A 234,313-nucleotide genomic window follows, 5' to 3' on the forward strand; every position below is an offset into this window, starting at 1 on the left:
GCCAGGCAAGCGTGCTACCACTTGAGCCACATCCCCAGCCCAATCTGTCTGTCTTTTCTCTCATCAGGGAAGATGTAATATTAATATTGCTTCGCACATCTTTGCCATTTCACCAGAATTTTCCAGAACGCTAGGCCAGGGACAATCTCGGTAGCAGAAGGTAGTGATATGTGATACATCAGATATCCTGAAGGGTCCTCCGAGTACCCTGGGAGTAACTTTCTGATTTGTTCAGTCTCCCCTCAGTGACCTCAAACTCCTTCCTGTCCCATTTTCCATCTCTGTCCCCATTCACTTCCCTTAGCCTCATCCACTCAGTGTAAAACAAATACTCACACATCTATGTTTGTGATCATGTTACTACTGTTGCCTAAAAACCAGGTGGCACAATAAAATTATGGCTATCATTACATATACATCAGATGGACCTTGTCATAAATTAATTTGATTACAATACTAAACCGCATATAACCAGTCTTTGCACCTGTATCAATCACGTCAAACTTTACTAGACAAAACAATAACAAACTTCCTTCTGCCAGGCTGGGCAAACCCCTCTTCAACAATCTTTTTCTGTTTCTTGAATGTTTTCTTCATTTTCTTAACATTGCACTGTCAAATAACTATTAAATGTTACACTGTTAATATTTCGCTATCAATAAAACTGCTTTCCATCAACAGTGACATTACTATCATTAACAATATTCAAGGGGATATGGTTCAGTGGCAGAGCACCTGCTTACGATGTGTAAGGCCCTGGGATCAATCCCCAGCACTGGCATAACAGAAGAAAAGGAAAAAAATGTTCAAGGTGCTAATTCATTGCTAAGAAGAACTGAATCTGCCTATGGCTCTGTTGCCCCAATTGGGCAATCATCGTATTCATTATTTTCCAGTGTTTACTGGGTGCCTACTGTGTGTTGGTCGCAATGGTATTTTTACCTTAAAAGTACTTGCCTGGGAGTCATGTTGGATCATGAAGTTTTCAGTTTTTTCTTTTTCTTTTTCTTTTTGAAAATATAACTTCTTGTAGTTATATTTCAATTACGTGATTATGGAATGATAAATGTGATACGGTAAAGTAAATTTGAAGAAAACAACTAGAGAGCATGCTTTATTGTATTTGTCATTAATATTTAACACTCAACCATCAGCAAACAATCTAACCTTCATTGCCCAGGCTCAATTAGAATGTTCCTTTTTAACTCAGCCTCCCCAGTTAACTTTTCATGCTATTTGATTTATGTGCTTTTGGTTTGCCATCATTAGTCTAAATAATTCAAAAACACTTGAGTAAGTGAACACTAAATTAGACAATTATCTCAATTAATTCATGTTTCAGTTGTTAAAAATCATACTTTAAGTAATTGTGAAAAGTTTCTCTAATTATAGGCACATGTGTGTGTGTATATATATATATATATATATGTATAATTGGCAAAAACAAACCAAATTATAATTTATGTTGAGCTTGTTTCTCATCAATAAAGTCTAGTGTGAAGAATTTGATATTCTACTATAAAATGTTTAATATTAAGTTTTTAAAACCACCATCAACATCATTTAACATCTTTCATTTTTAAAGGAAAAGACTAAAATCTTGCTCTTTTTTTTTTTTTTTTTTAAAGAGAGAATGAGAGCGAGGGGGGGACAGAGAGAGAGAGAGAGAATTTTAACATTTATTTATTTATTTTTTCTTAGTTCTCAGCGGACACAACATCTTTGTTGGTATGTGGTGCTGCTGAGGATCGAACCCGGGCCGCACGCATGCCAGGCGAGCGCGCTACAGCTTGAGCCACATCCCCAGCTCCTAAAATCTTGCTCTTAACTAAAAAAAAAAAAAATCAAGTGAATCTCTGTTATTGAGGTATGTTCCAGGATTTATTTCCCAAAGCATAAGGCTTTGGTTTAAAAAGACAATATTACAAACTTGTCAATTTCTCTTCATATTAAGAAAGGTTGGGGCTGGGGATGTGGCTCAAGCGGTAGCGCGCTGGCCTGGCATGCGTGTGGCCTGGGTTCGATCCTCAGCACCACATACCAACAAAGATGTTGTGTCCGCCGATAACTAAAAAATAAATATTAAAAATAAAAAAAAAAAAAAGGTTAATACTGTTAAAAGAGTTACATAGGCGAAGAGAGTTGCATTGCACCAACAGTGATTTTCAATTTATATACTTAAGTAAAAATAAATGTTTTTATAACATGCCAACAAATATTTATTTATTAAGATATTATACTAGATAAACCAATACATTGGTTTCAATATTGTTCATATCAATAGAGATTTAAATGTTTAAGATGTCGATAACAAATATACACTCTACTTCTGAAATAGAAGTTCAACTTTTATAAAATAAAAAATTTAACTAACCATTAAGTATGTTGACAGGTAAATTAATCATTCACTTACAGAAGATGTCACAAGCTTGGGGTAAAACAGCATTTTGAAATTATGTAACAAAAGAAACAAATTCCTTTGTTTTAAACAACTTTAATGAAAATATACGAGAGTTGAAAGCAAACACACTTCCCAATTTTAATTAAGTAGATTTTAATTTTGAAACAATCATCCTTGAAAACATAACATTAGTCTAATAAAAAGCATTATTAGTTTTTCACCATTTTGCATTATATATAATTAAACAATGACAAATTTGCTCTCCGTAGATGCTAGGCTGACATCTCCACTTATTACTACCTGTTTGTACTGGAGGCATTCTTTTGAGCTACTTCAAGTATTTTTTGGAACAAAGCAAAACAAAAAAAAATTTTTTTTAAATCATTACATATATGATTGATATTTCTTTTTCCAGAGCATCTTAATATTTTGTGTGATCTCCAGGGATGAAGATAAAGTCAAACACTACATAGTACTATGTACTATAGTCTCCCATTATGAGTGAGTTCTAAGAATATGAAATCAAGCTGGGCTTTGTGACACATGCCTGTAAACCCAGCTGCTCCGGCAGGCAGTAGGATTGTTACTTCAAAGCCAGCCTCAGCAATGGTGAGGCACTAAGCAACTCAGCAGGACTGGAGATGTGGTTCAGTGGTCAAGCGCCCTGAGTTCAATCCCCGGTTCCAAAAATTTTTTTTTTTAAAAAATATGAAATCATACTTTGTTCTATATTTAAGTAGGCAGCAGTAATATACTAAACAATTGCAATAAGCAATCTTATAAATAGATACATATCTAGTTCTTACAACATGTCTAGTTCTTACCAAAGCATCTTTCTCTTGGACATAACTGATCAAAATATCAAAAAAGAGGGCTGGGGTTATGGCTCAGAGGTAGAGTGCTTGCCTGGCACACGTGAGGCACTGGGTTTGATCCTCAGCACCACATAAATATAAAATAAAGACATTGTGTCCACCTATTACTAAAAAATAAATATTTTTTAAAATATCAAAAAAGAAAGCCAACTTGTTCTCTGGGTCATCTTTCATATACTTACTCCCACTCTATCCCCCGACCCCCATGATCCCAACAGGCAATTCTAAGCATCACCTCTCCCTCTCACTCTACTACCCCTTTCTCAATGCAGTAGCATTCTGCAACCACAAAGGTCCAAAGGATAATATCAAAACAGAAACTGATGAGATTGGCTGCTTCTGGCTTATTATGTTTTATAATTTATATCGCAATTTAAAGAACCTTGAATTTTTTTCTAGCACTAACATTTCAGAGAAGAAGGGCCTTCCCTCTATACCAGGGTGTGAACCATAATTAGTCTAACCTAAGAGTGTAATCTCACCCTACTTTGTTAATGGTTGGTGTGATCTACATGTGTCTAGTTCTGACCAAGAAGACATGAAAGGGCGATTTTGCTCCAAGATGATCCCTTCTTTCTTCCTGAATGTACAAAGACATAGCAGAATTGTGACTATGGGGTGTTAAGTCTGGAACTGTAGGTCAGCATACTGAGAATGGCAGAGAAGAGCGCACCCGAGTTATTGAGCTCTGTATCGGGAATCTTCTATGTTTAGGCTCCTGGTTTTGTGGGGGTATCTGAATGTCTGTATTGGTCTGGATGTGGGGTGTCCCCCAAAAGTTCATGTGTGAGGCAATACAAGAAGGTTTAGAAAGAAATTATTGGATTATGAGAGCCTTAACATAATCAGTGAATTAAGTCCCCTGACAGGGATTAACTGAGTGTTGACTGAAGGCAGGTAAGGAGTGGCTGGAGGAGGTGGGTCACTGAGGGCAGGGCTTTGGCAAATGGAGTCTCTCTCTCTCTTTCTCTCTCTACTTTCTGATCATCCTGTGAGCTGCTTCCCTCTGCCACACTCTTCCACTATGTGCCCTGCTTCACCTTGACCCTGAGGAATGGAACTGGCTTTCTATGGACTGCCAACTCTGAAACCATGAGCCCCCTAATATTATTTTCCTCCTCTACAATTATTCTTGTCCGGTTATTGAGTCACAGCAGGAAAAAAAAAAAAGGGTGACTAAAACAGGGTCATATAATTAATGGATGGGTAATCTGTTACTTGCAGTGGGAAATCTTAACTGGTTTTCTGAAAATCAGAAGATGAGACTTTGCCTGTTCCACTCAACTTCAAGTACTGTAAGTAATGCATTTTAATGACAACCTCTTTTGAAGAGAGATGTTTTCCTCTTTCATTCCTTTTCCTGACTTATGCTGTACACCTAGTCTCATTTCTGATAAGATTCTATTACTCTAAAGAAACTTTATGAAATTATAAATAATTAAAAACCCTTAAAGTCCCCCATTTTTATATACCTTACCCTGTCTTTATGATGTACTAACTTTTAAAGTATAGTCAGACCTTCGTAGTCACAGTTTCTGCTACCAATGGGTTTGTATATGAGGACTCAAACCAACCACAGATGAAAAATGTTTTTAAAAAATTGTATCAAGGCTCACATCAGTAATCCCAGCAATTCAAGAGACTGAGGCAGGAGGATCACAAATTCTGGGCCAGACTCAGCAACTTAGTGAGGCCTCAGGCAACTTAGCGAGATGCCACCTCAAAATAAAAAATTAAAAGAACTGGGGATATAGCTCAATGGTAAAGACCTCTGGTTTCAATCCCCAGTACCTCTCAAAGTGCATTTATATTGAACATTTTTCTTGTCATTATTCATTTAAAATACAGTATAAAAACTGTTTATAACGTTTATATTATATTAGTATTATAAGTAATCTAGAGCTGATTTATAGTATATGGGAGCATGTGCTTTGGTTACATTCAAATGTTAGGTAAGATAAGTTAGATAAGATATTTGATAATCTTGGGGCTTTGGTGTTCTTGGGGATGGAGTAGAAGTGGTCCTGGAACCAACACCCCATGGATACAGGGAAATGATCCTCCTTAACCCCACCCTCAACACTAGAATGTGATTTCAGGAAAGGACATTAGAAAGCTGTAACCTGATTAGAATCTTTAAATCGAGATGTTAGAATGCCTGGAGGCAGTGGATTTTCCATCTATACACACATATCACTTGCATCAGTTTTCTGTAGGGCTTGTTAAAAACTCACACTCTTCGGACCCATCCAAGAACTCGTGAAACTGGAGTCTCTAAAGTTGGGACCCCAGTACCTGCATTGTAACAAGTTCCCTCATAAAAGACTGAGCCACAGGCTTGCAGTGATTTATTTTGTATAGAATTGAATTAGAGGTAAAAGAGGCTTTGAGATGAGGTGCCTGAGATGCTTAAATAATCCTAAAGAAGGGGCTGGGGATGTGGCTCAAGCAGTAGCACGCTCACCTGGCATGCGCGGGGCGCTGGGTTCAATCCTCAGCACCACATAAAAATAAAAAATAAAGATGTGTCCACCGAAAACTTTAAAAAAATAAATATTTAAAAAATTCTCTCTCTCTCTCTCTCTCTCTCTCTCTCTCTCTCTCTCTCTCTCTCTCTCTTAAAAAAAAGCGGGGGGCTCCCTTGGCCACTTGCTGTGTTATGATGATTCCTGGACAGAGAACATATGAACTTCTGCACTTTCATCAAGTGAATGTGGCACAGTAAGACCTCCCCTTCTAAAGAGATCACTCATGTAAATAATAAGGAAATAACATAGCCATCTCTGATAGAAAATTTCTAAAAAAAGGGAAGGGAGGGGAATAGGATTAGGAAAGACAGAATGACTGAAGTTTCCTATGTTCATATATGAATACACGACCAGTGTAACTCCACATCACATAAAACCACAACGATGGGAAGTTATACTCCATGTATGTGTAATATGTCAAAATACACTCTACTGTTATGTATATCTAAAAATAACAAATAAAAAAGACATTTTTTAAAGAAAGAAAAAGAAAATCTCTGACAAAAGTTGCCTTTCCATGCCCCACCTGGGAAAGTAATTAATCAGAAATGGTCACTGTCCATCACCTCAAGTACTAAAGGAGGATAATCTTCTTAAGGGAAGGAAAAAATGGACAGTTTGTGGATGTTGTGCTCCACCTAGACAAACCCCTTTTTGTTCTGCTTCCCCTAAAAAAAGATGGTTGAATAGAGAGAGAAAGAGTGGTGGCATAGAGAGTAGATCTCTAATTCCTATTTGAATCTTTGAAATGATTTAGTAATTAAGGAAAGAGAGAGGATTGAGTAACTAGTATAGGTAGTATTTTATTATTTAGCAATATAATTTTGCATAAAGAATAAAGAGATTGCCAAAAAGTATTTCTGATCATATCTGAAATTTACACACTAGCTTATAAAATGACTTAATATTTCCAGAATTATCAAGGAAAAAGAGTTTTCCCATATCACTGGCCAAAAGTTCTCCTAAAACTGAATGCCACTGAGGAATTTGGTTGAGTTCCACAAGCACCTGAATTATTTAACCAACTTACTGCATTGTTCTGCGCCATCTGAGTCTTCAGAAGACTCAGGAACTAAAAAGAAAAGAGACCCCTAGTCCCTAGAGACTGATGGGAGACAAAGGGCAGAGAATGTGATGAGTTATGGAGGTTGCAAAACTCAAATAACCAGATTTGAACAGATATATCTATTGTATAAAAGAAATGGGCCTCAGGTAATTGACCACATCAAAATGGAGCATGGCCCCTCTGAAGCCCAGCTTTAGCCAAAGGGTATCAGGCTGGAGGATCATTTGGCGTGAATGAGTCTTCCTATTTTTTAAAGGGAGCCAAAAACTTGACTATTTATATGAAAGCTCCCAATTTCTAAATGTTGGCTCAAATGAATTTTAAACATTATGAGAGCCAACAAAACACATCTTTGAGGTTGAATTTGGCCTGTGAGCATACACTTGCAACCACAGAGTTTTGCCCTCCAAGGTAAAATATCAAAGTTAAAAGACTATTGAGGGGGCTGGGGTTGTGGCTCAGTGGTAGAGTGCTTGCCTAGCACGTATGAAGCACTGGGTTCAATCCTTAGCACCACATAAAAATAAATAAATAAATAAGATAAAAGTCTACTAACAACTAAAAAAATTTTTTTGGAAAAAAAAGAAACTCTTAAGGTTTCCAAGTTAAATACAGAGAAGACATATCGGTAAAACTTGAAAATTATTAATGTACTTTATTTCTCTCTGCCTTTCTAAGTACATGTCATTGGCTCTAATCTACTTGAACTATTACATCAACTATTGATCTAGAGGGAAATTAGTATTTTTTTCAGCAAAAATTTTTAAAGAAAATGGCTATGATAATATGTGTCTTCTGATATTAAAAAGCTATTTTTTTCTATGCATTTCATAGAAAAAAGCAGTAAGTAGTCTGAGTGGATGTGGTAAACCAGATAAGTCTTATATTCCAAACAGTTGAGCTTCCCACAGATAAAGTGAAAGGAGCTACAGAGAATCCAGCCTGTTGTTCTACTGGAGGATGTTTTTGCTATAAAATAGAACTCACTTCTAAAACAGAAAATCCTAAAAAATTGCTTGATGTTATGCCAAATACATAGTATCAGGACAATGTTAAGTAAGACAGGGAGCAGGTATTAAGGGAGCTAGGAAAAACACCCATTTCTGGAACCAGCAATCCAAGAGTTAACTGTTCAAAGAGGTCTGGAAACAGGAAACTATGTCAGAGTCAAGATAAGTACTTGGCCCAGCACGGTGGTCCTGGACCATGCCTCTAATCCCAGCAGCTTGAGAGACTGAGACAGGAGGATCTTGAGTTCAAAAGCAGCCTCTGCAACTTAGCAAAGCCATAAGCAACTTGGTGAGACCCTGTCTCTAAATAAAATATAAAAAAGGTTTGGAGATGTTGCTCAGTGGTAAAGTTCCCCTGGGTTCAATCTCCAGTACAAAAAAAAAAAAAAAAAAAAAGACAAGGCACTAGTAGAACAGTCACTACAGAACAAGGTAGGTTGTAATCACAGGTCTCAAAAGTCAGTGGAGGGCCTGGGGCTTTGGGTCAGTGGAAGAGTGCTTGCCTAGTATGGATGAGGGACTGGGTTTGATCCTTAGCACTGCATACAAACATAAGCAAATAAAATAAAGGCATGTTGTCCAACCACACACACACACACACACAAAAAAAAAAAAAAAAAAAAAATATATATATATATATATATATATATATATATATATTTAAACTGCCTATAACAATCATATAAAAAAAAGAAAACCATTAAAATAAAAAGTTAGAAGAGATAAAATCTAGAACTGCTTTGTTCAATATGGTAGTAGTCTCCAACCACATGTGTTAATCTCAGTTGATATTTGGTGTAAGTATATAACATACAATGGACTTAGAAGGCATTATCAAAACGTAAAACATCTCATTAATTTTTTAAAAAGTTTTGATTACACCTGACAGTATTTAAGATGTATATATTGGATTAAATAAAATACATTGCTAAAATTCATTGCACTGTTTTTTTTTTTAAAAAAAAACTGTGGCTATTAGAAAATTAAAAATAAAATATGTATTTCATATATTTCTCTTGGTCTAGAACTTAATATGTTAAGGCAAGAGGAAGATAAGGACCCAGAGACAGCACGATTACAAGTCATGCCATTCACATTCTTCTGTACTTCCTGATGAAGGGAGGGGTTTAGGTGTGGGAGGTGTGGCAGCTTTAGGTTTCACACATAGAAAATAAAGTTAGGAGACTGGGGGTGTAGCTCAGTGGCAGAGTGCTTGCCTAGCACTCGCTAGGCACTGGGTTCAATCCTCAGCACCATATTAAAATGAACAAATAAAATAAAGGAATGCTATCTATCTATAACTACAAAAGACAGAAAGAGAGAGAGAGAGAGAGAGAAAGTTAGGCCAAAGTGTGGTGGCTTATGCCCTAATCCCAGTTACTCATTAGTCTGAGGTAAAAGAATTAAAACTTTGAGGCCAGCATGGGCATTTAGTGAGACCTGTTCCAAAATAGAAAGAACTGGAGATGTAGCTCAGCGGGAGCATTTGCCTAGCATATGTAAAGCCCTGGGTTAAATGCCCACTACCCTCCCCCATCCCCAAATGAAGCAAGTTAGTGAGAAAGAGAACTCTGGTAATAGCTATACCTGATTTTGGTTGCTAAAATGAAGGAGGAACAAAAAAAAAAAAAGGTGTGTGTGGAGGGATCTCATAAAAGAAGAGCATTAGGATAAAGAAAGGAAAAGGGGGAAGGAAGTAAACGGGAGGTATTGGAGATCAAAACTGACCAAACTATGTTATGTGCATGTACAAATAGACTACAATGAAATCACTATTCTGTATAACTAATATCTACCAATAAAACTACAATGTATGGAATTCACAGGTTTTTGAGTATTATTAGTATAAAGAGATCTAGTAGGACAGCCTTGATTCTCAGGAGCTATAAATGGCTACCCTTGCTAAAAAGGAACACAGGCAAATTCAAGCTGTCTGATATTTTTCTGTGATAGATGCATACAAGTAAATCTAAATATCAAGTTGGAAAATCAAAGAAGAATTAATACAAGAGTAAAGTGATAGAATGAGATGGTAAGGATATTTGTAAAAATTTTTAAATTTAAAGCAAGCTTAAAAGAAATGCAACACATGAGTTAGCTAGACACCTATTACATCAGTCTTCTATACCGCCAGCCATTAGTAGAGCTAACCAATCCTGAGATTCTGGTGGCATGATCTGGAAACAACTGCTTATTCATAGCTCATCTTTGGCTTCAAGATTTCTAGCTAGGCTCCATCAATGTCAACAACTGTAATATTCATTCTTTTGCTAGAATTGTTTTTTCACCCAAATTTTCCTCCAACAGGAAATACCTGACTTTCCTACTGTAGGTTATTAAACGCTTTATATTTATTTTAGAATAAAATCTAGTTCTTTTACCATTGTTTCTTAATCTAGCTACTGCTTCCCTCTAGGACCTATTGTCCTCCAATTGCTATTACCAATTGATACACTGGAACCAATGGCATGCTCGTTCTTAAGCAGAAACTTTGCCCTTTTTTTTTTTCCTGTACCTGCACTATTCATTTTTCAAATCTTGACATGGTTGACACTTCCTTTAACAAGGCTCCCTGGTTACTCTCTTAATCATGCTTTGTGGGCTGGGGATGTGGCTCAAGCGGTAGCACGCTCGCCTGGCATGCATGCGGCCTGGGTTCGATCCTCAGCACCACATACCAACAAAGATGTGTCTGCCGAGAACTAAAAACAAATAAATAAATATTAAAAAAATTCTCTCTCTCTCCTCTCTCACTCTCTCTTAAAAAAAAAAATCATGCTTTGTGATGTTGCCACCCAAGATCATTCTCTATTTCATTGTTATGTTTAATTTTCTTTCTAACAGTCATCACTGTCTGAACTGCCTTATTTTTTTAAATTATTTATCACCAATTTATCCATCCTTTCCCCAAAAGTAGATTCTACAAGAGCAAGAACCTGTTCACTGTTATTTCTTTATCACAGGGTCATTACAGGTGATAAAGATCACATCATAGTCTGTTAGTATATATATACATGATGCCCTGCTCTCTAGGTGCCTGGGGCATATGATATTCAATAAATACCCCAATAAGTGAATGCAGATCTGCCTTTGTCCTTCAACTTCCCCTAATTTTCCTTCAGCTCTTTTGTGTATATGTGAACCAAGAGAATGAGACTGAAGCCTTGATATAGAAAAAGAAATGAATTCTGGTCCAGGTGAAATTCTTTCCAAGTCGTTTTCAAATCAACAAATTCCCATGTATCTATGTTCTATATTTGAACCTGTTTATTCTAGCTTGGAAAAGCACTCCAAACATTACCTCCACCTGACCTAAGACATATATGCTTCTCATTTTATAATCAAAAACTTTACCTTTTCATAACTGTTCTTCCTCTAAGGGTGGCAAGATCTTGGCAACTTTGAGCTCTTGTACTCATTATTGCAATCACTCATTTGGGAATTTTTTTAAATGACTTACCATATGAAATTTTTCTTCTTTTGTATTTGTTCCTATTTGCCTCTTAAATTTACATCTAACTTTTTATAGTGTACCCCTGCCTTTTCTTCTGCTATATATCATTAAGTAGACAGACAGATTCTGTCTTTTAATTCTCTAGACAACTAATCATGTGTCCTGAACACAGCAGGTTCTCAAAATCAAAAGCTAATTTGAAATGATTACCTTTAAGTTGAGTTTCTCTTTTGAAATGAAATCTTCAAAATGACCAGTCTAGTTCCCCCTCTAATGATATACCAATGAATATTATTTAAGTATGTAAATCCAACTATTAATTTTGTTTTTATTTAGAGGTTATTGAATCATGTAAGGTTTCTTTCTAATGTTTTTGAAATTTTCTAGTTTTAAGTTATTTTCTTTGAGTTTAAATTAAAAAGTTAATTAGAAAAAAATAACAGAATTGCATTGTGTTTTTAAAGGCAATACAATAATTAAACAGGTCTTAGCAAGTTTTGAAGACATAAATCCTGCTCAGGACTCCGGAGGATGTGTTTTCAAGACCAGAGCCTCCCCCATGTTGCCTGTGATGGTACTGCCAGAACTCACTAGAAGGAAAAAGAGTAGTCAGGTAGTGCCAAAAGTCCAGAACCATGAGCAATCATCTTGGGTCAGAGCAGAAGAAGATAGGCAGAGAGAGGTTGGAGAGAGTTTGAAGTGGTAAGTAATGAGATCATTTTATTTTATTTCATTCGATGCATTTTCTTTCATCTGATTCATCTAGGCTGAGGCAGGAGGATCATAAGTTCAAGGTCAACCTCAGCAACTTAGCAAGACCCTGTCTCAAAAAAAAGAATGAGGATGTAGCTCAGTGAAGTACCCCTGGGTTCAATCCGCAGTACAAGAAGGAAGGAAAGATGGAAGGCAGGCAGGCAGGAAGGAAGACAGACTCATTTAATTCAGCTTACTAAGTAAGCATGTCAGCTACTTCCAAATTCATAATCTCATTTTAACCCTTGTACTAATCTGTGGAAGGTATTTATACACCAGGTTTCAGATAGGGCAAATTACTTTCTCAGAAATGTAAATAATTTATATTGGCTCACACAACTAACTAGTAAGTGGCAGAGATGAGATTCAAACCTCATAATGATTCCTCACAAAATTCATGCAAGAGAAGCTTGGTGTTTCAGAACTAAGGTTGCAGCTGCTTAAGTTCCTAGAGTGATACTTGGAAACAATCCTGGACACTTCTTCACCTGGTTAGCTTCAGGTGTTTTAACAGAACTCATCAAACCAGTCACTAATTAGTTACCCACAACCTGTTCAGACATGAGCAAGCAAGTAGGAGATATGCTGGGGTTCAGGCTCCACAGGCCTAGCTCAGTCAATCACATTTATTATATCTGCCCAAATTGTGGGGTGGAGATGGGAGAATGAGGATCACGTGGATTTGCAAGCCTCTGTCTCTGTTGGCCTAACACAGTGGCAACAAACTGGGCAAGACAATTGCAAGTAAATTCTCAGTTCATTTCTTCTTAGTTGGATGACTCTTAGGGCAGAGATGAACTTTTCTGATATTTAATTTTCTTCTCTGTATAATGGAGAAAACAGCAGCAAATATCTTGTAGGGTTTAAGAATTGAGATACTATATCTAAAATATTTGGTTCAACATATACCATTTCAAGTATTAAATTCATAGTAGCCACCATGATCAAATTGATTCATCATAGGTTCTTCCCTCACTAGTTTCTCTTTCTGGTGAAGGTCAGCTAGTTTCAATTCTTTGCCATCTCCTGAGACCAGCTAGGGCTGAATGCTATTGCCTCTCCAGCTCTGGTTCCAGCTCAGATGTGCAAGGGGAAGAAAATTTCATCTTGGGGCTGGGGATGTGGCTCAAGCGGTAGCGCGCTCGCCTAGCATGCGTGCGGCCCGGGTTCGATCTTCAGCAGCACCACATACCAACAAAGATGTTGTGTCCGCCGAGAACTAAGAGAAAATAAATAAATGTTAAAATTCTCTCTCTCTCTGTCCCCCTCTCTCACTCTCTCTTTAAAAAAAAAAAAAAAAAGAAAATTTCATCTTGTGATTGTCCTGAGAACCCTGAACTTGCCCCAATTTCTGTTTAGTTATACCATCAGAAGTGGCCAAGACCAAGCAAAGTATAGCTATTTGAGATCTAGTAAGCCATAGAAGATGCTTAGGTTCTACCCCTTACTTAACCTTTGTTCATCAGTTTCCTCATCTATAAAATGGGGATGAGTACCACTTAACTGGAAGTTTTGGAAGATTGAATGATTAATGCAGAAACAGGGCTTAGTATAATAGGAGCATAAAACGCTCCTTTCCAATTTACAGATGAAGACACTGAGATTCAGAATTATAAATCTGATAAATATCAGAGATGTGATGTGAACCTAAGTCAATATGATACTAAATCCTGTGCTCCTAACCATAACTAACTATAACCACTTCTGCCAGTACGAAATATACGTATTATTTAAAAACGTATAAAGTTTCTTAAATATAATGTTTACACATAAATGTAAGTATGGATATATGCTAATACTTTGTTAATTATCTGTGGCTTATGACATTTTTCTCAAAGTCTATATTCTTCATCACATCCGCAGAATCTGGGACTAGAGCATAACCATCTTTGGTGGAGTAGGGGGAAACTGGACTGTGTTCTGCCTATCACAGATACCCAGAAGTTATTCTGAAAACCATTGTTTTAGGGTAAACATCACTAACATTTTTCAAGTTATCAAAAGTTGATGAATGTTAGTAGATTACAGAAAAAAAAGAATCATTCACAAAGATTTTTCATGTTAATAAATTGCTAGAAATGTGTGGTCATCCCCCGCAAAAAAGCAACAAAAACAGGAATGGGCTTGGGATGTGGCTCAGTGGTAGAGTACTTGCTTAGCATACACAAAGCCCTGGAATCAATTCCCAACACCATAAATAAAATAGAAAAAAAATAATTTTAAAAAAAGGAAGACAGTGAAGACCAAGTTACAAAGTTAATACAAAAATGTTTATTTTGGCTAATTACAAACATTACAAAACCAATTACAAAAAATACAAATCACATGTATCATGATTTTATTTATTTATATCTATTTATATCCTATCTCATTCTTAAGGCAGAAATGTGACCTATATTCTGAAAGTTTGCCATTTAGCTTTGCACACCAAGTTAAGCTTATAAGAGAAAAAGTTGTATTTGGAAGTCATTTTTTCTATTGATAAGGAAATCATTTACAGATGCTTTCATCAAAAAAAGTATGGCATCAATAAAATATTATTGTTAATTATTATTTCTCATTAATGGAACAATAAAAAGAATTTTACTAGGCTACTTTTTTAAAATTTATTTTTCAGTTTTCGGTGGACACAACATCTTTATTTTATTTTATGTGGTGCTGAGGATCAGAACCCAGGGCCCTGTGCATGGCATTACCGCTTGAGCCACATCCCCAGTCCCTAGGCTACTTTTTACAGATATCTAACATGTACATTTAGAAAGGCTGTTACACCTGCGTGCCAGTCGCCTCCTGTATATAGTCTCATGGGGGAGCTACCCTATGCTTTCAAGAGCCCCATAGCAGGTAGGCTGCAGAGCTGACTTCTTCCACCCACTCCTGGAGGGGGTCTCTGCTATCCCCCATATGCACAGTTTCTTCCCACCATTTCTTCCATTCCTAACCTCTGCTATTTCTGCCATTCCTTTTACTTTCAAATCTTCTTTCTTCTTGTGGTTTTCAATTCCTCTCACTTATTCCCTGCTTAATGGATCTTACAAAAGCTAGCAAAGTGGCTTTTTTGAATAGTATTCATCCATCAGGGCACCTTGGGTTTTGATTTGTTTTGGTCTGGTCAACTCAATGGCCATGACGCACAGGCTCAAACTTTGGTTTGATGCTCTTCTCTGAAACGTAATTTTTTTTTTTTTTAATTATAGGTTCAGAGTTGTTCTCAAAGATTCAGAATTGTTAGGATGGATGATGGGCAGGCAAAGACTTAGAGTAATTATATTGGAATAACAAAATAATTCCCGATCTGCTTAAAATTTTTGAAAAGTGTACAAGTCCGAATGAAAACAATTAATTATTTAAACACTTTCCCAATATTAATTGGTCCTAAAATATATGTTAAAAGTGTATAAAATATCAATCAGAAGCATAACAGGTATACATTATAAACTTAGCTCCATCTTTTTCTCACTGAATTGCATTTAAAAACAATCGCTTATTGCCTAGTGAACAAGAATAAAGGATTCTGGACATGGTGGTGCATGCTTATAATCCCAGCTACTGGGAAGGCTGAGAAAGGAGGGCCATAAGTTCAAAAACCAGCCTCAACAATTTAGCAAGCCCCTAAGCAACTTAGTGAAACCCTGTCTCAAAATAAACTTGAAAAGGGCTAGTGGTGTGTCTCAATGGTTAAGCACGCCTGGGCTCAATTCCCAGCACCAAAATAAATAAATAAATAAATAGTAATTTAATTTTCTTAAAAAGTTCATTCATTAAAAATATAATTCAGTTAAAATCAGACTTGAGTTTATCATAACAATTAGCTAAGTGGCACTAAAAGGCACTAACAGAATTCTTAGAGAACATGAACCAGTAATGATACTTTTAACACTATTAAAAAATATACAAGTGAGGAAATATTTCTTCAAAAATACTGAAACATGGTCTTTAAGAAATGCAGCTTTAAAAGACAGTGAAGGATTCACTGGATGAATACAGTGGATTTGATGATGATTCACTGGATGAATTAAAAATATTTCTGAAATAATGAGATAATAATTCTGGCTTGACTTTAAGATAAAACTTGATGGTACAAAGTTGTATAGTAATGGATTTATTTGGACAGTGTTTATATCTGGTCACCTAAGAAGAAACCTAAATGAAGCATTATCAATCTTAATCAAATGTATACAAAACTCCTTTGTCTAATGGCTCATTACCTACCACCTTGCATGGATTTTATAGCAAGAAATCAAACTCTACCCCATAAGAATTAGAGAAATCCCAGAAGTCAAATTCTATCCTATAAAAATTAGAAAAATTCATAAATAAAGGCTGGAACAACAAAGTCACCAAGTAAGGAAGCCTATATTCCCACATTAGCATTACAATGGGGAACATTCTTAGGTTTAAAAAATATATTGTGATATTATATAATACTATGTCATGGGCACTATCATGGGTATAATAATATCAGAGTATATACTGAAGAATAACAGTAATTTTGAAGATTGAATATGACTCCAGATCAATACCTTATTAATTTTGTGTCCTTTGATTTTTAGTACAGTGCTAAGTTCAATAAGTATTTGGTGAATGTGTGGCTGTTACCTATATGTCCAGATGCTAACTAAAAGCCAAAATAAGAGAAATATTTTTCACATTTTCCTCTTAATCAAAAGTTCACATTTGGGCTGGAGATGTGGCTCAGGCAGTAGCGTGCTGGCCTGGCATGCATGCGGCCCGGGTTCGATCCTCAGCACCACATGTGAACAAAGATGTTGTGTGCATCGAAAACTAAAAAAATTAATTAATTAATTAATTTTTTTAAAAAAGTTCACATTTAAAGGAATATAGGTGAATGGACTGATCAACCCTATATTTGTGTTATTAACATCTTGGAATAATTAAAATATAAGCATTTCAAATAGTCACATTTCTAAATACATAATCCCATCTGAATTTGTGAAATGTTTTTCAATTGAGACTTATTTTCTTTGAACCTCTAGTTAATCCATTATTTGCTTGTCCATTCTACCTTCAGAATGTGGGAGATGCCCAAACTGACTCTTTCTACCACACCTTCATTGCTCCAAATGCTTTTTCCTCTCACTTAGATTACCTCAGTAACTTTTGTTTACCCAACAGTCTTCCATGTACCCTAAACACAGCAGAAGAAACTATCCTTCCAGTCAGAATGGCAGCTATTATGAAGACAAACAACAATAAGTGTTGGCAGGGATGTGGGGGAAAAGGTACACTCATACATTGCTGGTGGGACTGCAAATTGGTGCAGCCAATATGGAAAGCAGTAAGGAGATTTTTTGGAAAATTGTGAATGGAACCACCATTTGACCCAGCTATCCCTCTCCTCAATCTATACCCAAAGGACTTAAAAACAGCATACTGTTTTTAAGGGACACAGCCACATCAATGTTTATAGCAGCACAATTCACAATAGCTAAACTGTGGAACCAACCTAGATGCCCTTCAATCGATGAGTGGATTAAAAAAAAATGTGGCATATATACAATGGAATATTACTTAGCAATAAAAGAGAATAAAATCATGGCATTTATGGGTAAATGGATGGAGTTAGAGAAGATTATGCTAAGTGAAGTTAGCCAATCCCCCCCCCCAAAAAAATGCCAAATGTTTTCTCTGATATAAGGAGGCTGATTCAAAGTGGGGTAAGGAGAGAGAGCATGCAAGGAATAGAGGAATTCTAGTTAAGGGCAGATGGGTGGGTGGGGGAAGGGAGGGGGCAAGAGGTTAGAAATAATGGTGGAATGTGATGGACATCATTATCCAAAGTACATGTATGAAGACAAGAATTGGTGTGAATATACTTTGTATACAACCAGAGATATGAAAAATCGTGCTCTATATGTGGAATAAGAATCAAAATGCATTCCGCTGTCATATAAATAAAATAAATAAATAAAAAACCAAAACCAAACCCCAAAAAAAACTATCCTCCCTTTCTCACTGAGGGTCAATCAGATAAGCCTCAAGCAATTTTGCCCCTGGCTATGAGCCTGACCTAACCTCCTACCAATTCCCTGCTTCTTAAAATCTCCTTCAGACTGACTATTCTCTAAGTATCTCAGGACCCTAGCACTCCCTGTTCTTCCTAGGAGGCTCTTGCTCATTATCTGCGTGGCTTGCTCACCCCACCTTTGTATTGAAAGTCTAGCTCAAAATTTTCTTCTCTAAGAGCCTGTCTTTCCCCCCATTATCCAACATAGCACTCCTTTCTCCTCCTCCTCCTCCTCCTCCTCCTTCTCCTCCTTCTCCTCCTCCTTCTCCTCCTCCTCCTCCTCCTCCTCCTCCCCCTCCCCCTCCCCCCTCCTCCTCCTCTTCTTTTCAAAGCACTTAACACCACCAGACATACATTTATGTGATAGTTTATTCTCTCTCCCCCAGTAAGTTCTGGGAGGACAGGGATTTGTCATGAGCTTCTCTCTTCCTGAAACAAAAAAAGTGTTTTGCATGCAAACCTCCTACTCACCTTGTTTCCCACCTTCTTGGAAAAGAGCTCCCCAGATATTCACATGGTTCAACCCTCAGTCATTCACATCTCTTCTCAAATGCTATCTCCACAAGCAAGCCTTGCCCTGACAGCTGTCCACATTCTCTATCTCCTCTATTTTTCCCTCACAGCACTTATCACACTTGTATATTCAATATTTATTTGTTCTTTATTCACTGTTTTCACTTGCAGGAATATAAATCCTTGTTTGCCACTGCATCCTCAACATTTAAAATTGTGTTTCAATAAATATTTGTTAAATAAATGAATAAGTAAGTATGAGACAAATTTGAAATTTTTGTTATTATTATTTTGTACTGGGGATTGAGCTCAGGGCTACCCTAGCATTAGGCTAAATACCCAGCCCTTTTTAATTTTTTGAGTCAGAGTCTTGCTAAGTTGCTGAGGTTGGCCTCAAACTTGCAATCCTCCTGTCTCAGCCTCTTGAGTTGCTGGGATTACAGGCAAACACCACACTCAGCTGAGATGTAATATATATTTATTATAAACACATAGATTCTCAAGATGAATACCCATTAGAGATTCATTTTATTTTGATCAAAAAATGTTAGAATAACTTTTAATCAACAGATACCATTAAAACATTTGAAAAATAAAATAATACAAATATTATATCATATGCCATAGAAAATATATTTTTTACTATAATATACTATATAGTATGTTTTCTATAGTATAGAAAAATGATGCTCATCATATGACCTTTGGTCCCCCTAATCCAGAAAAGCCACAAAGTAGATGGAATTTGTCTCCATCCTTCTTCCTCTCCAAGAACATATCCTGCCTTCTTCTCACCTCACTTCCCTTAAGAATCTTCTTTTCCATCATCAAATGGTTGAATCTCTTTTTGTAGTAACAACTAACCAATATTTGTCAATGACCAGAAAATTTGTCTCATTGATACTTCTCCTAACATATAGTCATTGAACCACTTTTACTAGAAAATGCCATGGATTCATTATGTTTTTTTTTTAAATGCAATTATTAGCCTTAAGGAAAAAGGTATTAACTCAAGAAAAATGTATTGCCATGACCTACCTGGTGCATAGAATAGCTAGGCTAATAACTCCTAAAAAATAAAGTAGAGGGAAGAAAGTATAACTGCACCCAGAGGTGAATTTACTGTAAAATTTAGGTTTCAAGACTCCTCATTTGCATGAGGCTCCTTGGGAAAGACCCACATTATGTTTTTCTGCATTATTTTTCTCAAGGTGATTGCTGTATTATGGCCATTTTTATGAATGTGTATTAATTGTACATATTAACAGGTTACATCACATTATTTCAATACATGTATATAGGATACACTAATCAAATCAGGGCAATTAATTCCCTTTCATCATTTCTTTATGTTTGAAGACTCTGAGCTATTTTCTTTTAGGTCTTCATAAAATATATAATAGGTTATTGTGAACTATAGTCATTTTACCATGCTGTGGAACATGGGAACTTTTTCCTTCTTTTTCTCTGTGTTGGGATTCATTATCCAATATCCTTTAGAGATTCTTCCCTGACCATCTACATCAAACTACAAAAATGTTTCAAGACATCCCTGAAAAATGATCTAAGTGAGAAGAAACTTTTAGGCAGAGGGAATAGAGATGAATGGGGTAGTAAAGACAGCAGATTTCCTGAACTAAAAGAAGACCAACATTAAGGTGACCCTCACGAGAGGGATAGGAAAGACATCAGATCATGGAAGGGCTGAAAAGCAATGTTAAAGATTCAGGACTTACAGAAGTGATTTTAAGCTTGTGCTTTTAAAAGATCATTCTAGTGCTAGTGTGGAAAACAAATACATTTTAGGTCTAATTCTAAATTTGATTATCTATGTGAAATGCCTTTAAAGATTAATGGAGAGTGAATATAAGAATCTATGACAGAATATGTTATTTTGAATTTTTATTTATTTTCTGCTCAAAAGAATATATTTTTTTTATTTTTAAAAAGTGGGATTATTGGGCTGGGGTTGTGGCTCACTGGTAGAGCCCTTGCCTAGGATGTGTGAGGCCCTGGGTTTGATCCTCAGCACCACATAAAAATGAAATAAAGATATTATGTCCACCACCTACAACTAAAAGCTAAATATTTAAAAAATGGGGTTATTTCCATCTTTCCTAGTTTTCAAAATCTCTACAAATACAAAGCAAATTTTATAATGATTAATTTTTTCCTTGCACCCCCCCACCAAAGCCAAATTTTATCATTAGTTGTTCTTTTAAATTTATTCCAAATACACACAAGGAAAACAGCAAACTAAAACATGGAGAAATCAAAGATATACACATTAAAACTGTAATAGTGGGCAGGGGATGTAACTCAGTGGTACTGTGCTTGCTTGGCAAGCATGAGGCCCTAGGTTCCATTCCCACAGCAAACAAACAAAAGACTGTAATAAACTTCCCTTTAACATTTGTCAAACTAACAATATTAATAACACTCAAAATTTATAAATTTGAAATGGATTAGTGGTATTGTACATTTGGAGAACAAAGCGGTACCAGGTAACAAGAGTTTTCTGAGTGTTTATATTTTGTGACCCAATTAACTCAATTTTGAAAAATTTTCAAAGACACAAGAAGAAAAAGGTTTTTAAAAAACAGTTTTATGGGGCTGGGATTGTGGCTCAGTGCTTGCCTAGCAAGTGTGAGGCCCTGGGTTCAGTCCTCAACATCACATAAAAATAAATAAATAAATAAAGGTATTGTGTCCAACTACAACTAAAAAATAAAATATTAAAAAAAAAACCATTTGTAAAGGTGCTAGCTAAAACAGTGACAATTGATAGTAATTATTGACATCCTAAATCAATGAGGCACACATGGTAATGGTTGTTAGAATATAATGTTTGTTGTGAGAGGTCCTAAGACTTGATATATATTTCTGGTGCTGGAGGCTTCAGAGTGAAATGCCTTCCTCAGGCAGTCTAGAATCTGCGTGAAGATTCTAGCACCTGGGAAAACGAACTGATGGGAATATGAATTGTCTCACAAGCTAAGGGTTGAATTAGGTTTCCTTTCTGGTTAGAATATTGTTAGGTTGTGACATTGTAATAAAATTTTAATGGGTAGACTTTTGTAAAACTACTTTGAGGAGAACAGATGATAAGTAAATCAGATTACCTACCATGACATACTTCAGAAGCTGTAGAGCAGACAACCTGAGGAAGGGTATCTATTTCATAATTCTTTATATTCTTATACTTTAAAATGCAATTCTAGCGCTGGGGTTGTGGCTCACAGGTAGAGTGCTTGCCTAGCATGGGCGAGGCCCTGGGTTCGATCCCCAACACCACATAAAAATAAATGAAGACCTTTTTTTTTAAAGTGGAATAATCTTAAAAAAATACAATGCAATTCTATAATTAAATGATAAGGTTTTAAAAATATACAAATTGGGGCACTTTACATAAACATGTCCAACATACCCAATAAAAAAAATGAAAAAGCAGATAAGTTGGTTAAACTATGTTTATATTTGTTATTATGAATAAGTTTAATATTAATAATATACAGAGTTCTAATAAATAAGAGGTAGCTGACTACCCCAATAAATATACATAACAACATGAACAATGTCAGAAGATGAAATGAAAATGGACAACAAGAAAAGATTTTCAACTTAATAATAAAGAAAAGGCATTGAAAAGAAAAGGAAGGAAGAGAAGGAGGAAAAGAGGAAGGGAAGAAGAAAAAGTCTTTTGGCTTATCAGAGATGCAAAGGAGTCATAAGAGTGATGTGTACTAGAAAAGAATATTCTCTTGTACTTTGTGGAATTGTAAACTGATAGCACGTTTCTGGAGTGCAGTTTGAAAATATGTACAAAATTTTTAAATAGACATGTTTTTTTGTTTTGATCCAGCAATTCTGCTTCTAGAAATGTATTCTTAGGAAATAACCCTACAAGTAAGTACTCAAAGATATATACAAGGGCATTCTCCATAGTACTACTTATATGGAAACCATCTAACCTTTAACAGGGCTGAGTTAAATAACTTACTGTCCAACTACACTACCTAGTTGTGTAAAAATAATGTAGCTCTATATTTAATGATATCAGATGTAAACAACCTATTATTTCACTAGAAATCAGTATACAAAACTGTGGGTATAGAATCATCCAGTTGTATAAAGTCATATATGTGTAAGTACTGTAAAATGGCTAGAAAATTGACAAAATTTTAGCACTGGTTATCTTTGAGCCATGACTGCAAGAGATTTTTTTTTCTCTCTCTTTTGCCTTTGTATATTGTTTTCATTTTTAAAGCAATGATGAGATAGTATAATTAAAATTTTTAAAAATTTTTAATTTTTGGGCTGGGGATGTGCCTCAAGCGGCAGTGCTCGGCAGGCATGCGCGGGGTGCTGGGTTCATCCTCAGTACCACATACAAATAAAATAAAGATGTTGTGTCCACCGAAAACTGAAAAATAAATATTAAAAAATTATCTCTCTTTCTCTCTCCTTTCTATCTTTAAAAAAAATTTTAATTCTCTTTTGAAAAATATACTTAGGTTATTTTTCATAATCTTTGCTGCTACTACTTTATACCTAGTATTCATTTTAATCCACTTAACTTGTATTGTCAATTATGCAAAAAGTAAAAATAAAACCCGTTTTAGATACGATAATGCTAATTTAATCCTAAATTTCTAGAATTTTTCCTCCTTCTCTCATTATTTACATTTTAAACGCCACGAGTGTGAGCCAACTCTTGAGATGGGAAAATAGTCTCCTGCGTACTATAATATTACAGCCCTCTTCCCTCCTGGCCCTAACACGCACGAGGAACGGCGCACACCAGCGCTCGCAGAGCCGCCCGCAGCCAGGGCGCCCCCGGATTGAGCTGATCCTGGACCACAGGGACCGCCAGTGGACTGTTCCATTTTCCCAGAGCGGCGGGGGGGGTGATGTTTAGAAATAGAGCCTACTTAGCCCCATATTCAGTAAAAGACCTCACTATCCAGAATGTAAATAGTAGAAAAAAAATTACAGTAAACAGACATGTGCATTGATGTAAGTGAGTCTGAGGTGAAACTTTGAAGTCGAGATTCTCTTCTCCTTATTCCTATAAGAGCTCGCTGGGAAGAATGGGTTAATCCGAGGCTTCCCGCTCAGGTAAAGAGGCGGCACAGGTTTCCCCGGCTTTTTTCATAATAAAGGTAACTCTCCAAAAACACCGAGACCCTATCAATGTGTCTCCTTCCAGATGTACGAGCAGTCATTCCGTCCCTCTGTGTGAATTCTCCAACGCTGTAACCGGTCACGGAAATGCTCAATGCTTACCTCGAACCTCAGGGGGGCAGAAGGTCAGGGCCCGCGGGCACGGGGCCCCTGGAATGTGATCAAATCTGCTTTGAAGCTCCGTATCCCAGGTATTTTATAGACTCCTGACAAGAGGGCTGTGGACAATAGTAGGAGGAAGATCTTGCGCCTTGGATTTACCCCAACAGCCCTGACCTCGTCAATGTATTAGCAGGTTAGAGTACTCATTAAATATGATTTGATTTTTATAAATTTTAATGTTTAAAGAGGAAAAAAAAAATCCACGTGCCCACACTTTTGGCCACTGGACTTGCAGCCGAGGCCAAAGAGAAAATCTCTAGAGGATTTTTACAAGGAACAAGAAGAAATGTAGGTTCATCAGGGAGGAAAAGATTCTAAGCACCTGTGTGCCTGGAACTCTACATTCCTTGTCTGATTAACTTTTCACTGAAAAACCTAACGAAATCTCATTTCAGGAGATTAACTTGCTCAAAAATACAGAAGTTGAGAAGGGGTGTGAGCCCAAATGTTACTCCTAAGTCCATGCTTTTTCTACAGTACCATGTTGCCTTGAAGAACCTTAGGATTTACTTTTCTCCCATTTTCAATTGAAATAATTTAACCAAAAAGAATAACTTGAAACGATTATTAGTTTGAGGTAGAACCAAAATGTAAATATAGACATTGGGATTCAGGCTGTTTTCTTACTCTAATATTTTTTTTTTCCAATGCAGAATTGAAGATGTGAAAAGTATTGTTTAAATTCTTTCTTTAAACCAACTAAGGTGTTAAGAATATTAATAATATTTTTTCAAGAACATATAATAAATAATAACCAATAGTGCTATACGGTATATATACTATTTTTGTGAAACTTTGGGTTTTAGTTTCATATGATGGTGAATTGTTAGGACTTACCCATCCTATTTTTGTCTTTCCTATAAATTCTCTATGACTTGGGCCAGTCATTTTTAAGCAGTTTATTCATCAGTGAAACAGATGCCAACTTACAACAAATTAGTCACAGCATAGTAGTTTCTTAGTAAAGCCAAGGATATTTGTTGGTTTTTCATTTCAGTAACATGGAAAGTTTCAGAAAAATTTGAAAAGTTAACTGGTAATTTTAATGTTTTTTTAGAAGAGGGAAGGAAGTTTAAGAGGGAAAATGTGTTTTGTGTTTTAATTTAGTGGTATCTAAGGAGTTTTAAAAATATTAAATAAAATCAGTCCTTTGGGGTAAGTTGGCATTTTAAAAATGCACACATTGAGCTATTTTGGGGTAATTTGCTTAATATCAGAGTCAGAATTCAAACTTACCAACAACAACCATTTATTTAGTTGATTATATGCCAGTCATTGTATTAAAACTTTACAGGTACTGTCCCCTTTAATTCTTACTTTGGGCCACATGAATTAACCACAACTATAATTTCTAATTTCAGACGAAGGAACTGGCATTTCGAGAGCTAAATAACTCGCAGGAATAGGAACTGCAACATCCAGATTCTTAACCAACACAACTTCCCAGTATGTTGAATAATCAAAAAGGAAACATTTTCAGGTCTTCCTTTCAGCACTCTCATCTAACTCTACCACATGCCCTAATCCTTAGTAAAAGCAATGTGTCTAATCCAAAGTACTGGTTCTGGAGTAGGCAACCTATACAAAGAGGAAAGTTCCAGACAAATATCTGCATAAGGACCATTTCCAGATATCACAATCTTTTTAGATTTTCTCTCTTTTTAATAGTGCCTGAAGTGGCATCTTTAACTTTAGCCTTTGTAATCAAATATTAGTTTAATTGAGAATGACCGAGCTATATAATAAACTGTATGATAAAAATAGCTGACATGTGTATTTATAAATAAGCAAAGTACAAATACAGTTTGATTATGATTTTTATGTTATCCCTAATTCTCACTCTGGAAAGGGTGAAATTTTTTACAAAGGTGGTTAAGAGCGATGGTATTATTTTCTTTGAACAGATGATTTTCCATGGTCTGGTGTGGGGAGGAGGGGAGAAAGAGACTGTCTCATGCCAATCTATGTTTCATTCCAGTCTGTATTGGTTTCTCTCTCTTTCTTTCTTGCAGTACTGAGGATAGAACCCAGGGGGTTCTCTACCACTGAGCTAAATCCCAACCTTTGTTAAATTTTTTTGTTTTGTTTTGTTTTTGAGACTGGTTCTAAGTTGACCAGGCTGGCCCTGGACTTAAAATCCTCTTGCTTTTTAGCCTCTGGAATCAGTAGAATTACAGGCTTGTGCCTCTGCCCCCTGTTGTGTTGGTTTCTTATATCAGGGTAATAAACTAATAAAAATAAGTTTAAATTCTACTGTAATTGGTCAGAGTTCATTTATCAATCAAGTTGTAGCAGAAGAGAGAGAGTGACAGATTAGGGAAAAGGACAGACTATTTCACTCCTTAGAGGCCAAACTCAGATAATAGTGTTAAAAGGAGATGGGGCTGATTAGTTACTTGGGTTAACCACCAGGATACAGAGAATGGAAGAAGAAAAAATTAATAGGGTGGAGAAAAGGTGAGTGCTGCCTTTGTTACAATATGGTCTATATAGCACTTTTCCTCTTTTTCTTCAAATGTTTGCAACCTTTCTATTTTGCTTTCTCCACAAAATATTTTTTTAAATGAAAACTTGTAATTTTTTGCCTGCAACTCGCATGGGCGATGGAAATAGGGTTCCCTTTGGTGGAATGGGCTACCTGAGAAATAAAAGCTAGGAAAAAAAGAACGATGAAAAAACCACAGGACCCAGAAAGTAGTTTCAAAATCCAGGACAGGATGGGTAAACTGATCAGACATGGATAGAGCTTCTAGACTATGGCAAAATCGAGCTTGCACTTGCTTTATTTATATTGGGAAACATCAAAGGCTTTCCATAGAATGTTCTTCACCAAAAATGATTAAAGTTGGGCTGTCCAGTTCCCAACTGGCTATACCCATCTCTGGAGCTACTACAGAGATAAAGGTCACACACATTGGGCAATCTATTGCCTTGGGAGAGACATGGATAGTTAGAAATGCCAAACCTAAATCTCCTTGGCTACCATACTGAGAGAAGATCCTCATGTAATTCACTCATGGCTTCCTGCAGTAATTTTTCCTTTTTATCAATGTGATTTATATCATAGAAAAGTTAGAAAATACAGAGGTGAAAAAGAAGAAAATAAAAATGACTAAATGTACTATTACTAAGAGTAACTCCTTTTACCTTGGGATATTTACTCTTTTAACACAAGTGGTGGCTGATTAGGTGCTAAGACTCCTAATTATCATCCCAAGCCCTATCAATTAGATTTAATTTTATCAATTTAGGTTTAGATCTAAATTTTCAAGGTTGTGTTTATGAAATTATATACTTCACATAGAAATGAAGTTTCAAACTGCTAATAGCAAAGACTACACATGAAAATAACATTTTAGGGTATAAAATTTGCTTCTAGGTCAAAAATTGACCTATTACTGTTATATTATATTTCTTCTTCCATAAAATCCTAACACTTCATATTAAAAAAAAAAAAAAATCTTACTGGGCTGAGGATATAGCTCAGAGGCAGAGCACTTACTTAATCTGTTTGAGGCTCTGGTTCAATCCCTGGCACTAACAACAACAACAACAACAAAAACCCTGAATAAATTGCTTAAATTCACACAAGTGCCTTTAAAAAAAAAAAAAAAACCTTTATTTCATTCATTTATATACAGTGCATGAGGATTGAACTCAGGGCCCCAAACATGCTAGGGGAGCACTCTACCGCTGAGCCATGATCCCAGCCCTTACAAGTGCCTTTTTAAAGTTAAAGATTTATCATTCTGTGAAGAGAGGAAGATAGCTGTTGCAGCCATCTTGCTGACCTCTCCACATGGAACTGGCTGTGGAAGATTCAGAATCAAACCTCTTCTCCTTCCCTGCTCCTATGAGATTTCTTTTTTATATTCACTTTTTGTTTTTGTTTTTGGCTTTGTGAGGAACCTTATCATCAAACATGATTGCTAGCAGTATTACCAAACAAACAAACAAACAAAAACAGATCCATGCTCGTATAAACTCCCATGTATTCATTGGGGATGTCAATCTTCTTGTGGTCAAGAAGTCTGATGTAGAGGCAGTCTTCTCCAAATGGGTTGCTCGGTTCATAAGGCTTTGCCTTCGTCCAGTATGTAAATGAGAGAAACACCCTGGCTGCTGTAACAGGAGAGGATGGCAGAAGGATTGCTGTCCAGGTTTTAGATACCATTCTGGCTGCAGAGCCAAAAGTGAACAAAGGAAAAGCAGGAATGAAACAATCTGCAGTGGATATGTATGACTCCTCTTTTAACATGGAGTATGATTTTCAATGGGATTATTATGATGGGATGTAGAGTTACCCAGCATGCACTGTTCCTCCTCCTCCTTTATTGCTAGGGCTGTAGTGCCTTCTAAATGCCAGCGTGTGTGGAGAAACATGCTGTGCCAAAGTGGCTTCAATTTTAAGAGTGGACAGCAGGGATCTTATTCCAAGTCTGGAAAGTTGAAAGGAGATGACCTTCAGGCCATTAAGAAGGAGATGACCCAGATAAAACAAAATGTGGATTTTCCACTGGAAAGCCTGGAGAAAAAATTGAAAAAGAACAGAGCAAACAAGCAGTAGAGATTAACAACGCTAAGTCAGAAGAGGAGCAGAGCAGCAGCTCCCTGAAAAAAGATGAGCCTGTGTTTTTTGCTGAAACCACAAGCATAGTTAAGGGAACAGATACTTTGAAAAAAAAGTAAAATATATTAAGAGTATATTAATAGAGTCATGATTCACTTAATGACAGAGATGTTGTGATAAACACTTCATTAGACAGTCTTAGTATACTTACACGAAGCTAGCCTGATATTATAGCCTTTAGGCTGTATGTAGAGCCTATTGCTCCTAGACTACAAATCAATACAGCATGTTACTATACTGAATACTGTGGAAAGTTATAACACACCAGTAAATGTTATATCTAAGCATATCTAAACAGAAAAGGTGCTGTAAAATTACTAGGCAACAGAAATTTTTCAGCTCTGTTATGATCTTATGAAACCACTGATATGTATGTGGTCCATCACTGATCAAAACAACATTTTATGCAGTGCATGACTTGTGAATGTAATATATATATGTGTGTATATATATTTATATATATATGTATATATATAGTTATAGTTATATATATGTTTATTACATATATATGTTTATTTCCTACACAACTACTAAGAAACAAATGAAGAAACTCTCTGTTGATCTAATCACTTAATTTAAAGGTGTGCTTATATCACTACAACAGAATTTTCATTTGAAGTTTAGATTATATTAATCATTAATCCAAGAAATACTGGATTCATTGACTTATAATTGTGAATATTGAAACAGTTTATCCATATTTTCACTTTAAAAATGTTCACACTTTTGGAGCTATGAAATTCTTTTTTTTTTTTTTTTAAAGAGAGAGTGAGAGAGGAGAGAGAGAGAGAGAGAGAGAGAGAGAGAGAGAGAGAGAGAGAGATAGAATTTTTTAATATTTATTTTTTAGTTCTCGGCAGACACAACATCTCTGTTGGTATGTGGTGCTGAGGATCGAACCCGGGCCGCACACATGCCAGGCGACCGCGCTACCGCTTGAGCCATATCCCCAGCCCTATGAAATTCTTATTTATTCAAAATTTGGTGTAAATTCCTTGTTTTCTTTTAGATTTGAATTATTTTTTTTACTATAATTCTTTAAAGTATATGGGATTTGGTAGATGACAAGTGAGACACTAAAGAAATTTTTCCCAAATGTCCAGTTTTACAGTATCATTTATTGAATAATTTTCCATCTCACTGTTTTTGTTTCCCAAGACAATTTACTTGGAATGGGTATTGACAAATACCTATTGGGCATCTGTTGAGATCATCCTATGTTTTCTAACTGATTCATATAATGTATATTCATGGGTTCACATCTTTTCAGTGCTAAGAACATCAATTATTAAGGTAGATTCTTTAAATTATTATTGACGGAGTATTTAGTTTCCATTTAAGAATTTATTTGGTTATATTTTTAGTCTCAGGATTCTATTAGTCTACTAAAATGAGCTAGATAATTTTAATCACTTTTAAGTTCTGATTAGTTTATAAAATCTAGAAATTTCTCATTCTATAAAACTTCAATGAAATGATCTGTCTAGACTCAGCGATATTTCAGAGAAATTCTTTAGTAATTTAAAAAGTGTGTATATTTTGGTTGTTTGGTCTTGGTCAACTATATAATGTTTGGATATATAAAGAACTTATGAGAAGAAAATTACTTTTAAGCCCACTTGCCAAAGATAACATTTTGGTGTAGTTCTTTCTAACCAATTTTAGTGACAAAATTGGCATTACAGTATATTACTTCTTTTTGATTTTTTTATACCATGTTATGTGCTTATTCTCCTATAATTTAATATTTTAAAATATGATATTTTAATAAAACATTCAATTGGTAAACATTTAACTTTTTTATTTCTGATATAAGTAGTACATTATTTTCCTATGAGTTCCTCCAAAATACTTTTTGAAAAGTCAGTTCATATCTTGAGTTCTATTAATTTACCCTAATAACCTGTAATTTTAAATGATTAATTTTATTTTTACATTAAACAATTTAGAACTTCAACTGCAGTTTATTTCAGTGAACAATAACAACCAATGCCCAAGTTAGTATTTTTGAGGACCAAGATTAAGTGGACAGCTTCTATAGATATTGACAAGACAAAACAAACCCTGGGAAGGTAACTTGGTGGTAGAGTCCTGGCTTGACATTCTTGAGGCACCTAGGTTCAATCCCCAGCACCACACAAATACACCTACAAAAAGACTTGATGACTGATTGAATTGGTGGTGGATAGATGGTATGATAGATTAAAGAAGACTTCTAGGTTTTTGGCTTGAACAAAACTGGATTTTACAAAAAGCCATTTCCCACTATCATATGTTAAATAATCTATTCCTGTTCTTTGGCTATGACACTTTGTAGTTTCTTCCAACTGTTAGTAAATCAGTGTGACAGTTATGTTACAATTATTTTAGTTTTACAATGTGTTTTAATAGTTGGAGAGACAAATCCTCTCTACCCATAATTCTTATTTTGAAAAATCTTTTGTCTATTTTCACCTGTTATTCAATATTAATTTAGAATAATTTATTTATTTATTATTATTATTTTTTTAATATTTATTTTTAGTTTTTAGTTTTCGGTGCACACAATACCTTTGTTTATATGTGGTGCTGAGGATCGAACCCAAGGGGCACGCATGCCAGGCGAGCGCGCTACCGCTTGAGCCACATCCCCAGCCCTAGAATCATTTTTTTTTAAAAAAAAAAAATTAATCTGAGAACAGTTTTCTTCTCCTTTTTTTTTTTAGCTCTCAGTATGAAGTTTTATACATTTCTTTATATAGATTCCACACATTTCTTATTAGGATTATTCTAAGTATTTTGTTACTGTTGATATTGTGCTATTTTAACTGCATTGGATTTAATTTATTTTATTGATGTAAGATGACTAGATTGTGGAAACGTTGAAGAATGCTACACTGATGATACTTTAGATCTAAAACTTTTGGGCAAGGACCCAAAATTGTTTAAGCCCAAATATAGCATGATTATATTTTCTGTTTGATGTTGCAAGCAAAATATGTTCATTACTGAACTTGAGACTGCAGAGAAATAAGTAAAGAGAACTGATGAGTTTGTGAAAGAACTATAGTTATTAATATTTAAACCAGAACGTGGGTAGTGGGTAGTTGTTACTTGGCATGTGCATTCATGTCCAATGCCAGCACTGCCCAGTGCTAACTGCAATCACAGAATTTAAAGAATTGCTGAGCTATTTGGTAGAAATAAAATCCAAATTTCAAAAGAAATTTACAAATTTTCATTAGCATGAATTATACTTTAAGTTTTTGCAGCTGACTTTAGAGTGATGTGTTTGAATTTTCTAAGCATCTGCTTTGTCAATGTGACTCTACTTCAAGAGCGGATGATTAAGCTAAAAGCAAACTATGCTCAACAAAAACCCATAGTATCCCTAAAATTTTTAAGATGAATATACATAACACACATTACTATTCTGAAATGTCTGGGTCTTTGGCCAAATTCTTGCAATATTTTAGTCTACCAACTCTTTTAATATATATTCTCTTTCTTGAACTATGGAAATCAAATCTAAGAGCCACTTTCAGTAATGTAAACCTGGATTGGGAATTAAGATGGGTTCTGTCTATACATAGTTCGTTTTGTTTTATTTTAAAACAGCTTTATTGAAACATAATTTACATACTGTACAATTTACTCATTAAAGGTATACAAGTCACTGGTTTTTAGTATAACAACCATCAACAGTCAATTTTAGAACATTTTCATAATTTCAAAAAGAGTGCATACACCTCTGCTCTAAGCAACCACTAATCTACTTTCTGCCTGTATAGAATTCCCTTTCCATTTATACAGATCTCTTCTACCAGTTCATATGAATGCAATCATAGAATATATGATTTTTATGACTGGCTTCTTCCACTTTTCTTTCAGATTCATTCATGTTGCAGCATGTATCAGTACTTAATTGTTTTCTTGTGGTCAAACAATATACCATGATATGTATATATTACATTTTAATTTATGTATTTGTCTGTTGATAAACATTTGGGTTGGGCTGGGGATATGGCTCAAGCGGTAGCGCACTGGCATGCATGCGGCCCGGGTTCGATCCTCAGCACCACATACAAACAAAGATGTTGTGTCCGCTGAAAACTAAAAAAAAATAAATATTAAAAAAAAATTCTCTCTCTCCTCTCTCACTCTCTTAAAAAAAAAACAAAAACATTTGGGTTGTTTTCATCTTCTGGTGATTCTGAACACTGCAATAATCATTTGTGCACAAATTTCTGTGTGAACATGTTTTTATTTCTCTTGAATGTATACCTAGAACTTCTGGGTCACGTGGTAACTAGATGTTTAATGATTTGAGGAACTGCCAGGCTGTTTTCCAAAGTAGCAATACAATTTTCCATTCCTATCAACAGTATATGAGAGCTCCAATTTCTCTTCTTCTTTGCCAAAATGTGTTATCTGACTTTTGGCTATTGTAGTGGGTATGAAGTGGTAGTCCCTTGTGGTTTTGATTTCCATTTCCCTTGTGACAATGATGTTAAACATCTTTTCATGTGTTTATTGGCCATTTGTGTTTCTTCTTTGGAAAATGTCTACTCATTATTCTTTGTTAGTTATTATTGAGTTTAAAAATTCATTACAGTAGATGCAGATCTCATATCAGTTATTTTTCTTATTCCTTAGGTTTTTTTCACTTTCACTTTTCTCTTCATGGTATCTCTTGAAGCACAAATGTTTTAACTTTTGATGAAGTCCAGTTTGTAGGTTGATTTTCTTTTAGAAGCTGGTTCTTTTGTTTTCACATCTAAGAATCTTTCACTAGTTACTCAGGGGGGATTGCAAGTTCAAGGCTAGCCTGGGCAACTCAACAAGACCTTGTCTCAAAATAAAGTAAAAACAATTAAAAGGCTGGGGGTGTAACAGTAGTAGAATACTATTGGATTCAATCCCCAGAACGGTTGGGGGGAGGGGGAGGAAAAAGGAAAAGGAAGAATCCTTTACTAAATTCAAGGACTTAACTCCATGATGATTCCCCCCCCTTCCAGCAGGGGGTTAGGGATGGGTGGCAGAGTGGTTTAGTACTGGGGGGAATTGAACCCAGGGGTGCTTTACCATGAGCTGCATCCCCAGTCCTTTTTTTTTTTTTTTTTTTTTTCTTAGAGGTAGGGTCTCGCTAATTTGATGAGGCTAGCCTCGAACTTTCAATTTTCCTGCTTCAGCTTTCTGAGTGGCTGGAATTATAGGCCTGAGTGACTGTGCCTAGCCTACCTCCATGTTTTCTTCCTCCTTTTTTTTTAGTTGTAGATGAACACAATATCTTTACTTCTATTTATTTTTATGTGGGGCTGAGAATTGAATCCAGCACCTCACACATATGAGGCAAGCATTCTACCACTGAGTTACAACCCCTCCATCTTCTTATGGATATATTTATAGGGTTTGCTTTTATACATAGGCCATTGATCCATCTTTATTTTTGCAAATGGTATGAAGTAGGGTCCTAGTCTTTTGCATGTGGCTATCTAGTTGTCCTAGTACCGCCTATTAAACAACAGCTCTTGGTTCTTGAGCAGTTATATATAAAAGTATTCTGACTAACTTTGAAATTAATTGGAGAGTACTTGTCCCCTAATTTGGCACCTTTATATTAACAAAGCTGATTATTTGGACACTGCTTTGTAAGTCTATAGAACTAAACACTTTTGAATAGCTAACAGACTACAATACCATTATTGTTGATTTAAAATATACATAGCCCTTTTTAACTGTTGTGATTCCCTACTGAAAAACATGAAAACCTCAGAAGTATGGCATAATCTTCACTTCCACTCTTTCACGGTAGTTTCTGTCTTACCATTAAGTGACAGGAACAATCAAGATCATGAGATTACCCTTGATTTAGAGGAATCAAAATGTGTGGGAACAGTGGAAATCAATGGTGACTGGCTAGATATTATAAGCGGGCTGGAAGTAAAAGAGAGAAAGGGTTAAGGAGTAATGATAAAAGTGAAGCTGCAGGAATAGTCGTGTAGATGCCTGGATTGGATTGGAGTTGGCCCTGGGGCTACAATAAACAACAACTTGGAAAGCTTAGAAGCTGTAACTCAATGTTAAAAGTATTGTTTAATAAGAATTTGCTTCTTAAAAATAAAATGTCATTACCTTTTCTCTTATTCTTTTAGGAAAACAAGTTGTTTTCCTATTCTCCCACTTTCAAGTAAAATACAAAAAGACATAGTAAATTAAGATGGGTAATAATAACTCCCAGAATTAGAAAATATTTTTATAGGTTGATTCTAGAGCCGAGTTCTGTTTTGACTAAATACATCTTGTAAATAAAAAAGGTTTTCTTGAATGTTTTAGGGAAACAGTAGTAGACTATTATACAACAGAAAAAACTTATGTAGCTTGTGTTTTCATTAATGCTCCTTAGAATTCTTTGTCTCTTTCTCATTTTATAAACGTCCCCTGGATTCAACTCTGACTTTAATTATTACCTATATGAGGATGACTCCCCTAGCTACATTTCCTTAATATCCACACATATTTCTACTTGACCACGAATTTCTAACTGGGAGTCAACAGGCTTCTTAAATTTAACTTACCCCAAATTATTCTTAACCCTCTCTGCTTTCAGCCTATGCTTTTAAAATCTCTTTATTTCACTTTAATGGCACCAGTGTCCATCTAGAGAACTAAGCCCGATTTGTCAGTAGTACTTGACTCCCATCCTTTCTCTGACCTTATGTATTCATTGCTTCAAGTATTTTATACTTTATCTTTCAAATTCACCCTCTTCTCGCCAGCTGTTTCCATAGCCAAGTCCTCAAATCTCATTTGAATAGTTTTCTAATTCCTCCTTCATCATTTTTTTGCACCTGACTTGAATAATTACATTTATTTTGATTCATCCTTCTCCATCCTTTATCACATTGTCATTCCTTCATACAGCTGCCTGTTTCTTTCGATTTTAATTGAAATTACAAAAGCAATATAGCCACATCAAAAGTTATAAGTATTATGTCAAAGAGTATGGAAATTTTTAACAGCTGGATACATATTTTTGAACTGAATACAATTTCCAGGTTCACCATATATCACTAGATACTTTATTGCAATGTAATAGTACTTTTTTTAGTGTTAACTTGCAGAGGTATTCTAAAATGCAAATTTTTCATATTTACCTGTGTGAAGTAAAATCCAAGCTCTTTTTAGACTGGAATACCAACCTCTACATTCTATCGAGATTTTTCAGATTATGAATAAAACAAACTTTCTAGTGTAACTAAGTTTTTATATATTCCTCCCCCTCTTTCGAATGGCTGGTTTCTTTCCTCCCTAAACTAGAAAATTATTTCTTTCTTTAATGTCCAAATTTTACTTTTTTTTTTTTTTTGGTGTGTGTGTGTGTGGTGCTGGGGATTGAACCCAGGGGCTGTGCATGCAAGGCAAGATGAGCTATATCTCCAGCCCAAATTTTATCCTTCTTGTGAAACTTTTTCCAAAACATCCATGTGTCTTTGGTATTTTCACAACACTTTTAATACAAATATTGTTTATCTGTTTTAAATTCATCTGATCTAGTTTTCTGGGTTGTGAGCTATATGAGGAAAAAGACCAGGTTATTCATTTTATATTCACCGTTTCCAGGACACAGGTGTAGGCACATACTTGATAAATGAGTGATCTATAGTTACTGTGGATACACAAATTCAAATTTTCATTAGGGAAATTAAACACTTATTTATTCAGGGACTTTTTTTTCATATTGAATAGTGATATCATGGTCAACATAGCTTTCAAACTAGTTTTCTGGTAAGTATTCCTTAAAGAGAGGTTTCACAGCAATATTGTAGGCAGATTTAAAACCCAAAAGATTTAATGTGACTACAGATAAGGAACTATCAAGTTTAAACTACTAGCCAAAACAGACAAAAATTTTTACAGAAAGCCTGTATGATGTGCAGAAAGTTCTTTAAATTAAAAACACTTTCACATTTATAAAGTATTATCAAATACTACTGTGGCTCCTCCAAATTCATAGTAAAAGCCACTTATCTTCAGTCAAGCAAAAGTTTGTTTGCTTAGCTGTGATCTCAAGGAATTATCTGAATGTATTGAAGAAGGCTAATACTGATGTTAGAATTAGAAAGAAGGCAATACGAAGTTATACCAGAGAGGTGGTTTAGAAACTATGGAATTCAAGAGTGTAAGACAGTTGATAAATCAGAAAGATAACTACTAAAGAAATTTGGGGTTTTGTGCTGTTTTTTTAAAAAAATAAATAATTAATTAATTATTATTATTTGGTGGTAATGAGATTGAACCCAGGGGTTTGTGCATGCGAGGGAAACACTATCAATTGAGCTAGCTAATATCCCCATCCCCTTTGTACTGTTTTTTTTTTTTCCAAAGAGAAATATATAAAGAACAATATTTAAAACAGTGTTTGTGTGTGAGTACAAATTTCTGACTAAACTTTTATATTAAATTTGTTAGGGGTAGAGAAATTCTTTACTCAGACATGATTTTGTTCACTGGATGATGCTTTTCCTAATGTAACTATTCCTTTCTCTGGAGAGGTATGAGCTATGAGGATTGAGCTCTTTTCTTTCCTTTGGCTGTAAATTTATTGTTATAGTCAGTCTTAGATTGTTAAATAGGATCTAGATAAAACAGAACTATTTACTATATGCTTTAGATTCTGGAATTTTTACTTCAGTGTCAAAATTATTAGTTTTTAATGGACTTTAATATGCATTAACCTACACATATCAAAAAGGAAATGGTTCTTGGTAACACTATTGCAACTTTATTCAGATGATTTTTAAAAGATCATTAGTAACTACTTTTTCCACATGTGAAAACATTAACAAAATTAAAATATAATTTTAAAAGCTCAGGCTGTTCATAGAATCCTAATAGCCTGCACTCATCACAAATTATATTTAATGGAAGCATATAAATAGAAGCAGGAATACTTGTTTATTTGCGTTTTGGGCATTAAAATTACTTTAGGACCAATATGAGATGAATTTGTTTTAGATATCACTGCCATGATTAGAACTGACTTGACACCAGATGCCAATATGTAAAATAACATCAGTACATTATAACATAGCATTATAAAAGAACTGACCTGCCAGAGGTTTACAGTATACCTTCTAGTACACTACTTTGCTTCTAAGTACCATTTACTTAGAGTTAGTGATTGCATATTGAATTTGTATGACTGGTCACATATCAATGAAATTAAATCTTTCAAAAAGACTTAATTTTGTCTAGTTAGTTCATAATGAAGATATGCTTCATGTCTTATGAAAATATTAAGTACTCAAGAAATAGATTTTTGGAATGAATAAACGTAAGTTAAAAAAATACATACATACATATATATATGGCTAAAGCTTGCCTGGATCCTTTGTCCTGATTTGGACAGTGTTTCCATAAACCTTGTAATGACTAAGGACTAGGCTACTATAATTCTGTTTATTAATTTAACTAAAAAATGCTTGGGTCTTTAATTCTGACAAATGTTAGCTAACACCCAGGTTTTTTTAGAAACTTCAAATAATCATAAAGAGATCATCTGTATTCATTTAATCCATTCTCTGAGGCATTCTGAGGCTCCTAGAAGATAATAAATAAACTAACAGTGAAGTTAGGTGCTGTATTCCTCTAAATATTTTTCACAAAAAAAGGTGTTACATTCTTTGCAATGGTTATAAAGGGTAGTGGAAACAATTCTATTCTCTATTTTATAGTGAAACATCATTATTTTACTTCACTGTAACACTTTTCTACCAAAACATATCCCATGTTTCTTAGATTAAGTGCATATAACTCTAACATAAGTTCAATCTATTTATTTGTACATACTTTATTTTTAAACATGCCTTTCAAGAATCCAATTTCAGCTTTAAATAAATATAGAATTACTAAGAATGTTCACGTTACATTTGGGTTGCAGTTCATCATGACTGTCATTGTTTTCTGTTTTTCTATCTTAGATTATTATACTGACACATTCCCAGTTTTAAATTTCTATTTGAGTTTCTTTGCTTAATGATTGAGGAGCTTTTGTTTTGTTCTAATTCACATTTCACCATCCAAAGGAAGAAATCAGTACCTTAATGTTTGCGTATTTTACTTGTTCAGTTTTCATCATCTGGTTTTAAAAGAACTTTCTTTCATGCCAAAGATTCTTCTATGGTCTGTCCTTAATTTGAACACAAGTATATTTTTTCAATTTGCTTTCTACAGGTAATTTTGACATTTAAAATGACCACTTGATCCACATGATATATTGGCAGCCAGTCTCTCCTTGCTTAGAATTGTCACCCCATCCACATTTGATACATTGGTAGGCTTTCTCTCCTTCCTTGCTTTTTGTTAGACTAAACTCAAAGAAAACAGCTACTACAACAGTTAATTCAAAACAGGAAGTCATGTGGTCTTCCTTTCCTTTCTACTCCCACTTTTAAAGACTGATTTGACTCCCCCTGCTGGTCAGTAATATATTTGTTTCAAAGTTTAATAGGTTATGTATTGCATCGTTGAAAATTTGGCTCAATAATTGAATTAGACATTCTTTCGCTAACTCTCTAGTAATTTTTATCTAGCTAAGGTTTTAACCATCCTAGGACTTATCACTTAAAGGTACCTGGCATCATGTCCGAAAACCAAAATTCTTATTAATGCTTTTAAATAAAATGCACAATACTGAAATCTACACATAGCAAAAAAAAAAAAAAAAAAGGTGATAGTAATGTCAGAACATTTCAATATAACAAAATCCTTCTTTTATTCTTTTTGGTAAGATTTTTTTTTTTTCATTCCAAGATGGCAATTTGCTTTGCTCTGTGATTAATAAACACTTGTTTTAAATTTGAAGGAAAGCTGGGATGAAATAAAAATATCTTTTGCCTCACATTTATTATTTTGCTGTATCAGAAATGTTAGATTAGAAAATCTATAACAGATAAATAAGTCAAAAATCTAAATACACCAAATGTAGATACACTAGAAAAAAATTCCTCCTTAGAATCCAACTATATTTGGCATTTTAACAACCTAATTTTATTTCCTACTCTTTATCTTAAGATCATCTTTCTGAAACCAGTATCAAATCACTAAAATATCATAGTGCTTCCTCTAAAATTCATGTCTGATTTCAATCAGAAATTTGTAACATTCCTCTTTTTCCATTTTCTAAGGGGGATGAGTAAAGAAAGACATGAAGTGTAGAAGCTAAACTGCAAAAAACATGAACTACTGAAATTAACAAAAATTTAAATTTCCTTTTTTTTTTTTTGCCTTTAACCCAGTGTAAGAAATCCTTTCTACAAGGCAGCAAACACACACAAAATGTTTATTAAAACATACTTTTACCATCTTTGAGGTACTCTTTTCTTTTTTGTATTTTAAATAAAAAATGCTAGTCACAACCCACTAAATTACTTTCATGTTATATTATGGTTCATGACCAATAGTTTAAAACACTAGTCTAGGGCAGACACTTTTTGATTACAAACTAATCTATGCAAAGGGGCAGTTTAAATAACTTCATGTTGAAATTGTATTTCAGAGATGCATTTTTAAGGGCCCTACCCTATAGCATTGTTCAGTGAAACATGGAGTATAACATGTAACCGGTCACTTTTAGAAACATAAGTTATAGATAGATAATAAAACCCATAAAGAAAGATTAATGAAAGGACAAAACTTTTTTTTGAGGGGGTACTTGGGGTTCAACCCAGGGGTGCTTAACCACTGAGTCACATCCCCAGCCTTTTTTATTTTTTATTTTGAGACAGGGTCTCACTAAGTTGCTTAGGGCCTCACTGAAGTTGCTGAGGCTGACTTGGAAAGTGTGATCCACCTGCCTCAGTCTCTGGAGCCACTGGGATTACAGGTCTATGCCACACCACCCAGCCAAAGCTTATTCTTTAAGACCAGAATAGAAGACCAAGATGAACTGAAGACATTCATGGGAGAAAAATTAATATAATCCAAACAAATAGATAAACACATTAAATAAGTCTCAAATACTACCACAAATTGATTAAGGTACTTAATTTTTTAAAAACATGAAACATTTAAGTCATTGGATATTTCTATAGTCTGCCCTCAAAATCTGCATCCTGAATTAACTCTTCATCAAATTACTTGAAAGTAATTTAATTATCCTAAATATGAAATAATTTAGGAGTCTAATCTCTAAAACATACATAATCTTTTGCCTTTCCTCAATTTTTAAAATTTATTCCTGTTAGAAGGAATTTTATCACTAACAAAGGGTAACTGGCAGGCATAAAATACATGATTTTCTAAATTTTTTTTATCCCTATCACTTCATATCAAATTGCATTTATCTTGAATATTATTCAGTAAAAATAATAAATCATAATTTGTCAGTTGTGTCAATTTTTGGTAATGATATTTAATACAGATAGTTAAATTAATTTAATACAGATACTTAAAATTCATTTAAATTTTTAAAAATTAAATTATAATTAATTGATCAAAAATACATATGAAAATATCCAGGAATATTCACCACAAATAAAACTGAGCCATACAACTTATTCCTTAAAGCAAGGAGACAATATTAGATCAGATTAAATATCAGGTTATCTTCCAAACTAAAATTGACAAGGATATAACAGTGAAATATAAGGCCACCCAAAATGAAGTGATTTTGGACATAAAAGACTGAAAAATAAAAAAATTAAACAAACTGATGGTATTAGGAAGCAATAAATAAGTAAAAATGAAAAAAAGACAATGAAATCAAGAAATCACTATTATTTATAAGATCTCAACTTGGATACCTAAATTTAGGCAAGCAAAATACTAGTTGATTTGACAGGAAATATTGATAGGCACTGAAACAATTTTTTCCATTCTAATATCTATAAAAATTTTGTATAAAAAGTATATAAATTATATATATAATATATATTTAAGTTATATATATATACATATATATATATATACACACACACACCATACTTACATATACATATATCACACATAAATACACACAAAAAACCCTCAAAGGCAATGACCGTGTCAGTTTTCATTCATTATTTTATATCAGGGGCCTAGCATAAGGTTGATTAGCACCAAATAAGTTCTTACCAGTATATTTAAATGTGTGAGGGAAGAAACAAAAAACAATAAGATTTTAAATTAAAGCTTTAGATTGAATGTTAATGTTAAAATAATGTCAAGACTTTGTACCATGTAAGTTTATCAACCACTGTTCCCTAGATATGCAAAATTATTAGTTCATCAGTAACATTATGAAAATATACAGAAAAGTAATTGTGCTTCCATAAGCAAACTGTAATTGTATTTTGAAACTGAAAAACAGATTCTGAGTTACTTGTATATTACTTAAAGCTATTCTTAAAATTAACGGGTAAACCTAAATGAATAGACTATTAGAAGAATATAACAATGTTTAATTGATGTATTAATACTTGTAAAATATCTGCCCAGGTTGTCTTGTCTTCTCCAAAAAAATCAGTAAATGAAACATGAAAATTTCTAACAGCATAACCAGACACTTATATATAGCTTCTGGTTACTAGTATATTTACTTATTTCAATTTAAAAAGCTTGGTTTTCTAGCTACTATGAAATAGAATTTCTCACATTTTATAGTTTTAAAAAATCATTTTCAATTATTATATTGCTATTCCAGGTGCCAACAGGTAAGTAACTATAAACAAACAGCAAACCAAATGGTATATTTAAATATCTGACCTCAGCTTTCACTGAACCTTTTCTTTTGAAGAAACTAAAAAGAAATCTCTAGCTTTTGCTTTATTTGAAAACATAAGTAGTAGCCATGTCTGATCCTTTATATAAGGTCTCCTAGCCTCAGAAGTACACACCTTTTGAATCACTGTGCCTGGCAAACATTTTATGCCCAATAAAAGACTTGCTGAATGAAGTTTTCCAGTAGTGCTGGATTTGGGCCGAGCCAACCAAATTCTCAAACTTCAGTTCAGTGAAAATAGTATGTATTTTCCAAAAAAGGTGGCAGGATGAACAATGCAGTTTGTGAGACACAGGAAACACAATAAATTGAATTAGCACACTACAGCTATGATCACAGGATCTCCTAAGCACGGTTCTCTAGCATGCCTATTTACAAAAAGACCTAAAATCAAATAATGATCACATTTGTGGGCTCCTGGTGCTGTAGCGGTAGAAGGGATCGCTTTTTTTCCAGAACTCTGTAATAAGCTTCCATTTTTCTGCCTAAATATTGTTTCCAGTTTTCACCATCTTTCATAAACTTCTCTACAGCGTAAGTACTTATTACAGGATAGAACGCAGAAATAAGGGGGAAGGGTATCAAGAGCATCTATCGAGTGGCATCATTCTGGCCTCTGAACATAATACCAGCGGAGAAAAATAAAACCTCCCGTCCTCCTGGAGCTTAACCATCTACCGGGGAAAGAGAATAAGACAAGCAAGAAAGATCCGTAGTATCCGAAGGATAAAGCGAGAAAGGAGGCAGGGAAAGCTGCCCTTTAAACCATGGCCCCGGAGATGACATTTGAACGGAACCCTGAAGATGAGAGCCCTCTGGATGCTTGGGAAAGTGACCCCCCGCAGAGACAACAGCAGAGGCACACCCCCCACCCCAGGGCAGGCCCCTCCCGGCGGAGGTCAAGGCTTTGGCAGTTAGGCATCCGCGGACGAGAAGGAAAGCCACCACAGTGACTAAGGCAAAGGAGCGGAAGATCTCAGTCCCCTCCTTGACTTCGGAGGCAAAGGCTAACGTGTAGGCAAGCTTCCCCGACTTTAGGCGTGTTGACATCTATAAACACAATTAACTTGACTTAACCGGATTCGCTGAGATGACAAATTTCGTCCTGTTTAAAACCCGCTTACCTACTGCACTTTTTACCTGAATAGCCCCTTTTCATCTACACAAATAAACAGAACAGAGATCTGAGGCACGATGACGTTACTTCTTGTTTTACAATAAGACTACAACGGGTACGGTAGGGTACGTATAATCACAGGTTGTACTCCAGCCTCGTCCAGTGCCTCAGTGCTTTCAACAGAGGAAAACGTCCGAAGTCCGCCGGCCCCAGCCAGCCCGCGGCCCCCGCGCTCCCCGCGCTCGGCTCCACCCACACCTGGACGCCGGGCCCGGAGCCGGCTCCGCCGCCAGCCGCTCCTAGCTCGCACAGCGTCGCCTACAGGCCTTGGCCTGACAGTTAGGGAGGAATCAGAACCACCAACAAAAAGCAAGTCCAGCAGCGACTACATATTTCCATAAATAAATGCATCACAAACACGATTCCAACTCAATCCAGCTGGGAGTCTTCTTCGCCTTCAAGGATTGCATCCTTAAGCCGCAGAAATAACCCACAGGCGGGCACAAAGTCTGGCCTTTGAGAAAGAGAAGGTATTTGATACATCCATCCTCCCGGCTGCAGGCACACCACTTTAAAAAATGCACCATCGCCGTGGAATCGCCGGCGTCCTCTGCGTGGTCGCCCAAAGCTTGACTCCCTACAGCTAAAGACGGCGCCCAGGGGACACAAGCGCGGCCTTCGCTCGCCGCCGCCTGCGGCCTGGGAGGCCCTCTGGGCCTGAGCTCCCCCACGCACACGACCACAGCAGGACTCGGCCCGGCTGCTGTCGGCCTGCTGGAAAATAAAGCCCGTGAGAGCCGGCCCCGAGCCGCAGCGCAGACGCAGCCCCGCAGGATCGACAATAAGAACAACATCCACAGCCGCCCAGTGGAGCAGGGCGTAGAAACGAGGTGCTGCCGCCGGGCTTCTGGCCCCGGCCGGGCTCGGGTGCTGCGCGGCGCGGCGGAGACGCGAGCCCGAGTGGCGGCGGCGGCGGCGGCGGCGGCGGTGGCGGAAGTGGAGTGGGGAAGAGGGGGTGGTTGTTAGTGTTTGGCGCCGGCGGAGGGAGTCATTCCTGCAGCTGCACTTCCGGTCGGCATTTTGTTCTGAGAGGGAGAGACGGAACGAGAGAGAGACACACACAGGGCTCCTTCCCCCCGCCCTCCCCCCCCTCCCTCCGTCGGTACCGACTCACCCGACACCACCAAGCCGCAGGGAGGGACGCCCCCGCCGACAGGAGGATTGGTTCCCGGGTCCGTGGCGATGCCCCCCCGGTAGCTCGGGCCCCTGGTCGGGTGTTTGTGAGTGTTTCTATGTGGGAGAAGGAGGAGGAGGAGGAAGAAGCAGCGATTTGTCTTCTCGGCTGGTCTCCCCCCGGCTCTACATGTTCCCCGCACTGAGGAGACGGAAGAGGAGCCGTAGCCACCCCCCCTCCCGGCCCGGATTATAGTCTCTCGCCACAGCGGCCTCGGCCTCCCCTCGGATTCAGACGCCGATTCGCCCAGGTAAATTCCTGCTCTTTATTTCGGCGGCGGCGGCGGCGGCGGCGCCAGGTCCTCAGCGTCTCTCCTCCTCGCTCCCCTCCCAGCCGTTTCCTTAGCGGCCCCAGGTCTCTTCCACGGGCGAGTCGAGAGTTCGCTTCTCTCTGGTGGCAGCCGCCCTGGGTGGCGGTGGTTTTGTACCTTCTCCCGGCCGGCTCCGGTGGCGGGGACTGGGCTCCTGCCGGGCGGCCGGGGAGGCGTAGGCCCGGCGGAGAGTGCAGGCCGCGGGCCAGCGGAATCTACTTGAGCTCGGGGATTAGGAGAGCTCCGGGCTGAGCGGAGCGACTGCTGGTCGGTGACAGGCCTCGCCCGGGAGCGGAGCCGTAGCTAGCGAGGAGGCGGAAACAATACAACTAACAGCAAATGTGCCCCGATCGTCCCCATATTTACAACTTTCCCGGTCCCGGAGTGGGGAACGTCCCAGTGAAACAAACAACCCCCCTTCTTCCCCCTGTGACCCCATGAAGGGAGGAAGTAGTTTCAGTTAGTGAGACAAATGTAAATACTCAGACACGGATACGGTGGTAATTCTTTCTCGTTTAAAAACTTGTTTTGGACATTGGAAAGTTAATAAAGACTCATTTTCTTTTTGAAAGAATTAGATCGTCTACATGAATATTTAATATAGAAAACCATGGTGTAGTAGGCACTACACAACACCCCCCCCCCAAGCTTTTTATGTTGTTTGACAGTGTGTGTTGCACATGGACTTTTTATTCAGAGACAAGTATAAAGTACTTGACAGGTTTACTCTGCCACTTTATATTTGTATGCGTTATGTAAGGACAATTTTAAACGACTATACATAAAACACTCAGGTACTTCCTGACCTAAACGTGTGCAAGCATACAAAGAATTTTAAATGTTCTGAGCCTTGTGCCAACAGAAGGCTAAAACCAGTTTCTTTTCTTTTAAAGGATAGAAATTAAGTTATACTTAAAAACCTTAGGAGGTTAAAAAAAAATGTAGAAGGTACCATCCTTTCATGTCAGGGCAGATCTTCTTGAGGTCCCAGGATTGTCATTGGCTGTTTGTGCCATGATGTTTGACTGTGTAATGAGAGAGGTGTCATTTTAATAGGTCAAATGTATCTGTAAATGCTGGAGAAAAATATCAGTTCTATCTTAACAAGTTGTAGTTCACGAGTAAGTTAAGTGTTTGGAGCCTGTTTATGGAGGCCTTGGTAATGTAGATTGTGTTAAAGGGGAAACACTAATTTAAAAGTCCTCAGTCATACAAATTGTATAGAAAAATGTGAGTACCTCTGTTAGTCTCTTTTGATACTTTGTTTCATATTCGCTGAAGGAATACTCTCATTGGTTAAAATGAAGCAACACTGCTCAATAAAGTCCCTTGTTTTACTAGTGGGTGTTACATTGGTTCAAATTTTTTGTGTCTTATTAAATTTTTATTGTCACTTTAGAATAAGTAACTTTTCTAGAGGTTATTTTTGAGTTTAGCATCCTGCTTACAATAAATTGTTCCACATTTCCTACAAACGATCGGATAAATGTTAAAAAGAGTGAAGTTAATATAGCTGTCACGTACTAGGCATGTTTTTAATGCTATAAATCCGTGTAGTAGTCAGTAGCGTGTCCGTGATTTGTATTGGTCAGGGAGCAGTTTGAATTTTAAAAAGCCTGAAGCTCCTGCTGAGCCCCAATCCCGGCCTCCCTCCCTCCCACTAATCTCCCATTCCTGTCTTTGTGCTGCCTGCTCCTGTTAGACACTGTTTGCTACGGGGCCTCAGGCCTACAGCGGGTGGGGGGCTTGCGGGTGGGGGGATTGCCAGGGAGGGAATGCAGAGAGGAACACTTCGTGTCTTCAGAAAACAGAGGGTTTGATTTGGGATGGGTGGGGGGGCGGGTAGGGGCTTCATTATAAATGTTTTAAAAGCCCTCATATGTTTCTGTGGTGGTCTTTACAACTTTTATTTAATTAAAATACTGAGATGAATGTCAAGAGAAGAACATATTTCCACTAAAGAAAATGCAGAGTTTTCTTGCTTGGTTTTCATCAACAGAAGCAACTTATTTTTAAAGTTTTATAGTTAAAGGGAGCCTTTTGCAGATGTTGGAAATCAGTGCGTTATCAGTTTATATAATTGATTTTTTTTCCTTGAGTCTTTGGAATTAAATTATAGTTAATTGGTTCCTCTTATAGTTATTGGTTCCTCTTTTGCCACTTCTACATACTTAATAATTTGTAAGTAATACAGGTTGTGTGATGACTTTTATTAAGAGAGCATAAACATTTCTTCAAAGTACATTTGAAAATATTTTTGGTTTCACTCAACCCAATTAAATAGGTCATTTTTTTAAAGGTGAAAACATAAAACCTAAACTTGAACTCTAAATTTTTGATAACTTGGTGAGAGAGAATAATTTGTTTCACTATGTTGTACTTTTGCTGTATTGGTTGAGCTAATCACCAGTGGTTAATCTTGCTTTTCATTTTTAAAAAAGTCAGTTAAAAGAGAAAACCAGTAAGTGTTCCCAGTAATTTTATAATTCTAGTTACTGTTTTTGGAGAAATATTTACTAATGTACCTAAAGGAAATCTCATGAATGTGGTTTTATCTGCAGTTACCAATAACTTACATAATTTGAAAAGAAAGCAATTTTAAATATTGGAAATCTAGTGAATCAATGTCCAACATTAAATACTTAATTATTTCAGTGCTTTGAGAAGTATATATAGGATGCCTCCTTTTTAAAGCATTCAACTTTGTTTACTAAAGTTGAGTGCATTTTTGAATCTATGCTAGGAATCATTATATTACTGTTTAAACCTTAAAAGAAGAAAAAAATTGTATTTGTAGAAAAGTGACAATTTGAAATTCTTTTGAGGAATGATAAATGAAAGTTTTTAATATGGTAGCAAACAAACTTTTGGTTCTGCAACAGTAATCATTACTAAATTTCAAAAATATTCTGAATGAAGATATAACAGTTTGAACAGTTTTCTCCTTTTTGGGGAGCAGGACTGCCTGATTCAAACGTAATTTCTAAGGCTTCTTAAACTAACTTCCTATTTACTTTTTGGTACCAATCCATCATCAAATTGTCATAGAAACACAAGAACCAACTAAATCAGATTTTGACATGGCCTGTTGTGCTATTTTTTACTTTTTCAAAATAAGATGCATAATTTACAATGGGAGAGTAAATAAAAACTAAGTTTGAGTTTTCTATAATTGCATTTAACTCTCCTTTTAAGTGATTGGGAGGTGAGGTAAATAAAAGAAATAAAATAAAATTTCCTTTTAAGAAAATGTACCTTTAATTTTGTTTATCATATTTATTTGCTATAAAATATATAGGAAATTCCTGTCTAAGTACCTTTATAGAAGTCTGATAATTAACTGTTTAGTTGAAGATGCTTAGTTGAAGTTTAGTTGAACTGTTTAGTTGAAGATTATTTTAATATCTTAAGCATAATAAGTTGACTTTGGGGATAACTTATGGTCTTACAGCCTTTAAAAGTCATTTTAAAATTCATTTTTAAGCAGTTTTTCCTGTTTTCAGCAGTTGTCATTTATAATTCTTTGCATTTTTAATTGGTCCCTTTCAAGGTGATCCGAGTCCATTTATAAATATTCTCATATTCCTGTGAGAGAAGTGACCAGCATGATTTCTATTTTTTGATGAAAAATTTGACACTTAGAGACCACGTGATTTGTGTAGCTGCTTATAGTGAGTCAGTTAAAGGAGTTCTCTGACATTAATTTTTTTATTAGAGTATGTTGCTTTAAGAAATGTCTGAGCTCTAATTTTGAAACTAGGTATTGCTGAGTGCTAACACTAATACCATTTGTGACTTTTTTAATTATATGAGCTTAAGATACTTTTCCATTTTTTTCAAAAGAGGGATAGTATCTGTTTGCTTGTATTTTCCTTGTATTAAAATAGTACTTTCATATTAAAAAACCTGAACTTGTCTGTATGTGTTTGGTATTTAAATGACTGCTTTTATTTTTATATGTCCCTGTGAAGGAATGTAAGTGATTAACTATATATGTAGTAAACAATATGTAAGGTTTCCTGAAACATTTGGTTTTTAAATTTTTATTTTAAAAAATTAACATAAGTAGAATTACAGTGTTTCTAGTTGATTTAAAAATAACCTTTATAACCAGGTATCTTAATTTCAGGCCCTCATTATAATTTTAAGGGGAATTTTATGTGCCTAGAATATTTTGCCCGAGTAAGTTAAGTAATAAATGTGATTTTAGATATTTGTTTTGATGTAAATCTGGAGTCAGTTTTAATGAATTGAGTGTTGTGAGACTGCATTATATTTTAAGGCATATTCCCTTCTTTTCCCAAAGTGATATTAGATTATTTCATGATATACTATTGCCAGCTAAGATTTTTGCCCCATAAAATTTGAGGGCATATTATTTACTAGGAATTACTTTAAGTATATCCTTCATATTATTACCTCATTTAATTCTTCTTGCAAGCCCATGAGTAGAAACAGTTATTAACCACAGTTTACAAATGAAGAAACTGAGGCTGGAAAGGCGTCAGAAAATTGCCTGCAGTCTTACAGTTAGTAAATGATTACTCTGGTATACATTTATTTTTAAGAATTTCAGGGTTCTACATTTCTAGTTTTAACAAAATCTTACCTTTGGTTGCTCGGTTGATTGGCTTAAATGTCATTTTTGTTAGAGATACATACTTGAGAGAAAGAAACTGGAATAGAATTCAGGCTGTATATCTTGTACATATTCTGTTTTTGAGATCAGAAATCTTTGTTATCTTTTATTAAGATGTCTGTGAATTTTTTTACTTAATTTTTTTTATATGCATCTATTTTCAGGGAAAATTCAGCTTTAGGAAATGATTTAATTTATAAAAATATGTACAACCAATTATAGTAGATGAATTAATAAATTAGTATGACTAATAACTTTAAATTCCAATATTTACATAGCAAAATAATTTTGATCCTTTCAAAGTAATCAACTGGGGAGTTTGTATACTTATTCCAGAGCTATTACCATTGCATAATAACCTTATGGGAAACCCTTTTGTGATTACCTCTTAGAACAGTTGTACAGTTCTTTACTTATCCTATTATGAGAGTTCATTTTTGGAGGTGAGTTTGAGTTTTTAAATATAGTAAGGAAATTAGGACCTAGTAAGATCTTTTTGTATCAGACATTGTGTTGAGTGTTTTTACATTTGTGATATGTAATTTCATTGAGTGATTTTATGTGCCAGGTACTTACATGAATTTTCTCAATTCTTCAAGGTACAATATAAGGGTAGGTCTATGATAAAACTGACTTATTGGAATGGTTAAATGACAAGCCCAAAGTCACACAGATAATAATTGCAAGAAAGTAGAGAATGGACTCTGGAGTTGGTGCTTTTACTCACTATCATGATTTGAGCCTCCCAGCTACCCAGTGAAATTATAGTGTTCTCATTTTGCAGATAGGAAAATTAAAGCTCATCATGTCCAGGAAGCTTGTCCTTCCTTAGTGGCAAATCTAGCATCTAGATAGAATTCTAATCCAAATATGTCTATTATAAAATACCTCTATTCTTCCCATTCCCTGTCTTTTTGAGATTTATCATACAAATTTTGACACAAAGAATGAGTTTGGCTGTAAAGTAAGCAGACTGTTTTTCTTATGTTTCTTATAAAGAGATTTTTTGTTGTTGTTGTTAGTTTTTGATGCTGGGAATCTAATCCAGGGCTTCATGCATGCTAAGCATTAACTGTGTCTCTGAGCTATGTTCCTGGCCTCTCAGAATAATTTTGTTCAGTTATAGCTGGTTTGTTATTCAATTGTAGTCTTTAAAATTTTTTGTTAAGTCTATCTAATGTATGTCTGTGTGTACAATCTGCATTTAAATAAAATTTATGTTTAAATATATAATTCTGGAATACAGTAAATACATGTATCAATAAAATATATAACCTCAGAATATTTTGCAAATCCACTTTAGTAAAAGGCGAAAGATTTATATGATCTGAAGAGAAACCAGAGTACTGCAAATTCACTTTATTTTCATGACTATTGTGATTCTTCATGACTATTGGTTACTTTTTTTTTTAAATGTTAAGCATTAAAAGACCCCCCCCAAAAAAAATACACTACATTTTTAAAATTATTCATGTAGGTAAATTTCTTTGCCATCTTGAATGTGTGAAAATATCGTTGAACAGACACACCAAACTCCTTTAAAGTTTTCATTTGTATATATTTACCTTTTGGCAGAAAGGAAACACCTTTTCAGCACCTAGAAACATGAAATCGGCAGTATTAATTTATTAGAATTTTACCTTTCCTGAGAAATTCAGAAGCTATAACAAATTTTGAAATGCTAGATTCCTTTTTGTTGGAGTTAACATATTTAGGTCACTTGTCTTCTCAATTCTAAAGAATTGTGAAATCTTGGGCAAATGAAATACATATTTGACCATTATTTTAAAAATTACTTACTGTTGTAGATAACCTTAAATCTAATAGTGTTCAAAACACTAATACATTATTGAAATTCAAACTACAGTTTACTTACTTTAAAGATATAATCTTTATGATATTTAATTTGTTATTTGGAAAACAAAAATGTCCTTCCTAGCAAAGAAATACATCACTGCTTTTCTCAATACTGCTGTCAGGCAACCCTTTTAAAACACTTCAGTATTTTAAAACTTACTTTTAGTTGTCTTCTATTAGAATTGTGGGTTGCCAATATTAGCTAAAGAAATAAATCTTCTGAGTGTTGGCTATATATAATTTAGTTTTTCCTTGTTGATGGCTAAGTTGAAATTTTACATGGCTTTAAATTAGCGATAGCACCTTACATTATTATTATTAATACCAGTCTTAAAAAATTGTTGCACATGAAAAACAGTTTTCATTGAGGTTCTGCTTATGCCTCAGAAGACTCTTAATATTGAATGTTGAAATGTAATGGCCTAAAAACTTCTGTTGATCATCATTTCCCTTTTGAGAAAGGAATCAAGTATACAATATTTATCCCATAACCTCCCTCAGGTTATCCTGACTTAGATGATATATATCTCCACTAATTCTTTTATTCTTTCCCTTTTCTTACATTGTTCTCCCTTTCTCCATCCATGTCCATTTCTTTTTTGTGGGGGCAGTGGGCCGTACCAGGGATTGAACTCAGGGGCACTCAACCGCTGATCCACATCCCCAGCCCTATTTTTTGTATTTTATTTAGAGACGGAGTCTACACAGAGTTGTTTAGCACCACACTTTTTTCTGAGGCTGACTTTGAACTCGAGATCCTCCTGCCTCAGCCTCCTGAGCTGCTGGGATTACAGGCATGCACCACCATGCCCTGCTGTCCTTGTTCTTTTCATCTTTGTCAATTTTACATAGCATGTGAAATACAGGTTTTTGTTGATGTCCATAGTTAATGTGAATGGTTTTGTAATATGTTACTTTCCCTGATGAAATCTAGAGTAATTTGAAAGGCCTTAAATTCTGAGATCTTTATGAATTCAAAATACTGCTGCTGATGGGCTGGAGTTGTGGCTCAATGGTAGAACACTTGCCTAACACGTGTGAGGCACTGGGTTTGATTCTCAGTACCACATAAAAATAAATTAATAAAATAGAGGTATTGTGTCTATCTACAACCAAAAGTAATTTTAAAAATCTGATGAAATAACATTGACATTAACCATGAAAATGTAAATTTGTGTAGTATTTCTACATTTTTTCTATAGACATGCATTACTTTTCAAAATGACTCTTCAAGGACCAGAAATTTTTTTTTTAAGGAGAAAAGTAAAGCATAGTTTTTTGTGTGAAAGTTTCCATGATCACTTACTCCATTATAGTATTTATACAATTTATTACTTATACTTCTTGATCAAATAATTGTTCCTATGTCAGTCATACAGTGCTTTTCTTGTTTTAGCTATACAATAAACTTTTGTTGAATTGATTAGCTCAAATTGAACTGTAGATTTCTTGATATTTCCTCCTCCTCCTTTTTAGAACCGGGATGGGGATAGAAGCTAAGCACCTTTGTGCATGCTAGGCATGTGCTCCACCACTGAACATCCCCAGCCCTGTGTGATGTTTCTTAAAGGTATATCTTAAAGATATATTAGTGAATAACCACTATATTTCTGTTATTTTCAAAATATAATTTTCTTAAATGTAGATCCTTGGGTCCTCGTATCTATGGAGTTAGAATATTTTATTTAGATATATATACCTGACACTACATACATACATGATATATAACTTGTATATAAAAATAATAAAAAATTTAAAACAGTTCCTTTTTCAGCTGTTAGGACTATGAATTATAGGAAGGTTTTTTTTTTTTAATTCTGGTTCATTGATATAATTGAGTATAAGATACTTGGGTTTATTTCAAGAGGGTTGGTAATTATTACTTTGTTTTAATCTGAAGATAGATTTATTATAATTTCAAATTCTATGTTAATTTAAGTATAATATATAGTAATGTAGATAAGTTAATGAGAAATATAGCACATTAAAATGATAATTAAAATAGTGATTAGAGGTGCTGGGGTTGTGGCTCAGTGGTAGAGTGCTTGCTTAGCATGTGTGAGGCACCGGGTTGGATCCTCAGCACCACATAAAAATAAATAAATAAAATAAAGGTATTGTGTCCATCTACAAATGAAAAAAAATTAAAAAATAGTGATTAGATGACTACATTTTTTAAAATTATAAAATTTAAGTTTCCTTGTGTTCCTTTGTAAACAGTTTCTGATTTTGGTCCCTATGGTGTGCCTGTTCTAGAATGTGGTGTAATGGAATCATATAGTATACAGCCTTTTTGTGTCTGTTTTTTTCAGTTAGCAAATGTCTTTTGAGAGTCATTCATATTGTTGCATATTTCAGTAGTTTGTTGGTGACTAAATTTTGAAATTGTATTTAATATGCTACTCAGATCAAAGAGTATTATTAAAAATGGTATTTTTAATAGCCTCAGATATTTCTTTCAGAGCTTAGCAGCTGCCTTATTGAACATTTTATTTGCCCATTTACCCTTTACCTGCCCAAATCTAGTGTAATTGGCATTATTTTTAAGTAGCATTTAGTAGATGCTGTTAGGGTTTCTGTGCTCTACCTAGCAGGTGAACAAGGCATTGTTTTCTTTTTCATTATAATTAAGTAGCATTGTGTGTTTCTGAACATTTAGCATGTAGAGACTAGAATAAGAAATGGGGGATGGTATGATAATTAACTCATTTTGAAAACTGAGTTCACATTTTGCTTTAAAGGTTAGTGTTTATAAATTTATGCTAAAAGTATAGCATGGGTTATAGTGAAAAACAGTCATCGCCTCTCTTGTAATGATTAAAGTTGGAGAAGCAGTGCTATTTGCTGAAGAGGAGGGCATGATGAGAACAGAGTCAATTTTCTGCTCATTTTATTTGACCCTCCATCTCTTTTTGAAAAAGTTATCTCTTTTGGTTTCAGGGATATTCTCTTGCTACTCCCCTATGTCTTTGACCTCTCTTTATATTCTTTGCCAAAAAGTTCTTTCTCCACTGTCTATCCCTTTAAATATTTGTATTCCCAAGGTGATTCTTCAGACTTAGTTCTATTCACTCTTCCTGTTGATCTCATTGATTCACATGACTTATTACATGCTACCTCTATGCTGATGACTCACAAATCTAGCTCCTGAGTGTATTCCTCTCCTGAGTCCCAGATCCAGCTCTCCCAACAGGTATCTCCTGATAGTCCCATAACACTAGAAATTCAAAATCTGAGCTTATTCTTCAATTCCCTTTTATCCACTCATGTCCAAAAAGAAATTATTCTTCTTAAAAATATATGAAGTAATTTAATGTTTCTTTCTTCAGCTCAGTTGCCTAAACTAGAAATTTGGGATAATCCTTGACTTTTTTACTGAACCTCCAATCAATTCACCCAATTCTGACATTTAGCATACTTCCCTGAATATTATTTGAATCCTTTTCTCCTCTGATGTCTTGAATCTGAATATGGGCTTGAATATACAGCTTGTCAGATTGAATATACTAAATACATCTACTAATACAAGTAAATGCTACTTAAAATAATGCTAATTACACTAGATTTTGGCATTTAAAGGGTAAAATGGGCAAATAAATGTTCAATAAGGCAGCTGCTAGTCTCTGAAAGAAATATCTAAGGCTATTAAAAATACAATTTTTAATAATACTCTACCGTTTTAAGAATTGTTTAGAGCTAATTATGAAAGAATTGTATATTTAGTGTGTGGATACTTTTGCTTATATGCTTGGACTCTGTTATTTAAAATTAAGCTGTCATCCTCAGTAACATTTATACTGTATAGCCTAAATGCATTGTCTTCTGTATACTTTTCCATTATATCTGAGATCTAGGGCTTTTGACTTATAGTCTAGTATATCAACTAGAATTTAAAGTCAGTCTTTATCTTTTTATACTTTACTTTTTTTAGTACCACATTTCATGGAAGTATATGTTCATTGTAATACTCTGTTTATGTGCTGAGGAATAGTATCTGAGTAGAGAATAAAATGGAATAAAGGAGAAAAGGTAAAAGCAGGGCTTTTAAACTTTCCCATACTATAGAAACATGTTTACATTTTCACTTTAATTGTAGACAAAAGAAAACTAAATAAATAATTCTGTGGTGTGTGATACCTTTCAGTTGCTGGTCATGAAAACATTTTTAATGACAATAGTCAAATATATTGTGACTGCATTATTTGTTTGTGAGTGTGGAAATTATTGCTCATTGATTTTTATAAATAACTTCATGCCGTTTCTTCCTTAGAATAAGAAGTTATACCTTCACTTTCCAATTTGAATGGAGGGGTTTGCTTGGAGTTACTGGTTTAAATAATTCTGAGTATCTTTTTTTAAAAAAATTTTTAGATGTTGATGGACCTTTAATTAATTAATTAATTAATTTATTGTGCTGAGAATCGAACTCAGTCCCTCACACATACTAGGCAAGCACTCTACCACTGAGCTACAACCCCAGCCCCTCAGTATCTCTTTTGTGAAGTACATCTTGAAAATCAAAGTAAGCGTTTTCTTCATTATATTCAGAGTTTATAACTAAAGAAACAATGTAAGCTATATTTTGCTCTGTTTTAACTACTGTATTTTAGAGTAAGTAAGATCAATGGAAAGGCAGTTTAAAAAGGCTGAAAGGAGACCCAGTTTGATAGTCTTTGGATTCCTGTAGTGGCTTACCCATCGTAAACCCTCAAGAAACAAGTATTGAATAAATGAATTTGAGTGTATTTCAGTTTGGAGACAGGATTAATTAGAGAAGATGGGTAGGGCTTGCTAAATATTGAGCAAGTTTTATAGAAGAAAGAAAACATGAAACCCAAAAAAGGTTAGGACAGCATTGACAGCAAAGAATTGTTATAGTTATTATTTGTATTTGGACAGTTAGGTTTGTTTAGCTGGACAAGTGAAAGATGTGTGTATAGAAATGGTTTTAATTCCTTCTGTTCTTATTCCTACTCTAGCTCAGCTTCTGGATCTACACATGTAACTGCTAAGAAACAAAATTGGTAGACTCCAGGCTAAAATGATATGCATTATCCAGATATGCACATTAGAAAATTAATCTGGAGGTGCAGGTGAGAAAAAGAGGTATTTCATATAGCTTTCAGTATTTTCCAATTACTCATAGTTCCTGGTATATTTCAGGGGGCCATTGCACTGTCCTAGTTTTCATACTTCTTGTAGTACCACATTTCATGGAAGTGACTATTTACGATAAGGCTGTGACTGGCTTAGGATTAAGATCGCTGTCTGAATCTCTGTTAACTGCATGCTGCACCTATACTAGTTATCTTACTGTTTTAATGATTCTAATATTTCAACTAAAGATAGCCACTGATATTTAGTGTTTTTAATGAAAATTTTATACTTCAGTAATTCTCTATTCTCTTTAAGTTTTCTTAGAAACCAAAACACATACAGTTTTCTGGTATTTTTTAAGGCTAAATTGTGATATTTAGAACTTAAGAAATTTTGAAGAAGCTCAGAAGTTGAGGATTTCACTTCATTTTCTTTTGTATTATAGAAATAATGTGAAAAGAATTACATGCTATTTGAAAAGTAGGAACATATTTGTAATTTCAAATTCTATGTTTTTTCTACTATATATTTCAAAGGGGCTGTAGCTCAGTGGCAGATGCTTACCTAGCATGAGAGGTAGTAGGTTCGATCCTCAGCAACACATTTAAAAATAAATAAATAAATAAAATAAAGGCATTCTGTCCATCTACAACTACAAAAAAATTTAAAAATATATGAGCAAACTTATAGTTAAATATATATATATTTATAGCATAAACATACATATGTATACCATGGAGTTATTCATTCTTTCTTTTTTAAATTTATTTTTTAGTTGAAGTTGGACACAATACCTTTATTTTATTTATTTACTTTTATGTGGTGCTGAGGATCGAACCTGGGGCCTTGCACATGCTGGACGAGCACTCTACCACTGAGCCACAACCCCAGCCCCTTATTCTTCTATTAGATATTTTATTTGCTTTCATTTTTCTTCATATAAAGAGGTGGAGAATATCTTTCTATGTACCGTCCCCCTTTTCCCCCTTTCTGGTTTTTATTCACTTGGAGTAGAATCATATAAGTAGAATTTGGGCCAAAAGATTTGAACATTTATATGGCTCTAATACATATTTCTGTAAAATAGTTTTACCCTGCCATAATTTTTATTTTCAGTCATATCTTAATTTATGTAGTAAATTCATTTTATTTTCCACATAGAATGTACTTATTGTATTGATTATTCTTAGGTCATTTAAATGTATTCTCCCAATATTGTGGCTGTGATCTCTTTTTAGTACATTTTTAACTTCTTGATGGTCCGAATTATGACTTTTCAAACTGGGTATATCATTTGGAGATATTATATAGTGAAATTAACTAGGTTACTAGCCAAGTGTCAGTTAGGCCAATTATTAACCCAATCTTGTTTCTTCAGCTGTAAACTCAAGAGTTTTACAAGTTTTATGATTTCTTGGACTAGTCAAATAAAACAATGGAAACAAAATCTAGAAAAATCAGTTTCTAGGTAAGATCTGTTATTTAGTCCTAATATTGGAAATATAAAATATCCAGTTAAAGTTTGGTCATCAAACATTGGATGTATCCTGTTTCTCTACTCAGGGACCGTTATGCATTGGAAATGGTGATATAAAAGACTTCAGCCTACCCATCAAGGATCTTGCAGTCTAAAAAAACTTAGATAAATAAAAATCATGTTGCGATATCTTAGTGCTGTGATTGAGATAAATAAAGGATACAGTAGAAGCACTGAGAAAGTCACTAATTTAGATTAGTGTGTCAAAAAGGTAAATCAAGAAAGCCCTCTAGGAGAGATGGTATATAAAATAGATTTTGAAAGCCATTATTAGGTTCAAGATCATGGGGCAACATTGCCTCGCATGTGTGAGGCCCTGGGTTCGATGCTTAGCACCACATAAAAAAATAAATAAATAAAAATAAAGATATTGTGTCCATCTACAACTAAAAAATATATATACATACATATTTAAAAAGATATGGTGGGAGGCCTAGGATTGTGGCTCAGTGGTAGAGCACTTGCCAGGCATGTGTGAGGCACTGGGTTCAAGTCTCAGCACTGCATATAAATAAATAAATAAACTAAAGGTCCATCAACAACTACAAAATATATACATATTTTTAAAAAGGGATATGGTGGGTCCTGTGTTGTTTTTGTTTGTTGTTTAGATTACCAAAATATAATAGTACCATAATTTCCTAACAATGAGTTTTTCAGGATATTGTATATATTACTGTGAACTTAACAAAATGAATGTTCTTTTATGACTATTTTCTGTTGTGCAATGATGCTCCTAGGCTTTTTTGGTGTATTCATTTTTCAAGCTTAGTCTCAAGACTGCCCTTTCATTTAGTTTTAAACTAATTTGTACAAATAATGAAATCTTATAGTGAGAACTGTGTTACTTTGTTCATAAGAGTATTCTCCTTATAATTATAATTAAAGGTCTACTTTTAAAATAATTAAAAATGGGAGCAGCTTTTTAAGTGTTAAATGCAGGAATAATTATAAAGCTATCAAACTAATTTATCAAAAATAACTGGCCAGGGCTGGAGTTGTAGCTCAGTGGTAAGAGTGCTCGCCTCACATATGGAAAGCACTGGGTTTGATCCTCAGCACCACATAAAAATAAAATAAAGATATCTACAACTAAAAATATTTTAAAAATTGGCATAACTGTCAAAATGAAAATCAGTACTTTCCTAGGACCTAAATACTTTTAAGCATCTTTACTTTTAAGCATATGTACTTTTGTTTTGTTTTATATTTTCGCTGGAGAGGTTACACAAGGGAAATTTTCAAACAGTAACTCTTTTTTGAAGATACAAGATAAATTTATGAAGTTTTTCCTTAGCTGTTCCCTTAGACCTCTCAATCATTCAACAAGAATTAATTAAATAACTGCTATATAATCAGCAAATAATACCTGTCATTTGATGCTAAGACCTTTTTTCCATGTTCCCTCCTGAATTTTACATGCTGTCTGAAGGATCCCTCTATTTATTCTATTCTGTAAAAATACCATCTGTGAGGTGTAAAGGAATGAGGAATCATATGAGCAGAATTATTAAAGGATAAGAATTAACAATAGAGATGTGTTTGGTTCTGAATGATGGACGGGCAATTGCTGGATACTAGAGAAGACATAGGATTGAGGAAAGTAAGGTAGGCAGATACTTTAAATGCATTTGAGAAATGGTGAAAAAAGATACAGCAATGCATAGAATAAGATCAGAAATTATGAACTGACTGATCTCTCCCTAAAAGTGTCTTTTATTTAAAAATTGTTGGGCTGGGGATGTGGCAAAAGCGGTAGTGCGCTCGCCTGGCATGCGTGCGGCCCGGGTTCGATCCTCAGCACCACATACAAAGATGTTGTGTCCGCTGAAAACTAAACAGTAAATATTTTAAAAAAAAAATTCTCTCTCTCTGTCTCTCTCTCTTTTTTTTAAATTTTTTTTTATTGGTTGTTCACAACATCTTGATCTGTCTCTCTCTTAAAAAAAAAAAAATTGTACCCTAAAGCTAATTTGTGTCTTGTATGTTGGATATACACTACTTAAAAGTAACTCAGATATTTAGAACCATGTTATAGTAGTGCTTAGCAAACATATGTTACTTTTGTTAGTTGACAGTGTAATTTTTAAGTGTGATTTGGGGAAAACTATTATTGTTAAATATATTTCCAAATAGAAATTTGCTAATGTGTGACATTCTGATGGGGTATTTGGAAGGAAGGTATTTGATTAAAAAACAAAGTGTAATCAAATAAGCTTAAGTTACTCTTGCATTAAAATATTATAAGTAATCCTCAACTAATATTACTTGGCTATTTACTCTAGATCAAATATTCCAAGTAATAATTGCTTAGATGAGAAACATTCGAAGATAATTATGTCTCTAAAAGTGTTGTATTATAGTATACTAATGTATATATGGCAATATACTTAATATGCAAAATATATTCAAATATAAATGTATTCATTATATTTGATAACTCATGTATTTTCCTGCCGTACACCTTTAATCAAAATATTTACCTCCTTTTTTTTCTCTATCAGTCCAAGTTTTACCATCTTTCTATGGCTGTTTTTTTGTTTGTTTGTTTCTTCTTTCTGGGGGAGATGGCATATCAAAATTATGATTTTTTTTCAAGATTAAAATCCTTCCCCTGTTTTTTCCTGCCCTATTTTATGTGATTTTTTTCATATTATGATTATATGTTATATTGATTTGTCACCTTTTCTTATTGTATATAAAGCCTAAGTTTCTTTTATTTGTTTATTTATTTGTGTATTTTCCCAGTTTGGGGTATTGAACACAGTGGTGGTGTATCATTGAACCACTTCTCATTTGAGACAAGTTTTCACTAATTTGCCCAGGGGGCTGACCTCAAATTTGCAATCGTCTTGTCTCCCCATCCCGAATTGCTGGGATTATAGGCATGCACAACCATACCTAGTTTATTTTATGTTCACCTTATCTGTTTTAACTTCTCAATCAGAATATAAAATTTTCTGAGGACAAATAGGCCTGTGATACTTGGTAAAAGTGTTTCATCTAGAGTAGTCTCTTAGTAAACATTTGCTGATAAATGATGTAGCTCACCTGGACTAGTAGGAAGAGGTTTGGAAATATCTCATATTCTCACAAACCATAAAACTTACTCTTGTAAAGTATATACTTCATTCTGGGTGTGGTGGCAAATGCCTATAATCCAGCGACTTGGGAGGCTGAGGCAGGAGGGTTACAAGTTGAAGGACAACATCAGCAATTTAGCAAGGCACTAGACAACTTAGTGGGACCCAGTCTCAAAAAATAAAAAGGTCTGGGGTTTGTGGTTAAGTGTTCCTGGGTTTAATCCCAGGTACCAAAAAAAATTAAAATTAAAAAATTAAAAAAATAAAGAAAATTAAAAGGACCAAATACCCGTGGATTTAATCCCTAGTGCTGCCAGAAGAGAGAAAGAGAAAAAAAGAGAAATTCAGTGGTTTTTAGTATATATTAGTTGCCCCTTTTTCAAGACCCACTGTAGATGCCTGAAACCATAGATAATACTGAACTTATACCCTGTGTTCTTTCCCTGTATATATACACGATAAAATTTGATTCCTGAATTAAGAATGTTAAGAGATACACAACAACAATAAAATAGAGAAATTATAATGATAGAATGTAATAAAAGTTATGTGAATGTAGTCTCTTTCAAAATATTTTATACTATGCTTGCTCTTATAATGATAGGAGATAATACTTTAAGGAAGTGTGTACCCGAATTGCTAGCATCACTGCTCTTGTTTTGGGGCCATTATTAAGTAAAATAAGATTTACTGGAATACAAACAGTGTGGGACAGAGTGTTATAGGTTGCAACAGTAGAGTGGGAATGTTACTTAGAATGGCATATAATTTAAAACTTAATTATTTCTAGAACTATTTCAGTTAATATTTTCAGACTGCAGTTGACTACAGGTAACTACAACTGAGGGAAATGAAACTGTAGATGAAAGGGGACTATCGTATTTATCAATTGTATACCCATCACCACTCTGGAGTTCCAGAGCATTTTCATCACCCAGAAAGCATTCCTATACCCTCGCTATTCTCCTTTTTCTGTAGACTTTGGCAACCACAAATCTACATTCTATTGCTATGGTTTTCCTTTTACACATATCAATATGTAAATCATACAGTGTGGCCTTTTGTATCTGGTTTCTTTTACTTGTTCTTTCATATTGTAGAATATCGGTACTGCATTCCTTTTTATGGCTGAATAATATTCCATTGTATGGATACAGCACGTGTTACTTATACTTTGTCAGTTGATGGACAGTAGGCTTGTTTTCATCTTCTAGTTATTATGAAGAATGTTATAAAAATTCATGTGCAGCCAGGCACAGTGGTGCATGCCTGTAATCCCAGCAAATCAAGAGGCTGAGGCTGGATGATCATAAATTCAAGGACAACCTCAGCAATTTAGTGAGACCTCTGTCTCAAAATTTATAATGAAAAGGGCTGGGGATGTAGCTCAGTGGTAAAGCACCCCTAAATTCAATCCCCAGTACTGCAACAAAACAAAATAAAAACAACAACAATAACAAAAAGACAACAGAACAAACAGTTTATGTGCAAGTTTCTATGTGGTTATGTATCTTTAATTCTCCTGGGTACATATGAGCAACATATCTAGGTCATATAATAACTATGTTTAACTCTTTGAGGAACTACCAGACAGTTTTCCAAGTGTTCTCAACATTTTATATTTCTGTCAATAGGGTAGGATGATTCCTTTCTCCATGTTTGCCAATACTTTTTTTAATCTGACTTTGCCCATTTTAAGTTGGTTTGTCTTGTATTTTATTATTGAATTATAAGAATTTTATAAGTCCCTTGTCAGATATGTGATTTGTAAGTACTTCCCTCCCTCCCACCATATGGATTTTCTTATATTGTTTTCTTCAGTGGCTTGTGTTTTAGAAGTCGTATATAAGAAACCACTGCTTAATCAAGGACCACCAATAGTTATACCTATGTTTAGTTTTAGTTGTTATTTAAGTCTCTGGGGGCTGGGAATGTAGCTCAGTAGTAGAGTACTTGCCTAGAATGTATGAGGCACTGGGTTTGATCCTTAGCATCACATAAAACCAAATAAATAAAGGTTAAATTCTTAAAAAAAAAAAAAGTCTGATCCATTTTGAGTTTTGCATATGGTATGACATAATAATTCAACTTCATTCTTTTACATATACCTATTCGGTTTTCCATCACCATTTGTTGAAAAATTATTCTTTTAAGCTTTAACCATTAAATAGTCTTGGCACCCTTGTTAAAAATGATTTGAATGTACATGTAAATGTTTATTTCAGGATTGTTAGCTTTACTCCGTTGATAGTATATGTCTTGTCTTTATACCAGTACTACTCTGTCTTGATTACTGTAACTTTGTAAGAAGGTTTGAAAATGGGAAGTGTGAATCTTCCAATTTAATTCTTTTTAAAGATTGTTTTGGCTATCCTGAATGTCTTTTATTTTCATATGAATTTTAGGGCCAGTTTGTCGAGTTTTACAAAATACATAGTTGTGATTTTGATAGGGATTGTGTTGGATCTATAGATCAATTTGGGGAGTATTGCCATCATAACAATATTATAGTCCTATAATCCACGAGCGTGGGATTGCTTTCCATTTTTTTTAGCCTTAAACAATGTCAACATTGTTTTCAATTATCTGTGTACATGTATTGCACTTCTTTTGTTAAATTTGTTCTTAAGTGTTTTATTCTTTTTATTCTATCACAAATGAACTTTTTAAAAAAATTTTATTTCCAGATTATTCATTGTTAAGTACATGGAAGTACAGTTGATTTTTGCATATTAATCTTCTATAGAATCTTGGAATTAACCTTGCTGAATCCATATAGTCTGAGTCATACTCTTCATTTCTAGGATAATTACATCTACTTCAATTTGATTAATTCAGCCTTTTATCAGCCTTCCAAATACTACATATCAACAGTGGTTTCTAGATGAAATTTTCAGTTTGTCCAATCTTACTCATTAGTAAATTAAACAAATTTATGCACATATGAAAGATAATATTAGCCACTAAATTATGTTAATATCTTAATTTAGTGCTGACTGTGGCATAGGATTAAAAATTGAAGATTGTGGTGTAATACTTAAAACAATGTACTTTACCTGTAGTAAGGATTTCAGATATTTGTTTCAGGAGTAAATGAATACCTAAATGGCAAATGCACACTTAAAAAAGATATCTAACCTCATTAGGAGTTAGGAAAATAAAGAATAAAACTCTAATTACCTTATGTGTTCTGTTGATTAATAAGGATTAAATAAGTCACAATATATAAAAAGTAAAAAGTGTGCTAGTTTAATAAGTTTTAGTTTCCATTTTTAGTAACATTGTTTTTATCACTGATCCTTAAGTGTTATAATAGATACAGGAATTGGTAGAGCAGTTACTACTTTTTTTCCTCTTAAACATTTATCAACTGCTTTCTATATATTATTCATGGTCATATTTAATACTATGGGAAAAAACTTCAACCTCATGAAGTAAATAATACTTTCATTTCACTGAAAAAGAAATTGATGTTTAGGAAATTAAGTAATTTTGTTACACAGTTTGAAACAGGAGGAAGGAGAATTTGAACGTTAAGTTTTTCTAATTCTGAAATCTAATCTTGAACTCTATACTGCTTTTCCACTACCATTAAGGAGATTAATTTGATTGATTGATCTTTAAACCATATTTAGAAAGATTTAAAATGGAATTTTTAAAATTTGATTTTTACTTCAGAAAACTTTCAAGTCTTTGCCCTGAGAAATCTGATACAGGATTTGCTCACTTTTTAATGTTGCATGTTCTGAGTTGTGGTTTCAGAAATTTCCTTGGTCTTCACTTTGGGAAGTAGGTCCTCACTTTGGGATGTGGGTTCTTGAACTTAGCCTCAGCTTAAGTTGCTGAGGCTGGCTTTGAACTTTCAATTCTCTTGCCTCAGCCTCCTGAGCTACTGGGATTATAGGCAAGGACCATCATGCTTGGTTTTGTTGCATTTTTTAACAGTAGGATTTCATAGAATGAAATTTAACCCAAGGAAGTTATCCAAAACTTTGGTATTGTGGTTGGTGCCTTAGTAGAAGTAAATGTCACTTTGCATCCTGAAGTGAGTGAACTGACTTTGTAAAAGAAGTCCTAGAAGTATTGCTTTACGGGAAGAAGTTATAGCTTCAAGAGAGGAGTGGGTAAAAGTTGAAGAATAAAGTAACTTTTCTTTTCTCCATGTTGAAGACTTTTGCTTTACATTATATCTTTCCCGAATTAAAAAATGATTGCCTTGGGGCTGGGGGGTGGCTCAAGCGGTAGTGCGCTCGCCTGACATGTGTGGGCCCGAGTTCGATCCTCAGCACCACATACAAACAAAGTTGTTGTGTCCGCTGAAAACTAAAAAAATAAATATTAAAAAATTCTCTCTCTCTCTCTTAAAAAAAAATGATTGCCTTAATTGTACTCAGTATTTACTGTGCTTTTTAAATTGAGTTTCTAGGGCTGGGGCTGTAGCTCAGTGGTAGAGCGCTTGCCTAGCACATGTGAGGCCCTGGGTTTGATCCCTGGTATCACATAAAAATAGTAAATAAAATAAAGGTATTGTTTTCTTTCTTTGTGTTATACCTTTCTTTGCAAATCTCATATTCAGTACATACCATTATATTGAATTTTATTTATTGTGTTTTGTTATTGTTGTTGTTTGGTACAAGAGATAGAACCCAGAGGCACTTTACCACTGAGCTACATCCTGGCTTTTTTTTTTTTTCTTTTCTTTTGAGACAGGGTCTTGCCAAATTGCTCAGGAACTCACTAAGTTGCTGAGGTTGACATTGAACTTTTCAATCCTCCTGCCTCAGCCTCCCAAACTGCTGGATTATAAGCAAGTGCCAACATGTCTGGTTTCACAGAATGAAATTTAACCCAAAGAAGTCATCCAAAACTTTGGTGTTGTAGTTGGTGTCTTAGTAGAAGTGAAGTTTTAAATAGATTTAAAATAACTGATATCAGACCATCTCCAAAGTGTTGCTTTCTAAATCTTGTGTTAGAGATGTTTGACTCTTGGTTTTTCGAACTTTTAAAAAATTCTAATTCTCAGTCACCCTATTCATGATTATTTATTTCTTCATTTCAGGCAATGTCTTTTTTCTTTACTTTTCTTTGATCAGTAAGTGTCATTCTGCCAGGCATGATGGTGCATACCTGTAATCCCCAGTGTCTTGGGAGGCTGAGGCAGGAGGATTGAAAGTTTAAAGCCAGCCTCAGCAATGTAGGACCGTAAGTAATTTAGCAAGATTGTCTCAAAAGAAAAGAAAAGGCCAGGGATGTAGCTCAGTGGTAAAGTGCCTCTGGGTTCAATCTCTGGAAGAAAAAAAGAATTATAATAATAAGAATGTTTCTTGCCCTTTGAAATATTCCTTCCAGTTTAAATCAGCTTATATTTAATATTTTTAATATTTTAACTCCAAAGTGAATTATTTTTTTTTGCCTTAGTTATTTAATATTATTTTTTAAGTACACATATACACAGAGTTGAAGATCTGCTAGTACTCAAATAAAATCAATCTCAGATTGTATCATGAGAGACTGCCTGCTGATGGATCAGGTATTATGTTCAATAACATTTTTTGGACTTTATGACACAGAGTTAGGGATACTTAATACCTTAGTTGATAATTACATTATCACTACTTGTACTTTGTTTATAGAATCCAGTTCATTTATGATTTAGACAATAGAAAAGGTTTTTAGTAAACTCTTTACCTCATTCTTAGCAATGATGATGATAATAGTAATAGCAATAGCAATAGCGGTAATGGTATTATATATTAAGAGCTTTCTGGTTTGAATTTTTACTTGCATTTTTTAATATTTATTGCAATCCTTTGAGGTATAGCTATAATATTATCTCCATTTTACAAATTAGAAATTAATGCTTACAAACAATTAATGCTTACAAACCCAGGGATAAGCCATTCAAAGCCAATGTAATTAACAATGAATATACATTCCTCTTAAACTGTAAGACTCTAAGTTCCTTGAGGTCAGGGACTTAATATCATATTTATTGTTTGATTTCTAGTACCTAGCACAGTACCAGGCATATGGTATATGCTTAGGTTATTTTTTTAATGAATAAATGAGATTATCAGAGGCTGACTAGTTACCTTAATTTTAACTCTTTTGGTGGGGATCCATATTAATTTGATTTGCATTGTGTTATTCTTTTTCTTTTGCCTTGGAATACCATTTTCCCTACCTTTGGCTGGAAACAAGTTGTTTTTTATTCTTTAAGCCCCAGCATCATTCCATCTTTTCTGTAATACCTTTCTTTTCTCTTTTGAATAGGACCTGTCATTCTATTTTCTCTCTCTTTTAAATATTTATTATAATATCTATTATATTGTATTAACCTTCTTCTCCTGGCTTGGGAATCTTTTATTAGGTCAGGGAGGGGGGCAGTGGTATACTACATCTTATTCATCATACTTGCTGATCACATACAATTTCTGGTTCTGAGTAGGTGCTCACTAAATATTTGGGCTGAATAATTCATATAAGCAAGCTAAAAATAGATATGTAGATAGTTAGGCATTTATTTAAATGTTGTTCTCTCTGAATTACTTTCAATTGTATTGTGATTTTAGGCTACTCCTTAGTTCATTAAAAAAAAATTCATTAGACTACTTTCTTTTAGAAGTATTAATGTTTGAGAAGATACTATAGCATACCAAGATTGCTATTAGCACTAAGAAGTTTTCTGACATCTAAGGAGGAAATTTAAGAAATAGAAGGCATGAGTCATGAACAAGTAACTTTCAGGAATGATCAAGTTTTTAAAAATTTTTGTATAGGATGGGGTATGTGAGATTGAATGCTAGAATCCTTGAATACAGATTGTGAGAATTACATCTTTTCTTATCTGCACCATACACTGCATATGATTGTTTATGAAAATCAGTTGAGGGCTGGGGATGTGGCTCAAGCGGTAGCGCGCTCGCCTGGCATGCGCGCGACCCGGGTTCGATCCTCAGCACCACATACCAACAAAGATGTTGTGTCCGCCGAGAACTAAAAAATAAAATATTAAAAAATTCTCTCTTTCTCTCTCCTCTCTCTTCTCTCTTTAAAAAAAAAAAGAAAGAAAAAAAAAGAAAATCAGTTGAGATAATATAGATAGAAGTACTCATAAATAGATTACAGTTATATGTTAGTTTTTGTAAAAGGAATTTTATTAAATAATGTATTATGCTGTAGATTAAGTGATTTTTTTTTTTAAGTTGTAGATGGATACAATACATTTGTTTTACTTAGTTTTATGTGGTGCTGAGGATCAAATCCAGTGCCTACCATGTGGTAGGCAAGCACTCACCACTGAGCTACAAACCCAGCCCCAAATTAAGTGATTCTTTTTTTGAGGGAGGGAAGGAAGGTTACTGGGGATTGAACTCAGGGGTACTCAACCACTAAGCCACATCCCCACCCCTATTATGTATTGTATTTAGAGATAGGGCCTCACTGAGTCAGTTAGTGCCTCACTTTTTCTGAGGCTAGCTTGAACTCACAATCCTCCTGTCAGCTTTCCAAACCTCTAGAATTACAGCGTGCCCCACTGTGCCCAGCAATTAAGTGATTCTTAAGAGTAAAAAATATATATATTAGTTTTCTGTTGCTATATAACAAATTATAGCTTCAAACAGTATACATTTATATCTTCTAGTTCCTGTGGACCAGATATCTGGGTGCAGCTTAGCTGGGCACCCTCTTACTCAGGTGTCTAAACAAGGTACCTACTTCCTACAGTAAAGGTGTCAGTGGAGTCTACAGTCATCATAAGGTTTGATTGACAGAGAGTGGTGGAACATAGGTTGTCTAGCTTTAGCTGGATACTTGAGCTCCTTGTCTCATGAACCTAACCATAGAGTGGTCACAACATGGCATGTGGAAGAGAGGGCACCACGGCAGTGCCAAATCTCTTCGTAACCTAATCTCAGAAGTGACATGTCATCACTTTCATTGTATTCTGTTTTTTAGAAGCCAACACTAAGTCCAGTGCACACTTGAAGGGAAAGGATCACATAAAGCCATGAGTAACAGGAAAGTGGCATCATCATAGGGGACCATTTTAGAGGCTGCCTACCATAATGCCCTATGGGATTAGTATGAGGATTTCAGTGTTACAAAAGTGAAAGAATTAAATAAAAATAAGGTCAGGGAGGTGAAAATTTGATCCCATTTATAGACTGGTCGCTCCTTCCAATAGTTTTCCTTTAAATTAACTACCTACATCAATCAAATAAAATAATTTATTAGATTTTTGTATAAACTAAGGATTAGTCAGTATTTAATTATCTTTTAAAATCTTCCATAGAAGATATGATTAATACCGTACTTAGTGATTTCTAAATGTGATATTGAACAAAGGGGTACCAAATTGAAGAGTGCTAGATTTTTAATATTTTTTAGAACTTCGGTCTTTGTATTACTCAAGCGAATGGCCATTTTCAAGCATTGGTCTTTCATGGGAAATATGGACCTATTTTCCTATGTATTTTCTGTTAATCCCCCAAAGAAACATGTTAGTGTAATTTAGTTTTGATTGTATTTTTCAGTGTAGTGCTAAAAATGCTGTGCTGTATTTCTTTGCACAAGTATGAGTGGTAGATGTGGATTCTACTTATAATTCCACCATACTTATTCAGTTTTTCTAGGTGATTCACATAGACAGGTTTAGAAAGCACAGTGTGAGATGCTTGCTTAGCATCTTGTTAACGGCAGATTGTGAATCAACAGATCAGGAGTAGGATCTAACAATATACATTCTAACAAACTCAGATGATATACCCTTGATAAGGTTCTAAACTACTGAGTTGCTTAAAACAGATTTAGTTCTGATTTTTTATTTGAAAAGAATTACTCTTAGTTTTATAACTGATATTTTATTAGGCAAGTCTTATACTTTTTCTCATTTAATTCTTAAAGCACCTTTACAAGACTGTAATCTTTGTTCATTATGGAAAATTCAGGGTTGGGGTTGTGGCTCAGCAGTAGTACGCTTGCCCAATAGTGGTACAGGGAACATAGATTTGGAACCAAAAGGAAATTATGATTTTAAAAAATAGACATTAAAGATATTATTTCACAAATGACTGAAGGACTTTAGGTCTTTAAAAATAATCCATAATTTCTGGTTTCATTTTCTTTTCAGTGTTCAGTTACATCTTAAATAGTGAAGCTGGACCACTCTGGTTTAGTGTCTGTTATGGTTTAGATATAAAGTGCCCCCCAAAAGCTCATGTGAGACAATGCAAAAAAGTTTAGGGGTGAATTGATTGGATCGGAGAACTTTAACTTAATCAGTGTCTTAATCCACTTGAATGGATTACCTGGATGATAACTAGGCAAGTAAAGTGTGACTGGAGGAGGTGGGACACGGAGGGAGTGTCTTTGGGGTATACATTTTGTCCCTGGTCAGCAGAGCACTCTGCTTCCTAATGGCCATGTCCTGAGCTGCTTTCCGTCATCGTTTACACCATCATGTTCTGCCTTATCTTGGGCCCAGAGCTGTGGGAGTTGGCCGTCTGTGAACTGAGACCTCTGAAACGGTGAACACCAAATAAACTTTTCCTCCTTTAAAATTGTTCTTGTCAGGTCTTTTAGTCACATCAGTGAAAAACTGACTAAAACTGTGTCCTACTCACTACATTCATTTGGATACTTGCCGCAGTCTGGCTGGGTACAAATCACCAGCCACTGAAGCAGGAACAAACTTTATTTCTGAACTCCACCAGCACACTCTACACACGCTCCCAGGAACTTTCCCAAACGCCAGTGCTCCTCCAGGAACCAGCAACCGGAAATATCCCTCCTCAGGTACTTCCCCAACCAATGGGAACTCTCCTGGAATCCCCGGGAGAGCTCAAGTGGAACTCAACGGGAATTCCGCCAGAACTCAAAAGTCATCATCTTAATGGATCGCTAGCGTCACTCTCAACCACTACTTCTGGCAAAAATGCCATGTGTCATCCCAACTCTGTTGCCCTCAACAGATACTGAGTACCAAAAATGCCCTAAAGGTTTTCTGTGGGTTGTTGAACCCTACCTTCTGTTAACATTTGGTTTAATCTCTTGAAGAAAGCCAGTTAGTTTTTTTAAGAATAGGTTCATTTCATGTTATAGTGTTCAAGATGAAGCTTCACATTGGACCTGAATGGGAAGGATTAGGGTTCAGTGTATTAGGGAAACAAACATAAGGATTTTTTTTAATTCCAAAAATGATAATTTAGAAATTCAGAAGACTTACTATCTTTGTGGAGGATAATTTTGTACTATTTCAATGAAAATTTGAAATTTTGGAGGGCATAAAATTCATGTGCTAGAATGTTCGTTTGCAATATTATTATTGGTAATAGCAAAAAGTTTAAAAAACTTAGCAGCAAAACACACCTACCTACTTAGATATAAATAGGAAAATGGTTGAATAATATATGGAACATACTATATATATATTTATTTTCCTTCTTGTTTTGTTGTTGTTGTTTAGACAGGGTTTAACTGTGTTACCCAAGATGGTCTTGAACTCCTGGGCTTAAGTGATCCTCAGCCTCCGGAATTTCTGGGACTATAGGCATATGTCACTGTTCTAGATGTATAAACATGTTTAAAAAGAAGTTGAGTACTGGGATTGTGGCTCAGTGGTAGAGCACTTGCTTAGCACATGTGAGGAAATGGGTTCGATCCTCAGTACCACATATAAATAAATAAATAAATTAATTAATTAATTAATTAAAGGTATTGTGTCCGTCTACAACTAAAAAAAAAATTTAAAAAGAAGTTGAACTCTGTATCCTGAATAAATTGTTTTTTTTCCTTTAATTTTTATTATTGGTTGTTCAAAACATTACATAGTTCTTGACATCATATTTCGTACTTTTGATTCAAGTGGGTTATGAACTCACATTTTTACTCCATATACAGATTGCAGAATCACATCAGTTACACATCCACTGTTTTACATATTGCCATACTAGTGTCTGATGTGTTCTGCTGCCTTTCCTATCCTCTACTATGCCCCCTCCCCTCTCCTCCCCTCCCATTCCTGAATAAATTGTTAACAATATATCACTTAAGAAAAAAAAAGTAAGAACAGTATTATTAGTATGATTACAGTCTTGAAATAAAATGTGTGTGTATATGTGTAAATAAGGACTGGAAAGTAATTTCTTACATTATTTAAACAAGTAAAAAAAGCTTTTAAAGGTTAAGAAACGGACAGTAATACTTTGTTTTGAATCAACACAGTTGGTTCTCCCATCATTTATCTTCATTTCTAACAACTATCCAGTTGCATTTAATGGAAAAGTCTACATCTGAAACCTTTGCACAAAAATATTTTGAAAGAGATCTAGCAAACTACTGGGTCAGTAAGCAACACTATTTTTTCAATGGTATTATAGTCTCAGAATTTATCACATTTGACTGTTTTCTCCTTTTCCTCTCATATCTTCTATAGTAGTCTATAAAACTGGTCTCCTTTTAGCTTTAGCTCATTTCATTTCCATGCTTAACAGTGTCTTCTAAGCATATGATAGTAAGCATTAGTCCTCTTAAATGTTCTTACAGAAGCAGTTTTATATGTTTCCAGATATAAACAGTATACCCAAACAGAAATGTTGCTTTAGCAGTTTGTACCTTTTTACAAAGAAAACATCTTTTTTGGATGGAGGACAGCACTGGGATAGAACCCAGGACTTCACACATGCTAAACTTTCAGCCCCAAATAAATGATCTTATGTCTTAATTTTTCTTTTTTTTTTTCTTTCTTTCTTTTTTTTAGTAGTTGTGGTAAAAGAAGGTAAAGGAAATGAGTCGATATTATTGTTTTTCAGTGCTGGTATTCTGTCCCTAAATACAGTAATTATTCATAGTCTCTACATTTACCCAACTCTTTTAGGAAGGGAGAATGTTAATTAGCAATACAGGTAACAACTAAGATTTCGAATAATATATTTATGGTAGGAGCCTGATTAATAAATTATGTTTGAGGGTGGGAATTCTATAATGAGTAAGCATGTATGCTGTTATAATATTTTTTTAAAAGTAATTCAATGATTTCTTAAAATTTGTTCTAATTAGTTTCACATGACAGGATGCATTTTGACACATCATACATAAATGGTCATATAATATTTTTAAGTTTTGACTTATTATTTTGATGTCTTTTATCTTCCCTTTGAAAACCTCTCAGTTCAACTAAGAGGGAAGATTGTTTTGATCTGTGTCTAGACTAGCATTGTATGAAAACTGCAGAAATCTGGGAATTTGCTAGAAAGTAGTCAGTTTCTAAAGTATCCCCTTGAGAGCAGTTTCCCACTTACAGGACATTATAGGGAGGATGTAGCATCTGAAGAACTTTCTCCTAAACAATAGTCATCAGATTCCAAGTTGCCACCACATTAATTACCTTTCTCCCTTTGAGAATAAGTTTTAATGAGCAGTTATTATTCAAGATATACATATTACTCATATTCTTTGTGAGTAGGGGCAAAAAGCTAATTTAGAATAGCTGACTTAAAGAAAGTGAAGTTGGGGCTGGGGTTGTGGCTCAGTGGTAGAGCGCATCCCTAGCATGTGTGAGGCACTGGGTTCAATTCTCAGCAACGCATATAAATAAATAAAATAAAGGTCCATTGACAACTGAAAAATATTTTAAAAGAAAAAGAAAGTGAACATTGGCAATAGCTATATGATTATTTTCTTTACAGTGGAACCCAAACCTTTGTTTAAGGTGGCCAACTGCAGCCTCTTCTAGGAAGTTTTCCCTGCTTTCCCTCTAACCTTTTCAATTTAGAATTAATTCCTCTCTCCTCTGAACTTTGTGTAATTATATCTGAACCTTTTGGAAAAAAAAAAAAAAAAACCTCTGTAGAATAGAGAAATTCTTCCTAGAGCAGGGTATGCGTCTAACTTTTCTTGTATCTAGCATAGTACTTACTATGTGTTTAAAAAAAAACCTCAGCAGATATTTCCTGATGAATTGAGAAATTTATATAGAAAACAAATTAATCAACTTCAAATGCCTTTGTTCTTCCTCCTAGGAAAAAAATAGCAAAAATCCTAAAGGTGATATCTAATGGCTGAAGTTAGGAAAACAACATATTAAAGAAAGCATTCAAGTGCAAGTGAAGTAGTGTGTAAAGATATATGTAGGTAATGCACAGAGTTTGATTTTAGTCTGTACTTGAAAGGAATGCATTGAAGAATTATTTAAGAGATGAATCATTTGATCAAATTCATTTTTTAAATAAATTAGACAGAATGAAGAAGCATCTCTAGAGAAAGACTGGAAGATGAGAACCAACCGAGGCTATCACAAGAGAATAACAAAGAAGAAACCCTAAAGTATAGTAGGATAGAAGAGAATGGATTTAATAGATACAGATGAAATTGGTAGTCATCTTGGTGCCCTGTTTGATGTGTGGGGTAAGGCAGAGGGGAGTATCTTGAGTAGGCTTTAGAGATTGAATAAAGTGCTAATATTTAAGTTAGAGAAGGGAGAGAAGTAGTAACTTTTGTGACTGAGATAAATTTTGAACATAGTAAATTTGAATTCTCTCTAGATAGACAGTTGAATAGATGTCCAACAGCCCATTGATTGTCTAAATCTCAGGATTCAGGAGAGTAAGGCTGAGAGTATTAGCTGACAGGTTCAAAGTAGGAGTGACCACTGTTTGTCCTAGAATGCACAAATTGTACAGTTTAGAATTTAGAACCCTTCCTTCTTCACTGATTTCTCTAGTGTTCCCACTAGTCTCGAAGATTTGTTTTAGTATGCTTTCTCTATTTTTTTTTTTAAGTTGTACAAACACCGTTGCTTTCAACCTGAATATCATGAGAGAAGACAATTTAAACTCAAGGACACTCTACAAAAACAGTTGACAGTATGCTTCAAAAATGTCAGTGTCTTGAAAGTTTAAAATATAAGTTGAGGAACTATTATAGGTTAAAGAACACTATAAGAGATGTGACAGCCAAATATGAATTGATTCTTGATTGACTGATCCTAGATTATTCCTTTAGAAGACATTATTGGGACAGTTGGAAATTTAAATATGGACTGTATATTAGATGATAGTATCAATGTTACATTTAAGTGTGATAATTTATTATATAGGAGAATATCCCTTTTCTTCAGATAAAATATAATGTAACTAATTCAGGTTGGTTCAGTACATACAAAAAAGTGTGTATATATAGAGAGAAGGGGATAAAACAAATTGAGTTTTGCATTCTAAGAATTTCTCATGTGATGTATTTTTATAAAAATGTCTAGTTTTCTTAATATATTTTTGCATATGTTTGCAAATGAGAGATTAAATACGATAGGTATTTATTACATGTTTGTGCTTTTCTCCACTGGTTATGGGAAATAATTAAGACAAAAGAGTATTCACTGTAAAACAGCTGAGTTATCATAGGGTTCTATGATAACTAACTTGCTATGTAAGAAAAAAGCTGAGGATTCTTTGCTTATGTAAACAAAATATACTTCAAATGAAAATAATATCTTGTTTTAATAATAATAATAATAAATAATATTTTGTTTGCAGCCAGAATTATTATGATCTACTGTTGATAAAAGCCCTTTTTAGTCAGAATAAGGCAGATTAACTCTATGGTCTTAATGGCATAGCACAATCAAGGTTTATAGTTGCTCATGTTAGCTATTCAGCAGTTAGGCACATGGAACATTGAATTCCACAGAGACCACTGCAGGGAATAAGAGCTGAATGGTCTTTGGTCATATCAAAACTATAAAATGAAAGTGAGACTATTATATTATTATTAAGCATGTATGAAGCTTATTTTAACTTTTGTTCAATTATAGAGAATTTTTTAAAAAGTAGCCACTCAGAATTTCATCATTTGCTTTTTAAATGATTTCTGACCTATCAGAAATTCTTAAGTATTTGTATCAAATAATCTAAGGATTCAGCTGTTAACTTATAAGACAGTGAAATATATTTCATCATTTATTATTCTGAAAAAATGCAGAGAAAAAGGAAATATATATGTATGCCAGCTTTTCTTTCCTTTCCTTTTTCTTTCCCTTTCCCTTTCCTTTTTCTTTCCTTAAGAGGTACTTAACCACTAAGCCACATTCTAGCCCTTTTTATTTTTTATTTTGAGATAGGGTCCGGCCAAGTTGCTTAGAGCTTTAGTGAGTTGCTAAGGCTGGCATTGAATTTGAGATCCTCCTGGCTCAGCCTGCTTAGCCACTGGGATTACAGTGTGCACCACCATGCCTTGCTGGTATTCATTTCTTGACCATGTCATTATTTCCAATGAAAAAATATGTTGGAATTACTGCATTCACCTGTTGCAGATGAATATCATTATCATTTCATTTGTAGTAGTTACCCTTTCTTTCTACAAACTTTTAATCTTGCTCCAGGTATCTACTTGCTGAAGAGAAGGAACATTAATGAAATATCTTTTTATATATACTTTAATCCAAATTTGAAGTTTCCTAATAAAAATAGGTAATTGTCTTTTGGCCAGTTGCTTCTTTATTACAAGTACATTTTTATGTTTTTCTTAAAAGTTAGGCAAGTATTTTTTCACAGGTATTTAGTAAATTTATGGTTCAGTTGGGAAGAAACTGACAACTTTCTCTGAAGCTTTAAAAAATACAAGTAAGCACCAGGCTAAAATACAGCCATCTTTTAATTTTTGGACCCATTTTTGTGCCATCTTCTCAGATATGGATCACCTATAAAAACTTAAATTGAGCAACAAATATATTACTTATGACAACTTTGAAATAATATTTGAATATTACGCTTGCAGAGTTGAGAACTTGGGTCTTAATGGGAAGAACCAGTTTTCTATCATTTATTTCATAGAAACAACAACAACAAAAATGTTGGAACATAAATACCCACAATTTTTTAGAACATTTTATTTTTTGAAGTGATTTTACCAACAAGTTAAATTCTAATATAGTATTACCAACCCTTTATATTAAGTAAAGACATAAATGTTATCATTTATAAAATCATCTTAATTAAAGAGAGGGCATTTTAACATCAAAGGAAAGACCTAACTTCAGAATAGAAAACAGCCCTTCCATATATATACTTGATGGGATATATTTAATATTGATATATTTATTTCTCATGTTTTTTAACTTTTATTTCTCTTGTTTCACCATGTGCTTTTTTAGAAACTTAATTTTTGTTGCTGTGTGAAAAGCATGATTGTGAACATATTCTATTATGAAGTTTAAAATACGTATTTCAGTAGAGAAGGAGCTTTTGATTTTGTAGGCAAGATTTTTGCATGGCAGATACAAGACTGGGAAACAAGGTATTATTTTCATTTGAAGTATGTTTTGTTTACATAAGCAAAGAATCCTCAGCTTTTTTCTTACATAGCAAGTTAGTTTGTATGCATGATGAAAGCCTCTGACAACATTGAACATACAAATTCATCATAATTGCAGTATTTACAATTAGCATTTTTAAAGTACATAAAAATAGGTTTCTGTAGCCATCAATACCAGATGACTCGTAAACTAAATATGAACTTTATAGCGCTATCTTGGATGTCTTCTAAAATTGTCAGGTATTCATTCTCATTTATGTTGTAAATTCTAAAAGTGGGTTGACATTTGAAATTCACTTCAATTTCTTTTGTGCTTTTGATGATAATACTATTTTGCCATTTGCAGGATATAAGCTCTCACTCATTTTTTAACTGTTTCATCAAGGCAACTTTTTATGTAAGGGGAAGAGGATACAACATCAGAAAAATATAACTATTTCACATTACACCCTTGATTTCATGGATTAAAAAAAAGATTTAAAAAGAAAAGCTTTCTCAAGTAACAGAAATTGAAAATTTTCAAAGACTAGCAAAGCATAAGTTGAACTTGTGATTAATTTTGGTTTGTGTCACTTGAAAAGCACTTATTAACAAGCGTCTCACCAATTTGTCTAAGCATTTCAACAAATAACCTTTTTAAAGAAAAATAATAAGTAAATAATAGTATGCAGATATAATCAAATATGGTGAAATCATACAAGTAGATTTTGAGTAAATGAGCAGGTTGCTAAGTTGAGGACATGTGACTTTCAATTTCTACTACTTTAAGTTTAGAGTTGATGCTTTTATTTTTTAGTTGGTTGAATTTGAGAATCTAATGACTGACAATCTTTTTTTTGATAATGATATACTAATGTCGAATAAGAAAGAATGTTTTCAGGGCTGGGAATATGGCTCAAGCGGTAGCATGCTCGCCTGGCATGCGTGCGGCCTGGGTTCGATCCTCAGCACCACATAAAAACAAAGATGTTGTGTCCGCGGAAAACTAAATATTAAAATTCTCTCTCTCTCTCTCTTAAAAAAAATGTTTTCAAATGGTAATTATAAGACTTTTATCTACTCTTAAAAATAGACAGGAAATTTTATATTCTTTGCTGCTAGAGGCTATTAAAATGGAATCGTTTTATAATTGTCTTCCAGCAAAGAAAAGTGTTGCCTGTTGTGGTCACCACCATTGTTATCTCATCTCAATAGTTTGGCTACCTTACATACTTTAACTGGATCTTTAATATGTGTCTGGGATCTTATATGTCTTTTCATTTGTTTCTTTAATTTTTTTCCCAGAGACTGCTCAAGCTTATTCAAATACTTTATCCACAAGTTGTCAGCAACTTTTAAAAAATGCTTAATGTATACCTATTCTCAAAAGTAGAGATCTGTATTCCTCAGCCTCTTCTATATGCTACAATAGCCACTTTCTTCTTCACTCTTATCCTTTGCCTTTGATTTGTCATTCTGGACCTTATTGGCTTACTTTTCTCTATATATAGTTGTCAGTGAATCTTTATTTATATGCAGTGCTGAGAATCCAACCCAGTGTCTTACACATGCTAGGCTCTACCACTGCACTATCACCCCAGCCCCAGGCTTATTTTTCTTCAAAAAATTTATGTCATATTACCTTAATAATACCCAATATACAGTACTCCAGTTCTCCTGAGTTTTTAGTGCCTCACCTCTCTTATACACCCTCCAAAAGAATCATATTTTTTTACTCTTGGACATAAAGTATGTGACATATACTTGTAAAAGTAAAATTTTATCTCCTATTAAAAAAACCATTAATGATAACTTCTATGAATACAAATTGCTACCAATAAAAAAAAAAAAAGAAAAAAAAAATACAAATTGCTTCTGGTTTGAGTAGTTTGGGGGGGAGGTATAATGTAAAATCTAGACAAAAATCCTAAAACTAGCAAAATCACTATTACAAACATTATTATATGTTAAACTCTTAGTCTGGTGACATTTATCCTGTTATAATAATCACACACACAAAAAAATCTTGACTTGGATCTGTTTTCCTGTAATACTTTGCCTACCATCTTCCTCACTGTCCTATGAAAATATTCTACTCAGGATTCTCTATATTCTTGTCAGACGAGAATCAAAAGTGATTATTTATTTATTTATTTTTTTAAAGAGAGAGTGAGTGAGGAGAGAGAGAGAGAATTTTTAATATTTATTTTTTAGTTCTTGGCAGACACAACATCTTTGTTGGTATGTGGTGCTGAGGATCGAACCCGGGCCGCACGCATGCCAGGCGAGCGCGCTACCGCTTGAGCCACATCCCCAGCCCATCAAAAGTGATTATTTAGGATTTCAAAACTTGTTGCAATAGTCCATATTGTCACTACTTTCCCGGTTTTGTAGCTCTCCAAAAAAAAGTAAACAGGATTCTTAGTTCTGTCTTAACTTAGGTGGAAGAGAACTAGTTTACCTCAGAGTCGGATCCTGTCTAATAAATTATTTTAATGAAAATGCTAGCTTTCCAAATTGAATATGATAAACAGAATTGGTTGATGCTTAAAAATCTTTTAGATAAGCCACAAGCAATTCATTAACAAAGGGAGTAAGATGATTAAATTTTTTGGAGGTACCATTTCCTCATGTGGTTCTAAAAGTATATTACCAGTTTCTATTACTGCCCTTTCCCCTCCCTCATTTTTTTTATATAATGACCTTAGATTTTGACCCATTTTTTTTAAAGTTGGATTTTTATTATAAAATTTTTTATTATATCTATACTCTTGTCTGATTCCCTAAACCTATTTATTTGATTTTTGAATTAGAAAATCATGCTATTCTTAGTACAAGTAATAATCTCATCTGTGATTACCCAATTTGAGAATATATTAGAAATAAGTTTTTGAGTCCATACAAGCTCCGTGTAAACAATACTTGGGTTTAGTTTTCCTTTGGCCATTATCAAGATTCATACTTTGAACTTAGCATGAAATGTGGTCAGTATCAAGCACTGGTTACTAATTTCTCTGGGATCACTCTGGCTCTCTGGCCATGGTATTTGGCATGATGATACAACACACCTTTTTTGGAAGTTTGGCAAATAGCAATCTTTCTGAGATTCGCTTACTTGTTTTACTCACATACCACCTAATTTTTCTAGATATGGTTGTTATGGCTAGACTTGATAATTTTATGTACCATGGCAATTTTGTTGAGAGGATAATTGCCAATAAAGTAGACCCTTGAAAAATTGGTTTGTCTTTCCTTACCTGACTTTTTATAAAGGGAATTTTAAAGTTTGACTGATGATAGGACAGTAAATTTGAGTATGATTTGAAGTACATATTTGCTTTCATCTACCTTTAAGTACTTTAAGGTACTTCCCAGTAATCTCTGTAGACATAGTTAAAGGGAAAACATTTTAAAGAAAAATCTCTTATAACCAACTAAAGCTAGCTTCTGTGGGGCAGTGATGTTATTTCCAGAGGTAAGAAATTTGTCATTTTTTCTCTTCTTCCATGAATAAGTTGAGGGCATTATCCTTTATATTATATATCTCTTGGTGATACTAAATAGGGTGATCTTTGAATGAGTGTTAGTGATAATTAGTTGCTATTAAAAATACTTATGATTTTTTTGAAAATTGTTCAGTTTCTCACTTTAATGTTCATTCTCTTTTTTTGTGGCCTGAAAACATTATATGGTTTTATTTATTACTTTATAATTTAGATAACCTATTCATTAATCTTTTAAAATTTCATATCCAGGAGAAGCCTTTTCTTCAGTTGTAGAAGTTAATATTGACCTGTTTTGACTTTATGTATAATGCATTAAGATACCAACTGATTGCTTTAAATGTGAATCAAAGAAGAGTATATTATTAAGTAATAAGGCCCAGTTAATAGTAAGTTGTGAAAATATTCATCGTAGAAAGCTCGTATATAATATTGTATAAAAATTACAGATTGCATCTTGACAATTTCAAGTCTTATAACTGGATAGAACAAGATCCAGTTTTGAATTTTTTTAAATTGATGATTAATTTTATTCTGAATAAGTTTCTAGCAAGAGTAGTTAAAAATTGTTGGCAAGTTCCTAGTTAGTTGTCTGTATTTCTGCTAATTGTCCTATAGATGGCATTGTTATAACTTGTCAACTCACATTTTTGCTATTATTGTTTCATCTTGAGCATTTTTTCATTTGATTGCTTAAGTGATTTATCAGACTAGATCAGATAATATAGAGCTCTATGAATATAGTTAACTTTGATAACAACTACTTTTCTCTTGAACTAATACCCAAATTTTTAATATTATAATTAGTTAACATGAAATATTGTTGAATTAAAATTAAATAATTATTATAAACTTACTTTATACTGTTAAAGTCTGATTTTAAAAAATATTTTATAAAAAATTATAAGTTTATATAGTTTTGTATCTTGGGCATTACAAAAATTTTTAATTTTTTAAAAATTGTTTTGAGTCAGTAAATGTAGTGGTTAAAAGCATAGATTTAGAGTAAGATTTGAGTCTTTGTCCTGATGTTGTTCCTTCTTAGCCATGAGAATTTAGGCAAATTAGTTAACCTCTTTGAAAAGGGTTTACAAGATTATTAAATAGTGACAAGATTATTAGGTGTCATGAGTTGTTGTATCATAGTGTCTGGCACCTACTAAGTACTAGGTAAATTTTTGCTGAAGTGAATGTCTACTTTGCAAGAGTGCCATGAAAATAAAACGATGATGTGAATGAGCCGCTGTTACCGTCAAAAATAACAGAAAATCCCCTGTATACATGGAACCGACTTTTTTCTTTAAACACTTTTCTTATATTTTTCAAAATTTACTTGCCCCATTCCTATCCTAAAAGTTTTCACTTTGCTTTCATTTTGTGATATTTCTTGGGGGCCTCCACCAAATGCCTTTTTCTTTGACTGCTTACATTTTTGATATTCGTATTTTTGTCATTATGATTTCATGTATCTTATACAATTAACATCATCAATTAAAGAGACAATAATTGTTGGGGGATTTTTTTTTTTTTTTTTGTACCAGGGATTGAACACAGGGTTCCTTAACCACTAAGCCACATCCCCAGCCTGATTTATATTTTGAGACAGAATCTGGCTAAGTTGCTTAAAGCATCACTAAGTTGCTGAGCCTGTCTTTGAACTTGAGATCCTCCTGCCTCAGCCTCCTGAGCCACTGGTATTACTGGTGTGCACCACTGCACCCAGCAATAATTGCATTTTTAAAAATAAAATATTTTACAATACTATTAAGCACTTATTTTGGCCACTTACCTAGATATTTCAGAAATGTATTGTGGGGAGATAAATACCTGTTTGGCGAGAATCTAGTGAAGATTAACATATATATAACATAACAGAATACTGACATATAAAAGGTATTCAACAAATGTTGCTATTTATTAATAGTCTTGATGTTAATAGATTAAAGCATGCTTTTTTCTACCTTTTTTTTTAGTTATAGATGGACACAATACCTTTATTTTATTGATTTTATATGGTGCTGAGGATCAAACCCAGTACCTCACATGTGCAAAGCACGCACTCTACCACTGAGTTACAACCCCAGACCTCTACTTTTAATAGTTTAAAGCATACTTTTTCTACATTACATGCATCTCAAAACTGTTAAATAATACTTACTTGAAAGTCTTCTACATTGATTTTACATATATTAAAATCTTTAAAAATAATTGGTGAACTGGATACTGTTATCCTCACTTTATATATATATATATATATATATATATATTTTTTTTTTAGTTGTAGATGTACACATTCCTTCATTTTATTTATTTATTTTTATGTGGTGCTGGGCACTGAACCCAGTGCCTCACATGTGGGAGGCAAGCTCTCTGCCACTGAGCCACAACCCCAGCCCCCTCACTTTATATTGAGGAAAGATTCAGAAAGGCCAAGTAGCCTAAAGTCACTCCAATAGTAAATGGAAGAATTATAACTCTAAAACCTCTATTCTTGCCACAGTTTCATGATTTTTGAAGAATATTTGTTCTTGAGGCTGAATTAAGAGAAGTGTGTATGTGCTAAGTAACTTTTGTTCCTGTTGCTATTTATTTCCTATATTCCACTCAGGTTTTCCGCTTTATTTTCTCTTCTACAGAAGAAAAATATGCTGGGAACCCAGTATTGTAGACCCTGTCTCCCTGACTTCTAGGTCATAGATTTGTTTCAATCTCCTGCTTTGCTCATTTTGCTAGATATAATTTATGAACTTAGTGTGACATCAAATAATAATTATTTTCTTATGTCTCATGATTTTGTGGGTCAGAAATCCAACCTGTTTTAACAGCATCATTGACTGCTATGTTAAACTACCAAGGAGTGTCAAGGATAGAAAAAGATCAATCAAGGATCTGTGAAGGAGGATGGTGGATCAGAAATGGTCAAATTTCAGATAAATTTTGATGGTAGAGACACTCAACCACCCAAAATTGGGATGAGAAAGAGTGCAGTCAAGGACAATTCCAAAAAAATAGCAGCTGGTTGAATGAGTTTGTCTCTTCAGTCAAAATGTAAGAAGAGTATTGTGGAAGGAGCTGGGGCAAAGAGTAATTTAAGGAATTCATTTTGGAAATGAATATGCAAAGTTTGCATGGATGTGAGCCTAAAGAAGGAGGCAAGGAGTAAATAAAAAACAGGTATTAAGATTTATTGAATCATACAAACAAAATAATCTGCCATTATCAGTGAAAGATACTACATTCTTTTCAGAGGTGACAAACTAATATCCAAACTAATAGACCACATCCATCCTACAGGTTTGTTTTCCTTAACCTGTGCAGTTTTTTCCTTAAAACGTGGCCTAGATTTAAAGAAACCACATTTTAAAAGAAGAAGAAGAAAAGGGAAGGGCAAATTTTCAGCTCCTCTGGCCTATGACCCATGTTTCTAAGTGTCTACAGTCAGAGGGAGTGATGTGATGCCTTGGACATTCAGTCTCCAGATTTCTATTTCCTTTATTTTTTAAAAAATATTCATCCCAGAGTGATTTCACATTCACTATAGTTACATTTAAGTTAGCAACCTCTGCTTTAATATGAATGCATATATATGCCTTAAGTTTATGTATGAACTCTAAACACAGATAACTCAAGGAAAAGAGCTCTTCTTGATCAGGTAATCCTATTTTGACAGAAAATTAGGAAAAAAAAAACTTTCTCAAGCCATTTTGGTTGTATATCATATACATATATGTGTGGTAAAGTGCTCAGCAGGTCTACAGTTCAGTTCAGCATAACATTTATTTATCATGTAAAACTTCCTGGCATTATGGTAGATACTAACAATATAAAAATAAATGAAAATACTCCTGTCATTAAGTAGTACATAATCTAATACAAAATTTAGAATTTTATAAATAATTACAATAAAGTGTAAATGCAGATATAGAAGTGCATATTAGATAAAGAGGTAGCATGAGATTGCAAAAAAATTAGAATTTTAGAAGAATAACTGGAAAGTTAGTTTTTTGTGGTTTTTCGTTTTGTTTTGCTTTTTTTTTTTTTTTTTCTTTTTTTAAATTGTTGTTGTTCTTTTGTTTGTTTTTCCTAAGATGGATCTCCCTGTTTTCCCAGGCTGGTCTTGAACTCCTGGGCTCAAGTGATCCTCCTACCCCAGAGCAGCTGGGACTTCAGGCACACATTACTTTTCCTGGCTCTTGAATTTCAGTTTTAACAGTTGCTGGCTGTAAAGCAATAAAAAAAATTTTTTGGGGTCATTTTGTAAACTAAAAAGGAAGAAGAAGAATAACTGAAGCAGTGGTCTTAAAGATAGAGCAGGATGATCAGTTTGTAGACCACTATTATAATTAGTGTTATCCATGAAAATTTGTGTAGAGGTATGTAATAATTGAGTAATTGCATTTATGGTAACAATTGAAATAAAGTTATCTAAAATAGATAACAATATGTTATTTCCTGTTATACCAACATAAATAAACATTGTTGGAGATAGGTGGTTAAGCCTTTTAGGGGGAAGCAGTCTGAATCACTGTTTTTCGCTTTAGGAACTTTCTCAGTGATTACTTCCTTTCCCTTCATTTCACTAGCATCAGTCTTGAGTTTTGTATATGTTTACAACCATTTATAATGTCCTAAGTGAAGTTAGTGCAAAGTATTGTAACCACCAAGTCTTTTGTAGTTTCCAGTCTTTCTTTGAATGCCTATCTTGACCAGTACTGGTTCTTTCCAGTGTTATTTTACTCTATTCCATGTTTTGAAATTCATTTGGGAAGATAAGACTTTCTTGAAATTTCTTAAGCAATAGAAATAAAACTTCCTTCTCTTTAGCTTCAGTTTGTCAAGTTATTTTTGAAAAGGAACTCCTATAACTTTATGATGTAAAGTTTAGTGAAAGACAATTGAGCACATGCGTTATTCAATTTTCACTGAAGGAGTGAAAATTGGTTGGGAAGAACAGAATCTTAATTATGAAACTTTAGCTTAAGGAATCTTGTTACTGTAATAGGTAGCCTGTAGCTCTCATAATCTGAGGAAATTCTGGTTTACAATGCAGTGATACGTAAGAGAAGTTTGATTAAGAAGGAGAAAGATTATGATATCCGGAAGGAACTGGTTACTGAAGCTGAATTTGAAAAGTGAGATCTTACTATGATATTGGATTGCACTTTATATTGGTGAAAGGTTATCCAAAACTAGATATATTTTAGGCTAGATAGAGCTATTTATACCATATTTGTAATGATGCACAATGTAGGCTCATTGAATTCTAATGAAGCACACTCTGCAACCGATTACTGCTTTCTTGGTTTCATACAGATAAAAATTGTCTCACATGTTTTCCTTAAATTCAAAGAACAAATTTTACTTTCTGTGAGGGTCAGGAGACTCTTCCTGTTCATGTTAAAGAGCTGATTTTAATGGGGGGAATGGTGGCTCCTGTCCTGTAATCCCAGCGGCTCAGGAGACTGAGGCGGAGGATCACAAATTCAAAGCTAGCCTCAGGAACCGCAAGGTGCTAAGCAACTCAGTGAGACCCTGTCTCTAAATAAAATACAGAAAGCCGGGGAGGTTAGGGATGTGGCTCAGTGTTGAGTGCCCATGAGTTCAATCCCTGGCACGTACACCCCTCTACCTCCACCATCCTCCCCTGCAAAATAAAAAGCTGATTTTATTATTATGGAAATATTTCCTTTTTTCTACCTAGATTTGTTTTTATTACGCAAACATTATAATAAACTTTCAACAGAAAACTTTGTCTTATCAGAAATATCATTTTTAGTTCTTCATAACAGTTTTCTTCAGTCATTTAAATTGATTTTAAATAAGAATGCTCAGCTTTATTGATACAGCAGTTTGAGATTTTAAAGATATTTCCCAATTTTAAGAGCCTAGAAATAGAAGAATAAGAACAGCAAACTCAACTTATTATGGAAATTTATATAATTAAAAATATAGGGATTAAAGCTTTTAAATGGAGGTAAAGAGTCAAGAATAAAAGAAAATTACAAGGGAGGATGGTACTTAATTCTGGAAAAACAGCAGTATTTAGAATAATGGTTTTCCGAGTGGTGTATGCATAGTGAAAAAGATGTAGTAGTATGGGCCTAAGGGTGTGCATGATAATTTAGTTCCCACGTGGACAGAGATTATAACTTCAGGTATGTTTATTTTTTATCTCATCTTTTTAAAATGTCTATTTTGCAACTTAAAATAAATGTAACTCATCTTGGGCATGTAAAGATACATATTTATTGAAAGATTATTTGGAGATTAGTGTTTTAAAGTACACTAAGAATTACTAGGGGCTTTAAAATTATGTAAATTTAATTTTTAAAATTTTAGCATAGTTATTTACAAGCTTTCTAATATTGGCATGTTATTATTTTGAACCTTAGTTTTTCCAAGTATTAAATAAAGTAGTTTTTACTTTCTGGTGATTTTTTTTTTTTCCATATTAGATAATGAATATGTAAGACTGTCTAAGTTTCTCATCCTTTTTGTGGAATATAAAAGGAAACAATTTGAGGTCACAACAGATTTGTTAATGGGATGAAAAACCAATCCTCCTCTTATCTATTGCCCTGATATTTTCCCTGTGATTACTTTTTATAAACTGCTACCACTTTTTTCTTTCAATAAAACTGGATTTGGTGTTCAGAAAGAACAGGAAAGTCAGGACACTGGGTAGCTTTGCAACTAACTTTGTGGTGTAATCTTGAACACATAATTTTATTTTTTTGACTGTTTTTATAAGGAATGGATGTTGGTTTTTTTCAATTTTTTTTCTGTGTATATTGAAATGATCATATGGCCTTAGTTCTTTATGTTTTACATTAATAGATTTTCAGGTGAATATCTAGCTTTGCATTCTCAGAGTAAATCCCACTTGGTCATAATGTATAATCCTTTTTATACATTGCTGAATATGGTTTACTGATTTTTTTTTAAAAGAATTTGGTTTCTGGATTCATAAGGATATTGCTTTATAATTTTCTTGTGTTTTTTTTTCCTGGTCATGATAATATTGGCCTCATGGAATAAGGTTGAAGTGTTCTTTATTTTTGTGAAAGTGTATAAAAGTTTTAATGTTTCTTATGTATTTTATATCCTTCACCTGTGCTTAGGCTTTTCTTAGTGTGAAGATTTTTAATGAGTACTCTTATTTGTTGTCTTATTTGTTACAGATTTGTTCATATTTTTGTATTTCTTATTCAGTTGTTCTGGTAATTGGTCTTTCTAAGAATTATTTTTAATCTAAGTCATCTAATTTATTGGTTTAAAGTTGTACACAATATTCCCTAGTATTATTGTCTTTTTGTTTGTTTGTTTCTGAGATGAGTCTTGCTATGTTACTGATGCTGGCCCAACTTCTTGAGTTCAAGCAGTCCTCCATCCTCAGTCTTCCAAGTAACTGGGATCACAGACATGTTTCACTTCACCCAGCAATTCCCTTTTAATTTTTAAAGGATCAGTAGTGATTTCTTCCTCTTCATTCCACTTTGGAAGTTTATATCTGCTCTTTTATTTTCATTTCTCTATAAGAGATTGTCAGGATTTTTTTCTTTTTCCTGGTTGGCTGGTTGTTTTCAAGAATCAACTTGTAAATTCATTGATTTTCTTTTGGTTTTTCTTTTACTCATTTTTACTTGAAATTTTTTCTTTGTCTCCTCGTGTCCTTCTCCCTCTTCATTTAATTTCTTAAGGTTTGGAAACTGAGGTTCTTTTCTAACATAAGTTGAACATCCCTTATCTGAAACAATTTTGATTTTGGAGCATTTTGTATTTTCAAATTGGAATGGTCAGCCAATAAAGTTTTTATGTGGTGCTGAGGATCAAACCCAGTGCCTCATGCATGCAAGGCAAGTGTTCTCCCTCTGAGCCACAATCCCAGCATCCCCCTCACAGACATTTTTAAAGCTATAAATGTTCTCATAAATGCTGCCTTACCAATGTTCTGTAAGTTTGACATTACCTTTTAATTTTTATTTAGTTAAGTATTTAATTTCTCTTGCAATTTCTTCTTTGACTGATGGGTTTTCCCAGATTTCTATTGTTATAAATTCTTTTGTTGTCAGGGAACACACTATGAATCAATTTTAAATTTACCAAGATTTAATTTGTAGCTCAAAATGTGTAAAGTTTTGGAGAATGTTCCTTTTTGTTTAAAAAGGATGTATATTTAGAACAAGCATTAGCAAGTTCTAAACATGTAAGCTAGGTCAAGTTGGTTCATAGGGTTATTGAAGTCATTTACATCCTTGCTGATTTTCTCTCATTCTGTTTCATCATTCAGTTTTCTCAGTTTTTGCTACAAGTATTTAATAGTTTTTTATTTATTATGAATACTTTTATAAATGTTATACCTTCCTGATATATATAGATTTTTATCATTATGAAATAATTCTCTTTGTCTTTAGTACTCTTTATCTTAAAATCTATTTCATAAGCTTTTCATTTATCCACTTCTGTTTTGTATTGTTACTGTTTGTATGGATTATCTTTTCTCTTTAAATTTATTTGTATTTTTTAATATAAAATGTGCCTTTTGTAGAAATATATACTTGAATCTTGCTATTTTCTCTAATATATGAGTCCCTGCCTTTCAAGTAGCATAATTTATTCCTGTTTAATGTATTTATTGATATGATTGGATATACTCTCACCATTTTCCTGTTTTATTTTGTGTTAAATATTATTTTAGTGTTCGGTTAGTCAGCTTTCCATTGCTATGACAGAATACCTGGAAAAAGCAACTTAGAGGAGAAAAGATTTATTTTGGCTCATCATATCAGGTTTCAGTCCATGATTACTAGGCCTCATCACTATAGGCTGGTGTTGAGGCACAATATAAAGGTAGGGGGTACATGGAATAGCAGAGCTGCTTATCTTATGGCAGCTGGAAAGCAGGAGGCATAAAGGAGAGTCAAGTGACAAGATATATCTTTCCAGGGCAGACCTCCCCAGTAACCTACTTCTAACTAGTCACAATCTCCTATAGTTTCCATCATCCCCCAATATTCATTCAGTTATGAACCCATCAATGAATTAACCTATTGATGAGATCAAAGCTTTCACAAGTCTATCATCCCAAAAGCTCCACCTCTAAACATTGCTGTGTTGGGGATAATGTCTTCATTACATGGGCCTTTGAGGAGACATCCTAGATCTGAACTATAACATGTACCATTCAGGTTCCTCTTTAGATTTTTGTGAAAACATTTTTTAGAGTTACTGTCACAGTGATTGCTATTGGGCTTACAATATGTGCCCTAATTTACCATAATCTACTTTTATAATGGGTATTTATCCCAATATAGTAGTAGTTTAAAAAAAAAAGGTTCCTTTCTTGACTGTAAAAGTAGATTTCTCTAAAGTTATAGTACTAAGTTTTGAAAATGTGTTGTTTTCTAAATAGCCATAAATGTTTGTGCCGTGATAATTCTGCCTATTTTATATTTCTAAGCTACACTGTCACATCTGTATATATTTCCATAATAGTTAATTGATGTGTCAGTATGTAGTGGAATTTATATTTAGCTGAGTACAGTGTCAGAACCTATATTGGGTTCTGTTATGTCTTTCATAGTTACTTATAATGAAGTCTCAGTTTGTCCATTACACCAGTTATTGTAATGGTATTTCTCCCCACAAGGTTTATAAATATGTATCATTTTTGTTTCTTATGTAAAATAGGCAAGTTGAACTAGTAACTTTAAATATTCTAAAATTTGTCATTCTATTAGATCAAAAATATATGGAGGGCTGGGGATATAGCTCCATTGGTAGAATGCTTGCCTCGCAGGTCCCCAGCACCACACACACACACACACACACACACACACACACACACACACACAAAAGCGTGTGGAAATTGTAATATTTAATTTGATATGTTTATATAGTGGTTATTAAAAGCTTACCCATTGGCTGCTGGTTTGGGATCATATAGTAGTAGTAAAGATATTTTTCACTTTCGGGCTTTTATTTAGAGTAGAAATAATTTGGTCTTGGGCTGGGGTAAAACTCAGTGGTAGAGCAATTGCCTAACGTTCATGAGGCCCTAGGTTTGATTCCCAGCATTTGAAAAAAAGAAAAACCAGGAATTTGGTCTGATTTCAGGAAGGAAAAAAAAAGGACTGTAAATTAGGATCCGTAAATTGCTGAAAGTAGAAGTTTGTTTTAAATATCAACTTAATAGTAATTTTTATAAAGAATTTGATTTTGTAGTTTAATAATCAAACTTAAGGCTGAACAGATTTTTAATTATTGTTTCACAAGCCAGTAGTGAAAATGACCAGGTTCCATATAGTTTAGTTTAGATAAGATACCAACTGGCTTTTACTTAATTTACCTTGGTCTCTCATCAGCTGCATAGCATCTATGTTTTATTAATATGTTATTAATATTACTTTTTATGTGCCTGTTTGCTTTTATTCAAGATTCGTTCCAAGGATTTAAAATTTCTTGTCTATGTAAAAGTTCATCTCTCAGTTTTCTATCATTAATAAGAGTATTCAGAGTGGGAGTATTCTAGAGTTTACTTGATAGGTCTCTATAAAAATACGTTCCCTTCTCAGTAAAAAACATGAGGCTGCAAATAGAAGCTTAAGGCATGAAGATTATGGTCTTAAGGTCACTTGATCTTATATTCATATATGACACCCCATATATCATCATGTTAAATATATGAATTTGCTCGGTGCCCAGATTTCAAACTCTTTACCTGCATAAAATCTTGGAGTTTTTCATCTGATATATTCTCTAGCATTTCCCACTTATTTACATTTCAGTTTAACCTGGAACCATAGGACCAGCCTTGTGCTGTATTATGGAAAGACTTTTAAATTATTGTAATTTTATTTTATAAATTGAAACTAGATTCTACCCTTAAGGTGAAATGATTAGACTGAAATAACTAGAAAGAACATAACTATGCATGGCCAGGTGAATTTTGTGCATGTTGTAATATGAGTTCACTAAAGAAAAAGATTCTCAAGTATAGTAAAGGAAGATATATATCAAGGATGATATGGAGCTTGAAGGATGGTAGGTAAAATTAAGATAGAGGAAGAGAGGTTATGTAGAATTTTTTTTAGGTGTATAGGGGAAAAATGTTGAGTATAATATTTTGGAAATACTAAAAACACCAGTCTAGCAAGAAAAGGGAGTTTATGTTCATTAGGGAAAATATAATTAAAGAAAGTCTGTAAATTATGGAGGAGATTGAATGTAAGATAAGGCTTTAGAATTAAGTTTGTAGATGTTTTTGGTGTTAATTATGCAAGTAAGAAAACAGTTGTTTAAAAGGGTGAGTCATTAAGTAACTATATGATAGACAGCTGGAAACAGAAATAATGAAGTTTAAGAAGACTAGTAGGTAATTACAATAATCCAGATGTCTGATAGTCTTATTTCTTAAAATAAGGATTAGAGCAAAGAGTAGAAAATGAAGAATGGATTAGTGATCTAGAAGATGACAGAGAATCAAAAGTTTATATCTGTAAGTTTGGATTACTGATATATGAAAGCAGTGATAGAAATTATAAGAGTACCAGTGGTGACTTACATTTTAGAAATATTTGAGGTTCTAACACTTTTAAGGGGAATGGTTGCCCAGCATACTGATACATTCACATATTGGTACTGTAAGAATTAATAATGCCTATAAGGAATTATCTGTGAATTCTCACATAATGAAGCCATAGAGGTCTTTAGGATGCCATGAAAATAAGTTAATTTTCAAGGAAGTATACTTAGGGCCAAGTAGCCACAGTTGGGAAATAACTAAAAATAATGAACCATTGGAAAAAGTAGAGAGAGTGAAGAGTCAATCAGTGAGGTACAAGGGACAAGCATCTCAGAAGTCAAACGATAAAAGAGTTGGAGAACACATTCACCACAAGTATCTAATGTTGATGTCTCTCTTTACCCCAGTATCCCTATGAAATTTCCTCACTGTACCTTAAATTCAGACGTCATTCATAACCACTTTCTTACACACATCCCCAGTACCTTTGTTCTCTTTCTTTTTTTCCTATGGTATGCTATCTTGAAGCTGAATGGACTAGAGAAAAACAGTAAAACCCTGATGACTGGTCTCACTTTAAATTAATGGCAGTGGATTGTTAATGCTACCCAGCATATGTACCACTCCTAGATGCCTATTTTATACTTTTCCCCATTCCTCAAAAACCTTTAATCTCCTCTTCCATCTTTATCTGATAAACTTAGTCTGTTTCAGTGAGACTGAGTATTCAGAAATTTTCACAAGTTCCTTATTATTTATCATCTCATTTATCAACCCTGTGTCTCTGTAACCAGAAATTACTCTGCCTTTCCTTCTGTTAACCATATAGGAATTGCCTAGATTCCTAAACTAGACCATCCACTCATGTAGTAGGTCTCGATCCTCACATATATCAAAGATATTAATTCTCCCCTCACCTGATTTCATTGCTTTCTCTCCCCTTTAATCACTCATTTTCATAAGAATACAAACTGCGTGTTTTTTCTCTAGTTTAAATGAAAACCCCTTCTCTTGACTCTTTTTCTTCCTCTAATTCCCAGTTACACCAGTCTATACTCACTATTTTATTCTTTTCTCCCATTCTTTCTTATATCTCTCCTACTTAAATTTCTGCTCTTATGTCCTGCTGATTTTGAAATGGGTTTTCTCAAGGCGTTTATTGACTTCTTACCAATTTCAGTGGTCAGATCTCAGTAGTTCATTGATGGTGGTGCCTTTGTTCTTAAAGATTCTTCACTTGGTTTCCTGAACATTATATTAGAATTGTTATACCAATAGCATAGCCAGCACAAATCACACTAGGTAAATTTCAAAGTTTCTTTTCAGTTATTTTTGTCCTTAGAATATATCTTAGTATTTAATTTCATATTAACAAATTACCATAAATTTTGGTAACTTGAAACAACAGAAATGTGTTTTCAATAGTTCTAAGGGCCACAAGTCAAAAATCAATGTCAGCAGATGCATTCTCCCTCTAAAGACTCTGGGAAAGAATCTTTTCCTGCTTCTTCCAGTTTCTACTGACCCCAGGCATTTCTTGGTTTGTAGCTGCATAACTCCAGTCTCTGACTGTATCTTTACATGGCCCTCTTTGCATGGTTGTACTGTAGCTCCCTATTCTGTCTTTTATAAATAAAATACCATTAGATTTAGGGCCTACCCTACATCAAGGATAATCTCATCTGGATATCCTTTTATTACATTTGCAAAGACCATTTTTCCATATCAGGTCTCATTTACACATTCTCAGCTGACTGACTTCAGCGATGGGGGGGCTTCACATTTCAATTCCCTACACCCAAAAATATTCTCAGAGTACTGTTGTCAAAATTACTTGAATTGAATTTTTTCTGTGTGATTATGTTATTATTGAATACACAGTTAAGTTTATTTGTTGTTTGTGTTCAGTTGTAGGATTTGCTTCTTGTTCAGTAATCAAAAGGGTTGACTTTTGAGTGTAACATACATAGTCCAAAAGTCAGAATTGGGAAGATGCATTCAGAAGTTGCAGTATGATACATTCCCACCTTTCTTGTGGATTACCATTTCATCTTTCCTGATTTCTTCTGTAATCAAGCAATTACCAATATATATTTATAGGTTTCCTTCTTTATTAGAGAAAATATTGTATTCTGTATGTACTTTTTGACGCCTCGCTTTTTTCATATAATATATCCCGGAATTTCCTCCATATCCAAGGTTTTTGTTCTTTTTAACTGATACATAATATTTCATCATATGAATGTGCCAGTTTATTCAATCAGTTTCTTATGCTTGGGTATTAAATTTTTTGCAATCTAATTTACAAAGAATATGCTAATGAATAATCTTGTGTGTATGATGTTACATATCTGTGGAGGGTAAATTCATAGATTTGGAATTTCAGGGTAAAAGGTAAATTACATATGTAATTTTGTGAGATAGTTGTTATTTTCAACTCCTTTTTGCATTCTAGCCAGCCATGTGTTAAAAGTACCTTTTTCTTCCCAGTCACAACAACAGAGTGTGTTTAACATTTTTCACTTACCAAGTTGGCCAAGATTCAAAAGCTTGCTAACTCAGCATAGTTTTAATTTACAATCCTCATATTAAGAGTGAGGTTGAACATCTTTTTGTTTAAGTGTTAAAAAAAACCTGATTGATGAACTGTTTTTTGTTTTTACTTCCCTTGTAACTAGTTATTATACTTTGGACAGTTTAAATTTGGTTTCGGGGTTTGTTTATTTTTATCTTTAAAATGAAGTAATGATTCTCACTTTTAAATGTGGAGGAAAGACTGAAAGGCAACTAGCACCTTCTGCACCTCAGAATATAGGCCATTTATTGCCTTTAATTAGGCAACCTGATAAATTTTTATCTTTCCTTTCTTTAAAGGAGAATCCATAGTGTATTGAACATTATGGGCATTACAAAATATTGCCTGGAGTAAGGTGTTTTATCAACTTTTGCTTTTAGATTCTGAACATTTCAATGTATAGCATTTATCTATAGGTAATGGCACTGGTTTAGAAATTTGCAGTCATAATTCTCTCACTCATTTATTCATTTATTTATTCATCTATTAGAGCACAGTCAGACTTTATTTTGAAGAAGAGTCTAGCCTCTCTGAGGCTTCTGTGTAGAAGCTTATTTTAGATAAACTTCTTAAGTTTTTAAAAACTATCTTTTTATTTTTCCTGATTGAATGATAAAATATATACTTCTGCCCTTAATAATACCAAATGTTGCTTTCAACTAGGTACTCTTAGCCATCTGGATTTTTCAGAAGCCCAATTTTGAGAAAATATGTTAATGGAGTACTGACTGGGTGGCATTCTGTCCATTCCTCTGAATATTTTAATATTTGCTATTAGGTAAACCATATCATTAGAGATCTGCATGCATATATTTCATTATTTGGGCCCCATGTAATTTTACATGCCCTGAATTGTGCTTTTTTTTTTAAGAGATGATTTTTATAGAAGGAAAAACTTACCCAAAACAGATCTCTGAGTTTTTAGAAGGGCCATTAAGGACTTTCTCCATTATATCATTCAGTCTGCTTTAAGAAGGCTTATTGGTGAAATTTCTCACAATTAATAGCATCTTAGAAAAGGTATGCTTTTGAACATCTGCCAGTTGTTTTATTTTACTGACAGGGCATTTCTTCTTTGCCCTACTATCCAAGAAACCTAAGCCCCATTTTGGGGTCCAGTTCTTGGAGTTTGAAGAACAATATGATGTGCTTTTCTGTGTGCCATTTTAATTTTGCTTCTCTATCTAAATGTATCATTTGCTCTCAATTTTTTAGGTTTATTTTCATCATATGTGGTTTTCTGATAAAATGCCACAACTCTGTATGGAATTAAGTAGAATGTGATGTGTATTAGCATGTGTTCATGAATGTGTGTGTTTACACCCTCCCATTCCCAAGGCAAACCCTTAAAGTTGTCTTAGATTATTCGGTCTCATTTTCCACATCCAAGCAGTCACCATGTTTGTCTCTCTGATCTTTGTATGTTCATCTCTTTCTATCACTTTGTCCTGTCTTTATTCAGAGTCTCATTGCTTCATCGATATATTTCCTACTTACTGGTCTTTCTATATACAGTTTGAAGACTTCTGCATCTTCCATAGCATTTCTATAGAGCATGTTCTAATACTAGTTTTGTTTATGTTATTCTGTCAATACAAAAATCCTTTTGTGGCTCCCTATAATTCTCAAGCATATTTGGATTCCTTAGCACATGAGGCTTTTCCATAATCTTTCCTGCTAATTTTTTTTAACCTACTCACTCTCCTACCTTTCAATTCTGTTCATTTTGAAGAACTTAAAGTTTCTTAAACCTATTGTGCAGTTTCACATCATTTGCCTGTGCATCTATTTTTCCCTCTACCCAGAATATTCTTTTTAGTCTTCTTTCCTATCAACCTTTGATAATTAATTACAGATCTATCTTTCCTAGAAGTCTTTCCTTATCTCCTAACTCATTGGTTATTAGTGTTGTTCTTGAATCAACAGCATCAGTATCATGTGGGGAAATTGTTAGAAATGTAGTCTTGTGTGTTAATCAAGATCTACTGAATTTAGAAATTTATTGGTAAGGCTCAGCAATATTTGGAGCCTAGTAACTTTAATTGACATGTGTCAGAATCACCTGAAATATTTTTAAAATACCAACTCCCATCTTTGAATACCTAGGGTTCAGTGGATTTGATAAATTGCATTAATAATCCCAGTTCCTTGCCCCTTCCTGTATCCATACCCTTTGCTATGTAACTATGCAAGAGTATTTCCCTGCCCTTGACTTTGAATTTGGCTAAAGAACTTGTTTTGACCACTGAATTGAATGGATGTGACATCAACAGAGGCTTGAAAAGCACTTGTTTGTGCCTCTGCCTTGTCTGAAAGACCAGAGTAGTCGACCAGCCTGACCTGTGGTTCCAGGAAAAGGTTGAGAGACTGTTTTAAGACAGTTCATATGAAAGTAAATGGGTGAGTGGTCCTTGATATCTCCAACGTGCTCTCAGATGGTTCACGGGGATGCATGTGCATATGTTTGCATACTCACACATAGAAAGAGAGAGAAATTGTGAATATTAAAGCAGATGGGACAAGATAAAAAGAATTGGTGATTCTGAGTAAGGATTATGGTATTTTCTTATACTAATCATATAACTTTTAAAGTTTGAAATTATATCTCTTCAATCTAAAAAATGTTAAAACATTTAAAACTTTTAGGAAAACAGTTTTGTCTATAAATTGCTATGAAAATTTTCTAAATCAGCTTAATTTTTAATTTTGTTCACAAAGCTTGTACAGATGGCCCCCTACTTAAAATGGTTTGATTGTTAATGATGGTGTAAAATCAATAGGCGTTTAGTAGAAACCATACTTTTGAGTTTTGAATTTTGAATTTTTTCTCCAGCTAATGATGTGTATAATCCTTTCTTGATGCTGGGCAATGGCAGCAGACTACAGTTCCTATTTGGCCATGCCATCATGAGGATAAACAGCCAACCCTCTACAGTGTACTGTGTATGTAGGTATATTAAATACATTTTGAAATTATGATATTTTCAGTTTATGATGGATTTATCTGGATGTGAAGTCAAGGAACATCTGTAAATTCTTAGGAACTATGTTCTGTATAGAACACAGAGTCCATAATTGATAAAAAATGTTTTTATTTTGAAAATAAGTATAGGTTCTAGTTGAAAAAAATGTATAGGGAGGTCAGACACATCCTTTACTCAGCTTCTTTCAATAGTAACATTTTGCATAACTGTACCACTTTTCAAAACCAGGATATTGATGTTGGTATAATTTAAGAGGTTGTTCAGATTCAATCAGCTGTGCATGAACTATTTAGAGTGGGGGATTTCATATAGTTTTGTGTATATATTGCTACATGTAACCACTGCCACATGGACTGTACAAGACTATTCCATCACTGCACGAACCACTCCCTTATGCTGTTCTATCACTTTATATCCATATACCTGTACTGTTCATCTGTAACCCCTGGAAATCACTAATCTGTTCTCTATGGTGTTGTTCAATAATGTTACATAAATGGTATCATACAGTATGTAACCTTTTGAGTTTGACATTTTTCCACTCAGCATAATTTCCTTCAGATCTCTAAGTTATTTTATGTAGTAATAATTTATTCCTTTTAAATGTTCCATAGTAGCATTTCATGTGGACCTAATTGCTTTTCTAGCTTTATTTTTAAAAATCATTGTTCCAGGGCCTTAGAGCTGTACCAAATTCTGTAGTCAGATTTGTTGTAATTCAAGTTAACATTTCAAATGACAATATACAACTTTATGTGAAAAGAGAGAAACAAATATAGTGTGCTTAGTAAACTATAATATGTGTGTAAATAGCCAGTAGATAACTTTTTTAAGTGGCATCAATCAAGCAAAATCACACGGAAATCTTAACCCGTTCATACCTTTTTCCCCTAATCTTGTGTCAATCATTAATTATGTTCCAACCCCATAATCTTTTTTCTTTTGTTCTAAGGTCTGTCCTTCGGGGATTGAGCATGTTGATCACTCCTCATCACCATTTCCTCCTGCACTTTTGCCTTTTAGACTCTTATTCATGAGATTTCCTCAGTGAAATACTCTTTCCCTAACATAAACTTACCTTTTTTTTCTTCTCTCAGAATGCCTTGTTCTTTTCATTTTAAAAAGAGCTAGGATTCTGGAATGTTAAGAGTCCAGAATCTGTAATCGACTCTTGGACAAGTTACTTAACTTTTGTGTACCACAGTTATTACTATTGTAAATTGAAGAAATAAAAGTAATACCTATTTCACAGGATAAAGATTACCTGAAATAAAATAATAAATCTGTTAGAACAATGCCAGCCATTAATAAAATCATCCATTATTGTTCTTGTTATGGAATTTATCACAACATGTAATTATATATTATATGTGATTATTCAGCATATCATTCCCTACTGGACTCCACTAGGATATTAATCATGTCTGTTCTGGCCCTTTTCTAAGTGTTAGTTATTAAGTGCATGAGAATGAATACATATTTACTTTTTTGAAAATCAGATAAGCAAAAAGAAGGGAATTAGCCTGAAGTTTCATCAGATGGTAATAAGAATACTTAATATTATCAGGTAAAGGTAAAGAACTTCCTCAAGTTCAGGCAATTCCTTATTCCAGTTGCAATTAAAAGTGTTTTGTTTCTTTTTGAAGTTTAATGTACTTTTGTGTTTATGTGTAATAATTGTGTTGAAATAATTTGAAATATCTGTCTTCCTACATCCCTCTTCTTTGTACTCCCAATTTTGCATAGATTTGCTAAACAACAGTAATCCCCTGTAAAATGAAATAATTTCTTTTTAATCACTTATTAAAAAAATCAGTCAGCTGTACACATTCTGTACATCGGAATTCACTAGCTATTTTTCTAGGACTTGGTAAACCAAGAAACAAAAATAAATAAGAGCTAAATGTTATTTTGAGAGTTTATGGTTTAATTGAAGGGTTTTTTCAGGTGCTTTTTTGCTGTTAGAATCATTATGTTGGAAATTATACTATAACACACAAGGTCATTTGTTTCTGTATTTCCATTAGCCTTCTGCCTCAGGATGTATTACTGTTGCTTTTTTTTTAAAAAAATAATCATTGTTTTCATAGAAAACATTTGCTTAACTGACAATTAAATAAACTAGAAACCTTAGTTAAATTTTGAAATGCCATTTTTCCTAATGAACAATTAATGACAGAATTTAAAAAACTATTTTTTTTCATTTTATATACAGAAGGGACATGATATTTGATGTCATCAAAACCTATGTGTTATGATTATTTCATTAAATAATGGCATATTACTTTAGGAAAAAATACATCCTTAATTTAGATCATACTCAATTTATATGCATAAGTTCCATAAAATGACATGGTAGAAGGGTCCATAAATATTATTAAAAGATTATTATAGGTAATATGAGTCAGAAATCACTTTTCTCCATTTATTTCTTCTTTTCCGGTAAATTGAACTATTTAATAAATTTGGAACTTTAGGTCTGTAGTAAGAAGCTGTTTAAACTTTCCAGGATTGAATGGATTTTTCAAAAGTTTATTATACCTGGAAAGTTATCCTTCTATCTTTTTTTTCATTTATTAATTATATTATTTAGTGATTATGTAATATGGTTTCTTGAATTCATTTATGGATTTTTGAAACTGATTTCAGAAATAGAGGGAAACTTGGTTTTAGCAGTTATGGGTCATAAGTTAAACAGCAACAACAACAACAACAACATTAATTAATGCTGACCTAACCATGAAATAATAGTATTTTGAAACTGACAGAAAGTTTCCTCAAGTTTTAAAAGAACTTTTTGTTGTAGAAAATTGGAATATATGCAGGGTGTAAAGAATATAGGAATGCCTAGTACTCATATCCAACTTAAGTCATCAACCTGCTGTCATTTTAGTTTATCTATATTTCTGCCCATGTCTTCTACCACTGCTCAGTTATTATTACCATTATTACCTTTATGATTTTTTGGAGCTTGATAATATATATATATTTTTATATATATATATATATATCAAATTGTAGAAATCTTGGCTTTATAAGTTTTGGCAAGTTTTTATATCATGATTTAGAACATTTCATGACATCAGAAAGTTTTCACATGTTCCTTTGCAGTCAGATCTACAAAGCGCCATTCTATTGTTATTTATTTATTTTTTCCCCTCCACCTTTGATTGGTTTTGCCTGTTTACTACAAATGGAATTATTCAGTGCATATGATTTTAAAAAACATTCATTTTTTTCATTCAGCATGTTTATAAGAGCCATCTATATTTTGTGTATAAGTACCCCCATCCTTTTTATGCCTGGATAGTATTCTCTTGTGGAAATATACCAAAATTCATATAACCAGCCTCCTGTTGATGAATATTTAATTGTTTCCAATTTGAGCCTCTGAGCACATTTTTATGAACATTTCTATACTGTTTAACATATACATTTTACTCTCTCCGATGAATATAAGAAGGAAGGAAATAACAAAAAAAATTGAGCAGAAATTAGTGAAACAGGAAACAAGCACACAATAAAGAAAAATTTTAAAGTTGATTCTTGTAAAAATTTGGTGAAATTGATAAGCCCACTAGCAACACTAATCAAAAATAAGAAAAATACAAATCACCAAAATGAAATGAAAGAGCAAATTGCTACAGATGCTACTATATGCAAAAGAATAAAGAAATACTATGATCACTCTTAGACTTTTTTTTTTTTTTTTTTTTTTTAAATAGAGGAAGCCAGGCATGGTGGCACACACCTGTAATCCCAGGGACTCCAGGAGGCTGCAGCAGAAAGTATCACAAGTTTGAGGCCAGCCTTAGAAACTTAGCAAGACCCTCAAGAACCCAGCACCTAAGTAAACAAATGGAGAGGGACAATTCCTAACTCATCTCAGGAAGTAGGTATAACATTGATACAAAACCTGGCAAAACATGACAAGAAAAGAATCTGTAGTTAGTATCCCTCATGGATGTAGATGCCAAAATTCTTAAATATTAGCAAATCAAATTTACCAGTGTAAAATACATTATGACTAGGGGTTTACCCAGGGATTTAAGATTGGTTTAATATTAGAGAATTAATTACTATAATCCACTATATTAATAGAAATAAAGGATAACAAGTATGTTATCTACACTGAATTTAAAAAGCATCTTTAAAAATCCAATGCCTAGGTCTGGGGCTGTAGCTCAGTGGTAGAGCACTTGCCTTGTATGTATGAGGCACTGGGTTCAATTCCTCAGCCCCACATAAAAATAAATAAATAAAGATGTTGTGTCCATCTACAACTAAAAAATAAACAATCCAATGCCTATTCAAAATGAAAGTTCTTGGTGAAATAAATCTGATAAAAGAAATCTTGTAGAAACCTACAACCAAATCATATGTAATGGAGAAATGTTTTTCCCCTAGAAACAAGAGTAAGGAAAGGATTTTTGCTCTCTAGCTGCTAGATGGAACTATATTGAAAAATCCAGATTTGTAGGATGCCACTAAAGCAGTACATGGTGGGAATTTATAGCATTAAAAAGTGAAGATGCTTAAATTAGTAGCCTTGGTTGTTTCCATAAGAAACTAGAAAAAGCATAACAGATTTAACCCATAGTAAACAGAAGAAGAGAAATGAGATCAAACCAGAAAACAGTATGAAAAGTCAAGAAAGCTAAGAAGGTAAATAAAATTGATAAGGCAGACTGTTCAGAAAAAAAGAAGGCTCAAGTTACCCATATCATGAGTGAGAGAGGTGACAGCACTCACTATATGTACATAAAAGATGGGGAATATTTTATTTTATACTTATAAATTCAAAAATTTAGGTAAAATAAACAGACTCCTTTAAAGACAAAAGCTAGTAACATTTGTCAAGTACATATAGATAATTTTAATGCCCTGTGTCTATTAAAGAAATTAATTTATAATTAAACCTCCAAGCCCCAGAGCCCAGATGACTTTATTGATAATTCTTCAGATTTTTTTGGTTGATTTGATTTGTTTGGTTGTTTTTGTGGTAGTTGTTTTGTCATGTGTCTTCCCCTCCCTGCCTTGGATTTATTTATTTTTAGTTGGTATACATTATAGTTGTACATAATGATAAAATTTGTGGTTAAATATTTGTACATGCACATGATATAACAATGTAATTTGGATAACATCACTCCTTAACACTTCTCCCCATCCTCCCCTGTTCCCATCCTCTGGTCCCTTTCCTATACTGATCTTCCTTTGATTTTCATGAGATTACACACACACACACACACACACACACACACACACACACACACACACACACCTTTTCCTTTTTTCTTTCTAGCTTCCAAATATAGGGTGAAAATATGACCCTTCTGAGTTTGGCCTATTTATTTCAACATATTGGACTCTAATTTCATCCATTTTTCTACAAATGACACAATTTCATTTTTCTTTATGACTCAATAAAACTACATTCTGTATATAGACCATGTTTTCTTTATCCATTCATTCATTGATGGATACCTATGCTGGTTCCATAGTTTGGCTATTGTGTGTTGTGCTCCTGTAAAACTAAGTAAGCATTTATTACTCTAGTATGATGGCTTTAATTCTTTAAGATAAATACCGAGGAGTGGTATAGTTGGGTCCTGTAGTGATTGCATTCCTAGTCTTTTGAGGTATCTTCATACTGATTTCCATAGTGGTTGTACTAATTAACAATCCACCAACAGCATAAAAGTGTTCTTTTTCTCTACATTCTCTCCAGCATTTATTATTGTTTGTATTCTTTTTTAAAAATATTTTTTAGTTGTCAATGGACCTTTTTTTTTAATGTGGTGCTGAGAATCGAACCCATTGCCTCACACATGCTAGGTAAGTGCTTTACCACTGAGCCACAACTCTAGCCCTTGTTTTTATTCTTTTTTTTTTTTTTTTTTAAGAAAGAGGAGAGACAGAGAGAGAGAGAGACAGAGAGAGAATTTTTTTTAAATATTTATTTTTCAGTTCTTGGCAGACACAACATCTTTGTTTGTATGTGGTGCTGAAGATCGAACCTGGGCTGCACGCATGCCAGGCGAGCGCACTACCGCCTGAGCCACATCCACAGCCCCTTGTTTTTATTCTTGATGACTGCCATTCTGACTGGTGTGAGATAAAATCTCAGTGTAGTTTCAATTTGTATTTCCCTAATTGCTAATGAGTATTTATTTATTGGCTACTTGTATTTCTTTTAAGAAGTATCTTAAAAAAAAGTATCTAATTCATTTGCCCATTTATTAATTGGGTTATTTCAAGTTTTGGGGTGTTAAGTTTTTTGAGTTCTTTATGCATTCTAGATGTTAATCCTCTGTCAGAGAGGAATGAGCAAAGATTTTCTTCCATTCTGTAGATTCTCTCTTCACTTTCCTAATTGTTTCCTTTGCTGTGCAGAAGCTTTTAAATTTGATACCACCCCATTTATTAAATCTTGGTACTATTTCCTGGGCTTTCGGGGTCCTGTTAATTCTCTAGACATTTAAAGAAATTATAACACTGCCAGACAACTTGCTTGTCCAGAAATTTGGATAGGATAGAATGCTTCTCAGTTCATTTCATGAAACGAACATCATCTCTAATCAAAGGTTATCAGAAGAAAAAAACCCATGAGAGGCCAGTGTCTCATGGATAAGGATGCAAAAATTTTAAACAAAATAGTAACTAAATCCAGCCATATATAAAATAGATAATACGTGATTGTTGAGTAGAATTTATTTCTGAAAGTTGCTTTAACATTTCAAAATCAAAGCCATGTAATTCACCTGACAAACTGAAACAGGGGGAAATGATTATCTCCCTAGATGCAGAAAAAGTATTTGCCAGATTTTAGCATCCATCATGATCAATATGATCTTTTATGGAGAAAATCCAGTGGATGTACAAAACAAATACCAGGGGGCTGGGAATGTGGCTCAGGTGGTAGCGCGCTCGTCTGGTATGCGTGCGGCCCGGGTTCAATCCTCAGCACCACATACCAACAAAGATGTTGTGTCCTCCGAGAACCAAAAAAAAAAATATATATATATATTAAAAAAATTCTCTCTCTCTCTCTCTCTCTCTCTCTCTCTCTCTCTCTCTCTCTCTCTCTCTCTCTCCTCTCACTCTCTCTTAAAAAAAATACCAGAATTAATATTTGAGGTTAGTAAGTTTTAAATATATAGATTAATTTACAGTATTCAATTATATTTTTGCATACTAGCCATGAAAAGTTGGAAATCGGAAATGTTTTCAGTTGCAGTTGCATCAGAAATTTGTAATGCTTAGTGATGAATTTGCCAAAAATGTGAATGCAGAATAGATTGAAAACTAGAAAATGTTGCTAGGAAAAATTAAACAAAATCTACGTAAGTGGAGATATACATTGTAGATCAGAAGATTTTATTATTAAGATGTCACTTCTACCCAAATTGACATATAGACTGTACATCATACTTATCATAATCCAAATAATTTTTTAGAAATTGGTAAGATGGGGGCTGGGATTGTGGCTTGGTGGTAGAGTGCTCACCTAACAAGTGTGAGGCCCTAAGTTTGATCCTCAGCATCACATAAAGATAAGTAAATAAAGGTATTGTGTCTATCTACAATATATATATTTATATATGCTTTTAAAAAAGAAATTGGTAAGATGATTTCATATATAAAAATATGAAAAAACTACCTGAGCAGTTTGGGGCAGGAGGAGAACAAATAGGAACCAATGGTATCTTAATTACAAGACTCATTACAAATTGATAGTAATCAAGACAATATGGTATTTGTGATCAAGGTAGAAAAATGTATTGATTGATCAGAGTAAAGGGTCAAAAAATAGACCCACTTATGTATGGTAAACAATGTTTTACAACAGTACAAAGTTGTAACTCCATTCAGTGTAGAGTGGATAGTCTTTTCAGCAAATAATGATGGAAACATTGTATGTTTATATCCAAAAAGGGAAAAAAGAAAAAAAACGAAACTTGTTTTATACCTCATACAACATAAAAAATTAACAAAAGGATTATAGTTTTTAAAGGTAACAAAAATTCTTGAAGAAAATAGGACAAAATCTTTTTGAGTTGGGTTAAACAAGAACTTCATAGTTATAACACCCAAATTACAATTCAGAAAAGAACAAATTGGTAAATTAGACTTAGACGTTAAATTAATCCTCTCAGGCTGGGGTTGTGGCTCAGTGGTAGAGCACTCGCCTAGCACGCAAGTGTGAGGCACTGGGTTCAATCCTCAGTACCACATTTAAAAAAAATAATAAAGGTATTGTGTTCACCTACAACTAAATAAATAAATAAATACACACATATATATATAATTAATTAATCTTTTCAAAATATTATGTTAACAAAATGAAAAGACAAGCAAAAGACTGGGAGAAAATATTTGCAAACGTTTTGTATCTAAAGTATATAAATAGTATCCTCAAAAATTAATAGTAAGATTGTGTCAACCTTTGTTCTACATTTGCACTTACTGAACATAAAGTTGTAATTGTTGATTAGGGAGTTGCATATATGAATGTACTATACCAGGGAATTATCAGTTGGTGGATGTGAATTTGGGAGGCATTAGCATAGATGTGTTCTTTTAAAATCAAGAAATGATAAATGAGATCAACAAGGAAATAAGGACAGGAAGATGAGGATACGGACAGGAATCAGAAAAGGATTCAGGAATAGGCAGTATAGTCCAAGGAAAACAAGTAAAGAAGAGCATCATAAATTGTGTTAAATGCTAGGTCAAATCATATGAAGTCTAGCAGTTACTATGGTGGGACATTAGGTGGAATGATGAGAATGAAAGTACACGTGGTGTGAGTTCAAGAAAAAGTAGACAGCAGAAAGAATTTTGCTGTGAACAGCAGCAGTTATTGGAGGGGGAAGGAGGTGTCAAGACATTTTTTTTGTTGGTAATAGATATTTTATGCAGATTGGAATGATTCAATAAATGAAAATTGGTACAAGAGAGAGAAGAGTATGATATCTTTGAAAAGGGTACAGTACAATAGACCAGGATGCAGATGATGCATAAGTGATCCTTGATTTTTTTTTTTTTTTTTTTTTGCTTATCTTCTATATGTATCCTTTCACAGTTGCTCTCTCAGGTACTTTAATTAATAATCTTACCTGTTCAGCTGGAAGCATTTTCTAAAGTTTCTGAACCATATTCATACCATTTGTTCTTATGCCAAGTTGTCTTGAAAAATGAAATGATTAAGCCAGGTGCGGTGGTGTATAAGTTCAAAGCCAGCCTCAGTAACTTAGTGAGGCCTTAAGCAACTCAGACCCTGTCTGTAAAACATTAAAAAAGAACTGGGGATATGGCTCAGCGATAAAGCGCCCTGGGTTCAGTCCCTAGTACCCACCCCCCAAAAAAATTGTTCACAAGGAATGTATCACATAAGAGGATCAAAAGTCCAAGTAGTCGGGGCTGGAGTTGTGGCTCAGTGGTAAAGCACTTGCCTTGCACATGTGAGCCACTGGGTTCGATCCTCAGTACCACATAAAAATAAATAAAGATATTGTGTTCATCTACAAGTAAAACATATTTAAAAAAAGTTCAAGTAGCCAGTTTCTTAAAAAGATTTTTAGGACAGCCAAATTCCAAATGGTTAACAAAACAAAAATGGCTAAGGCTATTACATACTTTTATGATTTTAATGTTAATGTAGAAGTCTTATCACTCTCACTTTTCATATATTTTATGTGCTCCAAAAAGTTTCCATGTGTGTATTTAAATAAAAATACACAAGATCTCTTGCTTTCTAATGATGAATCTGTCCTGATTTCAGTGTACTAGTAAAAGAAGAAATCTAAATTTTTTAAGTTTTCCATTTGTTCCCAGGAGTTGAAAGTGTGCCCTCTTGTGGACTATTTAGTAATTTCCACATAAAAGCATTTTATTTTAGATATCAGATTAAATTGTGGATTATCAAACTTGCTTTGCTCCAAAATTGAGACCTAAATCTTAATGGTATAAAAACCTAGACCTCTTAGAAAGAAATAAAATAGTTCTTTGCTTTTGCATTTCTACTATCAATGTTAGGAAACTGTAAGATATGGTTTCAAACTTTATTAAGGACTTAAGAGACCTGCTTTTTTTTTTTTTTGCAGTAAAAGAAGCTAAGAACTTTATTCTAGCATGTACAGTGGACTAGGAACCCAAATTATAGTAACACTTGGACATTTGCTCCCATGGACTCTGTTAAAAAATTTTAATTAAATCTCAAGAGTTTAGGACCAGTTTTTCCTGATGCAGCTTGTTCTTTTGCATATTTTGGTATGATTAGACTTTGTGTAACTACTATTTAGGCCTAAGTGTATAATCAGCTGGGACTTTCTAAATGATGTAAAGGTGTGTTAAAGTCAGTTCATATAAAATGCATGTGAAATTGATTAAAACAAGGAAGAAAACTGATTCTGGGAATGTGTAAGTTTTAGTAATTAATTGTATTTCTCAGCAAAATACATATTTCTTTACACTGTTTTTGAAAAGCCCTAAATCTCAATCTGATATATGCATTAGTAACTTTTGTATGTATGGTAGTACTCAGTAATGTGAATATATTCTATTACATATATACTGTTATATATATATTATGATATAGCTACATTGTTGACACACATGTTATTCAGCATGGTGGCTGCAGCAAACTCAAGGTTGCAGAAAACAACAACAAAAAAATGAAGCACATGTCCTAGAAGAGCTTCAGAACTTTGTTTTATTTTACAACTTTCTTATTTAGTGGAGATAATTTGGAATTTTAGAAGAGCAGAAATATTTTAAAGGAAGTGAGAATTTTCACAGTGTAGCTGAATGGGAACTTTTTGTTTTTGAGTGAGGGTTTGAGGAAGATTCTTTCAGAGTGTCTTAAGCAGAATGTGAAAAAAAAATCTATTCTTGAATGCAGATAGGGAAAAGGTATCTGAAGGTACTTGAGTATAGGGAAAGTATTCTGGTGCAGAGGTGCCACTCTAGGGAATAACTGTGACTTATATAAAAAAGTAAGTAGAACAACATAAGTTTATTTATCTACTTATGCCGTATAGATTTTGAGGGCTTAGATCCCACATATTTCCCAAAAGAATTTGAGGCAGTTTATAATAATAAATGTAATATAAACTGAAACAATAAAAATATACTTAAGCCTCCCCACACACACCAAAAAATGTAACTCAACAAGGAAGAAAAGTGTTAGCTAAATATTCTACAGACATGAAATTTGGGTTTATTTAAAATAATATGATCACATTGGTGACAACACAGTAAAAAAACACTGAACTGGAAATCCAAATATTTGTGTCATAGCTAAGTCAGTTATTGGTTCAGAGACCTTGAAAAAAATACTTAGCTTCAAAAAAGAACTTGTACTGTTTCTGTATCTTTTATTGACTAATCTTTCTGTCATAAGATTGCAGGTATGTGTCTTGGTTTTATATTGTTTAAATATCCCTGAGAATATAAAATTTGAGTTAGAAGCACCTGAGTTCAAATCTCAGCTCTAATATATATTACCTGTTTATCCACAACTTATTTAGACTCTGAAACAATTTTTACATGAGTAAAATAGAGGTAACCTTGGTAATCTTCATAACCTTCTGTCATGGATAGGATAAAGGAAAGTTTTGTGTAACTAACACATAAGAAAAAAAAATCCCCCCAACATTACCTCACCTCTTGCGCCAGTTATTATAGGTTGAGTATCCCTTATCCAAAATGCTTGGGACTGGAATTGTTTGTGATTTCACATTTTTTAAATTGTCATCAACTTTCTGTGGGTCACTTAAATAATTATAGTTAAAACCATTTTTGTAAGTTTCGGAATTTCCAGCTTACTACTTAAGACCACTCCAGCTAAATGTTACATTAGCATTTTAATCTGAACAAGTCCGAAATTGGACTATCATGGCATGTCAGTACTGCAGTATTCTTCTAACAGAACTTTCTACTTCCATTCTATCTCACTATCACTCCATCATCCTTATCCCTATTACATTAGTCTTAACTTGAGCTTAAGTTTGCTTAGGTTGAGGATTTGAGGGGACAACATTAACATTATATAATAATGTTATATAATTGGAGTCTTCTCATCACCTTACTGGTCATATGCTTTGGTCAGAGTGTTTATTATTCCTTAGCATCTAGCACATAACCTTCATATGCTCCATATATGTTTCATAATTATTTAAATATCACAGAAATCTATGTGTAGATAGCAGTAACTATTCAAAGATGAATTGCTATGGGAAAAGTTATCAAATAGATACCTTACATTTTTATCAGTATATATCAGTATTTTTTGAATCATAAAGAAATACGTTAATAATAGAAAAGGCCAAGCAGTACAGATATAAATACTACAAAATGTGAATTCCTAAAAATTTTAGGATATATTCTAGCCCTAATCATTGCTAAAAGTTGACTAATGTATTTTAAAGACTTTTTTTCCAGTTCAGAATTAATTTATTTTATTGAATGTTTTAATCTTAAAGACTTGTATACCTAGACTATAATTTGTGTTAAAATATTTTGAACAAAAATGAACTATACTCTGCACATCAATATTTTCAGTTAACAATATGCCTTGGATATTTTTCATGAATTTTAAGAATCTTGGGATGTGATTGTGGCTCAGTGGTAGAGAACTTGCCTGGCATGTGTGAGGCACTGGGTTTAATTCTCAGCACTGCATATAAATGAATTAAATAAATAAATAAATAAATAAATAAATAAATAAATAAATAAAAGGTCCATCAGTGTCTAAAAAATATATATGTAAATATAATAATCTTTACCATTTTTTTATTTTCAATAAATTTGATGCAGACTAGTGGAGGGATTAAATTTAAGAGTAATTACAGTAAGATAATTGGTTCAGATTTGATTTAATGATTTAAACATTCCCATAGCCGAACTCAAATTTTGAAGGACAGAGGATGTTTCCATCTTGTGAATTATGGTACTTTGCTTGCTTAGCATAGAGTCTATGACACAGTGGTATTATTAGATACATTATTATGAAGGACTAAGTATTACAGAAACTTCGTGAGTTGTGCCATTTATAACTCAAGGGATACTTGTATGGGTTTGGATGAACTATTGATCTAACCTATTAACTACTATTACAAGCATGTTAGTGAAAGGAAAGTGCGTTGATTATATCAAAGAACAGATGAATCGGATTTTTTTAGAGAACAACAAAGTATAGTTTAAAGGAATTTTAATTGTTAAATTACTAAGGCAGAGTGAGTATCTGTCATGTAGTAAGAAGAATTGCTATGGGAAAAATTATCAAATAGATACCTTACATTTAACTCATCATTGTTATATTCAAAAATGGAAGAAATAAGGTGCTTGTGCTTGGTGAGATTTATTAAAATGTGACTGTCAATTTTGAGAAGAAAGGTTTTGTACTTAACATAAAAAATACCAGAATATTTATTTACTCATCATAATCTTTTATCTAAAACTGATTTTCTTCAGAGTTAGTTTTGCCCTGTAGCCCAGATCAAGAAGTTGTTAAGAGTAATTAAAGTTCTATAGAAACATGAGCCGTATTCTAAATGTGGTTATAAAGTAGGGAGTCTGACATCCATAAAACCATGTCACCTGACTTTATAGCCATATGATATTTTTTACTGAATAACATTCATTTAAAGTTGACATCAGTAATATTAGAAAAGAATAAGGCAGATATACATATATAAAAGATTTGTAAGGTAGCATACATTGTAAAATCAAGATGAAAAAAAGTACTACACACAAACACAAATTCATTCATCCTCACAATAAAATTAGAAATAATAATTATTATCTGCCTCTTATTTCATAAATGAGGAAATTGAGATACATGGAGATCAAGTAGTTTGTTCATGCTTACATAATAAGGAAGAGCTTGGATTCAAACCCATTTAACTGGATTTTTTTTTGTTTTTTGGCTATATATTTTGACTCTGTTGATGGTACAGCATGGACTGGTGTTGTAGCTCAGTGGTGAGTGCCTTGCCTGGCAACTGTAAGACCCTGCATTTTGATTGTAGAACACTTTGGTGCATAGTAACCTTTCATGAGCTATAAAATAATCTGTTATATTAATAGTGTTAAATTAATAATATTATACATTTTAGATATATAGAGTATCCATGTGCCAGATAGCCTGGGTTTGACTCCTGTAGTACGACCTTAGGCAAATTTCTTGACTTCTCTGTATATTATATTCCTCTTGAAATAAAACTGTGGACTAGTACCTGAGTGTCCTATTAAGATCAAATGAAAGTACATTAAAGTGTTTTATAACCATTTTTATTACATAGTAGGTACTTAATAAACATTGTTAATCAGTTTCTACCAGTTTTTTACTAGTTAAATGTAGCACAGTGTTGCAGCAGTATCTTTGTGGTTTTTTTTTAAATATGTGTTTGTGTGTGTGTGTGTGTGTGTGTGTATTTAGTTGTAGATGGACACAACACCTTTTATTTTATTTATTTTTATGTAGTGCTGAGGATTGAACCCATTGCCTCACATATGCTAGGCAAGCACTCTACCACTCAGCCACAACCACAACTCTATGTATATGTTTTTGAGCATGTATTTGATTGCTTTTGTATATTTTTAAAGTGAAATTATTGAAAAATTGTACATACTTTTTATAAAGGCTTTGCCATAGAATATAAGGTAGTACTCCAGAAAAGTTTATCTGCTATCAGATATTTTATTCCAAGTCTTTCACAACTTGAATGTTATTATAAAGTCTACCATTACTGTTTTATTTGCATTTGTTTTCATGAAGAAATTATAAATTTTGAAGTGAAACTGAATGAACAAAAAGTTAGAATCTTTAAAAAAAAGTACTGGTAAGTGTTAGAAGTTCCCTTCAGACTCATTATAATATGCCAAATTGGGAATTTACTGTATCTTCTCCCAATTAAGCATTCTTTTAATGAAATCACAGCCATTCTTAGAATTAATTTATAAAGGACTTTTTGTTATTTTTTATTGGTTCTTATTATACACAAAATATATTAGTATAATATATTTTGACATACTACACATATATGGAGTATAACTTCTCATTCTTTTAGTTGTACATGATGTAGAATTACATTGGTCATGTAATATGTATGCACACAGGATAGTAATGTCCAATTCATTCTACTGCCTTTTGTATTCCCATTCCCCTCCTTTCCCTTCATTCCTCTTTGTCTAATTCAATGTACTTCTATTCTTTTCTAACTGTCCCCCCCACACACACACACACCTTATTGTGAATTAGCATCCACATATCAGAGAAAACATTTTCAGCCTTTAGTTTTTGGGGAATTGGCTTTTATCACTTAGCCTGATATTCTCCAGTTCCGTCCATTTACTGGCAGATGCCAGAATTTCATTCTTCATTAAAGCTGGGTAATATTCTGTTGTGTGTATGTACCACATTTTCTTTATCCATTCATCTGTTGAAGGACACCTCGGTTGGTTCCATAGTTTAGCTATTGTGAATTGAGCTGCTATAAATGTTGATATGGCTGTGTCATACATACATTGATGTGTATGCTGATTTTAAGTCCTTTGGGTATAAACCAAGCAGTAGGGTAACTGGGTCAAATGGTAGTCCCATTCCAAGTTTTCTGAGGAATTTCCATATTGCTTTCCAGTGTGCCTGCACCGATTTGTAGTCCCACCAGCAATGTGAGTGTACCTTTTCCCCCACATCCTTGCCAACATTTATTGTTGCTTGTATTATTGATTATTATCATTCTGACTGGAGTGAAATGGAATCTCAGTATAGTTTGAATTTGTGTTTCTCTAATTGCTAGAGATGTTGAACATTTTTCATTTATTTTTGACCATTTGTATTTCTTCTTCTGTGAAGTATCTGTCCAGTTCCTTTGCCCATTTATTGATTGGGTTTTAACAGTTGTAGATGGACAGCATGCCTTTATTTGTTTAGTTTTTTATGTGGTGCTGAGGACTGAACCCAGTGCCTCACACATGCGAGGCAAGTGCTCTGGCACTGAGCTACAGCCCCATTCATATGTTTTCTGTTTTGGTGTTAAATTTTTATATGCTGGAGATTAATGTTCTATCTTAGGCACAGGTGGCAAAGATTTTCTCCCATTCTTTTGTTTGATTTAGTTTTTAGTATTATACCAGGTCTTTTTCTACTTTTTATGGGCCACATTTATTTTTGCTACCCTATCATTTAAGTACATGTAGATGGGCAAGCCTAAAATTATGATTTGTAAGACTGGTGGGATACACACTGGACGTCTAATAATTTGTAATAGATCTTTCAGAAATAGGATTAAGACCCCATCCTCCTTCTGTTCTGCCAAATCTCTTTTCCATAGAGCAGAAACACTTTAACTTTCTGGATCAGTTATAATGTGCCTAGTAGTATGTCAAATTACTTATATGCATTATTTTATTTCATTGTTATCACCATTTCCTCGCTCTTTTATTTCTTCTGATCGGCAGCTCTCAAAGTGCTTTACCTCTACCTGCTCACAGTTCAAAAGGCATTTTACCTAAACTCACAAAATAATGTGCAAGTTATCCTTATGTTTCTGTCCCCTTCATCTCTCTCAGTATTAATTTCAAACCACCTAATTTATTTTATAATCTACTAATCAGTTACCATTTAGTTTGTAAAGCAGTACCTTAAAGTGGCAGGGTTTTTGTTTGTTTGTTTGTTTTTGTACTGGGGACTGAACCTAGGGATGTTTAGCTTAACCACTGAGCCACATCTCTAGCCTTTATTATTATTATTTTTAATAATAATAATAAAGACATAGGGTCTGGCTAAGTTGCTGAGGCTGGCGTTAAACTTGGATCCTCCTGCCTCACCCTTCTGAGCTGCTAGGATTACAAGCATGTGCCACCATGCAGGCTTAAAGTGGCAGTTCTTAAGCCATTGCAGTGTTCTTCAACATTTGGTTACCATTTCATTCTGGATACTATTCCCCAAAGACAATGATTTTCAGCTTCAGTTTCATAAAAACCAATGTACTTTCTTAGGCCAATCAAACATTACCTATTACAGAGCCATAAATGCTGTATCTAGTTAGTGGTATGTGCATTTATTTTTAGAATTCTAGGAATGGTGGTTCTTCATGAACTTGAGTCACCTTCCAACATAAGATACAGCATTTCCACAGATTATTCATAGTAGCTAAAATCTATGGCTATAGCTAAAAGTATAAGTCCGTTTCTACCATATATCTCTGCTGTTCTTCAAATTCTTGAATTCCAGTGAAATTACCGTACTTGAATAATGAGGTATAAATTTTTTTTTTTGTCAATAGTCGTCTCCTCAGTATACAGTTAAAGTACTTTAAACCAAACAGATATTGTTACTCCCTTCCACTTTCCCTTTTACTTCAGTTTTGAGTTGATATAATATTCAGATGCCTTGTTATATGACTAAGAATATCATAATCTTGTGGTTGACTTTACTAATCTTCCAGTTCATATGTGGTAACTAATTATATAAGTCATTTTTAAGCTAAAAGCCCTCACCTGGAGTTGAATCTGCTTTAAGTGTTACTTATCTGGGAATTAGGGAAATAAAATAAAGCCAGGTAACCCCCAATAAAACCTTCTAGCCTATAATTCTTTTTAAGTTCCTATTCCCTAGGTTAAACAACTAAAGACTATTATTTGTTGCTTAATCATTTTCACTTTGGCAATTTACATGTACAACCATGAGCTGTATATGAGTAATAAGGTATTTGTTTTTTGCACTACAGGGAATTGAATCCAGGAGCTCTCTATCATTGAGCTATGGCTCCCAGCCCTTTTCATTTTTAAGACAGGATCTCACTGAGACCTTTCATTTGAATTCTTGCTGAGCCTCCCTATAATCCTTGGGATTATAGCTACTTGCTGTTAAACGTTAAAATGTTGACTTGCACCACTACTTGTAATAAGGCATGTAGTGATGTTCTGTCAATAATTTACATTTAGTGATTTCTTTCCATGAATACTGTTGGAATTTTCCTATTAGCATGAAGTTACGAAAAAGTTACTGTATTTTGGTGACCTCTATCAGGAATTTTAAAACTCTAACCTAGTTTTTAAAGTATTTGATGTACCTTGTGTTGGTTCTCAAAAGTGCAGGTATGATGCCAAAAAGGGAAACATTTAAACAAAAAGCAATTCAGTTTTCTATTTTAGCTTGTTGTCTCAATCAACATAGAGTATACTTCTTCTGCTGATTCATTTATACTTTAATAAAAGCATATTTTTGATTAATGTACACATTATTAAAATGTTATATTATCCATTTACCCAAAAAGTTATACAAGAATTGTTAAAGAAAAGATAAATGTTCTACAAGCCACATGTTGAGACTAAGATTAGAAAGACTGTAAGACATTGAGTAGAATAATAGACAAGATGTTCAGTGTTTTTACAGGATGTTTTTATATAGATGTAGAAAGAAATGAACACACCCAACAGAGAATGACACCATGAAACCAATTAAGTCATTTGTATGGGAACATTATATTAACATTACTTAAACATTAAAAAATGTTAACTTGTGCCTTTCTCTGTCCTTTATGTGACTGCATATTGATTATGTAATTGATCTGTATAAGTAGAATGTAGTGATAATTGGAAAGACAAGGTAAGTAAGTACATGGAAATTAAGAATGAAATAAGACAAGTTTCAAAGATGTCACAAAATAATATATAATTATCAGAAAATATTGGGTAATAAATGTTATGTTAGGAGTAGGTTAAGGTGGCTTTTTGGGGTAAATTTGAAGTTTCATGAAGTAGCAAGAAGTGGCTATGGATCCTGAAGAATTACAGGAGTTGGAAAGACAGAGGGATATGGACTTCCCAGGTAGTGAGAATGTCTTATATACAAATGGGAAAGTACAAAACAGATTGAGGATAAAAATCTGATTAGATAAGCTGGGTTGGAGAGTATGGTTTATATAGGGGGGTATTAAGAGACATGACTAGATAGGCAAGCTGAAGTCAGATAATGAAGTCAAATTTTAATATGTTTGTAGTGTAGAAAGAAATTATAGTGCTTGTCAAGGTTATTTGGGTGCGCAAGTACCCCTCTCTGGCAATGCAATCCAGTGGTTAAGAAAGAGATTCTGGAGCCACATTGTTTTGAGTTGTAATTCTGGCTTCACTAGTTATTTTAAACTATAAGTAAATTTCTTCATCAATCAAATGCAGAACACATAATAAATACTTTACAGGGTTGTTGTTAGGACTAAATAACTTAATATATGTAGAGAGAATGGTACGTGGATGATGACTTACTGTTGTATAGATATAAAAAACAAAAGAAAAATTGTTTACATTAAGCATTAGTCTAGTATTAATATATTCAACATATTTTTACAGATAATTGTTTTTTTGTGTGTGTTGCAGTGTTTGGGAAATGGGAAGTAATGACAGCTGGCACCTGAACTGAGTACTTTTATAATAAACACCATTCCAGAACTTCAGGATGAATGGGGATATGCCCCATGTCCCCATAACTACTCTTGCGGGGATTGCTAGTCTAACAGACCGTAAGTTTGGTTAATTATCTAATTTAAGTTCTAGTGTGTGTTAACATTGATTTTTAGAGAAATTGTTACAAAAATTATCTTTAATGTTATAAATAACAAAAAAATTAAGATTTTAGATTTTACTGACATAATTTTCTTTGACTTATTGGCATATCTGTGGAACTACAAAAATTAATTATAGATACAACCTTAATTTCTGTTTCCTTTTATGAACCCATTAAGAAATGGTAACATGTGATGATAAAAGTTTTTATTCAGTAAAAGGATGAATGCAAAAGAGAAGATGATACAAAACTTTTAAGAAATACCCAAACTGAAGAAACACAGGTTTGCAAATAAGATTTAATGTGGACTTTTTTTTTTTAAAGAGAGAGAGAGAGAGAGAATTTTTTAATATTTATTTTTTAGTTTTCGGCAGACACAACATCTTTCTTTGTATGTGGTGCTGAGGATCTAACCCAGGCCACACGCATGACAGGCGAGCGCGCTATTGCTTGAGCCACATCCCCAGCCCTAATGTGGACTTTTAAAAAAATTTTAGAGAAACAGTAATCGAAACTGCCTTTCATAAAAGAAGATTTGATAGCCCACCTCACCTAATTTCTTAAAGATGTTTGTTTTGAATGTCAAATTGAATAATCTCTTGGAGTTTGTCATAGATAACAACAGCCTAGTTTACTCTGAACACTGGAACTTAAAGAACATTGTCAATGTTTTTTGAAACTTATTTAATGTTACACAGATTATTTAAGGAATCATTCTTTCTTGTGGGCATCTCTCACTATTTTTTGCCCTTGTGGATTTGGTGCAAAATCTACTACCCATAATGTTGGTCCCTATGTCATCCTATCTGTTTGAATATAGGGGAAAAAGAAATGATAGAGGAAAGGGTAGAGAGTGAGAGCATGGCATACTTTTCTTTGTATAGCATTATTCAAGATAAGGAGCTTTATAATGAAAGTACAAGAAGTAACTTATCAAGAAATGTGATTTGGAGGCTGGGGTTGTGGCTCAGTGGTAGAGCACTCGCCTAACACATCCGAGGCCCTGGGTTCAATCCTCAGCACCATGTAAAAATAAATAAATAAAATAAAGGTATTGTGTCCAACTACAACTAAAAATAATATTTAAAAAAAGAAATGTGATTTGGTTTCAATGTAATAAAATAGGTGCGCTTAGGAAACTAGCATGACTAGTTTATAGCGTCTGAATTAACAAGAAAGTAGCTGGTTGGACTAGCATAACTTTTGTAAACTGGCTGTAGTTTTTGTTATTACTTTGTTATAGATAATGCATAAACTCTAACATACAGGAGTACAAAACTAGCTGGAATTTCCTTTTGGTTTTTCTCTCCATCATTTCTGATGTACTTCATATTTTTAAATTTGTCTTCCCACTAAGCCCCTATTTATTAAGTAATAATTAGTTTTTATATGTTTTTCTTAATTAAAAAACCTATTAAATTATCTTCTGGGATTGAGCAATAAGATAATTATATTGTAGAGTTGTTTAGTTATTCAGCCAAAAACAAAGATATCTGACATTTTAGTTTTTTCAACCTTTAGTTTACACAAATGAACAGATTTCCTTTAGATGAAGAGATATTAAATAACCGAATTTAAACTTTTATGAAACATTGGTGTTGTTTTGTTATTAGAATAAAGTGAAGAAGAAAGGTTAGAAATTTATAACTTAGACCAGAAATTCTTAGATATCCTTTTTCATCCAGAATGCTGTGCTATCAATATTCTCCTGCTAATGTAAGCTCTTTAATTTATTAAGTATTAAAAATATACTACGTGTTCTAATGAAGAGTCAGTTATTATTATTTGGTTTGTCAGAGAATACTAGTGGTTCTGATAAGTCAGGTAATCAAGAATAAATAGAGTTGCTACCTTGTAAGTTTCCTTACCTTTTGGCTAATAATTTGTTAGGTTAATAAACTGTTAAGAAATGAAAAGCAAGCATGAATATTAAGGACCTGAATTTCATTCTTAATAATTTAATCTATAAGGTCTAAATGATGTTTTAAGGGCATTTCTGGGATTGATTTAGGTTTGTTTGGGGAAAGGAACAACACTTTAATATTTTGTCACATTGATGTTTATAACTTATTTCTAATACCCAAATGTATGTAAACACTAAAGAGACTTATTCCAGTCATTCCATTTCTAATAATTCGATTTTATTCCAAATAGTCCTGAACCAGCTGCCTCTTCCATCTCCTTTACCTGCTACAACTACAAAGAGCCTTCTCTTTAATGCACGAATAGCAGAAGAGGTGAACTGCCTTTTGGCCTGTAGGGATGATAATTTGGTTTCACAGCTTGTCCATAGCCTCAATCAGGTATCAACAGATCACATGTAAGTACAATCCATTTTACAACTAAAACAAAGTAAAAAGTTTGGGCCTTACTAAGAGAATCTGTATTCCTTGTTTTCTGCATTATTTTAAAAAATTTTAGATGTATAGCTTATTTTTAAAATACATCAGTATTCATACACAGCCTTCTGTGTCAAGATATTAATGAGATTTAAACAGGCCATACTTACTTTGTGACAATAGTTTTAACCTCCCTGTAATTCTATGGAGATCTTTTCAACTCTTTTGAAATTAACTTGGGTTTCCATCAGCTATGCAGATATCATAAAACTATCTCATTTTTTCCTGTTATAGCTAAAGTAGTTAAAAATTCACAGACACTACAGAATATGCTATTAGGTTTATTTGGAGTAAGCCTAATATGTCTTTCATGAGAAGTTTGATAAAAACTCAAGAGCTGTGTTAGATTTCCATCTCTGTGACCAGAATACCTGAGGAAATCGAGGAAGTAAAAAATTTTGGCTCACAGTTTCAGAGGTTTCTGTCCCTGATTATATGGCCTCATCACTGTTCACCTCTCTCTGGTGAGGCAGAACGTTCAAGTCAGGGAGCATAAGACAAAACAGAGCTGCTCACCCTCTGACAACCAGGAACCAGAAAGCAAAGAAGGGGCAGGCTGCCAGTGACCTACTTCCTCAAAGTAGGCTGCCTCCTATAGTTTCTGTCCCCCAGACCCCTACAATAGTCCATTCAATTATGAACCCATTATTGGATTAGTCCACTGGTGAGATCTGAGCCTCGTGATCCAGTCATTTCCCAAAACCACACTTGAACATTGCTGCATTTGTGGCCCATTCTTCAATATTGAAGTCTTTGGGAAACCTTTTAGATCCAAACCATAGCAAGAACTAACTCCGTGAAAGGCTACAACAGAATTTGGGACTAATTTATTTTAAGAATTTACTATAATGTCCAAACATGGGTATGTATTCTCATGCAGTAGATTTTTTAAGGTAAAAATACCTTAAATTATATGTATATACTTCTTTAAATGTATTTTTTTTACTTCAGAAACAGTGTGTATGACTTACCATATCCTTAAGACAAAAACGTATTAAACATTAAAATTTTCCATTCTTAGCCTTTCATGTCCTACTACACAATAGTACTCATAATCTTCCATTCTTTATTATTATTATTATTATTATTTTTTAATTTCAAGATTCATTATTCAGAGGAATGAAGATAAAGCACATTATATTGCAGAGTTCTCTGTTATTTGGTACAATGCATATTTTGGGACCATTTTTAAAGTGGATATCTCTAAGATGAAATATTTCCTAAATGTGAATATTCTGATAATCTGAGAAATGAATGGTTAAAAATCAGAAGTAATACTAATATATTGTCATTCCAGAAATTTTACAATGTCTAAATATTTTAAAATTTTTTATACCTGTACCTAATTATGGAACAGTTTTTAGCAAATATTTTAAAAGGAAGGGGAAATAGCACATATATCATTAGGATTTATTTTATTAGGAACTCCTTTAAGAAATTTATTGAGTCTTATTATTGGATGCCATCTTTATAGGTTTTTATTGTTGGATCCAATGAATATAGAATAGTGATATATAGAAAACATTACCTATATTTTGTTTTACCATCACCTTCTAAAGTTGTCAATTTAATTTGTTACTTGGAAGTTTATTGAAAATTGCTACTATATTTGACCATTTGTTTAGTCCCCACCCTGTACACACACCACAACTTTATTTAAGAAGATAGTATAGATTACACAACCTTTCCATCTTATCTTAATGGTCATGGCAACTGTATTTCACTTGGGGATATTTCCCAGGAAGCCAGACTCATTCACATAAGAGAGAAAAAATATATCCCAAGCCCAAAAAATATATTCCAATCCTATCCTTTCATTATTTTAAATAGTTTAGAGTATGCTCTGCTTATTTTCTTATTTTAAAACTAATGTGAATATTTTTAAGTAAGTTCATAGTTCTATAATATAATGTTTGGGACTTTTTTTCTCCTGTGCATAAAGTAAAATAGAAAAAGTTGTTGTTTTTAATAAGTCTGTTTCTTCCAGGGGTAGCCTTTTTGAAAATCAGTGCTTTTGTACATTCTCAAATAATTTGTTTTTATCCAATAAATCTTTTTAATTAATCAACGTTTATTTTTTCAATGCCAGAGAGTTGAAAGATAACCTTGGCAGTGATGATCCTGAAGGCGATATACCAGTCTTATTGCAGGCGGTCCTGGCAAGGAGTCCTAATGTTTTCAGGGAGAAAAGCATGCAGAACAGATATGTACAAAGTGGTGAGGTTCTTAATTATTTTATTTTTATGGGTCCTATATAGAATTTTTTTTTACACATAATTAAATACAAATGCATTCTCTAACGAGCTGGCTTATTACCTAGGAATGCCTGTTTGAACCTTAAATCAAGCCAAGAATAAGAAGGAAACAAATTGATAATATTCTTGTGTTTTAATGGGTAACTAAATTAATTGTGAATTAGAGCAATAAGAGTATTTTGATAAGTGTTTGGGGATCTATTAGTTTATTCAGTGAGCTTTAGAAATTTATTTCAGACCATAGAGTTGAAAGAACTGTACATCAAATAATAAAAGTATTTGAAAAGTTTTTGAACATATATATATACACACACACACAAAATACCAAGTATTAGTTTTATTACTGATTGTGATTATATTCATCTAGTAATTGATTTAATATCCCTGGTGCTTTAACAATAGAAAATTGGTTTACAGTAAATATTATTAAAGAAAGATGTATTTATAATAAGTATTACTAACATTATGAAAATATCCAATACACATACATATATATATATTTATCTATTTTATTTATTTTTGGCATGAAGGATTGAGCCCAAGGGCACTTAAGCACTGAACCTTATTCTGAGGCCTTTTTTTTTTTTTGAGATACAGTCTTGCTAAGTTGCTCAAGGCTTTTCTAAGTTGTTGAGGCTGGCTTCTAACCTGTGATCCTTCTGCCCCAGCCTCCCGAACTGCTGGGATTATGGGCACATGCTACCACATGTAGCACAGATAAAACATTTATTTACTTGGATAATACCTTTATATTAGAGATGGTGTGTTCTAGAGCTTATTGAATTTGGCAAGTCCAGGTGCTTTCTTGGCTCTCAAGACTAAAGTAGTCAGGGAGGAAATAGTTTACACAATTCTGTAAGGTCCAACCTACTTAATGACTAGTTGTATTCATTAATATTGTCACATTTAGTCTTGTTTACTTTATTGGTAGCATCTTTATAAAACTTCTCATTTTGTTTTCTAGTTTTATGTGTGTGTTTTCATAGTATTGCTTGTTTATTTTATGTATTTGGATGTGAGTTATATTTTTAAAGCAATTGCATAGATTCCATTTATTCCCTAGAATGCAACCATGGAAATAACTCTGCCCAACTTACCTTACAGCAACTTGGGAACAGTTGTACAGGCAAGGATTTACACTAATAAGCTAGATTACAGTAGTAGTGCTTTCCTGAGGAATAGTCACACTGAAAGATAATATAGGGATAATTGGTTGGAGAGAAGTTTAATAAGAGTACTAAGTCTTAGAGAATATCAGTAAATATAATATTGGCTAAAGAAAGTTATCCAAACTGCTAATACTACATTTTTATAATCTATATGTTTGAATATTTAATTTGGATAGTAAATCACTCTTAAGAAGTTTTAGGTCATTCACTTTTCAGTCATGTCTTTGTGTTTTATGCTGTATACGCTTGCTTTTTTAGTCCAAAATGTTGTTTTATTTCTACATATCCTAGTTTTTAAAAACACAAACTATCATTTAAAAATTAGCTGATTAGGGCTGGGGTTGTGGCTCAGTGGTAGAGCACTTGCCTAGTATGTGTGAGGCCCTGGGATCAATTCTCAGCACCACATTATAAATAAATAAAATAAAGGTCTATTGACAACTAAAACAATATATTAAAAGAAAAAAAATTTTTAAATTAACTGATTAATTTTAAATTAATTGTGATTTTTAAGGCATTTTTCTGGTAATGCGATTTAAAATTTTAAAAGGTTTTTTTTTTATTGCTAAATGTCAGTATGAGTCACATGTGGAAAAAACTTAATAATATACAAGTCACTTCAATCATAGGTATTTGGAACTTGAGCTAATCTGAAAGGACTATTCAAATTTTATTTATCCCTTGTATTTAGAAAACCATTGCTTTCAAACTAGTAATTTCAACTTGTAAAAATTATAACACGTATTTCATACTATTGCACTACCTCTTTTTTAAAAAAAATCCATCAACAATAGTTATAGTAATTGAATTATTAAACTATGAAACAAAACAATTTTGTGCTGAATTTGAGTAAATAGAAAGAAAGAAGCCTTTCTTTTTCGAAAGAAAGTTCAGGAATTTAAATTTTTCATACATAAGAAAATGCACTATTAGTGGTAGACACTGAGGTAATTTTTGAATCCTGCTATCATTCAGTCACTGACTTGAGCACAGTTTAGGAATATATGCAGCTTCCAAACAGAGATTGGCTATAAAAATGATTTTTAAAAATCAGAGATAATAATAGATTCTATCTTCTATTTAAAAATATCTAAATAACTGAATTTTTGTTTCTCCTAGATAACAAAATGTCATTTGTGTAACAATTGAGAAACAATGTCTAATGTGAAAATAAATATAAGAATTTGAAAACAATCCTCATGCTTTTTAGTTATATATATTCTTTTCATCCTTAAGTAAGAAGAAGTCATTTTGGAAGAGGGAAAAAGTATATTCTGTTTTGCTTCAGAAAGCATTTGGGATGCAGATTGTAAGAACTGGACTTTGGGCTCATAATTAAAGTAATATTTTAAACCTAGGATTGAACCAAAATGATGAAGCAAGGTGAAATTGGGTTCCAAAGAAAGGAAGATGTGTATGATAAACTATTCCCATATAATAAAAAAGCTATCCAAAGTCTAGTAATTGTGTAGTGTTTGATTAGAGGTTAGATAATGTGACTTCTAAAATTTCTTTTCATTTCTAAAGCTACATGATAAAACATTAAATAAGTAAAATTTAAAAATAACAATAATCAGGACTATGGATGTAGCTCAGTGGTAGAGCATTTGCCTAGTATACACAAGGCCCTGGGTTTGATCTCAAAATTAATTGGGTTTTGCACCTCAAATTAATCATCATCAACATCATCTCTGTTTCTAGTCTTAAATTACTTTTATAGAAAACGATTTTGTAAATTGGTTCTACTTGAAATTTAAAGTCTTACAGGGTCTATATTTTGAACTTGAAAAATATGTCAAAAAAAAGAACTTTTGAATGAGAAAGGATGACTGGTTTAAGGAATATTTTACTATTAGAAGAAAATAACATTTAATTTTTTTATGTATTGCATAGGAATGATGATGTCTCAGTATAAACTTTCTCAGAATTCCATGCACAGTAGTCCTGCATCTTCCAATTATCAACAAACCACTATCTCACATAGCCCCTCCAGGTAATATATTTGTGTATGTGTAAATTATGAAGTATTATTTTCTGTGGTAAATATGTTTGTAAATATATAGTATACACATTAAGTTAATGAAATACTTCGTCTCATGAATGTGTGCCTTAAAATGTTGTATGTATATTCTAATATAATAATTGAAGTAGTTCCCATCTTAGTATTTGAATTTCACATTAGACAAAAAAAAAAAATGCTTTAGATTAACAGCTAATGTGTTTGGCCTATTGATAGAACTCAGTGGTAGGACATTTACCAAGCATGCAGGAAGCACTGAGTTTGATCTCCAGCACCTCAAACAAAACAAAACCACAAACAAATAAAAAATGATGAATTTGAGATAAATAAGAAATTTGTAGAGCAGATTGTATTTTAAGGAGCATGGCTTTGTATCTCAATCAAATTGGTACTTTTATGTTGGTTAACTGAATTACCTCAGTATTTAACTGCTTAGTTGAACCCATATTATGAATTGTGAATGATTTTTGTGTTTTCAACTTTGCAGTTTTCTTTTTGTTTGCATAGACTTTATTATATATAAATTAGTTAAAAGAATTTTATGACAGTGAAATTTCAAGGGATAGCATGTTTCTTTTCCTGATATTTTTTCTTTGGGGTTTGGGTTATAGCCGGTTTGTGCCACCACAGACAAGCTCTGGGAACAGATTTATGCCACAACAAAATAGCCCAGTGCCTAGTCCATATGCCCCACAAAGTCCTGCAGGATACATGCCATATTCTCATCCTTCAAGTTACACAACACATCCACAGATGCAGCAAGGTAAGAAAGTTATTTGTTACTTTATTGGGAATACCTAAATACCTATAGTGCCAAGAAAGTTTATTTTCTTTGTTTTATAATTTTTAAAACAAACTGAAATATTATGTTTAATTGTCAACCTTTATTATTATATGTCTTAAATCATTTAAAAATGTTACATTTATCAATTGGGAAATTGTCATTTAGGATCTTTGGATCAGTATATTACGTAATTATATTTAGTTATGAAATTAAGATCTGTTCTGTTACTTGGACTTTCTTTTTATAATAGCACCAAGCCAAAGAGCAATTAGGATTTAATTGGTAAAGTATATACTGTGAATAACTTTATGTAAGTATTTATCCTATCATAGAGGAAAATAAATGATTTTAGTACAAAATTTTCTGGTATTAGATTATCAATTCTCAATTTATTGCTAGCTCTCAATATTGTAATATTGATATTATAATATTCTATTGCTTTCAGTTGCATTTCATGGCTGCTAAATAGTTTATTAGTATATGGGCTGGGGATGTGGCTCAAGCAGTAGCGCGCTCGCCTGGCATGTGTGCGGCCCGGGTTCGATCCTCAGCACCACATACCAACAAAGATGTTGTGTCCGCCGAGAACTAAAAAATAAATATTAAAAATTCAAAAAAAAATAGTTTATTAGTATAAATGTTTTTTTACTTTTTTTGAAAGATTCTTAAAAATCAGTAAATATTTTTGTACTGAATAATTAATAGCACGTTTTAAACATTTGCTGTCATTCATTACTTCCTGTATGTGTGTTCTTATTTTTTATTATACCCAAAGTCAAAATGTACTTCATTGTTAAACTTTTTAACTTATAAACTTTTAAGCTGAATTATCAAAACAGACAGCTTCTAGTTTTCTAAACATGTGATTTACCTTCCCATTTCCCAAAACTAGATAATTAAATATTAGGTTGAGCCTGTTTTATATACTAACTCAAGGAGAAACAGGAAGACAAATCATGTTTGAAATATATACAGTTATTGAATTTAGATTGAGTGATAAACAATATGTGTATGTATTATATATGTAGATTCTTAATATTTATAAAATATTGGCACACAAAGTATGAGGAACATTTTTTTTCTTTAAAGAGAGAGAGAATATTTATTTTTTTTAGTTTTCAGTGGACACAACATCTTTGTTTGTATGTGGTGCTGAGGATCAAACCCAGGCCTCATGCATGCCAGGCAAGCGCGCTATCACTTAAGCCACATCCCCAGCTCGATGAACATTTTTAATATAATTAATCAGAAAACAGATGACAAAAGATCACATTTGTTCTCTTATAAATGACCATATACACATCAGTATGTGTAGGAAAGAACATCGGTTTTTACTCTTAAGTTCTATTAATGTTTTTTAGCAAAATAAATTTAGCTTCTTAAAAAGAAACCAAAAAAGAAATATATGTAGTTGAAGGCCCTGTTCAGTAATGAGTCGTTTCTTGAAATTTTCAAATCCTTAACGAATTTAAAATGTTTCTTAGAGATTGATCCCACCCAGATATTAAAGTTATTCTAAATTAAAAAAAATAATAATCTGGCAGGAAATGTGTAAGTCAGTAGAACAAAAGAATTTTTAAAATAGAGCAATTTAACTTGTGAAAAAGATAACATTTAAAACATTTTTTTCAACTTTATAAATTTAAGAATGAAGGAAGAGTTTAATCATGCACAATGAATCCCTTCACCAATGAGCATCATGACACTTTGTCCTTAAATATATCTGTCAAGAAGAGATTTTCCTAAAAAAAAGTACAAGAATTTACCATTGAAAAAAAATTTTAAGAACAGTTCTATAGAATCATCTAATATCTAGTCTACATTCGTTTTCACCTATTGTTCTAAATGTCTTTAACATATATATGTTAAAGACATTTATATATATATGTTAAAGACATATATATATATGTTAAAGACATTTATATATATATATGTTAAAGCATATATATATATGTTAAAGACATTTATATATATATGTTAAAGACATTTAGAACAATATATACTTATATAAAGAAAGACTAGTGTATATACATATATATGCTTTTTTTCTTCTCAAAATATAATGTAATTTCTCACACATCATATTTGTTGTTTTCATCTGTTTTGGCTCTTGGAATCTAAAACAGTTCTATACTATTTTTTGCATCTAATAATTTTTTTTTAAGAGACTGTACCTCTATTTTTGGAGAATATCTTGTATACTAGACTTCATAGTTGGCTTAATTAATTTACTGATATACCCCCTATATTTTTTTTTAATAAATGAGATGTTAGCTTTAAAGGTTATATTCATTTTCAAGTACATATTTTTAGCAAGATTATTACATAGGTAATGTGTACTTTATGTTGCATCACATGAGAAAGCATATAAAACCCACCGGTCCAATTAGGTAGAGTGACATTTAGGTAGAGATCATCTGATCACAGTACATATTTTTTCTTTTGCAATTTCTAAGTAATGTGTGGGCTGATATTTTACAATTATAAAAATATCCTATTTCCTATTAATTTTTAACCTAAAGGGTTTAGAATCCAGTGATTCTCATTTCATCAGTTTTTATACTGGTCATTAGAAAATTATGAGATTTTTAATTCTGAAATTCTAAAGATGGCATATTTAAATCAGTAAGAATGGATTATTTAATAAACAATGTTGGTGAATGTCTAGGTATTTTGAAAAGTTAGTTGGATTCCTGGATTATGTCAAACAAAATTATTCTATAAGTATGAACTTTTAAATATAATTAACACTTTCAATGAAAACAAGATTTTTAGGAATAAATTTGATAAAAGATGTATAAGACCTTTGTGGAGAAAATTATAAAACTCGTGAAATAAAGGAAGACTTAGAAAATGGAGAGATATAACATCTTTATGGATGGAAAGACTCATTAGTAGGATAAAGATTATTGTTTTCCCCAAATTGTAAATTCAATACAGTATTACTAAAAATACCAGTTATTGTGAAACTTAACCTACTTCCAAAAATTCATATAAAAGAATGAAAGTTCAAGAGTAGGATAATATTGGGTTGGGGCTGTAACTTGGTGGCATAGCACTTGCTGAGCATATGTGAGGCACTAGATTCAATTCTCAGCACCATATAAAAATAAATTTAAAAAACTGTATTGTGTCCATCTACAACTAAAAAGAATAGAATAATATTTTTAAAAGGCAAGTCATATAAGCTAACAGGAATCAAGATTTGTTAAAATATTAGTACATGTATGGGAAGAAAACTGTTACTTTCATTGAACATGATGAAGCATCTAGGAATATACCCATAACAAATAAGAATGTTATACATATGGTATTATATTTTAATAGGGGAAAGAATTATTTTTTAAAATAATGGTATGAAATAATTAGATAATCATAGAAAAAAGTGAAACTGGATCACTATTATAAATTATACATGGATTAAAGATCTTCATGTGAAATTATTAAACTTTTACAAGAAAATGTAGGAGACTGCCCTTTATAACTGTGTTAACAAGAGACTCTGAATGGTCAATATACATGAAAAGATGCTTAGATTCTCTAGTAATCAAGAAAATACACATTACAGTGACTGAAAGAGATATTTCCCACCGTCATGATGACAAAAATTATTGGCAGAATAGTCAGAATTATCATATAATACTGATGAATATAAGTAGCTACTTGGTAATATTTAGTAAGATTTTAATATGGGCATATGCAGTCATTTTACTTGAATTGATGCCCAGAGTTCATATTATTTGTAAAAAGATCCATGTGTAAGATTATCCATTCCAGCATTGTTTATGAGAGCCAAAAATTTAAAGCAATCTTCATGTCCCAATATAACAATTAATAAATTGTGTACATTATACAGCAGAATATTTGTAATTATTTATTTAACACAAATGAAATACAACTATATATTTAAAAAATGGGTATGCTTCAGTGTAATGAGTTCAAAGGCAAGTTATAGAAAGATATATAAATGTGCCATTTACAATGTTGTAACCCCCAAAATGCCATGTATTATTTAGGAATATATTCATTTTCAATAAAAGTGTAAATATATGCGTAGGTAGAGTGAACTCTTCCGTCAAAATAGTAGTTACTTCTAGGAAATATGGGGAAGGGAACAGAGGAAAGGAATATACAAATACAGAGATACAACCATATCTGTAATATTTTACTTTTCAAAAATAGATCTGAATGATATCTGACACAGTTTGATCAAATTGAGAATCAATATATGAGTGTTCATTTTATATTATTCTCTATAATTTCTGCATGCTTAAAATTTTTCTTGCGAACAGTTGTTCTCTAAGAATTTTAGAAGTTTATTTTTATAAATCTGTTTTTATTCTTATTTCTAGCATCAGTATCAAGTCCCATTGTTGCAGGTGGTTTGAGAAACATACATGATAATAAAGTGTCTGGTCCGTTATCTGGCAATTCAGCTAATCATCATGCTGATAATCCTAGACATGGCTCAAGTGACGACTACCTACACATGGTGCACAGGCTAAGTAGTGACGTATGTAATATGTTAGTTATCATTAAGGTAATAAAATAATTCCAGTGTTTGTCACATAACCTAGCATTTTTACTCCACAATTTAAAGGACACCAACTGTCCATAATTCTTGTGTATCAAGAATTATGCTAGGTACTGAAAGTCTGTTAACATGGTTCCTGTACCTAGAGTTCCAGTCTAGACCAGTGTTAACTTTCTATTTTAATTTAATACTGCTTACACCAAAATAGTGTCTTTAAATAATGACCCTTTATTTATTAGTACCTGGCTCCTCTTCTCAGTGCAAAGTTTTTTTTTCCCTCCCTGAAATTTAATTTTGCCTTGGTGTTATTAAAATACTTGATACATTAAAAATTTGCTTTATTGTGGATTTGGCTATGTTTTCATGTAAGCTACATATATTTAAGGATAACAGATAACAATGGATTCTGCCCTGAAGACATGTATAGCCTTGTAGATTGTTCCTAGCTTTTTTTGTAGAAAATGGCAAACCAAAATGGAGCATATGAGTAATACCAGTTTTCTTATTCATTACCATGCTTAGACTATTGATTTTTTGGATACAATTTCAGTTCTTTAAGATATATCAGGAAGAAAACAGGGAAGTACAGAAGAACTATGCTATTAAATTCCAGCACTTTACCTGTCATTAATTTATGTCTTTTACTGGTTTTCTAAGATATCTATAAGACCTCTCCTAGCATGCAAAATACAAATTTTGTACTCTGGTCATAGGATGGAGATTCTTCAACAATGAGAAATGCTGCACCTTTTCCTTTGAGGTCTCCACAGCCAGTATGCTCCCCTGCTGGAAGCGATGGAACCCCTAAAGGTATTATTTAAATTAAAAATTTCCTTCAGCATATTTAAAGTCAAGTAAATAACTAAAACCTTTTTAAAAAGATACCAGATGGTACTATCTTGTTTTTAGCTGAAGAAGAAGTAGTAAACCTGCCTTTAAGCAGATCTCGATCAGGGGATTTAAATTTGTCTCTACTTTTTGATTTATTCATCAACCATATTCTTTAAATCCCAGTTAACCCTTTGATATTGTTCTCAGGTATATCCACTATTGTTTTCAATAACAAATCCAGTGATCTTTTCATACCACAGCTTTTTTATTTTTTTAACATATATATTTTTTAAGTTGTTGATAGACCTTTATTTAATTATTTATTTATATGTAGTGCTGAGAATGGAATCCAGTGCCTTATGCATGCCAGGCAAATGTGCTACCGCTGAGCCACAGCCACAGCCCTCAAACCATAACTTCTTAATTTCTCTTAAATATTTGAAATGTTTGATCAGTCGTCATCACTTTCACCTCTAAAAAAGACTATTTCATACTAAGCTCACCTGCTTTTCTCCTAGTCTCTTCATTGATGTTTTTTCTCTTCCCTTTTCTTCTTTCTATTCTCCTCCTCGTTTTTCTTTTTTCTTTTTAAGTCTTTTCCCTCCTCTCATTTCTCAAAATTTCTGGCATTGTACTTTTTATTTAACTACCATTGTTTTTTTTTTCTTGGCTCTTTTACTCAGATGGTGTGTTTTGTACTGGGGAGTAAACCCAGGAATACATTACCACTGAGCCACACCCCCAACCCTATTTGCTTATTTTTTAAAATTTTACCTTTTTAGTTGTAGATGGACATAATACCTTTATTTTATTTATTTATTTTTAAACTTTTGGGGGTTGTATATGGACTCTCAATGCCTGTTTTGTTTTTATGTGGTGCTAGGATGGAACCCAGTGCCTCACACTTGTGAGGCAAGTGCTCTACCACTGAGCTACAACTCCAGCCCTATTTTATTTATTTTTATGTGTTACTGAGAATCGAACCCCATGCCTCACGTGCATGGCAAACCTGCATCAGTGAACTACAACCCTAGCCAATCGAACCCCATGCCTTACGTGCATGGCAAACCTGCACCAGTGAACTACAACCTTAGTAAGACCCTGGTCTTACTAAGTTGCTGAAGCTAGCCTCAAACTTGTGATCATCCTGCATCATTCTCCCCTGTTGCTAGTATTACAGGTGTATACCACCATGCCTGACTTTCTTTTACTCAGTTTTGATGGCAACATTGATTGCTTTTGGGAACAGGGCTCCTAAATTAATCTTTGGCTCTAGTGTTGTCTCCAAAGTTATAATGTTTCTTTTCCAGGAAAATGTTCTTATACCTACTGTATTTCAAATTTATTTTCAGTATTATTCTGCTATTCCTGTCTCTCAGTGTAATTCCAGTCTTGCATCATCTTGACTTAAAATTTTGAAGTCATCATAATTCTTTATTTACCAAATATATCCTATTCTGTTACCTTCCTAAATCTCACATCTGCTTTCATTTCTGCTTATTAAAATTCTATCTGTTCTTCTAGATCTCCGTTAAGGGTTAATCTTTGAGCCAAGCTCAGTGACTCACAGTCTATAATCCCAGCAGCTCCAGAGGCTGAGGAGGAAAGTTCAAAGCCAGCCTCAGCAAATTAGCAAGGCCCTAAGCAACTAAGTGAGACTCTGTCTCTAAATAAAATACACACACACACACACACACACACACACACACAAAAAAAAAAAAAAAAGACTAGTGGTGTGACTCAGTGGTTAAATATGCCTAGGTTCAATTCCCTGTATCAGAAAAAGGGAAAAAAAAAAGAATGTGATTCTTGATCCTTCATGGACCCTTCCATCATTTCTTTAAGTCATTAGTTAATATTTTTTTATATGAACTTATTAAGTTAAGTCCAGGTACTAGAACTTTTAGAAATACTTAAAAATGATAGTTAGGTAATTTTACTTATTAGATTTTGTTGGAAAAGAATGCTTCACGTTTGGGCTTGTGTCTCAACAGTAGAGTGCTCATCTAGCACGTGCAAGGCACTGGGTTCAATCATCAGCACCACATAAAAATAACTAAATGTCCAACTACAACTAAAAAAAATTATATATATATAAAAGAATACTTCACGTTTTAAAATTAATATAGCTACTTAATATGCAATATAACTAATATTTTTATTAGTGCATAAAAATGTCTAATTATAGCCATCTGTAACATGGGATATGTTTAAAGATATGGTAAAGATTTTATTCACCAGATAGTGTTCATCTGTTTTATCAGAGACATACTTCGTGTGGTAAAAGTTTTGCCTTTATGAGCCATTTTAATCTTATAATAATGTATTTTCAGGGATTAAAACCCCAGCTTCTGCAAGAGAAAACAGCAAGTGAATGATATATAAAGCATCTTGTTCAGTTCTGACAAAAGTGCTTAGATAAGATAATTTTTTAATATTTGTTCTATCTTTACTATATTGTCACTTTTATAATATTTCTATCACACTATAAGAAAATATAAAATGAGCACAACTGATTATTTCTATTGAATTATTTTTCTAGGATCAAGACCACCTTTAATTCTACAATCTCAGCCTCTACCTTGTTCATCACCTCGGGATGTTCCACCAGACATCTTGTTAGATTCTCCAGAAAGAAAACAAAAGAAACAAAAGAAAATGAAATTAGGCAAGGATGAAAAAGACCAGAGTGAGAAAGCTGCAATGTATGATATAATTAGTTCTCCATCCAAGGACTCTACTAAACTTACATTAAGACTTTCTCGTGTTAGGTCTTCAGACATGGACCAGCAAGAGGATATGCTTTCTGGTATGGAAAATAGCAATGTTTCAGAAAATGATATTCCTTTTAATGTGCAGTACCCAGGACAGACTTCAAAAACACCCATTACTCCACAGGATGTAAACCGCCCACTAAACGCTGCTCAGTGTTTGTCACAGCAAGAACAAACAGCATTCCTTCCAGCAAATCAAGTGCCTGTTTTACAACAGAACACTTCAGTTGCTACAAAACAACCCCAGACTTCTGTGGTACAGAATCAGCAACAGGTATCACAACAGGGACCTATATATGATGAAGTGGAATTGGATGCACTGGCTGAAATTGAACGAATAGAGAGGGAATCTGCTATTGAAAGGGAGCGCTTTTCAAAAGAAGTTCAAGATAAAGGTAAGATAATCTCATTACCACTTCAACATCAGTACAAATGTGCAATTCATTCTTTGTATTTTCTCAAATATATATATATATATTTACTAATTTTTATACCTCAGAAACTAAATTCTTAATTTCATTTTTTATGCAAAGCAACTCTCAGATTTGGTATTTTTCTCTACTGCAGATCTGTCATCTATTATGCACTATATGATTTTACTTGCTTATATTTTTCTACTAAAATGAACAATTTTTATATCACATGCTTTTTTCATAAATTATGTTAGTGTAATAGTGCATCTTCAACTTTCTTCCCCCAAACAAATTTAAATACTATAAAATTATTTTAAAGAAAGAACATTTAAGAAACATTTATCTGTAGGCTTATTAAGTAGGAAGATATTTCACTAGGTTAATAAGCATATCTTGATATATGATCTTTTTTTTTTGTAATGAGCAAATTACAGAAAAGATTTTAAGTTAATAGCAAACCTTAAGCAAGGATCTTTTTATGGTGGTTAGTTATTGTTCCCTTTTTATCTGACTAATATATTAAGATCAAGTTGGAAGACGACACAGCTATTCTATGAGTTTATAGGCTTACTTAATTAATGCTTTGTAATTACATTCTAATCAAACAAAAGTAAGTCCCTAGAATGTTCTTAAATATTTGATATGAAAGATGGTGGAATGCGATGGACATTATTATTCTAGGTACATGTATAACCACTCATGGTATGATGCTATATCATGTACAATCAGGGAAGTGAAATGTTGTGCTCTAATTGTGTACAATGAATCACAATACATTCTGCTATCGTATCTATCTAATTGAAATAAATAAAATTTATTTTAAAAATTAAGAAGAATGATATTTAAGGGAGACCAATGAATCAGTTATTAAAATTAGTAAATAATTTATGAATTTGCTGTCTTTGCAAATGCATACACACATTTGATATAATCCAAACCTAAAATATGCTTTGTAAATTATTTTTATGATTAAAACATTCTAGATTGATAAACTATTCTAATATTTTATCCCTTGGTAATTATTAGAACACAACTTGATGTTGAATAGAGCTCATGTTTATATGATCTTCTTCCTTATGTGACTAAATAATTGTTCCTATTCTAAAAAACATGCCGAAGATTCATATTATATCATCTGTCATGGTGACTTTTTAGCATTATTGAAACTAGACTGTATTTAGACATACTACAATGTTTGCAGAGTATGTGAATCATAAATAGGTGTACAGAGATTGCTGAAAGTATTTTATTGGCTAGGGAACTAGGATTTTAGCTTTTTTAACTCCTACATAAATCTTTGATGTTAAGGAAGAAATAAAATGCTGCTGGTTCCTTGTCTCTTTCTTTGTAGTATTAGGTGCAGAAAATTATATAGATTTTAAATTATATAAATTCCAAAGTGTATGTCCTTTTTTAACCTCTTATAAAAGTATATGCATGTCAAGTGATGGTAGCAAATTACTCAGCTTCTCTTGATATTAATCTACTCCAAATTCCAGAATCCTACAACAGTCATTTTTGCCAGAAATATGCATAGTAGTGATTGTCTGACCCAGTAATATAAATTTCATAGAGAACTGAATTTCTGCATGAAATTTAATCTGTTATGGGAAATTAGATTTTTAAAAAGAAGTGTAATTTTTAAATGATTTTTTTAGTAGTTGTTGATAGAACCAAAAACGAAGTGGTGAAATTTTTTAAAACTTTCCTGAACTTTTATTGTATCACATTTGTTGCACACAAAATGTTTACTTTTAGAAACGGAAGAAAAGTAAAAGTATTAAATAGTTGTATTTGCATATTAGCAAACTCGTTTTATGCTGCTAACTTCTTTGGAGAATAAACAAAATCAACAAGATATACTGTTCTTGTGAAAAGTTATAATGTATGTTTTACTTTCACTTATCTAAACAGTTTTCTCTGTAATCTGATTGTGTGGCCATAACAAAGGTAACTGAAAAGCTCAATGAACAGAGTTGGGTTTACAGTTTTGGTGAAGATATAGTTTTCTGTTGCTATCAGGATTAAAGTAGGTTTTGCTGGCTTCATATTAGAGTTGTCATTTCTAAGTTGTTTTTCTGAAAGCCTTGTTGTTTTCCATAGATTTGTTTTAGTTTTAGAATCTAACCTTTGATTTAAACCTGTTTTTTTTTTTTTTTTGCATTCAATTTCTGCACTGTTTGATGGAAGTGTGTGTGTGTTGTGTTTGTGTGTGTGTGTGAGAGAGAGAGAGTCAGAGATACCTTGAGATTTTGAAAAGGTTAAAGGTTCATATACGTTGTTGCTATGAGGTTTTAGGTGAGGTCACAAATCAAAGTGAAATTCTAACGAAGTAGTAATTTTATAATCAGCCCTTGATTGATGAAATACTTCATCATTGGTTATCTTATTTTTACTTTTTAGGACTGAATTCCAAATTGACTTTATGTGTGTGTGTGTGTGTATTTTAGTTGTCAGTGAACTATTTATTTATATGTGGTGCTGAGAATCAAACCAGTGCCTCATACATACTAAGCAAGCACTCTATCACTGAGCCACAATCCCAGCCCCCAAATTGACTTTTAATGTATTTAGTGTACGTGGCACTAAGAATTTTTTTTTTTTTCACAATGAGAAATAAGTAAACAAGACTACTTACCTACATGATTTTACTGAGAGCTCTGCTCTTGGGTCTTGAGTTTGTTTGCCAATATTATATGCTATCAGAAATATTCCTTTCAGTAACCAGAAATAAAAACTTTATATCTTATAAATAAGATTATAAAGTTTAGCTTGAGCACAGTGATGCATTTCTATAATCCCAGCTACCTAGGAGACTGAGGTAGAAAGATCACAAGTTTAAGGCCACCCTGAGCAATTTAGCGAGACTGTGTAAGTCTCTAGTACTTAAAAAAAAAAAAAAAACTTCAGCAAACATAGCTGATAATTATGGAATTCATGTAAGAGACTAGAATAGTCTTTTTACCTAGGCTGTAGAAGAACCTAACATACCCTGGTTCCATACTTAGGAGACCCTTTTCTGGCTGTTAGAAAATTTCTGTCCCTTTGGCCTTTTTTTCCTTCTTTAGACAGTTCTTATGTATACACTGATACAGTAATTCTGTAACATACTCTATTATAATAGTCCAAAAGGACATTTTTATCAATCTTTTTGCTAATACTATTAACATGTGTAATTATATAAATTAATTTTAAAGGGCTAATCATCTTTGCTTCTGGGATGACCTGTCATTGACATTAATAACTCCTTCATGTGCTGACAATTCCTGCTTTCTTTTGTCAAAGAGGAAGTTTCTTTGTTCATCTGCCTATTTCATCTTTTCCAAGGTCCACTTTCCATGTTAGCAAGTACAAGGAATGGCATAGCTTTACTAATATTTTTGTAATGTTATAATACTCTTGCACTATAACCCTTAGAAGAAGTAAATTACAGATCAAGCATCCCTAATCCAGAAATCCAAAATGCTCTGAAGTCCAAAACTTTCTAAGTTTCAGATTTCAGAGGATTTTAAATTTCAGATTTTCAGATAAGGGATGTTTAACTGGTAAAGTATATACAAATATTCAAAAATCTAAAATACTGAAATTGGAAACACTTTAGTTCCAAGTATTTTGGGTAAGGATTCTCAACCTACTATCAGTTGGAATAAAGGGACTGAGATTTTGGACAAGAATAGGATGATTCACTCAGCCTATACTTTGTATTAGGTGTGGGATGTTTTCATTTTTTCTTAACTGGCTATTGTGTATATGATTATTGTGCTTTCAGTTATCACATGTAATGTCTTTAAGTGATAGTTTATTTCTTATGAGCATAATTGTTTAGAATTTCTATATGAGTGGATCTTATTTTTAAATATCAGAATCTGGATGGCAGTTGTTGTAGTATCCTTTTGTTTACGTTTTCTTTAGGAGTATATGAATTCTGATAGCTAATCTTAAGTTTCCTGATGCTGAAGAGGGTTTAAAGGTAATCAGTGTCCCAAATACTAAAATCATTCTTCACAGAGATGGCTTTCCATCATTAGATGACGGTTATGATATAATGAAGATATTACAAAAGTGAATAGACAAGTGACTTATGTAGACTGTGAAATAAATTCATAGTGAGTAAATTCATAGGAATAAATTCAACTGAATCAGACCAAGTAAATCAGAAATGAGTGCTTTTAACATATCCAAGAATCCCTACAATAAAATTGTGAAATTTCCTTGATTTTACAGAAAAGGTGAAATACTTTTCAATAGGTGAAATATTAAAACTTTGTATTTAGGGATATCTTACATATAGTAGGGAAAAATTTTAAGGTTTTTCTCAATCTTAATGCATTACTTACATACAAATGCTTTTGTATATTTTTATTCAAATAATCATAGGATCTATAGTTTAAGATAGATTGAACCTGATAATTTCTTTGAAATTGACTTACTTGTCCAATTTCCATCTTAATGGCAAGAGGTAAATTGTAATGAAGTTAATGATAATTCTGAAATGTTTTGATCATTTAAAAATCAACCTTCTGCCAGGCATGGTGGCTCACACTTACAATCTGAGCATCTTGGAAGACTGAGACAGGAGGATCTCTAGCCTTAGCAAGTTAGTAAGGCCCTAAGAAACTTAATGAGACCCTGTCTCAAATTAAAAATTAAAAAGGACTGGGGAACCCTTGGTTCAATCCCTGGTGCCCCCCCAAAATTAGCCTTCTGAGCTATTAAATATTTTTCTAAAAAAAATTCACTTGGATTAATAAAAGAATATGCCACACATTTCTTTGCAAAAATTTTCAGATGCCTGAAACCAATAACATTGTAGTTGTTAAATATGCTTAGGTTGCCATTTTGATGACTTTCTAAAGCATACTGCATAAAAATAAAGTCTTGGGCTATACTATATGAATTTCTAGGTTCTTGTCATAAAGGTTTAAGGTAAAGAGTATATGGTGATAGAGCATTCTATTTATAAGCTAGTAATTATTTGGTGTGCCCTCAAGTATTTTCTATGACATTTAAAAAAGATTCTATAAACATAAATTTATTATTCTGGGTATTTTTCCTAAGTATTGATGCAGAAAGCTTTATATAAATTCTTACCATGTTATAATTTTAGGAAATAATCTAATGATAGCATACTTTATTATTATTATTATTAATTGTTTTGGAAATGAAATATGTTTGATGGTATTTTTGACTTCTAGATGACTGAAGGAGTAGATTGGTTTAGTTTTATAAGAAATAACTAACAAATATCCAAAGTGAATTGTTTTTCCCTTTTTGGTAGTGCTGGGGATGAGATCATCAAACTCAGGTCCTCCCGCTCTCTAAGCAAGCATCCTACCCACTGATACACATCTTCACCCACAAAGTAAATTACATTTGATTAGATTTTAAATTGGGCTGAACTGCTGCTTCTCACTTTGAGAACAAAAAAGTAGAATTTTGGTGTATTAAAGAATCATTTATCATTAAGTTTTGGGTTTTTTTTTTCCCCTGAACTTTGTTTTCTAACAATAAAGGGCTGCTTTTCACTCTTCAGTTTAACTTCTAACTTGGTGATACTGTTTCCTTAAATGATGTATCACCTTAGTCAATGTCATAAAAAAATCTGGGCATTCCTTTTTTATTGACTTTTAAAAACAGTCAAGTAGTTCAGCAAGTAAAGTAGGCAAATACTTTAATATATTAAAATGTAACTATGCTTAAGGACTAACTAGATACTCAATTTATAGCAAGTGACATAGCAATCTAGAGTCAGAAGTACAATCCTGCACAGAAATATATAACTTAAAATAATACTATAAACTTTATTGCAGTGTGGATTTGTGATTATGTGTGTGTTTGTCCTTACATTTTAGAATACTCCAATTCTTTCTTTCTGAGGTCAGTATGTAAACCCACAAAAATTTTTGTTGAAAAGTCAGAAGTATTTTTGTCACTGGACAAAAATTTAAAAAAATTAAGACAGAATTTATCTTAAAAGTTCTTATGTACTTAAGTTGATACCTATGGTTTATGTTGTTTCCTTATTCTAAATTTAGCTTCTATGTAATACTGTGTGTTAATTTTTGAACTCCACCTACTTTATTAACAACTTGAAGACTTTGAATTCTGAATCAGAAGTTAATGACAGATTATTGATTTTTCAACTTTTTTCTTACTTTCTTCAGTAACCTTTTTTCATTGGCATGTTTATGTTTTCTTGTTTTATTCTTTTCCATACTTACATATATAGTATATTTCCTGTTTGGTATATGGATAGATATGTGGTTCTTAATCATTTGTGGTTAACAGTTTAAATTGCCTTAAGTGAGAATGTATGCTTTGTAGCTGGTTGTCTTTTTTCTTATATAAAGAATCTGGTTTATACTTAACATACATGAACATAAGTGTGCATTTGTTTTTGATATATTATTAATTCTGTTCTTTTAAATGTTTGTACTTACATACTTAAAAGTATGCTTTTTTAAATGAGAGTCATTAATATTTGTTGAAGTCCAGCAAGCATGAAGATTCCCTTAAACCTTTATTTATTTAAAAAGTATTATGTCACTCATGCTTACTATTTTATATATACATATTTACTTTTGCATTCTCTATATTTTTTTGAAAATATGACTTAAAAAGATAGTCAAAATCCATAGGTTTTTAATAGGATAAGAATATGTCTATTACTGATATTGAATATTTATCTTTAAATTTCAGATAAGCCTTTGAAAAAAAGAAAACAAGATTCTTACCCACAGGAGGCTGGGGGTGCTACAGGAGGTAATAGACCAGCTTCTCAGGAGACGGGTTCTACGGGAAATGGGTCAAGGCCAGCATTAATGGTTAGCATTGATCTTCATCAGGCAGGAAGAGTGGACTCTCAGGCTTCTATAACTCAGGATTCAGACTCCATAAAAAAGCCTGAAGAAATAAAACAATGTAATGATGCACCCGTTTCTGTTCTTCAGGAAGATATTATTGGAAATCTTAAATCTACACCAGAAAACCATCCTGAAACACCTAAAAAAAAGTCTGATCCTGAGTTTCCTAAAAGTGAAATAAAACAAAATGAAAGTAGGTTATCAGAATCTAAACCAAATGAAAACCGATTGGTGGAGACAAATTCAAGTGAAAGTAAGTTAGAAACTAAAATTGAGACCCAAACAGAAGAACTTAAACAGAATGAGAGCAGAACTATCGAACCTAAACAAAATGAGAGCACCATAGTTGAACCTAAACAGAATGAAAATAGACTCTCTGACACAAAACCAAATGACAACAAACAAAACAATGGCAGGTCAGAAACAACAAAATCAAGACCTGAAACCCCAAAGCAAAAGGGTGAAAGTCGACCCGAAACTCCAAAACAAAAGAGTGATGGGCGTCCTGAAACCCCAAAACAGAAGGGTGATGGACGGCCTGAAACTCCAAAGCAGAAAGGTGAGGGCCGGCCTGAAACTCCAAAGCAAAAAAATGAAGGCCGGCCTGAAACACCAAAACACAGGCATGAAAATAGGAGGGATTCTGGAAAGCCATCAGCAGAGAAAAAACCTGAAGTGTCAAAACATAAACAGGATATTAAATCTGATTCACCTCGGGTAAAATCAGAAAGAGCTGAAGCCTTAAAGCAGAGACCTGATGGGCGATCAATTTCTGAGTCGCTAAGACGTGACCATGATAGTAAACAAAAATCAGATGACAGGGGTGAGTCAGAACGACATCGAGGGGATCAGTCTAGGATTCGAAGACCAGAAACATTGAGATCCTCTAGTAGAAATGAACATGGCATTAAAACTGATGGTTCAAAAACTGATAAACTAGAAAGAAAACACAGGCATGAATCAGGGGACTCAAGGGAAAGACCATCTTCTGGGGAACAAAAATCAAGACCTGACAGTCCTCGTGTTAAACAAGGAGATTCTAATAAATCAAGACCTGATAAACCTGGTTTTAAATCACCAAATAGTAAAGATGACAAAAGGACAGAAGGTAACAGAAGTAAAGTAGATGGTAATAAAGCACACCCTGACAATAAGGCAGAATTTCCAAGTTATTTGTTGGGGGGCAGGTCTGGTGCATTGAAAAATTTTGTCATTCCAAAAATCAAGAGGGATAAAGATGGCAATATTACTCAGGAGACAAAGAAAATGGACTTGAAAGGAGAGCAGAAAGACAAAGTAGAAAAAATGGGATTAGTTGAAGATCTTAATAAAGGAGCTAAGCCTGTGGTGGTTCTGCAAAAACTGTCTTTGGATGATGTTCAGAAACTAATTAAAGATAGAGAGGATAAATCAAGAAGTTCCCTTAAGTCTATGAAGAATAAGCCTACAAAGTCAAATAAAGGTAAGAATGCTTCTGATGTCATTTGTATTCTAATCAGCTTTATGTTTGAAAGTTACTAAGTTTCAAACAATGAAAATCTATATAAATTAAAGCACTACTACATGAAAATAGAACCTTTATATAAAACAATAGTAGACTGTTTCAAGAATACAGATAAAAAGTTCTCAATGAACTTTTTCTTCTCTCACCCCTACGTGAACTACTCTAATAGTAATTAATTTTATCTCTATTTAGTTATAGAGATAAGTTCTTTCAATGTTTAGTTTCAGATGTTTCTGAAAGTTACTTCTTAATCCAGTGACTGATGTATTGGAATAAATGTTTAACTCTCCCAAAAGTTCCTTTGACTGTAGAGATACTCCATTTTGCAATGAGGGAGTGAGTTGAATTTTAATATCTAGTCTCTCACAGTAAAGCTATGTGGTATATAACTAATATAAATTATTTTAAGAAAATTGTCTTACAATATTTTTTATGGAATTCTCTCTGATTTAATTATCATGAATAGTTTGAAGTTGCATAATTTAGAAAATTGTATGTAAGGTTATTTTCTAAATAGTTTTAGCTGGGTGTAATGATGCATGCTTGTAATCCCAGCTACCTGGGAGGCTGAAGCAGGAGGAACACAAGTTTGAGGCTAGCCTGAGCAACTTAAGGAGACCCTGTCACAAATTAGAATTTTTAAAATTCTGGGGCTGTAGTTCAGTGATTACCTAGTACTGCTGCAGCAGCAACAGAAGGATAGTTTTCCCTATTTTACATAAAGGTAATAGAAAGTGATATTTGCCTCATAAATTTGGTTAAATTGTTAAATTTGTTGAGGTAGAGTTGGTGTTATTTTTGCATGATTTTTTGATGAAATTTTCTGGTTGCTTGAATACAATTATTTTGGGTATGGGGACAGAATTGTAAGTGCTGAGAATATAATAGCAATTTCTACAGTAAATATAATTTTATGTTCCTTTCTGTACTCACATTTAAAATACAAGGATTTATCTTATGATACTATAACCCATGGAGTCTAGTACTTTAAGCAAATTGAAACATAGTTTTAACTGAAAGTTAATATTAAATTTTCATTGTATGAAAGAGTTTCACTAAGGACTTGTACTTTATGAATTTAGGAAATCTAGATTTACACTGTCCAGCATGGTAGTCATAGCGTCTTTTGCTGTTAAATTCAAATTAATTTAAATTAAGTTGAAAAACTCACTTCTTCCGTAGTCACATGTGGCTATCGATGACTGTATTGTTCAGCACAAATAGAGAAGATTGGCATCATTATAGAAAACAGAATTGTCTATCACCTATAATATTTTAGCAGATACATAAGTATAATGATTATTATTTTTGTAGCATACTATTGTAGCTTGTCTACTAAAAACATTGTATTATAAAGAACTCTTTATTCAAAGAAGTGACTTATAGCTAATCTTTTTATTTTTTACTTGGTCTTTATTAAACATGAACTTTTTCCATGTTAATTCACTTTGTTTTTATTTTAAAAATGAAAAAAAAATGACCTCATGTTATTTAAATTGAATGTGTCTTTTCAAAATTACTTGTTAATATAAAAGATATTATAGGATGTGGAAGCTAGCACCATAATTATATAAAGGTTTTATTTACATTTTTCAATGAAAGTTTAGGGATATATTTATAAAGAGCATACTTATAAATTTTAGAAGAGTCAGTTGAAAAATGGAAAGTGGTACCCTCTTGTTTCCTTGATCTGGACCATTTTTCTCTCCCTGCCCTCTGTCAGCTTATACTAGCCTTGCTTTCTAAACTCTGTTCTAACAAAGAGTCATTTATAAATGCTTTAAAAAAAATAAGGAAATTAATATATCTCCTAATTAGTAAAGACTTATTTCTTATGGTTTGTTCACTTGTAATTCTATTACCTATGAAAATGTGTTTTTAGTGCTGACGTGTGTTTCTCTTAAGTGTATTTTTTAATGGAAATGTGTATACCTAATATCTCATGTTAGTATTTAGACTACGTGTCTGCCTATTAGAGTGGTATGCATCTGTGTACATGTGCATTTTGTGTGTATATACACAGATTTATAATTTATGTGCAATTATAATATAGAGATCTCTTCATAAAAAACATTATGTAAGTTGTTAGGTTTACTTCATGAAGCCAGCTGAGATGACTTTGGCTTTATGTCTTAGGAACTGTATTTTTTTTTTTTAAGTAATGTTATAATTTGTTGTATTTAGATCTCTGCTTTAAAAAAAAAAAGAGCTCTGTTACTGTGTTAGCAATCATGAGTTAAATGATTGTGGGGATTTTTTTATTACTTATATATGAAGCACAGTTATGGATTGATGACCCTTTGTAATAAATCCCATTACTTGAGATTTTCTTTGCTAATGAATTTGTTTTGTTTTGTTTTGTTTTTTAGTCTGCTTATTACTAGGATACTTTTATGGTTGATTCCTTGGGCCAAAATTCTGAGTAGGTTCCCTTTCTTTAAAAAGCCATGAAATTTCATCTTTAAGTATTTTACTTGATGTTCATATATTAAATATTCATTCTTCAGGGTAATATAAAATCCTTGAATATACTTTAAGATGATAAATTTTGAATGTGTGGTAGGGATATAGATTTATGACTTCTAATTTATTTATTCTGTCTTTTGTAGCATATTAGATGTAAAGTAATTTAACATTTGATTTCATTTTGTGGTGATATGGTTCTATCCCTAGTATATAATCTAAAACCTCATAGAAAAAGAGCATATTAAATGTCTATTGAATGAGCCGAGATAATGGTGCTGCCATGTTTGAAAAAGCTTTTGTGTGAAGATTAAACTTGTCCACTCATCTCCTGTGTTCCCACCTATACACCCTAGTGTAAGAGCTATTTAACCTTGAAGTTCCTGATCTTTAAACTTTGTAATAACTTTTTCATCCTGTCAACTACCTTATTTTTGTTAAGATCCAAAGGAAACCCACTCATTCATGTCTATTTATTTCCATTTATGAATTTTGATCTGCAGCTTTTCCATGATGGGCTCCATATCAGTCCCATTCTCTTTTTACATCATCTTGTTTATTCCCTTTGGTGGTGAGGGAGAAAAATAATCTTTTAAGAAACCTTTTAAATTTTTAAAACACCTTTTGTTCTATTTCAGTCAGTATATTAAATGCCAAAAAATACTTCATTGTTAAAGTTTTATCAGATTATTACTCTAAAGTTTATGAGATCTTTGAAGACCAGTGTGATTATCATCTATAGATGTTGTTAACAGCTTAACATCAGTAATTACAAACCTTAATAACTTGACTGTTTTTTTTAAGATACATCATAGTGTCTCAAAATATCTTTATATCCAATGAAACCATTTTCTCTTGTTTCCTCCCCCCTTCCTTCCAACTACTAGTAGTAGTAGTCTCCATTTCTTGCAGTAAATGCCTTTAAGAAATATGCTGTAATCTTTATCGGGAAAAATTTGATATCATAAAGTTGTTTTTACTAAGCCTGATATAAAATCGAAGTTTTATATAGCTGAATGTGATAACTATATTATTTTGTTATTTTCTAGTTCTTATTCAATATTTGTAATTGTAGTATGGAATTAACCATATATATATTTTTAGCAGGATAATTAGTATTACTAAGTACTCACCTTCACATAGTGGAGGTATATTAATTGCTAACATTATTATACATATAATAAACCCATAAGAGTATAATTTATTCAGATTTAAATTGTTTTTAAAATATTTTAAGTTTGTTAATTTTGAAATATTTATAATGCTTTTCTCCTAATGGGAATACTTCTCTAATTTAGTATAGAATAACTAAGAACTGACTTCAGGATATCAGAAAGAATTTTCATCTGGAAAAATTTCTTGTAAGACCACATATTCATTCTAGACTTACATTAAGTATTCAGCATATATTTCTAAACATCTTCAGCATCCCTAACACTGCTAGATACTGCAAACACAATACAGTTATGACTACATCAAGTATATGACTTTATGAAAGATATAAATAACTATATAGTTCTTAAGTTGTTATATGGTAACAATGTAGAAGCTGTTAAGGAGGAGGTTCCTGGGGAATCACACATTTTGAGAACAAGAGTGTGTGGGGGAAACATGGCAAGTTTAGGAAACAAAAACATTTGAATGATGTTTAGAGTACAATGGAGAAATATGATGACAAGATTGGCTGATATTAAACATCATTGTATTAATAAAGCTGTCAGAAAATATGAACTGATATGGTTAGAAGATGTTTTTTTTCAGAAAGCACTATAATTCTGTACACATCCAACCTAATGTAATAGTAGTCCGTCCATTGAATAGCTAATGACATTTTTTATTTTACTTTTTTTAGTTGTCAAAGGACCTTTATTTTATTTTAATATGTGGTGCTGAGTATTGAACCCACTGCCTCACACATGCTAGACAAGTGCTCTACCACTGAGCCACAACTCCAGCCCAACATTATATTTTTTAACTTATTTTGATCAACCCAGCACCTCACACATTAGGCAAGCATTCTACCTTTGCCTAATAATACATTTTAATACTTGATCAGATTGATTAAAATAATTAGGATAAACATCACTTGTGAATTTCTTTATCCTTGACTCCATTTCTTCTGAATTCTACTCAACCTTAACATGCTCTGTACATAGTTGATAGTATATTGACGTAAATCTCGTTTCCCAAAATAAGATATAGGAAGTACATAATGCTAATATGTATAACTCTCTAAAATAGTTAATAAATTCATAACATCTACTTAACAGTTCTCCACACCTTTCACGTAGACATTAAATAGCTCCTAGAAATGACCACTCTGGTGCAGTATAAGCAAACCTATGAACTTGGAGGCAAAGCCTGGATCATTTAAAATAGTCTCAAGTAGGCTTGTGTATTACAGTTAACTTCTATAGAATGTACAACATAGTGGAAAACTGGATCTTTTCAATAATGATCCTAAGTCAAGAGTTATTTTTTTTAAAGGATGGGTATAGTGCTTTCTAAGATTTGCATAAAAAATTTATAATTCTAAGTAACCCAGGGTTTTATTTTAATGAACATTCCTATCAACATTTACATCACAATTATAGTTGTAGATAAATAAGCTCTCTGATAGAAGGTAACCAAATTCTATCAAGTTATGATGAATAAAATCAAATCAGTCTAATTTTGAACATGTTAATCAAATTATCTTTCATTGAACCTTTAGCTTAACAACATTGACTAAAGCCCACACTTTGAGTTAGATTGACCTAGAAAAATCTTTTAAATATGAATTAACTCCTATGTGAGAGAAGTAAATAATGAAGTTTAAAGAACTTTCAAAAAATTTTTTTAATGATGTTTGGAAAGAAAGAAAATGTATGTTGTGTCCTAATATACACACATAAACACATTAACAATACCACAAAATTGATTCCACAACTTGTTTCAGTGACACCTTGAAAATTACTTGCTAAAATTTAAAAACTGGCCAATTAATAGATTATTGTGATTCTTTGTATTAGTTCCAGGAATATTTCCCAATACCATCAGAAAGAGAAAATAGCTGTAGATTTGACCCTGAACACCTCCGTCAGCTACAGAAGAATGCCTGTTTGTTTAGCTTCTATTTTTTTAATTAAAAAATTTATTTTTGTAATCCTAAGCAAGCATTATTAGGTTTCCAGCCAGTAACTGGGATCTCTGCTTTTTTTGGTCAAAAGTAAGACAACTTTAAACCATATTATCTCATCATGCTGTACTTGCAGTTATCCTGAACCATCATATAAAATGTAAATCCCTCTTAATTGTTTTCTGACTCTTCTTGATGATATAATATACCTGATCCCATGCTACCTTAAATTAAGGTATGACCACCTCAATTCTGAAGAGATCCTTTTTCTTATTACTTGAATGATTATTAATATTACCATAGAAATGATTTCACTTAATTTTCACTCAACATATGAACCTTAGTACCAAAATGTGCTATCTTCTTTCTCCTAGTTTTCTATTGCTTTTACCAAATAATTTTTCAGATACATATGTCAGAGTTCTTCCTTGGAGGCCAATATTTTGTGACTTCAGAATTTTTATTCACTGATCCATGTCTCTGCATTCACTGAGGATTTCACTTCCTGGTGCACAATCCTCCTCTCTAACCCTAGTTTAGGAATATAGGGGTCCCTGTGGAAAGACCATCCCTGGTCTCATAGTTTAACCCCACATTTTTTTTAGCTTCTCTTCAGGTTGCTGTCTTTTGTTTGTTTCTCAAATTTTACTATTTTTCAGGACTGGGTCAATAGTAGTTCATAGTCTTTGGATATACTCTTAGTAGTTTCAAAAAGGTAGTTGTTTTACATTTAGGTACTATTTGTTACCCCCCTCCCCCCCAAAAAAAGTTTTCAAACAATACTCATTTAGGACCACAAGAAGAGCACGTTGACTATCTGTACTATTAATTTTTTTGTTGTTGTTGCCCTTGTTTACCTCTAGTTGGAGTTACAGATTGGTTTGATGATATTCCTGTGTTATATGAGGCAGTTACTAGAAGGAATGTCACTGAAACATATGCCAGCCCAACTTGTGTGTGTGTGTGTGTGTGTGTATGTGATTATAAAATTTGGAGATTTATGTGAGGTTTGACTAGTTTCAAACTGTTCAAACTGACTGATAGTTTAGTCCCCAAAGGTTTGTTAATTAATTTGTTTTAATCTCATGGTTGTTTTCTATTTAAAAAAAACAAAACACATTGTTATTTATCAAATCAGTGAATCTTTGGGAATTTAAGTCTCTCAAAGACTTGTATTTTAAATAGTCTGGAAAATTTGCCATTATGAGTGATTTACATTAGAAATCCAAGATTGCTAAAATGTCACATATCTAAGAGTACATGTGTGTTTGGTCTTACTACTGACAGAATGTAATGTTGTATTTATGTAATGGAATGTATTTATAAAAGTTGATAATGTGCTATTTCACAAAACTGACAAAATGGCATTATCCATCAAGCGAATAACATAAAAATTTGTAATACTTGATATAACTGCTTTAAAGAATAAAGTAGCTGGGACAAAAAAAAAATGAAGTGAAAAGGTAATCATAAAGCACTAGCATTCTGAGTTTCCAGGAAATAGTTTGGTAAACAACAGTAATCCCTAAAAATCATCAGTGTGTTAAGAAATAGTGAGCCGTTATGTTTTTATTTAAAGGATGACCTCTTAATTCTAGAGAAAGAATATAACCAAATGAAAGACTCACTGTTTTATTCATTTCTGTTGAAACTGGGGGATAATGTTTTAAAGATAGTGTTTTAAAGATCCTAGAATGAGCTGGGCATGGTGGCGCATGCCTGTAATCCCAGCTGCTTGGGAGGCTGAGGCAGGAGGATTGCAAGTTCAAAACCAGCCTCAGCAAAAGCAAGGTGCTAAGCAACTCAGTGAGATTCTGTCTCTAAATAAAATACAAAATAGGGCTGGGGATGTGGCTCAGTGATTGAATGCCCTGAGTTCAATCCCCAGCACCCACCCCCGAAAAAAAAGATCCTGGGGTGAGTATAGAAATTTATTTTATTTCTTACCCTTTGTAATCAAGGGATCTGAGTCCATTTGTAAAGTACTTCATAAAAAAAAAAAAAAATGGATGCAGCCAGGTACAGTGGTGCATGCCTGTGATCCCAGTGGCTAGGAAGCCTGAGACAGGAGAATTGCAAGTTCAAAGGCAGCCTCAGCAAAAGTGAGATGCTAAGCACCTCAGTGAGACCCTGTCTCTAAATTTAAAAAACAAAACAAGTAAAAAAAAGGACTGGGGATGTAGTTGAGTGCCCGAGTTCAATCCCTGGTACCAAAAAAAAAAAAAAAAAGAGAGAGAGAAAGGATGCGATTAGTTCAGGAAATGTATACGTTTCTGGAATAAACAGTTCGATTCAAAATGTTCACTTTTAGAGGACAGTACATTGAGAGACATTAACCATTGCAAGATTTTCAGTTTTTTTCCAAAGTCAAGTCATCTTTTGGAGTGGGGGGAAAGTTTGATTACTGAATTATGTTCCTGTAACTTTCAAAGTTGCACAGGGTTTAAGAGAGAATATTGTGTTCTTAAATATGATCGTATTCTTGTTAATTTAGAGAAGGAGGATGAACTACTGATACTTGCATTATTAGATAGAAGACTCAGGTTGCCTTTCTTGTTTTTTGATTGCTGTAAGGAACTTTTGTAAGAAGAGAGAAAGAAGAAATCAAAGTCTTGCGTATCTGCAGGATGTTATTAATTCTAGCATATTAGTATCAAGTCAGTATACTTTTGTGATCTGAATTTAATCTCTGAAAAGCAACCAGTTGGGTAAATCTTTTAAATAAATTCTTTGTTGGTGGCTTGAGCGTAGCTCAGTGGTGAAATGTGTGTTACTATGTAAGAGGAGACCCTGGGTTCAATCCCTAGCACCTAAATAAATAAATAAATAAATAAATAAATAAATAAATAAATAAATAAATATGAATGGACTAAAGGCTACATGTGGCAATTCAGGAACTATACAAGAAGTACATGTGTAAGTGAATGCAATAAATTATGAATTGATTCTTTCATCAAAAACATACTTAGCCTTGCACAGTGGTACATTCCTGTAATCCCAGCAGTTGGGGAGGCTGCAGCAGGCAGATTGCAAGTTTGAGGCCAGCTTCAGCAGTTTAGCAAATATAGCAATTTAGCAACTTAGACCCTGTCTCAAAAAAAAAAGGGAACTGGTGATGTAGCTTAGTGGTAAATTGCCCCTGGGTTCAATCCAATTACACACACACACTAAATTAGACGTGTTTAGAGCATTGAAGAGTCTTAAGTTAGATGCAGAGTGTGTTTGGTTTGGGGCTGAAAAATAGTGACAATGCAAAGCTCCAGTTAATTTCTTTTACCTATACCATTATTTTTAAAAAAGGCTCTTCTTGATAAAATTTTTTTAAGCCAATTCAAAGAAATATTGCATGAGTTGAAAATGACACAAGATCAGTTAAACTCAAATTTTTTGACAAGATTCTCAGCAGTGAAGTCTTTAGAATAGTAGCAGTCACCAGTATTGCATCTTTGTTGGGTAAAATTGTTTCCATTGCATGTCCTTAGAAGAACAGAAGACTGAAAGTTACTGAAACTCCATTATATTCAGTAAAACCTTCAAAAGAATAAAGAGGGTTTAGTCTTCCATTGAGATTAATATGTTGCATTCCTTTTCTTGAATTATATGTTTATTCTTGACTTTTGAAATATATCTTAATTGATAAGTATTTTTCTTTATTTTTTATTATTTATGTGAACATTATTTGAGTGTTAAGGATAGTTTTAATGTCGATTATAAGTTGCTTATATTTTCTGCTGTAAATCACTGACATTCTTTGCTTCAAATTCATAAAATTTATGAGGTAAGACATTATTTTTATACTTCCCTTCAAAAGGTTTACATAAGTAAGTGAAGTAAGTTAAATTTGTCTTTTTCAGTAGTCATTAAGGATGAATTATTCCAAATAAATAGCTTTTGCTATTTCTGTTTTATTTTGAAACTGTCAGGAAGATGATAATAAATTATTTCTAAACAGAAATATGTGTATGCTTATATATATATATATGTATACAGCATTCAGTAGTATGTTAATGCTTCTTATTGTAATATGTTAAGATATTTTTATTTTGTCTTTACTCTTTTATAAGGAAATATGAAGTTAATTTTCTAACAGACTTGAATTTGCTAAGTTGTATACATTTTTGTTTTTAAATATTTTAGTCCCTTTATCTCACCTTACATGTTTCTGTTATGTTCTTTTAAATATATATTGGTTTGTCTGTTTAAAGAAACTCTCCATTTTGTAAAGGCATTAATATGCTTCTCAAAGAGACAGTGATAGATTAAAAACATACATAAAGTTCTTGCCCAAGCCACCATACTCAACTACCACCATCATAGAGGAAGAGAAAGAGGTGGTAGGTGCTAAGTGTCCTCCAACTCTTCTCATTTATACTAAGGAGTAGCATTAGTTTCATACAAATTAAGCCTACTCCAGACATGTATAAAACAAATTTGTGTGAGGTGTTTTTCTTACTCCAGGGGATCTCTAGTTTCAAAAAGTTTTTTTAATCAGTGTGAATAAATGAAACCATTTTATCAAAAATTGATGATGTAACTACCATTCATTATTATAGTAATATGCCTCATACACACATAAATTGTATTATCAGTTTAGGGTTAAGAGTATTATAATTGTAAACGCAAAACCATTTTATTAAAATGAAAAGGTGATTTATAAAACAAATACTAATATTTTGTTTTTATTATATTAACTTGGTTAAAATATTTCTTTTATATTCAGATTTAAATTTTTTCTTACCTTTCATTAATAGGTAGTATAGATCAATCAGTGTTAAAAGAATTACCCCCTGAACTCCTGGCAGAAATTGAATCCACCATGCCACTTTGTGAACGTGTGAAAATGAACAAACGCAAGCGTAGCACAGTAAATGAAAAGCCAAAATATGCTGAAATCAGTTCAGATGAAGATAATGATAGTGATGAAGCTTTTGAATGTAAGTATCACATAACTTTTTCAAAAAAAGAATTTAAAAGGTAGATTTATGTGTTTGTCTCATAATTCAGGGGGTCAACAAGAGCACAGTAACCTTAATTCTTAATAATCTAGAATCTAGTAGAGCAAGTTATTTTCTTTATATTTTAAAAGTATATGAAAGATGAGATCAGTTGGCACCAAGAAAAATATTTTAAATGAGCTATAATTAGTGTTAAGCACTAAGTATGTATCTGTATGTGTTCATTTATTAAGCTCCTACTATATGCTAGGCACCGAGAACAAAAATACAAATAAGATGTGACCCCTGTCTCAAAGAGTCTTCTGTCTATTGGGGGAAATAATTGAGTAAATGATTGTGGTACAGTGGTAGTAGTTAAATCTAGGATGATATGGGAACACATTGGATTGGCATCAAAATCAGAGTGGGGGTTCAGAGAATGCTTACTGGAAGAGGTGACACTTGAGTTGAGTCTTAAAGGACACGTAGGAGATAGCCAATTGAAGAAATATTTAAAACCATACTATCACTAAATTATGAATGGATTAGCCACATTGTGGATTATCTGTGTGGTTTGGACCTGGCTTCTCCTTTTTGCCCAGCTGTGTCCTGGAATTCCTCCCTTGTTTCACTGTTTTCCAGAGCTGGCTTCTTCACTACACAGCTACCTCTCTACAACACTGTGATCACCTGTCTTTGCACTAGACTTGCTATACCTCGCCTGTCTTCCTACTGGCCCACTGAAAAAGTTCTTCTCTTTTATCCCTATCTTCCTTCTTCTGGAGCAAGAGAATTGAGCCTAGCCAAGAGGGGTCAGCAACCTTGTTTGACTTAAACGGCATTCAGTGGAAACAGACTATGGGAGATCTTCACTTGTGTGCCAACTGACTTAGTCATAATGACCAAAAGAAGTGGGAAGATCACCAGTGTGTTCTACCTTTTCCACCTAGTATCCATAGATTGAGGTGTGACAAGCAAGGGCAGGAAGGACAGATGCATGCTGCCATTTTTAAGTGCATATTGCTGTTGGAAGCTCTTCACCTCCAAAGTTTTTAACCAATGTTCATTTATTCTGACCTTTTAAAAATTGTGAGTTCTTGAGCTATGAGCAGTAGACTATGACTGAACAAATCTGAACAGTTTTAAGAGTGAAATAAAATATACAGCAAACATAATCTGACATATTTAATTATATGTATGATTGTTATAATTTTGTATTACCTTGAGATGTATCTACACACAGTATATTAAAATGGCTAAGGTTAATTTTTTTATTACAATCAACATTTGGTCATATGGGGACATGATTAGCTTGGGCAAGTAAACAGAGAAAGGATATTTGGTGGCCCAGAATCTCCCTCCCTTTCATATATATGACTCCACTCCCTTCCCTTATATGTTACCACTTCTAGAACATCCAAGAAGTCCCTTAATCACAGATTTATTTTCAATTTTACTTCAATTCCATTTAATTGATAGTGGCTGCCTGTATTATTAAATTGATGAGAATTCTGAAGCTACCTCACAGATAAGTGGAAAGGATAGCAGAATTAGAAATGTCCGCCAAGTGTAAAATGTAGAGCCACACAGGTTTCATGTTTGTCATAAGTGCAACCCCTATTCTTTTCCTTACTTTCCATTATGAGAGATGCTATTTTATGGGAACAAATAGATTCATCTTAAAGCCATGGATCCCATTCTATCTATCTTCAAATATTTTGAAAGCTATTAGAGGACCTGAGCTTCAACCCTAGGTAAAAGGAAAGTTTCTCTAGGATTTTAAGGATAAGTGGCCACTAGGGCTATTGATTAGAGTTATGAAAGAAATCCAATTGGAACTTGGAGTCACCAACCAAACTGTCATTATACTGCAGAAGAAGTAATAGTGAAAATATAGCATATTACAAAATGTAACATTATTGGGCTGGGGCTGTAGCTCAGTGGCAGAGCACTTGCCTAGCATGCATGAGACACTGGGTTCAATCTCAACACCACATAAAAAAAAAAAAAAGCATTCTGTCCATCTATAACTACAAAAAACATATATATTAAAAATGTAATAAAAGAATTATGAGAACTTAAGTTTCAAGCATTATGCTGCTTTTAAAAGAGACTTTTTAAAAAATAAAGGTTTTAATGTACTTTAATCAATTGGTTTCCTAAAATCAAAAACTAAGGAAATATTTTGTTTAAAGATAGGGGAAAGGACTGAAGAATGACTTTGAAAGTTGGGCCACACAGGCTTAGATAACTGTAGAACAAACATAAAGTCATAGGGTGCCCTGGGGAAACAAAGAGTGAGTATATAGGAAGCTAAAGAGAATTTTGGAAAGGGAAGGTAAAGAATGCCCAGGTCGTAGTTTATGTACCTCTCACTTGAGTCCCTTCCTCTCCCATGCCTTTTCCAGAGTAATGAGGGAAATGAAAAAAGCCACAGTGAATTGGGATCCTGGTAACTTCATTACAGCACACACAGTGTCATAGAAGTTGTTTGGTTTTGTTATCCTCCACCCCATTTTTATTCAAACTACATAAACTAATGAATATGAAGAAAAATCTCAAGGGTCTATAAACAGTTGTCACAATACAGCATATTATATGTAATTACTAACAACTGTGAGATTTTTTAAAGCATTTTCTGTTCATGAGATTTCACACTAGAGGGGCTGAGGTTGTGGCTCAGTGGTAGAGTGCTTGCCTAGCATACATGAGGCACTGGGTTTAATCCTCAGCACCACATAAAAATTTTAAAAAAAGATATTGTGTCCACCTAAAACTAAAAAATAAATATTAAATTTTTTAAGATTTCATGCTAGAAATAGATTTCTTATCAAAATAGTTACAGTGCAGAAAGACTAAAGTAGCTCATTAATTTTGGTTCATATCAGACTTCATATCTGAGATCACAGAATACTACTTTCTGAACAAGTTTGTTTATTAGTTGCCAAATCCTTATTTGGTGGGCATTTCAATACTTGACAAAACATTGAGTGAATATTATAAAGAAATGACCTGTTTCTCATAGACATACACACACACACACACGCCTACTTATAGTAATATATGAGACAACTCTTAAAAGGGAAAAGGGGAAAAATCCTATTTCTCTTCACATACTTCATAACCAAATTCATGACTGATTATGAAGAAAATAATGATTTTAATATATTTATTTACATTTGTCCTTTATATGATCTCTTGCTATGCCAAACCTATGACCACAAAGAAGTGGAAACAGAATTAAATTCCTTTTCCTGCCATGTTGTTGATAGATTGGACAGAAGGGTTGGAACCAGAAACCAAACTAGACTTAAATAGGAATAGTTAGGGCAGCAGATAAGAGTAAGTAATTGTGTTATCCACATATAAGGACACTGACAGAAGTATAGATAGATGAATGAGCCAGAGATTGACATCCTTAAATCAAAGCCAAGTAGGGAACTCAAAAGGTTTGTCTTGAGTATTTGTGTGTTGATCAGTTAGGCATTCAAAAACAAGACAGTCAGAAGCAAGGGAGTCAAGCAGCAGACTAGAAAGTATGTCTCTGTCAGCAACAAGTGTTCCCTCTGATAAGCAGTGTATGATTTCAAAGTAGGACACATCAGTTCTCTACCCTGGTTTTAACTTGATGGTGCCTACACTCTAGAGTAGGTATGATAAATATCTCTCCCTTGTACTTCACTCCACCTGTCACTGCAGAAATTTCTGTCTTTTTTTCCTGAACTGTGATGCTTTCTTGGGGCTCAGAATTATATTCAACTTAATACTTTAGGCAGCTATTACCAGTTGATCAGAGTTGATATCATCAAATGAAACCTGTTTGCCACATTTGCCTAGAGAATCCTGTCAGTCTTGTGATTTTAAACAGAATGCTTAGATTCCTGGAAGGATGGGGAAAAGACTGAAAGTAACATATAAACATGCTAATGTAGCATGCATAAACTTCGTCGCTTTTCTCCTTGGGTTTAACAAGCCTATTGTTGGAGAGCTGAATTAGTGTTTACAATATTGGTTTATTCTATCTCTGTGGGTTTGTAATGTTAGGTCATAAGAGTCTATGGAATTTATTGCTAAGTTGTGGGTATAACTTAGCTATTAATTGATGACATATTTGGTTACTCATATTCTGTAACACAAAAGTTGACTCAACATCCAAATCCTGCTCCCCATAAATAATATAAATGCTTTAACATGATTCTGTTTTTTATCCAAATATTAAATAAAGGTTGTTTTACAAGCCTTAATTAATCTTGACGTTTACATAAAATCTTTACTGACATATTGAATACCTTTTATTGAAATGTGTACTGTGTTTTAATTCTCAGAACCTTCCTGTTCTGTTAAGTAACAAACTGAATTAATGTAAAAATTTTTAATTTTAGATAAATCTAAACTTCTGAATAGACAAAATTACTCAATTCCTAGACCCACAGAAAGAATACCCCTCCCCCTCAAACATGGTTCATTTGTAAAGTACAAGTTTTAATAGTCTTTTTAAATGAGGTAAATTATTTGTCATGGGGATTTGCTTCTAGCCTCTAGGAAACGACATAAAAAAGATGATGATAAAGCTTGGGAATATGAAGAACGTGACAGAAGAAGCTCTGGGGATCATAGGAGAAGTGGCCACTCTCATGAAGGAAGAAGGAGTTCAGGTGGTGGTCGTTATCGAAACCGAAGTCCATCAGATTCTGACATGGAAGATTATTCTCCTCCTCCCAGCCTTAGTGAGGGTAAATCATCAGTGTAAACAGCTTTCTTACATACAGATTTAAATTAGGGCTTTAGCTTTGAAGAATATTTTATATCTTGTTTTGAGTTACTTAACTCTTGATTTTAATTAAGACAAAAGTAAATATTTAGTTTGGATTTTTTTATCATTATTGTTTAAAGTAATTAATGTTAAGGAACAAACTAGGAACAGAAATGGAAATATTTTAAATTGTCATTCCTGCAGTTTAGTATTTCTTTTGTTTATTTCAGTCGCTAGAAAAATGAAGAAAAAGGAAAAACAGAAGAAAAGGAAAGCTTATGAACCAAAACTAACACCTGAAGGTAACATTTTAGGGTTTGTTCTTTTTTGTTTCCTTTTATTTTTGTGCTTCTTGATTATTTTTTGGTTTCTTTGTCTTCAGCTTCATTTATCTACTTGGAATCTGGATATAAAAAATTTTTTTTCACTTGCAGAAATGATGGACTCTTCAACTTTTAAGAGATTCACAGCATCAATAGAGAATATTTTGGATAATTTGGAAGATATGGATTTTACTGCATTTGGTAAAATCAATTTAAAATATATTTTTTTATCTCTTGTATATACCTAGCTTTTTTCGAATTCTCTAGAGCATTATAGAGGCATGCGCTATGCTATCAAGGTACTTAAAATCTAGTTGTGCATTTAGATCTAGTGCATGTTATCAAGAAACTGAAAACTTTTACACAAAAATCAGATACTAAATTAGTCAAGTCTTTTTTTTATAGAAGTCTGGGGGTGAGGGAAGAAGAATCAAATCCAGGGCCTTTAGCCAGGTGTGGTGTAGCACACTTATAATTCCAGCAGCTCCAGAAGGTGAGGCAGAAGGATCACAAGTTTAAAACCAGCGTCTAAATAAAGAAATAAAAGCCTCAGCAACTTAGTGAGACCCTGTCTCAAAATAAAAAAGGGCAGGGGATGTGGCTTAGTGATTGAGCGCCCCCAGTTCAGTTCCCAGTACAAAATAATTAAAAATTTAAAAAAGCAAAAACAAATCCAGGGCCTTTCTTCCATAGGCTCTACAACTGTAGTATCATTGATTTACATCCTCAGGCCCCAATTAGTTAAGTCTCGGTATACCATCTTTTTAGAATCCTGAAAGTATAGCTACAATACTAGGTTAAAAGAATTAATGCAGGTGAGGTTTGAATAGGCAGAAATAGGAATCTATTCATTTATTGTAATTGTATTTATTGAATCCTTACTGTATCGTGTGTAGTGCTTTATTTTTACAATAGTATGTAAAGATTATCTCTGTAAATATAAAAATGAGTTCATAAAAACACTGCTTACAATAAATAGAGGTACTCAAAAATCTTATGCTACCTTCAGCTGATAAAAACACTAAGGCCTAATTTATTTGAAAACCTTATGGCAAACGTTAATTCTGATACAATTCCATCTATTTGAGAATACCTTTAAAGGTATGTTGCTCTCTTTATTTTTTATTTTTTAGTTTTGGTGCTGGGGATTGAACCCGAGGGCACTCAACCACTGAGCCACATCCCCAGCCATATATATATATTTAGCTGTAGATGGACACAATATCTTAGTTATTTAATTATTTTTATGTGGTGCTGGGGATTGAACCCAGTGTTTCACGCGTGCCGGGCAAGCGCTCTACCGCTGAGCTACCACCCCAGCTCCCTTTTTATATTTTATTTAGAGGCAGGGTCTAAGTTGCTTAGCACCTCGCTTTTGCTGAGGCTGTCTTTGAACTCATAATCTTACTGCCTCAGCCTCCTGAGCTTCTGCGATTAAGGTGTGCACCACTGTGCTTGGTGCTCTCTTTATTTTAAAAGTGTTTGTTCTGTGAAAATTAGTGTAAATAACATTGTTTTTTATAATCATGTTGAGTATCAGTTTCATCTTTTTAAAAACTTCGCAATTCTATACTGAGAAATTGTCTTCTGTGTCATTTAGGGTCCCAAAAGGAAAACAGAAGCACTCTCAAATTAGGATACTTTGAGGTGGAGTTATTTACAAATAGATTAATTATGAAGATGGGGGTGAAGTAGTGCCAGAACCCAGAGTTAACTGCCATGGACTGTTACCATCCCTACACCCAAATGAATAAGGGTAAAGAGAAATCATAAGAATTCACTTAATAGGAAAAAAAAAATGTTATAGAGCAGGTACAAAAGAAGCAGTATTTTTGGACAGATCCAGCCTGAGACCTCATAAGAAAGGAGTCAGGGATATAAATAGCCTGACCTCACTCTCCTTCTCTTTGATCTTCTGACAGGGTACCCCACTGGCTGAACCCAAACAGAAGCCAGAGGGCATGGGAGACTATTGATGTAGTTCATACAGGTCAGCCTCCTGGGACAGAGAGAATGGTTGAAAAGGGTCAACAGTGTACCTGTCTACTATAGTAAAGACAAGAGAGCTGTCTGTCGTCCCATTTTAGTCAGAACTCTTTAATTTTACTCCTTCCCCTTTTCATTTAGGGTTTGCTTGAGATTTACAAAGGCCTTTTAATTTATTTGTTTAGTTTATTTATATTTTTGTGGTCAAATTTTTTATTAAAAGTTAAACTTACCATCTTGAGCTATTTCTTTTACCTAAATTCTATATTTGTTTGTTTGGTTTTTTAGGTGATGATGATGAAATTCCTCAGGAACTGCTCTTGGGAAAACATCAACTTAATGAACTCGGCAGTGAATCCGCTAAAATTAAAGCAATGGGTATAATGGATAAGGTATCTCAGTAAAGTAAAATTTATAAATTTTCTGTTTTTTTTTTTTACTGGGGATTGAACTTGGGCACTCAACCACTGAGCCATATCCCCAGCCCTGTTTTTTATTTTATTTAAAGACAGTGTCTCACTGAGTTGCTTCGTGCCTTGCTATTGCTGAGGCTAGCTTTGAACTCGTGATCCTCCTGTCTCTGCCTTCTGCACTGCTGGGATTACAGGCATGAGCCACCACACATAATGTTTTCAGGGTAAATTTATAAAGTTTATGGAAATAATAATGAAAACTCATTATTACTCTTAAAAAGTCCTTGAGTGAAAGTAGTATGCTATAGATATTATAAGGAAAATTATATTATTGTTTTGAAAGAGCATGGGCCTTGAAATTTTTTTCAGTTTTACAAATATTTAGATTATTAAATGCAGAAATACACTACATTTTTCTTTGACCTTTACTCATTTAGGGTTATTAAAGAGTAGATGTGCAATTTTAACATGTTACGTCCCATGGTATAGAATATTGGTTTTTAAATTGTTGTTAAATATATATAGCCTCATTTTTTTAGTGAGTTGTCTTCCTGTGAGTGCACTGTCACTAAGAAATAGTTTTATTTCACTAACGAAATAGCAAATTATTTTACCAGTGATAACTGCAAGCAACAGTGACAGCATCAAGATTTAGCTTCCTGAGCCAGGCACTGTGGAGCATACCTATAATTCCAGCTCGGAAGGCTGAGGCAGGAGGATTGCAATTTTAATGAAACTCAGTGAGAATCTGTCTCTAAATAAAATATAAAATAGGACTGGGGATGTGACTCAGTGGTTGAGTACCCCTGAGTTCAGTCCCCTATACCTCCCCCTAATCTAACCCCCCCTAAAAAAAGAGTTAGCTTCCTGCAGTCTTTATCTGCTATTATTCACACCTTAAATTGCTGTATGATTGCTATACAAAGAGAGTTTCAAGACAATTTTAAGACAATTTATGAAAAGTCTCAATGCTTTAATCTATTATGAAATAGTCCAAAGCAGTGTTTGGGGAAATTTGCTTCTGTACTACAGCATGAGTAATCAAACTGGGTTTAACATCAGTTGCTTTGTTGATCTCCTGTTGGCTCTTCTGGCTGCATGCTAGGAACTAAGTAGAGTACTATTAAATCAAGAGAATCTGAGTAAACAGTTACCTCCTGATGATACTAACTTTTTAAATACAGAAAGCATCCTTTGTAAGAAACTAAACAGGAAACATTTTTTAAATGTCTAAGAAGGATTTCTAAATAAAGCCATGTTGTTTCAATTCACGTTCATAACTTTTATCATTCACCTTTTCATGCTTCCATTATTCAGAATGCTATCTGGGATTATAAATCTGCTGAATAACATTATAGTGTGGAGCTAAGTGATAATTAAATCAGTGGGTGAAATCTGTAATGTATACATGTGTTCATGTGCAAATTCACTGTCACTTCCACAAGGGCAGAGGGCCCAGCATCAGAACACATTGAGTCTTACCTGGATATATGCCCATTCTCTTTTCTCAGGGTTTTTTTCAGAAAACGTTGAATAATTCTTTACATACATGGAATTTAAGGTTCTTTGAAGGGGAGCTATTTTTTCCCCACTCTTTCAAGTAGTAATGTTATGTTTTCCACAGCCCAAAAGGAATAATTGTTTTTTGAACAATTTATAGTTTTTTTTGCCAGTAATTGATAAAAAAAATTATGTTCCCATTTTAGCTTTCAACTGATAAAACTGTGAAAGTCCTAAATATCTTGGAGAAAAATATTCAGGATGGATCAAAACTCTCCACTTTGTTAAATCACGTAAGTGTAAATTAATATTGTTGATTTTACCCTTAATATTGTTAAGATACAAATTTTTTCACAAGCAACTTCAATTTATATGGAAAATTCCATATTTCATAATTTGAGCTTATTACTACATATTAGTTGCATTTCTTAACATTTCTAATAGAATTTCACTTTTAGTAATTCAAAATTAGTGTTATACATTGTCAGTTTCCAGCTTTACCATGAAAAGTCAGATAACTTTTTTTTTTAATATATTCTTTTTAGTTATAATTGGACACAATACCTTTATTTCACTTTTATTTTTATGTGGTGCTGAGGATCGAACCCAGGGTCCCGCACGTGCAAGGCAAGTGCTCTACCACTGAGCCACAACCCCAGCCCCCCCCAGATGACTTTTTTTATTTTAAAAGTGAATCTTAACTTTGCTCTTCCTTGTATGAGTGTTTAAATTTTCATTTTATAATGTTGTATAAGTAGTAAATCTTTTTGTTGATCTTTTAGAAAAAAGTGAGAAACGTTATGCTGATTTCCTAATGTATACTAAAACATTAATCTTTTATATGCCGTTTTTATACCTAGTTCAAAGGTAGGTGAAAGGATTCAATGGGTTAGTTCATGTAGTGTTTAAAACCATATCTGGCATGTTGTAACTATACACTAAATGATAACTGTAACTGTTACTGCATTTTAATATGTTTATATCAAAAGCAATTGGAACATGGTTACAGTGGTTTATGAATTGACCAAAGTACATTTTCAGATGTCTACCTTCCTAGCATTGTAGCTAACTTTATAAATCACATATGCATTCAAATTGATCTTGATATTTCTAACATTAATGAAAACAAACATTGATGTTTATAGGAATTTAGTATAAGAGATAAGATTTAGGGAAGTTTTAAGTCAATGAACTTTCTTGTTTTAAAAAAAGTCTAGCGGATGAGTTGAGCCCAGTGCTAGACCACATGCCTTTTGTGAAGGATGCCTGGTTCTGGGTTCATTCCCCAGCACCACATAAAGGAAAAGAAAAAACACAGTGGGGTGGGGACTTGCATATATGTCAGCAGTAGAGCTCTTGCCTAGCATGCATAAGACCCTAGATTTTATCCACAGCACCACAGTTTAAGATGAAAAGGGCGGGGGGGGGGACTGGAGAAAATTTTCAAAACATAAAAAAGTTCATACTCTCCTATAGCACTGGCCACTTTTAACACTTTTTTGAGATATAACCACAGTTCCATTTTTGGATATATGTGTGGGTGTGTGTACTTATAACACACTGAATTTTGTTTTATCTTATGAAATAATTTGGTGTTTTTAGAAGCCACAGGTTTGCTAAGTATCCATATGGAATAAGACATGGAGAAAAAAATAGTCTTAGGTGGTAGTTCTCTGGATTATTAAATGTATGTTTTTTTTTTCTTTTGAGGTTCTGGAGGTTGAACCTAGGAACTCTACCACTGAGCCATAGCCCCAACCCTTTTTATTTTTTGTTTTGACAGAGGATCTTACTAAATTGCCAAGGCTGGTAACATCAGCCTTGTGATCCTCCTGCTTAAAACCTCTGAGTAACTGAGATTATAGGAGTGCACCTCTGCACCTGGCCTATATCTATACTTTATAATTATTATTTTTTGTAGTTGTAGATGGGCGGAATGAAATGCCTTTATTTGTTTATTTTTATGTGGTGCTAAGGATTGAACCCAGTGCCTCATATGCTAGGCAAGTGCTTTGCCACTGAGCTACAGCCCCAGCCCTGAATCTATACTTCTCAATACCCTCTTTTTTAGACTAGTTTTGACAAATTTTTTTTATTGTTGTTGTTTGGTTTTTTGTTGCTAGGGGTTGAAACTAGGGCCATGTATGCTGGGCAAGCACTCTACCCACGGAGCTACATTCTCATCCCCTTGGCTAGTTTTTTAATCATATGGAAAAAAGGCTAAAAGAAACCTGTAGTGGCAGTCTACTCTATTGTTTCTATAAGTTACTTAAAACTTTGCCAAGAAATTATGGGTTCTGGGACTGGCAGTGTAGCTCAGTTGTAAACTATATGCCTACCATTCATAAGACCCAGAAGTAATACTATAATATGAAGTTTGTGTTTCATAAAAAAGAATGTGATAGGGCCTAGGTTGTGGCTTCGTGGTAGAGCGCTTGCCTAGCAACTATGAGGCACTGAGTTCAGTTCTCAGCACCATATATAAATGAATAAATAAAAAAACAGTTTATCAACTTAAAAAAATATATTAATAAAAAAAGAATGTGGTAAAAATATTTGCACTTTTAATAGTAAGCTTTAAAGTATTCCCTCCCAGTTGTAATGTCAAGTTGCTAATGTGTGAAGTAAAAGGAAGTCTTTTGTCAGTTGTTGAATTATCTACTTTAGAAAATGAGTTATGTCTTCAGTAGTCTTTATATCACTACTTTGGGTGTGGTGAAGTTGCTGATGTTTGATTCTAGGGTCTCTCATGCATGGTAATAAGTGCATGCTCTACAATTCAGTTATATTGCCAGCACTGAATATTTCTACTTTTAATTTCAGTTTCAGAAATACAGTGTGGTTAATAAACAGGTATTAGGAACTGCTCAGTCAATAAATTTGACTACTTATAAATAAAAACTTCCCATGTTAATTTCTCTTTGTTTTTACTTAAAAAGTTATTTTAACTATCATATTTATACCCAAGACACAAAATAAATTTATATGCAGTGTAGTGTGGTAAGTTAAAATCTTAGATCTAGATAAAGTACACAAAAAGTAAAGGTAACCATAATTTATCACTGGAGTGTCACCTACTGGGGAAATTTGGAGGCAAGTATATCATGTTTGCAAATACTGATAACAAAAGTTTTAAAAAAGAAAACCTTGCCTAAAGTAATATAGTATTTGTGCTTTATTCCGGATATTCTTTCAGAGTATGCACATCGAAATCCTGTGTTTTCTACCATTGAAAATCAAATATATCAGAATTTTTTATTGATGTTGTAGACTTATACATGTGTTTATTTCCACTTCATTAAACATGTGCTCTTTTATAGAATAATGATACCGAAGAAGAAGAAAGGTTATGGAGAGACCTTATTATGGAGAGAGTTACAAAATCAGCAGATGCCTGTCTTACAACTATCAACATTATGACATCCCCTAACATGCCAAAAGCTGTATACATTGAAGATGTAATAGAAAGAGTTATACAGTACACTAAATTTCATTTGCAAAATACACTTTATCCTCAGTATGATCCTGTTTACAGATTAGATCCTCATGGAGGTTAGTTTGTCCATGTATGTGGGTAGTTTTTAATATAATATCAAAAATGTCTGTTGTAAATTTTCCCATGTTAGATGAGTCAGAATATAAGAAATATATAAAATATTCCATTTTAAAATGGAATCAAAACTATTAGAACACATAAATCATACTAAACATTGACTTTGACTTTGTATTTGAGTAGAATATAGAACTCTTAGTTAATATAGTGTTTCCCTAATTATGATTTTTTTTTTAGCACTGAGAGGTTAGCATCCTAATCTGAAAATCTAAATGCTCTGAAATCTGAAACTTTTTAAAGTTCGTGGGTTTTTTTCCCTTTTATTAATGCATTGTAGTTATACATAATAGTTGGGTTCATTTTGCCAAACATATACATGCATAGAATTTGATTTACTCCATTTCAGTCCCAAGTTCTACCATCCTCACCATCCTTACTCCTGAAATCTGAAGCTTTGTGAACACTATCAATAATGCTCAAGAAATTTGGGGATTTTGGAGTATTTCATATTCTTGTCTTAAGGATGCTCAACTGGTAAAGTCTATGCAAGTAGTACAAAATCTGAAGAACTTCGAAATCCAAAACTCTTTGTTTCCAAAAATTACATAAAGGATACTTAACCTGTAACCTGTATTTATGTATGATTGAAGGTACTTTTACTAGTCAAGAGAAAAATCCCAGATGCTCCTGTTTCTGTTACCACTTTTTCCTAATTTTACCGAGGTAGTTTTCTCTTTTAATAAATAACTGGCTTTATTTGCCAGATTGTGTTTTAATGTAGCCAGAAACAAGATTGTGTTCTTTTAATTCAGAAAATCGATTTTAGCATTCATTATGGAAAAATATTAAAAGTTGCTATTTTCCTTATATTGATATTTCTTTCTTTTTAGGAGGGTTATTAAGTTCAAAAGCCAAACGAGCTAAATGTTCCACTCATAAGCAGAGAGTAATAGTAATGCTTTATAACAAAGTTTGTGACATTGTTAGCAGCCTGTCAGAATTGCTAGAGATACAACTTCTTACAGACACAACAATTCTTCAGGTAACTTTTTTTTCTTTCTTTAAGCATTTTGTAAATTTTTGGATGAAACAATGTAAGAATAGAGGATCTGATGAAGTCTTGTGTAATCTTGTTTTACTCAGTAATAATGTCATTTCCACATTAATTTTTCCCATTCAGACAATGTTATAATCAAATTAAAGAAATTAAAGTTCAGGGGAGTTTTAAAAAGAAACATTTTTGGCTAGAAGAGAAATGAATGTAGTATAAATTCCAAACTCTAAATTCTTTGAAAGATATTTCCTTTACAATATGTCAGGATATTTTCTCACAGGAAAATGAATGGTTTTTGTTTCTTTATATTTACATGGCATTTATTAGTCTAAAAGATAGATATTAGAAAAATGGCAGCTATGAATCAAGGTAACTAATGTATGGGCTAATGTCCTTGAGAGATGAAGGGGAACGGAGAAGGGAATAGATACTGACTACATGAGGGAAAGAAAATGCCCTCTGAATGTCTCCTGGTAAAGTTATATGTTGTTGGAGTACCAACTAGTAAGATACAATATTACTAAAATCAACTAAAGATATTTACTTATTTTTTCTTTTCAGGTTTCATCCATGGGAATAACACCATTTTTTGTGGAAAATGTCAGTGAACTACAGTTGTGTGCCATTAAATTAGTCACTGCAGTAAGTATAATCAATTTGTATTTTTAGTTATTCCCCAGTAAAATAATATTGACATAATTTAATCCAGACTTAGAAAATTAATGTAGATTCCTGGTTTCAAGTAGGTTAATTTTGCTATCAGGATTATTTTATGTGTCTTATTAGATTCTGTGAACTAAGGATTCATCTTTTTGTTCCATGAATTTGTCCAATTAATCTGTGTTCCAGCTAAAAATTCCTTAATATTTATAATAAAATCAGAATGGTCTGAAGTCACTTAAATTTGTCTTATTTCCATATCCAAAATATCATACCAAATGATACAATATATTCTTTGACTTCTTTTTTTAGTTGTAGATGGTTACAATAAATACCTATATTTATTTTTTTTATATGGTGCTTAGGATCGAACCCAGTGCCTCACATCTGTTAGGCAAGTGCTATACCACTGAGCTACAACCCCAGCCCTATTCTTTGACTTTTATAAGAATGTTGTAATCAATAACAGAAAATTTGAGCAAATTGACTTAAGACATTACCATTGAAAATGAAACATCTTGGGCTGGGGATGTGGCTTAAGCGGTAGCGCGCTCGCCTGGCATGCATGCGGCCCGGGTTCGATCCTCAGCACCACATACAAAGATGTTGTCTAAAAAAATTAATTAATTAATTAAAAAAAAAAAAAACTAGTTTCTATCATCCATTTTTTTAAAAAAAAAAGAAAAGAAAATGAAACATCTTCATTCTAAATAAATAATATTTTTATTACATGTATCATTTTTGCTTTGTTTTCTAATATAATAGTTTAATTTGTAATCTTATAATTACCTAACAGGTATTCTCAAGATATGAAAAACATAGGCAGCTAATTTTGGAAGAAATTTTTACTTCACTTGCAAGATTACCAACCAGCAAGAGGAGTTTAAGGAACTTCAGGTAACTAATTATAGAAGTAGTCAAGTAATGAAAAACTTTGTAATATTATAACCAGGATACATTTATTCATCATATCTGCCTGATTTATATTCTTTATGTTCTAATGACTAAATAAAAGGCAGTTTAGTTAGAACATCATGAAGAGTAGCTTAGATATGGGGAATCATTTTTGGGGAATTCAAAGTAGTTCAGTCATCCTCAAACGTCAGGATCTGTGGCAGTATTTTATAATTTTTGTTTATATAATCAATCAACAAACATATGACAAAATGTTCAATATCTCTAGTAATTACAGAAGTGAAAATCAAAACTACTCTAAAATTTCATCTCACTCCAGTCTGAATAGCAGCTATTAAGAATACAAACGACAATAAGTGTTGGTGAGGATATGGGGGGAAAGGTACACTCATACATTCCTGGTGGGACTGCAAATTGGTGCAGCTAATATGGAAAGCAGTATGGAGATTCCTTGGAAAATTTGGAATGGAATTACCATTTGACCATCTATCCTACTCCTCACTTTATACCCAAAGGACTTAAAAATAGCATAATACAGTGACGCAACCACATCAATGTTTATAGTAGAACAATTCACAATAGCTAAATTGTAGAACCAACCTAGATGCCCAGTAGATGAATGGATAAAGAAACTATGGTGTGTATATATACACATATACACACACACACACACACACACAATGGAATATTACTCAGCATTAAAAGAGAATAAAATTGTGGCATTTGCAGGTAAATAGATGGAATTGGAGAATATTATGCTAAGTGAAGTAAGCCAATCCCAAAAAACTGAAGGCCAAATGTTTTCTCTGATATATGGATGCTAATCCATAATGGGTATGAGGGTGGTGCATGGGAGGAATGGAGGAACTTTAAATAGGGCAAAATGGAGGAAGAGGAAGGAAAGGGGCATGGGGATAAGAAAGACTGTGGAATGAGATGGACATTATTACTCTATGTACATGTATGAAGACACACACAAAAAAAGAGTGAGGCCTATGACTTGGACTTAATTTTAAATAGTCGTAAGCCATTGAATGTTTTGGAAAGAGCTGAAAGATTACTCTTCACAGCAATATAAAGAATAGACATGAGGGCTGAATACTTTTAAATCACTAAGTACACTGTAATAAGGAATGTTATCCATTGCTATGGTATTATTGTCTTTGTTGTCAAAGGGAATTCTTTAGTGATTATGTTGACCTGGAATGTAGGTTTGTTTTTTAGATTACTTTGAAGGCTGTCTTCTATAATTATTTTTATCTTAATTTACTTTTAGACTCATGTTTATTGATAAATGTCTGTTATCTGTTAACCCTGAAAAAAATAACTAAATATATAAAAGAACTCTTATTTTTGTACAACCTCTGTAGAACAAAGCACTTGTCAATTGATTTTTCATACCACTGACATCATACTCACAAATGATCAAGAATTGAATTTGTATTCAATTTTTTTTAAAGAGAGAGAGAGAGAATTAATATTTATCTTTTAGTTTTTGATAGACACGACATATTTATTTTATTTTTATGTGGTACTGAGGATCGAACCCAGTGCCCCGCACATGCCAGGCGAGCGTGCTACTGCTTGAGCCACATCCCCAGCCCCAAAGAGTTGACTTGTATTCAATTTTAATACCAAATGACCACTTCATTCAGCAGATGGAAACTGAAAGTTTTTATCATTTCAAAATCATTTTGATAAACATTCAGTAATTTTTCATTATAAATTTATCTGCAGTGCATATAAAATAGAAATTTGGATTAACTATTGTATTTTTCTTCTGGCTATTTTAATTATATGAGCACACATTGCATTGGCATTTATTTGGTATTTTTTATTACTCATTAAAAATAATTAGACCTAAGAACACTGTTAGAAGGACTAAAGACAATGCTTACAAATAGTAAAACTGAAACTTTCAGATAATGATTGACTTGTAAAATAAGATTTTCTTCATACCCCATATAATTCAAACCATTTTTTCCTTACTAAAGGTTAAATAGTAGTGATATGGATGGAGAACCTATGTATATTCAGATGGTTACGGCTCTGGTTTTACAACTTATTCAGTGTGTAGTACATTTACCATCATCAGAGAAGGACTCTAATTCAGAAGAAGACTCAAATAAAAAAGTAAGGAAATATTTTAAAGTTTTATAACTTTGCACTTTAACAATCAGAAACACATATATTCTCTGTAATTTTTTTAAAAAACTGAAGTTCTTAATTAGGATTTCATGATTGGCCTTTTAGTTCTTATAGAGCATTGGATAAGGTTTTAGAAGATTGGAATTCTAGTACTGATTTGTAGCCACAGGTCATAAAACATGCAAACCTTTTTGACCATTTTGGGTTTCTTCTCCAGCTGTAAAATGAAGGTAATAATACTTAACAGGCCTACTATCCCAGATTGTAAAACTCTAGTGAGATATTGAATATGAAAGTGAATATAACTCTAACATGTAACATAAATATGCAACATATAAATATAATTGATATGGAATTCATATGGAAATGTGCTTATGCCTTCCCTGATAGGTTACTCTTTACTAAGGTTTTCTCTGATATCTTTGTTTTTTTGTTGTTTTGTTTGTTTGTTGTAATTCTGGGAATTGAAGCAAGGCCTCTTTCCATTGCTACGCAAGTGCTCTACCATTTGACTACACCCCTATCCCTGTCTTGGTTCTAATAGACTCAGTTGACACTTGGACTTTTCCAAGTTCTATAGTTGTACCCCAACAAAAGTTTAAGAAACAGAAATAGTTTTATTTGTGTATTCTGTTATAGCTAAATACTAATATTGTCCAAAAAGTTGAGATCCTGTTTGTTTCTCTCCTCCTTTTTTTTTTTTTTTTTTTTAAAGACCTTTATTTTGTTTGTTTATTTTTATGTGGTGGTGAGGATCAAACCCAGTGCCTCACATGTGCCAGGCAAGTGCTCTGTCACTGAGCCATGACACCAGCCCCTATTTCTCCCCTCTTCTGTCTTTTGTCTCTAATCTTCATTTCTTTACCATAGGGGACCAGTATCATGAGTATGTTTATCTTCTTCCATTAATTTATTTATCATTATAGATTTCAGTAGGGCTATTTTGTTTTTAAAATATACATAAATGATAGTGATATATGTACAGTTAATATTTTCAGTCAAGATTTTGGGGAGGGGCATGTGCTGCGGATTGAACTCAGGACCTTGTGCTTATAAGGCAAGCACTCTACCAACTGAGCTATATTGCCAGCCGTCAAGATTGTTTTTAATACACATAACTCAGGTTTTTTTTAGTTGCATTAATAAAGCTATAGTAGAATGTTGTCATAACCTAAAGCAAATGCTTTTTAGATGTACTTAGAAGTATAATTATTAAATTACTTATTAAATACATACATTAATTTCACTTAATGTTGTCAGTTTGCTCACCAAAGTGATATTTTAGTTTACGTTTCTTTATTATTATTATTTTACCTAGTATGGTCATTATGAAATTATATCAGAGTTTTATTTCATGTTTCCCTAATGAATATTAGTGAGTTTGAGCCCCTTTCCTTGTATTTGTAAACATTTGGATTTCTTCTGCTATGGGTTGAATATTTATATCCTAATCTTAAAATTTGCAATGAATTTGTTGAATTTTCCTTTGAATTATATTCCATTGTTTCATAAACTTTGAGGTTGGAGTATTCTTTGGTTGGTTTTTGTTTTGCTTTTGCTTTTTTTTGTTGTTGTTATTGCATTGCTGAGGACGGATCCCCAAGGCCTCATTCATACACTAAGCACGCATGCATTCAGTTACCACCGAGCTACACCCCCAGCCCTGAAAAATTATTTTTGTACTTTTAGTTCTTATCTTCTTATCCTGACCTGTATCGCTATAAGCAACGACTCACTACATTTTTACTCTTAAATATTTTAACAAACTCTACCAGTATTTTTATCCTTATAGTTTTAAAATTTGTTTAGTATGCTAACTGTGGCTTTTCTTTTTTTATAGAAAAGAATAAATATTTACTATTTGAATGTATTTATTACCTCTGTTTAGTAATAACATGGCAGTAGTAACAATAACTTATTTCTTACATCAGTATAAGTTCATTTTTCTCACTGTAGGTTGACCAGGATGTTGTCATTACCAACTCTTATGAAACAGCTATGCGAACAGCCCAAAACTTCCTTTCCATCTTCCTTAAAAAGTGAGTAAAATTAACTTAAGTCTGATTTTTATTTTCCACAGTATATACTTTATTTAGAAAAAAGATGAATCCAGTTTCCTGCCATAATCTGAACTTAGGGTACACCACCTCCCTCGTCCTTGCTCTCCTTATCTTTAAAATGAGGCTGTTAGAATATTAACAGTTTAAAATTTTTTTACTTTCTTGTGTTAGACCTTAAGGTACTACATTGAAGTTCGGTAATTTTTCTTCACTAAATTTTGAGATATTTTACTCAAAGTTTGTGGAGAGAGGTGACTTAGCGTCATATTATCATAATTGTGGAGAGAAAAAAACAGTGGTTGTTTTTTAAAAGTTGTTATGGTTTCCAGAAAATAATGTTAATTTTGGTTAATAAGTGAATTCCCTATACTGGGGGGGAAAATGGGGTTTGAGAAATAGATCCATAGATCATATTTTGTCCAATGTCCTCCCATACGCCTTGTTTCTAAAATACAGAGAAAAGATAAATCAGTTAACAAGTTTAGTTGTAATAGTAGACATGTCACCTAAATTAACATCCTTTTCATTATTTGTCCTTGAATAGATGTGGTAGTAAGCAAGGTGAAGAAGATTATAGACCACTCTTTGAAAATTTTGTTCAAGACCTTCTTTCAACAGTCAATAAGCCTGAATGGCCAGCTGCCGAACTACTCCTTAGTTTGTTAGGGAGACTGTTGGTAAGAGTATAGCATTTAAAGATTATTAGATTTCTAGAAGACAACATAATGAGGATGTACTCTGATTCACAGATGATGAATTCTTTAAAAATGTGTAAGGAAATATGAACATTGCATCTCTATTTTTGCATGTGTATAACTGTACACTATATTACCAGTACTTTGTGGAAAACTTTAAAATGTGAATTTTAGTAGTTTCATTTTATTATATAAGAAAACAATGCTTTAACATTTTTGGTTTGGTTTAGTTTGGTTTGATTTGGTTTGGGGCTATTAACATTCTTAGTTTAAAACATCTCAACAATGAGCCACAAGTTATTTTATTTACTCATTTCAAAGCATGAAACTAATTTGAAATCTTCATCATCTTTAAGAGTATTTCCAAAACTATATGGTTTTAGTCCTCATGAAATACAATAAGAAAATGAAAAGAAATATTGTGATTTTTCTTTTTACTTTTAAAGTACATTTGGATTTGTACAATAAAAACTGTGACAAAGCTTTTGAGAACTTTTTGTGAACTGGGAAATATGTTAATATTATTGTAAAACTAATGTTTCATAGGCATCAGAATTCAACCCCTAAGAAATTCTTACTCAGTAATATTCAGTTTTATACAGTTGAGTCTGCACTTTTTAAAAAGTGACTATGCTTTATCTGTAAATTTTTTTAGCAAATGAAAATGTTCAGATTTCACAAAACCATAAGGCAAAAATCACTTTATGGACAGTGCACAAGAAAAAAAGTTTAAATTCCAAATAGTTCAACATAGATTTAAAATTTATAATTTTACAATGATTATTAAATATAAAATGGTAAATTTATATTAAATATAAAATTACTTAATTTTGATGTTTAGGTTCATCAGTTCAGTAATAAGTCAACAGAAATGGCTTTAAGAGTGGCATCTCTTGATTATCTTGGAACTGTTGCTGCACGACTAAGGAAAGATGCTGTTACAAGCAAAATGGATCAAGGCTCTATTGAACGAATTTTAAAACAGGTATTGAGATAAAGATTTAAAATTATGGAGATAAATAATAGTTAATTTCTTTAGATGTTTTTACATTAGTGTTTTATTTGTAGTTTCAAAATAAGATTTATACTTCTAAAAGTGGACTTTTTGAAGTTCCAAAGATGAATTTCATACTTTAGGGTGAATTATGTAAAGTCCTTAGTTTACTTTTTTTTTTAACTACTGTTGTGAATGCATAATATTATTTTTATATTTGGTTTGGCTTAATGGAGATATAGCTCAGTGGTAAAGTGGTCACCTAGCATGCTTACAGCCTAGGGTTTCAATTCTTAGCATCACCAAAACAAAACAAAGCTATGTTTGGTTTGACATTTAAATTTTTTAATTACTAAAATGGTGATGTGGCGTGCCTATTCAGATTATTTTGTATCTTTAAATGTTGTATATCTTATATTAGGGAGGGTTGGAGAGGGCTTCTTTTCAGATTATATTATTAAAGAGTGTTCATCTAAGGGAAAAGTTGTTTTATTGTTTCATATATTCTTTTTTAAAAAAATATTTTGTTAGTTGTTGATGGACCTTTATTTACTTATTTGTGGTGCTGAGAATAGAACCCAATGCCTCACACATTCTAGGCAAGCACTCCACCACTGAGCCACCACCCTAGCCCTTTTTATATTCTTTCAAAGTATGGATAAAAATTTAATCTTCTAGTCTTATATTCAAAACTGTGTCCACGTTGATTTTTTTCATTGTACTTTTGTGTTTTGAAATAATTGCAGCCTTATATATAAGTTGTTAAGAATAGTACAAAAAAATACCATGAATTCTTCATCCAAATTCCTTAATTTTTCACAATTTGTTACATTTGCTTTGTCGTTCTCTTTCAAAGTATGCACATCTTTTTTTTTTAATGTTTATTTTTTAGTGTTTTTTTTTTTAGGTGAACACAATATCTTTATTTTATTTTTATGTGGTGCTGAGGATTGAACCCAGTGCCTCACGCATGCCAGGCGAGCACGCTACCAGTTGAGCCACATCCCAAGCCCCTGCACATCTTTTTGTGGGACTGTGATGGAACAAAGGAAACTCCATCTACTGAGTTATGTCCTTAGTCCTTTTCTTTATTTTTATTTTGAGAAAGAGTCTCACTAAGTTGCCAAGGCTAACCTTAAACTTGCAATCCTCCTGCCTCAGTCTCCCAAGTCTTGGGGATTACAGGCGTGTACCACTACACCCTGCTTATATATGCACTTATTATTATTTTAAAAAATATTTTCTAAACCATTCGTGGTTAAATTAGACATAATACCCCTATTATCCTACTGTATTCTCTAGAACATTGGTTTTCAAATTGTGATTCCCTGTCAAGCTGCACCAATATTTATATGACATGGGAACTTCTTAGAAGTATAAATTTTTTAGGACCTTCTCTGTGTTTACTGAATCAAAAATTCTCAGAATGTGGCAGTTACTCCTCCAGGTGATTGTAATGAATGCTGAAGTTTGAGAGCCACTTTTTAGTGTATATTTCTGCAAATAAGAGCTCTCACTTACATATCCATAGTATAGCTATCAAAAGTGAAAAATTATCATTAATGTTAATATAAATACTACTATCTAATGTAATACTATCATTCCTATTCTATTTAATAGATTATAACTTACTGCTACATTATTTTAATGTCAAATTGTCCTACATTTGCCCAATTTGACTCTGTAAACAGTCTTTTGTGTCCTTTTGATATGTCCCATCATTCTTTAAGGACTTTTCTGGAACAGCTTGGTGTTTCAGAGACACTTTTTACTTTTCCTGCCTAACCCTGCCCTGGGATCAGCTATTTCTCCAAAGAATCCTCTTCCTTCTTAGTGAATGGTAATGTGGAAACCAAGATGTATATTGACCTTCAATATTTCCTTGAGAGGCCCTGGAACCTGTTATGCCATATTTGACTGTGTAAATTGTTCACTCAAGGGGGGACGTATCATTTGTGGGTGGAAAATGTTTTTTCAAATATCATTTGTAAATATGAAAGCATACTTTCAAATTGTTTTTGAAGTTTATAGAATGTTTCAGTTTCACCACCCTCCTAGATCAGGGGTTACCTTAATCTTTGCTTTCTTTTTTGAGATATAGTCTAAAGTATGTGTTTGGCATTTCACATGCTAAAGCTAAAACTGCTAAAGGAATAACTGTGGACAAAAATATCAGCTCACAGTTAATTTCTGCCTCTTTAAAATTCTTGACAAAAACTAAACATTTAATCCTTTTATGCACCTAATTCAGTCAACAGCTCACCTGTTATCTAATATCCTACATGAAATAAGTACTATTGTCATATTACTAATAAGGAAAAAATATTTCCCTTCACAATGTTCTTTTTAAATAATGTCTTAAAGAAATTTGTAATGCTTGGGGTTGGGGTTGGAGCTCAGTGGTAGCACACTTGCCTGGCATGTGTGAGGCACTGGGTTGTATTCTCAGCACCATTATAAATAAATAAAATAAAGAGTTATCAACAACTAAAAAAAAAAATTGTAATGCTTATTAATACAGATGATAACAATTTCCATTTACTGATTTAAAAGTTTGAAGACGAGGATTTTCCTACATCTGAAGATTTAACAGATTGTTCTGATAACTTTTATGTCAATTACTTGTAAGCTTTTTAAATGAAATATGACACGTAGTTCATAAAAATAAAAGCTAACCTCATCTATTAATTTATATTTTCAGAAGTCGTTTTTTCTGTTCCTTCCTTTGAGTTGCTATAATTATATTTTCACTTTTATTATTAACGTTTCTTCTCTTAGATTTGTGTTTATATATAGACAGTTTGCTAAAACATAACAGTAATATCTTTTTGGTTCCTAATTGATTTATTTTATAGGTTTCTGGAGGAGAAGATGAAATCCAGCAATTGCAAAAAGCATTGCTTGATTACTTGGATGAGAACACTGAAACTGACCCTTCACTAGTGGTAAGATTGTTTGCTTTTTTTATTTAAATTGGGTCTTAAGAAACTTTGGAAATGAAGAGGAAAACTTAAGTTGTTTTGGAATATTGATTTTGAAACAAAAAATTACTTGGTCTTCTAAATAGAAAAGAATGGTTAACTGTTATTTTGTCTGATGTGGGATTCTGATTACAGATACCATAAGCTCAACAAAAAGAACTTGTGTAAAAAGGGGAATATTTGGGCTGCACATGTGGCTAACACCTGTAATCCCAGCCAGCTCTTGGGAGGCTGAGGCAGGAGGATCATGACTTCAAAGATGCCCTTAGCAACTTAGTGAAGCCCTAAGCAACTGAGTAATATCCTGTCTCTAAATAAAAAGGGTTGGAGATGTGGCTCAGTCATTAAGTGCCCCTGGGGTTCTATTCTTGATACCAAAAAAAGGGGGGTGGGAATACTTGGAAATCTTCTCATTAATTGTCTTTGAATCTAGGGTAGGTTGTTGCCCCTCAGGATAGGTATATGTGATACATAGATGATCTCTTCGCATTATTTTTTTAATTATTATATTTTATATATAACCATTTTTATGTATAATCTTTATTTTTATGTAAGTTATATAAACTACCCAAAGTATTCGTATAATAGGCCATGTATAAAATTTGTAAAGTATGTTAAAAGGATGCATATATTGGAGTGTTATGTTTTTGCTGAATGGCTATTCTGCTGAATGAGATTGGAAACCGACACATTATTCAGCCAACTCCTGCAAGTTTTCAATTTGTATTCATAGAACAGATTTATAGGTGTGCCTCTATATTAAACTATTTCAGTGATAACTGGCCTTTGCATTTCTTAGAAAAGTAAAACAAGGTTTGAAAATGCATGGAGTCTTCTACCTTCAGTATTTTATCCATTTATTCTAAATTTTACTAGTTGACCCATAACCTATCTAATCTTACTAATTCATGTGATATGCCTTTGGTTAAGTAATTGATAGTAGTATTTTATATTTCATACAGATGTATTTATTATCTTTTGACCTCATTAGTATAAGTGTTTTATCAAGTCTAACTAGTAAGTTTTCTATTATCCAGGCTATTCCCAATTTTCTATTCTTAAAATTGGATTTTTTATGAAATGAGTTGGTTTACAGTAAACCTGAATAGTTGTATTTCTGCTTGTGAACATTCTAACTTTATTAATGACTGTAAATGTTGTTACTAATTTCATCAAGCTTATCTATCTAATTTCTTTCCAGTTTTCTCGTAAATTCTATATAGCCCAGTGGTTTCGTGACACAACTCTGGAAACAGAGAAAGCAATGAAATCACAAAAAGATGAAGAATCATCTGAAGGAACACATCATGCAAAAGAAATTGAGACAACTGGTCAAATTATGCATCGAGCTGAAAACCGGAAAAAGTTTCTTAGAAGCATTATCAAAACCACACCGTCTCAGTTCAGCACATTAAAGTAAGATCCAAGGAGAAAATGTATTAGATGTATAGATTGCTTTGATACCTATTTACAAAAAAAAAAAAATTAAATTAAAATTTTAATGACTTTTTGTTGCAGGATGAACTCTGACACCGTGGACTATGATGATGCTTGCTTGATTGTTCGATACTTGGCCTCTATGAGGCCGTTTGCCCAGAGCTTTGATATTTATTTGACACAGGTAAACTGGGCCAGAATTCTTTATACAGTGTTGTTGATTTTTTTGATTCTGGATGCTTATGGAGTAGCATATAATATCTACTTATTGTTGAACACAAATATTTCAGAGATTATGGAAATAGGATTTGTTGTAATATTCCATATTTGTTAAGATGCCATTGTTCTACATGTCCTTTTTATATTGGTTGTTTTGTTCTACAGATACCTGCGTATATATCTGTATGAATAGACACAGGGTATAGGTAGTGAGGTTATACAAAATTATTCAGTTGATCAAAATATGTTTGAATGATACTAAATATTCTTTATTAAACTTCACATAACAAGATTTTAGTGTGACTATAGATTCTCAAAAAGGAAACATAACAGTTAGTGTAGTTGAGAATGCTTAGCTGAAAGAGACCCTGAAGTATAGAATGCTACACTTCCAAAATGTACTGATCTTTAAAGTTTGGAATCAGTAAGATAATGAATCTTGTACTCACTTATATACAAATTCAAAGGAGATAAATAATAGATTGTTTTCTTTTGTATGTCTTCATCTATGCTTTGTTAAATCTTATGTCTTAAAATTTGCAAAATGTCAATGTTTGCTTGGCAGATACTTCGAGTTCTTGGTGAAAATGCAATTGCTGTTCGAACAAAAGCCATGAAGTGTTTATCCGAAGTTGTTGCTGTAGACCCCAGTATTCTAGCAAGGGTAAAGAGAGCAAAAATAATTTTCTTCCTCATGTTTTCTAGTGAGATTAAAATATTATCTCTACTTAATATAAATTATAATATCTTTTTTTCATTAGCTTGATATGCAGCGAGGAGTTCATGGACGACTGATGGATAATTCCACTAGTGTTCGAGAAGCAGCAGTAGAATTACTAGGTCGATTTGTCCTTTGTCGACCTCAGCTTGCTGAACAGTATTATGATATGCTGATTGAAAGAATATTGGTATGTTTGTTTTGCCATTTTTATAATGAATGCAATTTTGACTTTAAAATATCACAATTTTAAAACGATAAACTAGAAAAGAGACTCACTTCTTAGTATCATAAAGCAAATCATTGGCAAAAATTGTATTCTTCTTTTCAGTCATGGCAGTTTACAGTGAGTAAATGATAGGAAATGAGATAATTATTTTTGGACAGGAATCTAGAGTAATTATATATTTATACATATGTATGTATATATGTAAACAAGAAGAATTATTTCAGTGAGAGACAATTATAGAACATTGGTATCTGAGAATATTTTTGGATCCTTTATATGTATCTGCATGTTTCCTTAAAGCTAAATTATGGTAAGCTCAGATACCTGCAAGTTAAGCCAGAAAGTTACTTGAGGTTTAAGAATGAACTTAAGGGCTGGGGTTGTGCTCAGAGGTAGAGTGCTCGCCTACCATGCGTGAGGGACTGGTTGACCCTCAGCACCACATAAAAATAAAATATTGTGTCCACTTATAACTAAAGAATAAATTTTTAAACATAAATTTATTTAAAAAAAAAAGAATGAACTTAAGAAATACTGTTCTAAGTTACTCTTTCCTTGCATATCATAGAATTTTCTGGCCCTGAAGGATTTTCCTGGAAAATAAAAGAAAACATTAGCATTCAGAAATGACTATTCTTCTTACCACCCATTGTAGGCACATTGACTTCTTTTTGTATATTCAGCATAGATACATTAATACACTAGATGTGCATATAGTGAAAAGAATTTGTTTTATCATCATTAGTCAAATATCAGAGTATTGTGTAATTGAGCATTATAGAGTAGTTTTCAGCCTCTGCTAGGCATTAATTAATTTTCATTGAATAAAAAAAGGGTAGAAGAATTTTTTCCCTTTTTGTGCCTCACTCTTTCCCAAGAATAAAGGATATAATTAATAGGATTCTCAAATATCTAATGAACTCGGATAGAATTAATCCTAGAAGAATATCCTAAAATGTTTTTAGGACTGCTGAACTGTATATGAGAAATTAAAAATTTATATATTAAGCATCTAGAGTTTGTTATTTATTTTAAAAACTGTTAGGGTTTATTATAAAAACTGTTAGGGTTGAGGTGAGGATGTAGCTCATTGGTAGAGCTCTCACCTGTCATACATAAGGCCCTGGGTTCTATCCAGAATAACACACACACACAAATTTAATATGAAAATGTATAAATTAAAGGAAAATTTAAAAACCCACCTTTCTACTTCACATGTGTTTTTGCTAGATTATTTTAAATTAAATTATAAATTTTTTCCCAAAGATACTTCAACTTGCAATGCCAAAAAATAAAGATATTAAACAAACCCTATCTTACCTAACCAAACTAACACTTTCTAACATCATCTAATAACCAGTTCACATTCACATTTTCCTATTCTTCCCAAAATGAGGTCTTTTCCAGTTTTGTTTTGAGTGTGTGTTTTTTGTTGTTGTTGTTTTTAATGCCTCAGATAGCACATTGCATTTGGAGATCTTAAAATTGAACTCTATTCTCCTACTTTTTTTATACTTTCCCCTTAACTGAATAATTTTAAAGACTAGGAATTTTATTATTTTTCCATGGTTTAATATATAATTTGTCCCTTCTTGCATTTCCTGCAAGCCTAAATTAGGTAGTGTCAAAGGTTTTATTAGTTTCCATTTAAAATTTTTTGTTAATTCTACTATATAGATGCTTCTTCCCTGCCAGACACTGTTCTAAAAGCTTTGTAATTTTTATCCCACTTAACTCTGGAAAGCTTGTATCTAGTACTAAACTATAGAAAATGTTTCGAATATTTATTTTAAAAGTACAGACAATATCATAAGATTATCCATATTTGTAATAACATTAATAAGAAAGCATGTAAAGAGTAAATGTGCCAGGCATAATGATGTACAACTGTAATTCCTGTGGCCCAGGAGGCTAATGCAGGAGAATCTCGAATTCAAAGGCAGCCTCATCAATTTAGCCAGGCCCTGTCTGTAAATAAATTATAAAAAGGGCTGGGGATGTGGCTTAGTGGTTAAGCATCCCCAGTTCAATCCCCAGTACCAAAAATAAAAGAGTAAATGTTTGGACCATGTTTATCATATTAACATATAATGAATGTGATGGTTTGATATATAATTACTAATTTTATCAAATTGCATTCTCCTAAAGCATCCGAAAATTTTCTAACAATTGAAAATACCTTTCTGCTCTTAGGATACTGGTATCAGCGTCAGGAAAAGGGTAATAAAGATTCTAAGAGACATCTGTATTGAACAACCAACATTTCCAAAAATTACAGAAATGTGTGTAAAAATGATTCGCAGAGTCAATGATGAAGAAGGCATAAAGGTAAGATGAAAATTTACTAATATAAAATTTATTTTTCATAAATATTTGAAATAATGCATGTTTATTGCATCTAAATTTTTTTGCTTTAAATATATGCTTTACAAGTGAATCAACATTTTTGGTTTGTTAAGAAAAAGACATATTTGACACTATTTCTTTCTTTGTTACCTGGGATTGAAGCTGAAGTGTTTACCACTAAGCTATTTCCCGATCTTTTCTATTTTTTATTTTGTGACAGGATCTTATTAAGTCTCTGAGGCTGGCATTGAACTTGCAATCCTCCTCCTGCCTCAGCCTCCCAAATCACTGGAATTATAGGTGTGCACTCCATGCAATCTGCTTAAGTAAATACTTTATTAAAATTTTAATCCTAAATTGTAATTTCCATATATACATACACACACACACACGCATACACTTATAATCATTTATTTGTCCCTAGTTTTTTAAGTTGAGCAAGTACTGTAAAAATGTCTCTCTTAAAATGCAGTAAAAATAGCCAGAGATTGTGGTTCATGCCTGTAATCCCAGTGACTCAGGAAGCTGAGGCAGGAGGATCACAAGTTTAAAGTCAGCCACAGCAATTTAGTGAGGCCCTAAGCAATTTAGCGAGACACTGTCTCAAAATTTAAGAAAAATGAAAAGGCTGGGGATGTGGATCAGTGGTTAAGCAACCCTGGATTCAGTCCTTGTAGCCAAAAAAAAGGGCAAAGAAATACTTTTTGTTGTATCAAAAATATTTGTTTACTAAGCATAGGTTCTAGGCTAGGCATAATATCACCAAATTATTTAAAATTTGGGTGATATTAAATTTACCAAAATGAAAAGTTTATAATTTCAAAAAATTAGTGGTGATTTTAATTATAAGGAAATTCATACCAGAAACTTTTGGGAATTTTGTTTTGGCTAAATAGGCTTTGTGTTGGACCTAATGAGAATTTGAAGTTGAAAATTTGCCAAATTTGTTGTAGTTACTTAATTTGAAATTTGTTTTCTTCTAGAAATTAGTAAATGAAACATTCCAAAAACTCTGGTTTACTCCAACTCCACACAATGACAAAGAAGCAATGACAAGGAAAATTTTAAACATCACTGATGTGGTAAGAAGGATAAACAAGTGTGTGGTCACTGTGAGTCCAAACCTAACTGAGACCCATTGTATCTTATGAAGGGGGGAGAGAAATGTGATGAGATATTTGGTTTTAATCTTTACATGTAGTACTACTTCCTACATATTTTTGAAGTTTCTCAACAGACACAAGTAAGATTGAAATTGATGTCTTACAAATGCCACAACTTCTTGGCATTTGTTAGTGTAAGCTCTTATTGATCATCTTCTTGTCTTCCAACAGTTGAAATCAGAGAGAGAAAAAAGAAGAATAGATATAGTAGGCAAGGGACAGCAACATACAATTCAGAAAATATGAAGTCAGTTTAGCTTCATTTTGGTTTTTAAGCTATAATTTTTGACCCCAAATTTGTTCATGTTTTGAATATAAGAAATTTTATATACTCAGTATTTATATTTTGAATATAAGAGATTTTTTATGCTCAGTTACATGATCATCTACATTTTCACTGATACCTTTAAACCTACCATAAAGAAGGTTAAGAAACAAATATCTTTATTTTTATTGTTTTAGACCTTACAGATTTTTCTGATAGAATGCACTTTAAGTTATTATACAAAATTTAGTTCCATATTAATCCTCAATATATTAAATTAATTGATTGCTTTGGAATAAAATTCTGTAACATTGGCAAATGTTTAAATTAAAAGATAGTTTAACTAAAGTATGATGTTTGGTTTTTTTGTTTGTTTGTTTGTTTTTTTTGTGGTGTTGGAAATCAAAACCTAGGGCCGTGAGCATGTTAGGCAAGCTCTACCCTAAGATACATCCCCAGCCCCCAAAAGTATGTTTTTTTAAAATAAATTTCTAACTTTGATAGTTTCACCATCAATTATTTCCCCCAGGTTGCAGCATGCAGAGATACTGGATATGACTGGTTTGAACAACTTCTTCAAAATGTGAGTATTATTTTGACTTCTGATGATATGAAATTTATATAAGGTGGTTCTAAACAGACTTTATAATCTTAAAAAATTCTTTTTTAGTTATTTTGTTAAATATTTGTCTTTTGATGGGAGACATTTATTTCAGTATGCTAGGCTGAATGTTTTTAATTTCCCTAGGATATGATCCATTATTCCATTGCCTGTTTTTGAACCACTAATGAAAATTCTTTATTTCTGTCTTTTGAGATTATATATTTTTTCTTATCCCTTTAATTAATAATAGACATAATATATACAAATAGATATACAGATTGCCTGTGTTACTTGTTATATTATAAAATCCATAGAATTTCCTTTAGTGGTGTAGATATAACAAAAATTTGTTTTGTGAATGAAAATGTTTCTCTAATAATTTTAAATTTTTTAATTTCAGAAACTTTCAAATAAAAATATTCATCACTCAGCTTCAAAAGTTAGCATTTTTTCAGTCTTGTTTTATCTATCCTCTCATTTTTTCTCTTTCTTCCTTTCTCTTTCTTTTTTAATTTTACCCTCCTGTAATAATTTTTAAACAAATCTCAAGCTTTATATTTATTCCAACCATAAACATACAATACTAACTCTAACAGGTAATGACTTTGAGCAGGGAGTGTCATCTCTATCAAAGTAAATTGTATATTGTTTCCCATTACCTAATATCTATAAAATGCTCACATTTCTTCAACTATCTCAATGTATATTTTTAGTTAATTGACAATGGGTTCTTTTTTATATAGCTTTAAGATTTTTTTTAATAAATATTTTTTGTTGTAGTTGACACAATATTCTTCTTTCCTTTCCTTTCCTTTCCTTTCCTTTCCTTTCCTTTCCCTCTTTCTTTCCTTTTTTCTTTTTCTTTTTTTCTTCTTTCCTTCCTTATATGTGGTGCTGAGGATCGAATCCAAGACCTCGCATGTGCTAGGATAGTGCTCCACTGCTGAGCCCCAGCCCCAGCCCTCAAGATTTCTTAATAATAGTTGATCCCTTTCCTCTTTAGTTTTTTTTTTTTAATGCCATTTGTGTTATTGTAGATTGGCCCACATTCTGTATTTTGTAGATCTCATCTAATGTCTTTGAAGTTGTTTCTATATCTAACATTTTTCCTATAAACACTGGGTTAGATCTAGAGGCTTAAATAAAATTGAAGTTCAGTGTTTAGGATAAGGACACAAATACTTCACAGACAGTGGTGAATATTATTGCATCACATCAAAAAGCACATAATATCTAGGCCTGTCCTTAGTGATTGATCTTTGAGTTTAGGTGTTGTCAGTGTGATGCATTATATAAGTCTCTCAGACTGGTTTTTATGATAATTATCTAGACTCAATATTTCTTTCATTCTTAATGTATTAATTAGGTGGAACTTTTCTTTAAAAATAATTTTTTAGGCCAGGTACAGTGGTGTACACCTGTAATTTCAGCCGCTCAGGAGGCTGAGTCAGGAGGATCATTTAAATTTAAGGCCAGCCTCAGCAACTTAGCAAAACCCTTTCTCAGAATAAAAACTAAAAAGACTGAGGATGTACATTTTTAAGTGCCCCTATATTTAATTCCCTGTCCAAAAAGCAAAAAAAGAGAATTTAAAATTTTTAAGTTTTATTCCTGATTAACTATCTGGTTACTGTGAAATACAATTTGTACAGAAAATGCTTGATTATTTTATACTGTCAATTTTCAGAATGAGTTTTATCAACATTCAGAGGTGACTGTTGAGTTTTGTTCATTTTTTAATCAGTGTGAACTAATAGATTATGTATGTTATATATTTTATTGCAATCATGATTTGTTTTGAATCTCAAATTCTCCCATCTTTTTCTAGTAGTAGTCTGTTTAGGTTAGTCCTGTATACTTTTTTTTTTTTTTTTTTTGTAAATTGGAATGGTATGGGATTTGAATGTAGGAGCTTACACACAAAGAATTAAATGTACCTATAAGAAATTACATTATTTGGGATTATTTAAAAGAATCTAAAATAATATCACTGAATTAGAGCTGTGTATTGTGGGCAAGTTAGAAGGGGAAATGTCCATCCAGATTCATGATCTTTTAACAGTGGTAGTTTTATTCTTACATTTTTTGTATCTTTGCTCTACAATCCTATTTAATTAGATAACTAATTGTCCATTCAATTCATGCCTCCTATACTTTCTTACTTTTAGTTTCTACCAGCAATTTAGTTTCCAATAACATTCTTACTTTGTGATCTAATTTCTTAAACAAGCAGAGTTTGATTTGATGAAAGAAGTAAAGCTGAAAAATATTTATGCAAATACATGTGACAGACATAATCACCCTTAGTAATTTTAACAATATGTATGCATAAGTTTTAAGAGAAGCTAGAAAGAATAAAACAATGGACTGTTAAAGTTATTGGAAATTCTTGAATATTATGTTCACACATATATATACATTCTACTCAGTACAGTTTCATATATTTCTAGTTTTTGTTTTTGGGTTGTGTTCATTTCTTGTAGATCAGTGGTTTTCCATTTATGGAATTAACTTCTTAGGGAACCATGAAGTACTACACTAAATAGCTTGAAATTCATATATGTACCAAGTTCTGCCCATTGACTAAATGTTTATGTTACAATATCACTTTTAAAAGATCTGTGGAGTAGACAAAGGGAAATATAGAGAAGGGAGGAGGAATGGAATTAGGAAACACAGTGAAATGAATCTGACCTAACATTCCTATGTACAAATATGAATAAACCCCAGTAATTATAGGGCTGGGGTTGTGGCTCAGCGGTGGAGCGCTTGCCTAGCATGGGTTCTAACCTTAGCACCAAATAAAAATAAATAAATAAAGTAAAGATACTGTATCCAACTATAACTAAAAAATAAATTTAAAAAATAATTATAAGTAAATAGCAGAAAGATCAGTAGAGGAAAGGGAGAAGAAGTATTGGGGACTAAATTAGAGCAAATTATATTTCATACTTTTGTAATTATGTCAAATGAAATCTATTGTCTTGTATAACTAAAAACAAAATCAAGAAAATAAATGTAAAATAAAATATCACTTTTAAATATATGGAGCTAGCTGGGCCCAGTGGTGCACACCTGTAATCCCTAGGGAGACAAAGACAGAAGTATTATGAATTCAGAGGCAGCCTCTGCAACTTGATGAGACCCTCTCTCTAAATAAAACATAAAAAGGGCTGGAGATGAGGCTCAGTGGTTAAGGGTCTCTGAGTTCAATCCTCAGTATTAAAAAAAAAAAAAAGTATGAAGGTATCATTTCCTTTAAAACCTTAAATGAAAAAAAATAAAAATTTTAAATGAATGAAGTCATATTTGAGTTTTGTGCCATAGTTAAGTAATACATGAAAGAATAACTTATAAAGGTTCCCTTTTTTTTAATATTTTTAGTTGTAGATAAACACAATAGCTTTATTTTATTTATTTATTTTTATGTGGTGCTGAGGATTGAACCCAGTGCCTCATACATGTGAGGCAAGCACTCTACCAATGAGCCACAACCCCAGCCCTCACATATTTTTATTTCTAAAAAAAATTCAAATTAGTTTAACCATTACCATATGTTTAGTACTTTCCTAAGAAGCTCTACATTAACAGCCTTCAAAAGGTACTATCATTGCCCTTTGATAGGTACACTAAAACTGAATTGATTTTTATAGTCCTATTTATTTTAATTAGCTTATAATCCAAAACTGGTCAATTTTTAGTGTATGAAGAAAATTCACACAATGAAAAAAATAAGGATGGTCCCATGTTTTCTCTCTTTCTGGGTAACATGATCCATAGTATGGTCCTCTTGAAGTTTACAGTTAAACACTACCTCTGTCGACCAGTAAATGAATAAATTAACTGTGATGATTCTATACAATGTAATAGTACTCTGCATCAGAAAGAAACCAGAATATTAATACATATATCATAAATGACCAATGAAATATTATGCAGAATGAAATTAGACTTACTGAGGTGTGTATGTCATTATTCCATTTATATAAAATTATATAACAGACCAAACTATTTGTGTTAGAAAAATTCAGATTAATGATTGAAGAGAGTTGGAGATTGGGAAAGAACATGAGGGAGCTTTCAGGGATTATTTATAGTAATGCTGTATGTCAGTGTTACTAATTGGTGCATCATTATTACCTGAGGAATTCTTAGAAGTGTAAATTCTCATGCCCTTTCCCAGATTTAATGAATCAGTAACTCTGAGGTTAGGGCCCATCATTCTATACTTCAATAATCTCTCCGAATGATGCTGATGAAGGGTAAAAACTGAGATCTCTATTCTCTATCTTGGTGTAGGGGTTTGTGAGGTATAATGGTGAATCTGACAAAGTGAGCAAAGAAGATTTACCCATTTTATTACATATACATTTTATCTTGGAGGGAAAAGAGGGGCATATACTAGTAGTTTGCAAATTACTTTGAAATGCATCAAAAGTAAAATAGAAGGTACTGCAGATATAGCTCAGTGATAGAGTATGTGTTTAATAAAATATTAATGGTATAAAATCTAAAGGGTAAGTTGAGTGTATTCATGGTGAAAGAATTTTTTAACTTATTTGTATGCTCAAAATTTTCATAATAAAATATTACTGGGAAGTACCTAAATCATTTGGTATGTTGGTACCTTTAAAATATTTTTAGCTAGGAAAAATACTGTATTAGAACATTTTATGTACCTTAATTAGTATATTGTGAGTGCACAGCTAGTATACATGCATGTGATTAAAAGAAATGATCATTTCCAAGGATATAAAAAAAGTTAATAAAATTTAATACCTCTGAGTAATAAATTATAATAAAATATGAATTCATTAATTTGACAGAGAATAAACTATAAAACCTAAAATAAAAATAATGCAAAATGAGGAACTGTTAAGGGATTTTATCAAAATCAAGAATACAAAATATTCATCATGTGGCTGTGGTTATAGTTCAGCAGTAGAGCTCTTGCCTCTCACGTGTAAGGCACTGGATATGATCCTTAGCACCACATAAAAAGTAAATAAAAGATATTTTTAAAAAATATTTATCTTTTATGCCAAGATGATCATAAAGTGTACGTGGAAATGTAAAGGCAAACAAAAACAACTAAGCTATTGTTAGAACTTATTTTTAAAGATAAAGTAAATGAAGATATAACAATAATAAATAGATCAATACTAAACATACCAGTAGAACAAGATAGCCTAGACCTACATTTGCTATTAAGATGTGGCAGTGCAGATTACGGAAGAAATGAGGTTGGAGCATTTGACTATTCATCAGATTTTTTTTTTAATCGATTCTACTTGAATTCAAAAATCAACTCCATATAGATTTTTAAAAAAAAAACTTTGAAATTTTTAAGCAGAAAATAATCGGTGAGTACATTTTTTTTAACCTTTGTGTAGGGAATGATTTAAAGAAGTCACAAAAAAACTGAACCTTAAAAGACAGAGAAGTTTCACTGTCTTAAAATGAAGAACATTTTTAAATCAAAAGACATCTTAAAGGGAGAAGACAAGTCACAGAGAAAATATACTCGACATACAATAACCACCAAAGAATTAATATTAACAATCTATGTAGAATTTCTTTGTTTACAAGCAACGTAAGAGTCCTAGTAGGATAATAGGTAAAAGGCTTAAACTGTGTTTCATAGGAGAAAAAAAAAAAAAAAGGTTTAAACTTGTGCTGTTGCAAACTAGCTACATGCATTTTTGAAAAGTTAATTTGTAATTTTACTTAATTTTTACTTAATTTTAGTTCCTCAATACCACTAAACAGTGTTTAAAAGCCACTTATGACTTATGGCAAACATATTGGATAAGTTTCTTAACAGATATAGAACATTTGCATTATTGCATAAAGTTATAATCTGACATTACTGAAATTCTTAATAGAAATAAAATATAAATTTTGATTCCTTTAATATCTCCAGAATTGTTTTAACTAATCATTATTAGCAAAACAGATATACCTTAATGATTTTTCCTTGGATCTATCATAAAAGATTCGATTAATGCCATTAACTTAGAAGTGATCTCTATTTTCATCTCATTATTCATAGTATTTTTAGCATTTTTTATAAATGATTTAGTAGAAGATAATAGAAGAAATTATTTTGTGTTTGCCAAATTTGAGATGTAATCACATACAGATACAGTTATTAATTCTTTAAAATAATTAATACCGAATGATATTCTTTGTTTGGGGTTGGAGTAACAGAGAGACGGAATATCTCATATTCTACTTCAGGTCCAACACACAACATAATAAAATCGTTTGAAAGTATTTGTAAATTATTGGTTTATATTTTTAAACATGTCATATATTTTTGTTATTAATTTGACTTTCAATATTTGTTAATGACAAATTGAAAAGCATATTACTTACAGACACGTTTAATGTGTTTATTATTATTGCCTAATGAATAATTATCCTGGGATTTTTTTTTTATATATATATACATATATAGTTGTTGAAGTCCGAAGAGGATTCCTCATATAAACCTGTGAAGAAAGCTTGTACTCAACTTGTTGATAACCTAGTTGAGCACATTCTTAAATATGAGGAATCTCTAGCTGGTAAGACATTTTATCTATTGGTCCTTAAGTTTGATATTATAAGATATTTTAAAATACTTTGGACACATTTCTCATCTTTACCTCTGATTCTGCTTGCCTAATAATTATCTACTTTACTTTTCAGTGAAGTTTCTTTTTATTGTATAAATATCTGTTTAATGATGCATTCTACATTATATTTTTAGAGATGACTAAAATTATCTAGCACAATATAGTGAAAACGTAAGCCTCATCTCTTCTACATATCTTTCAGTCCAGGGTCTCAAATGTATTTAGGTAATGGTACTTATCACAAAACTATTTGATATCTTTTAAATCACATAAAATTTTCTCTCAAATGAAATTATTTTACTATTTTGTATTATCTATCACACTATTTATTAGTTACAAATCTGAAATTTTCATCAGTTAATAATTATAGAAAAATACGAAAGTCATAATTGATACCTATTAGCTGAAAGCATGTAAGATAAACGTTATTTTCCATCTCCTAAAGCACATTAAGGAGAAAGAACAATTAGCCTCAGTCATTCTTCATGCTGGGGACAGATAAGTGTCTTAACAGAGATACCATTTGTGACACCTAAGGAAATTGTTGATAATTCTTAATATTTTTATAGCATTTTTTTCTTCAATTTTTTCCCATTTTCCATGTGTACCTTTTTTTCCCTTTTATCTCCTTGTTCTGTTTTTTATTCTGGTTTTCTTCATCCTAGATTTTAACGGTGATACTGATGTCCTGTCCGTTCTTGTTAAAATTTGCTAATTCCCTCCAAAAATTAGTTTCCTATGAACTATTGAATCTCCTAATTAGTATCATTTTCTTCCCACCTGAAGAGCATTTTTTTAACATCACTTTTATTTTTTAACATTTTTCAACTAGAGCAGCATCCCTTTTTTTCCCCCAGTATCCCTTAAAAACAGTATCACCTTAGCTAAATTGTTTTTGTTCCTCTTTATACCACATTTATTCCCAAAAACCCATCCTTGAACTTCCCAACTTCCATTTTACTTTTTTAACTTTAGTCCTATCCTCTTAGTGTGAAACTTGCCTTACATAGTGATGTCTCTTTGTCCTTTATCTTCAGTGTATTTAATTTCTATAACAGAAAAAAAATGCAGAATAGTATCATAAGAAATGCTACTCTATTGTATTGAGACTATCCTGAATCTATTTAAGGGATAGTATTGAATAATTGAAATAATATTCTGTATTATTTCCTCTGCTTTGTCATATTTTAGTGTTTTATTTCTCTGTTTTTTCAGACTCTGACAATAAAGGTGTGAATTCTGGAAGATTGGTAGCTTGCATAACCACTTTATTCTTATTCAGCAAAATAAGACCACAACTCATGGTTAAACATGCCATGACTATGCAACCATACCTTACCACTAAGTGTAGTGTAAGTATAATGTTATCTTAATGTTCTTTCTTACGTTAAACTTCCAAGTATTTTAAATTTAGAATTCACATTTGTTACCACATTCTCACTGACAGATCAACTTTTTTTTTTTTAAATGTACATTCTAATATTTGTAGCAAGTATATTTTAAATAAAATTTAGGCTTCATTTCTCTGTAAGTTCCTCAAGATAAATCCTCAATAATTACTTAATACATGCAGCTATTATTAAAACCGCAAAGGTGAATGATGCAGAGTTCCTGTCTTTGAGAAACTTATTATCTTTTGGATTCTGAGTTTGCTTTTCCTTTGTTTGTCATTTAGAATATATTTATATTAATCATTTTTATAGCAGAAGTATATTGAATATGGTAGATCTAGTATCACACCAGAAATATTAGACTAATTATATTAGATATTAATGTTGATACTTTAGATCAACATTAACGTATACGGTTTTCCAAAATAAGATCCAGAAATTAAAATTGAAGTAAAGCAATTTAGCAAATAAATTGAGATTTTTAAAAATATATATATAAGACAGCATTGTGGATGTGTTTGTTATCTGTTACAAATGCTAAATTTAAAAATACTAAAATAAGTTCAACATACTATGTTTTCAGTATTTCTAAGGAGCTAATTGTAACTGTTTCTCTACTATATTCGTTTTTCTTTGCTGCTGTTTTAACTAATCTGAATTATAAGTGAATGTGAAAACCTCAGAATTTGATTATTTTGAGGACTTAGGAGAGTATCAGAGGATAAAAAATACATTAAAAACAACATATATTACTTCTGAGATACTAGTTCTATCTTTATGTCTTGTATTAAGTCAGAAATAAATTGGTTAATATGTAATCTGACTAGTAATAGCTCATATTTATTAAACACAATTATTAGGCACTTCCAAGAATTTTGCATGCATTGTCTCATTTGCTTGTTAAAATGGCACTATTTTATCCTAGTTTTACAAATTAGGAGACTAAAGTTTAGACGATATAAATAAGTTACCTAATGTCACATAGCTCCCCAGTCCCAATGTTAGAATTTAGTTCTATGTCTGTCTCCCTCTATCTAGAGTCTGGACTATAATGTAAATGTCCTTGCATGATTTTTAAGGTTTTTGGTTTTATTTTTGTGTGTGTGTGTTTTGTTTGTTTGGGGTACTGGGGATTGAAACCAGGGGCATTTTACCACTGAACTTCATCCCCAGCCCTTTCTATTTTATTATTTTGAAGACAGTTCTCACTAAGTTGGCTTCATCCCCAGCCCTTTCTATTTTATTATTTTGAGGACAGTTCTCACTAAGTTGCTGAGGCTGGTCTTGAACATGCCATCCCGAGCTGCTGGGATTACAGGTGTGCACTACTCGGCCCAGCTATAACACTATTCATATATATTTAAGCACTTCTGCTTTTATTCCAATGGGATGGATTTTTAGGACTGGACTTGCTAGGCAGAGAATGCAGATTTTTTTTTTTTTTTTTTTTTTAGTTTCTGACTTTTGAATAGATCTTACCAGATTGCTGGGGGTATGTTTTATACAACCTTTTTCGAAATCTATATGTGACCATTAATGTCATTAATTTTGTGTGCTTTACCAGTCTAACAGATGTAAAGAAATACTTCATTGTTGCTTCAGTTGTTTTCTCTGACCTCCAAGAAAGTTAAGCAATTTTCATAATATTGAGCAGATATTTTTTGGTAAATTCACTATTCATATCATTGGCTCATTTTACCTTTGAATTATGGGCCCTTTTTCAGATTTTGAAAGCTCTTTAAATATATAGCTGTTAAACCACCTTATATTATATTCATTTCAAATACATTTTTCTTATATTCTGCTGCTCTTTTATTTCATGATCTCCTTCATTATTTAAGGTTCTTTTCTAGATTTTTAAGATATTTCATTTACCTGGTTTTTCAGCCTGGTATTTAAACAAGTTTCAGAAAATACTGCTACTGCTTTTTATTTTCTTTTAAGTAAAATGTTAACAGTGGATCTCAAATTTATCTTACCCAACAAAAACTCTTAATTAATCCTCTTTTGCTTTAAGGAGTTAGGAGCGAGAGAAAAGGAAATGACAGAATTCCTGTGTTACTTAGAACATAGTATTCTTTTTTTCCACCCCCCAATGTATTTATTTAGTCCTGTGGGAATCCTGAAGAATGAATGCAAGGTAGGAAAGTTTTTAACCAGTGATATAGTAAGCTCAAAAAGTCCAGATGAAGGTCGGTAATCAGTTGCTAAAAACAAGGAATGGTAGCTTGGCTAGATTAAAAGCATACATTAAAAACCTCACTCCACAAAAAAAAAAAGTAACTTTGGTTATCTTTAAGAGACTTTATCATAATCCTTAGTACATTCTTCAATTTTTGTCTTAACATTCTACCAGTTTTTAAAAACATATTTGGTATTTTTTTTTAATCAAAGATTTAAATTTAAAATAAAGAAGACTTATGCCTAGTTTTAGGGTTGTATTTTGTCTTTTTTTTTTGTACCAGGGATTGAACCTCAGGGGCATTTGGCCACTGAGTCACATCCCCAGCTCTATTTTGTATTTTATTTAGAGACAGGGTCTCACTGAGTTGCTTAGCACCTCACCATTGCTGAGGCTGGCTTTAAACTCTCGATTCTTCTGTCTCAGCCTCCCAAGCTGCTGGGATTACAAGCGTGCACCACCACACCTAGATGGGGTTGTACATTTTTCATCACAAAGTTTAACACAGGATTAACACAGGATTTACCATTCTCAGCACTATTGACAGAGCAGGATTATTCATTGTTGTTAGAGATTCCAGTATTCTTTGCATCATAGGATGTTTAGCAGCATCCCTGACCTCTGTTCACAGATGGGACCATCTGTGCTCCCATCATGACAAGCAAAAATATCTGTAGACATTGCTAGATACTCCTCAGTAGTCAGTGGAGAGCCATCTCATCCCATTGAAAACTACTTGGTTAACATACCCCAGTTTGAAAAATACTAATCTTAAAAATATACCAGTCTTTGTAAAATGTTCTGCTAATGCTTAAATAACTTTTGTTTAGCATTAACTTGTCTTTCCTTTTAGGAAAAAAAATAACTTTAGCAATGTAATTAAGTGACCCCAGGTTCACATGGTAGGTTAGTGTTAGAGCTGGAATCCAGATTTTTTTCTTCTTGTTACTCTTCCTTCCATACAAACTCTTTTCTAGGTAGACCTTTTTATTTTTAACTGAAATTTTATATACATATGTCCCATAAATGCCTCCAAATACATAAATTTGTATTTAGTTTCATTTTAGATTTTGGATATTTATATATTAATTTTGTTCTTATAGACACAAAATGATTTCATGGTTATCTGCAATGTTGCAAAAATCCTAGAACTAGTTGTACCACTGATGGAGCATCCAAGTGAAACTTTCCTTGCCACTATTGAAGAAGATCTAATGAAGCTTATCATCAAATATGGCATGACTGTAAGATCCGGTTTACCACCTCTGTATTAATTGATATATAATTTGCAGATGATAACTTATAAAGTATTATTGTGTCAGATTAAGTTCCAATGTATTTTATTATATTTTTAAAGCAAATATATATGAAGGATAAAATTAATAGTACATTTTAACTTCATCTTTAACTTTTACCTAAACAGTAACACTTTATTTATCTTTTAGGTAGTGCAGCATTGTGTGAGCTGTCTTGGAGCTGTTGTTAATAAAGTAACACAAAATTTTAAATTTGTGTGGGCCTGTTTCAATAGATACTATGGTACGTTCAATGCCTGAGCTTTAAAATTATTCTGCTAGGTTCTGAAGTGTGTCTAATTCATTTTTAATAGAATTGATAAAGGGTAGCATCAAGAGAATTATAACCAGTGTGGTTTTCCTCCATAGTCCACAATCAGAATCCTCTGTCTGAACATGGTGTAGAGTCACACTGGTATCGTAATCATACACGTATATAGGGTAATAATGTCCATCTCATTCTACCGTCCTTCCCATCCCCCCACCCTATCCCCTCTATTATCTTTTGTATTCCTTTAAAACTCCTCTATTATTCAGAAACTTGTCTCCTTACAAATAAAGGCTAATAAGTTTTCTGTCTACTATGTAAAGTAGAATTTAAATATTTCTTCCTACATTAATTATTTTACCCTTTAAGAAATGTACCTATATTTTTAGACATATATAATTATTGGAACCTTTACTAAAAACTAATTGTAATTCTTTAGTAATTATTTGAACCTCATGGTTTAACTATAATGGGTTTATTGCAAATAAATATTACTTATCTTCATTAGGTGCCATTTCAAAATTAAAAAGTCAACACCAAGAAGACCCAAATAACACTTCACTTCTAACAAATAAGCCAGCACTTCTTAGATCCCTTTTTACTGTTGGAGCACTGTGTCGGCATTTTGATTTTGACCTAGAGGATTTTAAAGGCAACAGTAAGGTAAAAATCATAATATTATCATTGTGCTGTAAAATAGTCCTGTGTGGCCATGTGAGCTGAGAATGACTATAGCGATAATGGATGAAGGCAGCATTAGAGCAGTCAGGTTAATGAGAATTCTGAAAACAGCACTACTCAAAGCATGGTCCTCAGACTTGTTTCTGATCCATAAACTGTTTATTATTGGTCTATGACGAGTTTTGAAGTTTCCACCATCATCTATATCAGCTCTTTAATAGTCACACTATTTAGATCAGTACTTTCCCAAACCCCTCCATTTTCTCAATGAATGGAGCAGTGCATTGATTTACATCCCAACACAAGCCCTTTGTCACAATCTGATACTTTGAATGTGACTATTCTAAAATAAATGGAATTGGGTTTTATTTGTTTTGCGGTGTTGGCAGTTGAACCCAGGGCCTTTGTGCAAGTAGGCAAGCACTCTACCACTGTCCTCAACCCAGTTTCTTTATTTTAAAATTTACGAGTGGAAATGCTCATTGTTTTAAATTTCACATGTGGAAATGCTCATTGTTTCTAGGCCTTTTTTGGGGCGGGGGTAACTAAAAATTGATCTAAATTACTCCTTTTGAATACTTTAATGTGATTTCCCCCCCTTAGGTTAACATAAAGGACAAAGTACTTGAACTGTTAATGTATTTTACAAAACATTCAGATGAAGAAGTACAAACAAAAGCCATCATTGGTCTAGGTAAGTTCAGACTAAATTTATTTATAGCTTTTAGCTCTTTTAAAAGTGGAGTAAATTTTTGAATATTGTGAATCTAAATTGTTAAGTTTATTTAAATATGTTTCTACTGGCAATGTTGGTATGTAGAAGGAAGGACTGGGGTTTAAAACACCTGGATTTCATTCATGCCTCAGCCAGTGACTTTGAGTGACCTTGAGAAAGCCACTTAATTTCTCAGTTCACCAGTCTCTTCATTAGTATAATAGAGGTAACTTACTGTGTCCCACCAGTACTTCCTAGGGTGTCTTAGAATATTCAGCCAGGTTCAGTGACACCTGTAATCCCTGCAACTCAGGAGGCTAAGGCAGGAGGATCTCAAGTTCAAGGCCACCCTTGGCAACTAGGAGAACTTTTTTCAAAATACAAAATAAAGATGGCTGGATGTGGCTCAGTGGTAGACTGCCCCTGGGTGCAATGCCCAGTATAAAGGAAAAATAAAAAACATTCATTATAGCACTTTTGATAAAGAAAGATAGCATATAGAAACTTGGTGCTATTTGCATACCTTTTGTTATTTTTCATTGCAAAATTTTCTCATTACACATAACTACCACTAAAGATTAAAACACTGGGCAGTATACATAGCCTTATATAGAAACACATGGTAACCAACCCAAGAGGAACAATTTGTCTACATACTTTTTTCATGTCATTTTTTCAGGAGCATTGGTATAATAAAAATGTGTTCTGCCAACAGGTCTATATGGCTTACTGGAAAGAAATTAGAATATAAGAAATAAGAGAATAGTACTAAATCACCTAAATTGAATAATCTTTAAAAATATGAAGTATAAAACTTTCTTGCCTTAATTAAACATGTAATAAATTTTCTTTCTCTATAATGTAAAATACAAGTATAAGAAGAGCAGTTTGTCCAGTTTTGGGGTTTTGTTTTTACTGTTTTATGCAAATTGATATAAAGCTACCCAGTAAGTTTTAAAAATTATTTTTATCTATTTGGAAATGATATTTTGGTAGCATTGTCAAGGTTTATAATTTAACTCATATGCATGGGTAGTCATTTGAATTAGTCTTTTGACAAAAGTTAATAATAAAAAGATTCTGAGTTACCTACACCTTTAAATTTTGTTCATAATATCTGTAAACAAACTTAAATCTTATTACCTTATAATTCTTCTATTCCTTCCAGAAAATTATTTATAGCAAGTATAGTGAAAATCCAAACATCATTTACTAGGAAGTTAAATTGATGTAATATTGCCTTTAAGCCAGTGAATATCATTAAATATTCAGTTTGAATATAGGTAACATGGAATGGCAAAAACCATTGTTACAGCTAATTCAGAGAACAAATAAAATTTTAACTTAAAGAAGTAATACTATCCAAAAAATTGAACCTCTAGACAAATTAATAAGACATCTTTCTTACCTGGGCCATAGTTATCCTATGTCTGATCACTCCATGCTTTGAGTTCATTTGGGTTTTTGGCATCAATTCTTGGCGTCTTCAAGGATCATCTTTTTTTTTCTCAAATATTTATGTATTAACATTGATAATATTCTTTTGCTATTTATTAGTGGTTATAGAATTCAGCATTGTGGCCTCGTGTTAATTCCATATGAGAAATAAATGGAAGATATTTTTAACTCTAGTTAAATTTAGAAGTTTTTCTGTTTCATAAAATGGATCTATTTCAATATATTTTTAAAATAATTTCAATGTGATGCCTTCTGCTAGGGATCTGAAAAATGTTTGCAGACATGACTTCTTAAATCCTGAAAACATCCCTTTGAGGTAGGCGGGTGGTAAATATTATTGTCCCCATTTTACAGATGGAGAATTGAGGCACAGAGAGATTGTATGACTCACCCAGGGTCACAATACAAGTCAGTGGTGGAGCCAGGAATAGAACCCAAGACTCCTGACTCCTAATCCACTCCCCTAGCCACTAGGCCCTGCTCCCTCCTCAAGGTTTCCTCTTGTGTGAAATTCTCCTTTGAAATGCAATTTCTTGTTTTTAATTCATGGGGAAAGAAGTACCTGCTCTAATACTGCTCTAGGTAAGGCCACCAGCATATTCTTCCAGTCATTCTAAGTTTTAAATTTTTGAAATAAGGAGCTTTTTATATAATTTAATATTTTCAGTAAATGTCATGTTTAATAGGAACATATGAAGAGTTTTTCCCCCCCTCTTTCTTAGGATTTGCCTTTATTCAACATCCAAGTCTAATGTTTGAGCAAGAAGTGAAGAATCTGTATAATAATATTTTATCTGATAAGAACTCCTCAGTAAACTTAAAAATACAAGTGTTAAAAAACCTCCAGACCTACCTACAAGAAGAAGATACACGTATGCAGCAAGCAGATAGAGACTGTAAGTGAAAATATATTCTTAAATTTCACAGTTTAGTTACAGTTACAATATTCTGTAACTCATTTTCTTTAATCCAGATATCTAAATTTCCTTATATATTAGATGAAGGAATTTAATTAATTAAGTAGGAGTCCTTGAGCTGAATTCGTATCTAGACCTTGGGATATTTTTAAAATTCCTAAAATAGTTGTAATGTTTGGATATATACAAACCTTAATATGTTGAAACAAGAGAAGGAATTACAGTTCTCAGTGGGGTCTCAAAAGAGCCTCTGACACAAGGAATAAAACATTTTGAGGTTTGAGTTGTAGCCTTAGTTTATAGCTAGTAAAGTCAGTATGCTCTTACTCTGTGTTTTCCATTTGCTTCCTTTTTTAGGGAAGAAAGTTGCAAAACAGGAAGACTTAAAAGAAATGGGTGATGTTTCCTCAGGGATGAGTAGTTCCATCATGCAACTTTACCTCAAACAGGTGCTTGAGGCGTTTTTTCACACCCAGTCAAGTGTACGCCACTTTGCCCTAAATGTCATTGCTTTGACTCTAAACCAAGGTCTTATTCATCCAGTTCAGGTAAGCAAGTTTCAAAGTAGTAGCACTACTAAAGAGCCACTTTGTCATTTGATGACATTGTGATTAGAGAATTAAGTAGTTTTTGATTCCTCTTAATCTTTAATTTCTTTTTCTAAACTCTTCTTTTGTTTTTTTTAAGAGTTAGAGTCTTGCTATATTACCCAGGCTCTCCTCACATTCTTGGATTCAAGTGCTCCTTCTGCCTCAGCCTCCTGAGTTGGTCTAAACTTTTAAAAATCTAAGTTTTTGACAGTCTCTTAGGTTGTCATTACTGCAGAGTGCCTATATATTTATAATACTATCTCTATTAAACTTTACTTCCAATTTCTATTGATAGAACATGGACTCAAATATTTTTGTAAGTAGGAATGACAAAATTATTTTAATCCATATTTTACCCTTAGCCCCATTAATCAACAATATGATAATAATACTCAAGAGAATTGACCGGGTTTAAGAGTATATGTTCTGGGACTGAGGTTGTAGAGCACTTGCCTAGCATGTGTGAGGCATTGGATTTGATCCTTAGCATCACATAAAAATAAATGAATAAAAGTATTGTGTCCGTCTACAACTACAAATATTATTTTAAAAAGATTATATGTTCCATAGAATAGAATTTTAAACATAAGAAAGTAAATTTTATAATCTGAGCTTAGTTTGCCTTTTTAATTTGGATGTAATACGACCTATCCAACATGTTAAAGCACTGGTGTGAGGATGAAATTATTTGATAAAGGGCTGGGGTGTAGCTCAGTGGTAGAGTGCTTGCCTAGCATGCACAAGACCCTGAGTTCAATCTCCAGCACCACAAAAGTGAGAGAGAGAAGGAGAGACAGCAGGGCAATGTAATAAACCTATTAATATTGTTGAGTATTATCAGCCAAAACTAAGGCAATATCTTGTGCTCAGGAGAATGCCATAGACTGCAAAAGTAATTCTTATCAAATTGTCAACTCTGTGCCCTTTAAAATTTTTTATTATTTCCTTGCTTTCTTTGGATTTTGGTTTTTGGTTTTTTCATGGGGCTTTATCTAAAATATGCTATATTTAAATATAACGGGGCTCAGTCAGTGATGGAGCACTGGCCGAGCTTGCCTGAGGCACTGGGTTCAAGCCTAGCATACATAAAAATAAACAAAATAAAGGTATTGTGTCCATCTACAACTATAAATATATATATATTTTAAAATAAATAAATATAATGTGCTCTTCCCTGTGGTCTGAAACAAAATACATTGACAAATATTTAATCAGTTCTTCATGCCTCACAGTTATCATCAACAAGATCACTTATCACAGTGTACAGCAATATGTTAAGAATTTCGCCTTTTGCAAACTTAAGTTCTTTTTATTAGTATATAGATTGCAAATCCCTTATCTGAAATATTTGGAACCATAAGTGTTGTATTTTAGAATTTTTCATAGTTGGAAATATTTGCTTAGCTTTTACCAGCTAGACATTCCTAATTGAAAATATGAAATGCTCCAAAATCCAAAATTTTCTACTGGGCAAAGATTTCAGATTTTCAGATTATAGATTTTCAACAAGTATCTGCTTATTTAAACCTTTTATTTCATTTGTTTTGTTTGTTTGTTTTGTGGTATTGGGTATTAAACCCAGGGACATTCTGCAACTGAGCTAAACCCACAGCCCTTTTTATTTTTTGAGATAGGGTCTCACTCACTGTGTTGCCAAGGCTAGCTTTGAATTTGTGATCCTCCTACTTTGCCTCCTGAGTCACTGGTATTACAGATATGTGCCGCCATGCCTGGCTTGCTTTCCAGAACTTGTTAAAATTTTCACAAAAAGAAATTGCAAGAGTGGTACAATAAATTGCTTTATGCTTTTCACCTGTATTCATCGTATGTAACGTTTTGCCACATTTATTTTTATCTGTCTTCTTACATCTGCTTTTTTCTGAATCATTTGATAGTAAATTTCAGATGTGATTCTTTACATGTCAGCATGTATCTTTAAGAACAAGGATATTGTCTATATAATAATCATCAAGTTTAGGAAATTTAAAAGTTGATCTAATAAGTGAGTCCGTTTTCAAATTTTTCCTAGCTAAACCAATTATGTTCTTTGGAGACATTCTCATTTCTGGTCTGAGATTTAACCCTTGATCACCCATTTCATTTGTTGTGGTATCTGTATCTTAAAGTAGTTATATGTATTTTTCTGACCTTCTCAATGCTGTCTGATTCAAATTCATTTAACATAGCAATGGTGTGTCTTAGGATTTAGCCCAGCACTTGTTTAATATGCGTGAGGCCGTGGATTTCATCCCCAGCAACAGGATAAAAAAGTAAAACAAATATGGCTTTACAAACTATCTGATTGTTTAGATCACATCTAATATCAGCTTAGTGAAAAAATTATATTTTCCTAAGCTTTCGCATATGGGATGAAATTATTTTGCCCTGTATTATTTTTACATAGCAATTTTAGTTAAGCTTCAAGAATTATTATACACTACAAATTACACATTTGTAGTGTATTTTATGTGATAATCTTAAGTGAATAATCTTAGTGTGGGAGTACTCTAAAGAATCTTAAATTTACTTTGAAATTATTAAATTTCACATCAATATTTTGCTAATGCTTTCTTATTTAAAATCAAAATTTATCATTTTAAAAAGAACATTAAAACACAGCATTTGTAGGCATGCCTATAAAGCTAAATTTATATGTCCCAGATATACAAATTTTGACATATGTTGAGGTACATATATTTTTTTTTACTGTAATATCTTATAAATATTTTTTTTCCAGTGTGTTCCATATTTAATTGCTATGGGCACAGACCCAGAACCTGCTATGCGGAACAAGGCTGATCAGCAGCTTGTGGAAATAGACAAAAAATATGCTGGATTCATTCATGTATGTATTTTTTTCCTCTTTTCACATTTTTTGTTGGTGCATTATAATTGTATATAATGATGTATAATAATGGGATTTGTAGTTATATGTTGCACATGCACGCAATTTAACAGTACGGTTTAGCCAGTTTCACCCTCAGCACTTCCCCACTCACTTCCCACATTGTACCACCTGGTCCCTTTCCTCTGCTAATCTCCCTTTGATTTTCATGAGATCCTGTCAACCCTCCAACTTTGTTTTCAGTTTTCCTTTGTAGCTTCCACAAATGAGAGAAAACATATGACCCTTGCTTGCCCTTCTGAGTTTGGTTTATTTTGCTTATCATAATGGTCTCTAGTTTTTTCTGCAAATGATGTGATTTCATTTTTTTTTATGGCTGAATAAAACTTACATTGTGTATGTATGCCCCCTTTTTTTACTCGTTCTTCTGTTGATGAATGCCAAGACTGGTTCCATAGTTTGACAATGGTGCACATATATATTTTTTAATAGAATAACATGTAGTTAAACATCCTTCTTTAACAAACAAGTCATTTATTTTAGAATAATATGTTTTGCTTAGTACTTATCTTTTAAATATGCAATTAAGTATCCCCAAACTGTTTATTCTAGTTTAAAATTAACTTAAGATAGGTCCAGTAAGTACACTGAAAATTAGGAAGCGTTAGTTCTAGAGCCTACTCTGTGAATATGGCAGCAAAGACTTCCAGTCCTCAGTTTTTTCTTATAAAGTAAGAGGAGATGTCTAGAGTTCCTTCCAGCCTTTCATTCTGCAAATTTTATTATTTTAAATAAGAAAACCAAATAACAAAGTTAATCTCAAAATGTTATGCTGAAAGTATACTTTCAATTTAATTCTTTTAATTACCTTACCAAAATTAGACTTTTATTGATTTCAGATGAAAGCAGTGGCTGGTATGAAGATGTCTTACCAGGTACAACAGGCAATCAACACGTGCCTAAAAGATCCTGTAAGGGGTTTCAGACAAGATGAGTCCTCTAGTGCTTTGTGTTCACACCTTTACTCCATGATCCGTGGAAATCGCCAACATAGACGAGCCTTTCTTATTTCTTTACTCAACCTCTTTGATGACACAGCAGTAAGTATAGAAACTTGTTATTTTAAAATATAAATGTTTTAGAAATTTTATGCCTCAAGTAGTCATCACTTTCAAATATTGCCATTTTAGCAAATTTAGTAACTATATTATGTGTTTTCTTACTCTGCGTTTATTTACATTTAATACAGTCAAAACTGAAAGGGAGGGACTGGGGTTGTGGCTTGAAGGTGGAGCGTTCGCCTAGCATGCATTAGGCACTGGGTTCGGTCCTCAGCACCACATAAAAATAAAATAGATATTGTGTCCACCTATAACTAAAAAATAAATATTTTTTTAAAAACTGAAGGGGAAATTTTATATGAGAATAAATGTAATGAGGAGTAAAGTATAATTGTACCTCCATCCTGAGTATTATATTTATTCAGTACGTGCTGTTATATCAGTCATTGTACAAGAGATTATAGGATAAAATACAAAAGCATACTTTAATTAAAGAGTAGTGGTATCTACTCACTTAGAGCTTACAGACCAGTCTCTGTATATAGCAGCTTTAAAAGAAAATCTTTTAAATCTTTAAATGTAAATCTTTTTTTTTTTGACCACTTGTTAGCCTGACACAGATTTTTCACAATAAAACAAAATTATAATTGCCAGAGAAGAGATACTTTACTAGACCTTTTCCTTTTACAGTGCTACATGAAATTTTACTGTGTATGACCTAGCAAATAAATATTGCAAACATCTGTTTCAGAATTGCCTGGGATATAATTTGTCATCACCACCATCATCATTATATCATTAGTATTCTGCTTTCACTATATGTAGGACTCTTTGCTTATGATGTAGTGCTTTTGCCCTCAGAGGATTTTTACCTCCAGTTATGGGGATAAGACACAAAATAAAAAGAATAAATAGTGATTGAGGGTAGCATATTCTGAGTGCTTGGTGGTTTGTATTGAAGCTATTACTGCAGTCCTTCCTTGTCTCTCTGTTGAGTTTAATTCCTGTGTGGTTTCACTGCCTACTGTGTATTATCCCCTGGACATTTCTGTTATCTCAGCATTTGAAACTGGAAATTCAGCTCTCATGATGCAGTATTTTCTTCTAAGCACCTCCAACAAAGGTTATCAGAGGAGGAGCATATCACTGAAAGCCTAAAGGGATTTGATGAGCCAAATCTACTCTATATACCAGAAGAGGAAGATGTTTTTATCCCCAGGCAGGGGTAATATAAATAAGAATATGTGGCAGATAATAAATAGATTGTCATTTGTTGGGGCAGGAAGGTCTCAACATACTATCTGAAGGATCCTATATAGACATTGGAGGATTGTTGAAAATATTTAAATAAAATGATGAGAACAAGTGCCAAAGAGCATTTTTAAAACACGATTTTTTCCATCATTGTTTTCACAATGGAGTTTATAAAGAATTGATTTGGGGCTGGGATTGTGGCTCAGCGTTAGAGCGCTTGCCTAGCATGGGCGGGACTCAGGTTCAATCCTCAGCACCACATAAAAACAAAAGCATTGTGTTGTGTCCATCTACACCTAAAAAATAAATATTAAAAAAAGAATTGATTTATTTTAATGATAGTAAAGAAAGAAGAATGAGTAATAGGAAAGAAAAGGAAAAACATTGTGAGGAAGAAATAAATGAGATTGTGTAAGAAGAATAGGCAAAAAATAACTGGAATATATTTGTCCTGAGCACCAAAGAGAATAATGGGACTGTTGCTAATGCCAGTTTGAAAAGGAGTTGACTTGAGGAGGATATGTGAGGGAATAGTCAAAGAGTTAGGAAGAGAAAACTGAGGAACATTTCAGGAAATAAAGTATGGGTAATAGTGTCAGATGCTACTGAGAAGTCAAGGAGAATAGAAGTAAAAATAAAAATACATAGGTTGGGATGATTGGTGAACCTGGTAGACAGAAACAGTCAAAGAGTAAGATACAAAAGCATACTTTAATTAAAAGAGTAGTGGAGAAGGTATGGAGAAAGCAGTCTAAACTCTTTGAAAACCTACTATGTTCCATTATTCTATACAGAATTGAAAATTTGAGACTTAATGAGTTAAGAAGTTTAATTTTGAAAGGAAGGAGCAATAAGACTTTTATGACAAAAGTTGGAGAATTTCAAGTTTCCTTTTTGCTTTTTTTATTTATTTTTGAACTGTAAGTATGTAGAAGGAATTTGAATATTATCAAGTCCTTCTGTTTACATTTTATATGATTTATGAAATGCTGAGAATCTGTTTACTTCTTTTTAAAACCAACAACTAGCAATAACTATAATTTTTCTCTTAAATTTTGCCTATCTGGTAATGCTGTCAAAACAACTCTGACATTCTAAATTACAAATACATAGGAAACTGACAAATGTTTTATTAGTACATGAATTTGGGGTTGCTTTTTTTTTTTTTAACCCATGTATTAGTACTATAATTACCACTTGATTTTGAGGGCAGAATAGTAACTGTGTGTAACTGATCTCCATATGAGTTAAACTCTTAGAAGCACAATGACAAACAACGATGAACTCATAGGTATGTTTTCTGATGCAGTATGGCTTTATCATAAAGGTCACATATACTCTATAAGAAAACTTCAAGGATTTTCATTTGGGTACACTAAAAAATTCACCTCTTCCCTCTTAAGTTAGTATGGTGTAAGTTATCATAAAAATCTTCTAAAATAGGTATAAGATTATTTTATAAACTCTGTTTCTATCCCCAACCCTTTTCTTTCTTATATACCTTTCTTCCTCTTTCTTTCCTTCTGCCTTCCTTCTTCCTCCTGTCTTTTTTTTAATCCATCCTCTCTTTTATTTCTCTTTGTCTCTCTTTAACATTAACTGAGGTGAAAGTGCCCTGTAATATTTTTTCTAAAACGTTTTTTTGGATGGGTTTTTAGGCTATCCACTAAATGTGTGTACCTTTTTTTAAAATTTACAGAAAACAGAAGTGACTATGCTCTTGTATATAGCAGACAATCTAGCCTGTTTTCCATACCAGACACAGGAAGAGCCGTTGTTTATAATGCATCATATAGACATTACACTCTCAGTTTCTGGTAGTAACCTACTGCAGTCATTCAAGGAGGTAAGTTACACACATTACTATTCTTAATGCATCTTTCAAAATACAGGCATGCTGTTTTCATTGTTTTGTTTTTCATTTTTATTCTTTCACAATATATTAAATCTTTAAATTAACTTATTGAAATCTGGGCAGTCCTTGAATTGGGAGAGGAAATGGGTTACCATTTCTAGTCAGAAAGATCTAAAACCATCCATTTCTAGATCACTTAGGTGATTTTATAAAATATACACACATGGATTATTCTGATAAGCCATCCCACTTCTTATTTCTCATCTTAAACAACAACCTTAAGCGTTTCATTTTCATTCATATATCCATTTAAACCTCATTTTAGAACACCTTACTATTCTGTAAAGCTTGTGCTATAGATCATAATAGTGTATATAAAGATATGTAGATATGGGTATATAGCCTACTTATAGAGAAACATTAAATTCATAATACCATTGATCACCTTGTCCTTCAACAACAGCTTCATAATGGAGTTATAGTATTTTATATGTCCAAAATCTTTGCTAAATTTCTTATAAACTTTTCTGTTATGACTTTTAGAAAATTTTAATTAATTATAAAAGCACCCTTAACATAGTTAAGCACTCAGTAAATTCTTTAAAAGTTGAATGGAATATTTTTATGTGCTTGATAATGCAATTAGATCTCATTTTACAGTAGTAGTGCTCAAAACAGCCTTGTCAAACCAGTAAGTCAGGGATGTTGTTTAAGCTATTTTATTAATTTTAAGCTATCTTAAATTATTAAGCTATCTGGAATTAAAGAAGTATTTAAACCCTTGCTAATTTAAGTGTGAACCTCAGACTAGAAGCCCTAGGTTCATCTAAGAGCTTATCAGAGCTGCAAAGCCTCAGACCCCACACTAGCCCTGCTGAAATGCCCATCTGCATTTTTAACAAAATCCATAGGTTATTAGTATGCCCATTAATGTTTGAGAACTTAATGATTATACAGAAATTTTAGCCATCATGCTTATTTTATTTTGTTACATTTGTAAATAGAATTGTAACATTTTTCCTGTAGTCTTCCTGAACTACATTCCCAGCCCTTTTTACTTTTTATTTGGAAAATTGCCAAGGCTGTCTTAAACTTGCCATCCTCCTGCCTTTGCTCCAGAGTCACTGGGATTGGAGACCTGTGCCACCAAACCCAGCCTGTTTTATTTCTCAGCAGTTAACATTTTGAATAATTGTTTTTGTAATTAAGTTATCCTCCCCATTCCACCACCTAAACCCAGTTGACTTAGAGCTAACATTTTCAAAAAGTACAGAGAAACAGGATTTAAGTTTTCAAGGAGTAGTTTGATAGATGCTGAGGATGTTTAAGCCTCCTGTATTCTCATTTATATAATTGCTTTATATAAATGGCATGCCTCTGTACCAAACTGATACTTTTGTAGAACTATCTTTCATTACTATCCTTATGAGAAAATTGTTTTTCCTTCTAGTGATATTTCAAAGGGGTATTTTGAAATTCAGAGGTATTTCAGGGGAGAGGAGGGTGGGTATTTTATATGATTTTACTTATTATAACTCTTGGGACCTAACTTTTCCCCAAGACATACTTCTCCAATTGTTTATAGGAAGTCATGGGCTTTATAAAATGTTAGTTTAAGGAAGCTTTTTTTAAGTTATTGAATGGAACATACTTACATCTGTTAGTGGTAATTTATTTTTATTATTTTGCAAACGGAAGAATTTCCTCTTTCTTTCAGTCTATGGTAAAGGACAAAAGGAAAGAGAGAAAATCATCACCTAGTAAGGAAAATGAGTCAAGTGAGAGTGAAGAAGAAGTTTCCAGGCCTCGGAAGTCACGGAAACGTGTAGATTCGGATTCAGATTCAGATTCAGAAGATGATATAAATTCAGTGATGAAATGTTTGCCAGAAAATTCAGCTCCTTTAATTGAATTTGCAAATGTCTCCCAGGGTATTTTATTGCTTCTCATGTTAAAACAACATTTGAAGAATCTCTGTGGATTTTCTGATAGGTAAGTTTACATAAGCAGTGAGAGGAAACCAAAAATTCACTCTGTTCAAATAATAAAGAAATATAAACCTAGTTTTTATTGCATGCTTATCTTAATATTGGACATAGTTTTGGTAAAAAAAAAAAAAAAATGCATGAAGTGGTGCATGCCCATAAGCCTAACGACTCAGAAGGCTAATAAGGCTGGAGGATCACAAGTTCAAGGTCATCCTAGGCAACTTAGACCCTATCTCAAAATAAAAAGGATTGGGGGTGTAGCTCAGTGGTAAAGTGTCCCTGGGTTCCATCCCCAGTATCAAAAATTAATTAATTACAATTTTTAAAATTAAGAATGCACAAATTGCCATGCATCGTGGCTTGTACCTCCGGCCCCAGCTACTTGGGAGGCTAAGTCAGAAGAATCACAAGTTTGAGTCCAACCTGGGCAACATTAGGCATCATTGAGATGATGTCTGTTTCAAAAAATGTTAAATAAATACACAAATATATGAATTGGCCAGTCAATATCATGATCCTGAATTCAACCCCAGAACGTGATCCTTTTTATTATTACATAATATTCCACTGTGTAATATATTATAATTTATTTATTTTCTTACATTATTCAAAGAGGAAAAACTTTTTTTTTTTTTTTGGTGACAATGCATTATGAATAAAAGGATTCATTTTGTTGATTTCTTTAAAAAGGCTTTCCTGAAGACAGTGAAATCTTAAAATAGATAACAACTTTAAATTCATAAGGAACTATGAAATCAAAATAGATGTAAATCGGGGTGGGGATTTAGCTCAGTTGGTATAGGGTTTGTCTTGCATGCACAAGGCCCTGGGTTCAATCCCCAGTAGCACAAAAACAAGATATAAATCAACTAGGCTGAGCTCTAAGAGACCCCATGCTAGCCTTCGTGTGTATGGGTGTGTAGAGGGGGGTGTGTTACTGGGTATTCTGGGGATTGAACACAGGGGTGTTCAGCCACTGAGCCTACATCCCCAGTCCTTTACATTTATTTTGGGATGGAGTCTCCATAAGTTACTGGGTCTGGCCTCTAACTTGTGATCCTCCTGCCTCCGCCTTCCAAGTTGGTGGGATATGGGCATGCGCCATCGTACCTGGTTGCCAGATAATCTTTATAAAGTAGGAGATGGAGAAGTGCTAATTATTAGTCACTAAAGGTATCTTTAGTATTCTTGACATGTCTTACAGTCTGAAACCTTAGAATAGGAATCAAAAATTCAAATTTAATAAGAGACAAATAATGAAATAAGTGGACCAGGTCAGTGGCCAACTAGAAAGAGTATGTTTCATGTAAAAGGATCACTTAAGTGGACATTTTTAGGACTTAGGGATGTAACTCAGTGGTAGAGTATATCACTAGCCTGTGGAAAGCCCTACGCTTGATCCCCAGCACCCATAAAAAAGGACACTTCTCGGTAATGCGCTCGCCTGGCATGCACAGGGCACTGGGTTCGATCCTCAGCACCACATAAAAATAAAATAAAGATGTTGTGTCCACCAAAAACTAAAAAATATATATTAAAAGAAAATTCTTTCTCTCTTAAAAAAAAAAGACACTTCTTAGGTTTTCATTCACATGTTGCCACAGGAGAAGTGGGTAGAGTTCCTACATTTTCAAGAGAAATTTAAACTATTTTTTTCTAACACAGTGCTGCAGATTGAAACCAGAGTCTTCACACACACTAAGCATGTGCTCTATCACTGAACTACATCCCCAGCTTTAGAAATTCAGAATTTTGTGATTGGTAGGTAAATTTTAGCAACTAATCTAGAGTAACTTAAAACTTTATAAGATCTTGGCAGTGAAAAGGAGTTGGAAAGATTTGTAATCAGAGTTGCTAGTAATCTGAAACAAGTTTATAAACCATCAGTCTGGCTGCTGTGCAAAGAATGAATAGGCAGAAGGCAGCAAGCAGGGGGCAAGCCAGCTAGGTTTTAGTAAGTCATTGTACTAAAGCTGCCTTGTAATCACAGTATTACAAAACAGACATGAGAAACTAATTTCATTAAAAGAATATTTCTTATCTATAATCAGATTTCTCCAAATTTGGTGCTTCCTTACATCCAGGATCTCCATCCCCATCCTTTTGATGCCTCTATTTAAGACAAACACTGATAGAAACAAAATAAAATTATTTTTTCAATCTTTGTTTCTTATGTCTTTCTTTTTTAAAATTATATTTTTATGTCCAAGTTCATTAGTTGAAATCTATGTAATAAAAATGTTGTTAATAAATAACATATAACTTGAATCAGTTTAAATGTAAGCACCTGAAAATTTTTTAAGCTTTTGGTTTTGTTTTCCCAAAACAGTAAAATCCAGAAATACTCTCCATCTGAGTCTGCAAAAGTATACGATAAAGCAATTAACCGAAAAACAGGAGTTCATTTTCATCCCAAACAAACACTGGACTTCCTGCGGAGTGATATGGCTAATTCCAAAATCACTGAAGATGTGAAGAGGAGTATAGTAAAACAGTATCTAGATGTGAGTAGTAAAACTGAAAATATTTCTTTCTCATTATGACTGTTTTGGAAAGTACATTTTCAGGAGAGAGATAGCTGTCTCATTTACATTGAATGTAAGCTTCGTGAACTATCAATTTATTATTCTCTGTATAGTTTTAATAAGGTACTTTAAGAGTGACTTTCCTTTTGCACCCACTACATCATAACAATCCTCTGTTCAACTTAACAATCTCTGTTCTCCTGGCTATTCTGTTCTCCTTTCTGACAAGCAATATTACTTTTCATGTATTCTTACATGAGTAATGTTATATATTTATATATCTCTATGTATACTTATTTACAAAGTATTTGAGACAGTGTGTACAAAATGTGCTTAAATGTCTTTAAGTATTTAAATTCATAGAAACAGAAAGTAAAATCTAGGTTGCCAGGGTCTGGGAGGAAGAATGGATAGGTAGCTACTGTTATTAATGAGTATAGGGTTTGTATTTAGAATGATAAAAAAGCTGGGCTTATTTATTTATTTATTTTTATGTGGTGCTGAGGGTCAGACTCAGGGCCTTGCACATGCTAGTTGAGCACTCTACTGCTGAGCCATAACTCCAGCTCCAAGTTTTGTATTTTAATCTGCTCAAAGCAATAGCTGAACATAAGTCATATCAGCTTTTGACTAAGAATGAAGTCTACACAATGGTCATATTATTCACACATTTTACTAATGTTTTACTCTAAAATTTTTTTTAAAGTATTTTAGTTCTCTTTTGTGCATGGTGAGAGAAAGGGATTCAGTTTCATTTTGTTGAATATGGATTTCCAGCTCTCCCAGCACCATTTGTTGAAGATGCTATCCTTTCTCCATTGCATGCTTTTAGCACTTTTGTCTAATATAAGGTAGTTGTAATTTTGTGGATTGGTCTCTGTGTCCTCTATTCTGTACCATTGGTCTACCTGCCTGTTTTGGTACCAGTACCATGCTGTTTTTGTTACTATTGCTCTGTAGTATAGTTTGAAATCTGGTATCGCTATACCTCCTGTTTCACTCTTCCTGCTTAGAATTGCTTTAGCTATTCTGAGTCTTTTATTTCTCCAGATGAATTTCATGATTGCTTTTTCTATTTCTGCGAGGAATGCCATTGGGATTTTGATTGGCATTGCATTAAACCTATAGAGTACTTTTGGTAGTATGGCTATTTTAATGGTATTAATTCTGCCTATCCATGAACAAGGTATATCTTTCCATCTTCTGATCCTGCAATTTGTACACATGGAAAAATGAGAATTCATACCGTATTTGAATCAAATGTATGGTATGTCAGGATCATTGTATTGTCTTGAGCAACTAAAAAAAAAAGAAAATTTATAGCTTTCAAACAGAAAAAAAAAAAGTATTTTAGTTCTCATTTTGAATTCTCCACCATTCTTTGTTTTCTTTCTCCTCTTGTTTTTTCTTAGCAGAGAGCAAAGAGGTCAAAGAACTAAAAAGATATCTAACCGTATTTCTAATCACCTGAGTACTTGATGACTTAGACCAAGAGTTAGCAAACTATGGCTTATGGGCAAAATCTGACCCATTGCCTATTTTTTTGTTGTTGTTGTTTGTTTGTTTTTGTTTTGTTTAATGAAGTTTTAGTGAGATAGCCATGCTCAGTCTATAGCTGCTTTTTACAACAGTGGTAAAGTTGCATAATAGTGACTTAAGGTTTGCAAACCCAGAAATACTTATCCGACTCTGTTTACCAACAGTTATTTTGAAGAGTAAATGTGGTCTTTTCACCCACTACTGCCATAGGATACTGTATGCCATAGGATACATTTAGGAATTTGACAATCTTGTGTGAAATATTTACTTAAAACTCTGAATTAATATCTATTTTTTTATAGTTCAAACTTCTCATGGAACATCTAGACCCTGATGAAGAAGAGGAAGAAGGAGAGGTGTCAGCTAGCACAAATGCTCGGAACAAAGCAATTACCTCGCTGCTTGGAGGAGGCAGCCCTAAAAATAATACAGCAGAGACAGAAGATGATGAAAGTGATGGGGAGGATAGAGGAGGAGGCACTTCAGGGGTGAGGCGGAGGAGGAGTCAACGTATTTCGCAGCGTATTACGTAAAATGATTTTTATGTGCTTATATATGTCAGTCTATTAAATGTACACCAAGTAATGTAATACTTATAAGAGAAAACATTTTGTAGATAGAGATTCTCTACCTAACCATTTATATACATCCTTTTGTAGAAAGTTTAACATAAAAGATAATAAAAAAAAAACAGAAATGAGATTTATGCAGCAAAAAGGGTTATTAATTTTTCTTTGAATTGTATTAACGTGTGTTATCCTTTTTATTGTTGCTAAGTTTTATGTAGCTTTATGGTTCATATGTATATATAATTTTATATCAAGAGTAAAGACACGGGTACAAATTAAGAGTTTTATGGTTTTACAAGTATATTGTTAACCCCTTGGCGCTGGCGGTCACGGTGCGTCTCATTGCCGGCAATGGAAGTGTGCTGGGAAATCCCAACTCCCGGCGTCAAGGGATTAAAAGCAATAAAAACAATAATTTCACTAAAATTCTTTTGTGTAACACTTCGTCTTTTTTCCCCCCCTCCCAATGTTTTAGTCATTGAGAAGGTCAAAACGAAATTCAGACTCTACGGAGTTGGCAGCACAGATGAATGAAAGTGTTGACGTCATGGATGTCATCGCTATTTGCTGTCCAAAGTACAAAGATCGACCACAAATTGCAAGAGTAGTACAGAAAACCAGCAATGGCTTCAGTGTTCAGTGGATGGCAGGCTCCTACAGTGGCTCCTGGACTGAGGCTAAGCGCCGTGATGGCCGCAAACTGGTGCCTTGGGTAGACACTATTAAAGAGTCAGACATTATTTACAAAAAAATTGCTCTAACGAGTGCTAATAAGCTGACTAATAAAGTTGTTCAGACTTTACGATCCCTGTATGCCGCCAAGGATGGGACTTCCAGCTAATGAATTTGTACATGCAGCCAAATTTACAGGAATTTTTTTAAAAGGCAGAAAAACTTGAAATATCAACATTCTGGCAAAAAAAAAAAAAAATCAGTTTTTTGAAGAGTAAGAGTGGAACCTGGGATGCAGGAACAAAAGAAGGAAATGTTGGGCAAACATTTTTGTGGGAGCTCCCTTCGCTGTTGTGCAGCAGAAACAGATTCTCAGTTCATTTTTACTCCCACTGTATTATAGTTTAACAAAAATTGTTTATATCTTGGAAAAAAACTTTCTGTTTAAAAAAAATAAACAAGTGAATGTTGGAAATTAGTCTGTTAATGTTCTTAATAAAGTGTTCTTGGAGTTTAACCTAGCAGCGGATGGCTTTCTTTAGCTTAGCCCAGTTTCCAGGGAAGCATTGTTTTTTCCAGGCTGTAAAATGGCAGAATCTCCTGGATATATAATTTATTATGTTGAAAAAAAAAAAAAGCATGCAGTATCTATGACCTATCTGCAGAAGGAGTTTTTGTAAATGTAGATTTTGTTGTATTAGGTCACCCTGAAAACAATACAAGAAAAGGGATCCCCAGGCAATCTGGTGGAGCGAATACTGCAATAAATTTTTTTACTTCTCTTTGTTACTTGTCTGTTTCCATTTGAATTTCTTATTGTAAAAAATCTGTTTAAATCCATTTATATTATTTTGCAGTCTTATGTAAAATTTATTATATCACTGATTTTCAAAGCAAAACATAAAAATATTGTTTATACAGTTTGTATAGGCTGACTTCTGAATAATTGGTATCTTATTATTTTCATTCCCATAAGAGGGTGTAAACAATTAACTCCAGGGTTTTATTGTATCCTGCAATATTTAGTATTAACTATATATGATTTAGCACTGTGCCAAACACATTTTCAAGAGTACATTTTGATATAAAAAGAAACTATAGTTTATTCCTTGTATGCTTCAATTTCTTTCTAGTGATGTCATAATGGTAATATTTATTTTTTAAACCTTGGGGAAAGGTAACAGTTCCTCTATTTTGAAAAAACAGCATTTCTCTTTAAATGATGCCATGCTATTTTAGAAATAGAATGAAGATGAATGTGACACTTCATCATTACACACATTTTTCACAGATTATTTTTTAATGCTGAAAGAGTAATTTTACTAGTTGAAATATTTCTTCATTTTCTATTATAAATGTTTTATCATACATTTTTGGGGAGCAATTGTCATTTATACATTAGTTACTACAAATACCTCGACTAAATTGGGAGAAGGGTATTTAGCCTTAGATCTACATCGTTGATACTCAGAAAAATAGTAATGTCAAAAATTTACAGTGGATGAGGTCTGTTTCAAGTTTATTTTTTAAAACTGTGTACTTATTAACACTTTGAAAAAAAGTTGACTTAGCTCTAAAATGCTAAGTTTCATGAATCTGGCAAGTAATGAAGGTATTCAATTTGTGAGGAAGAATGACTGCCACAAAATACCTTTTTGTGAACACCTATTAAACCACTGTGAAAATAACTTTTCAGGATCTATTTCCTATGTGGAATTCTTTCAGAATGCTTTCTTGAAGGAAGTGTTTTCATTTTTTTCCTCATAATTGCATGTTCCCTTCCCTTTTACTGTGAACTCTTTGCGACAAAACTAGATTGGGTTTTTTCCCCTCAGAATTTGTCATTTTGTATTAAAAATGGATTTGAGGAAGCCTATAAAAACAATAATATCAATAAGAGTAAAATACCAGTTAGAGAAAATATAAAGTTCAGCCTAGAGTACTAAAGAATAAAAATGTGAGTAAAGAAAAAAAACCAACTTTCTATCCTATATGTTTGGTAGTGTTGCATGTTGTCATTTTATTCTCACAAAACCCCTACTAATTAAAACATTTTATCCCCATTTTGTACATGAGAAAATGGGCTCAGAGAATTCAGTAACTTGCTATTTAATGTCACAATAGAAATTTAAATCTGGAATTGGAACAATTGTGTCTCATTACTTTCTTTACGCATTAAGCATTAAGATAGAGTATCCTTACTCAAAGTAAACCAATTTCTAAAGGATCCTTGCAGCATAGCTACTTGGGAATCCTATTTAAAGTAAGCTTTAGAAAATGAATTGCACAGTAATAAGTGTTCTGTTGACTCTGATGATCATGGGTGAATTGCTGTGTGTTTGTTGTTCATTGAAATTTCAGGAATTCGAAGGTTTGGAGTTTTCCGTGTATTCTAAGGACTGATATTTTATGTATGAGTAATATAAGCTGAATGTTAATGGATAGGATTCAACTCTTAATGTATAGCCAAAGTTTTCAGAAAGTTGAAGATTTCTCAAAGATGATTTTTTTAATATTTATTCACAATACCTTTATTTCACTCATTTATTTTTTACGTGGTGCTGACGATCGAACCCAGGGTCCCACGCGAGTGTGAGACCTGCGCTATACTGCTGAGCCACAACCTCAGCCCTCAAAGATGATTTTTTTTAAGATCTAGGACACTTGTTTAGTATGCTTGGGGCCCTGGTCTTAATCCCTAGCACTACAAGACTTTTATGTCTTTAAAGACCTTAGAAATGTTCCAGTACCTCTGTATACACACACATATATGTGTGTGTGTGTGTGTGTGTATATATATATTAGTATGAAATTTAAGTTTTCTTATTCAATTTGTCTTATTATTTTAAGACATTATTTAATGTCTAGTTTTTAAAGACATTTATACCAAAATATACATGGCAGAAAATTTAGAGATCTATAGAATTTTCTAGAATTTCATAATCTCTAATAGAAATGCTGTGCTTTTAGAGAAACATGATGTGTGTGTGTGTGTGTGTGTGTGTGTGGAAGACAGGTAAGTCAAGTTCATTTGTGTCTAATGGGTTTCATAATCAGCAAGCACATTTATCATATTTTTGTATTTATTTTTAGTTGTAGATAGACACAATGCCTTTATTTTATTTATTTTTATGTGGTGCTGAGGATCGAACCCAGTGCCTCACTCGCATGAGGCAAGCGCTCTGCCTTTGAGCCACAATTCCAACTCTATCATTTTCATTTAGAAAGTAAACCAAACCAGCTAAATCCATGGTTCTTTGCAACACACATACACTTTTATTTACATAAAAAATATGATTACTGCACTGATATCCAGGTGGTCTTCATCTTCAGAACTAATGGTATGGAATAAGTTAACTTTGAAAATTTAAAAGTCCTCAGACTGCTCACTTAAAATAATAATGTCATTTGTAGCACTCAATAATTTTTGCTCTACTAAAAATCCTACTTGGGAGTGTGTGTAGCTTAGTGAAAGAGTGCATGCTTAGCATGCATGAGGTTCTGGGTTCAGTCCCCAGCACCACCACCTCAAAAAACCCTACTTTTTGCTGTTTATCATGCTTATTTTAAGACCAAAGTTTCATCCCTTAGCTAATTTTTCTCATAGCAAACATATTACACATTGATTCTACTAATTTTATTTATGTTTTTTTTTTTCTAAAACTACCCCTTGCTGTCTGTATTGGTCCTTTCTGAGAAAAGTAAAATAGAAATTTAGGGTGATAGATCACTGATCAAACAAATTAATAGCTTTGTGGCAAAGCATTTACCTTGCATTCAGGAAGCCTGAAATTCAATCCTCAGGTTAAAAAAAAAAAATCCAGTTTCTGTTACAAAAATGCTGTTAGTTTTATATGACAATGTGGGTATCACTAAACCATTCTTTTAAAAATCTCATTGTACATGGCTTCATTGCTCAGAGTAGTATGGTACAGTGTAAGTTGTACCCTATGTGTTCCCTTCCCCCATATTTTTTTTAAACAAAGCCAGGCATCGAATTGTTTCATCTATAAATTTGTTAAATATTAATGTTCCCTTAATATCAAATATCCCATATGCATTCAGATCTTTAGTTTTCTAGCCAGGTGTGGACCTGTAGTCTGGGCTTTTGGGAAAGCCAAAGCAGGAGGATAGTTTGAGCCCAGAACTTGAAAACAAGCATGAACAGCACAGCAAGACCCCATCTCAAAAAAAAAAAAAAAAAATTGTCTCAAGTGTTATATATTTTTAGGTGGTGGTGTGTTTTTTCATCTGTCTTTGTTTTCTTGCAAAGTTTCTTATGAAAAAAAAATTTTTTTCTTTAGCTCTTAAGAAAAATAATTGATTCTAAATGGAAGAACTATAGTTATTCTGGGTTTTACCCCTTTTTCTTTACCTGAATTATAGATTTGAGCAGTACTGGGTCTTCATATCCCATAATTTTTAAAATGCAGGAATCATACAATAAGAGATCTGAGAAATCTTTCAATCCAGATGTTCTTAATTTTGAAATTTATGAACCCCTTTGACAATCTAATCAAAATCTCCCCTCAGAAAATGAAAAATTCACACCCAGAATTGTGCCTACAGTTTTAGGGGATTATTCATGGTTATTCCTATTCCAATTCTGACTTGTGAAAACCTGGCTACACATTTACCAGTCCTGTTCAAACACTTCTTTCTATAAAGGGAAATTGAGGCTAAAGAGGTGACCTGACGCCCACAAGCTGTAGACCTTATTAGTACTAGAATCAAGAGCAACTGCAGGTTCTTATCTCCCAGATGAGCCACTCTTACAATGAAGATTTCATCTCAGAAATTCTACATTCAGGCTCCTGATAAGATCTAAATGTGGGCTACATAACGACTTAACTTGTTGATTTGATTCTTAGATTTTGTGATGCCTACTATTGTTAGATAAATGGGGAATAGAAAATAAGGAATTTTATCATGTATTTTTATTAATTGTTTTCTACATTACCACTTGATGTACAGGATTAAAACTTAATTGGTAAAGAAAAAAAAGTTTTGAAATAAGAAGACACAGTCTGCAGCCATGTGTTTTTGAAATCAAGTGTAAAATGAAGTTTGGTAAATAAAATCACTTAGCATCTTAGATGGAAGCTGTATTTAAAGAAATCCATAGCTATTTTTGTATGTATTCATATATGTACATCATTAGAACATTAAGTGGGAAATAGAACCCTACCTTCAAGTGGGAACAGCAGTAGAGGAGAGGAACTGGGATGCATGTACAATATCAAAAGACAAAGCTATACAGAGGAGGGATAAGTGTCCAATTTTTATTAATAATGTAATTTGATTTTTTTAATGTTTAGGTATTTGAAGGGCTTTAAGGTGTTAATGAAAGCCTACTGCTATGCAGAGGATAGATTTAAGGGTGTCAAGTAAAGGACACTAACAATAGTCTCAGCAACTGCAGTAGGATGATGATGGCACTGGGGATAAAAAAGGATCAGAGTGATTACAGATGAATCTAGAAAATAAAAATAGGACATGACAGTTGATTGAGGTAAATGCACACAGAGGCGTCAAGGATAGACCAGGTTTCTCTAGCTTCAGTTAATAGTTTTGATTGTTTAAATATTGAAGCAAACTGTGGGCCATTTAGTTGATGTGCAGAAGGAATGTGCACAAGTGCAAGACTTGCAGAGGTGAAGCCTGGACTGCACTGTTTGGGAGTTATCAGCACGTAAGCTATAGAACAAGAGTAGCACAGAGCAAAAAAGAACTTTGGAGCCTACCAACATATAAAGTATGATAGGAGAAAATTAATTCTTAGGGGAGTCTGGAAAGAATGCAGGAAACATGAACCAAAAAAGTTCAAGAAAAAGCTGAGTGCCATGGTACATATCTTTGATCCCAGTGACTATAATTGGGAGACTGAGGGAAGAGGGATCACAAGTTCCAGGCCAGCCCGGGCAAAAAATAAAAAAGGATTGGGATGTGGCTCAGTGGTAGAGTACCCTTGGGTTCAATCCCCAATGGCAAAAAAAAAAAAAAGAAGGGAAAAAAGTGGAAACGTAGTGGTAAGACTGAAAAATGTGAGATCTGCTGTTCAGGATGTATATTTTAGCCTTTAGGAGAGGAATATCAGAGGCCATGAGAACAGAAGCCAGATTGAAGCTAAATTGGAATTGGGAAATGGATGAGAATCTTAGTGACAGAGCAGGGAAGGAAATAGTGCAATACTGAAATTCTGAGAAGGGCAGCTGGAGAAGAAAGCTGATAATAAAGGGCTTTGCGTGCCACATTCAAAGATTTGGAAGGACTTTAAAAAAAATTTTTTTTTTAAATTTTAAAGGACTTTGAAGAGTATGAAATGGCCTGTGCATTAATCAGTGGCTGCAGTGGACAGCATTGTGGTGATGCTAAACTGTATGATTGTGCTATTTTTTTAATACTTATTTTTTAGTTGTAGATGATCACAATACCTTTATTTATTTTTATGTGGTGCTGAGGATCGAACCCAGGGCCTCGCAGGTGCTAGGCGAGCGCTCTACTGCTGAGCCAAAACGCCATCCCTGATTGTGTTATTTCTCTCCAGCAATGCTCATTGAGCCAGATTTGGGAGGAGGCATAGTTGAAGAGCTAAATTGAGAGCAAATGTTCAGAGGTCTACATCAAGTGAAAGAGCATGTATAACAGGAACAGCAGACAAGGAATGATAGGACAACAGAGTCAAGGAAAGAGGTGTGTGAGATTTCTAGAGAATGGTTCTGGAGGTGAGGCACAGTGTTCCCCAACAGGGAATGAGTCAAGTGAGAAGATAGAGGTCTGGCACTGAAGTCTGCACTCCTTTCTTGAGCTAAAGCATTTTTCCAGCCACACTAACATATTGTCCTAGAGATCATTAGATACTGACACTCATTCTTATCATTTTTATTTTTGCAGATTCCATCATTCCTTTTCTTTATTTTTTTTTCCTTTTTATTTGGGGCTGGGGATTGAACCCATGGCCTTATACATGTTGCAAATTCCATTGTTTGACAAGAATTTACTTGAGTGCTTGTGGACCCATTGGCAATAAGCTTGCATCCTAGTAGTTGTAATTATACTACAAAGTATACAGTATTCGATCATTTAATTACAACTGAGGTGAGTGAAAGAAAAAGTAATAAAAGTCGGTGATCAGAAAGGCTTCTTTCTCCAAGTGAAAGTCAGCCTCAGATAAAGCCTGACATATAATGGATATAATAGATACCAAATAATGTTGGTTGACTCTTTTTTTTTTAGAATTTTTTAATATTTATTTTTTAGTTTTCGGCGGACACAACATCTTTGTATGTGGTGCTGAGGATTGAACCCGGGCTGCACGCATGCCAGGCGAGCACATTACCGCTTGAGGCATATCCCCAGCTCCTGGTTGACTCTTGATAAATACAAAATGACAATATTTTTTTTTCTCTCAGCAATTCATTACTTAGGGGAAAAGAATAAGTGAAGGGAGGTGTTATGGTTTAGATTGTAAATGTCCTCTGAGGGCTCATTTGTTGAAAGCTTGGTTCCCAGCTGGTGACACTATTGGGAGGGGTGGAACCTTTAAGAGTTGGGGTTAGGTCATTGGGGGCATGCACTTGATGGGAGTATTGGGAGCCTGGCCCATTCCCCTCTCTCTTCACTTCCTGGATGTCACAAGCTCCTATGAAATGCTGCCAAACCTCAAACCCAAAGTAACATGACCAAGAGACCATGGACTGAAACCATGACCCAAAGTTAACCTTTGTCCTTTGTCTATTTTAGGTATTTTGTCACAGTGATGGAAAGCTGACCAACCCAGGAGGAGAGGAAGAAGGAACACATGGCCTGTAGCAGTTCCGAGGAATGGCAGGGAAGAAAAGAAAGAATGAGGAGGCTGACGAAAAGAGAAGGGCCAACTCGTGCTTCTGCAAGCAATGTTAAGGATGTCCAATGAACCAGCTGTGAAAGAGGTTAAGATGGATGGGAGTAAAAAGGAGATTTACATGTGTGGAGTCCAATTCACATTTTCAAAAGGCCACTGACTACAGCCAGGTGCTGTGGTGCACGCCTATTATCCCAGCCATTCAGGAGGTTATGGCAGGAGAATCGATAGTTGGAGGCCAGCCTTGACAACTCAGTGAGGCCCTAAGCAACTTAGCAAGACTCTGTCTCAAAATAACAAACAGAAAGGGCTGGGGAGGTAGCTCAGTGGCAAAGTGCCCCTGGCTTCAATCCCCAGTACCACAACCTATAATATTTTTAAATTTTTAAAATTACCACTACAATTTATGGAATGATTGGAGGGGGGTGATGGTGACAGGCTGGAGTGATAGTAATGGAAGAAGAGGAATGAACTCATTTATAGACTGTTTATGAAATTACATCAATCACATTGTTTTGTTTGGTTATTTAAATTGTAATGAGATAATTGGTGTAAATTTCCTTAGGAAGGTTAGGGTATTTATCCACATAAAAGATAAACTGACGGACCCTTTGGTTCATCTACAGAACAGCCCAAGAATAATAACTATAATTTGAAAAGAAGAAATAAATTAACAGATGGTGTTATCTAGAAAGGAGAAAGGTCTTACTGGATTTCTGCATGATTTCAATCAATTACACGTTTAAGATCCTGCCTTTTATACAATTCAAAGTAATTATCTAAACTATTGATACAAACTATGAGTAGAAAGGATTTTAGCTCAGTATTAAAGGTTATTTTATTTAATACTTTCATTTTTCTAACCAGCCTTAGGGAAATAATGCCTTGCCCCGCCCTTCCCCACCCAGTTCAGTCCTTCTGTGTAGTGGCAACTATTTTGAACTCTTAGCTCTTTCTTGGGGTCATTATATCTATATTTCTAAAGAATATATTCTTAAAATTTATGAATTCAAAATCTATATATTGAATTAGGATTGACTTTTTATGATGGATAAAGACTTGGCTCTCATATCTCCCCTCCTCAATATGGGTATCAATATATTTAATAAGCATTTAAGTAATATAAAACTATGTAAATATTTTTCAATCATAACCAAAACTTAATGTTATCATGAATATTTTTTTCTTGTTTGCTTTTTTTCTGCTTCAGTAAAATTGCTTTGTTTCTTCACTCATATTTTTTTCATAAATAGAAATATTTAATTCTTTTGGAATGCTTGTTGACATAATTCATCCTTTGTTTGTTTGCTTTGGGGTCCTGGGGAATGAACCAGGGGCATTTTAGCACTAAGCTAAGTCCCCGGACCTTTTTTTTTTTTTTTTGAGACAGGGTCTCACTACGTTGCCAAGGATGGACTTGAACTTGTGATCCTCTTGCCTCAGCTTCCACAATGGTGGGATTACAGGTGTGTGCCACCACATCTGGTGGCATAATTCATTATTTTAATCTTCCCCCACCCTCTACCCCGACCACCCCTGTGCCTCATCAGGAAACTCTGTCCTGGGAATATTCTTTCTTATGCACTAATTAAGACTGGTTTTCTGAGACTGCCGCACAGTTGTACCAATTTTCCTTCCCTTCCCTAGTCAGATCCAAAATCCACCTCGGGAATCCACACCTTCCTCCTTTTACCTTAAATGCGATCAGTTTACTTAAACATATTTTGCTATAACTTCGTAAGAATGGGTGCACAGACACAAACTTTGGAATCATTAGGTGTGTGGAAATTTCTCTACTCTCCCTCTCATGATGATAACTGGGTCTAGAATTCCAAGTTTTTCCCTTTGAAAACATTTTACCATAATCTTATAACCTGTGCAGACTGATACCATTCTGTTTATTCCTTTGTATCTGGCATTTATTGTATCTAGAAACTTTTAGGATATTTTCTGTATTTCACACTGATGTCCCTTAAAGCATATCACTTTTAAAAATTCCTTTTTCAAGATATGTTGTAGACTTCTTTAATCTGCCCCTAGCACTGGAGAATTTTCTTTAATAAAAAAATAAAGAATTTTCTTTAATTTCTTCTCCTTTAGTTTCTTTATCCTCTCTGAAATTTCTGTTACTTATGTTCTTTACTCTTTTTTTTTAACTCTTGTCATTGAGGCTTTTTCCATTTTTTAAAAAAACCACTTCTTCTATTTCCTCATAATTTCTTTTCTGTATTCTGTGTTTCACGTGTGTGTCTGTATGTATGTGAACATGCACATATGCTGAGAATTAAACCCAAGGTCTTACACTGTTAGACAAGTGCTCTACCACTGGCCCTTGCCTGTTTAATTTGGATTCTCCTTTCTATAGTGTGAATTTTCTCTATGCATCTGGTTATAGCTAACAGTCATTTTATTTTATTTTTATTTATTTTATTTTATGGTACTGCCAATCGAACCCAGGGATACTTTACAACTAAGCTCCATATGTTCCCACCACTTTTTAATTTTTGAGACAGGGTTTCACTAAGTTGCCCAGGCTGGCCTCAAACTTGGAATCCCCTTGCCTCAGTCCCTCAAGAAGCTAGAATTATAGGCAAGTGCCAACGCACCCAGCCCAACTGTCCACTTAGGCGAAGGTACATTGAGGCACAGAGCATGTAGTTGTGGTTCCTCTGGAGGGCTCCACTGGAGGACAGTGGCCAGACAATGCTTCTCTGTGAAGTCAGAAAATAAGTATTTTAGGCTTTGCTGTTTATAAGATCTATGTTGCAATTTTGCAACTCCGACCCTGAGGCACCAAAGCAGCCACAAGGATCATGTAAACTGATGGGAAAGTTGTGTCTCAATCACATGGACAGTTGTTTGAAGATGATGTGAACATATTGAGCTAAGAGGCTAGAAACCAAGACTATTAGTTCTCTGCTAATCTCTGCTCTGCTCTCCTTTATTCATTCTTTCAGGTTTGCTATTTGGAGATAAAATTCCCTAAGAGAAGACTCACTTCCAGCTATGACAAAATAACTAGTACCTGCTCAGCCTACAAAACATATGTGAGATGCCTTCTCCTCGATATCAGTCACCATGTGGCACAAGAAGACCTGAGGGGAGTCCCATGGGCCCCCAGCTGTGTGCTTCAGGATATCATCCTGACTCTAGCACAACTCCAAGAAGACGACAGTGCTCCCACTGGTTGAGGAGGCAAAGGTAAGGGTTCAAGGTATTCAGAGTGACTGTCTGCAGGGGAGAGCAACAACAACAAAAAACCTCACATTAGTACGCCATAATCATGGGAAATTTTTTTCCACTTTACTGTGATAATCCTAAGCAGGGTATCTGCTGATATACTATCCTGAGTCCAAAAAGGTATATTTCTTATGAAGCCTTATATTATCTTGCCAAAAGTCCATGTGGGACTTTCCTATGAAGTCTTTTCTAAAGGTTGCACTGCTTGTTTGAATGTAACACGATGTGTGGCTTACCAAAAAGCAGGTTGAGGGAGAACAGATACTCAAAGTTGAGTAGTGTGGGGAATATCGGGGCCCAGACCAGCCAGAGTGGGGTGCTGACACCTCCTTAATTCTCCAGACACACAAAAAAAGGATGCCTCAGAATTAAGGGCTATGCTCTGGAGTAAGGTCTAGAAAGCCAAAAATCAAACCTGGATTTTGGAGATTGTATTCTACCAAGTTAGAGAGATGTGGGATACACCTGGGGCTTTCCTTAAGATGACATTAACAAAATGCTAAGCCTACACATAAGCAAGATGATTAGCCTTGAACTGCCTATACGAATAACAACTATCAGCTCTTCAGTGGAAACTAACAGAATCTAGATCTATTATATATCACCCACTGTATTCCTTACATAATAAAATTAGTAGATATTCAAAGAAAAAAAAAGTCAACAGAAACAAAGTTTGAGATGCCCCAGAGAAAAACTTTAAAGACACTCTTATAAGAACAAAAATAAAATGTTTTAAAAATTAAAGGAGTCTCTCTGCTTCCTGATTACCATGTGCTTAGCTGCTTTCCTCCTCCACATTCTTCTGCCATGATGTTCTGCCTCACTCAGGCACAGAACAAAGGAGTCCTTCGTCTATGGACTGAGACCTCTGAAACCATAAACACCAAATAATCTTTTCTTCCTCCAAAAGAAGAAAAAGAAGGAGAAGGAGAAGGAGAAGAAAGAATTAAAGGAAAATGTTGTTTTAATGAATGAGCACATAGGAGGGACTCAGAAGATCAATGGAAATCATAAAAAAAAAATCAAGGGGAAAATCTAGACTTTTAAAGTACAATAACTAAAAAAATCATTCAATAGGCTTAATGATGGACTGGAAGTAGAATAAGAAAGCCAGTGATGTTCAAAGTGCACTTGATAGAAATTAAAGAAAAGAGAGAAAGAAAACATGATCAGAGCTTCAGGGACTTACCTGACATTATCTGTTAACCTATCATATGGAGACTCAGAAGAAGAGAGGGAGAATAGGGCAGAAAAAATTATTTGAAGAAGTAGTACACACGAAACTACAAAGACCCTAAATAGCCACTGCAGGCCTAAGCAAAAAAACAAACAAACAAACAAACAAACAAAAAACACCAAAGTTTAGAGGCATCACATTACCTGATCTCAAAATCTATAAAGCTAGGGGCCTGGGGATGTGGCTTAAATGGTAGCACGCTCACCTGGCATGTGTGAGGCACTGGGTTCAATTCTCAGCACCACATAAAAATAAAATAAAGATATTGTGTCCATCTAAAACTAAAAAATAAACATTTAAAAAATCTATAAATCTATCGTAATCAGACAGTAAATGCTGTTATATTGTTTGATTAAAAAATTCAACTAGGATTCAAGAGCTTAGCTATAATGCAAAGAAAAACACACTATAGTCAAACTGCTGAAAATCAGAAACCACGAGCAAATATTAACACTATCCAGAAGAAAATGACCTATTACACAGGTAGAAGTGATGGAGGGAATGGCCAGCTTCTCCCTAGAAACGATGCAAACAAGAAGACAATGCCACGAGACCTCATGAATGCTGAAATTCTACATCGAGAGAAAACACCTTTAAAAAATGAGGGTAACTGTTATGGTTTGGATATAGTTTGCTCTTGGCCAGGAAGTAATGCCCTCACCGTGGAGCATGTGCTGTGCTATTTGGACTTCCAGGATGTGAGCTAAACAAACCTCTTTTCTTTGTATGAGCTTGTGTGAGGTGTTTCATTACCATGAGGAAAAGCTGACTGAGGCAGTGATTGAAGACTTCATGCAATTTCTATAAAAATTCAAATAACATTTTTTAACAGAAACAGAAAAGAGAATCGTAAAATTGATCTGGAACTACAAAAGACCCTAGATAGCCAATGCAAACCTAAGTAAAAACAACAAAGTTTAAAGGCATCACATTACCTGATCTCAAAATCTACTACAAAACTATCATGATCAAAACAGTATAATATTGTTATAAAAATAGACACATAGAGGACCATAAGAGTGCTGGCTTAGCATGCATGAAGCCTGGGCTCCATCCAGCACTGCAAATAAAGTAAAATAAAATAAATTTAAAAGACACACACACACACACACAAAATGAAACATGATAAAGCCAGAAGTAAACTTAAGCCTCAATGGTCAACAAATTTTCAATAAGAACATCAAGAAGACACAAAAATGAAAGGATAATCCCTTCGATAAATGATGTTAAGGCTGGGTGCACTGGCACATGCCTGTAATCCCAGCAAGTGAGGAGGCTGAGGCAGGAGGATTGCAAGCTAGAGGCCAACCTCAACAACTTTAGTGAGACCCTGTCCCAAAATAAAAAAATAAAAAAGGATAGGGAGGGAGCTCAGTGGTAAAACACTCCTGGGTTCAGTCCCTAATACTGAAGAAAGAAAGGAAAAAAGGAAAGGACAGACTAGAAACGCTCATGTAAAAGAATGAATTTGGACCTTCCTCACACCATACACAAAAAGCAACTCAAAATAGATTAAAGACCTAAATGTAAGACCCCAAACTGTAAAACTCCTAGAAGAAAACACATGGGAAAAGCTCCGGACATTGGTCTTAGAAATCATTTTTTTGGATAGAACCCCAAAAGCAGAAGCAACAAAAAAATAAATGCTCAGCAAAGGAAAACATCAGGAGTGAAGACACGGATTGGGAGAAACTATTGTACACCATATATCTGATAATATACAAAAATATATGAGGAATTAACATAAAAGCAAAATAGCCCCCAAAAAATGGATTAAAAAATAGGCAAAGGACATGAATGTGCATTTCTCCAAAGATGAAATAAAAATGGCCAACAGGGACGTGAAAAGGTGCTCAACATCACTAACCATGAGCAAAACCATAGTGGGCGAGAGGGTTGCAGTGTTGCATATCTGCCAACTACTTGAAGGCTGAGGAAGGAGGATCACCTGAGCCCAGGAGGTCGGGGCCAGCTGGGGCAACATGGCGAGACCCCATCCGTTAAAAGAAAATAATAATAAAACCATGATGAGATATTGTCTCATAACTGTTAGGATGGTTTTTATTAAAAACAAGAGGGTTGTGCATGTGACTTAGTGGTAGATTGCTTGCCTAGCAAATATTATTCAACCATAAAAAAGTGTATCCTACCAGGTGCAGTGGCACATGCCTATAATCCCAGAGGCTTGGGAGACCAAGACAGGAGGACTACAAGTTCAAATACAGTCTCAGAAAAAGTGAGGTGCTAAGCAACTCAGAGAGATCCTGTCTCTAAATAAAAATCAAAATAGGGCTGGGGATGTGGCTCAGTAGTTAAGTGCCCCTGAGTTCAATCCCCAGCGCCTCCCCAAGAAAGGTATCCTGCTATTTGTGACAATAAGAATGAAAATAGAGGATATTCTGTTAAGTGAAATAAATCAGATATGAAAGTGTTATATAATCAGTTACATATTTACTTGTATTTTACTTTTTGCTCTTAATTTATTCCTTCCATATTTTTATTGCTGCTTTATATTCACACATAATAGTATTTTGTTACATATTTATACAAGTATCTGATATAATTTGCTCAGTATTGTTCCACAGTATTTCCCCTTTCCCTCTCTCTTCCTTTGATCCCTTTCCTTTATTCCACAGATCTGAGATCTTCCCCACCACCACCTTTCTTTTCCTTTATCCTGTCTAGAGCCACACACGACAGAAAACATACAACCCTTGACTTTCTGAGTATAGCTTATTTCCTAACATAATGCTCTAAAGTTCCATCCATTTTTCTACAAATGAGATAATTTCATTCTTTTTATGGCTGAATAAAACTCCATGATATATATACAACACATTTTCTTTATCCATTCAGACATAAATTGACACTTTATGGCTGGTTCCACAATTTGCTGTGAACTATGCTGCTATAAACTTGGGAGTGAACTATACATTTTATTTCATTGTTGTTGTTACTGGGAGTTGAACCCAGGGGCACTTAACTACTGAGCCACATCCCCAGCCCTTTTTTATATTTTATTTAGAGACAGGGTCTCACTGAGTTGCTTAAGGTCTCCCTAAGTTGCTGAGGTTGGCTTAGAACTCAAAATCCTCCTGCCTCAGCCTCCTCAGCAGCTAGAATTAAGATGTTCACTCCCACATCTAGCTTGATTTTAATTCTTTAGGAATATATATTGAGGAGTGGCATATGTAGGCCATATGGTGGCTCCATTTCTAGAGTTTTGAGGAACTGATTTCTATGGTAGTTATACTAATTTACAATTTCACCAACAGTTAAAAGTCTCCCTTTTTATCCTACATTCTCTATAGCATTTATTATTGTTTGTGTTCTTGATTCTAACTGGAGTGAGATGAAATGTAGTTTTGATTTGCATTTCCCTAATAGCTAAAAACATTTTAAGATTTTTAAAAAATATTTTTTCAGTTGTAGATGAACACAATATCTTTATTATTTAGTTTTATGTGGTGCTGAGGATCGAACCCTGTCCCTCATACATGCAAGGTAAGTGCTATACCACTGAGCTACAACCCCAGTCCAGATTTTTTCATATATTTTTGACTACTTGTATTTCTTCTTTTAAAAAGTGTCTATTTAGTTAATTTGACCACTTATTGATTGGGTTCTTTGGGATTTTTTGTTTGTTTGTTTTGTATTATTAGGGTATTTTCAGTTTTTTTTATATATTCTGGATATTAATCTTCTATCAGAGGAATAGCTAGCAAAGAGTTTCTCCCTTTCTGTGGGTTCTCTCTTCACATTCTTGTTTCCTTTGCTGTGCAGAAGATTTTTAATTTGATCCTGTCCCATTGATTAACTCTTAGTATTATTTCCTAAGCTTGAGGAGTCCTACTAAGGAAGTCACTGCTGGGGCCTACATGTTGGAATGTTGACCCCACGTTTTCTTCTAGGAGTTGCAAGGTTTCTGGACTAAGTCCTATGTCTTTGATCCATTCTCAGTTGACTTTTTTGCAGGGAGGAAGAAAGGGATCTAGTCTCAATCTTATACATAATGGATAACCAATTTCCTTAGCACCATTTGTTAAAAAGGCTGCCTTTTGCCAGGCATGATGGTGCACGCCTGTAATCCCAGCAGCTCAGGAGGCTGAGGCAGGAGGATCGTGAGCTCAAAGCCAGCCTCAGCTACTTTGCGAGAACCTTTTTCTAAATAAAAATATATAAAAGGGCTGTGGATGTGGCTCAATGGTTCAATTCTCCATACCTCCCCACAAAAGAAGCTTTTTTCCAATGTATGTTTTTGGCACCTTTGTCAAAGATCAAACTGTGTGTGTCTGTGTGGGTTTGTCTCTGTGTCTTCTATTCTATGCCCTTGATCTCTGTGTCTGTTTTTATGACAGGACCGTGCTGTTTTTGTTATGATAGTTCTTTATTAATTTGAAATCAGGTATTCTGATGTCTTTAGAATTGCTTTTTTTTTGCTTAGAATTGCTTTGGCCAGGGACTGGGGATGTGGCTCAAGTGGTAGCGTGCTCGCCTGGCATGCGTGCAGCCTGGGTTTGATCCTCAGCACCACATACAAACAAAGATGTTGTGTGCGCTGAAAACTAAAAAATAAATAAATATTTTTTTTTTAAAAAAAGAATTGCTTTGGCCATTATAAATCTTTTACTCTTTCAAATGAATTTCAGGACTGTTTTTTTCTAGTTCTGTGAAGAATGTCATTAGTATTTTGAGGGGGATCACATTGAATCTGTATATTCCCTTTAGAAAAACAATATACTTGTTTTTCTATGTTCTCTTGGAATTCATTGATCATTTTTATAATCATTCTTTGAAATTCTTTATCTGAATTTATATACTTTAGTATCTTTGAGTTAGTTGTTGATGAATTATGAATTTTAGGATGTGTCATGTTACCTTGTTTTTTCTCATTTCTTATATTGCTGTGTTGGATTTTGTGCATTTATTGGAATGGATTTCTCTTCCACTCTTACTTAGGGGCCTTTTTAAGACCCAGCCTTCTTCTGGCAGCATGTTCTTGGATATCAGGTTGTTGTGAAATTTTCAGTAACTTTCCAAAGTGGGTTTTATCATATAGATTCCCTTCTAGTTCTTTGGTGATGTTAGTGTATTTTGATATAGTGTGTATTTTGTCAGAGTTTGATAATCCACTTTTCTTATGTCTCACAAGAATGGAATCCTTATAGATCTGGCTATATAACCTCTGTGATTGCTATTCTGAATTTAACAACTCTGTGTATTCTAAGCAGAGGTATTAATCTGGTTTTACATTCTGTTACCAAGAAACAAACAAGAACAACCTTAGAGAACAAAAAATTTATTTTGGCTCATGGTTTCAGAGGTTCAGTCCTTGGTAGGCTAACTCCATTGCTCTAGTCCAAGGTAAGACAAAATATCATGGCAGAAGGGCAGAGTGAAGCAGTGCTGCTCCATTCATGGAAACCAGAGAGAGGGGGAAGGAGCTTCAGGGAAGATTTACCTATCCAGGGCACACCCTCAGTGCCCACCTCTTCCAGCCATACCCCACCAGCCTATTGTTAACACCCAGTTAGCCTTTAAACTAGAATGGATTGATTAGGTTACAGCTCTCATGATCTAATCATTCTACATCTGAATATTCTTTTTAAAAATATTTTTTAGTAGTAGATGGACACAATATCTTTATTCATTTTTATGTGGTGCCAAGGATCAAACCCAGTACCTCACATGTGAGAGGCAAGTGCTTTACCACTGAGCCATGACTCAGTCCCTGAATATTCTTGCATGAACACAGGAGCTTTTCAGAAACACATTCTCTGCAAACCATAGCATTCTGTCCCTAACACTCAAAAGCTCATGAGCACAGTCTCAACTGTCTGCATTCCTATCAGCATTCTGGTCTTCTCAGGTCCCACCAAAATCACCTATTATGCACCTTTGGAACTTTTTCAGGTTTTTCCTGCAAACCAGTTCCAAAGGCTTCTGAATCTCAAGGTAGGGTTAATCACAGCAATGACTCCACTTCTCAGTACTTATTTGTTATACAGCCTTTTGTTGCTGTGACCAAAATGCCAGATAAGGACAACTTAGAGAAGGAAAAGTTTATTTGGCTCAAGTTACAGAGGTTCAATCCATGGCAGACCAACTCCATTGCTCTGGGCCCAACTTGAGGCACAGCATCATGACGGAAGGGTGTGATGGAGAACTGCTCCATTCATGGTGGCCAGGAAGCAGGGGTGAGGGGCCAGAGGGAAAATGAACCCTTCCAGGGCTCACCCCGCAGTGACCCACTTCTCCTAGCCATGCCCCACCTGCATACAGTTACCACCCACTTAGTCCATTCAAACTAGGATGGACTGATTAGGTCACAGCTCCAATGATCTATTAATCTCACCTCTGAATATCCCTGCATTATCACAGAAGCGCATATCCAAACCAAAGCAGTGGGAACTGGGAGCAAACTAAGCTGAGATGCCTGGTAGGTGTGGTGTTCACAGTGTTTATTTATTTATTCATTTTTTGCTGTAGGAGCACATGGTCATGAGTGGGCTTCATGGGCCCCCCAGCCATTCCTATTTGGGGACTGGTCATTGATTTGGGGTTTTCCCCCTCTCCTATCTTTTCAAGTATCATTGAAGCTTGAGTGTGGTTAGTTGTGTGTGGAGCAAGGTGCAGTGTCTCTTGGCTGGGTTTTGTGTGTAGCTCAACAACAGAAGCTCTAGCCTATGAATTTGTAGTATCCTAGTATATGCCCAGAGCCTCACAGAAAATGGGAAACAAACAACAATAATAGCAGTGAACACCATCTAGCATTAAAATAAAAGACCCAATGCCTACTATGACACCTATACTACCAATT

General features: G+C 33.4%; 2 protein-coding genes and 1 pseudogene across 6 annotated transcripts; 2 read left to right on the plus strand and 1 right to left on the minus strand.

The window, feature by feature from the left end:
• Nucleotides 1-27,378: 27,378 nt before the first annotated feature.
• LOC101975121 (heterogeneous nuclear ribonucleoproteins C1/C2 pseudogene) lies at nt 27,379-28,918 on the plus strand (annotated as a pseudogene).
• A 14,617-nt stretch (nt 28,919-43,535) lies between these two features.
• On the minus strand, nt 43,536-49,452 carry LOC144367418 (uncharacterized). The gene is made up of 4 exons (XM_078023576.1): nt 49,426-49,452; nt 45,066-45,309; nt 44,637-44,954; nt 43,536-44,547 (listed from the first exon to the last, which is right to left on the minus strand). The coding sequence occupies exons 1-4, from the start codon at nt 49,450-49,452 to the stop codon at nt 43,892-43,894; spliced, it is 1,245 nt and encodes a 414-aa protein (XP_077879702.1). The 3' UTR covers nt 43,536-43,891.
• On the plus strand, nt 44,807-215,962 carry Nipbl (NIPBL cohesin loading factor). Of its 5 annotated transcripts, none has more exons than XM_005325630.2 (47): nt 44,807-44,946; nt 117,485-117,627; nt 119,826-119,991; nt 122,160-122,287; nt 125,388-125,487; nt 126,126-126,277; nt 130,651-130,811; nt 131,546-131,642; nt 134,206-134,832; nt 141,550-143,175; nt 153,550-153,732; nt 158,268-158,465; nt 158,716-158,787; nt 158,920-159,009; nt 161,083-161,186; nt 162,914-163,000; nt 166,028-166,259; nt 167,151-167,302; nt 167,876-167,956; nt 168,771-168,871; nt 170,884-171,022; nt 172,994-173,076; nt 173,642-173,774; nt 174,634-174,777; nt 177,642-177,731; nt 178,969-179,183; nt 179,286-179,388; nt 179,989-180,087; nt 180,185-180,331; nt 182,564-182,698; nt 183,700-183,798; nt 184,674-184,727; nt 191,209-191,317; nt 192,584-192,720; nt 196,045-196,185; nt 196,387-196,480; nt 197,013-197,167; nt 197,789-197,879; nt 200,081-200,254; nt 200,633-200,823; nt 203,603-203,710; nt 204,610-204,810; nt 207,725-207,871; nt 209,598-209,872; nt 212,198-212,372; nt 214,235-214,420; nt 214,977-215,962. In XM_005325630.2, exons 2-47 carry the CDS (start codon nt 117,564-117,566, stop codon nt 215,340-215,342), a joined length of 8,412 nt encoding a protein of 2,803 aa, XP_005325687.1. In that variant the 5' UTR covers nt 44,807-44,946; nt 117,485-117,563; the 3' UTR covers nt 215,343-215,962. The 5 variants fall into 5 exon arrangements, with proteins under 5 accessions (XP_005325687.1, XP_021582252.1, XP_040128999.1 ...); XM_021726577.3 differs by having other exon boundaries at nt 214,235-214,461; nt 214,977-215,118; XM_021726576.3 differs by lacking the exon at nt 44,807-44,946 and adding an exon at nt 101,970-101,987.
• Nucleotides 215,963-234,313: the final 18,351 nt, after the last annotated feature.

This window comes from Ictidomys tridecemlineatus, chromosome 1 (assembly GCF_052094955.1).
Source record: "Ictidomys tridecemlineatus isolate mIctTri1 chromosome 1, mIctTri1.hap1, whole genome shotgun sequence".
Lineage (NCBI taxonomy): Eukaryota > Metazoa > Chordata > Mammalia > Rodentia > Sciuridae > Ictidomys > Ictidomys tridecemlineatus.

What these genes read in the sequence shown, in the direction of transcription:
- LOC144367418 (XM_078023576.1), bottom strand. Translation starts at nt 49,452, where the DNA reads ATGGGCTTGCAAGAAGAATTAAATGAG. An exon ending in TGCAAGAAGAATTAAATGAG is followed by an intron (nt 45,310 to 49,425) that starts GTAATAATATGA and finishes CCTCCTCGCTAG; the next exon opens with CTACGGCTCCGCTCCCGGGC. An exon ending in GAGAAGCGAACTCTCGACTC is followed by an intron (nt 44,955 to 45,065) that starts GCCCGTGGAAGA and finishes AATAAAGAGCAG; the next exon opens with GAATTTACCTGGGCGAATCG.
- Nipbl (XM_005325630.2), top strand. Translation starts at nt 117,564, where the DNA reads ATGAATGGGGATATGCCCCATGTCCCCATAACTACTCTTGCGGGGATT. An exon ending in ATGATGAAGAAGGCATAAAG is followed by an intron (nt 182,699 to 183,699) that starts GTAAGATGAAAA and finishes GTTTTCTTCTAG; the next exon opens with AAATTAGTAAATGAAACATT. An exon ending in TAGTAAAACAGTATCTAGAT is followed by an intron (nt 212,373 to 214,234) that starts GTGAGTAGTAAA and finishes ATTTTTTTATAG; the next exon opens with TTCAAACTTCTCATGGAACA.